Raw genomic sequence first — 288358 nt, 5'->3', positions numbered from 1 at the left:
TCAAGAAGCTCATGGAATTATTATTTCAAGATGTTGTATTTTAAGCTGAAATTGAAGAGATGTGGAAATTTTTATAATAATATTCAACCAAGGTTTTTGATTAGAGATAATGCAGCATTTTCAAAGTCTTAAATGTATGCTGATTTTTTATTTATCCAAGTTAAGATAGCTTAAAATTATGTCTTTGAAATTCTTGTTGAAAGATTTGGAATAAGTTACATGCTTTTATCATCAAAAAATGAGTAGTTAAAAATGAACAGCGATGAGGGCAAATAGTAATAGAGGCTGGTCCTAGTTCATCCCGTGGCAGGAGGAGGAGGAGAGCTGGCCAGGTGTGGAGAGCTCGCACAGGCTGACTTTGGATGTCCCTGTGCAGTTCAGCTTGGAGTCATCCCTCAGTGCTCTGCACTGACCCTACTGCAGGTTCCTCTGGGACCTGATGGGGATCCACTGAAGAGTGATGTCTGACACCGGAAATGTCCTTCTGCTTTCTTTCCTTCCTGCTCTGAGGGAACGTGGGAATTTTGCAGCATTCAGACAGCTTGCCACGGCCACAGCCAATGTGCTGCCCTTTTCACAGCCAAGAGGTAGAGTGGCAGTGAGTGTCCCCTGAGAAGGAAGGCCAGCTCCGAGCGAATGGCAAGGAGGGGTCCTTGTTTCCTCAGGAAGCCTCATCAGCTGTGCGAGCCTAGTGTTCACAGTCTCTGAATCCATCACTCTTCCTAAGCACGCTCAACCAGGAGTCATGAAGGAACCAACCGAGGCCAAGATCAAGAGCTCCTCTTTAGTGACTGGATCTCATTTAAATGTGTGTGAAATTTACAGTGAGGCCACCTTCCTTCAGGGAGAGGGAGTGCAGATGTTCTCCAGAAAAGCACGTGACAACAAGAACGGTTTCTAATCACACCATTGACAAAATGTGACCAGTGCAATGGAACGGAGAATGCAGATTTCAGAGGCTGTAAATAAGAGGAAGGTTCCCAAAGAAAAATTCAAAGTGGAAAACCAGGTAGAATCCATTTTCTTTCTAAGATGTGTGCTAGATAGTACTGTAGATTGAACCCTGGAGTGCTATACCACTGAACCGTCTCCCCAGACATTTTATTTCATTTCATTTCATTTTAAGTCAGGGTCTTGCTAAGTTGCTGAGGCTGGCTTTGAACTCACAGTCCTCTTGCTTCAGCCTCCCTAGTTGCCGGGATTACAGGCATGTGTAACCGTGCCCAGCTTAAGCATGTTTCTTAATTAAAATATTTAATAATCATAATAATATTATGACATAGGTACTATTTCTATTTCTGCATTGTAGATAAACAAATTGAAGCACTTAGGTGTTAATTAACTTGCCTAAAATCACACAACTAATAATTATGTTTCCTGAGTTTTACCATTGCCATTATTCCAAGGAGTAAGCATTTCTGGAATGCCAAAAAATTTTTTTTAAACTTTAATATAATTATTGGCTATATATGTGTCTGTTCAGTTCCTTTGTCTACTTGTCTGTGGCTTTGATGTTAATTGATTTTTTTCTGCATTCTGAGGTTTTGTTTGTTATTTGTTGGTACTGGGGGATTAAATCCAGGGGTGCTTAATCACAAAGCCACATCCCCAGCCCTTTTTATATCTTGTTTGGAGACAGGGAATGGCTAAGTTGCTGAGCTTGGTTTTGAACTTGTGATCCTCATGCCTCAGCCTCCTGAGCTGCTGGGATTATAGGTGTGTGCCACTACACTGGCTTTCATTGTAGATCTTAATCTGTCAAAGGACAGCATGAACCTAGAAGGGGGATTTTGAGTGTAGAGGAAAGGGATCAGGGGGAGGGCAAGTAAGGGAGTATTGAGAAGTGAAATTAATCAATTTGTGTTATATGCATGTAGGACTATACCACACTGAAACCTATAATGCTGTATAAATAACATGCACCAATTTTAAAAACATTCTAAACAAGATGGGTATTTATCCTTTCTATATTACTAAAAAAATGTATTTCCGATACCTTTTTGCTTTTTGTGATTATTATTTACCAAACATTCCATGAATTATATTGTTTTGATCATCTGTATACAATGATAATTACAATGCTATGCCTATTTGGAAGAAAAAGTTTAAGAGTCACAAAAACATTTTTAATTTCATATGCATGTTTGCAGAAAAATACTATGGTCAATAAAATAGTCTTAAAAGTAAAATTATAATAGGGAGGAAAGATAAAATGTAATTGGGAATTCAGAAAGGGAAATGCATAAAAATACCTGAAAGTTGAAGAATATATTTTTTCCTACATATTTCAGAAAGATTCTGTGAGTTTCGAATGACATTGATGCCTATTATCTATGGCACATACCTAGAGATAACATTGTTGTGGTTCATAATGCTGGTGTTTGTAACAATGTAGAATCCATCCTTGACAACTCTTTGAACTTGCAATGGGAAATATGAGATGCTGATTTAAATGAGAGGAAACATGTTTGTTTCCAAAGACACTAGTAACATTATTTGGAAATCACAGCTGTAAAGAACTGGGAGGTGAGTACTTTCTGCACACCTGAGATATCTTAGCCATATCTGGGAGCCCAGGGTAGTGCTCCAGGGTACATGGAAAAAGCCTTTATTCCTTCCCAAATTTGGCAAGTGTGCCCTTCTGGCCTCTTCCCTGGCATACCGAGGAAAAGGAGATAGACTTGAATTTGACTCAGTCCAGGCAAAGGTCACAGCTAACCACTCAGAGGGGGTTAGGAAAAACTCATTGTTCCTGATTAAGCACAGGGTGTGAGGAGTTGCCGCTAGACGGTGTTTGGAAGCCTCTGCCTGCGCAGGGTGTGTCTTGATGAGTTCCTTTAGCTGCCTGAGAATAAGACAAGTCTGCAGATGGGACATTTCAGCAAATGACGTTTTAGTAAAAAGACCCAAGAGAGTTATTCTCCTTTTCATTTTCACTTAACTTCAGCAGTTGTAAGTCACTTATAAGAAGCATTTGGCAGTGTATCTTTGAGGATCGTTAAGAGGTTTATAATGTCTCTGTCCTGGCAAGCCTCCAGAACAGTATTCCAAATACCCTGGATGGAAATGGTTACACAGAAAGAGCCACCAGGAGGGACTGGATGATGCCGGCTGTGTGAACCTATAGGTGTTGCAGATTTGGAAGCTCTCCTCCTCCTCTACTGCCCAGGGTCCACAGTCACAGAGCTGTGTAATTCCCTTCGTACCAAAGTTCTGAAAGACATAACTGTCACTTTCCTATAGTGGAAAATTTAGTCTGGGATTGTTCCTTAACTCCACTTGATGGTGGCATCCCTAGAGAATAAAGGTAGTTCCCAGAGCCACGGACTTTTTCACACATTTCAGATAGCCCTAGGTTCAGAGTCTAACATCCACATTCCTGAAAGCACAAGTGAGCCTCTAGATGTGCGTGGAATACGTGGATGCCCTCAGAGCGAGGCCTCTGTATCCCCAGCAGCACAGCAGCAGTGGACCTCATGAGAACCTTGAAATCAGCAAGCCCTGGCCTGAGGGTGTCCATGCTCTCTGAGGTGATCAATCTCAGTTCTGACTCTACCTTGTCAGCTGGCCCCTGCCTGTCCACTCATCTCCTTTCAGTGCAGTTTTGCCACCTGTCCTGGTGGTGAGAAGGGACAGTCTCAGAATGCACAAACTGTTCTACCCACACTGGAAGTGCTGTAGGGTGGACAGTCACAATGGAAGCCCTCAAGGTGAAGGACAAGATGCAGGCTGTGCCCGTAGACAGGAAAGCTTTTCATTGCTACTTTCACAGATTGCCACCCACCCGTCATTCTCAAGGCTGATACATTTCCTGTCATCGATTCTGATAAGTTCCCCAACCTGTCAAGCATATTCCATGAAAAGTAGCATGCAGGGTCATGTAGGGGCTGCAGGACACTGTCCACTGTCTGGAGGCAGGGTGGACATTTGCTTCCTGTCCTCTTCATCAGACCAGGAACACTGTTGCTGGTATTTGTTTGACTTTTACCTTGAAGGTGCCCTTGTCTTCTGTACAGAAACGAGGATAATTTCAAAAAATTTTATAATATTGTTTTTGAAAATATTAAAATGTTCCTTCAAATACTCCTTACTATAGGCCAAATAAGTATAAAAAGTCAGAATAACTGAAAGTTGCATAACATGCTTATAGATTGATGTTTAATGTGCTGTGATTAGTTAATATTTACCTGCTCACTGGTAAGAAAACTAACTCAGTTCTATTAGTGACTATTTAGGATCTATGAATTAGTGTGAGAGCCTAACAACTACTTGAATTGTTTATGTTAAAAGAAAATATATCCCATTTTCAGGTCAAACAGGTGTTTTTTTTTTTTTTTTTTTTCCAGAGGCAAGCCCTGGGTCATACCTATTGTCAAAAAGAGGCTTCTTGCTGGGTGCAGTGGTACACACCTGTAATCCCCGCAGCTTGGGAGGCTGAGGCAGGAGAATCACGAGTTCAAAGCCAGCCTCAGCAAAAGCAAGGCACTAAGTAACTCATTAAGACCCTGTCTCTAAGTGAAAAATAAAATAGGGCTGGGGATATGGTTCAGTGGTCGAGAGCCCCTGAGTTCAATCCCTGATACCAAAAAAAAAAAAAAAGAAAAGAAAAGAAAAAAGAAAAAAAGAAAGAAAGAAAAATAAGAAGAGAAAAGAAAGAAAGAAAAAAGAAAAAAAAAGAAGAGAGTTCTCCCAAATCAGCCTGATGTCCAGGAATCTGCACCAGACAGCCTCCCTTGTTATTCTAGCTGATCAAACTCAATCTGCCTGTCCTCTACATACCTTTATTTCCCTTTTCTTTATAGCATTTGCAGTATCTAGCCTGTGTTTCTGTATCATCATTCTCTTTCACTGTGAACATAGAAAATGAGACTTGACAATTCCATATGAAAACTCAGGGGAAGGCACCTGTTTAGCTTTCTACAGCAAATCTCAATTTGAAGTAAAAAATGGAGAAGTCATCAAGGCACAGATCTGTCAAAAAGAAATTGCCTAGAAGGGATGAGGGAGAAGAGAGTGAGACATCCATTTGCTTTCATGACCTCTCGGCAGCACAGTCAGACACCAAGAGAGGAGAGGAGGAGCAAGAGAGATCAGCAGGGCCCCTGAACGAGGGCAGTGGACAGAGACGGCCTTGTGGTGACCCCAGGTCCACAGGGATCAAGGTTCACTCAGAAACGCAACCACAAGGCCCGTCTTGAAGAGTAGCCCTAAACCTGTCAGGGAAATCAAGAGAGAGGAAAAAATATTGAGCCTTAGATTGATGGCACTCCAGGATGAGGAAAATTAAAATTATTTAAAAAAATTATATGAAAGTAAAGACATGAGCTTTCTGATTTTATGTCAAGAAAAATAAAGATTAGCTTTCATTTCTTTCAACATGGTTTATGTAGAATTTGGTACTTAAGTTTTCTTCCTGTTTCTATGTTTTTATTTTTATTTTTTCTTCAAAAATGTCACTAGTACCTTATCCTGAAACAATTAGAAGGAAAGGAGTATGGGGTAGGAGAGACCCCTGGGGCCATTGTTCACAAGTCTGTGCCTCACCATACACCCTGTCACAGAATTTGGTTGACAGGTCAGGCCAGCAAGGTTGGGCTTAGAGATCTCTTGAGCTGGAATATTCCACTCAATGTCTGTTGCACCAGTTTTATGGACAAGACTGTGTATAAGTGTTATTATCCGAAGGTCTAGGTTCAGGAGCACTTCCTAACACTTTTGCTGGGATAAAACCTTATATTCAGTTGCCATATGGACAGGATGTGAGTCTGAATTTCTGCCTCATTGCAGAAGCACCACGGGGCTCCCCAGGGCTCCCAGCCTTTGCAGACCGAGGTGCACAGCCCACCGTACCCCGTCGTACACGTTTGTACTCATAAACTGCATTTCCTTACAGAAACCTGTACACACCCTTTTGTTTGACATCTCCTTCAATTAACTCTAAACACTGTTTTAATCGGCAGGCGCTTCCAGCGTGGCACGCTCAGCTCACAGTGTTTATTCTCAGTTTTGAGAACCTTCAATAGTCTGGAAAAGAATGATGGGAATGTGATATTACATCCTTTCATTCCTGAACAAGGAGCAATCACATTCAGCTGATGGTGCTGAATAAAGTGGATTCACACTAGAGAAGCTCATGTAATTTCCCAAACCTGGGGGAGGTCCTGGAGGCATATTCTCACACCAGAGCCCCTACTCACGGAGAACAGGGAGCCATGAGTGCAAGGAAGCTAGACACTCTGCCCATCTGACAAATCTGTTTGAACTTTTAAAACTTTTTATGTAATTAACAAAACATTTTGAATGAAAACTATTATTAGATGTAATATTTGTATATGAAAGTTCAAAACTCATACTGTGGAATTAATAATCAATAATAATCATTTAGATCCTCATTACTAAGACAGAAATTCAAAGAATCTTGTAGATATGTTGCAAATATTTTTTAAAAGGGAGTTGATACCTGAGAACCCAGAATATATTCCACAATGACATCTCAGAAGGGCTAGATATTAAATGTTGACTTTGTTGCTGGTGATTAACTTCCCTGCCCACCATTCTAGCATAACTCCCAATGAAACTTGAGCTAACAATAAAATATACTCCCTGAGGGAATAAAACCTAAACTGGGATTCTGCATTAATACTGCTGATAATATTAGACTCTGATGTTGAGTTTATCTGATCATATTTATTTGAATGTTTCAGTATTAATTCAATAAAGTTAATTTAAATCTGTGAGGTAAAGGTAGATTATTCAATAACTGTTGGGATAATCAAGCAAATGTTTAGTGATAAAAAATAATAATGAGTCACATGTGTGTGTAGCTTTTGATAAAATAAATTCCAAAAGGGTTGATTATAAAAATAAACCAAAATAAATCAGGAAATACTACAAAATATATATTATAGACAAAAATTGATACGATTTTTGTAATCACAAAACAAATTAAGAATCATTTTTTAAAAAAATATAAATGTCATTATCCAAAATACCATATTTTTATCCATGACAAAAAAAATTGCCGCAGACATATAAAAAATTGTAAAAGGGGGGGATTCGTTTGTGACAAATACGACACTGTAGTCTTTTATATTCCTAAAAATCAATGATGACAAGTTTAAGAGATAAATAAACCAATGGGAAAAAGACAAAGGGAATTCCAGAGTTCTCCGAAAACAGAAATGACTTTAATCAACATGAAATGTTATTAATTTCATTCGCAAGAAGAAAGAAGATGAACAGGGCCATAAGATGTCATTTTTACATAAATATCGCAAAGATCAAAGTGTTTGATAACCTGACAAAGTAGAAGAAAGAAACTTCTCAAGTGTACAATCTTAGTTACTAATGTAGCCCCCCCGACACACACACCCCTTTAACAAGAAGACCACAAAGCCCAGCTGATTGGAAAGATGAGCTCCTCCAAGATGTCAACACACCTGCTGCAGGGGCGCAGTGCTGAGTGTGGACAGGAGGCCTTCTGGGATCCAGGAATCCTCTCTTCCTTGACCTCCAGGCCCTCCCCAGAGGTCTGTCCTCTGCATAGATCAGTTCCTGGTATACTTACAAGTCACTGCTCCAGATTAGTGGGCAGGCACAGGCATGGAGAGCCCTAGACCCATGACAAGAAATGGCACTGAAAGCCTCTTCTGAGTCTTCCCCACCTTCCCCCACTAAGACCCCAGATGACCAGGTGCCTGGACTGTGAGCTGGGGTCTTCTGACAACCAGCTGCTCCACACGCAGCCCTCAGAGATAGATACAATCTGCTGATATGAACCTAAAAGAGCAAAGAAAAACAAAATCATCACAAAAGCAAAAACCTCACAAAAGGCCCTAATGACATAATGGGGGCAGGTGACAGATGACATTGACATAGAAAAACAGATAAAATGTAAGAGCATGTAGAAATCCCAGTATAACCTTTAGGAAAATTTTCTTGTAAATAATTGTTTTCTGAAGAGTAAAATTTGTTTATATATATATATATATATATATATGTGTGTGTGTGTGTGTGTGTGTGTGTGTGTGTGTGTGTTAGGGTGTGTGTATGTTTGTGTGTGTCTGTGTGTTTACATCTCCAGGGAAAGCACTGGTCATGCATCATTTCACAAATAATATCTTAATAAAAATTTAAAAGCATAGACTTTTAAACCGTGATTTGATAAAAACTATAAATAGTTTAAAATGTTCTTCAAATACCTTGATTGTTGTAAATTAGAAACCCATTTTCTAAAAAATCCTAAAGAAAAAAAATAATAACAAAAATTTAAATAACAAACCATTTAGAAAACAATAAAATTATAGAAAGTAAAACATGCAATTAAGAGAGCAAAAAGAAATTGTGAAAGCTAGACAAAACACTTTTCATTAGAAATCCAAGATCATATAGATCATTTATACAAGTGATCTGCCACATATATACACATACAACAGATAGAACTCCTTTTATAGTATCTCTGAAATAAAAAAAAATTAATCTAAATGTCATATGTTTGAAAAGTGTATTAAAATAGATAAAATCCCTTAGGGAAATTAAGAAAAAAGAAAAGATTTTTAAAAAATGATTGGAAATGAGAACAACTAGCCAATCACCTTAAAAAAAAGCTAACTCCAATTATGTAACATAATATTACTATATTATACCCATAAATGTAACATTAATTCACCAATATCATCTAGTGTATTATTATTATTATTATTATTATTATTATTATTATTATTATTATTAAACTCAGGAGCACTTAACCCCTGAGCCACATCCCCACCACATTTATTTTTTATTTTGAGACAAGGTTTTGCTAAATTGCTTTGGGCCTGGCTGAGTTGCTGAGGCAGGCTTTGAGCCTGTGATCCTCCTGCCTCAGCCCAGAGAGTGATTACAGGCTGTGATTACAAGTGTGCACCCCAGTGCCCGTCAAGTGTTTATTGAAATAACACAAAGAATCAGATTGTGGAATCAGACTCCCAAGAAACTGACAACTCATCAAGTATCACAACGCACCCGTGGTGCAAAGACCGAATAATCCAGAGGCAAAAGCAAAGGAGGAGAGGGTCTGAAACCACGAGCTCAGCCCTGCAGGTCCCATTCATCCCTGGCCCATCTCTCTGGATGAAGAAGAGGCAGCTGTGCACAAGTGGTGCAGTTCATAGTTGTGACTCCAGAGAGCTGGCTAGTCGTGAAACCATTCAGCACTCTGGTGTCTCTCCTGTGAGCTCCTGTGACATTTTCCAAGGAGTCATGTCCCATTAAGGGACGGTAAACGCTGGCTTCTTGGAAGTAATCCAAGACACCCAGCACATCCGGCCTCCATGTTCCACAGGGTAAGGCCCCTGGATTGCTGAAACTGTTAACTTCTTGTCAGAATGTGTGATAATGGACTGTTTCACTGCAATTTTTATTTCCTGGGGGCTTCCCACTGGTAATAGGGGAGAATAAATTGCAGAACTGCTGCTTAATTCTTTCCATCCCAGAGGACCATCTTTAAATATCCTCATTGTCTTAAAAATACTCTGTAAAGCAATTTTGTCCTCATGATTCACACATGACATTTGATTTTCAAGTCTCTTTATTTTAATCAAATATAGAGAAGTCCTTTAAATTTTTTTGTCATTTATGACAATGGCTTTATTTTAGAGTCTACATTGATTGTCCTGCAGGAACTCCCACATTCTGGGTTTCTTTGCTTTCCCCCCTCATTGTTAGAACACATAAAACAATGTTGGCAAGAATATCACATGGGTGATAATGTACCTTAGACATTTTACTTTTATATTCCTAAGTCATTTAATTCACTACTAATCATTATTGATAGGATGCAGTGTGTATGCTGTGCCTGGCTCATCACATCGTGCACATTAGGAATTCATCCTGCAGAGCATTATCCATACATACAGGCCAAAGAAAAAAACTCCCCAAATAAATGACTTTTACGTGCATCTAAATGTCTCATCAAAAGCACGATTATTTGTTAGACAGCTTTTCTCAAACAAGGAAGGTTCTTGACCCCAACACTAAACAGACGCTGGGTTGACAAGCAGTGGAAATGTGAGCCCATGGTCACGGGGAGCGCGGCTGCAGGCTCTGAGTTGAGTTGGCCTCCTGAACCCTTCTCAAGAAGATGAACAATGCTTTCCTGCTTCCTTCTTTTTCAGATAGCTATTCTGCTCTGAAATCTGCAGCGAGAGTTGTTCAACCTTTGGTGGAGAACATGAATTGGTGTTATGAGCATGGTTAGTGCCTACGTAAGTCACGAATTGCTATTTTACCACCTTATTTTACTGAACTCTTCAGATAATTTTCCTGGTGATATTTATATCTCAGTTGTTCCCCTAGATTTAAAAAGCATTTCCTGGCCTGTTGACTGTTTCCTTGCACATTCCTAAACTGAACGTTAGTTACAATGCCAGCCGTCCCTGTCCTTTAGTGAACTCTTTGCTGCAGAGTGCAGTCCTCTTGTGACTATGTACATAGTCACTTCCTGTTCTTTGTACATAATGTCACTTAGCATTGATTTAACATTTCATGACTTTTCACATTAACAGCAAATTTTCACTGAAAATTCTTAGTATCTTATATCTGTAGTTTAAGAGGGTCTTTTAATCTAATATCATTCAACTCTTCTAATTTCACAGATGTATGAACATTTCTTAATATGAGACCTAAATTTCAAAGCATTTGGCGATACTTATGTCAAAGCATGATTTTCTGAGGAGTCAAAAATTGTATATACTATATAGATATTGCCTAAATTCATATTGATAAATGACCAAAGACTCTGTACAATAATTGCTTTTGTTTTAATTAATTTTACATGACAGTAGAATTCACTTTGATAAATCAAACATAAGTGGAGTATAATTTCTCATTCTTCTGGTTATACAGGATGTAGAATCATACCAGTTGTATAGTTATATATGTACGTAGGGTAATAATGTCTGATCATTCTACGATCCTTCCTACCCCCATGCCCCCTCCCCTCCCTTCACTTCCCTCTATCTAATCTAAAGTAACTCTATTATTCCTTAGTCCCCTTATTATGAATTAGCATCTGCATATCTGAAAACATTTGACTTTTGGTTTTGGGGGATTAGTGATAAGTTCTAAATGCCTTCTAGAAATAAGTGGCATCATGATCATTTCCATTCTGATACCATTGGAAAGGACTTGGGATCAGGAGCTCCACACAGGAAGTTCACTGGTAGGCTATGGTTATGGGGTGAGGGAGAATAGATCATCATTAGAGAAATGTCAGGAAACCCCACATTTGAAATTAATTCACAGAACAAAGAATGGCTTATTACTAGGCATTAAAGACTGAAGTATTTTTGGACATGAGAGCACAGGACAGATACCCACTTGGGTCACATAGCCCATGACCTTCCTTCAACAGGTTGCATAGTATAAATTGTCACTGGCCAACATGTCCAAGGTTATGTCTAGGAACTCCCCCTTTGGGGAAGAAGTAATATTATACTATTATATTATTTTAACTTTCTTCACTTATTTCATTTTTCTAAGAGTGAATTAATTTTTCTAAGAATTAATTCATCAAGGCATATCTCAGAATTCAAAATTTAAGTAGTAAAGCTTTATGAAAGAAAAGATATTACAGAAGATATATTCTAATTTGATTAACATTTAATGTGGTTACATTGTCTTTTCTGTTTGCATGTGGGTATTGAAGGATCAAAGCATATCACAAAAGGTTAGAATTAACCTATATATATTTTTCAGCATTATCTGAATTGAATTTGATTCTCTGCTTTTCAAAATCAAATATTCTATCAGAAAGTATCAAGAACAAGACACCATTTCAGACCTTAACAATATCATCTGTGACAGATGCACTAATTTGTCACATTGTTTTTTAAATGACATAAGGTTATAGTTGGTGATTCTATGTAGTTATGTGACAGATTTCAACAATCTGTAAATTATTCCATTCAAAGACTCTTAAGTTTGGAAAATTCAAACAGGTTCATTGAATTCTATTGATAGCTTTCTTTGGAGGTTAATGTATGAAAATAAACAAACGAAATCGGTTTCTAACTTTACAACTAAAGTATGCTGGGAATATTTTCATTTCATTTCTGTGTGAACAAAGAAATGCATCATATGACCCTGCCTTCTCAGAGTTAAGAGAAAAAATATTGACCCTAAAGTACTTATTGGGATTCTCTCCCCTCTAACTAGGTCAAAAAGTGTCTCTTTTTTTTTTTTTTTTTTTTTTTTTGCTCAGGTTGTCATGAAACTTAAATTCACGGTATATTTACATATATAAGAATATATAATTAAATACAGATATTCTTTGTGTCATATAAAATTGTATGTTTCTGTTTAATAGTTGTGATGTAGATTTTTGTTTTTATATGCATTAATGTATTTCATATATTAATTCTTGTCACATTTGCTCACTACAAATTAGTTAAAATGTATGTATTTTCTAGGACAGAAAGATTGTTCATTATAATTAAGATGTATCTGTACTCTGAAACTTCTGCCCTCAGCCCGGCAATTGAAATCTGTTCACTGTCTAGCTTATCCTTTTCAAGCCAAGCCAACAGACCAATCCAAAGACATGCAATCAAAATGTGTCTACAGTATATTGAAGCACATTTTGACCACAATTGCAACAGAATTTGACTTTTCACAATAAAAAATAAAAATTATGGTTTCTAGTGGTACAAAGAAAAGATCACCTTGAGTTTACTGGGTAAGGGTGACTGGGCTCCTGGAGACACACCTACTTTGTTCTCACCACGCACATCACTTATTCAGATAGCCCTTTAACTTAGCCTTCCTTGTGGTCATACTTTGATGTGTGAAACTTTTCACTTGGACTATTTAATCAATTTAATGATATTTGTTGACTTTAAAACCAAGAATATTTGATAAATTTACTTAAGCATTTGTTTTTCTTTTATTTTCTCATATTCCAAAGTACCTATATGGTAAGAGATATAATGTCATAAAATGTTCTTGTAGATTAGAAAAATCTGAAAATTTTGGCAGAAACTAAGAAGCAGAGATGAGAAAACTATGATCCCACCACTAGTCATTGTTATCTTTCAAGGTTCATTCCAATCCTGCAATTAAATACTACTTATAATCTTTGTTCTTAAATCTGAATTATAATTTCCAATCTAAAGGATAATTGGTTGACGAACAATCAATTCTGATTGATTAATTATGGTTTTTATTAACTGTGATTTGATGTTTCACAAGGAAAAAAATAATATAGTATTAACAAAGATACTGGAGCAGATGCATGTGAAGTAATAAACTAGGTAGGGAATGTAAGCATTAATCAATCATTTTATTCTGGAAAATGCTTAGTGAGAAAAGCTCCCTGGGAGAGGATGCTGGGTGAACATACAAAGATTAAAGTTCTAGTCGAAAAATCTAGGAATCAGTAAGAGAGTAAAATATACAGGTAAGCATCATAGTGTGGAAAACACCAGCAAAGAAGTGAGGAGAGAATCCTGTTATGATTTGGATATCGGGTGTCCCCTGAAAAGCTCCTTTGTTAGGCAATATAGGAATGTTTAAAGGTGGCATAATTACATCATGAGAGTTGTACCCTGTGATTAATCCATTTAATGAACTCATGATTTGAATGGGTTACTGGTGGCAATTCTGGGTAGGTAGGGGCTGGCTGGAGGAGTAGGTCACTGAGGGTGTGTCCTTTCCCAACTCATCTCTCTCTCTCTCTCTCTCTCTCTCTCTCTCTCTCTCTCTCTCTCTCTCTCTCTCTCTCTCTTTCTCTCCCTCCCTTCCTCCCTCCCACATTCTCAGCTGCCTTGAGATGACAGCTGGCCTCCACCAGGCCTTCTGCCATGATGATCAACTTTACCTCTGGCCATAGCAATGGAGTTGGCCAACCATGGACCGAACCTCTAAAACTGTAAGCCCCAAATAACTTTTACTCCTCTAAATTGCTCTTGTAGGGTATTCCAGTCATAGCAATAAAAACTGACTAAACACAAATTACAATGTGATCAAGAAACCAAAGACTATTGCTGCTCTCAATAGTACAAAAATTCCTTATACTCAGACTTCAATGTCAAGACAAATATACAAGTAATTTCATCACAATCTAAACTTCATTCTATTTTAAAAGGCAACAACATGAGAAGGAAGGCTATCAAGCACAAATGCTGTTTTTTTATTCAAATCACTCATTTTGAGGCATTTCACCAAGATTGGAAAAGATCAAGTATTAATATTACTTCTAAACCTGTGAACATCTAGAATGATGGTGCTTATTTACTTCAACAATGAAAAATAAGTTTTTATTACTACAGTTTTCATATTCATTAAAAATATGACATTTCTATTAAAATGGTTTTATGATTGAAAAATAAATCTCCAAAATCTATGTGTTTCTGATATCTTTTATCTATGGAAACTTCATAAATTAATTTAAAATGATGATGGATTATTCACTATGGTATGATTATTCTCTATGATTATCAGTGTTATCCAACATGATCTGAGTTTGCCCTGATGTCCAAGAAATAAATAGCCCAGGAACACACTACCCTGAAATATTTAACCATCTAATTCCCATCCCTTCATACCTTATTGCTTTCTGTATAGAAATTATGAAGTGGAAGTTAGCATAACCATTTCAATTCTAGAAATATACAATACTTACAAAAAGTGACTGAGAGTTTAAGCAAATCTATATATAAATATGCTGATAGAATTACAAGTTCTATTGAAAAACCTCTAATCTAACAGCTAAAATCTACAGCTGCTACCCCACCTAAGTCAGAAACAACAAGGAAAGAATAAGTACAGACCTGATCAAAGTATCAAGGTGAAGTGTGGCTTCTGTAGAGAAACTTGCAAATTCAGTGCCCACCAAGGAGGTTCAAAGTAAAATGAATATCATTCTGTCTTCTCTCCTTCCTTCCCTACCTTACTGCCTGCAAACCAGATCAGAAATCACAGAGCGAGGAAGCTGTCTGATGACGTCCATGGATGTCCTCCTCCAGAGCAGAGAGCCGGGTGGAGGAACCTAGCAGGAGCAGCTAGCTGTGAGAAATGGAGCACACCCAATTCGTTGAGTTGTGGAAAAAGATGTACTTGAAAATCAACTCAAGCACGGTGAAAACCATTTATAGCATTTCACAAGACAAACAAACATTGTGAATTCTGTATTCTATTGTGTTGACTATTTTTATTTTTTAATAAATTTTTTTTTTGGTTTTACATGGGCACAATATCTCCATTTTACATGTGGATCTGAGGATCGAACTCAGTGCCTCACACATGCGAGGTGAGCACTCTACCACTGAGCCACAACCCCAGCCCCATGACTATTTTTCTTTTAATTTGTGTTCTTGTACTTTGTCAACACAATGGAAATGGATTGTAACAGAGATGGCTGACAAAAATGAAAGATGATAAAGTTTCACAGGCAACACTTGATGGAAACTATTCACATAAAATATAATTAGTATGAAACATTCCTTGTTGCATTCTAATTCTTTGAGAATTACTTTTCGAGGAAATTCTTAGTATTCATGTTCTTATTGTTGCATTGAGCAATGTAAAAATTGAATATTAAAAATATAGAATTTTGGTCTTTTTATTTGTGAATGTTTCACACAATAGTGTGGTTCATTCTGACATAATCATACATGCATGGAATATAATTTACTCTACTTCGGTCCTCAGTGCTTCCTCCCCCACACCTCCTCCCACCTCCTCCCTGCCCCCATCCTCCTTCCTCTCCTCTACTGGTCTTCCTTCTATTTATTTATACTTTTTCTTAATTGGTGTGTATGTATGTATATGTATATATATATATATATGTAAAATCCACTGTGCTATATTCACACATGTACACGGTATAATTTGGTCATTTTCATCTCACTGTTCCTCTTTTTATCTGTCCCCTCCCTCTCCTCCCACTCCCCTTTTTCTGTTCCACTGATTTACCATCTATTTTTATGAGTTTTCCCCACCTTTTTCCCACCTATTTCGCTCTAGCTTTCCCATATGAGATCAAACATTGAGCCCTTTAGCTTTTCAGAGTCTGGCTTATCTCACTTAGCATGTTCTCTGGTTCCGTCCATTTACCAGTGAATTCCATGATTTCATTCTTCTCTGTGACTGAATAAAATGCTATTATACACACACACACACACACACACACACACACACACACACACACATTTTCTTGCCCATTCATCTGCTGATGGGCACTGGGGCTGGTTCCAAATCTTGGTTACTGGGAGTTGTGCTGCTGTAAACATTGAAGTGGCTGTGTTACTGTGCAGAAGTTATTTTAATTTGATGCTGTCCCACTTATTGATTTTTGGTTTTATTTCTTGTGTTTAGGAGTCTTGTTAAGATTTAGGGTGTCTTAATTATTTGAGATATTAATGTTTAGGGTGGCTATTTGGAGTGACCTGGATTCCTCTGGGCAGAGGACCCCCCAAGGAGATGCTATCTGTCTTCCCCTTATACCAGCTAAACTGTTACATTAAATATTTTCAGAAACAATTTTTTAAATTAGCTATGAAAAATAAAGATATATTTTAGGAATAAAATAATGAATAATATATTTGATTTTCAAAATAACATGAAAACAGAGCTGATCTCTTCCATTTCACGGCTTTTTGCTCTATTTATTGTATATTTTACGAAACGGATGTTCCTAATTTTAATCTAGTCTAGTTATTTGAAGTGCCTCTTACTATTATCTTTTGTGTCTTAGAAAATCTTACCCTATTTAAAGGTCACAAAGATATTTATTCTTCAGTCATTTCCCACAGAATAGGCTCCGAGAGGGTTGTTCAGTATTTCTGGTCATTGCACTGTTTACCACAGACCTTGATGCTGACCTTTCTACAGAGGTCACAGTGCTTAGAGTGCGCCACATGTTGATTTCACTTAGTCCTGACGACACAGGCGATAAGATTTATTCTCCTCTTGTCTTACTGATGAAAAAAGAGAGGCCAAGTTCTCTCACGGCTGTCTCTCCCTCTGCCATGGTCAGTGTCTGTGTAGTTTAGGGCACCATTTGGCCTGTATGAAAAGACTGAACACCAACTGCAATGTATGAATGGAAGACTTGAGATGCAGAAATTGAGTGCAATTTTAAATTTTGTCTATTGGGGAAAAAGGTTATTTTCTATGTGTAGAAACATGGTTAGAGACATGGGGTATGACAGGAAGGGCTGCTATCCTTCCATGTTTGTTGAAGCTTCTGTGATGTTTTCTTGGAAGAGGGTTCACTCCTTTTGCTCCTATGGTTTATGCTATAAATACTTTCCAGGTAGTCTTCTTACCCTCTTTTTTTCCCACTGTGGCTAGATGTCAACATCAGCATAGCCTTGCAAGCCAGGTGTTGAGGATGCAGAGTTTCCTTTATCAAGATAACTTGTCTGAGTGCCTTGGGAAGAGAAGACCACCCTGCTCTGGGATGTCAACAGCCCTTGAGCTGAGCAAGAAATGCTCTCAAGGGGCTGAGACCACAGTTCCCTTTTGAAGCAGCTAATATAAGCTTCAGTGCAACATCATAGCATTAGCAGGGAAAATATCAAGTATTGATATGAACTCTAAATTTGTGACCATCTGAAATTATGGTGCTTATTTTCTTCAACAATGAAAACTAAGTTTTTTATTGCTATAGTTTTTATGTTTGTTATAAAAAGTGAAAGCAAACAATTCAAATCTTATTTTATTTCCTTTTTTCATAGAGGAAATGTTATTTAAAATAGAAAGGGCAAGAACAGTGCAACTAGAAGTAAATGAAGGTTTGAAAATACACCAAATTCTACCATGTAGTTGCAATGAACATTATTGTCATCATCTATATTAAGACAAATCAAAACAAGATAGTCATTCAAAAGGCAGAAAAGGACAAATATTACCATCCAAAATTATAACATAGTTTAAATGTAGATCATTCTTGCCTCAACTTCCAATAAAACCCTGAAAATTCCAAAGAAAACCGATTAAGTTTAAAGGAACCATAAATTGTTGCCTATGAAAATTATTTAGAATTAATTTTATTTTCTTCTTTTAGGGATTCTAAACTAGAAGGTAAATGAGTGTTTTCACCAAAATATGCCTTATTCAAAGTCTCCAATTTAATGCTGTTTATAAGAAGAGGAAAGTCCAGATGGTGACCCTCTGTCCGGTTTTCCTGGTTCCTCACAGATGAAACTCTAAGGGTGATCATTTGGTGGGATTTAGATTAGCTCCCATCTAACCCAAGGGCAGGTAGAGAACTGCACTCTTACTTTTCTGACAAAGATGAAGCGAGTTCAGAGGCCATTTGGCTCCTGGGACCGCAGTGTTGCTTTTGCAGGAGACCTGCCTTCGCGTTTCCCCTGGGCAGTGGTCCTGAGAGTGGAATCTCTTCTGGCTTGGTCACAAAGTCGGGGACTTCATCTTGCCTCTCTGCTGTCTCAGGAATGAAATCAGCTTAGCTTAGCCTGTGATCCTCCCACATCTTTGTTAATTACTGAGGTTTTACCCTGGCTGGGCAAATCCCTTCCTCAGGCTGACTGTGCCTGTGCTTCCCTGTCATTTCCTCCATTTTCGTTACCCAAGAAGACACTCTGTGGCCATCTGAAACCAGGCCCCCTCCCATGTCTGCCATGAGCCGAGGCTGCGATGGCCTTTGGGTACTTCCTTTGGTTACAACAGTCCCTCCATGCCGACCTCAGACCCCCTTTCAAACACTGTCATCCTCCCCTCTGGCCTCTTCCAGCCTGTTTACAACCTCTTGCTAAACATTCCTTGTTTGCTCTGCAGTAGATCTCTAAACCTTACGATATTGATGTCTTCTCCTTAAAATATACACATGAGCTGAATGATGGCAGATGGCTGACTTTGCCAGAAGGACAGTGTTCCACACGCTGCTGTGATGTGCATGGACATTCATCAGCGGGCTCTGTCGGCAAATGTTTATTTTAATATTTTATCATGTACTTGCTTGGATATAAAATGCCAGTTAAACAAATATATTGGGGGCACAAATCTAGGAGGCAGTCATATAGAAATGCAGCAACAGTGCTTACAATGGTGTTTGAGAAGTTGTCAGGACAGAGCAGTACAAGAGATCTATAACAAGGAAAATCATTCACTGTGCACAGAGTATGTCTGCACCTGCGTGTGGAAAGGAAGCAGTATGTGCAGGGTTTAAGAATGTAGACTGAACCAGAAAGACCTGGGAGCAAATCAACAAAACACTCCTTCCACCTTTGTGACAACGGCAAATTGCTTAAGACTCAGTTTCCTCTTTCTCAAGTGGAAAAGTGGAAAATTTGAGCAAGATTGTATGCCTAAAGTACTTTGAACACTCAAGAAATTTTATTTGCTTTTATCAACATCATCATTATTTCTCTATGGGAGAGACTAGAATCAAAAGCAGTTTAGGGAAAAAGCCTGGGATTAGTGGTTAACCATAAGCACAACGTGAGCTATATTGCCATTCCAAGGCTGGATAAGGTAGGGCACTTCTATGCTCCATTCCCAGAAGAGGTGCCATGGCCTCAGGGAAGCAGTGGCCTCTGGCAGGTTGTGGTGCAGAGCTCTGCAAACTCAAATGTAAACAGCAGCCACTGGGAGATCTCTCTAATCAGTGATCCGTAGGTCCTTAGGTCAGCATGAGGTCTGCATCTCTGATGAGTAGAGCTGCTGCTGCTGACTTGGGCAAGGGTCCAGAACAAATTTGGAGAGTATGCTTCATTCTGGACACCAAATCCAATGAATACTGACAAATTAGACACTGACTTTAAGAAAAATCATCCAAAAGTTAAAAAATCAAAACTTGTTTCAATGGCAAGAGAGATAATGGAAGGGATGCGTATATTAACACAGGAGTTAACAGCTCATTTAACTTATATGAAAAACATTGCAAATAATTTATTATTGAGAAAATATGGAATATACCCCCTATATTCCAGCCTTGTGAGGATTAAGCAACTCTGAGATACTTAAAAATACTAATTTGTGGTACTCAGCAATTGTGAAATATAAAAGTGCAAAAAAATGTCCTTATATGTTCAGTCTTGCTAATGTCCTCTTGTTAAGGCATAACATTAATTTTAAAATATTTATTAAATAAATTAATATATGTGTATACATATATTAGGTTATTTAACACACACACACACACACACACACACACATATGTATGTAAAATTGTGCTTCTGCCTGGAAACTCTGCAAAAATACAGTCTGCATTTAACAACTCACAGAGATGTAAGCTAAGTAGATCCATAAACACGGATTCATATAACAAATAAAATATAAGACAATGCAATACTACAACAGGTAAACTGAATGTTCAAAGAAAAGCAAAGATGTAAAATGTATTAAATCTTGCATCAGCAAAATAATTTGTAAAAACATCCATAAGATCCAGGAGTCATACACAGCCAAAATCTCATCCACATTTAATTCATTGTAGAGAGTGTGCATGCCATACTCTACTCCAAAAATTAGTTTAGCAATTTATATCATTGCATGATTTCTTTGATAAGAATCTACAGACTATGTACCTATAACTGGATGTAGTGGTTGGTTTACAAATAATCCCTAATTTCTTAAAATTACTCTAATGAAACAACGTCAAACCTCTTGATAGTTGGCTTATTTTGGTGTGACTTCATTTTCAGTTGGCTTCTGTTTCTCTGCCAGAGTCACTATTACATAGATTGCTAGAACCACTAATAAAAGCACATTGCTTTACAGATCACTTTGTCAGACAGAATGTATATGCTAATCTAGAAAAATGGTGATTCAAGTGTAATTTTATATATTAAAAATAAATACCATCAAATACTCTTACAATTGTATAATGCAGTTTTTACCTCTCTATGTGGGATGTTGGGTTATATTTTGTTAAATGCTTCCATAATGCCAGCATTAATCAGATGCAGGTAACAGGGGAAAATCACAGTATTTGCCCACAGTTGGCACTGGCTCTTTCTGAAAACAGTGGCCAAAATAGAACTGCAGGAAGAAAGCTGAAGGCGAAAGCATTTGAGGAGTTGCAACGTGTGGGCATCAGACAGTGAATGAGACATTAGAAACAAATTTAGATCAGTTATGCCAAAATCTAAATTTTAAATCAACTGTCAAGCTAAGTTGTGCTGCTTTCTGTAGTTATGTAAGGAAAAATAAAAAAAAATGTACCTAATTCTCAAAGGCCCAAGGTTAAGAATCCAGGGTGACTACAGTATTGATTATCCACAACCTGATACACACTGTGCTGCAGATATTGTCACTGACTGTGATAAGGCAGTATTTCTACAATAGAGGTGGGAATCAGAAAACTAAGAACTTTAACTGTGCTCTTTGTAATGAAATTCTCAATTCTGAAATACTCAGAGACTAGAAGATATGATGCTCACGGGAAATTAACACCCTGAAATAAGGCCATGATAAGTTCTTACTCAGCAGAGGAGGGTGGTATTCTATATTGTAAGGTAGCATTTTATATTGTACAGTAGTATTCTCTTTTGCTGTATTTTTCTGTTTTTTTTTAAAATACAAAAAACTATGGACAAATTCATATTCTTTCCTTGGCCCTCATCACTCATTATTCTGAAATCACTGTAGTTTGTCTCAGCCTTATTTAGCGAGTTGAAGTCTGAAGGTCAAAGAAAGACTTATGATTTCACAGGAGGACAAGTGGCCAAAGAGCTTTACAGTGAACCCAGGTTCTTTATTAGACAGGTCTTAGGACCACGTGGAGACATAACAAGGGCTATAAATGAGTCCATGCCCTGAATCCATCTGATGGAGGAGGAAGTTTCAGGCAGCCACCTACCAACAGCTGGTTTTAAAGAATCACAGGCACACACAAAGGAAATAACAGAGTCCTCCAGCATCTGGGACAGATAAAGAGCAAGTGTCCTAAACTCCTTATTCTGGAGCATCTTTTGAAGTACAAAGACTACCTTGGTAAGCCTTCTTTTCAAATAATGCCCATTTGGACAATTCTGGAAAGATCAGATAAAAGAGGTGGGAGGTGTTGAGTGCTGGAAATAATGTTAACTTTCAATTTTTCTATATTTTAAAGAGACGAAAGAATAGTGGCAATTGTTTGAATAAGTGTATTGCACATTATTTGAAGAAAATAAGCACCAAAGCTTTAACATAACTCACCCTTTAATACACTGCAGTATGCAGAGTGAAGTCACTAAATATATATCTTAAAAGCATCTATTTATACAGCTCACCTGCCAATTTATTGCAGTTTGAAATTATTGCACTTTGAAATGGTTACTCGTTCTGTTTTAAGAAATTAACGTCTAGGCATTTTGAAGCATAACCATGCCTGCCATTGCCTGGGGCTTGGAGCACCTTTGCACTTATGATTGATATTTCTGATTCCATGTTTCAAATTTACCTGTTTCACCCTATAAAGTTGAACAAAAGCCGCACTGCCCTTTGGGTGTGTCATTGATCCTTACCACGGGACACAAATAAGAAATATCTCAGTTCCAAACTGAGATTGAAATTTGCAAGATTGAATGATGGTGATATAATTGCTCCTTTGTATAATAATTCCAGTTCCAATTTATCAAACTATGATCTCCACATGTAGAGGCCATATTTTTTTAAAGCATGGAGAGCTGCTATTATAATTTTTCAGAAGTGAAAAGTCTTTGCTTCAAAGGCACAGACATTTTGTAACGTGCAACATGAACACGTGGAGAGTGTGCTGACTGCTGCTTGCTCTGAGTGCTGGCCGTGATTATTGCTTTTCTATAATGAAAACTTCTATGAAGTAAAATCATTTGATTTTAAAAGTATATTCATTATTTTTGAGGTAAAGAAATAGAATCCCCCCCATGTTATAGATTTTTCTGAAAATCATTCTTAGGTTTTATATCTAAATACAATCCAAAAGAAAAATTTCTACTAAAAGGCAGGGATCTAATACACCATAAAGGAGATGATAAAGCTAATAACTAGGAAATAAAAGGATTTTTAAAAGCAATGGCAATGCTTGGTGGAATTCTATTTCTCAAGACTTGAATTTGGGGCTCTTTTGTAAATCGCTACACAATGTCATCAATTATATGAATTCACACACATTGTAAGCTTGTCGATAAGAATTTATTTACCAAAAGTCATAATGTGTTGAATGCAGTGTAGTCTGATCTGATGGATTGAATCCTGAAATGAAAAGTAAAAGACATTAATGGAAAAAATTTATAGCAAAAGTTGCCAATGTTGGCTTCTTGGTTGTGACAAACATGCTGAGGTAATATGATTTGTCAGCACTGGGAAATACTGAGGGATGTACCAGGACTCTCTAAAGTATCTTTCAACTTTTATGCAAGTCTAAAATCATTCTAAAACAAAATCAGTATTAAAAGCCATAATTATCCAGTTATGTATTTTTATACCTCTGTTGTGAAAATTGCAGTTCTTTGATTTAATATCCTTCCTTAGTTTTTTATAGCTTGTAGTAGACCAAATAATGAAAATCAATTTGTAATGTTTCCTCCAAAAAAACCCATGGTAAATGACAGCTTATTTTTCTGTTCTGCTACATCATTCCATTCTGATGATAGAGACTAAGATGAGTTTACTAATTATTACAAGTAATATTTATTTGTTTAGCAAATACTATTTTTATTAAATGTGTTCTAGAATGTTTTTGAATGCCTCAGATAGTGATCAATTATAAGCAGTAAAGTTTTTTTTTCTTTTCTTTTGCAAGTAGGCTGTTCTATACTTCATATTCTGGAAGGATGATCATCACTTTTGACACTTCACAACCACATGAAGTTCCACAGAGTGTCTGACTCCCATAAAGTGATGATGACGATAGTTCCTTCTCTTAGATCAGATGTCACCACCACAGAACAGTCTGTGTGTTCCTTCTGCCCACCAGTAAAAGACTAGCAATATTTGTTCATAGAAAATAGACTCTATTTACCAGATATTGAAGAGATAAATCTGCTATGTGGATTCTAAATTGATTACAGCTATCATGCATTAAACACCCTATCTGGCAGGAAATGGGAGAAAATTGAAATGTTCAGTGAATCTGTAACCAGAGCTCTTGGGGGAGATATTGTCCAAAGTGAAAAGATAACTATCAGATATTCACATATGCTCAAGACTGGGAAGAAATCAGAGATGAGCTGAAGGTCTAAGGAATTCCAACATTAGTATGAGTGTTTAAACTACTGTGAACCGAATAACAGTGACAGCATCTACAAAAGGAAGACCCTCTGAGGGAAGGGGGTGGAACATGAAGTTCGGTTCAGTCTGAGACTTGTCAGGCACAGCTCTCAGCAGGGGAGATGCAAAAAATGTTCATCCATGCCCTCTGTCTACAGGAAATCCCAGGATAAAGAGAGTATCATGATACAATGTAACTAGCGAAAGAATGAAGGTGTCAGATGGAAGACAGGGACCCCAGCAGTTCAGGAAAGACAAGCTGGAAAGGCAGGAGGCTGGAAAAACTCTGCTGTAGGTGCTTGGTTCTGAAGGCAGACCAGAGCTCTAGAGAAATCCAGGCCTCGGTGTCTTCATTTCCAATGGCGTCTCCAGAATCTTCCACCACATGTCTGGTGTCCAAAAAAGTGCTCAGTAAGTACTTAATGAACTAAGTTGTGCAGAGCATTCATTCACACATGCAATACCTATTCTAAGAAAGACCATCACACACAAGACACTATGAGTGAACAGAAATGAAGTCATCCATGAGTGACTTCATGGAACTTGTATTCTAGTGGGGGAAGAAAAAGGCAAGAAATCAAGAAGGTGTAGATGTGGGAGCTATTGGTATTGGGTGGTTAGAATGAGCTTCACTGATAACATTAGGGTGGAGAGGTAGGGGAGGTAAAGGAGAAAAGTATCTTGACTTCTTTGTGCTAGTCCACCTGGGAAGGTGAACTGTGCAATTATGCAAAGCCCTGAAATAGGACATGGGCCAACCTGAGCAAGTGAATAAGGTGGAGAAATAGGAAGAGACCATGTCAGAGACATGACAGCAGAGAGTTTTTGTAGAGCAAAATCAAGGACCAGAATATTCCCTGACCCAATTGAATCCAGTGGAGGAGTCTGTGCAGGGTGGAATCCCCCAGCTTGCTTAGGTATTGCTGGGTGATACGTGGACATTGCACCACTGGCGAGCTCAGAGTGAGGAACAAAAGCCCAATGGAAGGTGATTGTTCCAGCAGGGATGCAGAATGACGCGGGGCATTGCCAAAGGTCGATTTGAAGAAAGGGTCACAGCATTTACTGAGGAAGGACAAAGAAAAGTAGGAAAGAACAAGCAGGCAAAAGAGAGGAGCCCAGGGAAAGCAGTGGTCATGAGGACAGAGGACACTGCTGATAGGCAAGTGCATGAGTGCTCAACAGACAGTGGAAAGTAACCAGAGGAAAGAGCAAAAGCATTTTCAGGAAACATGTGGCTCTAGATGATGCAAGTTAAAAATCCAACAATTCCATTCCTTTTCTCTCTCTCTCTCTCTCTTTCTTTCTTTCTTTCTTTCTTTCTTTCTTTCTTTCTCTCTCTCTCAAGCTTCTCTGCATTGTTAAATTTTGAATGGACAGGAAACAGAAAGTCATTTTAGACGTAACATATGCATTTACAAAATCACAGAAAGTTGTGAATAAATGTGAAGTCAGAGGAGATGTCTAATCAACACATCCCCATCAGCTTATGTCTTTTTCTCTGCTAGGAATTCGTTGAAAATGAACACTAAATATAAACACTAGCAGATATGCACCCTGCATTAGCTTCCTGAGGCTACCTGGAATCATTACAAACTCTGTGGCTTACAAAAACAGAAATGTTCTCTTCCACTGTTCAAGAGATCAGAAATCCAAACTCAGAGTGTTGGCTGAGCTGACTCCTTCTGGAAGCTGTAGGAGACTCTGTCCTTGAACCTCCTGTCTCTGCTGGCTGCTGGTGACCCTTGGTGATTCTTAGCTGAGGTTGTCCTCACCTGGGCCTGCATCTTCACTTGGCTGCCTTCGGTGTCTCTGTCCCTCTTTACAGGATCCAACAGGGACACACATCCCTGAGTTGAGGATTCACTTTAGGATCATCTTTTCTCAAGACCCTTACTCCAAGGACCTCTGCCTAAACTCTTGTTCCAAATGAGCTCATCTTCCTGGTTCCTGGTGGCCTTGAGATTGGAGGATAACATTCTAGCATCATGACTCTCTCGGACATGCTTTTCCTGTTTTGTGGTCAGTTTCAGTGGCTTCCTTTGATCCTTTCAGAATTTCCAGCACTTCTTCCATAATCCTCTGTGACAAGTGGCATTTATCCTTGAGGCTTATTAGGTAAATAAATTTAAAGCAAAATGACTTTTTTTATGACCAGAGGGACTCTTAGTAAGTATATTAACAGTGAATAGCAATCGCTAGTATTTACAGTATTTTTTAAGAAGTTAACCTTTATTTTTATTTATTTATTTTATTTTTGTTTGTTTGTTTGAATATTTATTTATTTATTTTTATGTGGTGCTGAGGATCAAACCCAATACCTCACCTATGTTAGGCAAGTGCTCTACCACTGAGCCTCAGCCCCAGCCCTATAGATGTTTTAATGAAAAAAATAGCATTTTCTTCTGAATCTCAGAATTGCTGCATTGCTTCACAATTTTTTTGACATAATATTTGTCTTATAGGAAAATAATCTATAAGGCAACTTGCTGTTTGAGAAACATGGACTATATTGAGGAAACTAGACTGTAATTAGCATGTTCAGGGGCATATTGTGCACCTAAACATAAAGTCTGTACTGGAATACTTTGTGAACTTGAGTCTAGAACATAAGGGACATAAAGGCACAATTATGACCCCACTTCAACATTGATAGTTCATGATGCAAAATTTGATTCTAATCAGAACTTAAAATATTGATAACAAGTTTTCTTCTTTGGGGTTAGACATATTCTATCTTTCTACAAGAATCACCATGTTACACAAAGTTTACAAAATTAGTAGTTTCATGAACTTACATAAGAACCAAACAAATACTTCATGTTCTATTTAAGAAATTCCTCATCTTTTGTGCTCAAGTCACAAAAGCTATATAAATACTTGATGCTCCACATTATTTAATTGTATGAAATATAGTCAATGGTATCTAAATATTCTAAATATTTTAGATGATGCTTTCACCGCACAGTTCATTCATAACAATGTAAACTCAAGTGATCTAATTATGGGCTGTCCTGTGGGCTACTGAGTGTCTTACAGCTAGAGTAAACATGTTTACACTAAAGCACCTCTTATGAGATGCAGCTACTAGATATAATTGATGCATTTTGAAATGTCTAAAACAACTTCATCAATTTCAATAATTCTTGGTTTCAGTCAAAATTTGTGCCGTAATGTTCATAAATACATGTAGGGGTCCCATGTGCCAATTGGTACATTGGTATAAATATAAAATTACTGGATTTAATTAATATTTATAGAATAAGGTTTGTGGCAAAATCTCAGGAAGTTGTAAAGTGGCCTTTGTGTTTGAAGATAGATTTGCTGCATATTCTGCTAACGTTTCCATTGTTTTTAAGCTTACACAGTTTCCATAGTTACCGTATGAAGCTCCTTATCGCCTCTTTATTTGTAACACAGTAAAGGGTAACTTTAAAACAGGCTGAAAGAGTATAATTTTCGCTGAATGTTCTTTCAGATAAAGCAATTTTTATTTTACTATCAAACTCTATAAAACACGAACTTATGAGCAGGAAATCACGATACTGAGCATGAGTAATAATGCTTCATTTTCTAGTTGTTGTAGTCAAGGAAGGAAAGAGAAATAAGGTAGTTCTTAGCCTGGTTGATTTTACCTTATTACAAATGTCTAATCTTGTTTTTAGGTTTGTAACCATAAAACACCCATTTTTTGGTTCAAAAATACTTGACGATTCAGAGTTTTTAGATTCTTGCCTCCGTGGAGACTCATTGCGACTCATTTGATGGCAGCTCTTAGGATGGTGGTCCTTCCTTCCCCTGTGGCTAGAGAGGCTCTATCTTCCTCTTCAATGCCATGTGCATCAGGGTGAGGTCCCTCCTCTTTCCCAGATGCTCCTTTCAGCACTGAAAATGCAGGGGTGGTGGGACAAAGTGTCTGGCCTCTCACTCGCAGAGCTGTGGGCTGGGGAGGCAGGAAGCTGTGGGAATGAAGGACGCCTTGTCTACAGGGAGTGCTGGGCACCTTTCAAAATAAAGGCAGAGCATTCTGCAGATCATCTGCTTATTCTGGTTAATTTTCCATTAGAGAGGCAAGCACAAAATGTAGCAAACAAAGGCAAAGAACGGTCTTCACCCCAAAGGCAATTTCTGAAGGATTTCTGTGGAGCCTTTGACTTCTGTTGTTTGGATGCATATTCATAATTTGATGGATGGATTTGAAGTGTGAAGGTTGTATTAAGTAAGTGAATGGACCAATCTTTCAGAAACTTCTACCTGTGCCTGCAGGAGTCACCTCATGACTTTGGAGCTAATGACTCCAATACACCAGTCATTTGTTGCGCTGAAACATTTCACAAATAGATGCAACATGCTTGTTTTTTAGTGAAAAAGAAATACAGTCTCTATATATGCTGCTTTCATTCTCATGGGGGAAAGAGATTGTGTTCTCAATTTAAAGCCAAATGCTATCATCAATATCCCTTGGAAATTCTACTTAATTAAAATGCTCTAGTCATAAAATGTGCCAAATAAAAACTTGGTTAGGTTTTTCAATTAACTGCATTTAATTAGAATTATATAATATGGAGTGGATCTGCTTGTTTAGCTTATCCTGAACCAAGAAACTCTGCTTTGGCCAAAGTAAAGAGCACATTAGAGAAAGTAATGAATAGGAATAGAATAAAATGTTCTTCTCAAATTAAGTCCTCATCCGACTGACACAACCCAAAGGAGCAGCCGCGCATTTTCATGTAGTCTCTACGTCCCTCTAAGTCCCGCACAGTCCCCAGGACCCTGCCTGCTGCAGCTGATTGCCTGCAGCCACACAGTTATGGCTCAGACCACAGGGCAGCACTGGGCCTGCTGCCTTCTCAAACCCATTACAGGTCTGTTCTTGTGAATCTGGCTTGAAAAAGGAAAGGTTGAAACAAAACAAAAACAAAAGCAAAGCAAAAAACCTGGCCCCTTTTAAACCAGATGAAGTAGGAACTATGATCTGATTCCAACCACCAATGTAGATCTTCAGTTCAAAAAGGCACACCAAAAAGTCACCTGCATTCCACACCATGCAACAAGACTCCACCTCGAGGTTTAAGAAGAAAGGAAAAGGGGCATGCCCTGGGACAACCACAGGCAGGGTCAGGGTTGGCCATGGCCCTTCTCTCTGAAGTCAAGGGCAGAATTTCCCTGGGTGTGAGCAGGAGTGATGCAGGACATTGCCCCAGGGGAGGAAAGGCACTCCATTAGTATTGAACTATGGACTAAGTGAATGGAGGCGAAGGGAAAGTCCAAGATGCTCCACGCTTGCAACCAGAGCTTTACCTTTACACACTCCCATCAGGAAACTTTTCAGAATCGCAGAAGTCTTGTAAGGACAAGCTTAGCAGGTTATGGCTCTACCTGAACACTTCAGGAATAAGGGAGCTGTGTCACTTGGAGTGGGGCCTCACTTCAGTGTGTGACCACACCTGGAACAATTTGGAGAGTCAGGGCGTTGACAGGAAGAGGGAGACCCAATAGGTCAAGCTCCAGGCTTGACCTGGGCTGAAGGTAGACAAGAAATGTGGACACCTACATCCTGAGATTGTTCACTGCTATGCCTCAGTGAAAGTCACACCTTTGAGTTTTGAATGTGAAGACCTTTCTTGATGCTTTGCCATGACAGTAAGTGGCCCTGGCCTCCTGGCTGCGGTCACACCTGATGGTTTTGATGCTGACTTCTTCCATCCTCCCTAACACCCCAATGCACTGCTGTTGTTATGCACTGTCGTGGCTAAGAGTGTGTAGGGGGGCAACAACCCAGGCTTGGCTCAGCCTCTCCCAGTAATGGTTGTTTGTCATCTGGTTCTTACATGCTCCATGATTGATTGTGCTCACAATGTTTAGACTCTAATGTCAATATGGTCTGGGCTTGTAACGGTCATCCTCAAAATAGCTGCTGTCACCCTTGCACTTGGTTTGAGTGGCTGAGTCCTCCCAGAGCCAGTACAGGGAAAACCTAACCCAGTACCTGGGAAGCCTATATTATTTAGAGAGTGGTCCATTGCAGATGTGATTAGTTAAGAAGACGTTAACTGGAGTAGATGAGTCATAACTCTGTGTAACCATGTCCTTATAAAGAGGACATTTGGAAATTCAGGCACAGAAACAAAGAGAACCCCACATGGAGGGGAAGGTATTGGATTGGTGCTTCCACACACCAGGGATGCTAGATTGTCAGCAGCCACCAGTGGATGGGGAGAGGCATGGGTTGGTTCTCCCCCACAAACCCTAAAAATGGAACAAGCACTCCAACCCCTTGGTTTCAGACCTCCTCATTCCAGAACAGTGGGGCAGTGCACTTCTCTTTACCTCATCCTGTTTGTGAGAGTTTTTCTTTATTCAGCAGCCCCAGCAAGCCAGCATTCACCCAAAGAAATGTGTGAACTGGAAACTGGGGAATTGTCACTAAGTGCACCAGCTGGGGGAACATTTTGGAGTCCTTCCTTTTGGGGACACACCCTTCTTTGCATTCCCTGGATTCCAGTTCAGAAAACAAGTTCAGTTCCAGAAACTGAGCGAGGATTTCAAGCTATTTTTTGGCTTCTGCTTTCAGCATCTTAGTCTTGGACCCCCTGATTTCCTGTGGGGCACAAGCCCAGTGCTACTCTGTGGCTTCCTGTCTACATTCGGTAGGACTTACATGTTCCAACTTATCTGTATTCTGCATGATATTCAGGGGATCAGCATCTTTGGCTGCTGGCATTCAAACCACCATGATAGATCTGACCTTTCAACCAGGAGGCCTCCATACCTCAGGGGTCTTTTGTTCCCAATCCTAACAGTTTGCCTAATCATAATGTGACCACTCTAATCACCAGCTTGGCTGGAAGAAGAGAGCCCAAACTAAACATGTGTGATTCTGGTGCTTCTGCCACCAATTCAGTTATTTCAATGAGAACTAACTATGCCCTCCATGCTACTTGGTGGCTCATAACTATCTGCAAGACTTCCATCCTCTCCGAGCATATCAACCCCAGCTCCTGAGTCTTTCCTTCCTTGTTGCTAACATCTGTTATGCAATTCTGGCCTTCTAACTCCACTTAATGCTGGATTCAAGATATGCAGACAGGTAGACATTCACGGAGGCTGGAAAGAAAATTACCTGAGTGAGTGCTTAGTTATGGACGCACACCTCACCTCCATGCACAGAATTTTGCCTGCTTGGCATCTATTCTCCTTCCCATTCCCCAGGCACATAACCTCAGGTCATCCCCAGGCAAATCCAATGTCCTCCCAGGAAATCAATCCACAGTCAGGAATGGTGTAGCCACTCAGGATACTTATATCTAACTTGAGTTCGGCCATTCTCAAGCAAATCAGGCAATCGGCAAGACTCCTGAAATGCCTAGACTTCCCACTCTTTTACCCACCTGATTCTTAAAAATATTTAGCAAATTGTTGACAAATACGTGAGGAAGACACCTACCTAGGTTGCTGGAAAAGCAGATAAAACCCAACCCTACATGGTACATTTTCATCACATTTTAGAAATCAGGAAGAATTTGGATATTTTTAACATGTTCAGAAATAAACATGCAGTGAAACTATGCAAGAGTCTCATAATTTATTTTTTCTTATTATTCATACCAGACTCTAAATGCTTTTGACATATTGGGGAAAATTATTTTTAATCAAGAATTTTATATCACACCAAACTGTAAATTAAGTGAAGAATCAATAAAGGATTTTCCAGACACGAAAGAACTCAAAAATGTCCTTCCCCTTGCAAGTTGTTCCCCCTCCAAATTACATGAAAATGCATTCTTAGTCAAATAGACTATTAAAACAAGAAAGTGTTAGATCTAAGATATCAATAAAGTCCTTATAAACACTAACAGAAAACCAAATGCAAACCAGATTATGCAAATTATCATTTGCACCACCATCATCATCAAAATTAGGTAGCTCTGCTATGCTCATTTGTATAATATTAAAATTTATAATAATTTTAGTTTTATCTTCAAACAACTCCATCCTCCAATTGATGTCGTCCCCTGTTACAGATTTTCTCCTCTTCTTGGCTTGTTAAATTTGATTCTGTCTTTTTTGACTTCAAGTGAAAGAAACAAGTAGAGACACAACATGGTCTTAATCTCCTGTTTCTGGAACAGAGGGCTCCCCTCTGCCTACACCTCTACATAAAACACCCAATCCCCTAAGGCCTGACTTCCCTAGTCCACTGGATTCATGAAGATTGGGAGAATCCCACAGAAACCTCATTATCAGAGAGTAGGATAAAGCGGTCCGATGAAGAGTCCTTGGTACAGTGAGGGAGGAGGGAGGATGCATAGACAGCAAAGGCCTGGGAACCAGAAGAGCCACTGGAAAAGCAGGTGGGCGAATGAAAAGCTCAAGATGAAAGCTGAGAGGGCAGCTGGGTCAATCTGGAACCAAAGGACAACAGACTCAGAGGTTTTCAGGAAAACAATGATCCTTAGAATACCTGCCACTTCAAACCTCAGAAACAATTGTGCGGCAAAAGGACATTACAATAAGAAAAGTCAGAAACTCCACTGAAAAGAGAAATGAAAATGTGACAGAAACGCAGTCATGATATTTGTGATATACCAGTGGACCTTCTAGTGAGGGCTGCTTGCAGGACCCTGTGGCTCTGCACACCACCTGTTCATTTTCTCATGTGATGGAGATATTTATATATATATATATATATATATCTCCCCAAAGGATGAATTGGGAGAGGGATGTATGGTGGGAGATAGCTGAATCCTTATCCATCATAGCAAGAAGTGAACAGGTGTTGTCCAACTCTGAGAAATCAAGACTAGCAGTCTGCCTTACTGTAAAGATACTGGCATGGCTACCAAAAGAAAGAGTAAGAGGATGAGGATTCCACTGACATGAGGAAAAGAGATAAAGGAGAAGATGGGGATCATTTTTCATAAAAAAAAGATTTCAGGTTTATTTTTCTATTTAGCCATGTTTATGTATTCTTGGAGTAAAATTATTTTTTTCAGGATATGCTTAATGTATCTATATTAGTCTACAATTAACTCTAGACTCATGGAACGTTTCAAGCTAAGAATTACATGAATTTTTCAATACCCAGAGAAAGTTTTTTTTTTTACCTTTATTTTTCTAATAAAATACGAACACAGTCTGGAAATGAATGACCGCTTTCCTCTTTGTCTTACACTCATGCCAAGTTCTCACAATGGGCAAAGTTTGCACCACCCCAGTTTTGATGCTGTAGATCACCAGCTGAGTGTAGAAAATGGAATGAACAAGTGAGACTTTGAGACTTCATTATGCAGTCCAGGCATGACTTCTCTCACCTATGAGATGAAATAAATATGCAGACCTGCCATTCATCTTCTCACCAGATATTAGAAGAAGATATCCTTAGGCAACTGTAACAGGGAAAAATAAAGTCAATCAAAATTAAACACGCTGCTTCTCTTGAGCTTTGTACAATTTGGTATCTCCTACACAAATAAAACTAACGACCTTGCAAGTAAAAATAGGAAGGTGTTATGTTCTAGAGAGGAGCACACTGCTCGAGAACTTGAAGGAAGGGAGAGAGGATGGGGTTCCTTGCAGCTTGCTCCCACCTGCACCTTCCTCATGGACATGCTGCATACACCAAGACCTCCACTGTGGGTTCTACCTTCTTGTCCTCCTCCTGTTCTGCTTCTGCAGGCATCTGGTTCCTCTCCCAACAAGTCTCTGCAACCTCCTGTGGAAATGAGTTTATTTCTAAAAAGCTTTTTACTATTGGATAATTCTTGAAACAGATTTTTTAAAAAGAGTAGGTATGGAGGACAGTGTGACTGCTGGCTGCAATTAATGCATGAGATGATTTGTTTTTCTAATACATAATACACTTTCCTATAGGTGTTACGGGTTTCATCTTCAGGGTGCCAGTATTTTGAAAAAGTTTCAGTACTCAATGTTGAATTTCAGTATTGATAAATCTAGATATTATTTTTAAATCTGTAAAATCAGACTCTAAATGTTCGTGTAATATTAGAGAAAACTATGCTTTATATGGAGAAACAAAACTTGACAATAATGACATATTTTAAACCTACTGAAAATTCTAAGTAATTTTAACAGTCATGGTCCCCTCAGCAGCCAGTGTTCACCATCTCACGGACAGCCTGCAGCTTGTCCTCCATGTTCAAAACAGCGCTAGAACTTTCTCTGATACTCCCCCAGGAAATGTGCCTGTAATGTGATTTATATGAATATGCTTAATATTGCTGTGGGTCTGTTTCTAGGCTGATACTATAATTAAAATGAGCTATATTATCTTATGGCTCAATATCAGATTTTCTTACAAAAAAGTAATTATTTATCAATAACCCAGACTTAGAGATAGTATTTAATTATTTTAAATAATAAAAATTTTATTCTTACATGTCTAAAGAATATTTTGGTAAGCTTAATTTTCCAATGTTATTTCTCACCCCTAAAATATTTCTAAATGGCGATTTTTGTAATTGAGTGTAGGTTAGACATTTTTTTAGAGAGAGAGAGAGAGAGAGAGAGAGAGAGAGAGAGAGAGAGAGAGAGAGAGAACTTTAATATGTATTTATTTATTTTTAGTTCTCGGAGGACACAACATCTTTGTTTGTATGTGGTGCTGAGGATCGAACCTGGGTTGCACGCATGCCAGGCGAGTGCGCTACAGCTTGAGCCACATCCCCAGCCCAAGGTTAGACATTTTAAGAGATAAACATCACCTCTAACTTTCATATTTTATTATTATATCATAATCTGTTAATTCACTAGCCATTAATTCGTGCACACATTAATCAGTCATTCAATTAAGCAAGTGATAACACCGTGGAGAAACGGTATGATCTAATATTTAAGTATAAGAATTCTGCAGCAAACTGGCCTACATTTGAATCGGCTCTTTGGTAAATGAAACTCACTATGCCCAAATTTTTATGCAGGGAAAATAGACATAAAATTTATGTAACTTGTAAAATTATTTTTTTTTTAAATATGCTAACACATGTGAATTGCTTAGAAGACTCTCTGGCCCAAATAATTACTAAATATTTTTAGCATAAATATATGTGATTCAAAAGGGTATATCATTATTATAATTGGTATATGTTGCTGTTTGTAAATGATTATAAATAAAAAAATGGAAATGTGGGAGTATATCAAACTCAAAAGCTCTGCATAGCAAAGGAAATGATCAAGAGAGTAAAGACGGGCTGGGGCTGGGGCTCAGTGGTAGAGCACTTGTCTAGCACGCATGAGGTTCTGAGTTCGATCCTCAGCACCACATAAAGATAAATAAATAAAATAAACGTATTGTGTCCAACTACAACTAAAAAATAGATATTAAAAAAAGAGTGAAAAGACAACCTAAAGAATGGGATAAAATATTCTCAACTATTCTGCTGACAAAGGATTAACATCCAGAATACATAAAGCTTTCCTATGACTCAATAGGCAACAAAAAGTCTAATTAAAAAGTGGGCAAAGATGGTGAAAAGTTCTTTGAGTGGTTTTGACTTGCATTTCTCTAATTGCTAAAGATGTCGAACATTTTTTCATATGTTTTTTGATTGATTATATATACTTTTCAAAAGAGGATCTACCAATGGTTAGCAGGTATATGAATAGATTCTCAATGTCACTCATGACAGGAGAGCGAATCGAAACTACAAAAGAGATACCACTTGTCATTTAAGTAAAATAGAAGCACCTTTGTTGATTAGCACCTATAGATTTGGAAAACTGAACATTCAGCAAGAGAACTACAGGCATAATTTCACATAGACGTTCAAATTATTGGGAATTTTTTCTGTATCATTTTGAGATCCTGTTTTTCATTTTTTATTGTTTTTATTTATTTTTTTAAAGATGAATATTTTATTCAGTTTCCATTTTTTATTAAATTATTTATTTATTCTAATTTGTTATACACAATGACAAGATGCAATTCAATTCATTTTACACATATAGAACACAAAGTCACTGATTGTACACAAAGTATTTTCACACCATTCATGTCTTCATGCATGTATGTAGGGTAATGATGTCCATCTCATTCCACTATCATTCCTACCCCCTTGCCCTCTCCCTTCCCCTCCCTCTCCTTTGCCCTATCTAAAGTTCCTCCATTCCTCTCTTTCAGCTCCCATCCCCATTATGAGTCAGCATCCTCATAACAAAGAAAACACTTGGCTTTCTGTTTGTTTGCTTTTTCTTTTTCTTTTTTTGTTTTTGAGGTGGTGGGGTGGGGGTGGGGGGTGGAGGGTGGGAGGTTGGCTTACTTCACTTACATTATAATCTCCAACTCCATCTATTTACCTGCAGATGCCATGATTTTATTATCTTTTAATGCTGAGTAATGTTCCATTGTGTATATATGCCAAAGTTTCTCTATCCATTCATCTACTGAAAGGCATCTGGGTTGGTTTCACAATTTAGCTATTGTGAATTGTGCTGCTATATATATTGAGATGGCTGTGTCCCTGTAGTATGTTATATATATTGAGATGGCTGTGTCCCTGTAGTATGGCTATAAGCTGATGAGTGGGATTGCTGGGTCAAATGGTGGCCCCATTCCAAGTTTTCCAAGGAATCTCCATAATGCTTTCCATATTGGCTGCACCAATTTGTAGTTCCACCAGCAATGTATGAGTGTGCCTTTTCCCCCACATCCTTGCCAACACTTATTGTTGTTTGAATTCTTGAAACCTGCCATTCTGAATGGAGTGAGATAAAATCTTAGAGTAGTTTTGACTTGCATTTCTCTAATTGCTAAAGATGTTAAACATTTTTTCATATGTTTTTTGATTGATTATATATCCTCTTCTGAGAACTATCTGTTCAGTTCCTTGGCCCATTTATTGATTAGGTTACTTGTTTGTTTGTTTGTTTGTTTGTTTGTTTTTGTGTGTGTGTGTGTGCACGCGCGCGCGCGCTAAGGTTTTTGAGTGCTTTATATATCCCAGAGATTAGTGCTCTATCTGATGTGCTTATAGTAAAGATTGGCTCCCATTCTGTAGGCTTTCTATTCATCTCACTGATTTTTTCTTTTACTAAGAAGAAGCTTTTTAGTTTGAATCCATCCCATTTATTGATTCTTGGTTTTAATTATTGCGCTATAGGAATGTTATTAAGGAAGCTGGGGCATAATCCAATATGATGGAGATTTGGTCCTACTTTTTCTTCCATTAGGCTCAAGGTCTCTAGTGTAATGCCTAGGTCCTTGATACACTTTGACTTGAGTTTTGTGCATGATGAAAGATAGAAGTTTAATTTTATTTTGTTACATGTGGATTTCCAGTATTCCCAGAACCATTTGTTGAAGAGGCTATCTTTTCTCCATTGTACATTGTTGGCGCCTTTGTCTAATGTAAGACAACTGTAGTTATGTGGGTTAGTCTCTGTGTCCTCTATTCTGTACTATTGGCCTACAGGTCTATTTTTGTGCCAGTACCATGCTGTTTTTATTAATATTGCCCTGTAGCATAGTTTAAGGTCTGGAATAGTAATATCACCAGCTTCACTCTTCTTGATAAGGATTACTTTGGGTATTCTGGTACTCTTATTTTTCCAGATGAATTTCATTATTGTTTTTCTATTTCTATGAGGAATGTCATTGGAATTTTGATTGGGATTGCATTGAATCTGTATAGTGCTTTTGGAATTATGGTCATTTTGACAATATTAATTTTGCCTATCCAACAACAAGGTAGATCTTTCCATCTTCTACTGTCTTCTTCAATTTATTTCTTTAGTGTTCTGTAGTTTTCATTGTAGAGGTCTTAACCTCTCTTGATAAGTTTATTCCCAAGTATAAGTACTTAGCAGGGAAATTGGTAGGTCTGATGACAGTTCTATACTTTCTTGAGCAACCTTCATCCTAACTCCCATAGTGTTTATGTTTTGCATTATTACCTTGGAAAGAGCTCTAATTTCTCCACAGCATTCATCTGTTTATTTGTTTCTTTATTTTTTTGATAGCAGATAGTTTAACAGTTGTACTATTGTATCTTGTGCTTCTGATTTGCATTTTTTCTGGAGATTAGTGGTTTTGAGAATCTTTTCATATAACTGTTGGTTATCTGTGTGTTTTTTTTAAACATGTATCTTTAATAAGTCTTTTGCCCATTTTCATTTGATGATGATGATAATGATGATGATGGTAACTGCTACTTTGTCATAGGAGTTCTTAAATATATTGAATACTAACATCCCATTAAACATATGATTTGCCTCTTCACTGCCATTTGCTTTATTATGCAAAAGTGAAGTTTTGGTTTTTGTTTTACTTATTTTTGCTTTTGTTGCTTGTGATTTTAGTGTCATGGATGAATGTTGTAAAATGTTCCCACTCTGTTTTTTTTCTAGGAGTTCTACAGTTTTGGGTTTTGGGTGTAAATGTTTAATCCATTTTAAATGGTTTCCATGTATGGTGTAAATAAGGCTCCAACTTCATTCTTTTGCAAATGGATATTCAGTTCTCCCAGCACATTTGAAAGTATTCTTTCCCTATTGTTTATTCTTGGCATCTATGTCAAAGATCAGCTGACTGTATAATTGTGAGTTTATTTCTGAGCTCTTCTATTCCACTGGTCTGTTCATTTTACTATTGATGGGAAGAATATTCTATTATAGATGCTGCTACCATTAATATTCTTGACCTTGCAACTTTGTTCTAATGCATACATCTCTATTGGATACATACACAGTGAAGGAATTGCTAGATTATATGTATGCATATTTTCTATCCTTAGACAAGGCCAAAATGCTTTTCAGAGACGGTGTATCAATGTACTCAGCCAACATCAGTGTATTATTTGTTTATGCAATTTGTCATAATACATGGTACCTTCAATATTTTAAATTTTAACTCTTGTAGTGGATGTAAAGAGAAACCTCATTGTAATTTTAATTTTCATTTTTTTTTGGTGACTAATTGAATTGAACAACTTTTCTTAAATTACTGTTTATCTGGAGACTTGTTTGGTGAAGTCCCTCTTTAAATCTTAGCTTTTTTATGTTCTATTTCTCTTTTTAATTTTTTTGTTCCAATTAGTTACACATAACATTACAATGCATTTTGACACATTATACATAAATGAAGTATAACTATTTATTCTTCTGGTTGTACATGATACAGAATCATACCTGTCCTGTAGTCATATATGTATATAGGGTAATAATGTCTGATTCATTTTGTGATCCTTCATACTCCTATACCTTATTCCCTCCCTTCACTCCCTTCTGCCTAACATAAAGTAGCTCTATTCTTCCCTAACTCCCTTTTTTATTCTCTGTCTAGTTTGAGAAGTTACAGACTGCAAATATCTTCTGCAACTCTGTACCTTGTTCCCATTTTTAATGTCCCTGATTTGGGTTGAATGTTATTTCAGTCAAAAGCATTTTATTTTAATAAAAGTTTGCAAATTGTTTTCCATTATTAGTAGAGTTTTGTGTTTAATAGAGTTCAACAAATCTAAGAGTCTTAAAAATATCCTTCTGTTTCACCTTCCAGAAGCCTTACTGCCTTTTTCTCATAATAGTCCTAATGTCACCTGCGATCAGTTTTCATAAATGTGTGAGGTTTGCAACATGCATCATCACCATCACTTTTTGAAAGACTCACGATTAATCAAGTGTCCGTCAAGGGCGTCCATCTGCTTCTGAACCCTCCTACTCGTTCCATTGGTATACCTCTCTCCCTGCACTAAAAGTACACTGTATCATGGATTTGATAAGTCTCCATGGTCAAAAGCTATTACTCCCTTGATTTCTTCCTCTTTCTCATGAAAGACTGAGATTTTTCTATTATTTGAATTTCTATTTAAATGTTAAAAGTCAGTTTGTGATCTTCCAAAAATATTTGAGATTTCGAAAAGAATTACATTGAATTTTTAAATAAATGTTTCAGCTTCAATTAACATCTTTGCGAGTTAGTTTCTCCAATCTATGAAAGTGTTAAATTTTAGAGTCTTTTCAATAGTATTGTAATGTTTTTTATGTATATTTTTGAGAGTTTTTTTTACATTTTTGATGGTAGTAAAATTGTGCTTTTTTTTTTAACTGCATGTGTGTATGAATGTGTCTGTTCATGCACATGAGCTTTTATTGCTGCTACTTAGTTGCAAGTATAAACATATTTTTGGTGAAAAATTTTACAGGTAGTAACCCTGTTTCACTCACTATTCAATTTCCATAATGTATTGGTAGATACTTCTGGAATTTTTCTATATACAATCATATTGTCATCAAATATTTGTAGTTTTATTTTGCACTAAGTCTCGCATTTTGTTATGTTTGCCTTTGGTTAGGACTATCAGCACAGTATCGATTCAGTAGCAAGAAGCTGACTCATTTGTACATTGGGCATAGTTTTACTATTGTGTCATTATTGACGGACAAGAAGGCCACTTTCCTCCAAACCTGCTTTTGCCTGGGGTAGTCTTTGAAATTTACTAAAGTCATTTTATACATCTCTTCTTTTTTCTGTTAATTGTACTAATTAGTTTTAAGATTAAAATACAATTTGAAAATTAAACTGACCCTGCATTCCTGTTTAGAGTGTAGGATTGTATTGGTTTGATTTTTACTGATTTGGCCATTCAATGTAGAAATTAAGCAAGTAATTTGTCTTTTAAATCATCGAATATCTCTTTTATTAGCCTCCTTCATTTAACAGCTTTAAATGAGGTATATAGATGTTTCATTAGGCTGCTGATATCAGAATTTATCATACATGAATATTATATCTTCATGCATGCTCTTTAGAAATATATTTCCCACAACTTTAATAAGGCAAATTTCAATGAATTCTTAGAGTAAATAGATTGATTACATAGGAAGGTAATTATTTTCCTTTAAAATAGGGATTTTAGGTCAACTATACCCAGCTTCTCTCCTGATTTCCCTTATCTGTAAAATAAAACTGATAGCTCTTTGATGCTACTATCTCCATATTTGTAATTATTTAAGAACTATTTCTTTATTGATTCAAGGTCAATAAAATAAATTTTTACTGTATATTGCTTAAAAATATTGCTTCCATGCTTCAAGTGATTCATTTTGGTGATATTATTGATTATAGCTTTATTCTAGCTGACATATTTGAACATTGACAAAATGAACACCTAAGCCAAGAAATAGATTTTGGATTTTGTTCAGATTAATGGTAGTAGCCAAAAGGACTGAGTCATTAGAGCATTGATATGATAATTTTTCTTTGAGGGAATTATGTCTTTTTAAAAATCAAATTTATTTTAACTGGTACATGAAGTTGTACCATATTAATGGAGTAACATTATGTTTTGAATGCATATATATTGGGTTATGTTTAGATCAGGCTAAACAAATCTATCTCCTCAAATGTAACATTTATAATTTCTTTAGGGGAAATACTAGGAAATTATATTGGCCAAATTATATTGCTATGTTGTGTGCATGTACAAATATATAACAATGAGTCCCATCATTATGTACAACTATAATGCACCTGTAGAAAATATAGAAAATGGTTTTCAAAAGGAGAAGGGAACCCTTCCAAATCCTTTCTTCTGGATTTTGAAAATGTACAGTACATTATTGTCATCCAGAGTCACCCTGTGTGCAATAGCACATCAGAACTGCTTGCTTCTATCTAACTGAACCCTCTGGTCACTCTCCCTATCCCTGCCTACCCCTTTTCTTTCCCCAGCCTCTGGTGACCACTGCTCTCCTCTTAGGTTCTATGAGATGCACCTTTCTGATTCCACAGACATGTGAAATCATGTGGTGCTCATCTTTCTGTGCCTGGCGTGTTTCACATAACACGATGATCTCCATTTCCATTCATGTTGTTGTAAATGATAGGTATCCAGTCTTAATTACTGCCAAACAGTATTCCATTGCATATGTAAATCACATTTTCTTTAGACATTTACGAGGTGGTCCTTTTGAAGATTTCATTTGCACTCAGCTAAATCCTGATCTCAGTCATAAAGAAATGTATGCTTTTTATAACAAGATGTCCAGCGATGAGCCAAGCTTCAGGCACAAGTCAGGGCTCTGAGTTCTCAGGTCTGCAAGCCTTGGCTTCTCCCTTCTTCCTGATGTGTGCATAGCATCTGTAGACTCAGGGTGGCAAGAGAACAGCAACGTTATGGAAAGACAACCCTGACAGTGGAAGGTTCATAAGACAATCAGTCAAAGGAAGAAAGTAAGCCTCCTCCTTCCTGCATTTCTTTTCAAGGTCATGGTACAATTCTTTCTAGAAAAACCACATACACTCGTCCAAAATGTTCATTGGCAGTGGTTGGGGCACCCATCACCATTTTAAGCACTGCTTAAGCTGAATCTCTGTGCAGAAATGATTGATCACCTTCACAAAATCAGGTTTGAATAGCTGAAGTCAAAGTGAGCAATAATGACGCAACAGCAGCTGTCAATGACCAGAATCTGCACTCCTCTGACTACACAGCATCCCTTCCTGCCCTCCACTCTGTACTTACACTAAAACACAGGTCTACAACAGATGCTCTCTTTCCTTACAAAATCCCCACCTTCTCATCGTTTTAGTTCTCTAGTTTAAAGTCCAGGATCTTGTGGCCATATGTAATCTGCTCTAACATGTCTGGAAGTAGTTTTTATAGAGCATTTTGATAAGGGAAGCCAGAAGAAGAATATGCACCCCAAATATCTAATATGCAATGGCATAGAAGAAATAGGATAAAGTGGAAACTGGCATTCATTAAACAGAACGGGAAGCAACATGAGGTAGGTCCTGGCCCAGCGCCTGCCTCAGTTCCTACCATAAAGGACGAGTGAGAAATCACTGCTTCCTTAGCCAGACACCTGCATTCTCCTCCCCTGGTTCAGGTGGAGTTAGACTGGTGTGTGTTATTCAATTATTGCCAAGGACAGAGGAGGGAGACCTCCATGCTAGGAGCATATGCCCACATCTTTCCTCATTGATAACATCATACCTACGCTAAGAGACAGGACTTGTGTTGGGATGAAATATCAAAAGCTGCTGCAGACACGGGTTTTTAATGAGCAGATATCTTTTCTTTAATATTACTTTTGACTTTTCCATCATCACACTGAATATACTAATTGTAGAAAATTTAGAAAAACAGAAGGGCAAATAAAAGATTCATAGCATCAACCAATTTGGGATTCACCTTTTTTCCTGCTTTTCTGTTCTTTCTTTCTGCCACTAGAACTAAAAGACATTTTCAGATTAAAAGGTGCATATTGAGAGCCTGCATTATAAATGCAATTGAAAAAGTCCCAAGAGTCACCACAGAGGGAAAATGAAGCTTTAGGAATCCACACCATCATCATCAACAACAACAGGGATGAGGACTATAGTAGGTAAAGTCACCTCTCTGAGGGGACAGTGGCCAGCACAGGATCATATACCTAGAAGGATTTTTCAATGTACAGGTAAGAGTAGAGTAAATAATTTTCAGAAATAAAACTTACCAAGAATGTGCATATCCTGTGAACATCTTTTCTAAATTCTGATAGATACCAAGTTTTGCAATTTAGACAAAAAGCCAACATTAATTTATCTATAATTTGATGAAATAATTTTTATTGAAAAAGAGTACACCAATGACTTTTATGATATATAATTGATCAAGAATTGCAATCCCCCATTTAGGGTACTTTATTAAGCCATTCTAATCATTAAAATATCTTTGCTCCATTTTATCATTCTAAAGTGATTGGCTATATATTTTTAAACAAGGCTATCAATTTTAAATGGCTATCAATTAAGAAATTCATAAAATTTCAAAAGTTATGGAAACATAATCAAATAAGAGATCTTCCTTGAAAACTGGCGTCTTGACAAACTCTTCTAAAAAGCAAATATGTCCTGAGCTCTCTGCCCCGGACCTCTCTTGAAGCATATTGCAATCCATTTGGTTTATTTCAGGATAAATCAAGATAGGAAAAACAATTTGATCTGTACTTGACTCCACTTATTTAATATATTCTATTTCATTGATAATTTGCAAGATTCTGTATGTGTGTGCGTGTGTGTGTCCTAGTTCTTTATCAAATGAAGTTTTCCACAGCAAAGAACAGTCAAACCTGATTTCATGCCATTTCTCTTTCTCTGATATCTCTTAAGTCTTCTTGAAAAAGATTGCTTGAGAAAGCTACTGACAAATTCACATTCCACAGAGCAATCAGGAAACTGAAAATTTTCTCTCCAATTAAATATGTGCCGTTACATAAATTAACTGACAGCACACACATAGTAAAACTGATGCTGAATTTTATTAAGAATGATAATTTTAGGAGGAATTGATAAATTTTAGGCTTTCAGGTAGTTCTAAAATATAGAACATAGAAAAAATAATCATTAAATCATTTTATTAACAATACAAAAGCTGAATAAGTTTGAGTGTTTCACATAATGTCTATTTTCAAGATATCTCAGTAGCTTATTAAAGTAAATCAGAATTCAAGGTATACCAATGGTGCATTTTTATTGTCTAAGCAAAATGCACACATTGTATTTTAGTAATGATTTTAAAAGCTATATTTCATCTTGCATTTCTTTTCTCCAAGTTATGCTTGCTGTGACAGACTTTAATTTTGTATTCAATATTGCAGAAGAGCAGATTTTCTCTCCAAGCACCTCTCTCCATATGTATGCAGTTACAAGTCCTGAGTTGTGTGCCTAAAATTAAAGAATATGAGTCAAAGGTATATACTAAGAATATTTTATAAAAAAAATCGTATTGCTAAGGGTAACAAGAACAATGTGTTCCATCTTGAAAATACAAGTTTTATAAAGAAAGAAAAATAATTTCAAAAAGATGGATAGGAACATACTTAAAAGTAAATTGTAGACAAAAATAAGATAGTATATTTTGATCAAATCTTTCATTATCTATCTATCTACCTATCTCCCATCATTTTTCATCTATTGTCTTTTTCTGATGTAGGAACATTAGTAGAGAGCAATACTTTAATTCTTTGCAGAGGTGGCGTGTCCTGTGGTACTATTGCCATATTAGTTGGCCCTGGCTCTGTGGTTGTGTAGGGAGATTTACACTAGCTCCATACATTGGCTATTTGTGGATCAGCCTGACCTTCTCTCTCACTCCCTTGCAATCGACTCTGTTTATCAATATAGAATCTTTTTGAAAAGTAAAACAAAAACACACACAGGAAGAGACTTTATTGTATAAGAGCTCTGTTTTTCCTTGGAGAACAGTGTCATTTGAAAAATAACTAGGCAGAAATAAAATAATATCTACTCACTAAGGCAATTGTCATGACCTCATATTTATTCAGATAATATATTATTTACTCCGATAATACATTTATCACTAGTTTGACTGTCTTTCTACCTTCTTGGGAATCATCCCAACTTGATTGAGGCTCTAAAGCTGTAACAACTATCACAGTATTCCCATTTTAAGAGTTAAGACAAGTTCCCAGATTGGATGTAAGGAGTCTGGTAGGGTCCCCACAGTAGCCATCTGAATTTCACAAGAAATATCTCACTCATATTAGAAAATAAAATTGTCTCATGGGTCAAAGGAGACACTGGCACAAACACAGTAGGCAGTGTGCTCAGTGTGAGATGCAGGGCAGTTGCCTCATTCTCATGCTTTCATATTTGCTCCAATAGATGAGAATGATCATCAGGAGAGACGACAGAATCACCTGTGACTTAAACTCCGTTTCTTGTGTCCCTTCACTAATTACAGACCAGTGACGAGGTTCAAGGCTCAGCATGTCTCTACTGGGAAGTCCTAATGACATGAAGGACAGTTATCATCAGCCAGACCTTGGAATCCAAGGCTGGGATAGCAGGGTACTGGGAACAAAATATAAAAATCAACAAGGTTTTTCATAGGAGAGAATATTTCTGTGACTTGAAATTTGATGATTGATGCTTACTTAAGTAATAAGAAAATGATAATAAAATACAAATCAACTCCTGGAAGGTCTTCTTGAAGCTTCAGAAAGAAAACAATGGCTCACAATGAATCATAGAGAAATCCTGAATTTGAGGTTTGTAGCTCCCTCCAGACCCACTCTCAGGTAGGCTAATGAGCTGTTTCCTCAGAAACATGACATTCCATACTATTTTTCTTTATTTTTTTCCAGATGCCTTCTAGGAAAGAGTTTCAATTTTGTTCATTCCAAAATACTCATTATTTTTTAATGTGTATTTCAACAGCAATCATCATTATACCTAATATTTCTAATGTATTTTACATCTGTATCAGTTAAATATTGCTATAAAATAAATTAATGCAAAACACAGTGACTTACAATAATGATACATTTCTTGGTTTCAATTTTTGGGATAAGCAAAAATATTCTTTAAAATAAAGTATTTGAATTTGTATCCCATGCATGTATAAATTATTCTCTCTTTAATTCCTGTCACTTTCATTGACAGAGACCTAGGCTGCTTGGAGGACTGTGTTGAGACAGCCTTCAGAGGCTCTTGGAAGGTACGGTTTTTCTGTCCTTTCCAACAAAGCATTATTTCATTTCATCCCATTAGAAGGCATCATTTTAGATGCAATGCAATTGTGACAGCAGTCGTGAGTTGTAGATAGCCTAGTAATAACTACAATAAATCCTTCTAGATCCCAGAGAAGTGTATTGATAAAAGAGCTGTGAATGTCAATTAGAAAATTGTTTTAAAGACTATTATTTCAATGGATAATTTACTTAAAACATAACGATATTGTCCCTTGTTTTTTGAAATTATCATAATCCTAGCTGCTTGGCAAAACTTCTATTACATTACCACTTTTTAAAATTGCATTATATTGTAGCTTGGGCTACCTTAAAATTAGGAAGAGGGATAAACAGAGCTATTTCATATATATCATATTTCTTTCCTTCTTTCTCTTCTTTTTGTGTTTCTTTCGTAAAAGTTGATGAAAATATTTTAGGACATTTCCTTATGTCATATCAATTATAAGAGAATGGACATTCAAAGAAAGAATAATGGCTTTGTTATTACCTTTTAAAAAGCATTATTTTCATTCATCACTTACTTTCATACAACAAAACATATTTCTGTCTTCCAAATGATTTCTTGAGTCAGAGGTGAGTCATGTCCTACTGTAACTTCCAGAGTTCTTGTCAACAAGAAAATCTTGGCTTTTATTATTCCCCTTATCCACATAACAACAAATCAAAGCAGCATTAAATGTCCCAAGTAGTGATAGTTGGTAAATTTATGGGATATTATTAATTCATATTATTAAGGGTAAAAAAAATATACCCAACCCATAAGTTATAGTCACATATTGAGTTAGCAACCTTAAGTAATATTTAGTCTGTATTCATTAATGGCTACTTTGGCACAGAATGTGTAGATTTACTCTATAATTTAACTTACGTTTTCTAAGTATGGTTAAATCTGTTTGTCACCTAGGATGGAAACTTGTTTTCTCCACAAAGTGGTAGTGAATGGATGTTGTGATTTGATACTGTACCTAAACAGAGATTTTATACTTTAAACCTTAGGATATGTCCTCATAATTCTTTCTGTGGTTTATTCTGATTTATAAATTGCAAATTGTTAATCTTGTTATTACGAAAATATTTTGATGTCATTTTATAAGCCTGTCAAAAATCAATCAAAATGAAAATATTTCCAAAATCTAAGCATAGGTAGTAGATAGTAGAATTATTTTCTCTCCCTGTGTCTCCCCAAATTGAGGCAAAAATTCATTGTCTTGGGAGCACAGTGTCACTTGTGAAACAACCTGGGTAACAACTCTGTATCAGAAGCTGCCAGTTAATATTGGAAGATCAAGGACGTACTGTGAAAGTTCTTTTCCGCAAAGGGATGATATTCTTGTGCTTTTAATTCTCTATGTAAGTACTTCTAAAAAAAAAAAACAAATTTTATATTCCTCTAGTAGTGATCATAAAATATCATCTTTGGTTTAATTGTAAGATTTCACAGATTTTGACATATCTTCTATTTTGTGAAGGCTTCTCATCTGTCAGGATACACCTACAGATGGTTGAAAAGAAATTGTTTATCAATATTCCTGAAAACCAGCTTCATCTTTAAGTATTGCACATAAGTTTCAAGAAAACTACACTATTTGGCAGAAAATTATTTAGAAATACATTTTTGAAAACCTAATATTATGGCTTGTATGTTGATGAGTTAATAAAACAGGAAAAAAAACAAACCTCTACACTGCATAACTGTGAAAAGAAATGAAAATGTTATTTAGAAATGAAAATATTATTTAGAAATAAAAAAATATTAGCATAATGTCGTTGTGTAGAAAGCACTATTTCATTTCACTGTTTTGTAACATCTTCTCTTTTAGCAAAAGAAAGGCGATAGCAAAGATGTAGCAGTGCTGCAGGAAGACATCCAGTCTGCAGGAGCTTCTATGTCTCCTACAGAGAGTTGCAAGTGCAGAGTCAAGAAGTCATGCATTTGAATTGAAGCAGTGAGTGTCTCCACCAGTGGACCCAGGGTTTTAGAAATCTGTCTTACCTGTCATTTTTTAAATTATGCTCTTGTTTTTATTTTTATTTTTAATGTTTTTATTAATTCATTATAATTACACATAATTTGGGGGTTCATTTTGACATAATTATACACGCATGGAATATAATTTGCTCCAACTCAGTCCCCAGTATCTCCCACTTCCTTCACCTCTTCTCTCCCCTATTCCCTTCTCCTACTCTACTTGTCTTCCTTATATTTATTTATAGTTTTTTAAAATAGTGCTTTGCAGATGCACAACAAGGTGAAATTCACTGTGTTATATTCATATATGTACATAGAATAATTTGGTCCTTTTCATCCCACTAATCCTTTCCTTTCCGCCCCTCCTCTCTCCCCATCAATCCCCTTCTTTTGATCCAGAAATCCCCCATTCTATTTTCATGTAATTTCTCCTTCCCGCTTTTACCCCCTTGTTTTGGTCTAGCTTCCACATATAAAACAGTCAATCCTTGACTTTCTGGGTCTGGCTTATTTCACTTAGGATGATGTTCTCCAGTGCCATCCGTTTACCAGCAAATGCCATAATTTCATTCTTCTTTATGGATGAGTAAAACTTCACCATGTAGCCAATTGTTTTCTCTGATAATCAGATGCTGACCACAGTGGGGTGAGAGGATAGGGAAGAATGAAGGTACTTTGGTTTGTGCAGAGGGGAGTGAGGGGAGGAGTTGGGCTGAGGGGATGGGGAGGACAGTAGAATGGGACAGACATTATTACCCTCTTTACATGTGTGATTACACTACTGGAGTGACTCTGCACCATGTACAGCCAGAGGAGTGAGAAGTTGTGCTCCATTTGCATACACTAAGTCAAAATGCATTTTACTGTAAAATAAATAAGTTTTAAAAAATTGCCTATGAGAAGAATGCCTTAGATGAATGGATCAAGAAAATGTGGTATCTATACAGGATGAAGTTTTACTCAGCCTGTCATTGTTTTGAAGTTGCAAGCCAGGAGGAAACCAATGGCCCTTAATTGGGGCCAAGAAGTTTGAATTCTGCATTATCTTTCATTTTAGTCACTATTTTAATTCTAACTTTGGGGAACCAAAGGAGGTGCCCTCCTTTCCTTGGAGAAATTTTACCACATTGTTTTCTCTTAGAAAGAAAAATCTTTTGGGGCCTATTAGAGAGGTAGGATTACTCAGCAAGAGCATATTCTGGGACTCAAGAATGAGATGGCCATTTGCCAAGCAAGTAGCAGGTAGCAGAGGGTTAAAAAGATTTGTGCATGTGTGATGAAGAAAAGGGAAAGGGATCATCAAGGGAAAAGGTGCACCTGCAGCCTAGGAGGATCAGGGGAGAAGGGCAAAACCCTCTGCGTGTGCTATGGCTCAGCTCCTGGTGATGGAGTCCCTTAGTGTACCTCCTTGCTGAATGGGGTCCAGGAGGTCTACACTCAGGCCTTCAGCATGGAGGCCAAAGAGGCAGTGAAACTCCTCAGACCCAGGCACTGCACAGGTAGGAGAGCACTGGCACTCAGGACCAGAGAGATTACTATATGAGAATTTGACTTCAAACAGAAGCATGGTCAAGGTTTACAGTCCTTTCCTGGATTTCCATCCTGAGTTACAGGATTCCCCTTGTGCTGCAAGGACCACCCCTCCAGAAAAATTTGTCATGGCCACTTCCAGTGTTGGGTTACAGCATTTATGTCTTGAGAAACTGATCTAGGCAAAGAGGAAGGAAGGGGTGGGGGATTCAGCCTAAAACCAGGTTTTCATTCTTCAACTGTGATTGAGAAATGCAGTAAATTTCCTTAAAATCCTTTAAAATGTTGCCACGGTTCCTTTGAAGAGTTTAATCATTTTCGAAGGAAGGCATATTTTGGATATGAAAAATAATGACCTTCCATTCCTACGAAAGATTCAATATTCAGCTATCATCTCGCGTCTCTGGCAATTTTACAAGAGCCCCACCCCTCTCCTCCAGAGGTGACCCGGATCCAAGAGACACTGCCCAGGCATTCTGTGTCAGTTATTCATAAATCCTCAGCTGTCCTGGACAGACTGATGGGTTTTGTTTCCACCGGGTGGGGCGGGGGGTTCTCCCTCAACTCCACTCCCACGGTGGCTCCCCACTCCCCTCCCCCGCGCTGGCTCTGGAATCTCACTGGTCACTGGACTCCAGTGGGACCGCAGCTTATTTTCCCCTCCATCCTTTTACAAGTGCATATGTGGGCAGATACTCACCCGCTTTCCATCCATCCTCTTGCCCCTTTCCCTTTTCTTGAGCTTGTAGCTCCCCTCCCAGGCCTCTGGTTCAGGTGGAGTTGGCACTCTAAGGGCGCGCACAGTCTCCCTCGCTCATCATCATCACCATCACCATCACCATCATCATCAGCATCATCATCCTTATCTCTCCCTTCCTCCGCCCCCTCCTTGACTCCCGCTCTCAAGCTCTCTCTCTAGCTCGCTGTCTTTCTCCGTTCCCTCCCTTCCACATCTGCCAGCCTTTCCTCAAATGGACGGACACCCGCTCCACTTGCTCACTTTACCCCACCATTAAGGAGTTGCAGCTTCCTGGAGATCGAGGAACCAACAACAGCTTGGTAGCTGGAATCTTGAAGGTTGCGTTCGGATCTCAGGAATCCCCTCTGGATTTGGGGGTCATCTCATTATCCCTCATCCCAACGTATTGACAGGAGACCTCCACCTTCTCTCAGCGCTGTGATGGGGAAAATGTGGGCAGGAGCGCGGCGAGCACCCACACCCCGCCCGTACCCACGCACCCACGTGGGCGTCCCAGGGCCGCAGCAGCAGGTGCAGGGAAGTGAAGGCCAGGAGCCAGGCAACAGCGCCCCAGCCTCAAGCGCTCTCCAGTTCCTCTTAAGACCACCCCCCCTTTTTTTCTCTCTCCTTAGCCTTTTAGGGCGACCCCTGTCTTCGCAGCACGGAGTCGGTGGGCTACCGGCCCCCTTTATCTTTCCCCACCCCCAGCTGCTCATCGCCAACATCCCAGACCCGAGCGCAGTTGGGGCTGTGAAACCCAAGGCTCAGGGTCCGGGGATGAGCGCCCTGGAGGTCCGGGCCGCAAGGGCAGTAGCAGAGCTTTGACTGCCTCTGTGTGCTTGAGGTCCGGCCCGCACAACGGTGCTCCGCGTGGGTAGAGTCCGCAGAGGCCCGGGAGGGCGGGACGCATCTGGGAAGGGGAGGAGGTGCTGCTGCAGCGTCCTGGGAGGGACTCCCCACACTCGCGGCGCTGCCTCGTGTTTACCGTTATTTGGTATTCAATTATTCTCTTTTTACAAGCTGGGGCTCTTCCGGTGCTGTTTCTTCGGCAACTCCTTTCAGAGTTTAACGCACCAGGAGCGCTGATGTTCTTGTGTGTTGGGGTTGGGTGGGGGCATCCATGTTTATCTGGGGATGGTTTTAAATATTTTGAATAGGGGAAAGATAAAAGGCAAGAGCTTGCCTCTTTGTAGGGGCAACTTGGTATCTGGCCCAGTGATTTACGGGGAAACTTTCACAGCTTTCCCATTCCTCTGGAGCCCAAGTCTCATCTCCCAGACCAACCGGTGTAGACGGTGAAGTCTTCACCCACTGTAGAGGTGAGAAGGCTAGAGAGGTCCCACTCCCCTTAGAGAGACGGAATCCAAGGGGTGGGAGAAAAACGCACCACAATTTCTAACCCTTAAAAAGTGGAAAACCGAGCCCCAAAGGTGATTTTCACTTGATGCCCCCTCCCCCTTCCACGCCACGTATCCATCACCCAGATACAGCCCGCGCCTTTCTCGCCCCTTCTAGCCAGACGAGAAGAGTGACTGATCCCAGTCTGGGCTTCACCCCCTCCCTCCTCCCTCCCCCCTCACCCCCCCATCCAAAGAGCTGTGATGTCCTTGCTGTCGCCGCCGCCGCCTCATTCCGCCGCGCACCAGCCCTGGGGGCGCCGGCTGCGCGGAGCTGCCCAATTTCACCCCTGTCTCGGGCTTCCTGGAGGGTCCTGTAGCGCAGGGCAATGACTAAGGCGCCCACTTGGTAACTCTGCCATCTTCCTGCTCCTTTCTCTTCCCTCCCCGCCCCGCCCCCTTTAGCCACCCCCGTTCCCCTCCACCACCCTCTAGCCCTCCTCCCAGACGCCCACCCACCCGCTCCTCTTTCCGCAAGATCGCAGAGGTGGCGCGGAGCCCGGCAAGCCGATGACGGACCCCTTCCTCCAGTCTTCAATGCCTCAGCGGAAGATCCCCCAGGGCTGGAGAGAGGACTGCTGCTGGACATCCTCCCTGGGAGGCTGCTCCGACCTGCTGCTCGTGGTGTATGAGACTGGGGACTGAGCGAGCCCCAGTCGCCGCCGCCGCCCGCTCCGTCGCTGCCGTCGGTCGGGACCGGCCCCCGCCTCGCTCCGCCCGCCGCCCGGCCCCAACCCGGTCCCGGCTCCCGGCGCTCCGGGGCTCGCCCCGCGCCCGCCGCCGCCCGCGCGCCGACTGCCTGCCGCGTCCTTCTGACAGTTGCGGCGGTGGCGATGATGCAAAGGAGGAGGGTGCTGCCGGCGGCGGTGCTGATGGTGGCGATCCGCGCCCGGGTGTGATGCGAGCGTCATGGTGGGGATGCTGGCTTCGCGGCGGTGAGAGCGAGCGAGAGCGAGAGCCAGCCAGGGGCGGAAGACGGACTGTTGGGATCTGGCTGCTGTGTGGGCTCCATCTCTTTCTTGCGTCTCTCGCGCGCTTTCCCCCCTGTATTTTGTTCTTGGCTTGCATATTCAACATCTCTGGACTCCATCCTCCCCCCACCACTGAAGTCTTCCCGTTTCTAAATGGAATTAGTGGAGATCGGAGCCTCTGGTGTAAGGAACAGACATGATCTATGGACGCAGTTTGTTTCACAGTGAGTACCTTTCCCGCCGCTCGGCCGGCTCCCCGGTGCCATCCCTCCCCTCCCCTCCTCCCCGCCAAACGCGCAGGGGAAAAGCCCAGCCACCGCGCTCCGCTCCAGCTGGACCCCGCAGTCCCAGTGAGTCTTGGGGCAGATGTAAACTTTCTGTATTGCAGCATCGTAGAGCCGGGTGTGGGGGCGGCGCACAGTCAGACCAGGAAAGACAGGCTCTCCTAGGGCAGGAACCTCCGGGGTCCAGAACAGTGTGCAGTTCAGAGAAGGGCACGTGCGGAGCGGCTGCAGCCCCAGAGAGGGAGCAGGTGGAAATAGCCAGGGAGCAGGGTTTATACTTGATGGGACCAGAAGAAATACTCCTCTGCCTGGGGCTTCCGCAGCCCAGACTCCCAGTCCCATGGGCAATCTAAGGCGCTGGAACCCAGGGCTTGGGGCGAATGCCAACTTCCACTCTCTTCTGTCCAGTAGACCTAACGCTGCTTTAGAGTGTGGTGAAGCATGCAGTGCTGGGTGGGAGGAAGTAGAGGAAAAGGGCATCAAAAGTCGTTAGGCAGGAGGCAAGGTAAAATGTGTGGTGGCAATTTCACATTATAAAGCAGGGATATTAGAGTGTTAATCCTGTGCCACGCAGTTAAGACTAGCTTTTCCCTTTCAAACATAGTATGCGTTCAATAGTGTGATTCCATGAAAACACCCGAAAGCAGAGTAAGGAAAATACCAGATGTACACCCTGAAATTGTGGATAGTTGCCTCTGTGGTGTGTGTGTGTGTGTGTGTGTGTGTGTGTGTGTGTGTGTATGCAGAATCATGGCGAACTAAGGTGATTTTTGCGACTTAAATACACAAAACAATGAACACGACAAAAGCAACCACCAATGTTTTTATACAGAGTAAAGATGATCTTGTTAGAACATAAAGTAATACAGTTGACACCTTCTCAAATATTATATCAGGGCCCAGATGATTTTCTTGGATTAATATTCAGGCATAAATTCCTAAGCTCCTGTACTGAATTTTATTTTAGGATATTATTATAAATTATACTCTTCCTCCCTAAATTCATTTTAAGTGGAAATATGAGCATGTAGACCTTTTATGTAATTCAGCATCAAAATAAATAAAAAGAAATTAGTAAAGAAAAATTAGAAGTTGTGACTACTAGATGACTTTAATATCTTGTTAGTTTTAGTTTTTTTTTTTTAATGTTGAGCAAATCAAGAGTATAGAAGTAAAACAGAAGTTTAGGTTATAATACTGTTGCAGATTCACAGTTAAATTACAGACCAGTGTCTCTGATCCAGAACAAATGACTTAATAAAACACAGAGATAATAAATTTCATAGCCCAAAAAAGTGCTTGGGACAGGGTTACTTGGTGATTCTGTATATTTTTGTGAGACCTTTTTATAATACTGCTTAATACCTCCAATCCACACTCATCTGTTTGGCTTGATCTTCCTCCCCCCTTGCCCATTGGATTAAGGAAGTGTTTATGTTCTAGAATGCAGCCACATGGGCAGTGTGTTAGGATCAATCATGGAACTCTTCCTCTTGTTTGTCTCTTTTCTCCTTTTACATGCTGTCCCTGTCTCTTCCCTTAGACATGCTAGCAAAACCCTTCAAAAAGGGTAATTTAATAACAGCCTAGATCTTGAAATCTCACTGTAACGTGTGTGATAATAGTGTAATATAATGTTACCTCTTAATATTGAAATATGCTTTGGCCTTAGGAGCTTGGGTCTCATCCATTCTAAGTATGCACTACTTCCTTTAGGTATTCCCAAGTTTTTCCTCTGCACATTCTAAATTGTTTTTTGCAAGTTCTGAATCAACTGATAACAGTTAATAATATAAAACTACTCTACTTTGGTATCCTTTTATGTTTAAATGTTGTTCTATGCTCTTATGAGATTTGGTCATTTCAGAGTATATGATCTCTTTCTATTTTCTCTTTCTGTTGCAGTTGCAGCAAGTTTAATCATCCTCCATTTGTCTGGGGCAACCAAGAAAGGAACAGGTATGTTTCCTTGAAAAAAATGCTAGTGGAAGAACTCTAATTATTTGCATTTTCCTGTATTCCCCATTCTCCTAATATTCCAGAATATCTGAACATTTTATAGTGTGTATAATTGATTGGTTTTAGCTAAGAGAGCATTTCAAAATTAATTTGCTAATGGATATTATAAGAATGTCCTCTCTATTTTTAGTATTATAAAAACTGGATGATGGCTTTATTTAATTTTTTATTTAACAGAAAAACAAACCACCTCAGAAACACAGAAGTCAGTGCAGTGTGGAACGTGGACAAAACATGCAGAGGGAGGTGTCTTCACCTCTCCAAACTACCCCAGCAAGTACCCCCCCGACCGAGAATGCATCTATATCATAGAAGGTAAGGACAGGGCCAGAGCCAGGGAGCACAAACACAGAACCTGGCCTTCTCTGGGTTTTGGATGGGCAATATGCACATAGACATTACAAAAATTGATTTTGGAGATGGTAGAAATAAATATCTCTGAGTGAAGCAACTGCAAATCTGGAATAAGGCTAATTACTGAAGTTATTAGCAGTGGGTTATGAACAAGCAAATTCTGTTAAATAAAAACAAGTTAACAATCTAAGAGCCTATTTTCAGCTGATTGAATTGGTTTAGAATTCCAAAGTAACAGATTGGATTGTAGTTGGTGTAGTGTTACCTAATGTGTAATATTTTGAAAAACTGCTATTTTTTTAAGTTAACAGTTATTAGAATGACCTATGCATTCATTATTTTCTTATTTGAGGCATAAAACAACACAAATATATTGAAGTCAAAAATGTATTTATACTCATGTTTTATAAACACTAATCTGAATGGCAATTACCTTATTTTGTGCTACCAATTGATATTACATTTTTAAGTGAAAGTCAGAGTTTTAATTTATGAAGATTTCTTTCACTAGCTTGGAGGATAAATAGTACTAAAAAAAGAGACTCACCTCTCTTTGAACTTATTCCATTTCTGCTAACATTGAGACACTTCTGTGTTAAATATAACTTTTGAAAATATATGAATATTTTATCTAGTGATAAAGTTTGTCAATACTTTAAATATCAGTGCCCAAACAGGTAAGACTTATGACACCCCTGCACACACATAGACATGCACAGAGGAAGCTAGTTTAGTGAAAAAGGCATATGTGCTTAGCATCCAGGTTTAAACTAGGGAGATGCTCATTTGATTGATGTTTCAAAAGAAAAAGGCTCCTGCTTAACTGACTTCAGAATCTTTATTTAGATATTATTCTTGCACTCAGGGATGTAGCTCAGTAGTAGTACACCTGTCTAGCCTTCATGAGGCCCTGGGTTCAATCTTCCTTAGCATTGGGAAGGAAAAAAAAAAAGATGATTATTTTTTATTGTAATTTTGAGTTTAGAATATTTTTCTTCCCCTTTCCATGCTTAAAGTAGAACTTTTACCAAATAAGTGGCATCCTACACAAAGGAAAAACAATAAACTCTGATATTAAAGGAATAAAACAAAAAAATCAGAGATCTGGCAGTTTTGATTGATAGAAAAGGAAATTGAATTATAGAGGTTCTGGCCTGGAAATAGTTGTTCTTTTTGTCAAATTACTACCACATATCTATGAACTACCTATGCTACAAATAACATAGATTACAAATTTTGAAGAATTCATCAATACATACATTATAAGAAATATTTTTCTTGTCCTCATTTTACTAATTAGGAAACTAAAGCAGAGAGAGGTTAAATATCCTATGTAATTCACAGAATGATAATTATTTTTGAAACAACATTATTTTAAAATAATAAATTATTAAAAAAATAAAATCACCTTATAATCTCTTATCTCAAAAATTAATTCAGAAACAAATCTTTGCATGTTAATTAATTGCATTTTCATTTTTATTATTGTTTAAAAATAAAAAGCATTGCTAACCTTGACCTTAATACTATGCACAAATTCTCATTCACTTGTAGTTATGTCAAGAACAAAGCTAAGTGAAGAAATGGATAGAACCTATTTAACTATTAATATTGCTTTTATCCCAGTAACTCAAGAAGTTGAGGCAAGAGGACTACAAGTTAAAGGCCACAAGGCCAGCCTGGGTCACAAGGCCAGCCTGGTTTCTTAATGAGACCCTGCCTCAAAATTTAAAAAAAATAATAATAATAAAAATAAAAATAAATTCAAGATGTAGAGAATTTGCCATGTTCAGGACCCTGAGTTCAACTCCTCTAATACCTAAACTCTTTCTGAAACATGTTGCATGTTATTTAAATAACACTGAACAGCTGCTCTTCTAGGTAGAGTATAGACAGCATTGAAGAATGTCATGCTATTTGCAATAAGATGCTTGCAGTGTGGCCCGAGCACTATACTCCTTTCACTTAGCAATCTAATAGGGCTAAGAGATTGGTACACAAGATGGTTGGAAGAGGAAGATGAAAGAAAAGCCTGTCAGGAAGAATGCCAAAAACTTTCACTTTTAAAGAATATTCAGGAGGTAATCATTCTCTACAACATATGTCAATATTCAGAGGTGTGGCAGGTTGGGAGCTCCTCGTGTTCCTGTGAGAGGCAGAGGCAAAAGAGACCAGAAGAACCTGAATTCCATCTGTCACACTATGGAAGCTGGACTTTGAGTTGAGACAATGGGTACCATGGAATAATTTATGTAGAAGAGTGATGAACTGAGATTTTTGAAGAAGGAGAAACTAAGAAACTGCTGTAAAGGACCAAGCAAATCCTAGTGAAAACCTGGAACTAAAGAAAGGAACTGGTGATGGAAGAAAGAGAAATATTTAGGAAATAGGATCATGAATGGGTATGGGGTGTGAAAATAAAGAATAGAGAATCCCAGGACCATTCCAAGACACTTTGCTTGGTGATTTATTAGGAACAATGTCATGCCAGACAAGAAATGTAGGTGGAAAAGAGAAAAAATAATGTGCTCCATTTTGGCGTTTGTGGAGATGCCTTAAGAAGAGATTGGATATATGTATATTGAGCTCAGTGGAAAGATCTCTGCTGGCAAAGCCTATTTATAGGACACAAGCAAAAAGATTGTTACTGAACTTAGCAATGTGAATAAAATCACCCAAAATATTTGAAGCTTTATGTTTCAACTCCTATAAAATCTGGCGATGGCAGGGCCCCTGCCTGTGAATCCTGACTTGGTTGGTCTTAAGTGGAGCCCAAGGGTCCTCTGTGGAACACCAGTGGCATTCAGGGCGCTGGCCTGAAATGAGAGTAGAGAAGACGTGGGGTAGTCTTCTGGACATAACAGGTAGGGGACAGGCAGGCAGAGAGAAACCTGGGGGTGGCAAGAGTATCAGGTGAAGGACACCACAGGGCTGGTGAAGGCGGAGTTTCAAGCAACAAGGAGTTAGTTGCCAGGGAGCCATTTGATATAGCAAGGGACATAAGGTAAAGGTGGAAGTGTATCCTGCAGGAATCAATTGAGAGTGGCCATGGATTTAGGATGTGCTCTCCTTTTGACACCAAGGGTGGGAGACAGTGCATGCAAGAGTAAGGGACCATGTATCTGTGGACAGTGGGATCCCAAAAGTGGAAGACAGGCAGGCACTCGCTTGCTGTTGCTCGCACATGCTCTCTCTCTTTCTTTCTTTCTTTTTCTTTGTCTTTTCTTCTATTAATGGGAAAAATACAACTTCAATTCTAAAACTAATAGCCTATTCTGCAGAAGTAAAGGTATTTTTTTTTCTTTATGGGGCACTGGGGATTGAACCCAGGGCCTCCCACATGCTAGGCAAGTGCTCCAATTATTGAGCTCCGCCCTCAGCCTTTAGTTAATTTTCAACTTAGAGAAAGAATCTCACTATGTTGCCAAGGCTCACTTTGAAATTGCAATTCTCTTGCCTCAGCCTCCCAAGTAACTGGGAATACTTAAACTACAAGGGAAAGAAGCATAAGCAAGGGGTGAAGTTTCTTGAGGTAAGATGGTTGTGATAAAGAGTACAGGGGACGTCTCAGACACAGAAAGTACATGAGCTCAGGAGTTCAGGTGGTCTTAAATTAGAGGAAATGAACTGTACATATGTGCACTGTTCCAAAGGAAGTGTCCATGGTGCACAGCATGTTCAGAGAGCTCCAGGAGTGTGAGTCTTCTCCAAAGCAGCCAGTTTTACATCAAAGGCAGCTCTGGGAAAATGTGGATATGAGATGCAGCTGTGAACCGAGCATTTAGAAGGTGAAAATAAATGCATATTTAAGGAGTTGGATGTGGAGAGCTGGAATTAGTTTACTTGTGCTATAATCACTCATTTTCTAAATCTGCAAGAATTCTCTGGCATACTTGGGGTGGGGAGCAAGGAGGTTCTGGAGATTGAAGCCAGGGAAACTTTACCACTAAAATACATTCTCCAGTACTCTCTTCCTCGCTCCCTCTCTCCCTCCTTCTCTTCCTTCCTTCTTTCCTTCTTTTTTTCTGTCTTTTTCAATTTTTAGGCAGAGGATTACAAAGTTACTGAGAGTCTCACTAAGTTTCCCAGGCTGAACTCAAACTTGCCCTCCTCCTGCCTTAGCCTCCCAAGTTGCTAAGATTACAGGCATGTGCAACCATGCCTGGCTGGTAGACTCATTTTGTCTTAAAAGGTTATTTAATTATATCCTAAAACTCAGCCAGTGGCATTTTCATATGTGGGTATATATGTAGGTAATTTTAACATGCTGGAAAAAGAAAATCAAATTTTCCACATACAATGTACTCTAATAAAAGCCAGAGTGATGGGGCTGTTTTCTGAAGGAACTTGGAGCGGTTTGCTTCTCCACGTTGGACAGAACTTAAGTGACAGTGATGATGGTGAGAATAAATAAGCTTGTGTCAAACAGCCATGTCTTTCCTAATGAGGATGGCAGATGGGTGTGTGTTGCGAGAAGACAGGCAGATAGTTCTGAGTAAGTCAGCCCTGGCTTCTCACGGCTTCAATTGCCCTTACCCTGTGTTATTTAGATCTAAGAAAATTATAAGGATCCTGAGTGGTTTAGAGGGGCCAAGGACACCTCTTGGATAAGGCACCAAGATAATACATACAAATGGTGGATGTGGTGCTAAGCGCGTAAATGGGTTCAGTTTCTCAAGCATCTGCCATTTTGCTTTCAGAATACTACTTGGTTTTCAAAGTCATTTCTTAGGGTATTTTCAAATTTGCAGATTACAAAATATTAATGGACACTCTTCAAATCTTTCATTATCTTGGGTATTATGTCTAGGGAACTCTGTGATGTACATTAATGTCAGATAAAATTATGCCTGATTTTTAATGAGTTATAAGTATCTCTTTTAAATGTCTAGTAAGTCAGAGATATTCATAAGGATTAAGAATGATTCACAAAATAATCTTTTTACATGATCTGATCTTTTGCCTATTGATTTTTAAATTTGTACTTGGAGGACAGTGAAATTTTATTTTACTGTTCAAGTTATTGCATATCTCAGTTATATACACATTTTTGGCATCCATGAATAGAAGGGCTTAATTTTTAGGTCATCAAGAGTGATAGTGAATACACATTTAATAATCAGTGGATGGTGGACAACTGCCATTCAGCATGGTTTACTGACCACAGGGACAGCACAGCCTGATGCCATTCAAGCGTTTGGAAGGGCAAGTAGTGAGGAAGTCCTCCTGGGCCCAGGGCAGTGGCTGGTCATGAGCTCCTGGCTGTTCCACCAATGAATGGCCACTCTGGAACATTGTGGAGGGTAAAACTGACTTTTAGACTTTTTTGGGCATGACAAGGGGGAAGTAGGAGGCATTAGCAAGTGCGTTCATGTGGAGCTTTATGTGGTCACAGCCCCAAAGGCCTCTCCTGGATCTTTTAGAGAGCTTGAAAACATGTATGAAGTTAAGTTCATTTGTAGTTCAGTCAAAAAGACTTTGTTTTGGAAATCCTCAATGACAGATATTGTGTCATGGTGCCGAAAGAAAGAAGATAGATAAGATATGGTCCTCATCTCTCATGAGCAGAATCAAGAGGAGGTTCCATTAAACAAGGCCTCCCTAAAAAATGATGAATTAAAATTTGAGTCTTTAGATATGCAATAAAGTGGAAAAATACATGTTCACCTGAAAGGTGTGTCATCTGAGAAAACATAACATGTTGGAGGTGTTCTGAGTTCGGGCCGTCTGTGAGTTGATAACCCTCGAAGGAGGGAGTCCTCAAGGCTTCTCCTGTGTCCAGTGCACTGGGCATTGTCCTGCAGGTGCCAGAGCTGCTGAAGTTTGAGCTGAGGGTGACCGGGTCAGATCTGTGTTCTAGAAAAACTGTCCCTAACAGCCTTGTATGTACACTTGGAGCTAACTGAGATTCCTGCGTGGCTTCTCTTCAGTGCTCCTGTAACTCCATGCTGAGCTCCTCTCAGGTCGTGTCTGACTTTGAACCTGAGTACTGATATGAGAAAAGAGAACAGTGCCTCTCTACCTTCTATATCTGAGGTGCCCGCCTTTCTCCCAAATACCATCGTGGTGTGATAGTTCTGTGGTAGACAATGAAATGGTTGTTTTAGATCAAAGTAGTATTTTGTGCAACATCATCAGTTTTGAGGACTACCCTGTCAAACGTTTTGACGAAAATACCCTTTAGAATACTGAGTATCCTCTGATTTCTTTGTATTTCCATGCATATCATCTTCAGAGTTCGATAAAAGATATAACAGATAAAACCCAAAATAGAATCAGAAAAGTCAATCTAAAAGATTTAAGAAATGGCCTTCTAGATGCAATCTTTCTTTTTTACAGCTGCCCCAAGACAGTGCATTGAACTTTACTTTGATGAGAAATACTCTATTGAACCGTCTTGGGAGTGCAAATTTGATCATATTGAAGTTCGAGATGGACCTTTTGGCTTTTCTCCAATAATTGGCCGTTTTTGTGGACAACAAAATCCACCCATAATAAAATCCAGTGGAAGATTTCTATGGATTAAATTTTTTGCTGATGGAGAGCTGGAGTCTATAGGATTTTCAGCTCGATACAATTTCACACCTGGTAAGTAGGAGCTTGGTTTTTTCCCTCTATATATCTATGTGTTTTTCTTTCCTAGTATTCTATCTTCATGGTACAAAACTTTTGTAAGGTATTATAATTTTCCATAGTATATTAGAATTCTATTTTAAACCAAACCTACAATGTTCTCTCTTTTCACTTTATAAATTCTGAAAGGAAAAGAGATTTCCCTCAAACTTAGCCAACCCTGGAGTTAAAGTGAAATGACTCAGAAGTCAAATGGTCACTAATAACACAATTAATTAAATGGACTTATGAAATGTGTAATTTGAGAAGACAGTACATCATAAAGAAGCTATATATATATGTATATATATATATATATGTATATATATACATATATATATATTCCCAATAAATTTGAAAGGGCTATTGTAGTATTATTAAAAATTATTTATTAAAATGATTTTTGGAGAATTTGAATTTTAGAAAGTTCATTTGTTCTAAAAATTACCATTTTCAAAGCAAATAGATCCCATTATAAAGCAGTTCAATGTCTGTTTTAGAAATGTTAATTCCTTAGGGTTTTGATGAAAAGAAAACCGAGGCCCACAGCAGCCAAATATCCACTTTCAATATCTGGCAGACATCATGGGCAATTATAAAATTATGCAGTCACTGTCAATTTTCCCTTTAGCCTGTTAATATTTAAAACAATCTCAGATGTAGACTGGCTCTCTTCATGAAGTGTTAGCATCCTTTATAATACAAATGGGTTAGCACATTTTTAACCTGCAAGAGCACCACACATTCATCACTTGAGTTTGATGAAGTGAAGCTTTTCTTTTAAGTGGAAAATGATTTAAATTATGCACAACACATTATGTGTATATGATTAAAGATTTTTTTCAGCTTATATATTATGTTTCAGTTAGGTTATAATGGACAAAAAAGTACATGTGAAATTTGTTGAAATTACCATGTTACAGAGGTAACATACAAATAGTGTTTTGTTGAATAAAGAATTAAATTTTTTAAAATAATGTAAGGTGATTCATGATAACTTTCATTATGATCTCATAGAATGTTAAATCAGATGATAACTGTATCATGACTCAACCTTCAGCATTAGGATTATTTGATAATATCACTAAGGGATTGTGGTTTTAATTATGCTTTGCTGTTATCGGACCACTCATAGAAATCACAAGTGTTTCACATGCCACATTCAAATGAGCTTGAATTTTTTCAAAAAATTATGAACATTTTTTATTACTCTGTCAAATTGTTAGCCCAAGAGTTCTAAATGGAAATGTGATTTTTTCTTAGTTGATTATTTGGAGTTACCCTGAACCTAAAGATAGTAACATGGGGCATGAAATAGCCCTTGTAAGCTGCATTTTCATTCTGGGTTTGGTGATGATGTGGGAGCATGTGTAGGGTATAACACTGGTTTTGTAAAGGCGGGACCAACCAACCCCTTCATCACCTGGCCACACTGTCCAGGTTGAGCTCCACTTGACAGACTGCTGGCCCTCTCGCTGCTGGCTCAGGTTGCCAGCAGTCATTTGGGTGCCAAGGCATTGTTCTTTGCTGGGTTTCTTTGGGGCCTTATGCTTCATCTCTAGCAGGGGAGGATACTATTGCCAGGAACCTCCAGGAGGTAATCCCAGATAATTAGAGTGAGTCCAGGATGGGCCTATGCTTCTTTTTCATTTAGATAATCTGCCCTAAAGCTGGTGGGGAAGCCTGGCGTAGTAGATGGGGGATGGCAGGACTTTGCAACATGTCCATGACAGAGATGACACTGTAGGGCCCAAGGCCGTGGCCTGAGTGGCTCAACCATGTCCAGCTGGTTCCCTGAAGAGACAATGCAGCAGAAGCCACTTAGCTATTGACCCAGGAAGTGGGCCCAGAGTAGCCATGGCTTAGACAACGCTTCAGGAATACACACTCATCAGGCTTTAGTTGTCCTTTGGCTTCGTTCTTATCTAGTGGTGAGACCTGCGGTGACTAGGGGAGCTTGAGTGGGGAGACTTGCTCAAGCCAACTTAGTGACTCAGAGTGTGAAGTAGAACTGACATCCCCGATCACCACTGCGAGAAGCCCTGGTGCGGGAGCCACATCTGGCTTCCGGACCTGGCTTTTTTTTTTTTTTTTTTAATTTCATGCAATAACCTTGGACATAATCCCTAATATTTTATCCTTTGATAGTTTTAAATTTTGAAATAAAGATAGTATTGATATTCCCACAGGATTGTTTGAAAGATAAGTCATTCAGTACATGTGAATGAGTTTCTTGAGTATAAGACCTCAACCATTAGCACCTATTAATTTTTTAATTAACTCGATTTTGTGTTCTTTAAAAGGAAAGGAGGTTTGGCATAGGTTATTGAGAGGCAAGCGTCTCGTATTTTTTTTTTTCAAGTTAGAACCTCTTTCTCTGTTTCTTGGAGAGTCAGTATGAAAACTAATATTTGCATCTTTTCACTTTTTGGTAATGTTAATGGACCTAGATATCAAGATGGGGATTATAGTTATTTTTGACGGCATAAAATAGATCATAAAATATGTAAAGGCAGGAATAACAGCAAAAAGTCCAGGTGGTCTTTATTATTTTCATGAATTTACCACAATCTTTAATCTGAATTTCAAACATAGAATCTCAGAAAGTTGATGTCAGCACATTGAGAGAAATCTGTCTCTTAGGAATGAGTCTCATTTGCAAAGGTAAGAAAATGAACATACATATATAGTTATATTGTTATAAATATATGCATATGTACTACACATATATACATATACACATCTGTATGCACACATACACAAACACACACACACACACTTTCAAAGTAAATTTTTAGAATCACACGCCCAATTTTTTCTGCTTGCAAAGATATGTAGCCAGATTATAATCAGATTAAATCATGAGTGTGCAATCCAAAATTTGACACTTAGTTAAATAACAAGCATACTTAAGAGCACTGTGCTAAGGTTCCTGATGCTTTACTTCCATAGCAGGGATTGCTTTTTCCAATGGTGCCTTAGGTTTCAGACTCCCCAGGGTTTGTTCCTGACCCATCTCTGGCTTCCGTTATGCCTGACTGGCACGTTAATTTCTGTTAACCCTTATCTCCAAATTGTTTCTGTTTTCTAAAATCTGAATCTCTGACTTCCTTTTCTACTGAACTTTAAAATAGTGGTCTTTTTATCCTGGCTCCTGCTGTTCCTATTTTCTGTGATTCTGAATTCCCAGTGACATCTGGGCACCCGCCAACTGGAGGTCATATGTGGACCTAGAGGGTAGGATGGCAGAGCCAGAGAAATACCATGGGCAGTCTTAAAGAAAGCATTTTTGTTTCCCCTGTCATATTTTGATGATTCTTTACTCTTTATTTCACTAATGCTTATTTTTTGATCTGAGTCTTGTCCAGGGCCACGGTGGTGCCATGATGACTCACCTAGAATCACAGTCTAGCACGCATAAGGATTGGGAGATTGAGGAGGCAGTCAGCTAGTTCATAGCCTGGGGTCTGCAAAGCACATGAGAGGGCTCACTGAAGGCCCAGATCCCTGGGGGAGGCTCACAGATGGGGACTTCTGGTTTTGTGAGGTCATCTCAGCAAACACTGTCCCAATATCAAGAAGAAGGATAAATGCAGAGTCACTGAAAGTGCCAAAAAGTTACAAGAGGGAAAATTTGATAACTCACATTTGATAATTTGATAATTCAACAAGAAAACCGAAGACCCATGAAAGTGCTCCTTACACACATTGTTCTCTCATATAGTGAGGCCTCATTTTAGAAAATTTAAATTCAATCTCTCATAAAATAGAAAATAGCTAGAAAATACCTCAAAAGTACTTGATCATACTGCAATAGTACACACCAAGCTCACAGCAATGGTTGTCCCAGGTAGGGGGTGGCAGGAGGTGAGGAAGGAGGAAGACTTTAGGGGCCCAGTGGACATACAGTAAAAATAGACTCAGGTTTCTTGATAATAATAATGCTTTCATTTTTCAAAGAATTTTTTATTTTTGGTATTACTTGTTTTAATTAATTATCTAAGAGCAAAGTTTTTCAAAAGAGAAAGTACTATAGTTGATAATTTCAACGTGAATATTTAAAAAGGAGAATATGTTTCTCCATATTCCACATTTTCTTACTCAACCTAACAGTGCATTCTGAGTAGAGAATAATTTTCCCACAGCCAACTGCCTTCTTTCCTCAATTTTCTTTGCCACTAGGAAACATAATCTAAGAGGAAAACATGGCCTATGTTCTCTCTACCTGCTGGTCCAGTGGCATCATGTGGGGGCTTTATGGTCAGCAGTAAGGTACACACCCAGGGTGCTCTCTTTGGGGACAAGGGATGGGTGGTGACCTTCCCAACCTTTTTAGTAACAGACGTCTTTTGTTAGCCTTTTATTTTCTAATGAAGAGATTTTCTGCTATTTACAGACATGGAATGGGAAATTTATGGAGTGGGACATTTTTGGAATCTTCCGCTTTTGATGGTATTCTTTTCTGTACTATTTTTATGAAACAAAGTTACACACATCCTACTGGTTAAATTTCACTTAAGGACTAGGGCTCAAAGTACCAAATAGGTGAGGCTGAGTCAGGCACTGGCATTGAAGTGAGTGGAGTTGTTAAATATATAGAAATTATTATGATACTTTGTACTTAAATAGCAGCTTTCATCTGAGGCACTCAAAGTCTTTTAGGGACATTCTAGCCAACTCCTAGCCTTCGCTCCTACTGCATGCCGATTGACTTCAAAGGCAATGGAAGAGTACGCTGTGGTGTGGGGATTTAAATTGAGCATTTTGAAAAGATTTCTATGCAAAGTAGAGGAAATATATTATTTAGGTAAAATGTTATCATGGATTTGATGTTTTTTTTTAATTATTCAGAGCAGCTGTGTTGCTCTCTGTCACAGAGATGTGATGCCATTTTGAAAGTATCTCAATTTTCTTACCTAGGCATTCAAAGTTCTGACATCCTTTCTGGTGACAAAGACAGAAAAACATCTAGTTATTGATTCTTTTTTCAGTATCTAAAGTCTAGTTTGAATTTTGCATTAAAAGATGGAAGCATAGAAGGTTTTAAAGGCTAAGGTTAAAAGAAGAACTTTTATTTATTTTTCATGTAGAAACAGGAGAGTAAATAAATGTAGACTACCATATGTTATCTTTTTAACTATTATATTTACACTGTTAACTCCAAAATAGTCTCATTTCAGCCACAGCAAAGACTGTCCAATGGAAGGTTTAAGGGGTAAAATCACATTTCCTCTTGAGGCATACTTTTCAAGAACTGAAACTGAAAACATGAAACTCACAGCAGTAACAAAATCGGGACTGCTTACTAGGCACCAGAGACTTTCGTGGGAATGGTCTCTTCTAACCCTATCGCCCTCACCCAGCTGAGTCTCGGCTGACCCCATCACAGAGCAGTGGGCTCAGGCAGAGGGATGGAGAATAAAGACAGACACAGAATGCTGTTTTGTCTAGGTGGGTGTTCAGGAGAGAAGCTGAGAGTGGGAGAGAAAAGTTCCAGGATTAGCTCCCATCTGTGCATAGAATATTGCAAGCAACAGCAAGGAAAAGGGAGATTGGGAAGCAGTTCCTCTACTCAAGGGTGCCCTCTTCATTTCCTGGAGAGGTAGAGAAAAGTGTCCAAGGCTGTTTATCTTTATTTAGTGGCTAATTGCCAGGATCACACCATGCAGGATCCCCATCTGTTTTCATCGTAGATGTGTATCTTCGTTAGATTGCCAAGAGACCTAGGAGTTCATTTCATGGAACCCTTGCATTTCAGAAATAAAGAAGCCAGAGGTCTAGAGAGAGCATTTGTCTGGGTTCATGACCTCTGTGCAGATGTTGACCTGATGCTGGCTTATCCATTATGTAACACTGCGCTGAAGCACCTTCTCCAAAGGGTGGAGATTATGGCTTTAATTACATCACATCTTGCAAGTGCTTTTAGTGCAGTTATATTAAGAAATTTAATTAAGCTCTAATACTACATCACCCACATTTCACCATTAACTGGTGCATGAATTTAAAATCCACCTTTCCCCTCCTGTCACAAAGGTCTTTCCATTTGCAGTGACCAAAGAAACAAGGGTCTGTCCCCGCTGGCCTCTGAGCCTGGAGTGCGGGCTTCCATTCCTTTCCTGTCCTTCACTAACATCTGGTCCTTTGCTGGAGCAGCGCTGTCTTTAGTTGACACGGTGGCACTCATGTTAAATATCCCAAGAAAACGCTGTCATTTCTTGCTCCAACTTACTACAACTTTTGTACTCCCTAAGACATATGTATCTTTGGCTTTTTTCCTGTGATGTGAGTCTCCTCCAGTCACTTTAGACCCTACACTTCTACCTAGGACTGCTGTATCCATCTGTGCATCTTAAGCTCGCTAAATTGAGGGAGCGAGATGGACGTGTTGAGAGACAGTGCATTCAGACTCCTGGGATCAGGGCTGCATGCAGACATGGCTCTATTTACTAATTTACAACTACATGCTTTAGGACTAGTGGTGGCTGTGCTTTAAACTACTGTAGGGTCACCTGTGCATCCAGTTCCTCATCTCAGGACCAACATGCACTCTGCACATACATTGCCCCAATGGGAAAGTGCCTCATTTGAGCAAGAGGAACATTTAAGAAACTTGATAAAAGCAAAACAGAGAAATAATGCATGTGCTCTTCCTCTATTTTGAATCCTTCTGTTTCTAGGTGTGTCTAGTTACAAAGCTTCATGACACAATCTTCTTTTTTCAGAAACATAATATTTCATATTCAAGAATATTTTTTAGGTTATGAATATAATATTTTTCATAATAAAGTATTTTATAATCTGTTTATTCTTTGAAACATTTCCTTTTATAACAATTTGCAGATGAATTGAGGCTTATTGTAAATTTAGTCATGTATAAAATAGGTCAAGAAATTGTCAGAAAACTCAATGTTCTTTGTCTTAACCAAAACTGTTTCCTATTTTAGAATTTGTTTGTCATTAAAACTACTTAAGTACAACTAGCATTACTCTTTTCAAAGTGGATACAAAAACTATCTTGATTTTCACTGGGCTGCACTTGCTGCTCATATTTATTCACCATATATTTATTGATCCCCTGTGCTACACTGTAGAAATATAGTATGTGCGTGACTTCAGACTGTATTACAGAAAATTCAGTCTCTTAGATGACTGTCATGCCCACTTCAAATATCCACATCCTCAGCCTTACTGTCTGTGAATGTGTTAGGCTCTACAGCAAAGGGAGATCACAGAAGCAGAGGAGATGAAGGATGCTTCTCAGCTAACTTTAGGGAGATTATCCTGGATTTTGAGGGAGGACCCAATGTGATCACAAGGGACCTTCAATATGGACAGAAGGGGCAGAAGAATCAGGATCATGTGATGTGATATAGGTCTTCAGCTGACCTTTAAGATGGATGAAAGGGCAAGAAGCTAAGAAACCCAGAGGTTCCTACCAACTAAGAAAGGAAAGAAGGTATTCTTCCCTAAAACATTCAAACCAGAACACAGCTGACACCTTCTTTTTAGCTCACTGGGATTCATTTCAGACTTCTGACATCCAGAAGCATAAGATAATATGGTTTCATTTCTTAAAGCCACTAAGTTCATGATAGCAGCAGAAAGAAACAATTTTAGTTCCTACAAGTGGAATGTTGCTGTGAAAACTATCTTAAAAATGCAGGAATGGTTTTACAATTGGGCAGTGGGCAAAAGATAGAAGAAACTTGAAAAGCATGTTAGAAAAGGGTTTACATTCTGTTGAATAAACTATTAGAAGAAATATGGATGTCACTAGGTCTCCCAGTGGGACTCTTAAGAACTGAGGAGTGTGGCAGAGAAAACATGCCTGCCTTAAAGAACAGCTCAAGCATCACAACCAGGCTGCTGGCAGAAATGTGGAAGTTACAGGTGCTGCTGGCAAAGGCTCAGTGAGGAATGGGGAGCATGTATTGGGAAACTCAGAGAGAGGGAATTCTTGTTCTGTTGAGTCAGAAAGATTGGCAGAATTATATCCCAGAGTCAGGTGGAAAGCAGAACTTTCAAGCAATTAACTCAGTTTCAGAAATTTACTATCAATTAAAATCTAGGGGATCTTTGTACAGGATTGGAAAATCCTGGTACAGAGCAAATACTGAGCTGGAGGACCTTTTGCTAACTCCTAGAAATGCCAGAAGATCAGAGTAGTCAGTCTCACAAAAGGCACTCTGAAATGACCAAGTATGTGATTTAGAAGCATCTTAATTCATTTCAGCAGAAGTCAAAAGGAATTATGGTGTCATCTAAGGAGGACCTATGAGAGAAGCCTGTGTCTAATGGACTGAGTCCCATGATATAAATAGACCCACAATGTTCTTGAGAATGCTATATTGGCAAAAGCATTGCTATTTTGAACGAAATAAGACAACAAAAGAATAAAGAGAAAGAAGATTACCAGACCCCCAAATATCTACTAGCCAGAAACATGCTCTTGTAAACATTCAATGCAAGCATCTGCTACCTCTTGTGGAAAATGTAGGGTGACTCTTCTAACTCAGAAGGTGGAATCCCTAGCCCAAAGGGCAGGGCTTTGAGCTCAGAAGACAGAGCAAAGAAGCACAGAATAGTTCCAAGGCATTTAAAGCAAGTGAAATTTGTCAGCTGGATTTCAATATTGCTTGAGATTATTGAATTTTTTCCCTTTTCATTTTTTTGAAGGGGGGTGTTGGCTTTTTGAGCAGGAATGTCAGTAAATGGTATTCTACACATGTCCCACCATTGTTTTGGGAGAAGGATCATTTCTCTTGAGTTTCATGGTTCAGAAATGGAGCAAAGTTGTACCTCCAGGTGGGTCCTACTCAGAATCCACCCATATGGGATTTAGATGATCTCAATGTTTGGTGTGGAGCTTGTGCATAATGGGGATTAGACTTTGAGTTGATGTTGTGATGGGTTGAGACTTTGGGGTTGAGACCTGGTAAGAAATGAGCATGTTTTGCATGTGGATGGGGTATGAGTCTTGGTGGGCCAGATGTCCTACTGTGGAAGGAGGAATATTGACCCCAAAAGATGTCCACATCCTGAAGTATTGACCCTAGCAATATTTTATATTACATGGGAGAGGGAAATTAAGGGTTTTGTGGATGGAAGAGTCCTTTAGCATAGAATAGGGAGGCAGAACAGCCCAGCATGAGAAAAGCCCAAGTGACCATTATTGGCTTTGGCAATGGAAAGACCCATGAGCCAAAGAATGGGCAGTGTCTTGAAGCTGGAAAAGGCAGAAGAAAGATGCTCCCCTAGAGCCTCAAGCCAGGGACATACCTTTGCCAGCACCTGATTCAATCCAGTGGGGCACTTTCTGGGTTTCTGACCCTGAACACTGTAAAATAATACATTTATGTCATTTAAAGTCACTATTTGTATGGTATTTGTTTCAGGAGGAAAAAGAAAATTAATATAGCATGCAACTTAAATTTTAAAATATAGGTTAGAATCTGGAAAGTGGTATAGAAAGTAAATAAATGATGCAAGAATTTATCTGTGGGAATAACAACATAATAATTTGGATTTATCAGTTCTAACTTTAAAGACACTTGTTCTAAATGCAAAGTATAGAGTCCTCCCAGCTAAAATTTTCTACAAAAATTAATAATTTATATCTAGATTATATATACACATATGTATATTTGTCTTCTTATGTCATTTGATTTTAAATGAATTTCCTTTTATGCATAAATATGTATGAAAAATAATCTACAATCCTTTCCAAAGATGTGCATAGGATGGTGATATTTTTGTTTGTGGCAATAATAGCTATTTGTAGAACCTGGCACCCTTGAAGCCTCTGCCTCTTTACGGCATATCTGCCTGATGCATTTGTGCTAAAGAACTGGGCTGTTGTTCTTGCTGGCTCGGTTGGCCAGCTGCCCACCACTCCACAGCTATGCTGACTTGCTTGAAATTTTGCATCAGTGTGTCCTTACAGCATCTTCCCTTTTCTGACTACTTTCAGACACCTTGCTTCAACTAGACTCCCGCAGAAATTGCAGGGTGACTGTAAATAGTAGAGCTGTTCACAATCGGCAAGGCACATGTCCCCAAAAAAATTGAAGTTGACTTTTTTAAGCAGGAAGACATATCAGTCATAAATGTGCCACTTCTATTCTGTCTCCTATTGATCATAACCAAAATCAGAAGACTCCTCTGTTCCCTGGGAACTTGTCTTCAGAAATCTGCACTTCAAAGCCCCACAAGTCTCTATATCTGATTCAGAGAGCATCCTAGCTTAACAGGTGTGACTCAGAAGTCAGCAATATCTCCATTTTGCTCGTGGGCAAGGTCTGAAAGAATGTTTTTTTTCCTCTGGCAGTTTTGGCGGGCAAACAAAATAGAATTTGTAGAATGGTCTGGGGCTGGGCTGAGGAAGTGGAATGCACACAAGAGGGTTGCCATGACAATGAGAGGTAACATCTGAAACGGAGTTTCTGTGAGCATAAAAATGAATCAGCCTTGCAGAGACCTGTTATTGTAAATAATTGTTTAACTATTAGAAAATTCTTCCTGGCTTTCTTTGCATCTGTACTTTGCTTTCTTTTAAGAATCATTCTCAATATTTGCATCTCAGTTTTAAACAAAAAGAAAATGATTATTTAAAAAAAAAATTCCACTGAGATCATGCTCTGTCCACAGCTGTGTTGTGGCTTGGATGCCATTTCTGTCCTGCCCATCTCACGCTGGGCCCTCCTGGGTCTTGCCTGCTCCCACCTCCCTCAGCAGGGCAGCACACCTCTTTCCTTCACAACTGCAAGCCCTGCATCTCCCACGACCTCCCACTTGCTCCTTCTCTGGGCTCTGAGTTACATCTCCTGATTCTGGAGCACCATTTTTTTGTGTGTGTTCCTGGTGTGCTCCCACATTTTATAGAAAAAAAAAAGCATTTATGTTGGAACTATCTACGAGCCTGCAATATAGGAAGAATGTAGCGATTATATGAAAACAGGGTATTTAGTTTCCTGTTCCAAATGCCAGTGCTGACATTTACGTTCACTGCGCTAGACTTTTCACTGTGTAGCTTGAATTAGAAATAGTTTTTTGCTCTAACAACAACTTACATATTCTATTCTAGATCACAAAGTAATACTGCAAAGTCACACTTTCCATAAAATGGTTACAAAAATGTGGTTGGGAATGACGTTCTCTGTGTCTATGGATAAAATATACTTTTATGCCCAAGAGGTACCATCATTTTCAATGATTCATAGTTATTTTTAAGGTGATTTTTATTTCCTCATCATGGAAAAAATCACTAGTCACTTGTGGCTACCAATTTATAATACATGGTCACTTAGAATATTTCAGGTTTTTCCTTAAAAATATATAGATGATGCTCGGTTCCTTTCAGAGAATGTAGACAGTGTGAAAGATAATTGCTGTGGTCTATTTGTGTAGTTCTTCGGTTTTTTATTTGTGCATAACCCATGTATCATGCCAAATAGTTTCATATGATGCATATGTTTACATCATGGTACATGTGGGTCATGGTTTCATGAAACAGTTAAACATGGACTAAAATGTCAGATTATCTGAGTTCCATTTCTGGCTCACTTTCTTGCTTTGTGACTTTGGGCAGCAGAAGTTAATCTCTTCAACATTCAGAATTTTCATGACATCACATGGATTACAGATTTTGCTACCTAGTTACTGGTGTGACTGAGCATGTGGTCATATGTGACCACATCTCACCCCTGATTCACTGTTTCATAGGTTCATTCAACAGCAACAGAAGATCACTGACCTCACTGTCTAGATTTTGTACTCTTGCTAGATGAGAACACTGTTGAGATTGAGCACCTACTTTTGAGGACCTTATGGTGTGTTTAAGGATATGAATGTTTAGACCTGATGCAGTGAATGCTGTGCTGTGTACACAGTGCCAAGTGACCTTTGAGAAGTGGGCTATCACCGGATATGATGTGAGAGCCGCACCTTTGTGGCTTTTTCCCACACAGCCCTCACTGCATCCTCAGGGTGTGAGGTGAGCACCTGTGCCCACTGAGCCATGCTCCATCATGCCCTGCGGAAGGGCATTACAATGAAATACTCTTCCTACCACCCACACCGAGCGTCTCAAAGGAAGGGACTTTGATGCACCTGTTTAAATATCCAGTGCCTCATCAGTGTTCGGCAATGGCCGGAGCTTGCTGAGAGTGCTAAATGGACCCCTGAATGGGCCAATGAATGAATCAATGAGTGGATGCAGTTAACCTATCAAAGAGGGTAGAATGAGCAGAACACCAGCTATGAAAAGGGTTGCTAATAGGTGGGATCTAAAATTGGGAGTGAGACTTGAAAGGGAAGAAGTTAAGAGTGAAATAATAACCAGATTAAGATGATCGGGGGCTCTGTAAGACATGACAGGGATTCACACCGAATTTCAGAAGTGGGAAAGAGTATATTTTATATACTATTTCTATATATATATTTAATTGAATGGTAATATTTGAGACTTTCGTTGCAGGAGTACTTTTTCAGAATGTGTATGATAGATTGAGTTCAGAGAATGAAACATAGGAGAAAACCACAGTTAAAATACAACTAGAGCAAGGCGGGTAAGAAAGGGTGAGAACCAGTATTTAGGTCATGTCTTTGGCAGGTGGTAAAAGAACAAATCAGGAGAGGGTCACATTTAGTAGCGACTGGGGGTGCGTGTGGAGAAGAGGAATAAGAGTGGTTGTGATTTGGTGAGTGGTCACATCACACTTGTGTTGGAGAACAAAAGATGCCACTGGAGACTTACCAATGAGATGTCTCCGTGGCTGTGAGACTTCTAGGGCTGAGGCAGAGTTGAGCCACCAGGGAAGAGGGACAAGCTCACCAGGAAAACTGCTACTATTTCTGGTATCTCTGTGTTAAAATGGAATATCACTGATTTGAGCCAATTCACTTGTCTAAGCAAAGTAGAGTACAAACTTGTGGATTTCAGAACTCTGTGTGTTGCTCCATGTTAGCCTTTTTCCTCGTGGGCTAAAGGCCACTTAGCACGCTGCCAATTGACGCCAGTTGTTCTTTGGGGAATAGTTGGATCCTAACAACGAAAAGTTTTATTTTTTTAAGTTGAGGGGAGAGTCATTGTTCTGTACCATGCTTGGAGGGTTCCTATATGTAGAGAGTTTTTCCAGATATTTGGAGAGGACTGCTGTCCTGGGGCTGGTCACTGGAAAAGGTGTTTCCTTGGGGTATTTCTGAAAGGGACAAGGGTGGACATGAGTGATATTGTGTAATAAGTGACCAGCCCATTTAGAAAGATGCTGTTTAGTAGTTGGCTGTTCTTCTTGTGTGGCTTTGCCATGCTTCTTTCTAGGAATGATCTTATTGTTTCTATGCCTCGTATTAAAAATACCAGATGACTATTATCAGGATGACTTCAAGTTTCTTTTATTTGATTTTTGATCATGTTTATAAAAGGCTGGAGGGAATGCTAGAACAGAGCCACTGCTTCTATTCATTGCATCGTTTTCTTGTCTTTCAGACAATGCTTACTCTAATACTGTATCTGTCTCTTGTTTCTGTCCATTGGAATTTACACTAGTTGAAAATGCACACTTTACCACTGTGAAATAACAATACCTGCTATTGGCTGCTACTTATATGGGGAAGTAATTTGGAAAATATTCTGACATATATAACCTACATAATATGAATAACTTCTTTCTTATCACATATATTCAGTTTTGTTTATTAGATAAAACACTCCCTCTGAAGTTTCCTTGTAAAATGGTGCTGCAGAATAATATGTGATAAATGCAGTCATTCAAAATTAGTTCAGATGAAATATGGTACAATTAGGCAATGATTCCTGCTTTCCAAAAATCCCATTATAAGAAATTCATCTTAATAAAAATAATGAGTTATTGAATTCTTATTTTATGCCAGGCATAGTTCTAAGCACTTTGCACACATTATCTCATTTGATTTTTATAGCCCACCTATGAAGTATTATATATTTCCATTCTTTATTTTTTATTTTTAAAGGATACTTAGAATGTTCAACTTATGTACACTAGTTCATCCTCCAATAAAGCTGAGATTTGAACACAAGAGTATGTGTCTAGCTATTGCGTCCCACATTCATCCTGTAAATAGCTATTTGCTTCAGGTTAAAACCCAAAGACACTGGTTATTCTTGCCCTCTGTAATTTTACTGAGTACTTTCGGATGTTTTCAACAATTCTAGAATTTGCCTTTCTTTATGCTCTGATATCTTTCATACAATTGGAACATTTGTCCATGTATGAGTTAAGCAAAAATTTCCCTCAGAATTTTAAAATAATAATTTCAATATTATTTCTTTTTGATGGGCATCCTATTAGTAATTAATATTAGTAATAATAGTACTGTTATCTTAAGAATTAATTTTAATCCCATAACAATATCCCATAACAATACCATTCATATTTCCAGATATATTATAATATATACTTGTCATTGGAAAATGATGATTAATTCAATCAATGTTACCAATAGGGGAAAAAAGTGAATAATGATTCCAAATGTTGAAATAATAAAGGGCCTTAACCTTCTTCATTTTGAATATTTTTTACCCATAAGACACTACTGCACAGTTCTATGTATCTTAAAAATTAATTTTGAAACAATATTAAACTTACAGCAAAGTTGTGGATATAGTACAAATATCTTCCCTCCCTTTCACAACACATTTTTTTTTCTCCAATCTGGTAACTGAATGCAGGGGTGCTTTACTACTGATCTACATCCCCAATTCTTTTTATTTTTAAGCTTGAGATAGAGTCTTTCCAAGTTTCTGAGAGTGGCCTGGAATTTGTGATCTTTCTACCTTCCCCTCTCAAGTAACTGAGTGTATTAATTTTTTATCACTGTGACCAAAATAAGTATTTAACAAGAACAACTTAGAGGAGGAAAGGATTATTATGACTCACAGTTTCAGAGCTCAATTTATGGAAGGATGGCACCATTGCTTTGTGCCTGAGGGGAAGCAGGACATCATGGCAGAAAAGTGTGGTGGGAAGATTGTTCTGTTCATGACCATCAAGAAGCAGAGAGAGCAGGGTATGGGGCAGCAGGAAAGACGCACCCTTCCAGGGCAGCCCCCAGGGACCCACCTTCTCCAGCCATGCCCCACCTGCCGATAGTTGCTAGCCAGTCAGTTCATTCAAAGTAGGGTGGACTGACGAGGTTACTGCTCTCACCGTCTAGTCATTCCACCTCTGAATATCCCTGCATTCACCCAGGAGCTCCTAAGGACAATGGTGGATTTATAGGCAAAGGCCACTATACTCAGCCTTTCATCAAGTTTCTCCCTATATGTTTTATGTGATGGCTTACTATGTGAAAATGGTATTAGTCATGTTCATGTTTTCATTGAATTTCAGAAAAAAAGCTAAATATATTTTCTCTGAACCACACTTCCTTGACTATGAATGTCCAAGTGCTACAACCCTTGGTTTAGCAGGTGGCGGCAGATGGAAGTGCCATGTGACACAGTGAAAGAACACCCAGCTTTGGAGCAGAAAAGACCAGGCTGACACTGGGTCTTTAGATTTGGTTAGTGGATAAGTGAACACAGATCTGGGATGAAAGGCACACGTGAATTCAAGCACTTAGGATACCATCTTGCTATTAATTAAAACAAACAGCCTTTCTCAGCTCAACATGTCTGCCAAGTGCTTCCTATAATAACTGTGTGACCCAGTTTTTCAAGGATTAAATAATGTCTGTGTAACCTGCTCCACGGCTCCTTTGCAACTCTGCCCCTTCTCTAGGACTGTTACAGACTGGTCTCAGCCATCTCAGCCCTCCATACAATGGCCAAATTGTTCATCTCCAATACAAGTTTTGCTAAAGGTTTTTCAAGGACTTGAGTTAGGTAGTTTTTCAAATATCAAAAAGCAACTTTCCTAAATATTTGGAAGAATATCTCTCAAAAGTTCTGCTCCCTATCTCCTTGAAAACCCAAACACAGGTAGAAGAAGGGCTGTCCCTGAAGCCTGGTCCCAGTTACATGACAGACCCCTGCTGCTCCTCAGACTGCAGGTGAGGATGCAGTGCCAGGGACAGAGTGAGGCACAGGGCACTCCCTAAAGGGGAGCTAGCAGCATGGACCATGTGGAGGACACTGTTCACTGGCTCTGCGTCAGGGCTTCTGAGAGTGTCTTCACTATACAACTACAATTACATCCAGCAGGATCCCAGCCACAGACAACGGCTTTACCAGGAAGTCCACCCTACCTAAATTAGCCATCGTCATATTGGTTAAATCAAAGATCATAATTTCCAAGCTCCTCCTCCTTTTTAATTTATTTATTATTAGTTTTTTTTTAATCTCAGAATTTGCATCAGAACAAGCTCAGATTTCCCAATGAGTCATATAATGTATCATGTGGGAGTTTTCTCTAGGCCACTAACAGACTCCCCAAGAGCTCTATAAATCACCCTCAGTTATTGCTCCCCACGGCTTGTAACAATGTAAGAATGATCCTGGAGATTGGAAATGCTTGACTGGCATGCCACAGTCTAACTGGTGTGCGTGCTTGCTTGTGCTTCTCACATGCTGGTATTAAGTGTGATGGATTCTAGGTGCAAGATGAACAACTGCCTACAGACAACAGCTAAAAGTTGTTAGACCAAGAATGTGATCTTCTGACATCTCCCGTCCTCCTGTGAACATAGAAGGCAAACTAGGCCCAGCAAAAGTGGAGAAGGGAATTGTGATTGCCCCCAACATCTCTGGTTTCACACTTTGCAGTTCTGCCTCCACAGCACTCACAGAGAGCCTTCTGACACTGCAGCCTGCAAATGTTCATTCTGAGCTAGTAACCCCACTGGAGAAGGGCCCTCTGCACCCCTTCTCACTAAGAGGAATCTGACCTGAGGAGGAAATTTACTTGCCCCTGCTGTGACCCTTTAATCTAAATGGTGGTGCACCAGGACCGACACTCACACTGATTCCAAAGGCATGAAACATGGAGTCCATACTTCCAGGCAATGGGACCATAGACAGATGGCAACAACTTCTGACTATGGAGCTAATGACAAAGACTTCAGCTGGCAGAGAGCATGCGTCCACAAGATGTGCGTCAGTCCTCACCATGTGCTAGGAACTGGATGAATAAATACAAAGCCCTGCAGAAAGTCCTGCTCAGGAGGAGGAGAACAACAGTGTGATCTTGGCAAATGCAAAGGGCTAAAGCTAAATTCAAAAGAAAAATGAACTTATAATAGCCTTCACTGAATATGCTTGAATATTTGAACCACAGAAAAAGTCAGCCTGTCCCTATTTTGTATCCCTTTCGTGCCGATAACATTGCCGTATTTACACTCTATACCTTAGGGAGAGTTTGTACCTTTGTTGTGACAAGAACTAAAATGATTAGGCATTTTAAAGGCATTTGAGGAGTTCTACTGAAATAGGAGAGTTATTCACCTTCAAGGCACTTGCATAACATCGTGGTCCCTAGGGGCGCTGGACTGAGAACTTGGACATGTGACCATGGCAAAGTCCTTCCCCCACTGAGGCCTCCATTTGTAAAAGGGCTACATAGAACTAGATGTCATCCAAATTCTTCAACCCTGACATTCTGAAACGGTGGAATTCTTTACTGTCCCATTAAAACTGCTTTTAGAAACATTGATCGCTTGATTTTTCAAAATGAAATTATAATGTTTTCTGTATGTCCCTGTTTTATAGATGAGTCATTTGAATTTTGGAGCATCGAATGTCTGGTACACGCTGATGTGACTAATGACTGGGGGAGCTCAAATTCAAACCCTCTCTTTCTGTCTCTAAAGTCTACTTTGTATCTTTTTATTCAAATTGGCAGACAGCAGATTTAGACTTTTCCTTTCATATATTCAGAACGTCCCCTTGATATTCGGTTCTTCACAATAGCCTGTAATAAGAAAATATTGATCATCTTTCCCATGTGATTTCTTTTGACTTTGCAGAAGTTAAAATTTGTTAAAGGCCATGTGGTTGCAAGTGCTGAGCAGAGCTGTAAGAAAGAAATGGTAACAGGCCAAGTCTATTTATGTCCTTATGCTCTGTCCCCTTTGATCCCTAAAAAATCCTAAAAGCTTAAGCAATCTTATGAACATTACAGGATGTAATTTTTCCTGTTGCCTCAAAATTTTAGTCAAGTCTACAGTTGAGGAAAACTGGTGGTGAGAACAATCCCAGAATCCTACAGATAGTCATAGGGTGCAGCTGTGCCTCACATTTTACCCTCAGTTTCCCAGTAGCTTTTAGTAACTGGAATTCTGAAAATTCACAGTGTCTTTGAGTAGGAGAATTTTAATCCTGGCTTGGGTCTCTGAGAACCAGGCAGGACACTGTGGGCTCCTGCAGGAGTGGGCACCAGGATGCTCTAGAATAGGCTGCCAGTGGACACAGGGATACCCGTGCCCAAGGCTGGAAGGACAACTGCCTCTTGCTGGAAGCAGGTCAGAGTCTGGAGTCTGGATGGAGCAGCCTGGGTGGCAGAAGTCATGTGAGCGGCCGCAAGCCAGGCCTCTTCTCCCCATCTTGGTGCAGCAAGAATGTGCAAGTTTCCTGCGTCACATGGTCCCAGCGGAAGCCCTCTAGAAAGAACCCACACATCACGATGGCCTATCAGGGAAATAAAAACCAATGCTGTCACCAGAGTTGTCTCAAGACATCAGCCAGAGAAAATGGGTGTGGGAGCTGGAGCCAAAGTGCTCACACCACTGCTTCCTGTGTAGAGAGCTGCCTCTCATGGGGTAGGTGTGGGGAATCAGAGGTCGCTGCGGGCGACACCTGCTGAGCTCCTCTCCTCCAGCCAAGGAGATGCAGAAGGTGAGAGGGGAAATGGGAGCTGGAGGAGGGAAGGCAGATTGGTGCCTCTTCCCTCTATAGGTCCCTAAGAAAAACACTTGATAGGGGGTGAGAGGGGCTTTTAATTTGACACTAAACACTTGTTCTTGACTTCTACGTGGTGTTTCCTGTGAAAATGAAAGTGATAAACTAGGTTTATTAACAAATGTCTGCACAGTAAGGAGGAACAATACTTTGACTACACTTGTATTTTGCTGATTAATGCAATGGTTGTTTATTCTTAAACTCACACCACTTGATATTTTCTCATCTATCTTACTGAACTTTCTGTGGAAATCCAGTTCTGCAATCAGAGCTCCCACTGGGTTCCTCAGATCTACTCCAAGTATTATTTTATGATGGCCAAATTTGAACTCATCAAGTTAACTCCATTTCCCCAAATGAACATGCTATTCTGAAAAATACCCCAATCCCAAGCGGCTTTCTGTGGCCTTTTAGATACTGACCTGATGAATTTGAATCATAAATCTTGTGGGATTTTTTTCCTCCAATCCTACCAGTCTCCTTCTCAAGTAAGACTTTCATTCATGCAAAACTGCTTGTAATTTAAATCTTCTGGGCCTTTGTCTTGTTTCTTTGGCCTGGAGTGTCTTTATCAATTTGCTCAGTTATTTGTGGATTTATTCATCATATAAGTAGTGCATATTTGCTCTGTGTAAGGGTCTACTGTACTGGGTACTGGGAACACAGTGATGATCTAGATAAATGTGGATCTTAGTCTTTAGGACCTTAAATACCTAGTTGCAGATATTAAATGACATTTAAATGGTTAGCAATGTGCAATTACTATAAATAAGTGGGATAAAGGATAAGAAGAATGTGTTATGAAGAGAGTTTGACAAGGGGGGCTGAGTTAGGTCATGGATGCAATTGAGACTTTCATGAGAGAGAGACTTTGAGTTGAGGTTGAGAGGTTGTTGGGAGTCAGCCAGGTGGAAGGATGAGGGACCTATGGGCACTGGCAGAGACGGGGTTGTGTTCTGGATGGAGGAGCAGTCTGAGCACAAGTTAAGGGAAGCAGCACAGCTTGCCTGCGGGCTGCAGGAAGACGTGCACCACTGTGTATAGATGGTGCTCGATGAGGCAGGGGTGGTGGTCTGCTTGGGAACTTCTGGCTTATTTCTGATGAATCGTCCCCACGCAGCCCCCAGCCCCCTTGCTGGCTGCCCCTTCTCTGTGCTCTCAGGGTGCCTCATAGTCATCTGTTTACCTAGTTTTCTGCTGAACTGTGAGATTTCCAGGGAGTAGGCTGTGAGTCATGTTGGTGTTCCGCCACAGTGTCAACCCGTGGAAAATGGAGCTTCAAGAGTTACCCCCTTCTCACCCGTTTCTTTTTCTTCCTGCTGCTGCTTTTACTTGCATTTCCTCCTCAAATCTAAATCATCAATGTGTTCCTGACAGGAAGCTGGCTTTCCATTGTCTTTTGGTTGTGGCAATGATGCTACCTGGGCCTCTTGGGCAGGCAGCTGTGAGTTATCCCTCCTTCTCCCTCTCAGACTCCACCGTCTTCAGAAATGCTCTCTCCTGCATCTCTGCCTGACCTCTCTTCAGCACTCATTCCAGGCCCTCCTAATGTCTTACCTGCATTACTAGAATAGATTCCTAATTTGTGATGCTACTTCCGAGCTTCTTCTCCCATGTTCCCCAAACATCTGGCACAGTGGGCTTCCTAAAATTCCCAGCCAATCACGACACTGGGCTACTGCACTGCTTTATTCACTCCGTTTGCCCCCAGGGAAATGTCAACTCCTTGTGCTCTCCCTCCTTATCCATCCTCTCCTCTCTCATCTCCAGATACGATGGTGCCTAGAAGGTTCTTCTAAATCCTTCCTGACCCACATACAGAGTGCCTAGTGCATCATGTTCTGTACCAGTGAAAACGTTCTTCGCTCCATCTAGAAAGTTCTAGGTGGAGTGCTCTCCCACCTGGGAAATTCCAGCTCCTTCTTTAAAAATGTGATGAAGGTCCTCTCCCAGGGGTCCCTGCCTCACCATCTATCTCTGAAAGTACTTTTAATTCCCAGAGTCTTCCTAACATAATGTTAATAGAGAACATTTTAGGAGGCACCCAAACAAATTATTCATTAAAATATATCCTTGCCCCATATATTTTGGGTTCTTCTTGCCCAGAAATTAGGCTGTATTTTCTTATTGTCAATAACTGGAATTACCATATATTTAACATATTCAGACTTTGTTCAAACAATTGAACAGTTAAAATGGAAGATAATGTGCTATTCCTCTACTCACTAAGTTGGAAGTGATTCAAGGACCAAAAAAAAAAAAAAAAAGAAAAACACACAAATAAATTATAAAAACACATTTTCTATAACCCTAACATTATTATGATCTGAATAAACAACAATGTTGTGAAATTAACTATTACATTATTTTTATTAGGTCTGTATTATTCATAAAGTAATTAATATACAGAAAAGTTAATTAACTTTTAATGATACCACAGAATTTAAAAATGGAATTGAGATTTGGATACAAACATGTTTTTCCAGTGTTTTCGGTTTTTTTGTGAATATTAATTAGATATTTTCTGTTTTTCTTACTACTTTCACATTGTCTGGCTCCAAATCCCCTTTCTATTTAATGTCTTCCCTTTCTTTCTAAAAGTGATAGATTAAATTATAGGTTCCTTATTCACAAAATTATTTATGTCAATATTTGTATCACCATAGTGATAGCTTATCTTATGTCATAATGAGAGTAGTTGAAACTCACTTAAAAATATAATAATAAATATTTTACAGTGCACTAATATGTACATGCTTTATTTCCTTGAAGTACTGGTATCTTGTATACACAATTTGTTAGAAGTTCCAAACACTGTGGCTTTGAGTTTCAGCAGACATTCTTCCAAGACAATAATGTGAGTAACCAAACCTAGTTTTTCTTTACCTGATAAAATGTACCTGACTCTTGAAGAATTGGATGTTAGATGTTAGATTCACTATGGACTTGTACATTTTAACATAGTAATGTCATAGAAGAGGAAATCATCACTGAGAAAACATATTTTAAAAGGAAAAAACATTAAACCATTGATGAGAGAGATAATGTTTGGTGTAGGCAAGCTGAAGTAGCTATTTTAGTCCAGGGATATTTTGAGTTTTTAATTTTGCACAGTTATTTTGAAGTGGAGACCATTTTAGGAGGCACCCAAAGAAGCAATTTGTCTTCAGTTTTTAAAAGTCAGAAGATATGTGCACGGTATCTATTTCATGCCCACCACAGGCTGCGTCCTGTCCTTGGCTGTCACCCCTGTCGTGAGGACCTGAGATGATGGGGAAAGACTGTGAGCAAGGAAGTGGGCCTGGGGCTCGGGTCAGGATGATAAAAGACTGGGGATTAGTAGAAGAAAGTAGTGGGGTAAGAATTTGTTCCTAAACAATTTTTCCTTGAGAATTACTAGGTTGCAAGCACTGTCCTAAATAGAGGCATATAGGAATAAAGACAATAGACCTTAAAGTTTAGTGGCAAATGCATCCTTAAGCAAGCCATTCAAATAATGTTTGAGTGTCAAGATAGAAAAAGAAGAAAAATACAATAAAATAATCTAATCTAGAGGTCAGAGAAAGTGTCCTTAAAAATTAACATTCAGGTGGGGTATGGTTTAATTCTAAGAGTCAGAGCTCAAACGGCACAGCAACAAAAAACTGTAGATTCACATTTTTGTATAGTTGTTTTGATCTGACTGCATCAACATATAGATGTGTCAAAGGTCCCAATATTGGATTTGAGTTCTAGGCCCATTGATGACTACAAAGCATTTGTTTAGTTGTTTATATATTGCCTTTAAATATAGTTCACAGAAGTTGTAGATTTGTTGAACTGTCTGGAAGCTTAGAGTTCAACTAAATTTGTGCACACATTTTTCTTTGGTGAGGGCCAAGTATGTTAAAAGCTTTGGAGAAGACACTTTCACAGTATTCTAAAAATGTCATCAGTTCTGAAAATAACAACTATAATTTAAGGCCACATGAATCAGGGGGCAATATTTTGGGGGGTGTATGTATCTATTCAGGAAACATCTTCATTGATATCTGTTACTGTCTAGTAGACTGTACCTATGTGGCAGTGGGTAGAACTCAGTGCTGTGGGTTCAGTATAGAGTGACACATACTCAGATGCTTTCAACTACTGTTTTAAAGCTTGTGCTTCACCGAAATATAACTAGTAGTTCAGGTGGAATATCTCACAGGGAATTTGGTCAAAATCCTGCTCCATCCCTTCACATGAAGGTGTAAGGGAAGCTTCAGATCTTCTACCTATGACATGAGAAGGACACTGATTTATTGTGACAAGATTTAGATACACTGCAGAAAAAATTGGGGGTATTCTAATATATATATATATATATATATATATATATATATATATATATATATATATATATATGACAGCAGAATGCATTATGATTAATATTACACATATAAAGCACATTTTTCATATCTTTGGTTATATATGAAGTATATTCACATCAATTTGTGTCTTCATACGTGTATTTGGATAATGATGTTCACCACATTTCACCATCATTTTTAACCCCATGCTCCCTCTCTTCCCTTCCCACCCCTCTGCCCTATCTAGAGTTTGTCTAATCCTGCCATGCTCCCCTCCCTACCCCACTATGACTCCCTATATTAGAGAAAACATGCAGTCTTTAGTTTTTTGGGATTGGCTAACTTCACTTAGCACTATCTTCTCCAACTCCATCCATTTACCTGCAAATGCCATGATTTCATTCTCTTTTATTGCTGAGTAATATTTAATTGTGTATATATGCCACATTTTTTTTATACACTCATCTACTAAAGGGTATAGGTTGGTTCCACAGTTTAGCTTTTGTGAATTGTGCTGCTGTAAATATTGATGTGGCTGTGTCCTGGCACATGTTTCTTAATAACCATTTGGTCCTATCATTTTATGAGTCTCTGGATTCAGTGTAAACATTTGAATGTTCAGAGCATTTAAACATGAAGCATATATAGATCTGTCTCCAGGGCAGGAAAAAATAGTTCTGTGGCTGCCTTTAATCATAAGCTAAATGCAACCTGCCAATTCCTCATTTTGATTGATTATTCAGTTGAATGATTGGTCTGTCTTTTACTTCCGTCTTTGGAATCTGTCAATCAAGATTCCTTGGTAGTTGTCATGGCCATCTTGGACACAGTGGTAGGGGAGGGGAAATGTGAAGACAGCATTTTTCCCCTATGAAAATCCTTTCACCACCCTTTGCCACATTTTGTTTTTTTAGTTTCTACCATTATCAAAAGCACAGTTCACCTAGCAGTTTTCCCTCTGCAAAAATAAAATAAAAAAATCTGCTGCTCTGTCTTAGAGTGTTGCTTCTCCAAATCCTCCACCTGCAATAAGCTTTCTTTGTGTAAACTCTATATCTTACCCTTCTGTAGACTGAGGTTCAGCAGTTATTATATATTTTTGTTATTATTTACAGTTTCATGTTAGTGTGTTAATATTTTAGGTGGGCATTTTACTATTTGTAGCTAAATAATTTACTGTCCTGAATCTAAGATTGTGTTTTGTACAGTGCATGTCATTAGTATTTTGGAATCAGTATATATTTAATGATTATAGATTGAAGACCAAAGAAATGGAGTAAAATAAATACTTTGAAAACTTTTTAAAAGTAATGACAACTATTTTAATTAAATAGTGTTCTAACTATGGTCATGCATTGCACCATGAGGTTTTAATAACAGATTACATGCATGATGGTCGTCCCATGACTTATGGCACTTAGTGACATTGTAGCTGTCTTAGATTGTGTAAGTACACTCCTGTGTTTGTACCAAGACAAAAACCACTTAATGCTGCATTTCTCAGGATGTATCCCCATCCTTAAGTGACACATGAGTCTATTTAAGAGGGTTTGTAACCTTTGTTCTATTCATTCAAGTTTCAATATATTAGAACTATAAATCACACATAAAAAGAATAAGTGTCACTTGCTAGTGAAAATATAGAAATCGCTTTTTATCACGCTACAAGATACATGAAAATATGCATATAAATCCCAAACACTCTAAGGTTTTATGTTAAAAGCTGAATTATAATAAGCCTCACTCTAGTCTATCCATTACTAGCAGCTTGTATAAATGAGAGCAGCCTGCAGAATGTATTCGGGGAGTCTAGTCACACATCAATCCCTTGGATGACACTGAGAATCCAGAAGCTGTTGTGTAACTGGGCTTATAAAGCTCAGCTGCCAGATGTCACCTAGGAGCTCAAGGGACCAAGTTGTAAGATCTGCTTATTGCGGTTTATGGGTTAATAAAATTCTAAAGAAGAATACTTGGCTATTTCATAATTCTTTTGCAGTGTAATTTAGAAGTGGTTCTTCCTGAATGATAAATGTAAGTAAATAAAATATGAAGTGTTTACATTGCCCCCAAAGAAATTTGATACTTATGAGTATGATGCAAATTATTTTAATTACAGACCTGAGACTTATTAACTTTTGCAAACAATAATGTTCTCTCCTAAAAATACTTTGTGTCGTATTCAAATTTCTAGAATGCTGTGAAAGAATTGCCTACAAATTTTAGAGACTAAAATTTAATTTTTCTTCCTAGGAATGCTATCTGAAATTTTAAGAATTGGGAAATTGAAGAATCAGCAAGAATTTTAAAGATATCTAGTTCATCCATCAGTTATTCTTTTGCTCATGTGCCAGGCACTAGAGGCAACAAATGAAATTCAGACCTGCTTATCTCTTATTTAGGGATTTTGGTAGTACAACATGATATTGCATAATAGAGATATAATAGAAGCAAGCTGATCATTTTCAGGAGGTCAACAGCCTTTTAGCACAGATTGGGTTACAAAATCAACAGCACATTCAAGAGTTAACACAGAGCTGTCTTGAAGCACTTAGAAGACCCCACTAGGACAGGGGCTAAAAAGGTCCCTCCAGGCTGAGAGGGCTCAAAGACAGAAATACTACTTCTGCTTTTCCATCAGAGACATCGTCAGTGATAAGTTAGGTTGAAATAAAGCCTGTGAATAGAGACTTGATGAGAGAGATGTTTGAAAATGTTACCAAGGATGAGTATCAGAGTTTGGTATGCTGCATAATTTAGTCTTGAAACAATGAAAACCAGCCAAATGGTTTATGCATGAAAATAATCACATTCGAGACGCAAAAACACAGCTGGATCATAAGATGGAAAGTAAAATGGGACAGGCTGGAATTATTGATGAATTGAGAAGCCACAAAATAGGCTAAGGTGAATTAATATGAGCACCAGAGGCCTCACTCACTGGATGTGATCAGGAAAAAACAGCTTCAAGATCTATGTAGATATTGAAATTTATGGCACATTCTGTCTATCTGTGTGTGAGGCAGAGACAGTAAGTTATGTTGGTACATCTGTGGCCTGAGGGTCCTCTGAAATATAGGAGCAAAGTAATACTGTATCCTTTATTATTTGACAGACCACAGTGTAATTCTGTGAAGGCATATATCCTTTTAATTCATTGTTGCAGCTCCACTTGTTGAATACAAGTTGAAATTATAAGAGAGCTCTGGTCTGTGGAATCAGATGTGTTAGTCACTGGCATGGAGGTGGTGGTAAAAATCATGGGTGTGATGACATTGCTCAGCAAAGAAATATCAAGAAAGATAAAGACAGAACATTTGAGTAGGTGTGTTGGCAAGGGATGAGGCAGGCTTCTGTCTGAGAAGCCTAAAATAAAACCTGAAATGTGTGGCCAGCAGCCCAAAAGGAGCCTAGTGTCAGAGGTGGGGGTATCCTACTCCATAGGAAGACAGACTTAAGTCAAATTAGTAGATGATGTGTTGCAAGGTGGAATCCCATTATCCAACAGATTTTGCAATTAGAAGGAATTATTGATAACCCTATCAAGTACAATTTTCTTGCCGAGGTAAGATCGGAATTCAGACTGTAGAGAACTAAATAGTGGATAAAAACTGAACAGCTGCATCCTATAAGCATAGAATAATCTTTCAAGAACCTTGCTTGTGAAAAGAATTTCATGATGGCCGGATCTAGAAAAGAGTAGGTGGTAAATTTGAGGGGCAAAGTCAGTGGGGATATTTTTAAAGTTCATTTTAATTTGGGGGGGGGGGTAATTTCTTATAAGACTTGGTTCTAGGAACCAGCCCTAAGGCAGCTTTTCTTTTGCTTTGCCTCTCCCTGGAGATTTCCACCCTCTACCCACCCATGATCCTGCCATATCAAGAGCTGCTCCTTCAAAAGTCTGTCCTGCCTTGTGCTATACTTCGGCTGGTTGAGGAATTGTGAGCCAACCCTCAGCCCTTATATTTGTTATTACTTTTTACTTCTTGCTGGGGTGCACCAGACCCTTTGAGTGGCCAGCAAAGGTGCTGCTACGGTGGCTCTCTGAAACCCACGTGGCACCACTGATGTGAAAATTCAGGTCCACCTGCCACAGCAGCCTGGAGTTTGGACTCTGTCCATGGTGCGGAACGTGTTCCCGCTGACTCCCTGCTTCCTCCCAGCGAGTCCCTGCTCTCCCAAGCCTGCTCCTATGTGGCACTGCTGCTCCTGTCTCTTTGAGGTTTCTCCCACCTGTGCTGCTGTGAAGCTGCTCGTGTGGACAACCTACCACACTCTGTGATGATAAAACTATAGGAATTGGAGCATTTTAAAATTTCAGCCACATGTGTACAACTGGGAACAGAATTGAGGCAAGATCTCAGAGGCTCATGCTGTGATCTCTCCCACATCACCTTCTCTTAAGCCTTATTTGTATAACCAAGATTTTCTCTGTTTGGGTGAAGTCTACCATTTCCCTTCTATGCATATGCTGGAAATACGTTCTGAAGTGTCTTTGCCTGCCTGAGCCAATCCCAGGGTGATACAGTTTCATCTTGTACTAGAATGAATGGATGCTCTTGCTTATCTATGGGTGTGTGGCCTTTGGGGCTACTCCCATGTGCTGTGCCATGGCAACAAGACTAGTGCTGACTCACACCCTCCCCTCCTGGGCCTACAGCACCAAGGGAACCCTGCCCCCCCCCAGGCTTGAGAGCTGCGCCCCTAACCTGGTGTGCATCCCTACCGTTCCTTTTTGATCTTTATTATACCATACTCTTTTAGACTGTCTTTTGAAAATGGAGCAAATAATTTATTTTTTTATGCCAAAATGTAAACAACTAGGTTCAAGAGAACTTAGAACTATTTTGGCAGCTAACATAGAACTTGGTTGTTAAAATATACATTTAATTTTCACAAGCATGTCAAGGTGACTGTCCTGCAGTTGTGAGTTTACAGTGACAATAAAAATGATAGTGACAAAAATAAATAAGATTTAATAACTAGAAGGAAAGTTTTGGACATATTTGTCCCTTTATATACTTCCACAAAAAGTTGAGAGTCATGGATTGGGACTAGGGTTTAGTGGTAGAGTGCTTGCCTAGCAAGTGTGAGGTACTAGGTTCAATTCTCAGCACCAAATATAAATAAATGAATAAAACAAAGGTCCATCAACATTTTTAAAAAGTTGAGAATTAGCTTGTCAAATATTTTTAAAGATAATCACCATTGCTATTTTAGCCTGTTTGTAGAATCCTTGAAAAAAGTTGCTATTTTTATTATGTTGAGTTTTATGTTTTGTGATTAAGGTATATGGTATAACTTTAAAGATCTTATCTAATATCTGACTATCATTTAGTTTAAAGTCTTTACAATTTCTGAAGCATCTTAAATATAATGATTGTATTTTTCAATTTCTAAGTGAAATTTATGTGTTTTTTTTTAGGGGGGGGTGGACTGGGGATTGAATTTAGGGGCACTCAAACACATTCCCAGCCCTATTATATATTTTATTTAGAGACAGGGTCTGATTGAGTTGCATAGCACCTCACTTTTACTGAGACTGGCTTTGAACTTGCAAACCTCCTGCCTCAGCCACTGGAGCTGCTGGGATTATGGATGTGTGCCATTCCCCCCCTCCAGGAAATTCATGTATTTTTGTGACTAAATTCTAACTTCAGAGGTGTGATTAAGGAATCATGAAATGTTCTTTGTTTTCATCTTATCTAGTCACAGGTCTGCATTAGTGAATTTTCAGGTCATTTTTACTCTTCTTGAATTATACTCTTCTTGAATTAAATTTCCTTTAATTCTTGGAGGTAGAATCTTGCAATACCCACTTAGTCCCTAAGCATCTTCATTTGTCCTTCAGCCTACACAATTCCAGCTTGACAGGTGTTTTCTCCCAGTTTGGGAGATACTCAAGTGTCTTTTGAGTTTTTGCTGTTGAGTCATCCGCAGCCATCCTGACACTTCCCTTCCTTGACTTATCCTTCTGTCCCTTCAAGACTTCATCTTTATCTTCTGTGTTCACTAATTCCATTGCTATGTGTCTAGGTATGAATGTGATTTTGTTTATGTATTTATTTTTGGTGTGTGTGTGGAGAATATTAGGCCTTCTTGGTCACTGACTTTATATTTTTCTTCAGTTCTGAAAAATTTGTACTTGCTCTTTCTTAAACATTACAAATATTTAACTATTTTATTTATAAATATTTGTATGGCAATTACACTTTACATAACTTTATAGTTTCTTATTGTATATTTATCTTTTGCAAATATATTTTTCCCCAAATGTTACATTCATTCTAGAAGGTATTATATATTTGATCACTGTAAAGTCCTAGGTCTGTTGTATGCTGTTTTTTTAATTATTTTTTTTATTGGTTGTTCACAACATTACAAAGCACTTGACATATCATATTTCATACATTAGATTGAAGTGGGTTATGAACCCCCAATTTTACCCCAAATGCAGATTGCAGAATCACGTCGGTTACACATCCACAATTTTACATAATGCCCTATTTAGTAATTGTTGTATTCTGCTACCTTTCCTATCCCCTACTATCCCCCCTCCCCTCCCCTCCCATCTTCTCTCTCTACCCCATCTACTGTAATTCATTTCTCTCCTTCTTTATTTTCCCATCAAATTGTGATGCTCTTTTCCTTTTTTTGTGACCTCTTTTTTATTTCATTTTATATATATATATATATATATATATATATATATATATATATATATATATATATATATTGCTTTTTCAAGCTACTGCTGTTATGCAGACTAATTTTGGGAAACTTTTCTCCAAAGATGGCTTATTCCAGAAGCAAATGATAATTTCTCATCAAAGCGTCCTCAACGTTCTTCAAAAATTTTGGTGCAGAAAATATTTCCAAACTCAGTTTCACTTTTAGGTTCTTTTCAAAGTTCAAAATTCCCAGAGAACTGTTTTTGCTTTGCTTTGTTTGTTTTTGATTTTGTGTACCAGGGATTTAACCCGGGGCAGAGGTGGGGGTTACCACTGAATTACACCCCCAGCTCTTTTTATTTATTTTATTTTTTATTTTGAGACAGGGTCTCACTAAATTGCTGAGGATGAACTTGAACATGCAGTCCTCATGCCTCAGCTTCCTGAGGCAAGAAGCATGGGCCGTTACACCTGCTCCAGAAAAGTGTTTCTACAGGGCTAGGTATCAGAGCAGCCGCCCTTTTTGCATGTTCAAACATTCAGCCAAATCTCTGCTTTCTTGCTCCCCAAAGTTCCTCTTGCTTTGGACCTGACTCTGCCTTGGATTCCATGTGCTTTTCCCCCAACTACCATGTCAATACTCTGTTCTCATTGGACTCAGGTCAGTGGCCACAGCAATCAGCCTGCTTCCCAGATGGTAGAAATACAGTCTATAGTCTGTATACAGTCAAAGCCATTGAAGGAAAGGGAGAATACAAACATCTTAATGAAGGTAGGAATAGAGAAAAATGAAAAGAAAAAGGATTCTATGAAGAAAGTGCAGAGTTTGAGGGTAAAAACAATGAGTAACTATAAACAGAGTAAATTGGAAAGCTGGGAATGGAACCACCATTTGACCCAGCTATTCCCCTTCTCGGGCTATTCCCTAAAGACCTAACAAGAGCATGCTACAGGGACACTGCTACATCGATGTTCATAGCAGCACAATTCACGATAGCAAGATTGTGGAACCAACCTAGAAGCCCTTCAATAGATGAATGGATTAAAAAATGTGGCATTTATACACAATGGAGTATTACTCTGCAATAAGAAATGACAAAATCATAGAATTTGGAGGGAAATGGATGGCATTAGAGCAGATTATGCTAAGCGAAGCTAGCGAATCCTTAAAAAACAAATGCCAAATGTCTTCTTTGATATAAGGGGAGTAAACAAGGACAGGGTAGAGACGAAGAGCTTGAGAAGAAGATTAACATTAAACAGGGATGATAGGCGGGAGGGAAAGGGAGAGAGAAGGGAAATTGCATGGAATTGGAAGGTGAGCCTCAGGGTTATACACAATTACATATAAGAGGAAAGGAGGGGTAGGAGAAAAATTATATAAGTGGAAGAAACGATTTATAGTAGAGGGGGTGGAGAGAGAGAAGGGGAGGGGAGGGGAGGGGAGGGGAGGGGGTATAGTGGAGAATGGGATAGACAGCAGAATACATCAGTCACTAGAAAGGCAATTTGTAAATCAATGGAAATGTAACTGATGTGACACAGCAATCTGTATATGGGGTAAAAATGGGAGTTCATAACCCACTTGAATCAATCTGTGAAATATGGTATATTAAGAACTATGTAATGTTTTGAACAACCAACAATAAAATAAAAAAAAAATATGTAAGAAATAGAGTAGGGAAAAATCCAACCTCATACTTATAAAAACACACCCAAAATTAAATACACATACACATGTGCAAGAAGGTTGAAAATTAAGAAATATAAAGAGATGGAGAGTCCTTGTCGAAAAGAAATCTTTTACAAGTAAAATCAAAGTCAGATCAGCCAGTCATGATGGTGCCTATGTATAATCCTATTGGCAGAGGCTGAGGCGGGAGAATCACAGGTTTGTGACAAACCTCTGCAAATTAGTGAGACCTGTCTCAAAATTAAAAAATAATAATAATAATGATAAAATAAGGGCTGTGGGATGTAGCTCAGTGGTATAGAGCTTACCTAGAGTGTGAGAGGCTATGTGTTTCATCCCAGCACTGCAAAAAAATAATTAATAAATACATAAAAATAAAAGACTGGGGGTGTACCTAGGTGGTGGAGCACCCCTGAGTTCAATCTCCAGTAAAAAGAAAAGAAGAAGAAAAATGTTAATGTCTGATGAATTAGAATTTAGGGAAAAATCATTAATATGAAAGGAGTAATCATGTAATGGTGACAAGAAAATTTTCAAATAAAAAAAAAATAAAAAAGTTGCCTTTAAATTTATTAATTGAAAGCAGATATTTAAAAGAACAGCCAAAGCACAAGAGTCTTGGATTGTTTGTCCCTGAAGTATAGTTAGTGTCTTACTCAAAATGAGAGTATAAATGATCCAAATAAGGAAACAGCTATTAGATCTAATAATCATGTTTTCAAGCCCACATCAATTAAGCACATAAATGATTTTCAACAACAGAAAGTATTTGCAAAACTTTACCATATAATCACAAAAATCTGAATACTTATTAAAGTAATAATTGTACAAATCACCTTTAATTTAATTAAACAGGATCAATAAAAAGATTATTTAAAATCTTGAATGTTTGAAAACAGGATAAAAATGATAAAATGGAATCTTATGCTAATGAAAATATTAACAAAAATTTGTATAAAAACTCTTTTGACTCTCTCTAAAAGTAGTTGTTAAAATTGAGAAACAATTACTAAAAACTAAGCAAAAATAGTTAAGATTTAAGCATTATTTCAAGAAGCGAGGAAATAATAATAGACTAATGTTTTTTAAGTAGAAGTTTAGGAAACAGAGTAGGACAAAAATTAAGGACAAAAAACAAGCTAGAGTATTAAAGGAAGCATAACTTTTTGAAAACAATCTAAAAATCATTCATGAAATAAACAAGGCAAGAATAAATAAGAGTGAAATTAGAACATGTGAATAGAGTAGAAAAAAGGGAAAGTCAGTATAAGCAATTTTGTCAATATATTTGAAAAGTTAAATACAATAAGTCAATGTTTAGGAAAAAATGAATAAAAATCCCCTTGAATTACTCCTGAAGGAAGAGGAAGCCTACAGCTGCTGACCATTGGACAGGTGGGGTTACTCGGAAATCCCTGGGGGCCCTCAGATGCTCCCCCAACCAGGCTTTGCATTGCCTTCTGACCTTTTCCCTTTGGTCCTGCCCTGTCTCCCTTGGGATGAGCCCTTCATGGTCTTATATTGCAACATCATATCCCAAATTATGACAGGTGATTTCATCTCCCTTCATTTAGGATGTCTTTCCATGTCTAGGTTGACTGTGAATCCATGGCTTAGAAACTCCAAAGGAACATTTGGCAACATTTCTCATTCAACTTTTCTAAAACTAAGAGAAATTTTTATGTTTAATCTCACATCTCTTTTATGGCAATTCAAGTTGCTTTCCAAGTCTCAAGAAATGAAATGGGTGTCTGTGAGTTATCCTCCTATGCTGACAACCTCAGCAGCCCATGAGTATTTCCCAGGACTTTCTTTATTGTCCAGAAGGGGACTTGAGCAGACATGAAGCAAGTATCCACGGCCAGATATTTGTAAGTCCTATCTGAGGTCCTAATTTTAAGATTTGGGCTCATAAAAATTTTAGAAGAGAAACATATTGACAGTCGAATGTCATAGAACGATAACGAGGAATGATGTGATGTGATGAGCAGCCGTGTTGCAGCCTGAGTGCATTAGCTCTTTAAGGAGTATTTAATGAGTACCCACCAAAGGCGAGGAATTCAGAATTGTATTTACTGATGGTAAAACACATAGACAAGAAAAAAATCTCATTTTCGCCATGTGTGGCTCATCTATTCGTGCCTTGGAGAAGCAGACATGACTGCCTGAGAACACAAGGCTAGGAGTTGCACATAAAGTTGTACAGTTAAGTCAAGCCCAGTTCCAGCAGAATGCCTTCCCTGTGGCGGTCAGCACCACAAACCCACCCGGGTACAGACAGGGAGCTCCCAGCGCCCAAGATGCTGTGCATCAGGAGTTGTCAAACTCCCCTTCTGGGAAAGACCAGGTAGTCAACATTTTCCCTTTGGGCAGCACCTTCTTTGGCAGCCACTCAGTCCCGCCAGGGCAGCAGGAAAGCAGGAATGGGGGGTGGGGGAGGATGTGTCACAGTAAAACTATTGATGGACACGAACATTTGAATTTCATACCTTTTCATAATGTTACAGGATGTTCTTTATGACACAATATTCTTTCCCTGACTTAAAAAAATCTGCTCAGGGGCTGGGGATGTGGCTCAAACGGTAGCGCGCTCGCCTGGCATGCGTGCGGCCCGGGTTCCATCCTCAGCACCACATACCAACAAAGATGTTGTGTCCGCCGAGAACTAAAAAATAAATATTAAAAAAATTCTCTCTCTCTCTAAAAAAAAAATCTGCTCAAAAATGCAAAACTGCTTTTAGCTAATGAGTTTTACAGAATCAGGGGAGCAGGTCTAGAGGGCCAGCCCTGCTCTCATGGTCCCCTCTCTCATCTTCTGGACTGCCCCTCCTCACGCTGCCCTGGCCACTCCGGCCTCACTGATGACCAGTCCTTGACCAACCTTGAGGTCCTTAAGCATATTCTCCTGGGACACTCTTCCTCTCCCCATCCCCAGCACGTCTCTCCCTCTTCTCTCCAGGCCCTGCAAGCATCACTGTATCTCAGAGGCCTTCTCTGACCCCTGCCCAACCCCATTTGAAGAGCAGCCTGGCACCTGCTTAACCCTAGTTAACTTCCCATGTAGTGTTCTTCACTTACTACAGGATGACTTTTTAGATGTTCTTATGTAGTCCCTTATTACCTTAGTATTAAGGCTATGAAGTTAGGAACTTTTAAAAAAAATATTGCTTTCTCAGTATTTAGAACTTATAAAGCACTCAATAAATACTTGTTTGTAATAGATGGATAGGAAGGACACCAAGGAAGCCTGAGATCCGCTAGGGGAGGAGACACGGCAAGCTCTTTGGGTTATGCCTCTATTGTGAAAGTGATGTACACTGTGAAGAAGCCCCAAGGTACAGAAATGCATGAAGAAAAATTTAAAATCCCTCAGGCTCCCTGTACCCCACGCCTTTGAGACATTGAAAACAGTCTGCTCAGTAAACACTCACACTGTTCTTTCTGCTCAATATATATGAGTACAAGACAAACATGCACCCGTATAAGTAGTCCCTCCTCCTTTCTGCGTGTCTCTTTTGGGGGGCAGAATGAGAGAATTTGTTGCTACTGCTTGTGTTGTGTTCTTGTTCTTACAGAAATATGATTATATATGCAAATTTAATAATTCATAAATAAGTTTACAGAACAGTGCCTCCCCAAAGCTGCGTTTTCAGCTTTGATTCTTATGACAGTCTATGCTGTTTTGATAACTGTAGTGCAATTATTATATTTTACAGGTACAAGATGCACAAAAGCTCAGGAATAAAAGAATGGCATTCTCTTTTAAACCTAAGATAGTTTTCTAGACTCTGAGCTTGCAGTTTCACTTGGAAGTAGAAAACTTAATCTTACACAGGGAATTTTCTTTCTTCTCTTTTATAAAAGTCAGGTTGGAGAGTCAATCAAGGGAATTCTTTGAAAGGCCCTCTGCAATGGCTCCTGTGCTGGGAGGTGGCTAGGGCAGTAGTGTCCCTTCTTTCCTTCTCACCTGTGCTGCCCTCCTAGTCTCCCCTGAGGTTTTACTGTGCCCAGTGCTTGCTCTCCCAGGTGGCACCTGGGCATCCTGCAGCTCCTGGCTTGGTAAGCCCGTGGCAGTCAGGCCTGGCCCACCCCTGCCCACCTTCTTGCCAGCTCTCCCTCTGGGACCCACCTCTTCTCATTGCCTCCAGCCTCCAAGATGGCGCCTCAGCCAAGTACCAGATCGTTTCTGTCCACCTTTGGTATTCACAGGTCACACTCAGATTCCCTTCCTGCTGTGAGGAGAAGTCAGGGATGTCCTCACAGTCCCCTCCTCCTGGGTGCTTCTAGTCCTGGGTACCAGTGACACCAGAGCTGTCCTGAGAAATGCCCCTCACTCATCAGACCCTGAGGAGACCCAGTGACAGCTTTTCTGCCCCCCCCCCCACCTTCCTGGAGAGAGTTCAGAGAGCAACAGGAAGTGACAAGGAGAGGGGCGCTGAGCAGGTGAACAGCCAGGGGCATGGCCCACATTTGCCCCTCCTTTGCCTGTTGCAGTTCCTGAACATTAAATTTTAAAAGGGCACTTGAAGAGCAGAGGGTGGGTTTGAGAAGAGGTTTAACTGCACTCACAGTCCATCTTCGCCTCTTCACCAATTTTCTCAGTCACTCAATGTCTTCTTTCCTTCAACTTTAAAAAACTGGAATGGCAGCAAACTTTGCAATAGGTATTGTTTTGAAGATTGAGACAACCATTGCTAAAATTTCCAGCATAGAGCATGGCACATAGAAAGGGCTTGCTAAATACTACATGGCATCAGGAGAGAAGGCCTACCCTTTAATCTATTTCTATGAAGAAGAGGACATTCCGGTTAAAGAAAGCAATGTGTCAGAGACTGAGCTCCAGGACATAAGACAGGGCACTAAGGAAAGAACAGGATGAGATTTGTCAGCCAGGAAAAGCCACTCCCAGATCAGGAAGCCAAAGGGGATGTAGGGCTGTTTCCCAGGCAACAGTTGAGCAGAAGAGAGATGCAGGGGCAGATCCTGGAGGCCACTTTACCATCTGTGTTAGTCAGGGTTCTAAATAGAATATTATCTGTCTACCTGTATAAAGGACTTGTCATGGGGAATTGGCTTGCACAATTACATCTCACAATTTCAGAGGCTGAGAGGTCCCAAGATCTGCAGTTTGAAAGCTAAAGACCTAGAAAAGCCATTGGTATATTCTAGTATAAAAGCTGGCCGGCTTAAGACCCATGAAATTTGGTTGTTCAGTCTGAGTACAATGGGAGAGACCGGGTGCTAGCTCAAGCAATCAAACAGCAGGTGTCCCTCTTATTTCTTTGGCTCTGTTCAGGTCTTGCATGGCTGGATGAGCTCACCACACTGGAGAGGGCCTCTGCTTTTCTGTCTACTAGTTCAAATGTTAATCTCCTCCAGGAACACCCTCACAGACACACCCACGTGAACTTCAGGCCAAATGTGGAGTGCTCCCAGTGGCTCAGTCGAGGAGGTGTATAAAATTAACCAAAATCCATCCTACGCATTTTCAAAGCTGTGGCTAAGAGGCAGCTCTACAGCAGGAGAGTGGATGGATGGGCTTGGTGGAGAGGGCAGAGTCCTCCTGTGAGACTAGGTGAGGACGGCGAAGGGGAGCGCAGGCAGTGTTTTCTATGGTTGATTTTTCTTGGATGTATTTTCAACATGTGAATCTCCTGGTTTAGTTGCTCTAAATCAGGGTGTGTCACAGTGAGTTCCCATATCAAAGTAATCTGCACACATTTATTGTTGGTCTTTTCTAAAACATAAAAAATAAAACTCATTTATCTTACTTTCAGTGTTCTGAAGTAAATTAAATGAACATTAAAGGACTATCCAAAAAGTCTCTCCAAAATGTTTTAGAGGAGCTTATAAATTTGAATTGTTTAAGTTATATAGCTCTAATGTGAAATATGTTCTTCACTTCCTTTGGATACAAAAATATATCTTGGCTTCTTGCAATTTTGAATAACCTCTGTCCCTTGAATCAAACCTGGTCTGAGTCTTCCAAACCTTGTGGTTGTCTTATGTGTTCTCCCAACCACGGCTGAAAGTTTTCCCAAGGACTTCTGGCCTTAGACCCTAACCAAATTGCCCCTAAAGAAAGTAGAAGGCTTGCCTGCTGCACTCAGGGTGGGCAGGGGGCCCCTGGTCCTGCTTTTGGCTGATTCACGGAGTGGCGTAGGACTACAGTCACATGTTGGCTTGTGTTGCATTCTGCAGACATAGATTTTCCTCTGTGAGGAACACCTTGTGGGACTGCAGCCTTCCTCCCTGTACTCCTCAGCCTGCATTGGGGACCAAAGGGCCTGCGTGGTGATGAGTCCTTGCAGCCAGTGGCTCATCCTTTCATGCTCTTCACGGTGTCTTTGGAAGATAAAAAGTTCCTGATGTTAATTTGAAGCTATTTTATCTTTCATTTTGTGACTTAAGAAGTCTCCTTTATCAAAACCATGGGGCTATTCTTATTATCTGCTTAATACCGTATTTGCCACCTCTCAGGCTTTGAGTTTAGTGTGTGTGAAGCAAGGTGTGAAGGGTGTGGAGCAAGGATTCGTTTCATGTCCTTAATGTGCGGATTCCAGCTATATTGACACGAATGATCAAAAAGTAGATCTCCCAGATAGATGCTGCTGGAGGAAGTTGAGCATCTCCACCCTTCACCACATGAGTTTAAGGCTGAAAATATCCCTGCAAGTCTGACTTCAGCAGCATCAAACAAATTGTGTATGCAGTAATTGTATAGTGATTGTTGCAGTAAGTAGCATCTTTTTTTTGTTTTTGTTTGTGACAAAATCTGTCCCTAAGGTTGATATACTTTTATTTTTCTTGGATTCCAGAAACATTTTATTATGTTATTTTTCACATACACTTAAAATTATTCTATCTCCTCAGTGACTTGAATCTTTTGCAGTTTTGAAGTGACTCAATTTGTATCTAGTAATGTTTTTTTGTCTTGAGATTGACTTTTACCTTTATGACAATTGGCACATCAGGGTCTCTCTGAATTCAGGTTTTTTTGATTCTGAAACTTACTCCCTGAATTTACCCCCACATTGCCCATCTTTAACAGGGATGCATCTGTGTTGTTCTCACCCCATCTTTCCATCTTCATTTTTCAGGGGTGCATTTAGCTCCTCCGTATTCAAACAGCCAGGTTGAGATCAGCCAAGCTCTTTCATACCTTGCTTTTCTCTATTCTTTTATTCCTGTTTTTTTTTGTTTCCTGTTTCTTTTGATTATTTGTTTTCTTATACACTTTCTACCTCTATTTACTTCTCGAATTAAATCACTCTTTTCCTCTCCTAATAGCGGTTGGCCAAGCATCACAACATGCAATTATCTTCACAAAATCTGCCTTGATATTTTCCTTGGAAAACAAAAGAAACTTAAAGATTTTGTATCTCAAATTACCTTCTCCTCATTTATATGTTACTTTCATTGTACATGACTGACTTTTTCAGCCAGTGGCCATTTGTGCGTATTCTCTATTCCTCTTGCATCGATGGCTGGGCTCTGAGCGTCTCTTGCTTCTGCCTGAACTACATCCTTCAGAAATTCCCTCAGTAGAAACAGCCTCTGCACAGGAAGCCTGAAACCATCCTTTTTGTTTGTTTGTTTGTTTTCATTCTTGCAAGGGTTTAGCTCAGGTGCTGAAGTCCAGAGCGGTACCTACTTCCTCTCAGCTGAATGATCAGTCTGAAGCCTTCTGGATCCCTGGGAACTCAGGTATCCATCCAATTACTGCTCCTTGAGAGACAGGGCTTTTTCTTTGGATTTTCTCTTTCTTAACAGTTTGAAACTCAGTCATTATCCCTTTTTATCTCATGCCCCCCACCAACTTTTTTTTCTAGAAATCTGATAAGACCATCATCCCTTACTCTGTCCTCTTTTAACTTCTCTTATATTTCCCTCACATTATCTCTTTGCACTATTCATGGAGAATTTCTTCTGATGACTTCCAGTGCATTAATTCTAATCTGCTGCCATCCATGTATTCAGTTGGCAATTTCAGTTATTGTGATTTACTGACCTGATTTTTTCTTTCAAGTATAGGATTCTTTTTGAGGGTTTCCTGTTTCCTGCAGATACTTTTAATCTCGTTTATAATTTCTTGAGATACTATGAACATAGGGATTGTACAACCTGTAAGTGGCAGTTGTGTTACCTGGAGCCTCACAAGCCCCTCTCTGCTGGGTTTTCATTGTTTATCCTCAAGGTCTTTTTCTCTTCCGTGGTTTACTTTTGAATATAAACAATCTCATGTTTTTGAGAAAATTGTGGGAACTGCTGGGTTCTTAGAATAAAGTTATATTCTTGCAGAAAATAGGTGCATATGCTTTGACCTGAAACTATCCCTTCACAACCCTTGGAACTTAAATATGTGGTCTAAGGTATTTTGATAATCCAGGTAATGTTTATTTGGGCTGCAAATCTACTGGCATGAAAAGTTGCATTGAAATTCCTCATACAAATTTTCATCCCGCACTGCTCAGCAAGGCATATTTCTTTTCTTCTTTCTTTGTTTATTTGTTGTTTCCTCTGAGGTGGGAAGTGGGCTCCCTCAGTTCATCCCACACAAGTGGTGGTGCATCGCTGATTCCAGATTCACAGAGGGTGGCTCTCCCTTGTTAGACTTCTAGCCTTGCTTGGACCCCACACTTTGCCTTCCACCACATGTATGTGAAGTCCTAAAACCAAATATTAGAAAGATGGTACCTAAACCATCTCTGCATCTATTTATTTCACTACTCTAAGATGTAGCCCCAGAAACAGAATTGGTAGAGAAAAGGTTGAACTCATTTGCATCTCTGTCATCAATTGACTTCAGTTGAGAGTATTAATTGTTACTACTACCAACTTGATAGCAGTACTTAATTTTCTTATTTATCATTCTTGGTATTCATTTTTTATCAATTGCTAAATTTAGATACAAAACATGGTATTGAATTATGTTATCAAAGCTCATTAAATGGGTTTGCGTGAGATTTGGAGGATTCTAGGTTCTTGGCAATTTCTATCCCATTTTAGAGCTTTTTCTTACTCTTGTATTAAAGTTTTTATTCATAAAAACATATATAAGATTTGGGTATTGAAAATCTAACTCTACCTTCCCCTTCTTTGAAACCACTTACTCTGAGCTATGAATGTGAATTACTTGTGTTTCTGTTTTGATGTTCCTGTTCTCGAAGCTGTTTGCCTCAAATATACGAATTGGGAGAGCAATTGTTAAGTTTTTCTCACCTTGTCTCATATTTCCAGATCATATTTTGCTTTTGGTAACTACAATTCAATTTCATAATTTAAAAGTCTAGGTACCAATATGGTTTGTTTACTGTGTCTGGAAGCACACACACCTATGTACACATGTGACAGATTCACATAACTGTGGCAAAATAAATATTATGCTTTTACTAGCAAAGAACATGTAGAGGTAAAGTGTGGATGAAGCAGAAGGTTTGGACTTTGAATCAACACACTTGAATATATACTTGAAGTTTACATATTTCTAAATGTTGTTTTTGGGTAGGAGTTAGAAGATAACCACATTGAGTTGGATGGTGTAAAACATTGTCTCCAGGTGTGTTTCCCTTGAAGGGAAATTCAGGCCCTTTCTGATGGGGTGGAGAACAAGTTGAGCTGTACATTACCAAAGCCAATCTGCCTGTGAATCCAATATCAATGTATTTTCACAGTTTTAGCTACACATCGGAATTTCCTTTTAACTAGTTTTCTCTCTGCTTCTGGCTCTTCCAGAGCTCTGAGTAGGTGCATCCTAGTGGTCATCAGTGAGGAAATGACCTCTTGTCCTTCTGCACTTACAATCTCACTACTGATTTTGCCAACAGACCCTCATCTCTCCTTCTTCCGCACTTTGTTCTCCCTTCTGTGCGCCTTCATGAATAGCTCTGCACGTGCTTTTGCTGTGTTGTTTGTACTTTCTTTAAAGCTTTTCATGGTTCCTTTGACCTGGTGTAGTCAACCAAATGGCTAGGAGGGCTGTGGCTTTGAATTCGTGTCCCAAGGGGTTCTCTGTTCCCTTGTCTTGCTCTGCAGCCTTCCTGGTGATACATGGTTCAGTAAGACGAGATTTCTGTGGCTCCTTGGAAAACTCCCTCTGATTCACACTCCAGTGTGCATCCTCCTGGGGCAGCCTGGCATTCAGGGGACCCAGGGATGATTCTGCCTCTTCTCAGTGTATCCCCTCCCCCACTGGCCCACCACCAAATTCAAGGATCCCCATGCAAGACCACAGAGGATATAACACGAAGGGGATTAATCATGGTGGAAGGGATTTTTTTCGGCCTCTCTCCCTTGGGCAACTTGGCACAAACTGAGGGCTGTTAACATCAGGGACAACCTATGCTCATGTGTGTCCTGGACTGCTTCCTGTGAAAAAAAGATAGATCTACTTCATCTTCATTTCTATCTTTATCAAATCTAAATTCCCCTCACTTTAGTAAAAGCCAGAACAGTAATTCTGTATTACACTTGTTGTTACGCAGCGGAATTTATGTTTCATTTTTTAGATATACAAATTAAGGCCTATATCACTAAATGCCTATTAGTTTCATTTTTAATTAAATTTAATTTTATAAAGTTAATATGGCTAGAAAATATGTTTTATTGTTGTGTGTAGAGATGTTTTCAAAGGTATTATCAGTTTATCTTTAAGTGTGTGGGGCTTTTATAAAATAACGTTCTCAACATTTGAGAACTTTAGAAAAGCTGTTGTTACTTGAAGGGCTTTTCTTAAGATTCAGCAAACAGGGGTGGGTCACGTTCTAATTCTGAGACCCCCAGCGCCATTCCTGAGGGATACGCTGTGTGTACCAGCACATGAAGACCACAAAAGAACTTGGATTTCCAGGCATGTTGAATAAGGTGGGTTTCTTCTAGGCTCTGTAACATCGGTGACACAAGTGACCTTTGTAATCTTTAAGTTTTTGACATGTACATGGAGATTAAAGTAGGTTGACTTCCAAGGATGTCGCCAAGTTTCTAGGTAATTAATGAATTCTGGCATTACATAATGGGTACACACACACACACACACACACACACAATATTAGCTAATTTATCACATGGATAAGTACTGTTTTATCTGTAAAATTGCTGGGAATTGTTCTAAGTAATTTTCTATAGACACTGATCCATGGAGTCCCCTGGGCAATGCTGTGATAGAAGTGTCACTGTTAGTCCCTTTGTGAGGAGGAAGCAGGCCTGCAGGAGGGTAGGAAACTCACCAGGGACTCAGGCTGTTGCTGCAAGGCCTGAAGTAGACACCCACAAGCCCTGGCAACCTGTCCTTAGTGTGTACCCTGAGCCATGACCATAGACTGCCTCCAGGTAGACAGGAAGGAAATCCAGTTTCTAACCTTCTCTGCGAGACAAATGCATGCTTCATTGGCTAGACCAGGAAGGCAGAGTTTAAAACGTCTCCCTCATTGGCCTCGATTTCACCACCTTCTCTCAAGCTAGTGATACTCTTTACCCTAACAATTAAAGTTGCTTTGGAAACAGTTTGAGTATTTAGATAAACGTTCTAGTGACTGCAAAGAGATTTAATTACATAATACTAAAATGTGTCCCTAGGCACTGGATGCTAAGGTACCACCTAATCCAGCCCTACTGGAATAGAATCCTTGAGATTGTAGCCCATGCTGAGCCCTGACACACTCATCCAGGGACACAGGCACACTGATATCTGAGAATTAACAGTCTATTAATAGGATATTTCGTTGTAAATTATTTATTATTTAATATCTTTCCAATGAGTGAGTTAAGAATCCTGGAAAGCTCACTAGTTTACAGTTCCTATTTGGATTTTATGAAGATAATGGTATTAAAGTAGAACTATCTCCTGAGTAATATAAAGCCAGCTAAGTTTAGTGGAATTCAATATAAGCTTTTCCTTTTTAATTTTTTTAAATTTTATTTTATTTTATTTTGTAGCTGTCATTGGACAGAGTGCCTTTATTTTATTTGTTTGCTTTTATATGGTGTTAAGGGTCAAACCCAGTGCTTCACACATGATAGGCCAGCACTCTGCCACCGACCTATAGCCCTAGCCCACAAGTTTTTCTTAATAGAGTCTTTGTCTTGTCCTCAGCAAGCATACTTTGTAGCAAAGGAGCCAACATAAGCACATAAAGCCTTAAACGTTAAGCCAATGGTCAGGTAGGATCTAAGAGAATGGTCCCTTGTACTGTGCTTCTTGGGGGTCTTCTGGAAGAAAGCCTTCTTCACAGAGGTGCTGGTGAACTCTGATGGGAAAATTACTTGAGAGAGGCTTTAAAAGTGCCACAAGGTCACCATATGTGTGCCTGGGGATGAGCACTCCCTCCAGGACACTTTAGCCAAAGACAGTTTTGTGGCACAGAATTTGTCATGCACGATGAAGGAGGGAGCGTATTCTGACTGGTTGTTGACTTTAAGAGAAACTTGAAGAATGGGTCTCGAATGATTCATCTTAAAATGACCATTAAGAAATTCAAGCTCAGTTCTTCACGTATGGGAGCAAGAAAATCTTTCTGAAGAAGTGGGCAGCATCAAAGGCATACTTGGAAAGCCCAGCTTCTGAAATCAGAAAGGCAGGGTGGGCAACTGATTGGTCCTGAGTGTCACTAGAGGAATATGAGGGGAAAGAGATTCAAAAGCAACGTAGGGAGAAGGTTTTTAAGAGAAGAATTCTCATGACAATTGTGGTGAAGAAATGGAGTTATGGTAGTGAGGGTGAGAGAGAAGTCAAACAAAACGCCACTGGAGTTGGGAGCTTGGCTAACTTCAAACTCATGATGACATTGACCAAGGTGGGAGGAAAAACGGAGGAAAGATGATAATGTAAGTTTTAGAGTTCCTGATTTTGCCGTGGGAAATAAACATCCAGATGGACGTGTGGGGCTGCACAGTCTGTGAAGCTGCTGCCCGTATTGGAGGCTTGAAGGGTGAAGCTGGATGCACCATGCACAGCCTTGCAGTCGAGGAGACAGGTGCTAATACTGCCTCCTCCTTGCCAATTTTGTGACTTTGGGCAAATTCTTTGATTTTTTATGATCTTTGTTTTTTTTTCTCTTGCATTCCTTAAAATAGCTGTATATATTTCATATTGTGATTTCACTATGAAAACATCATCCAGTCAAGTTTCACCTACTGTGATTCCTCATAAGATATCAAGCTTGTCCTTGCAACTATAATCTGAAGCCCGAATCACCCTGCGACACCAGCGCTCTCAGTATTATTACTTGTCTGCTCAGATCCGCCTGCTTAGTTCCCGCCACTCTTGAACTGGGAGTTCTCTAGCCAGTAGCAGAAGCACAGGAGTAAATGGAGAGAGCCAGGAAATGGGCATTGAGACTCAAAACAAGAATTTCAGGAGCCAAATTCATGGATTCATTGATCAATTTCTTTCCTTGTTGTTCCATGAAATATTTTCATCATTTATTTTGTACAAGTTTAGCAAAATAAAGTTAGTAAGGTAAATGAAAGATAATTTTTGTGGCAAACCATAAAAAAAAAGAGCTACAGAAAAGGACGGTTAGGGTTTGGCAGATAGCATTGTGGCTGGTGAACAGCTTCCTTGGGAAAATGGAATCGGGAGGGTTTCCAAGTTGAGGGAAACCTCTACGTTGGAATCTTCCATAGTGAATATGACTAGGGAATTATTGGCAGAATGAGTGCTCAGGGATTTCTATGGGTCCAGATCACCTGAGCAAGTGGCACTGTCACTGTGAGTGGGCAGAGAGAGATGCTTAGACCCAAAAGTCAGGAAGGCACGTGCCAAGCACTGGCCCAGGAAGGGATGAGTTCAAGCAGGATGTTAGGATTCCAGTGTCCTCAGATGATGACGGCCGGGACCAAGAAGCCCACAGTGGTACAAAAAATGAGGGAGGGTTTTTCAAAGAGTAACTGAAAGTTGTTGGTATCTTGCTGATGAAAGGAAAATGTGAGGAATGAGTCCAGTGAGTTTGATTTTGAAGTTTCTAGCATGAGTAATCAGGAGAAGGCTGATGATTGATAAAAATGAAAAATCTAAGGAATAAAGCTGAAGACATCTCATCAATCTCACTCTGACTAAATAAGAGAGACCGACTCTTTCCTGCTAATATAACAGAAGCAAAAATTATGATAATGATTTACATGGCTTTCCACCATTCCTTGGGGGCAGCCTCACACCTCTTAATAAAATTACCTTTGGTGTTTTGCATCTGAATGACAGAGAAATGAGCATAGGGACCACAGATTAAGCATGTGTCTCAATAAGCAGCTGGGTCTTAAAATGCAATCCAAGAGCCAGTAAACCATTTTAAAATCCTTTTATGATGCAATGTTGTTTTCAAAATTACACTTTAAAAAAATATACTAAAAATGAGTAGAAATTATATAGCACAATTCAAAGTTCTAAAACTTCTATTTCAGCGCACATTTACTGTTGCATTGATACACACAGGATGTGTTCTTACTTCTTCCAATCCTCATGAGATGACAGGTTTGGGAACCAGAGTGACCCCGGCAGCCAATTTCTGCCTGAAGCTCTGGGGTTTGACATTCTCTCTAATCTCCTAGGACACAAGCCATACATTGTAGAAATGATTTTTTTTTCTCCAAAGCAGAGGGATTCAAGGACTGTCATCTAAACTTTATCAAAGCAAAGCCCAACATTAGTTCCCCAAGTGGATCACTTCTGTTTTTCACTAGCCTACCCATTAGAAATACCTGTTTCAGACACCAATTTATACGTTAATATTTGGAAAAACAAGTAAGAGTGGATGAAAAGAAATACAAGAATTGGAGGTGGCAGGACTCTGGATTCTTTGGCAAGCCTTTACTTCTTCAAACCTAAATTAAGCAAATTTGCTGCTATTGCAGAATGCACACATGCATCAAGGAAAGCCCTCCTTGTTGGCCAAGTTGACATCAGATTCAGGCTTTTAAAACTGCTTCACATCTATTGATTAACCTGATATTACAATTATCCACAATGTGGGTATAAGTTTGGGGGTAAATGGTCACAAAAGGGCTTTTTGTATCTAGATATGTTGCTTTATTTTAAAAGAAAAGTAAGTATCTGGGCATTTAACATTATTTGGATATCTATAAAAAGACATTAAGAACCATGTTATCAATTTTCTGCAATAATTCTCTAGCCAATCTCAGATGTTGAAAAAGTAAAGGGAACTACTCATTTACACTAAAAAATAAGTAAGGTCTAATGAAATAAATGCAGAATATAAACTAGCCAGTGAGGTTACAATAGTAGCATTTGGTTTGGGATAATGCTCATATAGAAGAATCAATATCTCAAGTAGTTTCAACTAAGATTATTGTATCCATCTATCACAGAGGAGCTCAAATTCTGAATCACACATGCAACAGATAATCTCCATTTACACAGCACTGTGTACTGTAGCAAAGCTAAGTCTCATTCACTTCCTAGTTGATATTTTCAAGTGCTCTGCTTTGTACCAACCCAGGTTGATATTTCAAACCCCAGATTTTTAGAAGAGTAGCAATTAAAGCCTTAGAATGTGAAACTCTCTCAATGGGAGAATCTTAGATATGGGCTCAGCATATTAAAACTTTTTGGTGAATTGTTCTTCAAGAAGTGAAGCATTTGACTTATATTTCCATTATATGCTTTGGTTTGGCCATTAAGTTCATTTTGTTTAACATAATCTGGTTATATATAATTTTTTTTCTTTTTTCTTGTTGTTCGGTGTATTTATGTCCTACTTATTTCGATCTTTCTACATCAGTATGTCATGTGTGGCTTTTACTAAAAACATGTGTCTGGACTTTGTGGGTTTGAAGAACAGAGAGATGAACAGAACTCCACAATTCTGACCTTGGTAAAGAGTCTTACCCTAGAAGCTGTGATATAAAAAGCCAAGCCAAGGAGCTGAGGAGTAGCTCAGTGTAGACCATGTGCTTAGCAGGCTGGATGCCCCGGGTTCTAGAGCACCAGAAAGAAAGAGCTAGAGCTGCTGGACTTTGAGATACAAACTGTGGCAACTTGTGTCCTCATCTAGACTGATAAACATGTGTGCTGTTCACACCCGGCGGAGCTTCTCCAGGATTTAGCAGGAGAGCCTTGTGCATGCTCCTTGGCCAGTCGATTGGCAGTGGTGGCACTTGGCATTCTGCATCTGCTCTTCTCTCCCGTTCCATGATGGCTCCACTTGCCTCTGGGAGCCACTAGTGCCTGGCAGGAAACTCCAGCATCCTTGCCAATGGGCGTGGCAGTGGGTGTTCCTGACGTGGTCGTCAGAGGCTGCTCCAACTCTATTTAGAAGGGCTGAGGCTCCTCAGAGTGACTGGAAGCAGGAAAGATCTGGTCTTGAGGCTACATTTGCCTGGATTTTACAGGTTTGTTGTGTCCTTCCTGTATTTACGTAGCTGTAATCTGGAAGGCATCCTTTTAAAATAATATTGAGAAGACACAATTTGCCCTAAAAAATGCTTTGTTTCTTGGTTTCATAATTTATTGAGGTTACAGGGATGTAAGCAGATGGAAGAGGACGGTGTGGGGGTGGTGGCATGCTGTCACACACTCACACACACTCACACTCACCTGCGGTGCCTTGCCACTGTCCGCCCTGTTGGAGCAGGAGCACTGTCCTCTCCACAGCTGGGGCCAGGCCTGCAGCTGGGCCCACACCAGTGCAGTTGGTTCTTCCTGGACCCTCACTGCTTGCGTGGAGGGTCACTGCTGTCCCTCTCCACGGCCTGGAGCTCAGACCCAGTCCAGTCCAGCGGCCACGGCCTCAGCTCTGAAGCCCTGTGTGGTCTGCAGTCCCTCTGCTCCTACACGCTGTGCTCATCAGTGAATGCTGAGGGCTCCTGGGAGGGGCGAACATGGATTGTTGATAGAATGAGGACATGGAGGTGTCCATTCACTGTCAGCCGGCATCACTGTGGGGCCAGCAACAAATGCCCTGTCAAACCAGTTCTAGTGGGAAGGCGGCTCAGATGACCTCTTCTACTTAGGGTTCCGTGTGATCTAGAATGTGCTTGTGGATGCCGAGCAGGAGGACATTCTGAGAGAACCCGGGGAAAGGCACACTGCCAACATGCAGTCAAGAACTTGCGTGGATGCCCCTGGACAGGAAAAGGGAAGAAGAAACAGAGGTTCCATGGCAGCTCCTTGACACACGCATGGGTCAGCTTTGGGACAACCCGATGCGCTTTGGTGTTGTGTTGTTGTTATTCTGTCTTTTGTCATTCTGTTTCTGCCCCTCTGTGCCCTCTGACAATTTCTTCTCTCTTTTACCTAAGCCTTTTCCATATCACTTACAGTAAACACTTGTTCTCTCCATGTAATTGTACTACTGCCTGTGACAATCCACCAAGAATGAGCTTTGTGAAAGCCTACTTAATGTCAATCCAAGCAAATCCAGCTTTTGATTACCAATGTTATCAAAATAATTGTCTCCATTTATCTAAAAATGTGAATATAAGCACTGTGAAAAAAAACTATATATTAAAGTTGTATCAAATGATAGCACAACAAAGCTATGATATAAACCCTGCAAATATCAATAATATTTTAAAGGGTTTAAGAAACTCTTCTCTGTGAATCTCATAAGTTTTAGTATTTAAAATCTAGGTATGAGTAAATTTTTTGTTAAACTAGAAAAAATAAGTCATGCTATATAAACCTTGGTCTACAATGAAACCATTAGGAAGACAAACTCAAAATGAGAAGCTGTGATTACTAACTCCATCCATGCTTAGAGAAAAGAGTAAACACTCCAAAGCAGTTTAAACGCGGGAGTATGAAATTGATACTAGAATGGTATTTGATACTAGAATGGTGCTGTTTCTAGAGTTGAATGAGATTAGATTATTAAAATAATATGATCATGCAAGCTATTTTATTACTGGGCCATCAAGATATTTTGCACTTGGTTTTTAAAACAATACTTTGAATTTAGTTAACTGATTTCAAAAACTACAAACACCACAATCTCCACTGTGGCATGTTGCCAACAGAAAAATAAGAGTGGAAATAGGAAGCTGGTCATTGAAGTGTGCAGTTAGTTGGGGTGTAAGAGACGGACGCTTCAGTGAAGTTAGGTTCCCAGACTGCAGAGCTTTCAATGGTGGGTAGGATACGTGGAAGTGACATAACCTGGAATTGAATGTGGACAGGCAAGAATGCGCAGATCATGGGGAAAAAAATCAAAGGAGCTTTTGTTTTGTATTTAAATTTACGCAGATTTATTCACTGAAAGGGTGTAGATGACAGAAGGTAAGTTGAAAATGAGTGGATAAGAAGATAATTGCTGTGAGGTAGTAGTGAGTAGGGAGTCCAGGGACAAGTGGTCAGATTTAGAAAGGGGATTCCTCCAGAATCCAGTGGTGAAGATATAGGACAGGAGTGGGTCCAGATGAGGTCACAGGTGGGGAGCTGAGTGACTTCCCGAGTCAGGGCATCTGTGCTCATTCAAATTAGAGGACTGAGCATTTTCCCTGGGGTTTTTCTCTTTCATTCACTTCCCACACTCATTGCTATCAGCAAATACAAAATAATCGCTCTTTGTAGATTTACTGCAGGTTGTAAATTTGACCAAATTTGCTGTAGACCCAGAGATGTCACATGCTAGAAGAACTGCTCCCAGAATCACTATTTTCTGGGGTGGAAAGGACATCAGCTGCTGTTGAGCCCCCACCTGTCCTTCCCTGCTGCCGAGCATGCATACCTGTGCAATTTCCAAGGCAACGTTTAGGTCTCACTGTTTCACACACAGTCTGTTCTCTTGGAGTCTAATCTTTTGTAGAACAAATGGGAAATATCCACTTTCCTCTGTGGATCTTGATTTTTGACATAATTAATTTAAAAATTTTAAACATATTTGTATTTTTAAATCCTACTTCTAATATCATCTTCAAACTTATTTTTACCATGACAAAAAAAAAAAGAATTGTATTTCACAATGTATTTCTAAATAAAATGGTTTCAAGTCATCTCACTTTCATTCAAGGGAAAGCGGAGAGCAGCTAGGTGGAGAGTCCAGACAGACCTGGTGGGTCGACCAAGGGCACCATGAGCATTAGCAAGTCTGTCATCAAAAGTCACATTTATTTACCAATTTGGGGATGTCCTAATGAATCCATTAATCATTCTTATGAATCCACCTATAGATTGACAACAGGAAATCTGGAGCTGACGGCCTGGTGCGGATTCCAACCTTATCCATCCATAGCTGTGTGTTCTCTGGCTGCTGTTCAGTCTCTCTGAGCCTGTTTGCCTTATCTGGAAATTAGGCATAATGTTTTATATGCCTCATATTATAATATCACAGAATAAAGGATTACTGCATTTGAAGTAATTAGAATAATACCCCATACATATTAATTACTGTGATAACGTTAACCATTTTCACAAACCTTGCTAAATTAAAATAACAGGAATTAAAATGCTAAAACAAAACATTTTAATTACATAGGCATATTTTAAAATTTTACTCTTTTTAATTGTATAGAATATTATAGAAACATTGTACCTCATAAAACTTTGACTGTTTGTAAAGTTATTACTACTTTTGAAAATTTCTAGGAGACTGTAGTTAGAAACAAAATTGAGAAATGTCCTAAAAAACATAAATTGACTCTAAAGTCTTCATTCTCCTTTATAATATATGTGTTAATATCTGTAAAATATTGGGTTTATTTTCCTTTGATCAGTCAGTAAATGCTTTTCAAGTAAACATTGATGCTAGTTTACTTCATAATATTTTAAGAAGATCAAAATTAAGAAGGTCAAAAACTAGCAAAATTTTAGTGCCTTCACATTTACCTTGGGATTTATTTGATAAATATTTAACCCTTTAAAGATCATTAATTCCTGTTCCGCTATCCAAAGCCAAACAAAGAGATATTGGAAACTCTGTAAGGAGTAAGGATTTCACCTAATCTTGCTTTCAACATTTGCTTGTTGGTAAGGTAGATGGGGTAAAGATAAATGACATGATTCAGGCCAACTGAGACTGTGGACAGTTGAGGACATTATTAACTAACTTTTCCTGGGTCTGCTATGTCAGGTGGTTGACCTGTGCATTGAAACATCAGAACCAATGTTTACCAGGAGAGGTTCTAGTTAGCTCCATGGCCCATTCAGGCCCCTGTGTTTGCTCATGAACTGTTGTCGTATTGCAAGAACAGCACTGGGTTCTGTGATAGAGTAGCACTCTGGGTTGTAAAAGCCTAACCCAAAAAGATCCTCCTTTTAGCCTAGTAAACAAACAAACAAAGACACACCCCTAGACAGATTCAGTGATTTGTTCAATGTTCTAGAAACAACATTGAAGCTACTTTAATCTTAGGTTAAAAACAATTTGAATTTTTATAAAGTTGTTAAGCTCCCAAGTCTTTTCCACTTTTAATACCAACATACCTCTGATAGGATTCAGTCATGGTAGTCAATACAACAGTAATTTCCAGATAGTCCATCTATCTTGTGGTTAGCTGTATGGAAACTTCTTTGAATTTTGAAATCAGTGCATGGAATTGGCCACAGTTATGGGATTGCAACAGGTTCTCCAGGAAGTAGCACCAGGATGGAGATGAGTGTGGAGGGCTGAAGTGCTGAAGCTGGCTGCTCTCAACGCCCCTTGCTCTCTTAAGGCTTTGACTAACTGTCTCATTTAATAGTTATCATATTGTCTATTTATTATTATTTACATTATATTATTATTTATTATAAATAGATTATTTTAGATAACTATTAATTCATATAAAATTGTACTAATACATCAATTATGTGTTAAAATACACAACATTTTATTAAAACATTGATTATTATTAAGATGTTAATAAATATTAAAATGTTGATTGGAACATTTTTTAAAATTTCATGTCTGACTTTTTAGAAGATAGGAGGATTCACACATCTGCTCATCCCTTGAATTTGGCATGATATGTTGTTTTGGTGGAAGAAAATAAAGAAAATCCAAATTCATATAGTTATATAGCTGGTAAAGGGAAGAATATTTTGGTATAGTCTTCAGAGATAGTAACTAATTCTTTTATACTACACTAAACCTCAGCAAGGGATAGTTTTCCTAAAGGTTAGTTGAAATGTGAAATGTGAAACAGTATCAATGAATTATTTTGTGTTTGTTACATTAAAATCCAGCCATGCATGTTTTTCTTTTCAAATGCCCTTTTATACATGCATGATTGTGACATAGATTATTCCCTTGGCAGATTCTTCATCACTTGATGCAGAACTTCCAACTGTTGATACTGTTTGCTTGTACCAACAACAATCTCATTCAATAAAATTGTTCTAAGAGTTGAGAAGCTGTCAAGTGCACACTGGCAAATACTTTTTCTTCATTTGAATTTTATTATTGGCAACAAATATTGTCAGTTGTTTTTCTTAAAAGTCAACAGATTAGTTTTATTCATTTTCAACAAAATGTCTGCCAAATACCCAAATCTGAATAACTTTGTCTTTTAAGCAGAAATGATGCTCCCTGAATAAAGCAAGCAATTTGGTTCACAATCAAAACAATTACGAAAGTGCTTTATCTTAAATAAACCACTATACAATTCAGCCTACAGCAACATGACTTATTCATAATCAATGTTTCATCCTACAAAAAATTAAGACATATATTCAAGACTTTAGATATTAAAATAGTTGTTGTGCCTCATCAAATAGATTTTAAATACAAGATTTTATCTTTTCTAACCCTGAAAATGCATGGTCTTGTGCCAGGGCATGGGCTGCTTCGGCTTGGTGCTGCTTTCCTGATGCATTACTAAGACACCACTACGTTGTTTTTTGCACCATCAATGCAAATGTAAACCCAGAAATTCTAGTAAAAGTCACAAGACTTGTGACTTAGCCAGCAATCTGAATATTTCTGCATAACTTGTATTTGTTGTCCAGCATGCACGTTAAGGATGACCTTCAGTGATTGGTCCAGATCAGCTAAAATAAGGAAGCCCAACTATGTCTGTACATCCATCCATTTTTAGACAAAAGTTAAGGTTGGAGAAAACATATCAATTCTGTTCTCTTGATTAAAGTAAAACATCAATCCATGAAGTATTGTCTGGTTGGAAGGGAGCAGTGTTCTGGGATTTTTTTTTTGTTCGTATTTATTCTGTGCGCAGTTAGCAATGGCAGCTGCAAATGACCTTATCTGTCTCACAGCTCTTTGTGTGTGCTCCTCAGCCAAAGCAATGCAATAGTTTACCCTAAAAGATATTTCAGTAACTTCCCCATTTTTCCTTGGAAAAGCAATAGTTGGCTTTTAAAGAGAAAAATATAGGAAAACCAGTATAAGTAAAGTAACTATTTTTCTATATACAGAGAATTACATTGAATTCAATAGTATTCACTGTGCATCTACCATGATGCAGGTCCTGAGGAGAGGGGATCAAGAGAGATAAGATCCCTGAAATAGGCAATTTTGTTATTGGCTGGTGGGAATGGGTGCTTGGTTAAAAAGTAAACAAAGGCAAAACAAATATAAAGTATACTAAAAACCAGGAAGAAAATAGAATCTGGGAGACAGCACTAGACTGGAGAGGATCATCAAGGAAAACCTTTCTGAGAATATAGTATTTGAGATGTCAACTGAAGAAGGAAAAGAGAGTCAGCTATGCATAACTTGCAGAAAGTCTTGAAGACAGAAGAAGGAGCAAGTTCAAAGTGCTGTGGATGAAACAATCTTGAGTGTCTGAAATATAAATGGGCAGTGTGAATGGAGGAGGAGAACAGGGCCCAGTGTCAAGGGGCTCTGTGGTCATGGACAGGGGCACAAGAAGAGGTGTGGTCTCATTCTAAGGGACATGGAAAGCCAGAGAGTACCATGACTGACTTGCATTTTTAAAAGTAGTTTTGTAGAGAATTGATTTTGAGAAACATCCAGGGGATAGAATGCTATTTTTTTAAGTCCAACTTTATTGTACATGTCCATAATAATTTGTCTTTGCCCCCAAATAACCCAGACAATCAATCAAACTTTATATTCTTAAATTGAATTTAGGCAGTTTCAAAATATTTTGGATTCTTTTGCTAGTCAAATAAGCCATTTATAATTGTGGTATTACTGGTGGTTAATATAAATGGAATTACAAAAACAAAATTTTCCTTATTAAAAAAAAAAACGACCAGTACTATCACTATTAATACAAAGACAAAAATAGATTTTCATTTCCCAGAACTGGCATTTCTCTCAACATTGTCTGGCATAAGTCATAAAAATGACAAATGTTAGCCTTCAAACTAGAAAATAGAATATGGACTACATTTTCACAAAAATTGTAGGAACAGCCGTGTACAGCTATTAGAAAGCTGTTAGAACAAAGACAAATGTTATAATAACATAGTTGATAATGAGTATTAATAATGAATGCAATTAAACAGTATTCTAAAAAGTAAAAAGGGTATAATGCATACCCAAAATTTAGATATCTGTGGTGGACAAAATCGATATTAAAATGAGGAAAATATGCATGGACTCTTTAAAACCAAAAAAATCCTTAATGGTATCAACACATAGGAGTAGTTTTATAGAAATCATTTTTTTCTTGCAGGGGTAGATATTAAATGAATATGTATTGAAAGAATAACAAATGATGTACTGGATTAGGGTATTAAAAAACTTCCATAAAGGAATTTCATGGTCTATATTATCTGTATGTCCTCACTTCTGAATAAACTAGCATTCTATTCCTTGGAAATTGCTTTCAGGTTTTTTTTTTTCCTTTTCTTTTTTCTCACTGAAGTAAAATAACTCTTCAAAATGGTCATACAAAGTAATTTGTTAGTTTCAAGAATTTAACTCTTGATTCCAAATTTATAATTCCATTTCAAGTGCTCTGTAATTAAGTGTGTTTAAATAGTTGATATAACCAGACTGTAGCATAGCTGATCCACACGGAGGTGTGTACAGATGGGTTCACATCACTGTTTGACATAACAAAAAGCAAACAAGAGCAAGAACATTGCTTCATGAAGACCATTAAACTGACATGGTCAGCACGCCTTAGAAGTTCAGCGTCTCTGTGAGCACAGAGACACATAGCTGCAGACTCAGATCTACGTGGACTTATGAAGTCCTATGATCTCATCAGTATCTAGACCTGGAAAGATTGGTGCCTTTTCTTATTGCATTCTTGGGTCATTTCTGAGCAGTGCCTCCCACAATATCTCCAACTGTCTAAGATTTCTATGTGAGTTTATACTATAATACCAGTAGCCCATTGCTTCACCACCATCTTTACATTGTACACAATGTATCTCCACCTGGAGATCATAGTCATTGACACCTTTAGCCACACACAGGGTGAAAGGAAATCCATTTCAAAGTAGCTAAGGTATAAAGACGTGTGTGGTTTCACAAAAACAAAAGCCCAGAGAAGATAGAATAGGTTAATACGGTGCTCAGTGGCATCCTAAAGGACCCAGGTTCCATGTCTCCATTGTGCTCCTCATCGGTTGGCACTTCTCCCAATGGCTCCTCTCCAGCTGAGAAGTTGGGCACTGTCCCTGATTGATTTCAGTGGTTCCTAAGTAAGGTGACCACAATGTGAGTCAGAAAAACTATGTGTCTTGTCTCAATGTGAGGAATACTTCCTCATAAGTCCTTTAACAGGCTTGCCTTTATATTTCCTGGGCTACAAACCTACCTTTAAAACAATTCCAGGAAATGGGAATGAGACCAACGTTTCTGAGGCTCATACTGAAGTGAGAGTCCTCTGAGACACATAAATGAGTAGAGAAGGACAGATACCTAAGCCAGGCAGGGACCACTGACAGGAGGAAGAGAGAGGGGGTGGATGTTGAGTTGACAAAGTAGGAATACTTTGAAAGCCAGCATGGCACCACATGAAGATTTGATGAACACAGAATAGTTCCGCTGCCAGAGGAGAGGTTCCTGCATCTTCAATCTTAATGTTGTGTTTCCAGTATTTCAGGTGAGAATTGTGTTTCAACAATTTATAGAATCAGTTGAATCAGACAAAAGAATCCTGTGTAGAGTTATGCAGCTGATCCAAACCTTGAGTTACCCATACCTGTGTCTTACGAAAGCATCTATTGTCTGATTATGGTGTTGCAGAGAATAAGTGAGATTTGTATTTCATGATTGGATGTATGAATGGCATTGGAGGATTTTTTTTAATGGCTTCTTTTGTACTGAGGGAAAAACAATAGTCATGCAACATCATATAAATTTAATATCAACATGAACTTTTAATTTTATCATTTAATTTCCCCTACAATGTTTTTTAGGCTGATTCCCGGGTGATTCGGTGGTAAATCCATCAACATCTTTGTTAGTGATAAATGCAGAATAGGACTAATTGTCTTTTTCTCGATTTTTAAGATCCTGACTTTGAGGACCTTGGAGTTTTGAAACCCTTACCAGGTTGGTAAAATAGATATTTAATAATGTTCAGAGGCCATTGTTTTCTGCTATAAAATATACTTTTGGTTTATTATTCAAGCTCCATTTCTGTGTGTTTGTTTGGCATCTTATCATTTAGCATGTGAGTTTGAGATGGGCGGCCCTGAAGGAATTGTGGAGTCCATACAAATTTTGAAGGAAGGCAAAGCTTCTGCCAGCGAGGCCGTGGATTGCAAGTGGTACATCCGAGCCCCTCCACGATCCAAGGTCAGTCTTAAGAGGAAACCTAGACCTGAAGATTGACTTGAGAATAGTCTAGAGTGGACATCTCTTTGAGGCAACTGGACATGCTGGACACGTCTCAGGATGCCATCACAGCTACCATTTTATTTTGATTTTGAAATGCAACCTATCTTCCCTTATCCAATGTAACTTTTCTGCATCATAATTTATAATATGGAGAAGGTGATGAAGGGATCACTTGATAACCCAACTGAGACAATAGTCTGAAGTAAGTCTACCTCTCCAAAACTTAGATTGAAGTGTTAGGCATGAGCTGGGGTACTAACCCTAATTACAGTTATGCTCTGAATGTCAGTATCTGCAGTTTATTTGTTAACTTAAACTAGTGGAGAAAAGGGTCAGGGATATAAAATCATGTGTCTCTGGCAAATAAAATTCAGGTGTGAAAAGGCTAGGACAATGGTGACGGGATTGAGGAGTGTTAGTACAGACCCTAGGTGAAAGTTCAGGCCCTCATGCTCCCAAAAGATCAGGCTGAGCCATGCATATGCCAATCAAAGGGACTAGCAATGGTGATCGGCGAGCTCTGGTCAGTGTGGCCAGGTGAGAGCCGATGTGGAGGACAGTGAACAAAACTTGTCTTCAAGCAACTGACAGAAACTTTAAGGCTTTTTAAAAAGGTGAAGAAAGGAAAGGTTTGGGGACTTGACTGACGGGGGCACTGGCACAGCAGGTGGAGTCTCGGTCAGGCCATGGGCTGGTTGGTAATCCTCTCAAGACGGTCATCATTGTTTGAAGGGCGGTTCAGTTCCCGTGATGAGATGTTTCCTCCTGCTAAGGGGCAGCCTCAATTTCCATCACGGGGTAATTGCTCCCACTGAATGATTAAAAAGGAAAATGGAGTCAGAGAGGAAAAAACAGAGTTAGTTAGATCAATAACTGGTCCCTCGTTCCAGAACTTGTGTCCATTGGAAAGGGACAGTCCCTCTGTGATTGCCTATTAAGCTCTTTGTGATGGTTAAGAGAAGATGTGCAGTCGATCTTACTAAGTCTTACAATTTTTTTCATGGTGCTGAAAGTCTAGACTCAATGTTGATCACCCCATTTTTGGCAATACATTCTAGAATGGCAGCCACTTGGGACACACTTCTTTAGGATAACCATATTCATCCTATTTATCTTCAGAAACATTGGGAATGGGTAGCTTCCATGGGTGTGAAGCTTTATTTTTTACTTTCCTCCTCCTTTTACTCTCATTCCTGTTACAGCAAAGCATTAAAAAAATACTGATTTATTAGATCCATACTTGACTATTTATTGAGTTTGAAACAGTTGATTATTTTATTAACGCCAATATGATAGAGAAATAATAAAGCCTCCTAAACCTGTCCTCTGGTGTTCACCTTCCTGCTTAAACAAATATGTGACAAAAAATTCCAAGCCACAAGATCAGGTCGCCCAGGTGTAGTTGAGTGTAAGTAAAGGAGGAAGAGGCACATACACCTGGTCAAAGGTGGAACCCATGGCACCAGGGTCTCCACTGAGCCAGGCGTGTCAGGCAGGCAGGAGGGCAGGCTCTTCAGGAAGAGGGAAGAGCATCCGGGAGGCCATGGAATCATGAGAATGAGCTTTTATGAATTAAAGAAATAGCATGCCATCTTATCAAAGCACCATGGTGGAGGGGCGGTGAATCAGGAAGCTGAAGGGCTCTGTGGGCACCCCCACCAAAGAATCTGGGCTCCATCTGGGTGCCTCAGTGATGTGGAAGAGGGGCAAAGCAGGGAAGTGTTGCGAGCAGGTTTACATTTTGAAACACAGTGTTTTCTGGAGAAGACAGGACGGGGCATATCACTGAGCAGGAAGCTGTGCTCCGACAGAACCCAGGCTGAGACCTGTCTGCTGGTAGACAACCACAGAAACACACGAAGGACAGGGCAAAGAATTTTGGATGGGATATTCAGGTTGAGGGGAAACCAAGAGTCGCCTTTGAGGGAGTGGACATCTCAGGAAACACCTGTGTCCTGCTCGTCCTGAGTCTCCCTGGGATCTGTCTGTAGGGTTTGTGTGTGCAGGAGAAGAGCAGCACTCTTCACCCACACCTCTGCTCCAGAGACCCGGGGACCCCTCTCCACCTTCCTGCTTTGACACCTGCAGTTCTATTTGCATCTGAGAAAATCTGTGAAAGAGTTAATTTCATTATGAAAAGAATATTTACTCCTCTGTTAAAATTTTATTCACTTAAAGCTCTTGGCATCATAAAGCCATAAATACCTACCTGGATTACCAGAGAGCTAGAGTGCATTTTATTATGACTTCTTACATGATTTATGAATTAACATGCAAGTACTTTCCACTTTTCCTAACCTCTATGAATGAAAGATTTTTAAGGCTTCTCACACGCAGGAAGTATGTGAGCAGCATCTCACTGCCTTAGCCCCTCAGTGCTGCCTTACGGGGAAGGTTTCCATGAGAGAGCAGATACACACCTCTTTCTCCCAGCTGGTAAATAGGCTGTCTTTTGTACACTCCCAGAACAACAATACCCAGTGTACCTGTCTGTTACAGAAGTTGGCATTCTGTGACCCAAAGGGGAAGCCGCCTGCAGAGCTGGACAAAGATGGCTCTATTGTGACAGGCTTTCTCTGCTAAATTAAAGGTTAGAGGACAGGAAGTGGCTTTGAATGCTGTGGAGAAAAGCAAGAACTGGAGATTACTGCCTATGTGGGTTTTCTATTTTTATGGAGCTCTTAGCAGTTTATGAGAATAAACTATCAAAGCACAAGTTAAACTTGAAATGGCTTGCTGTGAATATTTCAACAATACCTGGTTACTGAACCGTATTGCACAATGAAAGTGCTAAATAGCTTCCTTGAATTCCTTTAAAATTTAAGTGAGTTACATGATGCTTCTCAGGTTTTGATAAATAGAAAAGGTGATTTCTGGCATCTCCTTTATTTAGGAAAAGGAGTACAGATGATTCCCTTTAATTAGAATGTAATCTGTCCAGATTTCTTAGATTTTGAAAAACTAAAGCCGGAAAGAATATTGGCAACCAGTAACAAGGAAATCATTGAAGAGGTGACCTGTAGAAAATGTCTATCTCCCATACATACAAATGCTGAACAAGGGTGGTAGAAAGTATTATTTTGTCCAGTTTCAAATCTTCTCCAGATAAAAGCCAGCAGGGTGGAATAATGGGAGAATAAATCATGATAATAGTTGGAAACTCAATTCTGGGAGGGCTGGACCTTGGGTATCTGTTGTACCCTAATCTCAAGCAAAAGGTTTGGCATTCAGTTAAAACTCAAGGAAAGAATAAATGGATGAGCACTCAGAAGAAAGATACATTAGCAACCTTCAGATACCTGAAGGACGGGCATATGAAGAGGAGTAGACAATCTGCATGGATAAAGTACTGCAATTTCTTTGAATATTTGAAACTAGAGAAATGTAGCTATTAATTAAATGAAGAGAAGGTTTTTGCTTTAATAATGGAGATTAAATAATGAGATTCCAGAGGAGAAATCCAAGCAGAGTTTGGCAAGGACTTTGTATAATAATTAAAACTCAAATAATTTTTTGGCAGAGATAATATGAAAGTCTTCTCAAAACCAAAATCCCATGAATCTATGATAAGTGATTTGCTCAAATATTTGGCTAGTTAGTAACAGAACTGGCATTAGGTCAACGTCTCCTAACTCCTGGTGGAGTCTAATATCACAAAAGCCCACTATTGTGGGAAATGATAAAATTTGCTGAGACAGGAAAGGGAGATGGTGTCAAAAGACTTATAAAAGATGCGGTAAGGAGGTAACTAAATCAGTGAAGAGCCTTTTGGGAAAATAAAATTTTTATTATTTATCCATCCTTTAATACTTCAAATTAATTTTAACTTTTTACCTAATTAAAAACATTTTGAGGCGAGATACAATGGCACACACCTGTAATCCCAGCGTCTCAGGAGGGAGGCTGAGGTAGGAGAATCGAAAGTTCAAGGCCAGCCTCAGCAAAAGCCAGGTGCTAAGTAACTCAGTGAGACTTTGTCTCTAAATAAAATACAAAATAGGGCTGGGGATGTGGCTCAGTTGTTGAGTGCCCCTGAGTTCAATTGCTTGTACAAAAAAAAAGTGAATCAAATAATCTTAAAAACCTGACAAATATGTCTGTGGTCATTTAGAGTAAAGTTGTGTGACAGTGACTTTATAATGACAATGAATATTGGAGGCAGAATCTTAAGAGAGCACCCAAGATTTCAGACTTAACCCTGGAACTGAGAAGATGACAGAATACCACATGTCTGCTTATGATAAAGTGTCTGGCAAGGGGATTTGGGTGATCCATCAAGGCTACCAATCAGTTGATTTTGATCAAGAGGGAGATTTTCTAGGTGAGTCTTATCAAATCATATGAGCCTTTTAAAAAACATTGCTTTCTCTGATTTTGGGCAAAAGAGAAGCTAACCAGGTGACTCAGGAACCTTCTCCAGGAGGTAAAGAGCCATCAAGAAAACAGGCCCTCCCTCCTGAAGTTCAAGAAACTAGGATTTTAGCCTCAGAAAAGCACAGTCAAGCCTGGAGCACTTCTAAGCTATAAAACAGGGGGATAATAAATGGGTGTTGTTTAAACTGCTAAATTTGAGGTGATTTGTTATGGAGCAATAAAAAATTAATGCAATAGACTAAGGGTAATCACTGTAATGGATTACAATGAAAAGTAATACCAGTTCTGAAGATTGAGTTTGCCTTCAGTATTTCCAAAAATGAGAATAAAATTGGGCAAAGTGAAAGTCTTAGCAGGTTAGATAACTACCAACAAAAATGCTATGGCCCAGCTTGTTTTTAAGGAAATATTTTTGTATTATCAGATTTTAGGGGGAAACTCGGATGAACTTGAAATATTTTGACATGACTCTGGGCTTACATGAAAATTACTTTAATATTACTGCATCAAGGTCTGTGGTTGAGGTGTATGTATTTCCCATTTCAGGAAACAATACAATAGTTTGGTTTGTTATCCTCCAAATTCAAATGATATCTCACCTGAGATTGTAGATCTGGTATGTCCATCACAATTAAAACAGTAACCACAGAAGTCTTAGGTATGTGACTTTTAGAATATGGCTTTATTTATAAAGTATCCAGTGCTATTGAAGCCATTTGCAGCATTTCTCAAGCTGTGGAATATTTAATTCTGTATATTATGAAGAAAGCAGCTCTTCCAGGTCCTAGATAATCACCTCAATATTTCTTATTTGCATGTCATGATGACCGTGAGAGGAGGCATCAGGCTGAGCAGTTGGTATTAAATTCTGTTTGTCAATATATTACTTAGTATATTGTTGGATAGATTTATTTGCTTTGTGAGTAAAAACAAGTATTCTGCCTTCCATGTTAGTGTGACTTGAAAAACAGATATTTCTAGAACTGGCTAATATTCTGGTTTCCCACGTCGTGTTCAATAAATCATCTTGTCAGCTCCAACTTTTTTTGATTGATTAAAAAGAATGCATCAAAATGATTCACTGAGAAGAGATTGTAATCTGACGATTTTACTAGAGTTATATATTATTCTGTTTATCATTTTCTCTTTTCTTTAGCAGAGCAATTGAAGAGTTTTCTATTATCTGCTACCTTAAATAATTCTTTCCCTTGGCATTATTATGGCACAAGAGCTAAGCTGAGGAGATAGTTGCTCCAATCTCGACACAGGGAGGGATTTCACATGACTTATAGGAGAGCTAGTGAGGGACACTTGATCACCTCTTCTGGATGATGGAATCCAGCCTTTGCACTGACAGCTCTGGACAAGGACAGCCAATAACCTACTAGCTTGTTTTATTTCTTCTTCTATATGATATAAAAACTGAAGTCCAGAAAAAGCATAAAATGCTTCAGAAGTGATTATATAAAATCTAGTGATGGTAATTGTTCACATCCTCTATAAATAGTGCTCTACTTACTAAGAATGCCCTTTAAATATAGGAAGTACTTCCATGCAGTCATTGCACTTCATGTACAAATGCCAGTCAGTTACCTCGTAAAAAATATGGAGACTCTCCATTGCTGTCAGGAACCAAACATGCTAACTGACTTTCTAACTGTGGTGCTATTCTTATAAGAATTTATTTTTTTATTATTATTTTTGGTACCAAGCATTGAACCCAGGGGCACTTAACCACTGAACTACATTACTGGCCTTTTTTTTTTTTTTTTTTTTTTTGTATTTTACTTAGAGACAAGGTCTCACTAAGTTGCTGAGGCTGGCTTTTAACTTGCAATCCTCCTACCTCAGCTTCCTGAGCTACTGGGATTACAGGCATTGCACCACTGTGCCTGGCAAATAATTCTATTTTTAAAGAATTGTAATACAATCATCAATTTTGAAGGAACACATTTCTGATCTATGAATTTCTTTTATGTTTTGACAGTCAACATGTTTCTTAGATCCTTTAGGAAAATGGAAATGCTTTGCTTTGCTTGCTTGTTTATTTCTCTTTGATTACTTATTTTCGCTGCAGCTTATTGTCTTTAAGAGTCTAGCTTTCTTCCTGGAATCTCCATCTTGAGCTTCCTTCTTTATGAGGCTGCTCACATAGTGAGACCAGGAGCAGTGATGTGCCAGGCAGAGTTGTTCTAAAATCAAGCCATTGTTTAAGGGCCTGAGCCATTTTGGAAAAATTTGTTAATTTTTCTAAACTCATTTTTCTAAACTCATTTTTCTTCATCTTAATGGTTAAGCTCAGTAGCTATTGGTTAGGGAACTGAGTGAAGTGGTGCACTGTCAGGAGCTGCTGCCAACATACCAAGCAAACTTTCTATTCTTAATAATACATTAGAATTTCAAGCTATATTGTACAGCAGAATAAGAAACTTGAAGTAATTGTTCAGACACATTAGGCTTGGAAACATCAGGTGTGTTTTATTCTTTATTTAGTGAAATTATTTCCTTACGAATTTTTCCTTCAAACAATTATTTCAAGTGTCTTTCCTTCTATGGGCATAGTGTTTGGTTTTCATAACTTTCAGAACTATTGAGAGGATGATTAGTTTGTACTGCCCTTCAGAGAGTGAATAGACTGCCTTCCTACCCGTGGGTGTTCATCTTTGTGATAAGTTTGTATGTTTTCAGTTGAAATTGTGTTTTCTTTTGAGAGGTGAGAAACTATGTTGCATACTATTTTAGAATGTAATGTACTTATTTAACTTTATTTTTCATTTAAAATTTTTGTTATCTTAGATGAGTACCTAAACTTTAGCTTTTATTTTTATTGTATTTTCATTTGTTTACAGTTAGTCAGAAGAAGGCAAGGTATTGTGGCAAAATGCTTAATCCAGGATTGAGGATTTTCATCCTATTCTAGGCCTCACGTTACTATGTTTATATACCTGGTGCAAGTTATTGTGTCTTCTTTGCTTCATGTTTCTAGTAAGATCATCAGGTAGGGTGGGGGGCTTCCTTTTAAAGAATCTGCCTGGATATTTGACACACAGAGAGCAGTGATTGGCAACAACTTGGATGCTAACATTTTTTTGGATGCATGCTTCCTTAAACTAGACATCACAGGAATTCTCCAGATTGTTTCAGGAGCTTAGTACCGTGTTGGAAAAATAGAGGATAAATGGGCCATGCAAGTAATATTTGCACTCGTAATGGAATAACATAAAGCATCAACCCAGGCATGAGGACAGTGCGGGCTTTCTTGGCATGTGTATGTCACGTGGCTGCAGCAGTAGCAGTTGATTCAAATGCATCATCACAGTATTGGAACTTCATGACGGCCTCCAGCCCAAGTATTTTGATTGCCTAGATGCAGAAACCTTGCAGCAGAGCAGCATGCCCTGGAGCTCCAGGGTTCTCCACTGATGCTCATTTTCATTGAATTCTTCGTATTTCTCTGTTTTGTTCTTCGTCCCAAAGTTATGTTATGACAGTCTCACTAGGATGTCAAAATACATTTCCAGCTTCCTGAAAGACTGCACATGTTTGTTTTTTATATACTTCATTATTCTTTAGATCTGTACCATACCTTGTTTTGATCATTATTTCAAATAATTTCCTACTATATAATAAAATGATGATTCCAGATAATTATTATTTTTAGCACTTAAAACAAATATCTGGCTTATAGATTCCCAACAAATAGTTGATTAATGCTAAAATGAAAACAGTTTAGAAAAATGGATTTCTAATTATTTAATTATTTGCAGGTATGTACATTCTCAAACATTTTTTTCTCTTTTAATTAAAAAAAAATTTTTTTGTTTGTTTGCTTATTACTGAGCATTGAACCAGGGGTGCTTCACCACTGGGCCACATCTTCAGCCCCTTTTTGAATTTTTCTTTTGAGATAGTATCTCACTAAATTGGTTGGGGCTTTCGTAACTTGCTGAGGCTGGTTTTGAACATGTCATTCTCTTGCCCCAGCTTCCTAAATCCCTGGGATTAAGCCACCCCACCCAGCTTAAAAGTTTTTAAGTGGTACATTTTAATTATACATAATATAGGACTTCATTGTTACATATTATCCCATGCACATAACAAAAGTTGACCAAATTATGTTCTGTGGATTCCAGAACTTTTGTGGAATGTTTAATATTTTCAAAACATGGTTTAAGGCTTTATACTTTACTTTTTAAAGTATAAAGCACTGCCCCATCTTTTCATGAGCACATAGTTTAGCAGAAGGAATATATCAGCTGTAATTTCAGTTTAATGTACATTCAAAATCACACTGTAGCATAGAGGGTGTTGAGAAAGGCTGTGCTAGGGTTAGGGAGTAGTCATCACAAAAAATTCCAAACCAAACATGCAGCAACTGAACTAGACCATGACGACACCGGAAGAGGCTGGCAGAAGGTCGTGGTGTACGGTATAAACTAACATCGTGTACAAATAGGATGACATTGTAACAAATAAATGTAATTTGAGGACATAAGAAGGAGAGCAAATTTGCCACTTTATGGTTTTTAAATATTTTTATTTTAAACCAGTTCAAGATTGTGACTAAAGAGTTGTGATTATTAGATTAATTACTTAGAAATATAGTGGGGTAAGCTTGGGTTTGGGTATAGACTGGAGGGTCTGTACCTGCAAACATCCAGGCTCTGTGGCATGCTGTATTCAGGTGTCATCTGTTGTGGACCAAAAACAGTGGTTTTGAAGGTGAACTTAGCAGGGGCTGGTGCCTAATTTTACAAGAACATTGAGTACAAAAGACCATCTCTATTAATTGAGATACAGGAATTTAAAATTGAGAGTGGACATATCAGATTTGAGGGAAAGTTCTCATGAGATTCAATGTTTACATAATAAAGAAAAATGAACTCAGGAGGATGAAAGATATGCATTTTTAATGTAATGCATATTTTATTTTCTATTCATGCAACATCAAGAGAAACAGATGTAAAACAAAGTAGCCTATAGATAAGCATGTTAAAACACAGAGCCAAGCCCTTGGGGGATCCTGTGTGAAGGCTGCCATTCATTCCAGAACCATCTGAGTACCCCTCCCATTGTGCCTAGGCTTTTTAGTCTGGCTTTTCTTTCTTCATACAATCCCCACAGTTTGACGTGGTTTCCTGGTGTCATGACCCGATGGACACATGGGTCAGCACTGGCCTTCCTCCTGCTGGCCACCATTGCAGGCACAAGGCCTTGGATTGTGTCTGGGGCCAAGTAAGAGGCCAACCTGTGGAGACTGCAGAATGGATGATGAATGAACAAACAGCTCCTTAAAGACTTATCTCTGGTTGAAACAGTTGCTTGTGATTCTGAATAAGTATTGGTATGGAATCCAATAGTGTCTGTAGATCAAGAATCAGTGTGTCTGAATCAATGTGGCATGTGGAAGGACGTGGACTGGGTGTGAGACAGAGCTCACTACTACCTTCCAGTTTACACCTTCAGAGTCTGAGTTTCCACATCTGAATAAGATAGGATAGGAGCTACTGATGGAATTGTTGGGAGTTTTAAAATGTAGCATACAACATAGGTCAGAAGTGCTTTAGGTCACACGTGCTTTTTTCTCATTGTTAAATTAATGTTTATTTATGTGGATTTAGCTTAATGCTTTGACTCCAAGTATGGTGAAAATGGTGTAGACTAGCTTTGCCATTTTTAATTTACAATATACTCCACATCAAAAATGAAGCAGGATAGTCATGTTAAATAATGTCAACCCCCTGAAATCAGAGACTTTTGATACCATTTTTGTTTTCCTTTAATAATTAACAAATTGTTTCTTTCCATATATTTTTTGGAAGTAAAAGGAAGCTATGGAATTTTAACAAGAATGTGTCAGGAATATTTAAAACATTTTTCTAACCAAAGCAAAGTGTATAAGTTTGCAAAACTAATAAGTGATTCCAAATAAGTTATGAAAATAGATAAGGATCATTTGGGTAAAAATACTCAGTTAAGGAAAATGATACGTTTAAGTAAAAAAAAAAGATAATAATATTGAAAAAAATTATTCAACACAATTTGTTCTTGCTTGTACATCTTCTTGCTCTCCACTGGGGGAAAATAATAAGACTGATTGCAATCAAGACTGTCTTGTGAGCCTGAAAGAGAAAGGAAGTTCTGGTACTTTCTGATCTACATTTTTGAAATGAAGAAATGTTTTTATCTTTGTTTTACAGATTTACTTACGGTTCTTAGATTATGAGATGCAGAATTCAAATGAATGCAAAAGAAACTTTGTGGCTGTGTACGATGGAAGCAGTTCTGTGGAGGATTTAAAAGCTAAGTTCTGCAGCACTGTGGCTAATGACGTGATGCTCCGCACTGGTCTGGGGGTGATCCGCATGTGGGCAGATGAGGGTAGTCGAAACAGCCGATTCCAGATGCTCTTCACATCTTTTCAAGAACGTAAGATTCTCTGCACTTAACTGTATGTCCTTCAAATATGTCATATGATGCTAGTCTCATAACCCGGTAATAGTGTTTTCTTCACGCAGTCTGAGCACAGCAGGGTGTTCTCTAAGAAGTGGCTAAATCACTGAGATTTCTTTGGTTTTGATCTAGTGGCCAAAGAGTGACACGTTACATTCTGATGACTTATTTTGGCATATGCATCATGGCCTTGCTTGTGAGAGTTACCTATACAATGGGGAAATGATGGATCTTGTTTATCTTTGGTTTAGCTCTTGCGAAGCATGCGGAACTGCAGCAGCAGCTTCTGATGAAGTCTGAGTTTAAATCTTAAAAACCTGCATAAAAATATTTGGTAGGTTCACTTTAGTAAGCTTCTCTTGCAGTCCCATTTATTTAAAATAGGTTTGTGATTACAGAGTCACAATTAAAGCATGGAAAGAGAGGGAATTGCTTCAAAAATCAGCAAATAGAAAAAGCTTCATAAAAAGGTCAACAATGACACCATAGGTGATACTCAAAGTTAGCCTCTGCAGCAATGTTAGAAACTTATATCCTAAGAAATAGTGAATTGTATCAATAGACATGTTTGCAACATCTCAGAAACCCTGAGAATTTCATATTTTACAAGGTTCTGTAAATCAAAAAGAATCCTGATAAATTCAGCTTTCAAGAATCGCTACCTTTTATTTCAAAACCATACACTTGTTTAAATAAAAAAGACAATACAATGCTGATGAGATTTCACAGTTTTTTATTATGGTCAGTGCACAATGGCCCCTGGACAGCACATTTTCTTTTCTTTCTTTTGCAACCCAGAGCTTCACATTCCCTAGGCAAGTGCTCTATCACTGAGCTACATCCTCAGCCTCAAAAAAAAAAAAATATATATATATATATATATATATACACACACACATACACACACACATACACACACATGCATTTTAATTCACAAGAATTAAATGTATTAGACAATTCTTTTATATAACTAATAAATAATTTTGGTTTTAAATTTCCCACTAGTTGCCCAGTGGAGACCTTCACGAGGTTAGAACCACTAAATGTCACTCAATCTTCTTAAATCTTGGTACCATCCTCCAGTTGATCAATGTCCTTCCAAATGTGATGTCAGATTCCAACATCATGTTGTAAACCATGGAGCTGAGGAATATATTAGAGTTAGTGCATCTTTATTTCAGTAGGTATTTGAAACCGTATTGACTTTTTCTGGACTACAATATGAAGGAGTTCATCCTACAGTATAACAGTTTAATATCTTCCTACAGATTGCTCTGCAAATTTAATTAATGGTACCTTTGGTGAAGGTTTAGGATTATGTCTACTTTAAATTATTTTAGTTTGCATTTGTGATAAGATACACAATCACATAAAATATACCTTCTTAACCATTTTTTGAAGTTTAATAAATATTTTCTTTATTTCTTTAAAGTGGCAGATACAATTGTATATATTTATCATTTGCACCATGATGGTTTGAAGCATATATACATTGTGAAAAGATTCAATCTAGCTAATAGTAATGTATCTTGTTCTTGAATACTGCTGGTAGCAAGTATTGATTTTACCACAAAAACTATGTGATATATATATATATATATATATATATATATATATATATATATATATAGAGAGAGAGAGAGAGAGAGAGAGAGAGAGAGAGAGGCTATATTTGGCCACTCCATAGGGTCCTTTATTTGTTCAATATTCTTCCCCATTTTGGACAATACCATTTTAATTAAATTTAAATGACAAAAATATGGAAGGCAATCTAATATGTTAGATGACATACATATTCTAGATTTTTTAAATATCATGAAAAATCTGGAATTATTATCAGAGTTGTATTTTTAAATGCATTAGGCTTAAAATGAAAAATATATTATTATATTTTAAAAATCAACCAAACAAGAGCATGGAGGAATCTTGACTCTTAAGATTTAAAGATTCATTTAGATTCAATATGAGCCAAACTATATAGACAGAAATCATATTAAGCTGTGTATTAAGGAAATGCAATAATTATGCAAAATGTGGGATCATGGAAGTTGCCTGGTCAAAATGGAAGAGGTGCCGTCTGTTCTTTTCTGGGTTTTCTCGAGGAGAGTAGTCAACTGGAGGAAGCTGACGAAGATGGGAAACCAGCAGGGTCATGACAAACGCCAGAAAGAAGGTGTGCTCCTCTTGGGCTCTGTGTTGTGGTTCACAGTGTGATAGCTACACAGACGCGTGCTCCGGCATGTGGATCAACGCCTAAGGTCAGATCAGTGTTGGACGGTCACAGGGAGCTACTGAGCACAACTAGAGGGGAGCTGCCTAGGTCACGTGAGCTGCGAGCTAGAAGAACTGCATGGGTGCCTGTTAGGAGGCTGCGGATAGTGACTCAGCCTGGAAATGGACGGTCAACTGGCATCCAGCATGACTGGTCTACTACTTTGTTCAGTACTACAACAAAAAAACACTAGCATCTGTGGTTCTTTTTAACTCTACAATAGATTATTAAATTCTATGAATCTTTAGTGGCCTACATATATAAGAAATGGCAAATTGATACCACACCACATGTAGGTGTGATCAACGTCCTTCCCCACGTGATGTCAGGTTCCAACAGCATGTTGTGAACCATGTTTTCACTTCTGGAGCTGAGTAATATGTTAGAGTTAGTGCATCTTTATTTCAGTAGGTATTTGAAACTGTATTAACATTTTCTGATATATCTGTTGGCTCTGAAAGATTAAATCGTCTCTGGGAGTCAATCCAGTATTGGTGAGTGAACCAGTGTGTTCTTCCTGCCTAGGGGAAAAGAGCCCCTGGCCCTTGATGTGCCTGTACAGTGGATGGATAAATGACCACTAGAGTTGGGGAGAGTTAGATGGCGTTCTCGTGATCACCTTGTACAGTTACAGTAAGCCTCCACCACAACCTTCGCGCACCCCCAGTGTCATGCTGACCGTCCTTCTTCCCCAAATGCCCATATTGGAGATCTAATCACCAGTGGGAGACTTTAGGTACTTGGGAGACTATTCAGTTATGAGGACAGATCCCTCGTGAAAGGGGTTTGTGCCTTGATGAAAGGTCTCAGCTGCTTTGGCTCTTCTTCCAAGCTGTGTAGCACAGTGAGGAGCTCCAACTGTGAGCCAGGAAAGGGGCACTGACCAGACAAAAGGCTGCGTGAGCCTTGATCTTGGACTTCCAGCCCCCAGAACTGTGAGCTCTGTTGTTGATGAGCTGTGGCATGTAGCTGTAGCATCCTGAATAGATTAGGGTGTTTGAAGTGCTTTTTTTTTTTTTAATCATGATGTTTTGTTTCTGTTTCATTGGCTAAAATCATACAAAATTCTACCATTACATGAAACAAACATGGAATCATGGGTAATAAACTATGTGGGCATAGACCAGGTCCTTATTCATTGAAATCAAGTTATTTCCTGATATTTGAGGGCTCAGGGTTTCAGAGGTCTTAGACCATAGCAGGCCGGCTCCATTCCTCAGGACTTGAGGTGAGGCTGAGCATCATGGCGGGGGAGCATAGCAGAGGGAAGAAGCTCACATCATATCCGGAAGCAGAGAGAGACTCCACTTGCCAGAAACAAATATATACCCAAAGCCACACCCCAGTTTCTACCTCCCCCAGCCACACCCTACCACTTCAGTTACCACTCAGTTAATCCCTATCAGGGAATTAATTCACTGATTGGGTTAAGATTCTTATAACGCAATCAGTCATTCCTCCTCTGAAACTTCATGCATCATTTCACACGTGAGCTTTTGGGGGACACCTCACATCCGAACCATAGCAGTTCATAACTGCATCTGGTGCTGGCAGAGCCCCAAGGTCATAAAGGGCATCACATGGTAAGAAATGGCTCAGTGTGTGTGAATGTCTACCCTCTGGTCTCTCCCCTCTTCTATAGTTACCAGGATTTAATCTAATCTGATGATTTTATCCATTCCTAACCATTTCTCAAAGACTTTACTTCTAAAATCCATAGTCAGATTCAATTTCCACCCTCTTAATACTTCCAAGTGGGATTTTAACTCCTGAGTCCTGTAGGGGGTCACAAACCCCATTCAAACCATAGACATAACTATACAAATTCTGTGCTTATATCATATAATATATAATTGCATACATAATATAATATAGCAAATAATAATATAGATAATACTTAATCTATGTTTTTGTCATTTCAAAATCCATATATGGAGACTTTCACCCCCCTGAGATGGTGGGACCTCTGTGAGGTGATCATTTCAGGGGGACAGAGCCCTTGGAAATGGGGTTGTCCCGTGACAGAAGAGCCCAAGGGAGACCATTTAGCCCTCTGCCATGTGAGGTTGGAGTGAGAAGACAGGAATCTATGAGAGCACCCCCTCACTTCACTGATACCAAATTTGTTGTGCCTGGATCTTGAACTTGAAACCCCAGCACTGTAAGAAATGAAATTCTGTGGATCATAACCACCTGGTTCATGGCATTTTGTTACAGTGGCTGTACTGTAACAAACATGGGTGCATAGGAGCAGTCTGAGCTCCCGTGGTCAGATGTGTTTTAAGGAACCTGAAGGGTAAAGCCTAGACTGCCCGCCCAGATGGTGGGAAATTGGACTCTCGGGGCCTGTGAGGCCCAGAGGGCAGTTCAGATCTGTTGTCAGAAACTGAAAGAAAGAGAATCCCTGGTCTATAGTGACAGAAAGCTCAGGATAATCATGTCTTGCCAGGATGCTGCCAACCAAGGTTGTGATCATGGACTGCACAGGAAGTCACTGCCCAGTAAGGTGCCAAAATGTCAACTGGGTTCTTCATGCTGCTTATGGTACATGTGAGAGGGGACAAATAAATCAAAGGAAGAACAATTAGACCAAAAGTGTATTTGAACAAAATTGTTTTGAAAACGCCCACCATCCATGGTAGTAAAAGTGTTTGCTGAAAGTATGACTTAGAGAAAAGACGGAATTTGTGGCTGTACAGGCTTTGCTAAGCCATTGGAAGCATCAAAGCGCACAGTATTCAGCAACAAAATTGTGCTTTGAAGAGGTTAAATTGTGCCTCGACATCAAAGTAGCAGGCTTCCAGAAGGATGAAGGGTACAGACTTCTGGCCTTCACAGCGGGAGTCCAGAGAAAGGACCATTTCAAAGTGATTTATAGGGTGGTTTCATTTAATGCAGCAAAACTCCCTGAATCTCACGCAAGGCCTACAAGGTTCTTAAGAAAATCATTTCAGCAGAAACACTGTCAACTTGGATTGAAAGGGACAGAGAAGCAAAAGAAAAGGTTGTCAGAACCCCAAAATGAAGCAATCTGATAAGAATACTCAGCTGCATATATATTTTACATTGCATGAGAGAACTCAGCAGAGCCAGGAGCTACAGAAGGGTGATTCTTGGACCTTAAAACATACTCAAGAAAAATCAACATTTCCCCTCATGGATTTCAAAAGGATGGTAACCTAGTTACTCCTCTTTGCCTCTATTTTCCCTTTGAACCGGAATTTTAAACCTGCCCCCTACAATGTGCTGGGAATTTGGGGGCCAGAGATCTTGTCTCTTTGGTTTCCTGTGCCCACACATGGAGAGAAACTTCCCCTGGGCTTTCAGAATCCTCAAGAATCACCCCCAGAAATCTCATCAAAGGGTTTTGAAAATTTAGATGACAAGGTTTCCAACTTCAAGCCAATGGGTTTTATATCACATTTTGGGCTTTGAGTCAATGGGTCACAGAATGATATTCATGGGAACCTTGGGCAAAGGCAAATGTATGATGAAGCACTGGCAGCCAGAGAAGAATGATGGGAATTCTCTCAGGACCCCAACATTTCTAACCCTGGTTGTACAAACTTTGGTCTTTCCCTTGGATACAGAATCTGTGGAAGTAACGGGTGATTTCTCTATGATCATGTTATGTTATATGACAAAAGTGATATTGCACATGGAGGTAAAGTCCCTAATCAGTTGATTTTACATGAATCTAAAAGGAAACCATCTTAGTGGGTCTGGCCTAACCAAATATTCCCACTTAAAAGAAGTTCTGAAACCCAGGAATGGAAGAAATCAGAAAGATTCCGCGCACTGTAGCACCTGTTCCTGCTGGCCACAGAGGAACAAACTGTCACATAGAAGACCTGGGCAGGGAGTTACAGGTGGTATTCTAGAGCTTAGGATCCTTCAGTTGGAAATCAGCAAGAAAGCACGTAGCCCTGTCCTATAAATCCAAAGTACTGAGTTCCCCCAGCACCATGAAGTCGAAGAAGCCCATCTGCTTACCTGAGAACCCAACCCAAGCACACACCTTGACATTAAACTGTACGGCCCTAAGAAAGAACTCATCTAAGTCCCACCCAGACGTGTGACATGAACAAGGGCATGATAACAAATGGTTGTTGTTTTAAGACAGTAATTTTGTGGTACTTTAGAACTCAGTCATAAAAACCAACATATTCCTATTGCAATGATGTGGATTTTTAATGATATAAGTGTCAATCTTAACATATTACATAAAACATTAATTTATTACTGATTATGAATATATTACTAATTCTAAATTTGGTAGTTTATGAACCCTGGCAAAAAATAATTATACAAAAGCAAGGAAAAATAACTACTCCAACATCAGTTGACCCTAAAAATTGAGTGACTACCACTATCTTCTGAGCCTAAGCATCAGTGATTTTTCATTGTGTTATTCCTATTTGCACTTTTGCTGTGTAAACAATTGAGCACTCAGAAGTTGATGCATACAGCTGAGTAAGATGGTTGCTTTTCCTAAACGTGCTACTGAACCACACTCATTCAAATTCAACTCAAGGGTGTGACTCACTGCACAGAATCTTCATTTATATCTGGTATTCTGTTCTGCACCTCCCACCACACATTTCCTCATTGACTTTAGTAATTACCCAATAAAACTTTTTATTCTGCAAAGCTGAATTCCTGCTAGCAGAGTGTTTTTCTCAGCACTTGTCTGTATTAGTTGGATCCTTGATCTTCTGCAGGTGATGGGTTATGATTTCAGCCCTCAGTTTTATTATATTTTCCTGTCTAGAACATGGTATAGCCTTCCATCTGGGTCTTGTTTACAAAGTTGGCATTCTGTCCTGGATAGTGCTTGTTTCTAATGTTGAAATAACTAAGTAAAACCCAATAAACTAAATTTGATGGATCTTAAACAAGAAAGAATTACAGATGATAACTTTAAATGTCAGTGAGTTGGTTCACCATGTTCAGTGGCACTTTGAGAATATGCACCAAATATGCTGACAATAAAATGGAGTGAAAGATTGATTTACAGAGAAAGAGCAAATGATCAGTTGTCTAGGAAGCAAAAATGCACATGATAATGTCAAATCATGATGCCATTGCCTGCTCATGTGCCGAGTTATTAACAAAGGGATGGGATGCCCAATTGGTAGGAGGCAGGGCAAGGTGAAAGCCAATATGCTGCTGGGAGGAAAAGGAAAGTGTTCTGAAGGGCGGTGTAAAACTAGGCCACAGAATTGCAGAACACAGAGCAGACCAAGATGGGTCTCACCTCATCCTCTAGGCTAGTAACCTCTGAAAGTATGGACTATGTGACGGGTGTGTTTGAAATAATGGGAAAAAATGGAAAATGCTAAGTGGTTTGGCTCAGTGGTCCTAGGAGCACACGTAGACTTCATTGTTAAGGTGATGGGGTGGGTGAAAGCTGGCCTAAAACTGTACCGAAACAAGCCACTAAGAGCATGTAGAAATAAACACACATGTCATCACCAATATACCATAAATATTTGGGATCCATATTTAGTATATAGCACCTGTTCAACACATAACACATTTGCAGAGGACAATGAAATTAAGATATCAATAGTAATTATTTTTAGGTTATAATGGTTTCTTTAATCTTTCTTTTTTTCTGCTTTTTGGGATATTTATATTGTTTTGTTAATAGATATGAAATCAAGATCTAATTGGAGGTATTAAGTCTGGGAAAATAAGACTATACATACTATTTTCTAAACTGAGATGATTAATACTCATCTATGTTTTCAGAAAACAAGCGATCAATACAGTTTTAGTTATGCTGATAGCTAAGGGTATGTCATTGCTGTCTAATGATCTATTATCTCAGACTAAAACAACCACTGTGAATCCACCACAATAGACATTTTCCAGTTTGTCATCTGACATATGCATTCAACCAAGTACCTGGGGATGAGTTCCTTGGTTAAGCCCTGCAGTGTGCAACCTCCCAAGACACTAGAGCCTCAGCACTTGCCTCCCACTTGATTCTGAGTGAACATACCCTTGAATTCACCTCCACATTGTAAAGACAGAAAGATGTTACCCTGGGCACATTTCACAGCCAGTCCCAATGTGGATTGTCAGAGACTCCTGGTTGACAGCAGCTGTCCTCCCAAGTGGAGGTCCATTCCTACTTTTCCATTTCTGGCGGCCACTTCCCCTCCTTGCTGTGTGGACAGCAGCCCTACCTCTGCAGAAGGCTGGCCAGTCAATGCTCTGACCACCGGAGCTGCCGGCCCTTGCTATTCACGGTGCATCAGACTCCTACTGTAGTTGTAACGCAGTGTTCAAACAACAGTTCCGTTTACTATCTGCCACCTGGAGGGTTGTAGGGAAAGAAGGTCCCCTACATTTTTCCAGGGCTGTATCCTTGGCCCATGCCACTTCTTCAGGACCAGCAGCACAGCACCATGCATAATTCTGTTCTCTGTTACACCACCTCTGTCTCAGTCGCCTTCTCTCTCCCTCTCTGTCTACTGATTACACTGACCCACCTGGATGATCCAGGGAAGTCTCTCCACCTGGAAGGCCTTAATTTCTTTGCACCTGTGCAGGTTTTTGGACACAGACTGTAATCTTCAAAGGCTCTGATAATTAACATGGGGGACACCTAGGGAGAGGGCATTGCTCAATTAACCACAGTAGGTTTGATATTTCTCTTCTACTTTTTTCTTATTAACAAATGAGCTGTTTGTCTGAAATTATGGGAAGACTAATTAGGTAATCTTGAAGCTCGATTGTATACAATGCCAATTGATAACAGTGCATCTGAACACATGTCCACCTCACAACTATTAAGTTCTCATCTATATAAAGAAATTATTATTATTATTATTTAATTTTATTGTTTTACACAAATGGAGCACAACTTTTCATTTCTCTGTTTGTACATGATACAGAGTCACACCTTTCGTGCAATCATACTCATACATAGGGGTAATGATGTCCGTCTCATTCTACCATCTTCTTTCCCACACACTCCCCTTCTGCTCCACCCAAAGTACCTCCATTCTTCTCTTGCCCCCTGACCATTAGGAAATTATTTTTAAATTAATTATTTTATTACTACAGAAATATCCTCAAAATGGAAATGTGCTCCAAAGATCAATATAATTTACATTGATATAAATTGAATATGTGTTTGGAATTTTAAAGTGAATATGTGTTTAGAAGTTTAAAACTAATGCTCACTATTTTTCAGAAACAAAATTATAAATTATCTTTTAAAAACTTGTTTTGTTATTTAAAAATAAATCCATAATAAGATGACAAGAATTGTAAGAGCATGTGCTCAGGGACAGCCAATTAGTTCTGCCCCTTTGTTATATGTAATGACTAGACTTTAGACTTCTAATCCCTTTTCAAAAAAAATGGGGAAACATCACAGTGATGGGTAAAGTTTTGAATACATGTGTCGGGAACTGAGCAAACAGCCAATAGAAGGTGGCTGATATCTCCCTGTAAGCAGGATCATAGCAACCTGAAACCTTGATAGTTAACACTCCTCACTTTCAAATGCAATGAGGCTATTAAGCTAAGGAAAGTGGTGAAAGTATATCATCTGCCAGGCACCACCCTCTTTCCTTTCTTCCCTCTCTCCTCTATCTTCTTCTTTTTTCACCTTTTTACACTTTTCTTTCAGCCCAATCATACCATAAAAGAAAACACCTGTCAAAGTATTTTAAATTTGAAATGTATTCTTGATGGATTTTTATTTTTGACATGGTTACTCCAATCCCTGAAAAAAAGTCTTATGTGTTTATTCACATAGTTTAATGAATCACATAACATTAAAGTCAATTCATTCTAGTGACTTGTTAGATCAAAACAATCACATTAATTTAAACAACCTAGCTCCTGTGTTTCTTCTCTGAAGAGCTCAGCCTGTGGGGCCTTCGCTGAAGGTTCCCTGGCCATGCGGCCTGCTGTGGTGGGTCAAGCCACCCCGTGAACAAACATGAAGGCAGCTGGCTTCCTGTGATTTTGGGAAGGATCCATTGGGATAATATGTATGATCTCTCTGATTCAGGTTCTGCAGCCGCTGTAGTTCACATCCATCACTGAAACTACACACTATAGGTTTGCTCCATGGAGACAGAAAATGAGTATCTTGATTCATTAGCACATGAAGTACAGAATCATCACCAGCTCCAGGGTCTGTGGTCTTTATTTACCACAAGTTCCCTTTTTGGATTTTGGCATGTTTATGAATGAAACCAAGTAGGGTACCTTTATAAAAACAATATGTCTAAATGAACCAAGTGTTGCCTACATGCATAAAACAGCCACCTAAACGAACCCTGGACCTGGAGTCCCAGGCCTAATAATAATCAGAGTGCAGACTCAAAGTAATTCAGGATCTCCTCATTGTAATTGCAGCATCTAATTGCTCAAAATGAATAAATCATTGTGCACCTGACCCAAGGCAGAGATGATAGTATAAAAATATACAGTAATTTCTTGGAATGAAAAAGGAATAGATAACTCGTGATGTGGTTCACACCATGTGTCCGGAAAGAAATTGTCCCTATCTGCAGAATATAATTTTCACATAAAATGTCTTTCTGTTTTCTTAAAATAATATCTTTTAAAATAGCAGGAATGCATGGTTGAGGAGGAATCTAATAATTGTATTTGAGATTAAACTCAAGTTCTTGAACAGAATGTCCCATATTTAAAAAAGGAGAGTAAGATGTAACTTACTTGAAAATGCTGAATATTTTTGATGATTACTCTAGTCACAGCATTTTGGGAACAGGTATTGATTTTTTCAAAACAAACATGAAAATAATGCAGGACATGAAGAGAAGATGCACAAATCTATTTTGACCTCAAATTTCTTCAGCATTTTTCAAATAGAATGTCATTTCTTGTATCTAGGCAGCATAAGGGCCACATGAAGGTTAAAATATGGTGGCAGGGGAAATTTTTCCATTTATTTTAGGGAAAAAAACCAAACATTTGTTTTGGGGGGCAATGCTGAGGCCTGATATACTTTATACTTTCTAACAATTTTGCTCCTATAATTAAAATACCACAGTTAAAATGGCAATTAAAGCAAAATAAACATTTTCAATCCAGTCTTGAAGTTTCAAAAGTGCATACTGAATTGATTACTTATCATTACCATCTCTGATGTTTCAGTTCTTTTCCTCCATCAACTTTGTCAGGAAAAGCTTGAAATTCCTTAGAAATCAAAGCCACTGTCAGATCTAGTGAAAGGGTAGCACTTCATATACATGGTGCTGCCTCAAGAATTTCCACTGGGGTACATGGCCTGCCAGCAAGCCTGCATTAAGCACCTAATGAAGCAGCACAGGGATTTGCCATTCGGTCTTAGATGAGGAGGTAAATGATGCTCAGGTAAGTTAATTAAAGAGAGAAAGCTCAGTTCCTAACAAGAGCGGTGGAGGAAACCACCCGGGGTCACCCGTGGGACAGCGGGGATGAGGTGCCTGTGCTGTACTGGTGCTGGTGACATCTGAGCTTCGGAGGCACAGGTAGGCCTGGGACAGTCAGCGGCTGTGAGCATAGAAGCCGCTGTGAGCTAAGGACTTGGAATTAAGTCTACAAGGAAGGAACTGGAGTATCTCTAGCAGTGGGGAATCATGGGCTGGTTGAGACTGCCCAGTGGCCAAGCTCCCAGTGGCCCGTGTCTCCAAGGACCCTGTGCAGAGGGTGAGGTGGCCATGCTCTTTGGCAGCAGTGGAGATTCTAACAAGAGCCTGGGGTTGAGGCACAAGTGATGGCTAGTTTGCTCAAGGCTGTCTAGGAAGAAAGGACTCAGGAAAATCCTGAGCCTGCAGGGCTGGGGGGAGGCCGGACCCTGTACCCTGTGTGGGGGAAGAATCAAGGTGGAGGAGGGCACTAAGAGGACTAGGGGGATAAGGGTCCTCTGTGGCCCCAGTCAGCCCTGCTTCACTTGAGAACGTAACTAGAATTCCAAGTGGAGATGTTGAGAAGCCATTTGAATGATCAGGGCAAGTCTGGTTCTCAGACATGAGTCAGAGCCAGGTGTGAGCCCAGAGTCAAGGGCGTGGGCTCAGAGTGCAGCTGAGGGCATCACAAAAAGGTCAAGGCGGGAGAAGAGGGGGAGCCCATGGTGGCTCTGGAACTCTGACTACAGACGTCTGCAGACACCAGCAACGTGGCCTCAGAAGGCAGAGAGCACACCTAAATTGATCAAAATTTCTATGAATAAAATCAACGGAGTTTCGGGTGTGCTAGATTTTGCTGTGTAGTATGAATTCACTATCTAACTGTATATAATGTTGACATGATTAAAACAATGTGAAGCTTTTTTCACATCTCTGAACCAAATACAGCAAGAGGCTCCATAGCATCTTGAGGTTCAGAAAGTTTTAATAAACGTAGACATGGGTCCAAGCTGCATGCAGGGGTGCACGCCTTCAATCCCCAGTGACTTGGGAGGCGAGATAGGAGGATCACAAGGTCAAGGCAAGCCTCAGCAACACAGCAAGGCCCTAAGAAACTTAGCGAGAAAAGATGAAAATGAAGAAAGAAAAGAAGCAGAAGTCCCAAGGGACTGGGTGTGGCACTGGGGTGTGGGCGGATGTGCGGTAAGTGTGCATGTGTGTGAAGGAGCATGTAGCTGTGCCCACAGGCTGGCAGAGGTAGAAGACAGGATTATAAGGGAAGCAGGAAATGAGGGGGACTTGCTGGGAGAACGGTGGATGGGCGTGGCCAGAGGGTCATTTGACCCTGGGACTTGTGCCTTTTCAGATGATCAGTGGAATCATCGAAACATTATAAATTGCAGATTTTCTTGATGCAGTATTATGATTTATTTGAATTAATCTACAAATGATAGTTTTACTAGTCACAAATACAGGTTTTTGAATTATCAGTGTTTCAGAGAGAAATCTACCCCTTTTACTTCAATTTTATTTTAATAGTTCTTGAATATTATTTAGTGAATTACTGGATCTATTTTAAAAACAGAAGATGGAATAATCCAGGTAGAATAAGCTTTAATGGCTTCAGCATTCAAGTAGCAGCTATAAGTATAAAGCCCTTTAATTGTGGATTCAAAACAGTGCTGCTAACAGACCAGACAGATCAGACACACAAGAGAATGATGCTATACTCTGAGGTCTGTGGCATTGTAAAACATGTGTTTTATGATTCCTTATTTAACACACTCTGTAAAACTTCCTTAATTTTGTATGTTGGCTATCCATCTTTCTTGCTTCATAATTAAAATGTGCTCAAAGTTATTTCTGTTGTCTCCTGCTAAATAGTTTCTTTCTAAAGAGTCAGTAGGATGTGCATATAAACGTGGTTAGTCACAGGTGCATGCAATCCTAATGAAGGATTGAAACACTGTCACTGAAATTTAGTGTGTGGCCGCCACCTTGTGGTCAGAATGGGAACAGATGTAAGTTTAAAAGAAAAGGAAAAAAAAATAAAAACAAAAGGAAAAAATTAAAAATGAAAGCAACCAAAACCTAGAAACAATGAAATACATTTTAAGTTCTTTATTCTTGAATATAGCGAAGTATAGATGTCATGCAAAAATTACCATTTACAGACTCAAAAATCCCAAAGACAAAATTGGATTTCTTGGTTAACATTTGGTATTCTTTTCCTGAAATGTTATGAGATTTTCCCCAATAATGAAACTACACGGGTGTTTTTATACATATACTTTTAATTCTGTGTATACATGTCTAAGTAAAAAATCTGAAAAGAGCTAAGTACAGTGTAATTGGAGTAATTTCTAGAAATCACTATTGCATTTTGACTTATGTATTTTCAATAACATTTCCATAAGAGTTTTTATAGTTTTTCAAAAGTATGTTCTTATTTGTCACCCAAGTTTATGTCTTGTAATATCCTAGACTATTCTATATCTCCTTAAGAATTAAGGATTTTTTTGTTATGATTTTAAACACAAGGGTGATACTTCCTGAAGTTTAAAAATATTTTTTGTGAGCAAATGAAATTAGAACTACTTGGATTAAATGTTAAACAAAGTTGAACAGGCTTTTTTGCCGCGCAACTTCTCTGACAACTTCAGTTTGCAGTTGACTCTAAGCAAGTCCCAAACCCTGCTTCTTGGTCTCACTTTCTCACAATATACTTCTTCCCTTCTGGAGTTAAACATTGTACTAAATTTTGTGTTTCCAAAGAACTAGTTGTGAAATGTGTGGATAACTATTCACTGGACACACTTTGAATTGAAAAATTGCAGTTAAAATACCTATAAATATAAAATCTGGATGTATGCAATTTCTGAAAATTATGTTACTACGATTGTAAGAAAATATTGTCACTTTAATTCATGCCTCAATTGTATAGGATCACTCAACACTTTGAGAAATCATTCCTTTTATATTGGAGCCAGAAAACCAAGATGCATTCTCTTCTAAATATTGTTTATCATGTCTTTCCAAATGAGACATGAATATCTACCTGACAATTTGATGTTAAAGAATGCATGCTATTTTGATGGTGAAACTGTTAAAAATTTGATTGTGAAACTGTTAAAAATGGAATATCAAAAGTAAATATCTTAAACAGTTAAGTCTTTCTCCCATTACATAGTACAACCCCATGCTGAAACTTACAATTATCAAGATATTTAGTAGGCATAAATTCTGTTTCCTTCTCCCCTTTTAGAATCAAACCACAGTGTTTTATGCTGGGCAAGGATGTGGCAGAGACATATACCCTCCAGGATATAAATGTACCTAAGCCTCACAGAATCTCTAGTTTCAGGGACACCCCAATCATATCTTTGAATTTTTCATCCTCATGCTGTGCTAACAAGGGTCCGTAAATGACAGTCCCTACTTCACAAGTTAAGAAATTCGGTATCCAGTAAGTCACTTAAATTTTGTATCATTCATCTCCTCCGCATTGAAAAGTTTTATTTTATATTTGGTAAGTTTCATAGTAGAATAGTTCAAAAATAGCTAAACTCTATTTATCATATACACTGGGACAGTATCTGTTTTATGGTATTTATGAGTTTATCACATTTAATTCTCATGATAACTCTATGTGGTAAAGATTGTCACCATCAGACAGATGTAAACTGGAACAAAACATTTGAATATGTTTGCTCAGAGTCACACAACCAAGAAGTGCTGGGCCCATTGTTCAAAATGAGATGTTTTGACTCACAGTCTCTGTGCAACATTCTCCTCACACAGTCACCAACATGCCTCTGTGTGCATCTGTATAGCCACACTATGTTATGGACATAATGCAATCTCTAGAGTAAGGATTACCTTCCCTTATTTGGCAGATGTGGTAACTGGGTAACTGAATGCTTAGCCAGCTCCAGAGCAAGGAGTTTGAAAACACCCACAGTCACTGGTCAGTCTCAGAAGCCTGCTTCTGCTCAAGGAAGAAGCAAATACATAAGCATTCTTCCTGTTTGCAGCCAGAGTCACAAGGCTGAGGTTTATTTACAATCCAGTTGATGGCACAGCCCAAACAGTACACTTTTTACTATGCACATAGGCTGATTCATGAGGGAGACGAGGTCAGTGAGGGAAGACTCCTTTGGCAATGTTATGGGGTTCACTTTCTATTAAGTGGTTATTTAAATCAAGAGCAATGGTATTTTATATGTATGCCATTCTCTTGACCAACTAGATTATTTCACTGCATTTTAACAAATCAGTTTCTTTTTTCTCTGCCCATGAAGTGGGATTGTAGTAGGAGCGTCCCCACAGCTTATGCTCAGGAGGCCCTTGAGACCAATACTCCTGTGAGCTTGAGTTGGTTACCAGAACGTACCCTTTGAGTTCTTAAGCAGAAGAGAAATGAGAATCTTGAAGGACCCACTGCCTATCTATATTTATCAGAGAAGTATCCAGACAAGCTCACTACATTCAGAAACCAATATAAAATTACATTTTTGCTATTTATAAGACAAAGATTAATTTTTGTTCAAAGTTATAGATGTTATAGATCTGGTTTTTAGCCATGCAGTGTTTAATTGCATTTTTGGTGTGTGTTTGTGTGTGATGGAGCATGCACGTATTTTGTTTATCATTTGCCCAGGAAGTCTATAAATTATCGAAACTAAAGGAGAAAAGATATGAAGCATTGCCTAAAATAATGCAAAAAAAAGAGTGATGATGATTTCCAATTAAACTGGCACGTTTGCAAAATTATTTAATGCCCAGAAGCATCAGGAATGCGATTTATTGGTATTCCTAGATTATCTATTGAATGTCAGTAAAACCACTAAAATTTGATTACTGGTTCCAGCACATCAATTGACAGTTTCACAATTAATAAGAAACAGAAACAAGTAAGATCAATGTGGACTACTTGAAATTCAAATGTCAGTGCTCTTATCAACATAGCATTGAACTTCACTTAAATCCAGAATATAGTAATGCTTTTATTTACATATTTAGAAGTATTAAGTTAACCCATTCTATTAGATAATTTTTATAATAATTTTCAATTCTTTATGAAAGATCAATAAATATTCATGTCTCTCTACAGGTATTCTTTACTTGTTGGATGACTAGCCTTCTGAAATCACTGCAGTGAATTAAGTCATGCTTTTTACAAAACCATTTTGCAGTTATTCAAACCAATTTGCAGAAAACTCCCTTATGCTTTGTGTATAGATTTTGACATCATTTATTATCTGCTCAACAGACCATATAAGTTCTACAAAAACGATTATGGTTGGCTACAGAAATTCAAATTTAGCACCATAATAAAAAGCAGATTTTTGCAGCAATGTATTAGATGATTAAATTTCACATTGTAGCAGTTTTTAATAGTGCTTAACAAGTCACTAACTCAATAAAATGTCAGGTATGAGACTGTTCTTTTCAAAATGACTGTATTCTCTACTTTTTCATATATATATATATATATATATATATATATATATATATATATATATATATATATATGAAACTGACTAGGAAGTCTTTGCACCCTCTACCTGGAACTTAAAAGTCAATGGGGGGGGGGGAGGTACTGTGTCTAAATCCAACATAGCTATGTCTTGCTTTTGACTTCTTGGGGTTTGAGAACTTTAAGAATTTCTCTAGAAGTGTTAAAATATTCCAAGTTGCCTTATGCAAAATATTTTCCTGACCATTTTGAATCATATCTAAAATAGACTAACAAAGCTAATATTGTAAAATACAGGCACTAGTTTTGAAAATGAAAAAAAATGTCATCATGTATGACTGTAGTTTTAAGAAATCTTGATCCTTAAAAAGTCTTCACTGGGCTGGAGGGTTAGCTCAGTGTAGGGTACTTGCCTGAGGATTGATTCCATCACAGCAAAATAGATCAATAGGTTTTTATTGCTCATTCAACTAATCACCACAAATTACCCATTTTGTGTAGGCCATACATTTTTCTAGGATGTCTATATGTATAATAATTACAGAACTATTTAAAACAATAAGAATTATAACTCATGAGATATACAGTGATTACAGAGGTAAAAACAAGTTTGTCTTAAAGGACTCTGGACCTACTCTAATCTACAATGCAGTGTTACTATAAAGGTTGTTCTAAACATGCCATTCTTCAAATCATAAAAAGGAACATTTTCTTAACATTAAAATCATATCTAACATTTTACCTTGCTGAATTGACTGTCCCATGTAATTATCAACCTAGCTTTCTTGTTTTCTTTGAGTTTCAGTTTTACTTCACAGTGCCTAAATATGCATAATAATTTGGAAATCATGGTCATTGTAGTCTATCACTAGAATGTATAAAATACTTGCATAATGGGCTAGTTTTATTTTTTTTGTGTGTATATAAAATTTGAATTAATATATTGTTTCTGATGTTCAGGATTAATTTCCTCTTGATTCTGAGTATCCATGACTTGTATTTTTTTTCATATGCCTAAGTGACTTCACAGGAATTGATTTATGAATATTTTCTCATTATTATCTGATATGTATTTTTCAAAATATTTTAATGTTGCAATTATGTGGTTTTGTACAGCAAAACTAACGTTATGCATGTGGGATTTCTTTGTAAAGAATAATCCACATCAGTAGTCAGTATACAGGTTTTGCTCAATTAATGTATGACTTAAAAACAAGCTAGAACCCTCTGTGGATGGTAGGATTCATGGCAGAAGTCTCATGCTGTCTTATTAGCTGAGCCCCCCAGAAAAATACACAAGAGACAATGAATGCTAAAGCCATACTTCTGAATATCACATGGCTGACTTTTTGCCTTGATCTATTGGCAAATTATCAATCTAATCTTTTTGCAGTGTGATTTATGACTGAGCTAAGATGCAGCTCTCTTTCTTTGTCTTGTTCTTTGTTTTTAGCTCCTTGTGAAGGCAACACGTTCTTCTGCCATAGTAACATGTGTATTAACAATACATTGGTCTGCAACGGACTCCAGAACTGTGTGTATCCTTGGGACGAAAATCACTGTAAAGGTAATGATCAGATCTTGAAATATGCAAGGTCCCCTTCCTAAGGAATGGGAAAGAAGTTTGTATGCACCTTACTTAAAAAATGAGCATATAGTGGCTTCTATGAGCTTCATCTGTTTTATATAACCAATCTGTAAGCAATTTTCTTTACCTTGATTTGCACTGTATCCAGAAGTTTCCTAATTTGTGCATGCATACTGGACAATAATTGATACTGGAATGGCCATTAAAGACATCTTGTTAGAGTCTGCATAACCATGGAAATTATATGGATGCCTACAGCACAGCACATTTTTTCCCTAGTGTAACGGGTACCCCTTAAATCCATGGTGACACTTCTAATTTACTCCAGTTTGTCTTTGTTGCTCTTTGAGCTCATCTTCTAGTGATAAAATATGTTGCAGGGGCATTGATACTTCCAATTGCTTCCTGCCACCTAATTCCACTTCTATTTTGCTACCAAAATGCTTTACTTTCTTTCCAATAAAAATAGTAACTAGTGTCCCTGAGCCCTTCTCTAGCCTATGCACACAGATTTTTTTTTTTTTTCATTTAAACAGAGTTACTTGGCTGGTTTGTGTGGCATTGATTAGTTAAGTTCGAAGTACCATATAAACTCTTTCACTCAAGGTCAATATTAAACAATTATCAAAGAAAAATAAACAGGCAAATAATTCTATTATGTTTATAAAAGTCCAATGTTATCTATCAAAAGGCTTTCTTCAAGCAGAAGTGTTGAGTAGCCATTGCTTGATTTAGTCATTTAGAATGGCAGGTCCATTAGAAAGAATTGTCTGGTATCAAGTACTTCCATGGGGGTGTTGGTGACAATTGTGGAAGAACCACTTGGGAGCAAATGAGAAGTTAAATATTGTCGGACCTGCCCTTATGCAGCACTGGAGAAGAGTAGTAGTCACCATCAGCCTTCTGCCCAAGGTGGACTTGTGGCCATACCTGTAAAGAACATTGGAGCCAAGAGCATTGAGAGAATGTGTACCTGTGAGCTTGGGGGAAAACCAAACCCCTTTCTCCAGATGAGGAAAACTTACTTTATGTTTGCAGTTCATTCTCTTGTGATAGGAGAATGCACTTCTTTCTTATCATTTCAATCATTTCTAATTGATCAGGTCTGCTGTTGGGCCTTAGCCTACAATGTAGCCTAAAAGAATGTCCCACATGCCCTTGAAAGGAATATGTCTTGTTGATATTGGGTGAATCTGAGATACTGCTATGTCTAATAGGCCTATTTCAGAGGTGTTCAAGATTTTTGTTTTCCTTTTGATTTTCTCGCCTCTGGTCCATTATTAAGAGAGAGTATTCAGTTCTTTAAGTATCATTCTTGAATCCTCTGATTCTCTCTTCAACTCTGTAAAGCTTTTGATTTGTGCATTTTTTAGCTTGGTGGAAAGGTCTGTAAAAATTTACAACTATTTTGTCTCCTTGATGGATTGACCCTTTTATCAACATAAAATGATGTAATGTTAAGAAACTTTTTTTTTGTCTTAAAAATATACTTTGACATTGGTGTAACCACCTTTCTTTGGACTGTAATTCTACCCTTTTAATTTCAGACTGTGTCTTTGCCTATAAAGCATTTTCTCTGAAGGCAATGAATTGTTGGATCTATTTTTTTTAATCCAGTCTAACAATCTCTGCTTTTTTCTTTAGTCATTTAATCTATTCCCATTTCATCACTGTTAATATAGTTGGATGTATATTCACTATTATAGTTTTTGTTCTCTATATGTCTCATTTTTTATCTTTAATTTCTTTATTTTTATCTTCTTTATAAGTTAACATACTCTACAGTAACATTTTAATTTTAAGTAGTTTTTCAAGGTATTCTTGATTTATTTTCTTAGTGGTTGCTTCAGGGTTCTTAGTATATAGCTTGATTTCTCAGGATATATTTAAGATTTATAACAAAAATTCTAGTGAGATATATAAAAACTACTCCTGTACAGTTCTATTCTCTCTTCCATTTTTCACATTTTCTCCATATTACATCTATATATGTTAAATTCATTGTAGTAGTCATTAATTTATGTATTTTTATATCTCATATTGGGAGAAGAAAGGACAGCAGATATAGATTAATGTAATTTGTTAGACAACTCCTTTAATCGAATGTTTCTGGACTCCTCATTTGTTTTCATAAATTTATATTGTCCTCTGGTATAATTTCCTTTCTCTCATAACAGTTTAATTTCTACCAACCTTTTTTTATCATTATCACCAAATACATTACATTTCCATAAGTTGTAAGCTCAGAAATACCATTATATACCCTATAACCTTGCCTTTTTACAATTTTAAGTAAGGAATGTGGGTGAAATATGCAACTGAACTTCCATAATTATTTACATAATTTCCTTCATTGGATGTATTCAGTTTCCTATTTCAGTTGCTGTGTCTAATTTTTTTCATTTGGATTTGTTATTGTCTTAGGTCACATGCGTTCAGCTCAAAGAACCTCCCTCCATATATTTTTAAGGCAGCTCCTTCAGTGTTGACTTCCTTTTTCATTTTTGTTTACCTGGTATTCTTCATTTCATTTTGACAGTACTTGCCTTGGCAATTGGTCTTGGTCTGCGGTGTGTAGCTGTGGTGACCCTCGGTTGGTCTGTAGGACTTTATGTATGCCCCACGTGGCCTGCTGGCCTCCACTGGTGAATCGGATCGTGGCCTCTTGGGGCTCTTCTCCTGGGCTGCTTTGTGATCCCTTGTTCATTTCTATGTTTCAGTCTGACCTTGGTAACATTTTTAACATTGTCTGGGTGTGGTGCTCTTACGTTGTCCTGCTTGGACTGTGTTGAACCTGGATATGAGATCTCTTGTCGAGTTTCTGGAATTTCCGGATGGTTTTCTGGTTTCGCTCCCCTCCCCTCTGCACTCCCATCATGTCAGCATGGTGGAGTATTGGCTGCTTTTCTGACACTTAATTTCTCCTCATTCTTTTCCCCACTTCTTCAGATATTGTGATTTTGTTCCTCTGTGTTCCAGTGTGAACAGGGCTCTTCTGTTCCTCTCTGAAGCATCTCTGATTAGAGATGATGATTTGAGGGCCAAAGGAACTGGTCATGGTTCCAATGCACAGGAGTTCACTGTCCCTAAAGAAATCTAGCAGATATGTTCCAGGAAATGCCTCTGCCTTCGCCACACACCATCAGGATGTTTTACAGAGTTCCATTAAACAGAGTTTAAACCGTTGTCTCTTCGCCTCTATTTTTGTCAGTCATGGCTACTGAATTTGGGAAAGAGTCTATGCAAGCCCTCATGCTTCCAGCCCCAAATGTCTGTCCTAAATTTGAAATGGATTATCCTTTGGTGTCACAATATTGCTGTTGTTTTAACTTTAGTTTCCCTGTCAAACATAAATACAAAATGATACAGATGCCTTTCATGTTCCTCATATGGGAGTTTGAGCTTTCTCGTAACTAAGAAAGAAGTTAATTTGTAAAATCACCAGTTCATTCCTGATTGTCATGCAATTTTGACCTGGTACATATTTCTTCAGCATTATGTATATATGAATATGCATACATACGTGTACACACGGATGTTTATTGAAATCAGAGATGCTGGGCAATGGGACGGTCATCGTAAGGCTAGAAGATAGGGCCTTTTAACAAGTAAGAAATTTTGTTGAATTTAAAATATTTTCTTCTGCTGCTTTAAGCTTGCAAAATCTCGACGCTCAGCCTATCTCGTTTCTAAGTTTTCAGCACATGTTCTGACCATGACATTAACATGTGGTGGGTTGTCTCTTGTTGTCTGTCTGTCGTCTCCGCTCTCTCCTACCTGCAGAAAAGAGGAAAGCCAGCCTGCTGGATCAGCTCACCAACACCAGCGGGACTGTGATTGGCGTGACTTCCTGCATTGTGATCATCCTTATTATCATTTCTGTCATTGTACAGATCAAACAGCCCCGTAAAAAATACGTCCCAAGGAAGTCAGACTTTGACCAGACTGCTTTCCAGGAGGTGTTTGAGCCTCCGCACTATGAGCTGTGCACCCTCAGAGGGACAGGGACGGCTGCCGACTTTGCAGACGTGGCAGATGACTTTGAGAACTACCATAAACTGCGGAGGTCATCTTCCAAATGCATTCACGACCATCACTGTGGATCCCAGCTGTCCAGCACGAAAGGCAGCCGCAGCAACCTCAGCACAAGAGAGGCTTCCATCCTGACAGACATGCCCGCCCAGCCGGTCAAGCCCCTCGGTCCTCCCGTGAGCAGAAGGAACATCCTCGTCATGAAACACAACTACTCCCAAGATGCCGACGCCTGTGACATCGACGAGATTGAGGAGGTGCCCACCACCAGCCACAGGCTGTCCAGACACGACAAAGCCGTCCAGCGGTCAGTATCTATTGATTTTTTGATGATGCTATAATCCGAGGACTCTACCTGTCAGAGTGTGCTGTGCCAGTTTGTCTCCAGATTTCAGTACACCCCCTGCCCCGAGTGAAGGCTCCAGCCAGGGTCTCTCTTCCTTCCCAGGGCTGCCCACACTCTGTTGAAACCCCTACGTGCAAGATATCTCACACAGACCAAAGCATTTCTATACATATATTTATTTTTCTAAAAATTCTGACATTAAATTAATAACAGATTTATATTGCTGATTCATTTCCACATAGTCATGAATGTTACCCCTGACAACATTTATATACTTTAAGATAAAATGATATTTGAAAACAATTGCCTTACCAAGATGGCTAACTCATCTTGTTGAATGATTTTAATGCACAAATAATATATTTTGCAATATTTTTACTTTTTGTATGAAAATGGAAAAAAGTTTCCTTGCATATATCTCATTATGCTTATATTACAAATTGGTCACAATAGCATATATGCTAGAAGACGAAACACTGATGTTTATATGCAGCGAGAGTTAGTTAAAATATTTTATCATTGTCCTTTCTATACAAATAATATATACCATATTACCTGTATTCTATTATCAGCCCTAAGAGGAGCAAAAGTTATGGAGACAGAGAACCTAAAATTAGGAAATATTATTTTAAGTTCACACATCCAGTCTTCTTAAACCATGTTCTGCATGTTTCCTAGCATTTAGTTTGTTCTATGAATTTACGCACCGTCTCTATTTGTTATACATTCTCAAAATATAAAGTATTTTAGTTGGTTTAATACGTTTTTCCATGCTGATGCAAAACAAGGACTTCTATGGTTTTATGAGTTTTCGAAATGCTTTGCAGTAAATAGTTGTATGCGTATGTTTATTTTTGTGTGAATATTGCTTTGTTGAATGAAACAGCCGTAACCTTCCAGGTTCTGCCTCATTGGGTCTCTAAGCAAACATGACTCTGAATACAACACAACTAGGGTCTAAAAAGAAAATTCAAGGTAAGCAAAAACCCTTGGTTCCTTTTCCCACTTTGTTGTATTCTGTTTTGTTTTGTTTCGTTGCTATCGTCTTGTAGTTTTTCAGGAATGTGATGTTTATTCTTTATTTCTTGGGATATGTGTTTCATGGCATTTCATAATTAGAAACATAATGGAAATCATGGAACAGTGCTGACGGAGGGATGATTCTTGGACTATTTAACTTTAAAATAAATGTTAGTATTCTTACCAGTAAGCATTGCCCTAAAATGTTATTTAAAAGGATGCTGACAATTTTACATATTTTAAAGTAAAGATACTAAAAGCAATGAACTTTCTTTAAGAAAAAACAAACAAAAGAAACTCAAGTGTTATGAAATTAAAAAAATATAATTTATTTTTTTAAACTGGAGTGAATATATAACACTAGTAATTACTCATATAACTTGACAATATTCTATTCATAACCAAAACACTAAGTATTTGGAGGTACTCATGACATTTTTACACTCTTAGTTTTGCATGAATGTGTAGCTCATCTCATCAAAATTAAATGCAGCATGCTATGTCAAGTTTTATAAGATAAAACTTGAATCCTTGATAATGTAGCAGGTTCCATTATTATAAGTTGTCTGTGTGCACATCTGTTTTGTCACCAGATATCACAGTGGCTCTATTTTGCGAGAGTCTCTATTAATGTCCAGTTAAATTTGTTAAACAGCTAGTCTCCTCAGGACTCTTCCAGTTTATCCACCATTCCTGAATTAGATAAATGCATTTCCATGCTCTGTACTACCTTGATAAATTGGTGTATTTGCTTGCATTTTTCACTGGGAGAAAATTTTTCTAACTGTGTTTTATTTTCAGAAAAGAACTATTTATACAAACATGGGGACTGTGAAAAGAAAATTCTATAGTGAATTGTGAAAAGTGGACCTATTTCTAAATTCATTCCACTGCCTTTATCCAAACTTAAGAATTACAGACATTTGTTATTTCTTCGGCAAGACATCCCCGCTGCACAATGATATGTTCATTTCGTAATTTGGTTGCTGGCCACCAAGTGCTCCTTAGTTTTTAAATACATTTTGAGATTTACTGGAAACTTGAAGAAGAAATTAGATCCTGATTAAGACGATCCCAACTTTATTTTTATTGTCAGTTTCACTTTTGTTTCTGTGTTGGTTCTGTCTCTGTTATGTAATTGTACATTGTGTGATGTGTGGAAAACACAACCCTGGACGAACCTTCGGTTACATGTAATTGTTTTCATTATATAGACTTCTTGAGAATAGTGCGTTCCTGAGTGGTTTTGAACATGCTACAGAGGAGAGTGAAAATGTGGACCATGGAAACACCAGCTAGAGGTTTTATGGACTACACACCTATGGTTTTATTATGATTAAATGCAGTAAAAAGTCATGAGTCCAATTACTAGATTGCAATAAGAAAAATTTCATTTTTTTTCTCTCCTACATTCCCTTGATTTCTTTTTGTTCTCTATCAAAGGGAGGTACCAAGTTTCAAAAACAGCTTTTGAAGCCAGGTACTTCACTGTTCATATCCTACCACAGAGATGTTTTTTGACTAAGTACTTAGCAATAGAACTGGATCGACAGTCTGAGAAACCACCCTGCATGTCAGTACTGGATATTTGAGTTGGGAAAAATACCCTCTTTATTAGACACATTGTAAAAAGCATGCATTCTCAAATATTGCTGTTACTCTTCCATTTCTTTGTGTCACATGCTTGCTACTTGTAATGTTTTTATATAAAGATATATAAAATGTATAATTATTTCCTAACTTGAGTTAAGAGAAATGTTTTCTTCTGTTAGACGGATTCAAACTCACTTACAGGAGAACAGATTTTATTTATATCAGTTCTTCCCACCTTTCAGAGCATAAGACATCCTTTAGTATTTAGGTTTACTTCCCTAAATATTTGATTTTTAGAATTTTATGGAGTATGTTCTCCTTTTAGGATAGGAAAATCATTTTAAGCACTTTAAAAGCATAGGCCTTTATGACCTTGAACTGCATCATTGAAACATTCTTGTCCTCAGCACACAAAACACTTGAAAGCTAGTGATGATGATGTGTTATAGACAAAGGAAGTCAAACCCTGTAATGGTAACTGCTGCTGAATTGTATACACACTCTATATTTGTTTTATTCAGTGGGAAATTTTAAAAATATTAAGTGCATATTCTTTGAAAATGAATTTTAAGAACCAGTATTACTATAAATCTGCTTACAAAATTTTCCAAACTATTTGATTCTATAGCTGAAAAGATTCTGACCTTCAAATAGAAAAGCAATCTGGTCTACACAATTCAGTCCTGGCAACACAGGCAGGCTTCACAAACTACCCAGATAAATCATCTCATATGTCCCTGTTAGGAAGTCCATTTGGTTTATGTTTAAAAAAAAGTAAATGAAAAATATCGTAATTTTATACTAGAAGAATCAAAGAATTACAGCAATTCTGAATACTTCATATTTATTGAAAAAAAACTAACAAAAATAATCACTTCCATGAATTTGATAAACTGGTGAATAGAAAATGTATTGGACATTATAAAGATCAATTTTTACTATTATTTTACCTATTTTGATACACGTTACTTGTGATAAAAAATTACCATTTTTCAAACTTTGCTTGGCTGATTTATTTATTACCATACTTACTTTTATTTCAAAGTTGATGCACCAAAGATTATTTTTAAATAAATAGCCATATTTTATATAATTTTCACTCTTCAGGAATCTTCATAGGCCCTCATCTGCTTTAAATGACTAATATTAACCATATGATATACATGTCTCGACTTTTTATTTACAACAGCAATGAAGATAGGAAAATAAAGTAGGTGAAGTTTACTATACTACAGGATGAGTCCTGTAGCTCTTCACAGGATATCCATTCCCTCCATTTCTTTTAAAATGTGCAGAATGGTACTGATCTGCTTATTCTCTGCTTAAAAGATATTTGTAACAGGAATCCACTAATAGGTACTTCAAATTTTTTATTGTCAAACCAAACTAAGTATAATGATAGATGGATAACTTGCATATATTTAAAACACAATAGCTCCACAGGAAAAGAAAAATATTTCAAGTGAAGAATGGGCCTCCTGTGTGATGATGGTAAAGTTATTTAACACACATAAGCACCAATTCATCAGAAAAGAAGATGTGGTAATGCTGGGGCAGGGACCTGGAGGCACTCCTCTGTCCCTGGCACCAATTTGAGGCTCTGAACCTGGGGTGCAGGGCTCCAACAAGGCTTGGACATGTTCCTTGGAGACCCCTGGATGTCTCAAATTCAGTATTGAAATCTCTTTTTATATCAAAACTCCTGTTTCATGGTTTCGTCAGACCCCATCAATTTTAGCCTATATTACAAAATGGGGACACCTGTAGGTAAGGGAGAATATGTTTCAAATCTTTTAAATCAAATTATTTTAATGAACAATTATATTTTTTCATAAAGTGAATTCAAATATGCTAACCTGAGTGGGTTTTTTTATTTTTTAATCTTTTTTTAAAAAATTTCATTCTTCTTAGTTATACATGACAGGAGAATCCATTTTGATAAAATTATTCAAACATGAAATATATCTTATTCTAATTAGGACCCCATTCTTGTGGGTGGGAATGATGGTAGGATTCACTTAGGTGTTTTCATATGTGTATGTAGGAACATGATGTTGGATTCATTGTACTGTCCTTCCTATTCCTGTCCCCACTTCAGTCCTTTCATTCCCCTCTGTCTAATCTACTGAATTTCTCTTCTTCCTCTCCTGCTCTTTATTGCAATTTAGCTTCCACATGTCAGCAAAAACATTTGACCTTTGGATTTGGGGGATTGGTTTATTTCACTTAGCATGACAGTCTCCAGATACATCAATTTACTGGCAAATGTCATAAAATCATCCTTTTTTATGTCCGAGTAATACCACAATTTCTTTATCCATTCTTCTGTTGATGGGTGTCTCGGTCGGTTGGTTCCATAGCTTAGCTAATATGAATTATGTTGCTATGAACATGAATGTGGCCATGTCACTATAGTATGCTGATTTTAAATCTTTGGATATATGCTGAAGAGTGAGATAACTGGGTCAAATGACAGTTCCAGTCCTAGTTTTTTGAGGAATCTTCTTACTGCTTTCCAGAGGTGTTGCACTGATTTGCAGTCCCACTAACTCTGTATGAGCACTCCTTTCCCCACACTCTCGCCAACGTTTGTTGTTACTTGTATTCTCATCATCGTCATTCTGACTGGGGTGAAATGGAATCTCAGTGTAATTTTCATTTGCATTCCTCTAATTGCTAGAGATGTTGAACTTCTTTTTCACGTATTTGTTGATCATTCTTATTTTTGTGTTTTATTAACAAAATGTTTTCAAATAATGGGTGAAGTTAGCCCAACGTTGGTGTAATAAAGCTCTGTGTTTTTCTATGTTTGGATTCACTGTGCAAAATCTTGGTGGTGGGTCACACTCACAGGCAACACCAGTGAAGCCCTGAGTAAGGCTCTGTACCTCTGCTCACATGCCTTTTTGTTCTCTTCTTCAAGGTTGGTGTGGAAATATCCTTTTTTAAACCATTTTTACATACCTGCCAGTTGATACATCAGACTGCAAAATTCACATATGAGGTAGTTGATTTGCCATAATTGATTTTGATTTGATTACATAATTAAAATGTGGCTATAAACACAATTGAAGATCCATGTTTTAAAGTTAGACCTTTGACTTTCCTTGAATCTTCATGTAAGTGACTGCATTACGTTTTTCTCTATTTTCCCCTTAGGACATCAGGGTTTCCTTACATTTTATAACTTTTTAATAAAATCAGTGAATGGGTTTTCCTTGGCCTCAGAATATAATAAAAATTTATGAAATATGATCCTGGTTCCCATTCCCTTTATTAATGGAAATAGTGCACAGATGTTTTGGTAGTGAAATAAATGATAGCAGCTTATCACCAAGCTTGTGCATCGCACGATGCAAATGCACATCAGCCTCCAGCTCTGGAGGAAAGCTAACGACGAAGTAGACTGAGTTCTCTGCAATCCTAAATGGACATGACTGGAAAGTGAGTTTCAGTCTGCCCAGTTTGACAGGTCACTTTCTGCCTACGTTTTCCTTTATTGGCTCATTTCTGTGCCTCACAGGATGGCACAGAGGACCTGGCCAGGAAATTTTTTAGTAGATGAAGGAATAAGGAGAACCTGACTTACGTACTTAATCTAATCTCTTATTTATGTAGTTAATATTTCCCACATCCCTTTAGATGACTGAATAAACTATCAAATAAAGATATATTTTTAAATGGATCTTTTAAATCAATAATCCCAATTCAATAAATCCAAGGCCCTTAATTAATTTAAAATTACCATATTGGTTTTTTTTAATATATTTTAGTTGTTGAAGGACCTTTATTTTATGCATTTATTTATTTGCGGTGCTGAGAATTGAACCCAGTGCCTCACACATGTGAGGCAAGCGCTCTACCACTGAGCCACAACCCAGCCCCCCATGTTGTTCTTATTAATGAATGTTTATATTGTGCTACACAATTTTTTAAAAGTTGATCATATCGTTCAAATAATTAGAACAGTGTTGCAAAAGTAGCAGGTAGAGGTGACTGGTGACACATGCTCCTAACAACTCCTGAGTCTCCTTGCTGCTCAAGTGCTATAGGTCCTTGGAAGTTCTCAAGGAGGTAAATGCTTTTACCTGGCCTTTAAGTTCTTGCGGGTCGGAAAAGTGAACTCGACCTGTTTCAGACTTCTTCCCTCTGCTTGATTGTTTTCCAGAAGGTTCTACTCCCTAATTCGCTCCTTCCAGAGGTCTTGTTCCCTGATTCACTCCTTCCAGAAAGTCCTGTTCCTTAATGACTCCTTCTATCCAAAGTGATTGTGCATCCAACCTGATCCTTTTCATCCTTACTTTCTCTCCAACCACTGAAGCATGCTATTTTACAGTGGTTCCTTCTTTGAAATAAACATTTTGGCCCTTCTCTTAATAGTCACAGATACTGACATATTTTTTTTTAATTATGAGAACACAAAATATATAATTCCTTTCATATCAGGTTGCAAAATTTGTACTCTTTATTTTCTTGCCCATGAGTTAAACTTGCCTCAACATGGCTAGACTTTTTGAGTCTATACAATGCCCATGCCAGACCTCCTCCTAGGTACTTGGGGGAAAGAAAACAACTAAGGCAATCTAGTAGGGGACACAATGACCAGGACAGGTAGAAGGAATGGGGCTTTGAGGAGCTGTAGAAGGGACTTTTTCCATCTTGGGAAAAAAAAAAAAAAACCCTGTGTTCCTGTTATATCATCTTCTGTGGAAGATAGAACATACTCAACTGCCAAGAGACTACAGTACAGACGATGTTTCACAATCAAGAAGTTAGTAGCAGAAACAGGGGAAATAACTTCTAAGCAGGATGGAAAAAGGCATGTGGTAGAAGATTGGCCTTCTATGGGGTCTTAAAGAGTGACACCATTGTCAATCAACAGTGCAGCAAGGAATTTCCACCTAGAGAAATGAGAGCAGCTGTAGTCTTGGAGGCTCATTTCTCTGAGTTGAATGGAGCTTAGGAGGAGACGGGAGGGTGGTGGTAAATATAGTGTGAAGAATAGGTAGGAGTTTACAGCATGCTTTCTGCTTGTGTTGGATGCTTAGCCAAAGGAGTTTAGCCTTTATTCAAATGGATCGTTTTGAAGTTTCTTGAGAAATGTGGTTTATGAATCCTCTGAAGACACTGTTGATAAAATGAGCAAAGAGTGGAAAAAAGTATAGCCAATTAGACCAATGGAGAAAAGAGACATGAGAAAGACTAATGATGAATGGACAGGGATGCGGAGCGTTTGTCTGGCTTTTCTATTTATTTTGAACCCTATTTTATTGTTTTGTGGTCTTGGTTGACTATCTGATGAATGTATCGAGGGTCACAAGCCAAACACCATTCTGAGTGTCTTACATGTCATCTTTCCCTTGGTCACTTTAGTAATTCAATGAATAGCATCAGTAGTAATAATAATTTTTGGCAATATGTCAATAACCATTGTACAGATGAGGAAACTGAGGAAAGTTTCAATAAGTGAGAAAAGTTGTACAATAAGAGATAAATTCAGCTCTGAAACCAAGCTGACTAACTGCAAGTCAGCCAACATTCTTCCCCAATGTGTGACACCTGTCCATCAATATTCAGCTCAGTCCATTTCACTGAGAGAAGTTGATAGTTATCCATATTAATCCCAGAGTTTTGTGTTTCCTCATCTGTAAAACATGTATTATAGCACCTTCCTTCCACTTTCCACCTTAGAGGGTATGAGGATCAAATTATCATGCACTGGAAGATATTTTTTATACCCTATAATGCATTGTAAAAATAAATCATTTTTCCTAAATCATGTGTACACTTTATTTTATAATCAACCTGGAACAAACACATCCTCTATAAAGAGCAGTGATGAAGAATAACTCCTGGCTTCTTTTGCCTCCAGTGAAACATAGGCCTCTGGAACCCACCCATTCTCAATTCACCTGAGTGCCACTTCCTGCAATGTTTTTTTTTTTTTTAATTGCATCCTGTTATAGGGGTGCTGTTCATCTTCAGTGAACAACATTGAAATCCAAAGCTCTTAAATAACTTCCAAGTCCTAGTTATCAAGTACACAGCAAGATAGCAACACTTGAAAGAAAATCCTTTTTCCCAAAGACAGAAAATTGTCTTGCTCAAATTCACATATTCCATCAGTGCAAAGACAAACACAGTTGTGCAGATCAGTGCAATCTCATAAACGTAATTTTGATATAAAATGTGGTATGCTACCATGAAAATAGCTTGCCAGTGGTTCAAATCCAAATTATAAGTGCAGTTCATGCTACATATGTGTTCTTTATTTTTATTAGTTGTTCAAAACCTTACAAAGCTCTTGACATATCATATTTCATACATTTGATTCAAGTGGGTTATGAACTCCCATTTTTACCCTGTATACATATTGCAGAATCATACATATGTGTTCTTTAAAGAGTCATTTGAAGGCTCTGAGTTTCACCCCAATCTGTAAAACAGAGCAGGCTATAGCTCCTGAAGGAGTTCCCACAGGAGCCAGAGCAGGGTGCAGAAACCAACAGCTTGAGACAGTGAGCTGCAGTGAGATGGTGGCATGTGCCTTTGTGTTTGCCAGTTTGCCTCAGCATGGGAAAGTGTCTCTCCCCGTCAGCCTCCCATACCCCTGTGAGGCAGGCAGTCCCACAAAACATCTCGCCCTGCCTCTGACATCCCAGTGGGTTTAGACAATGGGGAAAGACCTCACCTTCATTTCTGAGGGATCCTCGAGATAGGACCAGGCAGAGGAGGTGTGAATGCTCGGTCAGGTGGGAAGGAAGCGGGCAGAGGGAGCCTGCAGGCATGGCGAGCCCTGTCCAGCATAATGAAGAAAATGGTGCCAAGGCACTGGCACCACCGAGAGCTGCTGACTCCAGAACACAAACGCGTGAGGACACAAATCAGGACCAGCAATCTGCAAGGATCCTGCAAAAACGTGCTGTCCCCTAAGTAGCTGGCTGTCAATGTGTGTCTGAAAAACAGGAGAAGGAGTGGAACAATTAAATATTTAAGTTTCTTTTTCACAGGAGCTCTATCCTGACACCTGGCTTAGATTTATTAATGATACCACTTTGCATATGAATTGACACTTTATCTGAACTTATTTATCTTTCCATTCCTTGTCATCTGTGCACATCCACAGTTTTGGTGGATGAAAGATAATTCCATAGCAAAGACAAACTCTGAATAAGTTTAGTATCCAGAATCTAGTTCAAAATCTGCAGAGATAAAGTAGTAATAAGGAGATGGAAGCATTTACTACCCTGATTTGGTCAGTACACATTGTGTATGTGCATTACTTTCTACAATTATTACATGTTAATCAAACATTTTAAAACTGTGATAAGAGGCTAACTACACCAATTTGATCATCATACTGTAGCCCGTAAATTAAACTTCCAACTAAAATAATAAATCCTTTTTAAAAATTAAAAATTGCTTTCTAAGCAAAATTGGTAGCTAAAATGCAAAAATTGGCAAGATTTAAAGCATAATAAATTTAGAGATTAACATTTTCACTGAATTATTTGAAGTGCATATCAATTCAGTATATTTAGAATCCATAGGGAATTCTTTTTATTTTCCTCATATAAGCTAAATTTATGAATAAGTGTCTCCAAAATAGAATATTTCTAAGTTGATCCTTATCCTTAAGATATATCCTGTGACAACATGATTCATATATTGTATTTGCCTAATTTCCTGAAAGGATAATCATTATTCATTACAAAAAGTCTAACACTTATTGATGATATTAATAGGACTTTAGAGAGACTTCATGTTTTGGGGAGAAAATGATTCCTCTTTTGACTCCTTTTCTATAGCAAAACATTTTCTCCCACCTGTCTTGAGAATTTTACAAAATATGCAGATATTTCCTACATATCAGATCAGTGCTTCTTCTTTAGTCTCTTGAATATAGGCGTGATCTTTTAAAGGATTGTGCCAAGTGGCAAGACATCCCATCTCACTTCAAAGCTCACTGTGCTTTGAATTAGTAGGGCTGGGACTCCACCAATTCCTTTGCCAGCTGACCCCAGTTAGGATGCCCTGATCCTGGTTAGGATTCCTCAGGACCTTTCATCAGAAGGTGGCTCCCAGAGCAGACAGAGGGCAATGAGGTCGCAGAGCCCTTTCTGAGTTAGCTCAGTAGCAGCACCTGCAGCTCTTCCCTGCAGCATCAGCCCTGAGAGCTCCCCCAGGGGCTCCAGCCCTGCTCTGCAGGATACTGTTTGGGAGCCTCTGGATTAATAGCACCACTTTCCCTTTTGTTATTTCCTCTAGCCTAAGAGGGTTAGAGTGTTTTAAGCTCATCTCTGTGTTACCTTCACGTCCTCCCTCCCTCCCTCCCCCTCCCTCTCCCTCTCCCTCTCCCTCCCTCTCTCTCTCTCTCTCTCTCTCTCTCTCTCTCTCTCTCTCTCTCTCTCTTGTTTTGTTTTTTAGCCCTCCAATGTGGTAAAGGATTCCATTTATTAAAATCTCTCTGTGGATAGATCTTGTGTGTTCTCTTTCTTACAGAGCAGAGGATTAGGGTGGGTTTTAATTGGAATTGTTTTCCTTCCTAAGGGCATTTAAAAATACTTCCCAGAGACACTTTTGTTAAACTTACAACTTTGTCTAATTAAAGTTTTCACTAGAAAGAAATATTTGTTTAGATTGTTTCTGGAATATTAGTTCTGTACCAGGAGATGTTTGGTTTTTTGCTACAATGTATATGTTTTATAGTGAGCAGTTTTATAAAGGGTAGACAATTCTCCTAGGGATTTTGCAGGGGCATATAATTTGCATTGAAATAGCTTTGACCTGAAAGAAGTGCATCTTTCCAACTGATGTTCCTCATGGAGCCAGCTTTGGATAACTTCCTAATTCAGGAATGCAGACCACAGTAAGTCTTATGCGCCTCTAAATTTGACTTTATTCTGTAAAAGCAAAATACCTTTCAAAATGATTGTCCAGCTACGAACCTCTGTTGTCTTGTAGAAGGACCTGGGAACTACTCTGGCATTAGAAGTTTCAAAGCATTTCCTAAGAGAGTTAATAACTGGAATTCTAACTAATCAGCCACAGAGCTTGGAAAGTTAAAAATATACAAACTCAATCTTTCACAGGGAATGATTTTAAACCTGATCACCTGGTGATAAGAATTTTAATCTATTCAAAGTCAACCACCATCGAACTTTTATCTTAAGCAAACAGAGAGTCTACCAGATGTGGCTGATAGAGTTGAATGATTTTGACTCTGCCTGTGGTCTGTTTAAATTGTGATTCCCTACAGTCTGTGATTATACAGAGGGAAAGATTCATTTTTCTAGTTTAATCAGATGAGACTATAGCTTCTTATGATTAAACTCATTTTATATAAAAAAAAATTCCTGACATTTCTCCAATTTGGATTCTTACATAATACTAACATGTACATATTCCTATTTTCTTAGAAAATCTAGGAAATTTTGCAAATTCTGATGGCACAAAAAGAAAAAACAATCTTGATCTCAAAATAAAGACAGCCAGCAACAGTCAGCCTTGCAATGAAGAAATCTCCACAAATGGCAATAATCAGACATTCAGTTTGTGTGAGGCACAGTCCCAAGGCCCTGGCAGGGATTTATGTGGTTAATTCTCAGGACAACACTGTAAAGTAGTTATGAGCTGTGTTTTACAAATGAGAATGTGAAGTCCAAGGAGTCAAATGACCTCCCAAGATCGTGTGACTAATACATTACAGGCCTGTGTCTTAACCTTAGAAGGGCAGCTACAGGATGAACAGCCTTGACCACCATCCTAGGGTTTCTCTTGGTTATACACTCCTCAGTATGAATGCATGAGATGTCAAGTTTAGTTAGCCTCTGACCCAAACTCACCCTCCTACTCAGCAAGCCAGAGAAAGAGGAGACACTAGGAACAAAAGAAAGACCACAATCACTGCCCGTGAAAACACTCCTCGGAATTCCTTATAGGTCTTTATCTGTGGAATGCTTTTATCATGATGTACCTGGTCTGCCTAGGTTACTTACGGTAAATTCATTTATAATTATGGGACAAGATTTGCCAAAAAGGAATATTGCATCAGTATGTAATTTTCTGATTGGAAATGTCAATATTCCATGACTGAACTATCTCCTCTTGTGTAAGACATGTTTAATACAGTGGTGTTTAATACCATGTGCCTACAGGCTTCACCTGCATCTCACAGTCACCTGTATCCCTTGAATTACTGGTAAATTTTGGCCCTGTGTAAGACGTGTGATTTCTGTAAGTCTGATTGGAGAGTCTGATTCTCACTGTCATATCAAAGAGTTTCCTTTACAGTCAAGCTCTTTTGAAATTCCAAGAAGTTAGCTAGTCTTCCAAGTCTGCCTATTTATTCCTTATAATACAGAACTATTTATGGCATATATTGATACACAATGAATACATTTTGGTTCAGTAAAAAACTGCTCAAGGGGGGACATCGTGGGTTAAATTGAATGCTAAGATGCTCAGGAATCAAAGTGGCAAGTGGAGACGTGTGTGAAAGTGATGCACACGGAGGGTGTCGCTGGCATCCGGAGGGTTAGGACTGGTGAGTCAGTGAAGGAAGCAAGTATCAGAGCAGGCAGCACGTGGACGACACACGTGGGACTCAGAACCAGTGTGGGCCTGGCACGGCCGGGCTTGAAACTGCCGTAAAACATGGAGTGGATCATTTCATTCTTTCTATTAGTTTTTTATTTTTTAATCGGAAGACACTTTCATGATGGACTTTAAGGAAAAAGTAGGTCAGAGATTTATATTCTCCTCAAGGCTTACCCAGTATAATTGAATCGATGGGCTTGTAATTTTTTTCAGATGCCATTACATCTCCTTGGTGCTGCTCTTTGTAAATTGTAAATTGACAGCTCAATCTTCTTGTCAGGTTCTGAAAGCATATATCTGCAGACTATTCCAGAAAGTATCTGGGAACTCTATTACAAAGGAGCCAGGCAATCACGGGAAAGTCCTTCTAGAACGAGGCTCCCTGCCATTGCTTTCCACATAGCTCTCTGGTGTACTGCTGGACCCAGGCAGGTGGGAGTTACAGCCTGGGAGCTGCTCTGTCCCTGCAGAGGTAAACAGCACTTGCATCTGATAAGAGGTCTGGCCACCCAACTGTAGGCTTTTCAGGTTTCTAATGTCTGAGAGACAATATGCATTTGTGTGAAAATGGCAAGTTGCTTCACAACAAGGTTAACTCTAAAGAAGACTTGGACACGTGTGGTTTTTATCATTGTGCCGTAGGCTGTCATGCTGAAGGAAGACACTATTATTTACAGGTAAGTACACTGAGTCTTGCAGAAGTCAATCCAGTCCTCAGAGCCAATAAACGGGGGCCCAAGACTTCGTAATCTAAGTCTCCTAGTGATAAGCCCATTTTCTAACAAAGTAATGGCTTCATACATTGAGCCCTAGAGATGGGCCAGTGTGGATGAGCATCAGATGAGTTCCAATGTCCACAGGCAGGAAAGGGCATCCTAGTTCCAGAAGGTGGGACCTTTTCTCCGCTCCTCAGACAATTGTGTGGGGCCTCACATTACAGGAAAGTGGATCTTCCTTATATAGTGTGTGTGTGTGTGTGTGTATCAAGAAGCTAACTTATTTCTATTCAGATGATCAAGGAAAAAACATGAAAGATATCAGATTATTTCAAAATTCACATGGCTAACATTTAATGCATACAAAATTTGAGCCCACTGTATATAAACATTTATATGTTTTGTGATGGATGATATGATACAAAAATATCAAAATACATTCATGCAAGCCCTCACTTAAAAATTCTGTATTTTTCAATCACAGACTGTAAAGATAGGGTATTACCAGGCACCAAGTGGCAGCACATAAAGCCATTTAGGTGGGGAAAAACCCCAGCTACTTTGTGCAGATTAAACAACTTAGACTATAAAATGATAGTACTGTTATTACACTTCATGCAAAGGGAGTCCTTTGAAAACAAAGCCTCTAGTCAATGCTCAGTGAAATTATGAATATGAAACCCAGTCCCATCTATGAGGATCCACTCAATAAAGATCAGCAGCCTCTCTCTGTGGCAGGTGGTACTTACTCTGTGTCTTTAAGAGATAGAAGAATTATGTGTAATATGTTTGGATTTTATCCTTGAATCAAATTACTGTCAAAGTGTACAATTATTTGTCTTGTAATGATCTGATAAAGACTGTTATATGCCACGTTACCAGCATGTGAATGAAACAGGGTACAAATAAAGGTTTTTTTTAGACATGAGTGGATAATGATTTGCAAATTTATAATAAAAGATCTTTAGTATAATATTTTTTAATAATAGGCTGGAAAAGAGCTAGATCTGTAAGGTGGTAAATATCAGGGAACTTCCCTGAGCATCCTCACAGAGACTATGTCTAGGACCAGAGCCCACACAGGAATTCCCCGGCCTCTGCCTTACCTGGAGTCTAACTACCTCCCTTCCCAGCACCAACCTGAGGGATGACCAGCTGACAGGAGCCCTAGGGGAGATGTATGGGCAGTGGTGTTGGCCTTCACGTATGTGGAACACCCTGATGCCAAGTTTTAATCTGTAAGCCTAGAGAATAGAAAAATTATTCAGAATAAAACTCTGTCATTTTCTTTGGAGATGTGTGTCTTTGTTACTTATTTTCTAGCTTTTGCAATGTCCATTCTTGCTGTTTATCCTTGTGGTTCACCTTTTTATAAAAAAAAAAAAATTCTAATTTGTCATATATGACAGCAGAATGCATTGCAATTCATATTATAACACGGAGCACAATTTTTCATGTCTCTCGTTGTTTACAAAGTATATTCACACCATTTGTGTCTTCATACACCTACTTAGGGTAGTGATGGTCCTCCTTTTGTTTGGCCAAAATGCTGTGAGTCACTGCTCCTCAGCCAACTCTCAGTCATCTGGATCAAACATTGCTGCCCTTCCTGGTGTTCCTGGTGGGTGGTGCTCTCCCTGGGTCCTTGGTCCACCTTCCTGTAGAGATAAACACTACTCCAAGGGACCAATGGTTGCTATGAAAGCACTTGCTCACTGGACAGCTCACTCCCTACAGGGCAGGCACAGGAGTGGATGTTTCAGTGATGTCTTATAGGTCCAGGCACATACAGACTGCCAGTATACCTTTGGTGAATGAATATATAAGTGAGATAGATAAAATATTTTCAAAGATCACAATTTGTGTTTAATTCATTCTCACATCTAGACACCAGAGAGCATTTTAAATATCTAGAATGACATCAAAGACTATCCACAAGTTGATCAGTTTGGACTTTGTGGTTTCAAGCACTAAAGCACTGAGCATCCCCAGACCTTTTTTTTTTTTTTTTGACACAGGGTCTCACTAAGTTGCTGAGGGCCTCCCTAAGTTGAGGAGGCCAGATTTGAACTTGAGATCCTCCTGCCTCAGCTTCTAGAGTGGCTGGATTACTGGTGTGTGCCACTGTGCCTCACAGTGCTTTTCTTCTGTAACCATCTGCCTGGCCACAGTAAGATTAGACCAACAGACCAATGGCTTTGCAACAGACATTTACCCCTCACTCTCCTTAGCAATTTTAAGAAGGAACTAACTTATCCCCAAGTGATTTTGATATGGAAAGCTGGGGATTTGGTCTCTGTCTGCAGGTACTAGGGCTTTGGGTCTCTATTTAATCTTTCCTTGGGCAACATATTCTCCCAACCTACAGTGTTAGATATGAACGAAAAAGTGGTTTTGTTTTTTCATCCTCACTCTAGAGATCTTCTAGCTCCCTGTCATTCCTGGAGTCTTCTGTGGAATCCTTCTTCATAAGAGAGGTATCAGGAGACTTACGTAAGACCACGGTTACCAACAAGAGGAAACTCAGCTTTGCAATTTTGTTCTTAAAGAAGAATCTCCATTCTGTCCCACCCACATTCTTTCAAAACATAAAGTGTCTGTTCCTACTGCCTCCCAACCTGAAATAATTTGACAGATTGCTCCTGAAATGAATCTAAACTTAATGCAAAAAAATAAAACTTTTAAATTAAAAAAAAACACATAAATAAAGCTGTACACATAAGTTTTACTTAGCTTTATGGTAATTTGACATATTGTTGTATTGCTTTTAGGCTCTTGGTAAAAAATCAAAAGTGTTCGTTCATTTAATGATAAAAAGTACTGTATGTTTACTGTAAGTATGTAAAGTGGTATGTGATTATATATGTGAATATGGTACATGAACAATATATTTTTGCAATACAATAACTTGACTTTGTTCCTGAAAAAGTCTCTCATTTTTATATTTCAAAAAATATTTACACTGCGTCCACGTAATCCTTCAATCATGGTTTCATACATTAAATAAATATGTATGAAGTGCTGATGGTGCCAGACATCTATTTTGGGATCAAGGAATGCAAATATTAACATTCATGGTCTCGTGAGAAAGATACAAAATAGATCATTGCAGTAGATTCAAGCTATAGAGAGAGAAAAATGTACTTATTCTTTTATTTCATACTGTAAGTATTAACCAAATATGGTGAAGGAAGCTATTTACTTAGGAAAACTAAAAAGATATCTTGGTACGTGCCCAGTATTGGCCTGGTATTTTATACACGATGACTCTTTTTCACCCCACAAACACCACTGACTCCTCCACTTAGACCTGAAAAACAGGGGCTCACGAGGGAAGCTCGTGCACATGATCACAGAGCAGCCAAGGGCAGGCGGGTTTCAGGGCAATTTCCTGACTCCTAAGCCCATGCACTTTTAGGCTGGGAATCGAAGGGAAAAGCCAGGGACTTCCAGATGAGAAGCCAGCTAAGGGCCTCGAGGGGGAGGGTGGGTGCTGGTGCTTGCTGGAGGGATCCCTGTGTCCCAGGTGCTCTGCCTGGGAGGGGGACCAGAGGGTAAGCCGTCTCAGTGGTCTTGTTGAGTGGATCCTCTGGTAATGTAGTGAGGTGACTTATCATTCACTCTTCCATCTGTGACATTCAGACATTGAAAAAGAATTACAAATAGATGGTACAGTGGTCTTTATAGTTCAGGAAAGTTAAGCTAGACATACCTATTCTTCATTCATAGATGACCATGGAATCTAAACATACATTCCACCTTATTTAGACCAGTAACTGGAGGAGGCCATGGATAGGACTCCCCAGAGGAACCTACTAGAGACCAGGTCACGCCTTTTAGTGGCCTCTCGCCTGGGGCCCTTAGCTTAGATGGGGATGTCTCAGATGCAGGCCTATGCAGGGAGGGAGAATCCAGTTTAAGCAATGTGGGATGGGGCAGAGAAAGGTGTGCAGCAGGCTTTAGGGTGAGAACCCAAATTTAATAGTAATAGGATTTTTTTTTCTGCTCCAGAGCCAAAATAATAAGCCAAAGTAAAAATTGCACATATATGAATCAATCTACCTACCTATCTATGTAATTTTCCTCTGACTCCAAACATTATAAAAATATAGAAACTTTTTAACTATGAAAGTCAAGTTCAAGTTGAGATTGAAGTGAAACATACTGTGCTAATTGGGTATGTTTAAATATACCATAGTGATTCATAGGCAGCTTATCAGCAGTTCATGAACTAAACTTAAAAAAAAAAAAAAGCCTTGTGACTTAAGAAAAATAAGTTGAAATGTCCTTGCCTAAAGAAATGAGAAGATCAATATAATATAACCAAAATTATTTTAAATTGTTTAAAACAAATTAATAAACAGAAAACATTGTTCTATGCACTGGAAATGAGGAGGAAATTCATACATGGTGAAATGATGCACTGCCTGTGAATCAGAACCAGGTATGCACTGAGTTTATAATTAGGCCCCAACTGTGAGTCTGATGTCTCCATAGGAGTGAAATGTGTTGTCCTGAATCCATAAAATGTAGGAAGCTGTTCCATGTAAGGCTAGTACTCTGATGGACCACCAAACACAATTATTAGGGTTTTAGGACATTGAGTTAGGAGTTCTCCACACACCAGCACAAAAAAGAAAATATTTATGATATTATTTTCTTATAGACATATTCAATAACATATATAAGAAAATCATATATAAATATATATTAATAATCTGAAAAAAATATATGTGTGTGTAAATATTTGTATTTACATCTGGAGAAATCTAAGTTTCAGATACTGTACATAGATATGTGATAAAAATTCATGATGACTAAATATAGTGTGGAATCCTAAGAGATATTAATGGAAAAAAATCATCCCAAATGAGTAAAATCCTGAGTCCACAAGGAAGAAGCAAGGGCAACTCCTCTCTGAGGAACTGAAGCACAGGTAAGATGTGGTACAAGTCGAAGGGAAACTCCTGGAAAGGGAGGGCTTCCAATTATGAGTTGAACTCAATTAAATAACCATCCTATAAAAACTGGAGAAGAGAAAATAAACAAGAGAATAAAGGTCAGAGTATGAGGACAGTTGCAAGGAAATTAGAAAGTAAGTTCTCATAAATAACTAATAAAAAGGGTAAGGGGGCAAAGGTCTTTAAAAAATTACTTAAATTTTCAAAAGTGTGCTTGTGAGTTGTTAGATAGTCTCTGAAGAAGGAACTTATAGGCTGAAAGAAAGACCTGAAGAAATCACCAGAATTCAGCTTAGAAAAGACAGGAGAAAATGTAAAGTAGTAGAAAAAAAAAGACAGAAAGTGTTTTCGTCAGCATTTTTGCTTCTGTGACCAAAAGACTCAACAAGAACAATTTGAGAAGAGGAAATGTTTATTTTGAGGCTCACGGTTTCAAAGGTCTCCATCCATAGAAGGCTAGCTCCGTTCCTTGAGGCTTAAAGTGAAGAAGAACATTATGGGGGAAAAGTATAGTGGAGGAAAGTGGCTCAGGACATGTTCAGGAAATAGAGGGAGACTCCACTCACCAGATATGAAATGTATACCCCTAAGTGAAGCCAACAGCCCACCTCCTCCAGCCCAACCCATCTGCCTACAGTCACCACTCAGTAATCAAGGAATTAATTCACTGATTTTATTAAGGCTGTTATAACCCAATGATTTCACTTGAAGCCTTCTTGCATTGTCTCACACACAAGTCTTGGGAGGACACTTCACGTCTAAACCATAATAGAAAGACACATGAAACTGCCAAAAACACACATATTAAGAGGCACAGATAGATAAAAATCAAGCATGGGGAGTCACAATTAATAGAGGATCAAATTGCAAAGAAATTTCTAAAAAGTCTCAGAATGAGAGCAGGATAGCTAATAGACATACATCCATAAACTTTGGGTATGATTTCAGGTAATCAACAATATAGGGAAATCTTGAAAGGAGTCAGAGCAAAAATAAATAATGTTGAAAAGTTAAGAAAGTCAACTGACCATAAGCAAAATTTTTGCACCAAATAGCTTGGATTTGTGTGTCCTCATCAGTCAACTGGAAGCTGGATTTTCACCCAATTCCTATTAAATGGGATGCAGCCAAAGCACGTCCTTCCCCTGTGGTGAGTACTAAAGAGATTAACTGGAAGGAGTGCTCAGCATCCTGCATTGCATCCTCAGAGCCACACAGATCTATTTTCCAGAGCATGGAAAAGGATTGACATAGCAAGCTTGGTTGATTCAAATCCTGAACTTTCCAAAGGAAAAACGAGCCTTGACTGATAGTGAATCCTTTGATGGTGAAGACCATCAAAGATTGAGTGCCCAAGCTGTGGAGGGAAACTTTCTACTACTCACATCAACAATCTTTCAAGAAAAAGGGGGTTAAGACTTTTCCATAAAAGGGATGAGAAATCATGCCACTTGGGGTTGAAAGAACTACCAAGCTGCACTATCCTCAATAAGAGGAAAACTATAATCCTGGAAAGCATTGGAATCCACAAAGAAAACGGGAGCAGAGGAAATGGTAAATGCTGTGTAGGTAGTCTGTGTGGTGGTACACTTGGGGGACTAGCCTCAGAAACAGCTGTGACACGCTAGGGCTACCTGGAGTAGAAGGCTGCAGATCGGCATCAGCAGTGGGAAAGGCACAGAGAAGTCCAGAGGAAACTAGGCACCGGTTTCCAGCTGCCTTCTCCAGCAGAGTCATAAGCATGGTGCTTAATTCTTCCAGCACAATGTGTGGTAATGTGTTCAAAGTGCACCAGTCAAGGAAGTTCCCCCAAGCCTTAGTGTCCAGGGATTTATTGGGTATCAGTCCTGAAGGCATGCAGTGGGTCTCCAAGGTCAAGCTTATACAATGTAACCCAAGAACTCTGTGCAAACCAAGACAGATATTCTCCCACAGTCATATGGTTAACATAAACCAAGTGGTCAAATGGTTACAATGTGACTCAAAGCCTGCAACATTGAAAACACTCGTAGAAAAGAGTATCTAAGAGCTCAGACATTATTTTCCAAGTATCAGTCAAGGCTAGTTTTTCCTTTGGAAAGTACAGGATTTGAATCACCCAAGCTTGCTGTGTCACCCTTTTCCGTGCTCCTGAATAAATCTAAACAAACACTATGGATAAGACAAACAGATGAACAAGAAATTTGGTGCTTTGTAGGCATGAAGGGCACAGAATTCAAAACTCATAAAATGATAAATGAAACTTACACATGGCCACACTGACTAGGGAAGGAGCAGGGCCTCTCTACCTGGAGGCTTCTTGAAGTCTCCTTTATCTGACCTACTTTCAGGTTCCAGGCTAATCTTTGAACACAACCACTCATATCCCACATGATTTATTATATTTAATTTAATTGCAATCAATAACTTACTTAATTCTTCACCATCTTCAACATTTTCTTTCAAACTATGTGTATTGTTTACCAAGAAATGACTGTGAACATTTAACTTTTGTGTATGTCTCCTCCTTTTAGCTCTGTAAGATTTTCCTTATGTTTCTGAGGACTAGGCATTTAGTAAGATAAATTTGGAATTGTTGTATTTTTCTGGTGGATTGACCTTTTCATCATTAGGCAATATCACTGTTAACTTCCACTAATGTTTCTTGACTTGAAGTCTCCTTTATCTATTATCATAGATAATATACTTTTTCTTATCTTTTATATTGAGTTCACAGATTTTAAGTGTTTACTTCATGAGTTTGATAAAAGTAACCTCTGTACTACCAGTACTACGTTTAAGATTCATAACATTTCTGTCACCTCAGAAATCTAGCCTTCTTAGGTAAGCATTGTCAACCACAGATTAAGAACTTTCCTCGATTGAAGTTTCTTGGAATGTAATCATACTGTATGCACATTTTAAAAATATGTCTTATTTTGCTCAACATGTTGTTTTCAAAATGTGTCTGTGCTGTTCCTTGTACATGAGCTCCTTTGTGTTGGGATATAATCATGTCCCATTGCTTAAACATGCAGCAATTTCTCCTGGCAATAGCAATTCACATATTCTTTAGGAAGAATAAAGCTACCTTTAAAATTAATATGCAAGGGGCTGGGGTTGTGGCTCATTGCCTCGAATGTATGAGGCACTGGATTCAATGCTCAGCACCACATATAAATAAATGAATAAAATAAAGGTGAATCAACATCTAAAGAGTATATTAAAAAAAAAAAACTTCTTATGCAAGTATTTTGTGGATAAATGTTTTTTTCCTCTTGGATAAATGCCTAAAAGTGGAATTGCTGGATCTGAAGTTTGGCGTGTGCTTAATATTTTATGGAACTGCCGAACTGTCTCCTTCTTGCATTTCTGTGCTTCAACCTGGCATCATTTTCCTTCAGTCTGAAAAATCTCTTCTATTATTTATTTTGTATGCATATGCTCAGGTTTTCTCAGCCTTCATTTGTTTTATGAAAATGTCCTTGTATCACCTTGATTTCTGATAACTGTCTCTCCAAATTGGCAATGTTCCTTCAGCTTAGATCCCTTCCTGCTGTATTCTGGGTTTTATTATTCACATTAAAAGTTACCTGTCATTTAATTCTTTCTCTTTGGGAAGTAATATATCGTTTCTCTAGCCACTTTTATAATTTTGATTTGGTCTTTAGTTTTCATGACTTTCAATGATGTTCTAAGCACAGCTTCTTTGGTATTCAGGTTGGTGTGGGTCACAGTTCTAGATTCTGCTTTCTGACTTCTTGGGTCAGTTTAGTAATGATTTTGACCATCACCATTTGTCTCCACTTAGTGTTCTCCTTTGTGTTTGCTGTTTTCCCTTTTCCCCTGTTTCTATTCAATCTTGGCTTTTTTCCTTCTCTATATTCTAATTTACTAATTCCCTCTTTGGCATGTGTCTAATCTGCTATTAAACCTATCTAGAGAGTACCAATTTGAGCTATGAGAACTTTTATTTTAGAATTTTGTTTTCATGTTGTTATTCTTTAGTTTTTGCTCTAATTTCATCCGTTCTGTCAGATGTATTAAATCAAAGGGATTTTGTTATTTATGTCTTGTAACTCAGATTACGAGTTACTAGACACTGTGTGTCTGCCGCCTCCTTTTCATTGTTGTTTTTATTTATTTGGTTCTGTTTTCTGGAATGACTGGCATATCTTTATTGCACTACAGATACTGTTTATAAAATTAAAGATTTTTATTTGTACCATCTTTATCCTAGAAGGATTTTACTTTAATTCTGGCAGGAATTTAGAGTTTTCACAGTTGCTTTGTCCAGTGGGAAACTAAGAAGCCTTTGTCCTTCTAAAGATCCGCTTCTGGTATCCTGGGGAGGCCACCCAGAGCTTTCTTTTGGGCAGTGGTGGGGTTCATCTCTGTCCTCTGAGACTGTCTCTATCTACTACATAGGTTTTTCATCTCATCTTGTGGCTCATATTTTCTGCTTGCTCTTCTTGTCCAGCACCGCTTAGGAAGGATTCATCCAGTTATCAGAGAGGAGGTGTGTTGAATATCAGTCTCTATTCTTCGCATTTCCTCTTTACCAAGCTCTGAAGTCTCTGTAGCCTGGAGCTCCAGAGCCGTTTCTTTCAGGTATGTGAGCATTCTAACTCTGACGCACCTTATTTTGATGTAATCTTCACATTGGAGGGAAATGGCAAGTGCCAGATTCTTACCAATGTTTTCCACTTCTCTGTAGGATTTGCTTCTTCTACTCTTGAGTCTATGGTTGATGTTTTCACTAAATGAATCCTTTATTGCATAATTAAGGAAGGTTGGTATGACAGAAGGTACCTTATAAGAACAGAAAGCAGAAGTAAGTAACCGGAGCCATGCAATAGTGTTGCCTTGGCTTCTAAATCTGCGAATATCATCAACTTCTCTCACTTTTATAGGATCCATTTTCAAATTACCCATTTTCTGCAGATGCTACCCCTACCTTATGTCCACCATATCTTGTTCTGCAACCATCAAAACTCATCTAATATTTCTTAGAGTTTCCATCAATTCAGACTATGGCTGTTCAACTACCAACAAAGTAAATTCCTCATTATTTTGTCATTGGTTTCTCTGCCCCCTTTTTTCTTAGTCATTATGTATATTATTTCCCCCAAACTCTCCATTATTGACATCCAGATAATCTGATTTTTTTAAAATCTGACATCCTAGATTAATTCTCCTTCTTCAGATAGAAAATACCCTGGTCTAAATATTTCCATGGCGACAGGTCAGCATTTTGGAGACAGAGTTTGCACAACAGTAGCTTCTGTTTTAAACCATGGGCCTTGGCAGCACCTCATTGGGATCAGGGTCATGCATTCCAGATTCAGTGCACCTGACTTGTCTGGTGGTCGCACTCCTCTGTTTTGTATGTGTAGACAAGTCCAGCACAGCTTTTGCAAGACAGAATTGCAATGTCAGGATTCTGTGATTGTGCCTCTCGGTAGTATTTGAGTCTTTGAGAGGAGGGACTGTCCCATTTATAATTTGTCACTAGAAACTTGCCAAATTTCTGATGCAGTTTTTGTCCAGTAAGTGTTTGCCAAATTTTTAAGTAAATGATTAAACCTTAAGTGAGAGCAAATTTCCTCCAGCTCAGTCTTAAACACAATCATATTAAATATTCCATGATCTTTTGTATTTTACTCAAAAATTATTCTTCATTTATTTTTAAGTAAGTGTCAAATATGAGTAAACACCTTTCATCCACTGACCCATCTGAACTGAAGCTCTTGGAGGGGCAGAGTGGTTCTATCCATTCGCTTCCTGTTTCAAGTTTCCCAAGAAAGAGGTGAAGGTGCTAAGGACCTTCATCTCTTTGGAACCAGACTGAGGCAACACTCATCAGTAACAAGAGGGGAGCAAACTTAAATTAGAAATGTTTCCCTCAACATACGATTGTTGGTGGTTATTAATAATGTTAACTACCGAATTCCTTGATGCGAAAATGATAGGGTCTCAGAGGTAGGAATGAAACGTGTAGGAAACGTACATTGACAAGGACTTGATTAGAAAGGCGGTGCGGTCTTCTAAGTGCTGTATTGGTGCTGCTCCCTTACGCCCCGTGTAGTTTACCGAGTCCACCCCTTCAGGGAAAGCAGTGTAGATCCCAATGCAGCGCAGAGCTGACCTCAGCTCCAAGCCTATATTTTATTCAATTCTAACAAAATCTAGAAGGGAAAAAAATATTGTCTCCTTTTTAAAAAAATACTAGGACTTTTAGGTAACAGTGTTATGGAGTTTAATGATCTCTTGGAACCCGCTGGAGGTAGAGAACCTCAGGAAGCCTAGAGATGGGTGTGCAGCCACTTTGGCATGCTAATTGTCAGCTCCTTGGCGCACAGCCTCAGGTGTCGCCATTGTCACAGCAGATAAAACATATCCGCTTGCCTTGTGGAGTCCTTTCTTGAGACCAGATGGGTCCTAATTAATGCGGTAGCAGCTACACACAGGCCTACTGCCTTTTATTCCTAAATGAAAGCCTGAGGTCCATTTGGGTTTTATTTTATGAGTCTCCTCCAGGAAACTACCATTTACATTAACTCTCTGCCATGTCTAGGGGAGCATTTAGGGAGCTGTTAATATTAGGAAGAATAATAAAATCAATTCTCTGCACCATTAGACTAACCAGGTTTAAGAATTGGTTTTGTTGTGGTTTTTTGTTTGTTTGTTTGTTTGTAAGAAGAATGATATTCCAGTAACTTTAGAGTTCCCATAGCCTTTAGAGTGGTGCCAGAATTTAACCATTTTATTTATGAACAGAATCCCGGTTTCTTCAGAGTATTGGTTTATCCAGGTGAGTGTTGGCATGCCCAGATAAGTGTGGTCACGTGAACCAACGCTTACCCCTGGCAGGATGAGTGGGGGCTTCAGGGTGCCATTGTTTAGAACAGAAAAAACGGATCCTTAACCTTTGCCTCCTCTTCTTCCACTTGGACTGTAGATAGGATGTCCAAAATAGAAGCAATTATTTTGATTTCACAAGGACAAAAGCCCCATGATGAGGATGTCCCAGTGGAGAAGGGGACTCAGATGAGACCTGGCCTTGTGCCTGCAGGGAACCGAGATGTGCATGGCGGGGAGGATCCCAGATCTTCCTTGGACTGAGCAGCACCCAGTCATCCCCCATGCCCAGGAGGTTCAGTTTTGTCAAAAGTCCCATTTTATGGGTCACCTTTGCTTACCAATGATAACGTTTCCATTGTCATGAAAATACCTGTGAATGAAACCAGCCTCTCACATTCCATTCAGCACCCACCATCCACCCCACGAGCATTCTGAGTGCAGGACTGGATGCTGGGGTCTCTGGAAGGGTGCCCTCATGCTGAGCCCTAACAGGCCACCTAGCAGAGATCTTGATTATTTGTCTTCTGGGACTCACAAAATGCAGATTTTCATGACAATGCTCCATGAAATGACAGGCTCCTTCCTGCCACAAGGTCTTCTCTCCATCCCTCACTTGTGGCTTTCCTGTCTTTTTGAAAAGACTCTTTGAAATCTGAGCAGCTAATCCCTCCCTGTCTCCAAAGAAGCACTTTATCTTTTTGATGCCACCGTATCAACAGGAGCCTGGGCTTTCTACCTGGCTGTGATTAAGGATTCATTGCTTACTGTTTCTTTCAAAAATATTTTGTCTGACGAAGAGTAAGGTTGGTACCAGTTCCTAAGCCATAGGATTGTTTTCACTTTATTATAAATAAATAAACAAAATGTGTGTGTGTGAAGATGTTGGCCTATAAAGCATTTGTTCCATGGGAACCTCAGTAGTTAAATGTCTACTTCAAAGGGCTGATAACCATTCTTTCAAAAAGGCTCCTGAAATACCAGGAGACTCTCAGAGAGTGTGAAGAGCCAGTGAGTGTTGCACAGTGGGAGAGGCAGAGGCTTGCAGGCCATTCACTTGGTTGGCTCTTGGATCAGTTTGATTTTTCTTCTCCTGGAAAACAAGAACACTGTAGTCGTTGTATTTCTTCAAAGATTCATGAAACCACAAATTCAGGCTGCCTAACACAACAACAACAACAAAAAAATGCCATAAAATTGTAGAGCTGTGGTTGATGATGATTTTCCATGGAGAAAGATGACAGGTTGTAATTTGAAGATTGGAAGACCATATCTTTAACCAAGTCTAGAGCATAGTTTTTATTCTATATATATTTACACTTTTTCTTAAATTTCAACTTCACTATATAGTCTCTTGGATATTACTTCAGGAATGAGTTTGTTATTGCAGAGAGGGGTAATTATACTGTTAAATAGCGTATTACTAACCTACCATGACTGCTAGAAAACAACACAAAAGGCAAAGATTACTCTCAAAGGAAGACCACAAGTAGAGCTTTCTCACCTGGTGAAACCCATGCCCCTTGCAGGGCCACCAGCACCCTGCTGAGGCTGTGCCTCCTGGTGACTCATCTCAAAGGCCTCTTTTTCCTTGCATGTGTAATAGCTGCAGATGGGTGAAGTAAGAGGAAGCAAATGCAGAGGTCAATGGTGAGGGCAGTTGGACTAGGTCCTCACCAGCCCACAGAGGCACGAGCAGAAGGAGGCCAGGAAGCTCCCTGTTTAGACTTCAGACTCTACACAACATGTGGCATGAATATTTATACTTGGGCCCTCTGGAACTCACAAGCTTTTTTTATATTTCAGATCGAGCATCAAAAGTCTGTTTATTACCTGAATGGAAAAATACATTTGCTTTATTTTTTTAATTTCCAGAAATAATAGACAACCAAATAAGCAGATAAAAATTGGTAAATGTTCTTCATGATTATTAACCTATGTGAGAAAGAGAACTCCAATTTCTTCTTGTAGGTAAGGTCATATATATTCTTCTTCTGAGTAGGTAAGGCCATTTTTCCCTTTTATACTCAGTTATTTTGACATAAGATATAGAGTTGACCCATATTTGAGGAGTATATATTGCTTTAGAAAGAAATTTTGTATTTAAAATGTCCTTAATATAACTAGCACATATATACGACATGGTCTCATTCTGCTGCCTACGCTGGCCTTGAACTTGCAGTCTTCCAGCCTCAGCCTTCTAAGTAGCTGGTATTCAAGCTGTGCATCACTGTGCCCAGCCTACTGTGGAAGTCCTGCTGTGGCAAGGCTGATCCTTCTGTCTTAAGTCCTTACATGTCCATCTGGTTGCACAGAAAAAGCCAGGAGGGGTCTGTGCTTGCAACTGTCCTCTGACATACAAGCTGCCAAGTGCTTTTGTGCACAATGGGAAACAGGGGATTTGCATTTATCCCAATTGATGACTTGGGGCTTTCCAGTGTAGCATCTTGTCACTAGACAGTGAGCATAAAATTTAAGCTCTGTTTGAAAACACAGGCTCAGCTTCTCCATCTGCAAAAGGAAATTATGATATTTAGATGCACCACAGTGAGATATTGTGAATGATTCCTTATAAGGATTAGGTCATTGAAATTATAGTAAGTGTTAAGACCCTTTTAACCTCTGCCCTTCACTGCCAGTGGGGTGGAGGGGATGAGCAGGAGGATCTCATCATTCTAACAACTTGATGTTTAAAGAGGTCATCTGCAATAGCAGATGAATGGAACATGTTACAAAAATTAAAAAAGACTATTCAACAGCTGCTGGCTATTGGGTATCACTCATTTACATGACATCATAATTAGACTAGCTTTCACACAATCTTCCCAGCTTCTGACCCTCCATCTGCAGCCCCAATGGGTTTCTTGAGGCTATGGGACTGAGCACTGTCACTCATCTTGTCTGCTTCGCATAAGACAGCCACATGCTGGCCTACTCTGCTGAGAGCCATAGCCAAGTAGGAATGACACATGGCATTTTTGGTTGAAAGGTGATGCCAGCAAGCCATTGAGATGATATGATTATGTTAAGATCTGCATTCAATTGGATATTAGACCCCTGCTGTATGCCTAGGCCTGCTACTTTGGAGCTCTAGTGGGACTCCCGGAGCGTTCCCATTGGTTGGGGAAGTATGGTAGGAGGGATTTCCGGAGGAGGGATTGTCCAGTTGGGGTAGTGTGGCCCGGGAGAAAGCCGCGTGTGTGTGGTTCGGCATATTTCCCGGGAGCATGCGTGGCATTGGCAGGAGTTTCAGAAATAAAGTTTGTTCCTGCTTGAGTGGCTTGTGATTTTGTGCCCAGCCAGACTGCGGCACTCCTCATGTCAGGTTTGTGTGCAACCATCCTCCTAGCTGAGCCTCCAAGGTCACTCTGTCCACTACAGCAGGAGCCTGCCCTCTTGTGCCCCTCTGTTACCACTCAGCACTTGACTTTGTGTTTTCACCCTGATCATAATACCTGATCACCATGTTTTAGATGTGGGTAAGTTACCTAGCACCACACCGAGTCCAGGTAAGTCCTGTGAGAGCATTTTCTCACCAATGTGTTCTCAGTACCCACAATTGCTGGTCAGGTCACAGATGTTCACTGAACACCAGTGGACTGACAGAATGAGCAAGTGCACATGATCCTGCAGTGTGCATCCCACAGGGGCTATTCCACAGGTTTGTGCATCCAGTAATCACTGATCAGCTCCACATTTGCAGTCTACACTTAGAAGATAGAAAAAAGTCTTGGCTTTCAGAAAGTCTTACAAAATAACTATAATTCAAGAACACTACATTTGAATTCACTGTAAAAACACCTGATAAGCACAATACAAATATGTATCTTTAACCCAACAATTTTTTTATCATGTTTATTTATAAATAAATATCGTGTTTATAAATATTTATATTTAAAATACAAATATAAATAAATGTTTATTATTATTTATTATAATTATATAATTACAATAATTATAATTATTTACTATAAATATTTATAAATAAATATCATGTTTGTTTATAAAACCCGAGTTTATTTTAAACTCTCCTTGGGCTAGCACAGATTGAGGTTCAGACGGACCTGGGTTTCAATCTAAAGAAGCCATTTGACAACTAAATTTTGTGTGAACCATTATTCAGAGTATGGTAATGCCTACTTAGTTTTCTTAATGATGATTTATTAAATAAGATCATATTAGCACTTCCAGCAAAATGAGAGGTACTGATTGTCCACTATACGTTAGCTTTCTTTCTCTAATAGCAAATTATCTATAAAATTCATCCTGGAAACAAGAAAAGCATCCAAAATCCTAATTTTTCTTCTTTAAACTGGCTGAATCACCCTTGGATGACTTTGCTGCTGCTGAAGCTGTAGCGGCTTTCTCTGGCCAGGTACTTCCTCACTCTTGTGGCTGTTTTTATACTTCAGTAGTAATTTCCTTATTTGCTCTTGAGCTTTCTTTCCTACAACAATACCATCAATACTAATTTTTCTAAGGACTCTTTTCTTGTCTCCTTGCTCTCCTTATGCCATAAATTTTCCACAGGTGATTTCATTCCTGCGTTTGTTTTCACTCCAAACTGCTAATGCTCGCCAAGCCAGCCTCTCGTCTCAGGCCCAGGATCCGTGTTCAATCATGCCTGGACTACGCTGCCTCGAGGCCTTTGATGAAGTTAAAAAGCAGTCTAACCTTTGCTCCCCAGCAAAATTCTCATTCTCAATGCATTTGTTCAACATCTAGATGGGAACAGGTAAGCTCAAGGGATGGAGGGGCAGGGGACTCTGACTCCCAGGTTTCTCTCTAACCTGGCAGCCACAGCAGGGGATGGAGAGGGATGCAGAAGAGCCTGCTCTCCAACATGGTGTTGCTCATACAGATGTGGAACTACAGACAAGCCTGCAGCTTCTGCTTCAGCTGGGAATCTCTTAACATCAGCAGAGGCGGGGAATCACGTTCAGAATGAGGAGAGGACAACCTATCAAAAGGTGATGCAAAACTTCATTTAAATCACATAAAAACAGGCCAATCCAAATGAAAGACACTTAGAAAGGAACTGGCTTATAGTTTTTTAAAGTGTCTAGGCCAAGATAGTCAGGAAATACTGAGAAACAGATGTGGCAACCTATTTCAAGGTATGATCAGGGTTGTTTGGCTGTAAAGAGTGCTTTGGGGGACAGCTGGCAAGGCTCAAGGGGGCTGAGGAGTGCACTGTAGTGACTTCTCCACTGTGATTTCCTGTTTGGCAGAACACTGTGATCCCGTGGAAGGCTCTTGTCTGGTGGAAATACACAGGATGGGATTTAGGACAATGGGACCCAAGTTGATAACTTTTCTGGAATGTTGAGGGGGGAACTCTACTTAGAGTTTCTCTGTTAGTTTGAGATTGTTTCAAAATGACTTTAAACAGAGGCTATAATTTTTCTAAGTGTTAAGTACAATGCCACTGTGTGCTACACAGCAACATAAACTGCACTGTGTGCTTCTCATTCTCACACTCATTCTCACTGAGTCACACCCCCAACCCTTTTTATTTTTTATTTTCAGATACATTCTCAGGGTCTCAATGAGTTCCCTAGGGCCTCACTAAGTTGGTGAGACTAGCTTTGAACTCATGATCCTCCTAGCTCAGCCTCCAAGGCCACTGGATTACAGACAGGTGTCACCATGCCTGGCAGAGATTTGTGTTTCTCCAAGTTCAGTGTGGCTGTGTCATGGAGAATATATCTGAGGAGTGGGAGGGAGCAGGACCATGACATCCCTGGTGTGCACTGTCCCCTTGGGAAAATGCCAGTCAGGTTCCCCTTTGGGAAAACAAGTGACAGGATGGCAGCCCAGCCTCCAGGCTGGCACTGTCACCACCACGTTCCGAGTCCATGACAGATTATAGTGAGCTTTTGGGAGAACCGAGAGCAGATGGAAGGCCAGAGCCACTGTCCACAAAACACATGACAAATGCCTTCGAAGAAGAGGGCTTCAGATATATTTTGAAGCTAGAATGGATAGAACAGGCTGAAGGAGTTAATGTGAGGGTGAGGAAAACAGAGGAATTAAGAGTGACTCATGCAGTCTAATTTAAGCTGTGGCTTTCAGCAATTACTTATACAGAGATGGAGATGAATAATTTGGGGATAAAAATCCAGAATTCTCCTTTCATTATGAATATAAAAATGAAGTAGAATAACACATAAAAGATAACCTACCACAAAAATAAAATTCAACTCAAAATAGCAAGCATTTTGGGCAGTAGCTGAAACTGTATTTGCTTTCAAATGTGCAGACAGGAATAGGTAAATAATTTGGCCTTTGAACCTTTGCCTTTGGTTTTCAGCAAAGGTAAGTTGACCGCGGTCACAGGAGTCTGCAATCTTACCACAGTCCTGGCAAGTCCGCCAGAAGGACCTCAGCACACCATGCACACACACCCCAGTATCCAGGTCCCCTTTATCTTATGCCCTGTCTCACCTCTAGGACCCAGGGCTTACCCTTAGACTCTTTGCATTCCGCTTATAGAAGCCAAGAAGGCAGTCATGAGGTGGGCCCACCACCACAGGATTGGTAACAAGTCAAGAAAGGGGCCGTCTTGCAGATGGTGTGGGCTTGTTCAGCGAATGGCCAGTGTCACACTCATCCTTCTTCTCCAGCTGGCCCTGGGACGTAGGAGGGCCAGACCAGCACTGGAAGGCAGGGAGTTGGAAAGGAATGAATGTAAGGGTTATAAAGAAGAGCCCCTCCTCTGCTCCATCCCTGGGATACGAGCTGGAAGCAGAGGCAAGATGCCCGTTTTCCGTGGGTAACACTGAGAATTACCTATTATCATCACACTGAATGTTTCAGCAGCTTTGAACAACTCAGCTGGCAGTTAGCTAGAGAAGTACTGACGTCTTCCCTCCACGGGAAGACAGCGAACACAAGTTAAAGGCAGAGGTTAAAGAGAATAGTTTTCTTCCTTTTAAGGCACTAATTCCAACTCAATAAATCAGTTCGATTGTTGCTTACCTATATGGAAATACAATGTTACCATTAAAATTATGATGCATAGGGCTGGGGTTGTGGCTTAGCAGAAGAGTGCTCGCCTAGCATGTGCAAAGCCCTGGGTTTCATCCTCAGCACCACATTAAAATCAATAAATAAAGGTATTGTGTCCAACTACAACTAAAAAATAAATATTAAAAAAATATAATGCCTATTTATATTTTATTCACTGGAAAGATGTTTTTGCTGCATTAAATTGGAAACTAATCTATAGGGTAAGATCATACATTTGTAAAATGAATGTATGGAGCTCACGTTAAGTGCAGACATATCTGTAGGTCTTTGTGTTTGCGTAACTGCATGGAGAAAAGGAAGAACATATACCCAAGGGTTAGGACCCATCAGCCTTGGTGCACGACCCTTACAGTGAGAGATCAAATGCTTTTCCCTTTACGATACCTGCTTTTTAACTTACTACTAATTTTTACTTACTTGTCATAATTTTGGGAAGGAAAAGGATAAATATAAGGATAACAGCATGAAGTAATCAATAACAAGTGGAAGTATAAAAATATAATGTGGGCCAGGCATGGTGGCACATGCCTGAAGTAGGAAGATTGTGAGTTCAAAGCCAAACTCAGCAAAAGTGAGGTGCTAAGCAACTCAGTGAGTCTCTAAATAAAATACAAATAGGGCTGGGGATGTGGCTCAGTGGTGGAGTGGCCCTGAGTTCAATCCACAGTACCAAAAAATTTTTAAAAAATGGGAGAGGGGTTGGGAATGTAACTCAGTAGTGGAATATCCTTGGGTTCAATCCCTAACTCTGCAAAAATAAGTAAATAAATAAATTATATATATATATACACATATATATATGTATATATATATAATATGTATAGCTGTGGCATATCATCCATTCAAAATGTTTTAAATGTTAATAAGTTAATAAGTAGATAAATAAGTTAAAAGCAATAAAATATTTGCCTTTAGATTAATTACATTTTTTTTTCATGAATCTTTTTTTTTTAAAGAGAGGGTGAGAGAGGGGGGAGAGAGAGAGAGAGAGAGAGAGAGAGAGAGAGAGAGAGAGAGAGAGAGAGAGAGAGAATTTTTAATATTTATTTATTTTTTTAGTTCTCAGCGGACACAACATCTTTGTTGGTATGTGGTGCTGAGGATCGAACCCGGGCCGCACGCATGCCAGGCAAGTGCGCTACCGCTTGAGCCACATCCCCAGCCCCATGAATCTTTTATCTTTCATCCCATCTCAGTATTTCCCTTTCATTTTCTATGCCTTCCACTTACCATAGTAGATATGAGAATTGCAAAACTTATTTAATAACAAATGCTTCTGTGTTGGAGAAATAATATAATTTCATGTGGAAATTTTGCATTGTGCTCACAGATGCCCCTTCCAGCATGTGGGTGGCAGGATTGTCCTTGCCTTGTACCATCAAAAACCACCTCACTGCACGGTCCTGGCTGAAGAAGCCGTCAGCTTGCTGGCTGCAGCCATCTCAGCTCTCATTAAATTTCATGAAACGCGCTTCTCTTAGCAAACACACCCTCCCTGCAGTGCTGTGTCTTCCTGCCCAGCAGTCTTCTCTCTCGTAGCTGCTCTAAGCATGGTCATCTGTTCACTGGTTTGTTCTCTGCCACCTCGTGGTGGCAAAGCCAACTTTCTTTCGTATGCATCTGTCTTGCTACTGCTCAGGGTGTCTGGGAGATTGCCCATAAATGCAGAAATATCCCAATGTATTGGGCAACATTAATGAACCCTGCTTTGAAATTGTGCTCTGAGACTTATTGAATACAAGCAGTGTGCTATAATTATTACAGTCAGAAGACAGTTGACTTATAAATTGGTTACTGACACCCAATGGGCATGGTGTCTGCCTTGACCCCATGACATTAACCTATAACCAATACTAGTGTACTTGCATATAGGATGACCTGGACTGTCTCGTTGGTCATAGTGTCACTAGGATGATGTTCTATGTGCAATACATTGGGATATTTCTGCATTTATCTATCTGTACATTGATTTTTTGGAAGGGTGTTTACTAGGGATTGAACTCAGGGGTACTCGACCACTGAGCTATATCCCCAGCCCTACTTTTTATTTTATTTAGAGACAGGATCTCATTGATTACTTAGCACCTTGCTTTTTTGCTGAGACTGGCTTTGAACTCGAGATCCTCCTGTCTCAGCCTCCCAAGCAGCTGAGATTATAGCTGCGTGTCACCACATGTGGCTTCCTATCTGTAGATTGATGGATCGATCTATCTATCTATCTATCTATCTATCTATCTATCTATCTATCTCCTACCTACATGTCTACCTATTTTCTTTATAATCAATAAAAGCTATAGCCATAGGTTCTCATTACTCCTAGGTATATTTACTAGTTATTATTTTTAAAGTTTTTAGAAGCACAAATTGGGTGGAAATACTTTAGAGTGTTATTGACTTATCTAGCTAACTTAGTTGCACTACCCACAAAACTGAGTGTTTTATATTATAAAAATATAGCTTTCTATTTAAAAGTAAAAATTGTGCCAAACTACTGAGAAAATTTCATTTTTCCCTGAAATATCAATTTGTTATGACTACCCTAGTTTCTAAGAAATTTAGTTTTTCCATGACAGCTCTAAAAACTGGATTCTCCTCTCTAAGAAATGAAATCAACAATCTGTTCATTGCTTTATTCAACGCCCTGGACCTTCCAATATCCACCAAACAATATTTTAAAGGCACTTGGGGGGATCAATTTACAAGAAGCAAATGACAAGTTTCCTTTTCATATAGCTGTTGCTCTCTGAGTTATGTCCTCACTTAAATTTTGGTTTGGTGAAACCTTGAGTTTTCTATCAGGGTAATTCCAAGTAGTATATGATATTATCCTGGAGAGGATGGTTGTTTTCAGCCTGCAGAATATATTCAATAATTAGTAGAAAACTGTGCTCAGGCATTTAGTGAATGGTGAAAAATTACTGTGTCAAATGCATTTTGATGACAAACTCTTTGCCTAACACAGTGTCTGAGCGGGATGTCCCATGGCACCTGTGTCACGGTCCGGGGTCGCCAGCGCAGTGATGCTCAGCAAGTCTTCACACAAGAGCAGGCGGAAGTTGGCGCTGGAGGTGGGCAGCTTGGTGCAGTGAGCAAAGATGGTGAGGAGCATCTGATCACAGAGATGTGCAGAAAGGTACAGCTGATGGGGAGGGACTGTGTTCTTGTCCTGGAACACAGAGTGCCTGGCCCAGAGGCAGAGGGTCTTGCCAGCTGTGTCAGGGAATTTAGATTCCATTTGTAGGCAATTAGAAGGTGAGGGGGGAGGTGCAAGAGAAGGGAGGTGAGGTTAGAGTGTCAGGGCTGTGATTTAAGAGGATTATTCTGCCACGTTTATAATACAGTTGGAACTGAAGACTTAGCTGTGTGGGAACCCGCTAGAACTCACAGTGAGAATCAGACCAGCTCTATATTTCCTGCTTCATTGCCTTGACACATTGCCACCAGTTACAGAGTTTAATTACTGTGGCATTCTATCACTGGGAAAACAGGCCAGAGATGTTCTGAAACCCTTGCAAGAGGCCACAGTTCCTAAGCCCCGGTGCTGGGATTAGAATGGAGGCCTGAAATCCGGCATCAGTACTTAATCTTTCTGCTAGATTGCTGTTCTTTGGGTGAGAGGGCTCTAAACCCTCCCAGGCACACCCCTCATCCCCAGATCTGGTGGCAGAAGGTGAATGTGGAAGCAAAGTTGGAAGAGCTCCTAGCCAGAGGGAGTCAACTCTGCACTACCCACCCACAAGAACTTGCCACCAAGTGGGAGTCCAACTTTCTGTTACATGTAGCTGGTCAGGCCTTCGCTTGTGTAGGGGCACACAGCACACTCACACCTTGTGGGTCAGGGCCTGTCCATCAGCTCCTCTTCTCCAGCCTGCACCACCCACAGGCCAGGTTCAGCAGGAGCTAGCTGGTGTGTAAGGGGGTCAGCACCTCACTGCCCCGACAGCTTTCTCACATTCATTTAACCTAGTACATTTTTTTTTTCTTTCTCACCAGTGTAATGCATTGTGGTTGGTATAAAAAACAGATTGAGAGGAGGTCATTTTTTGTAACTGGCTTACCTATGGGATTAGGTTGCAAGGGCTGCTGTAACAAAGTGCCACAAAACTGGTGGCTTAAGTAATAGAAATTTACTGCCTAGGAGTTCTGGCAGCTAGAAGCTCAAGGAGGAGGTGAGTCCAGGGTTGGTCCTTCTGAGGGCTTTTGAGAGAATCTGCCCCAGTCCTCCAGCCTATATGGCTGTCCCCTGTGTCTCTCCACGTTGTCCTTCCTGTGCATGCCTGTCTCTTCTCCAACTTTCCCCATTTTATGAGGACTGCAGTCTTATGAGGTTAGTGCCTATCTAATGCACTCATTCCAATTTAGTTACCTCTGTAAGGACCCTATATCCACACAGGGTCACATTCTGAGGGTCTGGGAGTTAACATGCAAGTCTTAGAGCCACCAAACAACCCACAATGCCCATGTTGCACACATTAAGCCACCAACTTCAGGTGTAATATTTCACACTGAATATTGAAGAAAGCATAATTTCATAAACTGAACTCTTTGGACATGTGCAGTCAGCTACCTGGAAGCGTCTTGCCCAGATCTCTGTCCCGTGGCTAGGCCAGCTCAAGCAGCTCCTCAGAGAAGTGGCTCTCAGCCTCCATTTAGAGCTTCAGTCCATCACAGCCAGCTTGCTTTCTGGAATTGGCTCTGAGATTTATGTGTGTCTCTCTCACTGTAGTGGAATGTGAGGTTCCTTCCTGCAGAGTCATGACCTGTTGTAGTCATTGTCTGTCCCCAGTGGAGAGGACAGTGCCTGACACCTGTAAACTCACAAGATGACTGGTGAATAAATATACAGGCACATGGCATACAACATTTTACACCATGCATCGTATACAAACCATGTCCCCAGGGGTCCGTACTGCGAGCATGGAAGACCTGTCTGCACACCAAGTCTCATGACGCGAGGGAGTTCGAAGTTTTCTCCCCTGCTACCAAGGCTCTATCTTATCAGCTGCCTTCTATGTCGTATGTCACTGTTTCCTGTCCATAGCTGCATGAAGCTAAGTGCTGACTTGAGTTTTCAAAGGTAAGCAACAGATCCCATAACAAACCCATCAATCAAACTCTTCATCTTAAATCCCGCGGAATTAGTTGTAGGTGGTGAAAGGATTCGCCTCCCTAGTTCGTACAGATTGGGACTGCAGCTGAGTTCTCCTGGGCTTCCTGGTCTGTGCAGAGGGAGACGGAGGCTGGCATTCTCTGTTCCTGTGTGCTCCTTCTGCAGGGTCTTCTTGACTGCCTGCTGAGGGACAGCAAAGGCCCTGCCCACCTCCGTCTCCCAGCAGGGCAGTGCCTGTTCTCAGAGCCAGGGAACCCTGGGGGTCCAAGGCCAAGGAAGCTGGCTCTCCTGTCCTCACCCAGGTGCAGCTTCCGCCAGCTGCAGGCTCCTCACTGCATCCTGGCTTGTGTGTCAGCCGCACCTCAAAACTTAGAGCCTGACGGCCTGAGGCTTTGGGGGCAGCAGCGTAGAGAGAAGGATAAGCACCCTGAGCAGAGTGGAAGCAGTTTCTGTTTCCAGCTCTGCTGCTGACTTGCCCTGACCTTGAGTAAATCACTTAATTCCCTGATTTCCCCATGTGTAAAATAAAGAGCTAGATGACTTCCCAGATCCCTCTTACTCCGAGATTCAGTTTATATTTCAAATGGAAAGTCTCTGCCTTAAGGCATTAATATATTGCTCAATTTTCCAACAAACTACTTTCCAATAAATAAACTGCCTAAGGCCACTTAAATAATAACCCACCTCCCTCCCTCCCTCCCTCTCTCTCTCTCTCTCTCTCTCTCTCTCTCTCTATCTATCTTTCTCCTTCCCCATTCCCTCACATTAGATTAATTATGCACTAATTATCCCACCTTTTGCACTGTCTTCTGACTGCATTGGTCGCACAATTCAGAATCGTTCTGCTGGTTTCCTAATTTCTCATCTAGATTTGGGTGAGCTCTCATTGGTGGGCGGTGGGCATCAGGGCTGGAGGAAAGGGCGTCTGGTTAGCCGGGCTCAAGGCCTGTGCAGTTGTCTTATCTAAGCAGAGCAGCTGGCTGGTGAAGGGGGTGCATTGTGCTGATTGATCTCACATGCATTTTGAAGTGTGTTTATACCTGTCAGGGAGCAGCTTTGTAACACGCCTCATGTTTTAAGTCAACGGCATTAACTAGGGCTCATGGTATTCATTTTTCATTAGGAATAGCAGATAGGGCTTTGTTTTACCGTTTTCTTATATAACAATTACTTGCAGAATTTTAAGGCTCCTATGCCATGAGTAAACGTCAATGCGGAATTCAGAGCTCTCCAGCACACCAACTTGTTAGAGATTTTGTTTCCAAAAGGAAATCACCTCACAGTTATTCCCTCTGATATGACATACGAAAAGGACAATATCTACACACCCCACCCAACATATCAGCATAGTGTCTTAAAAGGTCTTGATAGATGCTTCAAACACACTTCAATGGCATTCCTTTCTTCTTTGAAGTTAAATTGTTCTTATTGCCATCAAAGATTCGGGATTAATTGCTGGTGTTTATTTGAAGAATAAAATCCTTCCCAGAAGAAGCCTGGTTCTCCTAAAACCTAACAGTGGGCACCTCTGTCACTAGACTGCCCAACAAGGGCTGACCAGGGCAATGATCTCTCAAGTAGGATCCGTACTTGATGTCTGTCCATAGATACTGCTTCATACACATAATAACAAAAAAAAATTCAAGCCACCACAAAGCTAGGACTCCACGGCAATTACTACTAATTACTGAAAAAAGATAATTAAAAATATTGTATTATCACATAATTTTAAGAAACTAATATTATGTGACAGCGATACTGATTCAGTCTTAGTTTTCTGCTAAACATCCTGGTTCGTTGTCTTATACAATCCTACAGGAATCACTCAGAATCCTATGAATATATCAGTTCAGTGGGTTTTCACTTAGTTAAAAGCTTTTTATTTTTTTTTTTTCATTTCCCTTGAGACTTCCTCGTTGACTCACAGATTTTTTTCAGAAATACATTGTTAGTTTCTAAGTTTCCTGTGACTTTTCTGGTTTTTGCTTTTTGCTTAGTTCCACTGTATCTAGGAACTCATTCTACACAGTGTCAATTGTTGAAGTTTATTGATGTTTTCTCCATGACCAAGGGAACTGTCCACCATGGTAAATGGGCCAAGAGCATTGAAATTGCTGGGTATTCAGCTCTCATAAGTGTTCTGGAATCGCTGATCAGCTCTGGTCAGTGGCTGGTGGTGCTGAGCGTGGGGTCCTTGTTGGTTTCCTATTTGTTCCCTGGGTTGGTGTGACAGCTGCATTTCGTCTCCGACTGCAGAAGTGAACTTGCCCACCTTCCTCTCGTTTCCACCATTTTTGCCTCAGGAATTTCGCAGATCTCGTGTTTGGCACAGGTCTGCCTTGAGTACTTCTTACGGTGGGTCACTATGTGATTCCTTTTTTGTCCCAGGTGATTTTCTTTGCTCTGAAGTTCTCTCTAGCTGTAATAGAGAAATGTCTTTCTGTTGGTGTTCACGTGGCAGAGCTTTGCTCAGCCTTTCATTTTCAACCCACTCATCCCTATATTTGAACTGAGATTCTTAAAAACTTCTTATAACTGGATCAGGCTTTGTTTGTTTGTTTGTTTGTTTTGGTCCATTCTGCAAATCTCAGAGTTTTAATTGGGGTGCTTGGAACATTTAAATATAAAGTCATTGCTGATACGTTAGGGCTGAACTTTTCCATTTTATTTTTTGGGTTTTAGTTGGTTCTGTGTTTTTCATTTCTCTGCCTTCTTATGGTTTTGTGAAGGTTATTCTGAGTTTACTTTGAGCTGTCCATGTGTTTTGGGTTAGTCTTTTGAATACCTCCAGTGGTTGCTCTGGGATTATATAGAGCTAACAGTCTTCTCCTGCCAACATTTTACCAGTGTGAATGAGACGTGGGCACCTTCCCTATGATCTCCATTACCATGCCTTAGAATTGTCTTAAGTGTTCCATTTGCACATCAGACAGTGCTGCCTTCTTGATTTTCTGCTTCTACTACTGATTCAACTTAGAAACTCAAATGCAGAGGGTGGCCGGCACTCTTAGTCATGTCCATGCAGTCTTTCTGAGGGGCCATCTTCCGTTCCTTCCTGTCTAGAGGAGGACCACGAGCTGTCCATAGGGTGAATGTGCTGGGAGAGAACTCGTGAGTTCTTCCACCTGAGAATGTCTCCATCTGCCCCCGCCTCATTACTGAAGGACACATTTGCTGGATACTGATTTGGGGCTGGGTAGTACTTCTCTTTTGTCACTTCAAAGACTTTTGTGAAGCCTCTGGTTTGTGCTTTTTGATGAGAAATCTCCTGCTAGAACAGTTTTTCCCCTGAGAGGGTAAGCATTGACCCCAGTCTTCTTGGTTTTTGCAGAGTCCTAGGTTTTCATAAACTTGACTATGATGTGTCTCATTGGAGATTTCTCTGCATTTCTCCAGCTTGTAGTCTGCAGTTCCTTGAACATTTAGAATTATGGGGTTTTGTTTTTGATTTTGTTTTCTTGTGCCAACTTTGGAAAGAATTTGGCTATTAAGTTTTCCAAGCCTTTCCCCCCAATTCTTTCCTCTTTCCTCTGTCCACTCAGAATTAGGAAGATCTACTCAGTATTGGAAATCTCAGGTTATAATCACCAAGCCTGGGTGGGTTTGTACATTTTTTTATTCAATATCTGTCTTTTTTTATGTGTTGTATAACATCTGTTTTTCTATCTTCAGGTTCCCAGATCCTTCTGTTCCTCACTCTTTATTGAGCCTACCCACTGGGTTTTTCGTTTCAGCTTTATTGTGTTCCTGATTAACACGTTTTTGTCTTGAGAAAGCTTTTTCCACTTGCCAAAGCACCTCGTAGTGGCTATCAGATGGGTCTAGCATCTGCATCATCTCAGGATTTGTAGCCTGTTAGGTGGATTTTATCGTTCAAAGGAGGATTTTTTTTCCCCTGAGTCCTTGATATGAGGAGGGATTTTCAGGTGACAGGCCAAGCAGGACACTCTGTATCTTACTTATTTTCAGTCAGGCTCCTCCTACCCCCTCAGGCAGAAGAGAGTGTCACCACATTACTGCCCAGTGGGAACAGAGGGCCAGTTCCCTACATAGTTTCTGTGTGTGTGTGTGTGTGGGGGGGTGCTGCTCCTATTGTTGGGTGGGGTGAAAGTCGTGGCTCACTTGGGAGCAACAAGGGACTTTATTCATTTGGCCTCTCGAGGGGACGAGATGGCCTCACTAATGCCAGACTGTTGGCTACTGGTGATTCCTTATTATCCCAGTTCCTCTAGACACTGCCCCAGCATGGAGGCAGAGGGGCGTCTCAATGCTGCTGGGAGAGGGTAGCAGGCTTCCCCTGTGGTCTCCACTGGCTCTGCAGTGTACAGGGACCACTGTCCTACCAGGATGGCCCGCCCACAGTGAGTGAGTACTTTTGGACCAAGACATTAATATTGTTACTGTGAACTTTTCACAACTACCTCTGACTTACTTACTATAACTTCAAGTAGCATCAAAACAAAGTTGTATCCCCATGACCCATCCGGTTTTCATAATCTTTACAACTCATGATTTGTTGTGCCATTCTTGCTGAGACAAGGATTTCATTTGTGTTATTTCATACTTTACAGCAGAAGAGTGCAATTTGCTTAGCATAAAAATATTAGCTCTCTTCCTTCATCATACAAAACAATATAATTTGGATTCTTTAGCATCATTTTATTTTAGAGACACGTTTGTTTCACAGAGAGTAGTGGAATATTTGGGCTTTATAGTTTAACATTCAGTCTCCATTATCTAGGGACATTTGATTCACTTTGATTCCTGTTGTCCCTTTTTATCACTGTTTACAAAATCATTTCAGAGAGCAGAATTGGCAGCCGAAGAAGCCCTTCAAAGAAATGCTACTCTATTTATCTAACTTGAAAGACATGTGAAAAGTCAAGTAGCACTTTTTAAAGACTGTTTTAGATTCCAGGAGATCTTATGGGATCTAAACCCTTTCTGGGAGATGAGATAGATTACCATATTTTGTTCTCATATTGACTTCCTGAAAAAAATATTTCCAAAATTTATTAGTAAAAAATGATTTATTAAATCAAGATAAACTATTGAGGCAGATGTCATACAAATTACTTGGCTTCTGAGCCCAGGCATATGCAATGGAAACCAACATGAAGGCCACCAATAACTCAGATGTGGAAGCTGGTTTCACATTGCGTTTAGGAACAGGGTTTCATTTTGTAATGTAAGGAGCTTGACTTTGAAGCGATGCAGACTCCATTTTAGGTTTACAGTTGTAGATGCTGAATTTTCATTGTCTCCCTTAACCTCCATCAAATTTGTGGCCTGTCTTGTAAAATGATGGGAGCAATTATGAATTTTGCAGATTTGTGGGATTAGGAATAGCCTTGCTTGGGGGAAGAGTACCTTGAGGCATTGTCTTTCAACATGGTCTCCGTCAGCATTTAGTGCAAACTAACATAAAGGAAGGAGGGTGGAAGAGGACAGCCTCTTTATTTTGGAGACATGTTTGTTTCACAGGGAGCAGTGGAATTTTGGGGCTTTATAGTTTAACATTCAGTCTCCATTATCTAGGGACATTTGATTCATTTTGATTCCTGTTGTCCCTTTTTATCATTGTTTGCAAAATCATTTCAGAGAGCAGAATTGGCAGCCAAAGAAGCCCTTCAAAGAAATGCTACTCTATCAAGAGTACAAAATCAAGAAGTAATCACTCAATGCTTATATGTCTAATTATCCCTAACAGTTTCTTACATTGTAAGAAATTATTTGCTTACATTGTAATCTTATCATCAGTTCCCCACATCCCCTACCCCTGCCCTGGGGACATGGACAGAGCCAGATGCACCCTGTGTGTACCAGAGATTTGTACCACTAGAGAGGAAATATGTAATTATGAATCTCAGAATTTATATGATGCAGCTGAGCAAGCCGCCCATCTTTCGTCTAGAGAAGGAGAGAGAAAGCCCTTAACTCAGGACAGGTTTGCTCCACTGCAGGGAGACTACGTTGTTACTCTGAGGCTGCCACACACGCTTTCCCCCCAGTGCTGCAGCACCACTGAGTTATGATCTCAGACTCAATGTGACCCAAACAGCACCTTCTGCACACCTTCCCAGAACCTAAGGGATTTGCCCTCTTGCCCTTCAATGTTGTGGGAATAGAGGTTGCACACTACTTTCTGCAGAGCAGCTCTTCTGAGGTTTTGGTCAGGGTCGATAATAACTGAAACTCCTCTAGTCTTTGGAATCATAAAAATCATAATCAAATTTTATTTGTGTGTAAACAGTAGAAAAACATTTTTCTAACAATAACATGAATTGACATTGATTTTTCCAAAAGCACACGAAGCTGAGAAAGGGGAATGTATCACTAAACATCTATAGAAAACACTTGTTAAAAAATCATCGCCTAATGTTATTTTCTAGGTTCTTGGAGAAGTGTAAGAGCGACACCTACTGGGGGAAACGAACACGTCTTGTTATCAGATGTGTTTTGAGTTCCAGGGAGATAACATAAACAGACTTCCATTGCTCCACGATTTTATATGCTATACCCCAGAGACCAAAATATTATCACAGTTGCGAAGATCCAAAGATCTGTCTATGAAAATGTGTGGCCACCACGTGGCCCACTGTCTGGAGATTCTATTTCTAATTCAAAAGCTAAATACAGAAATCACTTTGGTAAATCAGACAAGTGTTGCCTATCTAAATGATACAGAAAAGGGGCAGCTGTCATACCCAGCTAACTGTGGAGCATCTTCCTGAATGGAACAGAAATTTTAGATATTGCTATGACCTCAACAGAACATTTCGCATGCCTTCCCAGAACAGAGAAGATTTATCCTCTTCCCTTTAAATGTCTTGGAAGTAGAGATTACAAATACTTAGAGATTCCCCATTAATTAGAAGAGCTGTAATTGAATAATTTTGTGACTGATAATCATAGAAATTTAACTTAGAACTTTCTAGAGGCTCGGTTACACCAATATTTAACTGCCATTTCATATACATAAACTTGAAATAATTCTTTGTGTAGGTGGTCTGGATAAGGGTGAGGACATTCAGTCTTGCAGAGGTACAAGGTGTGATGCTGTTACAACCCACACCAGGGTGCCCATGTCCTCAAAGCTTGCTCTCAAGTCAGCTCACGTGGACAAACCTGATTCACATATTCTCTTTATGTTGATATTTAGAAATCAAATAAAGGTCATTTGTACCAACCTGTATGGGACTGGGCTAATAGTACCCAGCGTTTCTGGAATTTTCAAAATGGAAATTATATAAATATAGAACATAGGTGATAATCTTAGAATAATAAGATGTATGATGTCTTTAAATTCAAAGGCCTTAGTTAAAGTGATCTTATTAGTTCTCAATTGAAATTCTTATTGAGATAACTATAGAATCACGTGCAATTATAGGAAATAACACAGATCTCCTGCACACATTCCTGGCTCCCCAGGGATAACACTTGACCACTGTATTTAATATCACAGCCAGGATATTTACATTACAGAGTCTGTCAGTCTTATTCAGAACTCTCCAGTCATGTGTGTTTATTTATGTCTGAGCACTGACTTCTGTCTAACGTTGTCAGCTGTGGGAGTCCAGGTGTTCATCATGGCCATCTATTCTTGAGAGCAGATGCAGCAGTCACACAGAACACCTGCCTTGGTGTGCCATTTTCAAGCATTCAAGCTTCAACTTTTCATTTATCCTCCCAAACAATATGTTTAAATGATGATGTTAATTACAATTCTTATTTTTTAATTGGGTGGAAAAGGAGGCTCCATGCACTTGAATGACCAATGAGACCATGTGTGATCTAATTTATTTAAATAAATATTATTTAATTTTTCTGAAAAGTCTGCTTGAATGCATGACAACCAAGTGTATGGGTGTTAAGTTAAAAGCTGTGAAGATCTGAGATATTTGCCTTTCTTACAAGTCAACAAATTCACCTGGGGTTGGTTGCAGAACAGGGACGATGTGGGACTGTGAGTCATGGTATCTCCTGGTTGTCACACTGGCTCCTGTCCCCTAGAGAGAGCAAGGGAGAAGAGCTCTGCTCTGACCTGCAAAGGAGTCCTTTCTGGGGGGCTTAACGGCGGAGTCCAGCGGAGGCCTTGACCCCTCGCTTCCCTAGCTGTCCCCGCGCTGCCAGGTAGATCCCTGTGCGTTTTCTGTCCCGGCAGGCTCAGGCTCTCCTCTGAACCTCCACCACACGCTGTGGCTTAGGTGGCTGCCGCCTTCTGCTGTTCTCGGTTCCCAGCTCCGTCACCCCCTGTACCAGCCTGAGGAGGAAGGCAGGCTGCAGGCTGTGAGCGACCTTGGGGTGGGCTCCACATGGATTTCATTTCTGAAAATTCTTCAGTCTCTACTCTGACGTGGTGGTGGTTCTTTTCGTGCAAAATGGCCTGATTTAAAAGGTGTGTGCCTGGCCCGAGTCTGGGCTCCAGGAGCCATTTGACCGTCTTGTCGACCTTGAGGGAAGGTGCCTGCTCATGGCTCTCAGGTGTCTGACCTCATCCTTTTCCCTTTCCACGTGTTTATTAATGATTTTGAAATGATACTAAGATCTTACCCATTCTTTGGCTCAGATGGGGAAGAAACAGAATAACGGAATGAGGATGCAACACCGCTCGATGGCTTAGAACAATAAGATTTTCAGAATATCTTATGTGATACAGATCGAACATTTAGATCTGTGTAGAGAATTTCAGTTTCATGAGGGGAAGCAAGGAGATGTGGATAGAGATGAGGTGTGCCGGGAGTCACCCCTGCAGGGGGCAGAACTGGGGGTGGGGGGTGGGGGGTGGAGGGGGTGTATCCCCAAAAGCCTAAGACAGCCCCAGACCAAACAAAGGGACTAGCAGACTCTGGAATGGGAACAGCCATTTCCCTGCTGCTGAGACGGGGTAAAGGACAGTCAGTGTAGACAATGAATGATCAGATCAGGGGGGTGGAGGCTGATTCAAAAGGAAATAAAATGCTAATATTTCCAGAGCACTTCCCTCTCCTCCCAGTTGCCGAGGTCGTCTTCGTCGGGGGAACTGTTCCTCCCAGCAAGGATTGTTGATGAGTGCCCCTGGTGGCTCCCATTCTTTCTGAGAAGGTATGGAAAATGGGGAGAGATACCTCCTGGGCAGCTCCTCTCTGGGCTTTTGGTCACCACATGGGCAGAATGGGAGGAGGGGGCATGAGAAGAAAGGAAACCTGAAATCCACGAAAGGGGGGGCACTGCCACTCTCTGGGGCCCCAGCTCTGGGCCCCTCTGGAAGAGTCTCTCTCTCTCTGTTCTATCCTTTAAGTAAAACTTTTTGCTCTTGCCTTGGTGTTTCTCAGGTGTTCAACCTTCAACACCAAGGGAAGAGCAGGACTGATCCAGGTGTTCTAGAGGGTTTCAACACTTCCATTCCCACCAAACTGCAGGGCCACAGCCAAGCAGAAGTGTATTACGAAGGGTGGAGAGAGAAGAGATCATCCCAGGGTCATGCAAGGATCATTACCCTGAGGGACAGGGGCAGAAGGCTTAGAAAAGCAGGAGCCCCCCCCCCACTCCCCGCCACACACACCTTCTGGGGATGCATTCCCCTCATGGTATGTGAGACTCACGCCAGAGTTTATGAAGCCCAGGGGATGTCTGTGTGGAAAAGGATCTTTTCTAAAACTTGGAAGATACTGTTTATTCAATAAGTGCTTCTTAAATGTCTACTAGTACTTAGAACTTCCCTGATGGCATCACACCGCGTCTCAATATGTCCACTTCAGGCTCTCTATCGAACGGTGCTGAGACAGGTTTCGGAACACCAGGGGATCACAGAAGCCACTGCTTGTGGAGGCTAGGCCTGCTCTCTGCAGATCTTCCTTAATGCTCTCCCCCATTCGCCCAATTAACCCAGGTGACCCTCCCTGTCCCCACTTTGGAAAGGATGATGGATGTAGTTGTGTGTGCCCCCTGGAACTCGGACTTTTCTGTGCTTTGAGCAAAGCAGGCTTCAGCATGTTGACGTGGGTTCTGGGAGTCTGCTGTCCCTGAGGGCCAAGTGGCAAGTTATCCAACTCATGCATGAGTTCTAGTCACGGTTTTTAAAAATCTAAGGTGGACAGTTGAAGAATGTTTCAGAATGTTTTTATTACTGCATCATAGTTGCACATATCAGAGGGGTTCGTTCTGACATAGTCGTACATGGAATGTATATAATTTGCTCTACTTCTGTCCCCAGTTCTTCCCCTTTCCCTTCCTGCTCCCTCTCCTGCTCCCCTTCTTCTACTCTGAGGGTCTTCCTTTGGCTTATTTATTGTTTTTTTTTAATTGGAGCATTATTGGTATACATAAAGATGGAATTCACTCTGTTTTATTCATATACAAAGAGAGCAAGATTTGACCGATTACATTCTGAAGTTTTGAATATCCTATAAGATCATGATTTTAAGGCTATTAAAAAAAATACATCTGAAAGATTTTCAGAAGAACATGGTGGATGCCTGTGGTTGAGAGTTCTGGTGCAACTTTCCGCTGCATTGGCTCTGGTCTTCTTTGTGACAATGTCAGTTCCTGCTTGTGGCTTCCACATGCTTCAGGGAAGCTGCAGAATGTAACAAAATGACCCACAGATGAAAATTGCTAAGTGTTCTGCTTAATACGTCACTGTATCCAACAGTATTAAAACAGGGGGAAGTGAAATTGTCCTCTGGGTCCCACGGTGGGGCACTACAGGAGCTGTCTTGGGTGCCTCCTAGAAGATGTGACCAACAGCGAGGACATGAGCACACCCTTGGGGCCTTCCCATGATATACAGGATTTTTGAAGTCTTCGTATCAGTGACAAAATGTCTAACAATCTTAAGCTCTAGCAGTAAGATGCTCCTTCTAATATGTCATTTCTTCCCATGTAGCCCTTGGGACAGTAGATCCAAATGAGAATTATAAAATGCATTCAACAAACAACTATTTCCAGGACTTTAAAAAATATATGGTGAAAGAAAAAAATTTGTGCTTTTCTAAGGACCCTCAGCTCTCAAAGTTTTGGCACAAGTAATATTTTAGTTTGAGCTGAGTTTAGTATCCTTTTATCAAGACATGATATTTGGACATCTTTGTGGGATGCATTAGGATACATATATGCGCTGGATGATCACCAAATCAGGATACTAAACACTTCTATTTCTTCAAAGATTAATCATTTTTGTGTTTTGTGAATACTGTACTTTTGTAGTCATTTAAATATATCACAGATGTTTTAACCAGCACTTACCCTGCTGTGCTGAAGAAGCCAGCCCCAATTCCTTCCGTTTTAGTGCCCTCATCTACTTTCTTCCTGCATCCTCTGTCCTCCCCGCTGCCCTTCCCAATCTCCATCTGTTCTTCTATGAGATTGAGTTTTATTTTTCATAATAAGTGAGAATATGTATTTTTTCCACATCTGGATTACTTCAATTAGCAAAATGGCCTCCAGTTCCATTCATGCAGCTGCCAAAGGCAGACTGCATCATATTTGGTGCCTCAGTGACATCCCTTTGGGTGGACCCCACATTTTCCTCTTGCAGCCATCCCCTGATGAGCAGCTGAGTTGACTGCCTATCTCAGCTGTTGTGAAGAGGGCTGGAGGGAAGACGGCAGGTATCTCTGGCATCAAGACTGCACCCCCTTTGGATACACACCCAATACTAGGATTACCAGATCATATTTTTAGGTTCTATTGTTAGGTTTTTAAGGGAGCTCCACATTGTTTTTAATAATGACTGTAGTAATTATATTTCCACTAGTTTCTTATTTTGAAAGGCCAAAAATTTAAAGTGTACTAGAGATTTAGACATTCAAAAAGATGGAGTCATGTAAAACTAAGAAGAAGAAAAAAAAGAAAACTTGGTTACCTACTGTTGTGATGGGCAAAATGTGCAATGTATTCAGTCGAGGGGGAGAAATAAATACCTACATGCTTCTGTCCTTTTCAATGCTTTATTCACTCAAATCACTCAATGCAATTTTACTCTGTAGGTTCTTAATCAAGAAAATGACAATCCTTAATGCTAGGCACTGCAATAGACATAATCAATTCACAGCAAACAATTCTAGATTAATTCTAAGCACTGCAAACACACTTAATCATGATAAGCTCAGGGTAGACATTCCCTCTGGGTGCTAAGTTCAAGTGTCAGATCAAAAGTCTCAAGCCTTAGGCTTTAAGTCCAGCAGATACCCACTCACTCAGACCACGGTGATCAGGTTAGGAACCAAGGCAGGCTTCTTGTGGGGTGGAGGTGACGGCCAGTTGAGGAGAGGGTCATAGGGAGAAGTCGTGGCTCTCACCAGGGTCAAGTGTGGATGTAGAGTTTGAGAGCGGTGAGGAGGATGCAGAGGATCAGGCAAACAATGAGAAGACTTGGAATGTCAGTCCAGGTCCTCATTAGACTCTCCAGCATGAGGCATCAGTGTCAGCTAGCTAAGTGTTTGTTCATTTGCTCCTTCATTTATACCTAATTTGGGGGCTTCTGACCACCCTTTCAATCCTTATCAGCTGCTGCCAGATTTCTAGTGACGTCATTCCTCCAGGTTAAAGCATCTTGTCTGGTGGTCCTCACCCTGATTTTCTTGCTTCTCACTCTTATCAGAGTGAGGGCAACAGGCCAGAGACTTCACTCAAGTTTGTCAAGGTGAGGAGAAGTGACTTGTTTTACCTGAGAGCCAAACTGGAGGGCTCCCTAGATGTGCATGGTGAGACTGCAGGTTTCAAACTGGAGTTTTAAAATGGAGTTGATTAGGCTGAGGCCTAAGGCCATCCTTACATCTCTTAATCAAAATAACAGTAAAGTAGCTTAAAATGAGCACACCAATCAAGAAACATAATCATAAGAAATTTTAACTCTTACAATCAAAGGCATGAAAAAATCAGGATAGAGCAGAAAAAAAATTGGGGGATAAGACATGGAATATCTGGTATGCGGCAGCTTTTGCAGCAAATATTATGCCTAGTTAAAAGCAAACTAAATGCTCCATAACTAATATATCATTTTAGCAGAAAGAACGCTAAATTCTAGCTTTTCATTATTATATTTTTCAGTATAGGATTCATGAGTTCCATTTGTAAATTACCTAGTGAATAAGCCCATTTAAAATGAGCAAACTTCATAAAAAATACTAACACATTTCATTGTTTACTTTCAAATTCATCATTTGAATTCATAAAACATGATGAATAAATTTCTTTCTGCCAACACTCCATTACTTTCCGTATCCACTGAAGTTTGATCTTTCACTGCCTTCTTTCACATGCTGGACTGCCTAGAAAACTTCAAGATAAAACTACATTTTAAAAAAATCTGTCCTTCCAGACAAACAGCAGTCCACCACTGTGCTCCCAGGCCTAGATTCCCCCTCTTCTGCTCCTAGAGAACCATTGATCAACACCATGAACTATGGGTTTTGGCCAAAATAGACAATTTTTCCTTCATGGGGTGGGTGGGGGTTTGGATTAAAACAGCGTATCCTCTCCATGTACTAGGAAATAGGGAAGTTACAAAGCTTCACGGGTGCGTGTAGCATAGTCATTCCTTGTAGACTTTCTTAAACTGGGTGGAATAAACCTGTCCTGACAGGACCTGAGGGCCCAGCCCCTGTACAACAACGTATGCCAGTGACAGGTGGTTACAGGTACCACATAAAACTCATGCCTGTGACAGGTGCTTCTGTGTCACCCTGAGCAGATCAGAGGAAGCCCAGCTACCTCTGAGGGTGCTTCTGGAAGAGATTGGAATTTGGCTGGAGAACTGGGGAGATTAGATGGCCTCTCCAATGCTGGTGGCACCACGTGACCTGCTGGAGCCTGAGTAGAGCTGCAGGAGAGTGGGCATGTCATCTGTTTTAACTGGGACAAGGGTCCTCTTCGGTCTTCAGTCCTTGACTCAGAACCCTCCATCACAAGCTCTTCAGAAAAAAATCATGTCTGCAGATTATACCATCTGCCCATGAGTGGCAGGTTTGTCCATCTCTGCACATGAGCCAATGGCTTATGATGAATCGTTCTTTATCCACACATGATACTCTTCTGTCTCTCTCTCTGTCATCTATTTACCAACCATCTGTCCATCTGCCCTACTGCTCCCTTTCTCTGGAGAACCCTGGCTAACACATGCTTTCTTTCATTCCCTCTGGTTGTCATGCTGACTGGTCTCTGTGTGACCTACCCTCAAGCTTACCTCCTCCTGGAGCCTCCTAGTTCCAAAGCAACTCCTTCTCTTCAAATTTCAGACCAGGTAACGTTTTCCTGACTAATCAGTCTAAATCAGATTCCCTGTGTCCCCTCCCATCAGACCCAGGATTACCCACAGAGCACTTTGCAAGGTTTGTCTTTATAAACACAGGCATGGGATTGTTTGACTAACTCTTCCACTAGACCACAGACATGAAGGTGAGGACCATCAGGACTCACCCACCATATTAAACCGGCATCTACTTTATAGACGAGCATACCATAACTTTTAAGACTTTAACAAGCCATCGAATAGAGTATCAGACACAATCTACATAGAAGAAAGGGTGAGGAGTTTGGAAGTGCTTTTAGTATAAGGAGGATTTGTTCCAAGCTGGTACTTCTATGGCAGGGCTCTGACCCAAAGCAGCTGAGCACAGAGCAGTGAGTGCAGACAAGGGTGTCACCTCAGGTCATCTTGCCAGTCACAGGTCAGCTTGCCAGTTTAAGTTAATTATGACTGGGTTCTGCTATCTCCCTCTCTTGGTTTCCTCATTTGTAAAATCAAGATCAGATTCACTTTGTATGATCTATGCATGTTTCATATGTCTATGGAATAAGGAGGGTGATGTTTAAAATGGATTTTTCAGTGGTTATATAGCATATGCAGATTGCCAGAACCAACGACAAGTTGTAGGAAGAAGTGGAAAAGCTCGAGAAATTGATTTTCTACCAGGAGAAATTGATTTTCTACCAGATCTGTCTACACAGACAGATCAACATCAAAGGTCATACAGAAGGAGCAGCAAAGATTTGAAGACATTATAGCCATTTTCAAAAAAAAAAAAAAAGAATTTAAACCAGGGGAGGTAGGGCCAGAATGAGGGAAAGTGTCCAAAGCCACCTACATAAGATATGTGAGCCAAAGCAAACAAAAGAACAAGACATTTGACTTAAAACACTTAGGATTAAAATAATAGTACCTAGAAAGGAATTCATTGTTTTTATTTTGCTCAGGGGGATCTTTCAGAATTTAGGTAGTAGACTGTGAAGTGATGTTTAGTAATATGTCAACAGATACTTACACATGTGTACACAGAATCAGAGGTAACAGGTGGCCTTGTGGGTTGATTTCTCCATGCTTCTGTTTCCTGGCCCTAGTGAGTCTAAGTTCCTCCCTTGAGCGTTCAGAACTGCCCATCACCACTGACCTGGGGTACCAGCCTGGGGTACCTGGGAGTACCCCACCTCAGGGACTACTCGGTCTCAGGCTCTGCTCTGCCGTGTAGCCTTGTGCAATGCACATGAGACAGATGTGCGCTAACCAGTCAAGAAACATTAGCTTTAGTGTTTGTCACAAGTAACTCCAGGCATAACCCCAAATGTGGTTTTGAAGCCAATCGGTGATCCATTACGACATTTGACCCAGAAGAAAGCTCTCCTCCTGCTGCCCGCACCCTTCCTTCTCCCATCTAAAGAAGAACCTGCTTTTTCAAAGATCAAGAACCTTTATGGGTGGAAACAGTTTTACTGGAGTCTATGGAGAGTTATTTAATATCTTTGTAAAAACTGGGACATCCCTGTTCTCTTTAGTGAATGTCAGAGAAGAAATGTTTGATATGAGCCTGTTTTGACTGAAGGGGACACAGCCAGCTGATGGATGAGGTTCTCAGTCCCCATTAGCTTCATGATTCTGTGAGATCGTTATCAAAGAGTGACTCTTCCTGTGGACTCAGTGGTAAGCAGGTGTTTGGTTCTTGGGGGGCAGGGGTTGTGTAGAGAAGTCTGTGCCTGGGTGTGGCTCTCTGCCCCTTTGCAGCTGAGTCATAAGCAGCTGCTGGCGGTGTGTCCGGACAGTAGTCCTTATTTATCACCAGAGAAGCCACACTCATTGCCAGTGGTGACAGAGCCATCAGGCCCTGTGAATTTCACCTCTCCTTGCAGGTGTCTTCTCAAGGAAACTACTCTCAGTTTTTGTGCCAGCTGTTGATAAACCTACAGAAGACAGAGAAAGAGTAAGAGGAAACTGAAGGCAAGGGAGGGGAGGAGCAAGGAGACAGCCAATTCTGTCCTGTTCCTTACTTACTCGGCTCCACGGGGCAGCTGGAGCCAGCAAGTCAGGCCTCAGAGCAAAGAGCACTGGGCTCCTTCCCAGAGAGCCAGAGAGAAGCTGGGGGAGTCCACGCAGGCCAAACGCCTTCCATGCCGACTTCTGCAGACCTTCCTGGTCAGCTGGGACCCCGAGCACATGTCCACATCTGTCTCCAGATTCCAGAGTCCTCCAGGAGGCAGTTTACAAGAGAGATGAAATCAGCTCTAGGCTATGAGGTTAGAATAACTGACCTAATTTAACAGGTTCCAAACCAAGCTTTCTCTACCATGTTTTAGATTCCTCAGGAAAAAAGAAAACATATTGTACTGTGATAGTCTCAATACACATGTCAACGCTGTACCACAAAATCTGAAAATAATCACATGAGATGGCACATTTCAATAGAGCCAAGGTGTGTTTCTCCAAAAATGAATATTTTGCCTTTGCAAAGAATACAAAGTATGTCCTAATCCCAGCCTAGTGTTTTTGAGAGAGATCAAACTATTCAACCTTCCAACAGCCCCTAGTCCCCATCTTTGTGTCAATCAAAACTGAACATATTCTGCATCAAGAGATTGTCAAGAATGACAGTTACAAAATTTTTAAAAAATTGCAAATCATTCATAGGATAAAATTATAGTATCCAGAATACATAGAGAACCCTTAAAATTAAAGACAAAAAACAACAACAAAAAACAAACAAAAAATAGGACAAGCAACTTCATTAAAAAAAAAAGAAAAGAAAAAGAAAAGTAAAAGGAACGAGGTGGTGTATGGTGCCAGATACCTATAAACTTATGCCCAGGAGGCTGAGGCAGGAGGATCACAGATTTGAGGCCAGACTGTCCAAGTAAGAAAGATCCTGTCTCAAAAATAAAAAGGGCTGGAGATGTCGCTCAGTGATAGAGCACCCCTGAATCAATCCCTCATACTAAATAATTAATTATTTTTAATGAATAAATGATAAAAAGAGAGGATTGAATGGATATTTCTTACGTGAGAATACCTGATACACAAGTGGCGGGAAAGCAGAGGAAGAGACCTTCGGCCTCACCAGGACAAGTCGGCCCTGGTCCACTGGTAGGAGGAGTGTGAACTGTGAGCTGAAGCATCAGCCTCAGGAAATGGTCTGGCGGCCTTGTAAAGGCCACCCCTAGAGTCACATGTGACCCAGGGATGCTTCTCCTGCCTGCATGCCTGAGGCAATTGAAATCACATGCCCACATAAGAACATGTTCACAGATGATGATCCTAGAACCCTCTGCAATCTTCAAAAGGTAGGGATGACCATGATGTCCATCAGTGCAGAGCAGGATGAGCAGAGTGTGCCAACTCATGCACTGGAACACTGTCAGCTGTGGAAAGGATCCGAGTGTGGAAACAGGTCTCCACCCTGACACACCTTGCTGTGGTCTGCATGCGGGGTGTCCTCAGACTCCTGTGAATGCAGGGAGGTGCAGGGATAAAGTGAGCTGGGACCTAATCAGCCCATTCTGGTTTGAATGGAACGACTTGGTTGTCATTGAAGGCAGGAGGGCATGGCTGGAGGAAGTGGGCCTCTGGGGACATGCCCTAGGAGGGAGCACCTTCCTCATGACCCTTCCCCCTCTCTCTGCTCCCCCTCTCTCTGCTTCCTGGCTGCCTTGAGCTGAGAAGTTTCCATCTGTCACACCCTTCCACCCTGATGTTCTGCCTCACCTTGGGCCCTGAGCAGTGGAGTGAGTCAGCCGTCTATGGGCTGAGACCTCTGAAACCATGAACCAAATAAACTTTTCTTCCTCTACTTTGTCTTTGTCAGGTATTTTGTAACAGTGATGAAAACTGACTAATATACACCTTAATAGAGTGAGAGAAGCCAGACACAAAAGATTTCATGTTGTGAAATTCCATTTATATGAAATATCCAGAATAGGTAAATCCGCAGTTACAGAGAACATTTTGGTGGTTCCCCAGAGACAGAGGAAGGGAAGGAACAGGTAGTGGCTGGCTAATGGGTATGGGGTTTTCTTTTGAAGTGATGAAAATGTTTTGAAATTTAATAGAGGTACTGGTCATACAACATGGTGAATTAACTAAATGCCACCAAACTACATTTTAAAACAGTTGATTTTATGTTATGTGAAATTCATCTCAATTTAAAAAGTGGTAGGCAGAGACAGACTCTCTACCCCACTGTTTGCTGGTCTGTAAGTAAAAGGAAAGAGGTGGTGTATGGTGGAGGGTCACCATACTTGCACCACTTGTGCAAGGCACAAGGACAGCGTTGCTGACCAATTTGCAGTGCAACCACGCACACCACTGTGTTGTCATTTTTCTCTTTGCTGACCCACTGGATGGCAGAGAAGAAAAATGGGGAAATCCTCCTCTTCAGAATGCACTTGAGCTGGTTAATAACCAACAACAAATTATCCCTACCCCTGGATTCCTGTTATTAATAAACCTCTTACCAGTTAGGACATTTGTGAAGGCTGTCCGTTACAGCCCAGAGGGACTGGTTAATCCTCCATGCCACGTCCTCCCTGTTTCCCACTGGTTGTTTCCAGTATTCTGGGAAAGACAAAATTAAACCAGCCCTCTCTGGCTTCTGACCTCTCTTGAGATCAATCACCTTTCCCTGGACTAAACTCACTTCAACTTTCCATAGAGACATTTTACTCCTCTGCCTAGCTCCAAAACATTGTCTGTAAGGTCAGTGGTCCTCAGGAACAGCTTTATAAATCTAATCCCAAAGTTTATGACTCAGCAGACCGAGGGGGGCTCAATAATTTCAAATTCTAGCATTTTTTTTCAGGTGCTGCTGGTCTAGAAACGAGAGTTTAAGAACCATGGGTCCAGGTTCCTATGAGAACACGGCTCCCTAATGCACTACTGAAGGTGGCCTCAGAGCAGTGACGGGCATGGAGGATGGCCACCTCCCTCAGTATTCACTCCATGCTTATATAATTGCAGGCTGCACTAGCAACAGCCATAAAATGCTGAGCTCTCTGTCAACAAAACCCTGAACTCTAGATCCTCTCCCTGTTCTTCAGAATTGTCAGTAACTCTGATTGGGTGTTAAGGGCCAGGCGCTGACCAGCACTGCATTTGAACTCTTAGTTAACCCTATGACCAACCTTGAAATGGACGACTATCTTCTTACAGAGAGGCTGAGCTCCAGGGGAGGAAAAGCCTGCCCAATTCACCCACCAAATAAGTGAAGGGCTACTGTTTGAGCTTATGCTACAGAACTCTGCCTTTCAGAATCCTCCTGCCTGACACTGTCTGTCCCTCAGCTGTCCTTCGGGGTCTGAGGCAGATCTGCCTGATTGTGCCTCCTTCAGCTTATTTCTCTCTCTTGTCTCCAAAGTCATCTGCCCTGACTTTTGCCAAGGTTTTCTGAGTCTCCCAAACCTCCTTTTCCACTATGGCTTAATTCTGTCCTGTCGATATTTGTTTTCAGTTTATTTCCTCTCTTTCCTTTCCCTGTTTCTCTGCTCTAACCTGCCTGTGAGCTACTTGAATATAGTTAGGACTTTATCTTGATTAATTTATAGTGTCTTTGAGAGAGTCATGCATCACTTAACAATGGGGATACATTCTGAAAAAAGCATGATTAGGTGATTTCATCATCACATAAACATCAGACCCTATACTCCCACAGCCTAAGATGGCCACACAGTCGTGGTCTCATGGGACCACCATGGTACATGTGTCCTGTCAGGACTGAAATGCCATTATGCAACACAGGACCATAGGACCAAATAGAGCTTCGTACAGTTTTCTTAGTGTTTGCTTTAGGTAATTAACCACCATCAACTGGTATACGTATTTTTACCCACTCAAGTGAAGATCAAAACCTTGCTTTTATCTTGGTTTCTTTATTCTTTCCACTTTTAGAATAAAAATGTCCAAAATTTTTATTATAATACATTGAATACTGCATGAGATGATGGTATAATTTTTCTTCCTACCATAAAAGATGATTTAAATATCTAATAAGAAAAATAGTCTATTTTTTCTATTTTTAACCATTTAATTCTTCTTTCTTTTCCTTTTCTGAAGTTTCTGGTCATATGTTTTATTTTTAGCTAGTTTCCTTTCTTTAGCAGTAGGTAGTCTAAAATGAATTTCTGAACCAATTCATTTAATTTTTCTTTGTCTGAGAATCCCTTTATTTCCTATACAGTCTCTTGAGAGATAATTTTGTCAGCTATGGAATTAGTCTTAACAGTCCTTTTCTTTCAGAATGTCAGGAGTTATCCATTTCCTCCCGAGTCCCATAGTTTTAGATAAGAAGTCTGCTGTCAAGGGAATACCCCATTTTCCTTCACTTTTCATCTTTCATTTTCAGAAATTTGTTTCAGAAATGAGGCGTCTGAGTGCTGATTTCTGTGGAATTATTTTACTTGTGAATTTCACAATTCAAAGTTTATTTCTTGGGCTAAATGTGATAAATTTCTAGTCCTTAGCTTTTCAATTCTTCTATTTTATCTCCTGAGATTTTAATATCAACATCAACTCATTCATTCATCATTTTTTCATAGCCTCTGGAACTATTTATTTGCTCTTCAGTCTAGGTTATCTGGTTAGTTAATATAGTTAAATTATCTTGATCTCCCACCAAGTTCAATGATTCCATTCTCTATGATTCACTATTGAGACCATCTGGTGAGATTTTTATTGCACTTATATTTTTCAGTTCTATAATTCCCAATTGATTCTTTTTTTAAAATATTTTCTATGACATTGCAGATTTTTTCCATTTGTTTTAATATAATTTGTAATTGTTTGTGCTTTTTATGACTAAAGTTTTAAAACATTTTCCAGACAATTTTAAAATTTCTATTAGCATTTGTTAGCATCTGTGGATTATCATTTCTCATTCACACTGTGATCTTCCTGGTTCTTGGTATGATAAGTGAATTTTTGTTGTATGCAAGTTTGGGATATTGTAATATGAGTATCTAACCCTTTTTAATTTTTGTTTTCATCAAGCTCTCCCTCTCTTGAGGTGTAACAGGCCATGGTCTTCATTTATGCCAGGCTTCCTGCTGGGGATCTTCTCTTTGCACTATTAGACTTTGAGTTAAATATGTTTTTGAAAAAGTACTTAGCAGCCATGGAGTGCTGGTTCCAGATGCATAACAGGAAGTTCAGTTCTCTCCCCATAGGCCCCTAGACTCAGAGAAGGAGTGGGAGAAGCATATTGAAAACCAGCCCTGCCCCTGAGCATCTCCTTCCACCTGTGAATGCTGATTAGATGAGGCTCAGCTCCCCAGTGGACTCCCAGGGATGTGTTCTGCAGTTCTGACAAACCCTGTTTCTCCTTTCTTAGTCTCAGTGAGGGTGGGAATGAAACTGAGTTCATCTGTGTACCTGTAGACCACAGAATACTGAGGAATCAGAGCATCCCTGCTTCCACAGGAGGGAAAGAAAGCAGCTTTCTCCTCAGTCACCAGGGCCACTCTGGGAGGCCTCTGATTGCTGGCCCCATGTCAGTAAGAGGTCTGCTCATTCCCCCAACTAAAACCTTACAGAAAGATGATATGGCCGGGTATGGTGGCATATTTGTGTAATCCCTGTGGCTTCAGAGGCTGAGACAGGAGGATTGTGAGTTCAAAGCCAGTCTCAGAAAAAGCAAGGTGCTAAGCAACTTAGTGAGACCCTGTCTCTAAATATCTAAATGAAATGCAAAATAGGGCTGAGGATGTGGCTCAGAGGTCGAGTACCTCTGAATTCAAACCCTGGTACCAAAAAAAAGATATGGTGTTCCTATTGGTATTTAGCTGGCACAAGGTAGACAGTGCTTTAGAAAAAAAAAAAAAAGGTTTTCTGTTCATAGAGCACTTTATTTCTGGTCCTGCAAGAATCAGTGGGCTTTTCTGGGATCTGTACAGGATTGTCCTTGTTGGCCATCCTAAGATTGGTGGAAAGTGATAAGGAGAGCCAGGGAACTCAGTGCCAGGTCATTTTTCATGTCCTCAGGTTCCCAGATGTCCTGCCTCCTCCTTCCTCCTTCCCGAGTCTTTCTGTACTTCTTACTGTGTACTTTAGATATTTCAGTTTTAAGGCAGAGAAACTGGGAGGAATGGAGGTTATTCCATCTTTGCTGGAACTTGGAGGAATGAGGACTCAATATACTTTTGAAATAAAATTAGGCCTCAATATTTCTGTCACACTATTGCAGAAGATGAGCAAGTTTTAATAAGCAAACTTCAGCATATAAAAGGGAGTAAAGTCTTTTAATAAAATGGTTTATGGAAAAAGCATGGGTTATTGTAAATGACTCATAAAGGGCCACGGAATACACTTGCTTTGAAAGCGATGATGAGATCCTTTCAGAGCTGACAAGCCCCGTATCCGTGCTTGGTTGTTTTGGTTCAGTTAGTGGAAATCCTGTCTTTGAGCCAAACCTTTAACTATGTCTCCCTTTGTGGCTGAGTAGCTGTCAAACGGAGAAGATGCAAGAGAGTCTGATAAGGGGAAAGGAAAACAAAAACAACCCAAGATTAAAACCTTTCAGGGCAGGAAGAGTGTTCTCTTCCCTTGGGAGAATTCCTAATGACTTCTAAGGAACTAAGACAGGTAGGAAAACTGCCAATTTCTGAACCTACAGAGTCCACTAGGCTAAAAATAACTGCTGAAAGAGAGGTCTTCTGCCTTGTCCAGGAGCTGGAGGACACACTGCCCAGAGTCCTGGGATGAAGGTGCTGCCAGGCTAATGCTGGATTAATTTAAGACAGTGGAGGGCCTTGTGCTCACGTACCAAGAGCAGATACTTCCATAAGTTAGTCTGGAATAGGAAAAGACAGATTACAAAAGTCAGAGGTACAGCAAAACACACCTCCTTTCCACCTGTGGTAGAACTCTCCGTGGTGGCAACCAGCTCTGTGGAGCGGCTGGCAGAAGAAAAGCTGCTTAGACAGACACAGGCTACCGCGGCCACCACGTCAGCACACTTCAGGTAGATTTAGGAACTGTACCATTGGCTGCGTGAGTCAGGAATACATGCTACAGGTGTGGGAGAATGTGCACAGTGAGGTGGACCTTTCCCAGTCCCTGGCCCAACCTGGAATACGCTATGTCTATGAATATGTGAGGATATCTGTGCACATGCACATATTAAATATGCACTGTTTTGTTTTTTTCTATATGCAGTAGACATGGATTACATAATACGTACATATTAATTCTCTCATATAACTACATATTAATTACATAATACAATAATTGCATATGGCATCTAGGTAGGGAACACTGACAGAAAGCTTATTTTTGACAGAGCTGGGACTTCCCCCAACACTCTGAGGCTGAGCCCATTTGATACACTTGGTCACAAGAAAGACGAAGGGAGCAGAGGCCAGGCCAGCCCAGGGAAGGCGGAACATCTGAACAGCGGGAACACCCAGGTCCCTGCCATTCTGTGCAGTTAGTGAATGAGACCGCTAGGGCTTCAGGCTGGGGTGTACTCAGCAGAAGAGCTTGCCTAGCACATGCAGGGCGCGGGTTCAATCCCAGTACAAAAAAGAAAGAAAAAGGAAAAGAAATCTCTCTGGCATGTGATTTATTTCTGATTCCTCAAGTGAGGTGGACATCTCTTAAAATAATATATAAAAAGACATGTAAGTTATTTTAAAACGAAATCGCTCCAGAAGCTTCCACAGCCCCTTTGATGGTGGTGTTCCAATCAGGAGCCATTACCACTCAAAGACGCTTCATCGGAAACCTGACACCAGGTTTAAAACCTCTCCTAGTTGTGCCGCACCACCGCCTGCTGTCCATGCGTGAACGTGACCTTGGTGAGCCTCACCTGGGGCAAGGCCTTCGTGCCCACCCACCGCTGCTCTGTGCACCTGCGTCGCTCAGGGTGACAGCCGCGACACTCTCAACATTGTGAATCGCATGCCTCACTGCAGGCTGGGGGAGCCCGCGCCTCGGGTCTGGTCAGAGCTGGCCCGTGCGCCCTGGGTGCTGCAGCCTGTGAAGTGTGTGCGTTCTGCCCTTTCCCTCGGCCAGCGCTTGGGGGGGACTTACACAATCTTCCGCTTGACTGCGGGAGCCAGCAAAGCGGGACTCCTGTCTCTCCGCGTCAGCCTCCGCAGCTGGACGTTTCCAGAGCTGGACGTTTCCAGATGCCGCTGACTTACTCCTGCATTTGCAGCAAGGTCTGCTCAAGGTAGACATATTAACAGGATCCATCAGCGCATTTATGGGGATTCAAGAATGTATCATTTATTTTCAAAACTCGCATCCATATAAATCGTTTGTGAAATTCTAAAATAAGCTTAATTGCGGAAACAAAGGCGGATTCTCTAGTCTTTCATATTACTCTGTTCTCACGAAAACCAAGGGACAACTAAAATCCATAGGCAGCTGCATGGAGGTAATGTCCCCAGGTCGCCGCAAGAGGGCACCAAGGACTTTCACATGGGCTGTTCTTAATCATTCAGGGAAATACAGGAAACTCCATAAACAGAGGTTCTAATATCTTTGATTTCTGGATCTCATCCAGCAAATTAAAATTCTAAAGTGGGCCGGTAAGGGTGGCTCATCTCTGTATTCCCAGCGACTCAGGAGGCTGAGGCAGGAGGATTGTGATTTCAAAACTCAGCGACTTAGCAAGACCCTTTCTCCTAATAAAAAATAAAAAGGAGAGAGGGTGTATGTAGCTCAGTGGTAAAGCACCTCTGGGTTCCAACCCCAGTACCAGAATAAAGAAAGAAATTAATTAAAAAATTCTAAATTGGTGTATTGATTTTTTATAAAAATGTGATTTAAAAAGCTCATGTGTGAGACAATGCAAGAAAGTTCAGAGGTGAAATGATTTGGTGATGAGAACGTTAACCTAATCCATGTGTTAATCTGCTGGTAAGGATCAGAAGGTGGTAACTAGAGGCAGGTAGGGTGTGGCTGGAGTAGGTATTTCACTGGGCTGTGCCTTTGGGGCAGGAATTTCCTCTCTGGGGATTGGAGCTGGCTCTCAGCTTCCTGGTGCCATGTTCCAGTCAGGTTTCCTCTGTTTCACACTGTGCCCCGAAGCTCTGCCTCACCTTAGGCTCAGAGCAATGGAATCACCACCTAGGGACTCAGACCTCTGAAACTGTGAGCCCCCAATAAACTTTTCCTCCTATAATTGTTCTTTGCAGTCCTTTTGGTCACCCCCCCCAAAAAAAATACTGACTGAAACACTCCTTCCTCTCGCTTCAGAAGCAAGAGATTGGGATAAGGATTGAGACAGAAGGAAAAACCCTCATGTGCTTACACATGCATACCCAGGCATACTCGGTACCCATGCATGCACCCCTCAAAGTATCAATCAGACTTAAAGTAATATGCAGCATTAATTGCCAAATACTTCTTGACATCCCACTTCCAAATCAGATTTAAAATTCATGTTAACTTTTAGTTTGTTGACATATTAACTTCTTGGTGTTAAAGCTTAGACAGGAGGATCATGAGTTCAAATCCAGCCTCCGCAATGGTGAGGTGCTAAGCAACTCAGTGAGACCCTGACTCTCTATAAAATATAAAATAAGGCTGGGGACCAGGCTTAGTGGTGGAGTGCCCCTGAGTTCAATCCTCTGTAACCAAAAAGAAAAAAAAAAAATTCTATTTGCAATTAACTTGCCTCTTTGGGCATAGGCCAATGGGAGGAGAGGACTGAGAAGAGAGGACTTGCTGTTTGTTCTTGGTGCCTTCTTAAGCAAACCTACACTCAGGACTGGACAGAGGAGCAACACTCAGGGATGTAGGTGTGTGCAGGCCTGAGGGGGAAAGCTGTGTCCCTAGCTCTGGGGCCTCTATTCCTGAGTGTATTTATGTAGTGAGCATGTTCTTGTGGTTATGAACTTCTTTCATACTTCTTGGAAGAATTTAAGGCAATAATTATTTCAGAAGTTAATTGGAGCTAATGGAGATGGTCTCTTAATGCTTTGTCATTTAACCCAGAATGCCTGGTTCCTCTATTCATTTTGCTTCTTTGACATGCTCCTATCAGGCCGTGACTTAGTGCTGGAACTGGCCAGCAGCATTCTCTCCAGATCTTAGACTTTCTGCTTCCTGCAGGTAACTGTGTGCTCATCAAGATACGCTTTTGTTTCTTCGAAATACCATTTGTAGGGGCTGAGCTTATTATTTTCACCATGTGATATAAAAAAGTATCATCTAATAAGATCAACTCGAAGACAAATCCAGAGGGTTTTTTAACCTAAAAATATGAAATAAATCTAAAAACCATTATAAGAGTAAGTGAAAAGAAATTCACTATTTATATAGACATTTAAATATCAAAGAAAATATGGAAAAATTCAAGAGTGAATCTGAAATCAAATTACTTTCCAAGTCTGTAGATTCCTTTTCTACAATTAAAAAAAAGATGATACTGGATTGTAATTTTCTTAAGATAAACTGGATCAAACTTCAATAATGGGTCTGAAACGCAAAGCAAGACTCTGGCCTGTATTGAAAGATTGACAAATGGATTTACTTGTGTGTTTCATGCTTAAATAGAATGTTTGCAATGCCTAAGTATCACATTTCGCTCTGACTCATGGATGTGAACTGCATTTTTATTCACTGATCAACCATTAACTTCTCTTGGACTGGAAGAACTGCAGAGCGTCAAATTCGCTTCCTTCAACTTTTCTAAGAGGCAGCGCCAAGGAGCAAGGCAGACACATGCGTGAAAGGAATTGTGGATCCCTTTGGGGCATCTGGGACAACAGGCCCTGACTCAGGCTAAGGAGCAAGCTTGTTGGAAAAGAGAACCAGTCCTCAGTCACAGCCTAAGCCTTGCCTGTCCTGGGGACATGGGCTGAGAAAGGATGGGAATCCTGGCTGGGGTTTGGGCAAGGAAGGTTGCTTCCTATGTGTCCTAGGGTCCCAAGGCTGTGCTTCTGAGAGGAGTGGGAAAACATGGACTTCTGCCATCCTGGGAGTTGAAATAGTTGTCCCCAGATGCACAGGGAACCCTTGAGCCCACACCATCCCTGCTGACCTGCTGGTCAAAGGCACCAGCCAAGACCCTGGTCACTGCTAAGATGAGACTGGCAGATGTGACAAGGTCAGTAGCTCAGCTACCACCTCCCCCGTTTATATCTCCTAGTCCTTGGGGGAGTTGGTATATTTCCCTGGATGTGCAGATTGATTTTGTGGGTCAACAGGGTTGACTACAGAGTATCCAGATATTTGATCTATTGTGACTCTGTGGCTCTAAATGTGTTTATGAATGAGATTTACATTTCTACCAAATAGCAGTTTGCTCTCCCTAATGTGGTTGGGCCTCATTGAGTCAGTTGAAGGCCGGACAAGAACAAAGCCAGTTCTTTCCAGTATTGGTGATTTCTTCTGCCCATTGGCTTTCTTTCTTTTCTTTTCCTGCCTTCTGTCTTGGACAGATGTGATACTTAGGCATTGCAAACATCCTATTTAAGCATGAAACACACAAGTAAATTCATTTGTCAATCTTTCATTACAGGACAGAGTCTTGCTTTTAGTTTCAGACCCATTACTGAAGTTTGATCCAGTTTATCTTAAAAAAATTACAATTTTGTATCATCTGAGACATTGGCTCCCTGGACTCAGGCTTGCTCCCTGGACTCAGGCTTGCTTCTGCAGATTTCTTAAATAAATTTCTTATTATAAATTTTTCTCTCTCTCTCTCTCTCTCTCTCTCTCTCTCTCTCTCTCTCTCTCTCCCCACACAAACACAAACACACACACACACACACACATATTGATTTTTCTCTAGAAAATCATGACTTGTACCTTGGACAAGACGCAGAGTGCCACTACTCTTTGGCCATTAGTTTTCTCCTTTCTCCTGTTTCCTTCCCCCGCTGTGTTTAGATTTGTGAGCTACCGAGAAAGTTCCTCTTGTCTGGAACTGACACCTGAACCCGGCGTCTCCAGGATTGTAAGGCGTCATTACCAGCTGTACAGACGTGCTGAACTGGCAAAAGCTACATTATTTTGTGTTTTATCAACATAGTGATTTTATTTTGGATTGTTCTGTACAATACAATAGCACAAATAATGTCCCCTTAAAAGCAACAAGACATGGTCCCAGCTCTTCTTTAGGACAGATTTTACTTTTCAGAAAGCAGCTCCTTATGAGTAGGCAGGATTTCAGGAAAGCATCCAGGCAAGAGACAGGTTGGTGTGTTTAAGGAATAGCTAAAGAACTTGAGAGAGGAAGAAGAAAGTGGGGTCTGCTGAGGGAAGGGAAAACTTCTGAAAATTAAAAAGAAATGGGGATTTAGGAGGATCCGAGAGTGATATAAAGAATCTTTCTGTGTCTCTGAGAAAACATTAGGATCATGGTGGCTGTGTCTGGGCCTCAACTCATTTTTTCTGAAATGTCATTGCAGATCCACAGATAACTGTTGAAAGAAGTCAGACTCATAGGGCTAAAATCAGAGAATCATGAAGACATAGCAGTAAAGCAAGATTTGTTCTAGGAGTTAGGGCCTTTTCCTGCTGTCTTAAAAGATAATGATGCTAAATAAAAATTAAATACTTGGGAATCAACCTAACAAAAGAGGTGAAAGACTTCTACAACAAAACCTACAGGCTAAAGAAAGAAATTGAAGAAGACCTTAGATGACGGAAAGATCGCCCTTGTACTTGGATAGGCAGAATTAATATTGTCAAAATGACCACACTACCAAAAGCATTATACAGATTTAATGCAATTACAATCAAAATACCAATGACATTCCTCATAGAAAGAGAAAAAGAAGACATGAAATTCATCTAGAAAAATAAAAGATCCAGAATAGGTAAGCAATCCTTAGCAAAAAGACAGAAGCAAGTGACATCACTATACCTTAAACTATACTACAGACCTTAAACTATACTACAGAGCAATAGTTAAAAACAAACAAAAAACATGGTATTGGCACCAAAATATACTGGTAGACCAATGGTATAGGATAACCCGCATAATTACAGTTATCTTATCTTAGACAAAGGCACCAAAAACATACATTGGAGAAAAGATAGCATCTTCAGCAAATGGTGCAGGGAAAACTGGAAATCCATATGCAACAAAATGAAATTAAACCCCTCTCTCTCACCATGCACAAAACTCAACTCGAAGTGGATCAAGGACCTAGGAATTAAACCAGAAACCCTGCGCCTATTAAAAGAAAAAGTAGGCCAAAATCTCCATCATACCGGTTTAGGCCCTGAGTTCCTTAATAAGGCTCATTTAGTGCAAGAAATGAAATAAAAAATATCAATAAATGGTATGTATTCAAATTAAAAATCTTCTCATCAAAAGAAACAATGAATGAGGTAAATAGCCTACAGAATGGGACCAAATTTTTACCACTTGCACATCAGATAGAGCACTGATCTCTAGGGTATATAAAGAATTCAAAAAGCTAAACACCAAAAAAACCAAATAACCCAATTAATAAATGGGCCAAGGAAATGAACACTTCTCAGAAGATAATATTCAACCAATCAACAAATATATGAAAAAAAATATATTTGATATATTAGAGAATCTAGAGAAATGCAAATCAAAACCACTCTAAGATTTTATCTCACTCCATTTAGCTTGGCAGCTATTAAGAATACAAACAACAAGTGTTGACGAGGATGCGGGGGGGAAAAGGTACACTCATACATTGCTGGTGGGTCTGCAAACTGGTACAGCCAACATGGAAAGCAGTATGGAGATTCCTTGGAAAACTGGGAATGGGACCACCTTTTGACCCAGCTATCCCATTCCTTGGTCTATACCCAAAATGACTTAAAAACAGCATATTACAGGGACACAACCACATCAATGTTTATTACAGCACAATTCACAGTAGCTAAACTGTGGAGCCAACCCAGATGTCCTTTGGTAGACAAATTAACAAAGAAAATGTGGTATATATACACAATGGAATATTACTCAGCAGTAAAAGAGAATAAAACCATGGCTTTTGCAGGGAAATGGATGCAGTTGAAGAATATAATGCTAAGTGAAGGTAGGCAATCCCAAAAAACCAAAGGCTGAATGTTTTCTCTGATATAAGGAGGCTGACTCATAGTGGGGTAGGGAGGGGGAGCATGGAAGATTAGACCAACTCTAGACAGGGCAATGGGGAGAGAGGGAAGGGATGGGGCATAGGGGTAAAAAAGATGGTGGAATGAGATGGACATCATTACCCTGAGTACATGTATGAAGACACGAATGGTGTGAATATACTTTATATACAACCAGAGATATGAAAAACTGTGCTCTATATGTGCAATATGAATTGTAATGTATTCTGTTGTCATGGATAACAAATTAGAATTTAAAAAATAAAAAAATAAATAAATAAAGATGGTGCCACAAGGCCAGACTCACCTTTCCATGAAGCCAACCCACTTATCTACCTCCTACTGCACAGAACGTTCTATCCTGTTGACACCCTCAGTTATTGGTGCCGCATCCTGCCTCCTCATATGGTGAGGTATGACATTAGAGAAGCACGCGGAGGCAAGCCTATAAAGCAGGGTTTATTTTAAAAGGGGTGACAGAGACTTCTCCTGGGAGGGAGAAGGGGGCCATAGCTGGTGTCCTGGTGTCCCCAGAAGTGAGGGCATTTTCGATATGTCCTTGGCTTCCTTTGTTCTCCTGCCTCTTCCCCTCTCTCTCTCCTTCCTGCGTAGGTGACTAGGCCCAGGAGATGCTCAGTGGGGTGGCCAAAGGGTGAGAAGCAGATGGGAAGGGCCTGATGGAGCAGCCCAGGTCACATTCTCCATAGGGAGGGACAATTCCTGGTTCAAGTTACCTTCCCCACATCTTTGTTCTTATCTTCACATTGGAAGCATTATCCTTGAAATAGTACTACCAAACCCAGGCGAATAGTTCTGGTTCTTTAATCTTAAAAATTTCAAGTGGTGAGCTTCCAAGAATTTATCTTTATTTTCAATATATCTTTTGAGAGCTGGCCTCTGGCAATTCAGAGATGAAAATAAAAGTGGCAGCTGTAATCTTGGTGTCCACATTGTATGTGAATTTGTTTTGTCCTGAGGATTTCTCAATGGTCTGAGAAGGAACCATGCAAATAATCTCCAAAAATATTCATTCTTTTTTGAAGTGTGGGATTTCAAAATTATTTTGCCAAGGTTAGGGAAATTTTATAGAAGAAGGAAATAATCTACAAATTATCAATACTAGCCAATGAGTGTTTTCTGGATTTAACATAAAAACATTTATTCAAAGTTAATTCAGACTGATGATGCCTGAGGGTACGTGGGTTAGATATCATCAGGCAGAGGCTGCCCAAGACAATTCCGATTTGATCTGGGCTTTGTAACCAGGTTTTGTCACAGATACAAGGATCCTTGCAAATGTACACAAGCACGGAGAGGGATTGGTTTCAAAAGTGCACATTATATTTTAATGTCTGCTTCTGATTTTCAAAAGATGAAATCATCTTCCTCGTAAATCTCTTTCTACTGGGTTGCAGATAATGTTTAGTTTGACTTTTCTGAGCATTCACAGTCTGTTGCAATTGTCTCAGCCGTTTCTTATTTAGGTTCGATTAAGAGAAAGTATCAACTTCCTTTCGTGGTTTCCCTCACCTCTCAGATGCTCTTTCCTTTCCCCTTCCTGAGGGGCATCTGTGGGCAAGGTTCACGGAGACCTCCCAGCACCTGCAGAATTGCATCCTGTTTGCTGGACTCTGGGTGTGTCCATTTGTGGTACTTGCTCTTCTGATGTGGACTTCGTGGTCAGCATCACGAGACTCCATTGGATCCTCCTCCCTCCAGACCTAGAGTTTTGGGCTCTACTCGCTGCTCAGCTCTGGGGAATTTCCACATGCACCTGTCTGACCCCAAGCTAGGTGACGTTAATTCCCTCTCACCTGGGTCCAGTTGAGTGCTGGTCCTCACAGGTTGGGCCTCATAGTTGGAGGCCTATGTGGGAGCCAAGAGGCCCAGCTGCTGCGCCATCTGTTTGCTTAGCATCTGCATCCCCTCGATAGACTCAGAGCCCCTCCATCACCTCCATGGTCTTCTGTGGATTCAGTCCCCAGGCTGCCAACTATGTCCATCCAAGAGTAGCCACTGTATGTGGGCTTGAGACAGGTAAGTGGTGTCTTCTCAGGGGACCAGACAGGAAGAGGGCACGGTCCCCGCTGTGTAGAGCAGGGCTCCATGTGGAAGTCAACTATTCCTTCTATTATCTGCCCGCTTTCCACCCTGGTCCTTGAGGGCCCAACAAGGACATGCCTCTCTCTGGGGCCTGGCTCCTTTCATCTCAGCACTTGGGTCTCTCCCCTCGGTTCTGGAAGGACTTTGCTTCCTTCTGGTCGGGCAGGAAGCCACGGCTGGGCTCTACAGGGGTCACCTGCAAGGGACTTACTTGTAGTCTCGCTCTGCGTGATCCTCCATCGCTCCTGTATGTAACTGTCCCCGCCCCTCCCAGCAGACACTCAGGTTGGAAAGGCTGCCCCCGCTGCTATGGATTTCTGAAAACGACTTTGAAAGCCAAAGACGGGGCAGCAATCGGCTTTTTACTAAGGTGGTATCCGCCTCCCTTTGAAACAGGAACGGGTGATCCTGGGCCCTGGAAAAGTGTCCAAAAAACAACATTTGACAAATAAAGAAACTGGAAGCAACCCAGCATATCCTCTCCACTGCACAGGGGTCACGGACTAGAAAAGGAATCTCCATATTGACAAACCCTGTGAAAAAGGAGGAAAATCAGTGGGGTTTTCATCTTCTTAATCCCGTGACTTAGAAGAATGAGCGAAATGGTGACAGCTTGGGACATGGATGGAAGTCCCCCTGACGTGGGGAAATGGCTTGACTTGCTGGCTGGTTTTCACTCTCCACCTCAAGGGCTTCGGGTGTGGATGACTGAAGACCGGCTGAAGCAGTAGACTGAGGCAGACAAGCCCCGAAACTCAGTTGCCTCCAGGGGCAGAGTCAAGGAGTGGCCGCAGGAAGGAAGTGCGTCCCTGCTGAGCCCGGCTGAAGGGCCAGGAGGAGGCTGAGGCTGAGCGGAGCTGGCGCTGGGGCCACAGCAGGGGCCAAGGCTCTGAGCAGCTTCCATGCACCATGTGATGAGGCCCAAGCCCTTTCTGTATTCTCTCTCCTAGAAGCATGACATGATGTTGGTTTCTTCAACGTGCCATCGGGGATTCGTCCGCGAGTCCCTGATGGTCCTCCCAGCTGAGAGCTGCACATTTTGGCTCCTTTGTTTCCTGAGCTAATGTGGAGATGCTGGGTTTCCTGTCCAGGAAGGACACTGCCCTCTTGATTCATCAAGGCCTTTATCTTCCTTTAATGAGGCCTGCAATGCTGAAGCTAGGTGGACCCTCCCGGGGTGTCGCCCACAGAGAAGGGGAGAGGAGCAAGCAGATCACTTGAGCCCATCATGGTTGGTAGCAGCCGTGCATTCACACTTTATGCCTCCATGTTATGGGGGCTGTGACTCCATGTTTTAGAAGCTTGCTTTAGTACCCCTGACTTGGCAGGCAGTGTGCATGTCACACAGTGGGGGGCACAGGCTGCCACAGTATAAGCACTGACATGGAGGATCTCCGGGGTGACAGTAGTGGACGTAGTGTTGTAAATAACAAAAATGTCACTATGGGCTTTTATTAGAAACCTAAAGTAAACAACTCACCAAAGTAACTCTTTCTAGTAGGATTTAAGCCAAATCTCAAAGGGAGAGATTAAGCAGTCCCACCGCATTCAGTAATTCAAACAGAGTGATTTCATCTCATGAAGACACGTGCTGTGGATGCCTTCCTCTGCTGCATATGAGCGATGCCAATCTCTGATGATGCGGTGTTGCCATAATGGACCCATTAGCATGTGTCCCATGGGGAAGGGTTTCCTGATTGGAGTGTAAGTTGTCTGTGCATCCTAGGAAGAAGCAACACAGAGAGGAATCAATGACCAGGTATTTCCAAATCGATGGGTTCAGGATTCACTTCCCTTGATTTCTGACTCCCATTGGCCCTCCTGCTCTGCAGAGTCCGGGTCACTCTGTTGCTCGGGCATCCCTCAGAACGGGAAGTCCCTCTGCTCCCTGTTCTGCTCTGCGTACCTTCAGCCTGATGTGGGTGCTCATGGATTGGCGGACATCAAGTGTATGTTGCCATAAGAAATGACCAACCAGATGGAATGTGTATGTCACATCAAAGCCAGCAGGGTGCCTGGACACAAGACACCTGTAATTTAGAGTCTGCTTCAGGGGTACTGCAGAGTGGCACAGAGGAGGTGTTTGTACTCAGCTGATCTGCATGTGTCCCTTAAGTGTTTCCTGAGGAATGTTGATACCCGATTATTCCAGAATCTGGGGCCTAGAAGTGGAAAACTTTTAGTTGTTTCTCTAAAGTGAAAAGCCACTTGAACAGCAGAATCAATTCTGATATAATTGCTCTTCCTCAGGGTATCCCTTTAAAGTTTATCTACTGTTAAAAAAAAAAAAAAGCCATCCTTGAACTTCATGTGGGCCGTGTGAACTGAAGAGCAGAATCAAAGCAACACTGTTTTCTCTAAGCTTCCGCAGGCTATCTCTCTGGGAAAGTTGAGTGACAAGTAATAGACCCAAGTTGTCTTCAGTCCCTGTTTGCCGTGCTTTCAGTGTGACCCTGTGGTGCTCGCCTGATGCACCCCAAGCTGGAATAGAAAGATTGAAGTGGGACACGGGAGGGGAAGGGGCAGGTAAAGCTCCACCTGTGTCTTTAATTCCAAGTGAAATGAAGCTTTCACTTACTTGACTGAAGTCTCCCATGACTTTAAAGGCAAATCAATACTGTGCATGATTATAGGATTAAACTGCTATGTGATCACCAAAATCCATCCTCATTTCTCAAAAATTCATAGCGTGCCAAGGCTGATCATAGGCCAGAATCTAATGCAGACTTGATAAATGTGTAGATAAAAGAGGATGCTCCATCTCTTTGATAGTTCTTGGCTCTCTCTCCACCCCGGCTGAGATCACCCTATGCTAACCCCATTTTCCCAACCCCCTCACACAACTGAAAAAGGTAGTGAGGAGGGAGATGAAGAGGGAGGGGAGGAAGCACCAGGTAATTATCAACATCTTTAGTCTGCCACAGGCCTCTAAATCCATTTTCCCTCCCCTTCCAGCAGGGTCACTTCATGTGAAACAGGAACAGGAAAGGACAGAAGAGCAGAGGGACACGGATCAAATGGAAGGAGAGGGTGAGTTGGGTCCTTTCGCCACCTGGAATCTCTCTCTTTCCAGAGACCTTTTCCAAGGACCCTCCCAGAGATGAAGTGCCCAGCCTTGCTCCTGAGCCATCTGTGGCCTCTCTCCCCCTCCTCATACCTCAGTGCCCTGCTAGTCCAGTAGAGCTACTGTGAGTTGTCTACTGAGGCTCAGTGAGGACGAACCTCCTGGCTGACCACAGCACCATGAGCTTGTGCAGCCCAGCAGGAAGAGGTTGCAACAAGACAGTGCATGGGTCATGCTCTGAAGCCTCCAAGAGGCTTACCTTGTCAGAGGTTTGTCTTCTCTCTTTTAGGCAAGGAGATCCATATTGGAGGGTGATTTTTGGCCAACATCTCTGGAACACATGGATAATAACAAATTACTGTTTTATTAACTGAGCATGAGTGTAGTCACCCTTATATGGTCTAGTTTCTAGTGTGGGCATATCCAGTGCATTCTTTTCTTCAAGAGAAGGGAAATCATAAGTAGAGATTTCCTTGGTTGGTGTGAATGGGGAACAATGGAGATAACTTAGCTGGGTATATGACAATGATAGGTGCTGACTGCTGGGAGCAGCTAGTTCCATAATAGAAAAGTTCATGCCAATAGAACCAAAATGTATGCGTTCTGAGAATAATGATTCTGAGTTTATTGAACCTCAGGCATTTGCAAGACACTGAGTATTAGTAAGGAACCAAAATGACAGAGGTGGCCCTCATTAAGCATAGACTGTGGAAGAAACAGATTTAAAACAAAAGATTTTTAGGTGGGGTAACAGAGCATGGTGATTGTGTATGCTACTATCTGCCCACTGTCTTTCTCATTCCTACTTCTGGGAATAAAGATAAAATGATTTGAAATCTGACAGCCATCTTATGCTGTAAGGTGATATGAATGATGTGAATAGATGTTGGGATGGGTGAATGGCACAATCCCAGCTGGTCCTAAAGGACACAGGTGGCCACAGATGACCAACTTCTAGATTTATTTTATATGGTGCCACTTTATTCTAGATTATTTTCCTAATAAATGCAACAGGAATTAACACTAGTAGAATCTGCCTCTCTCTCCAATTTTCTGCATAGTGAGTGTTAAAGGGTCACTCAAGCAATTCTTTATAAATCCATCCTATGCAGGTCAATAGTGTGTGTTCCTGATTTCCCTGAAGTCTCTCAAAGTTTGTCCTCTCATCCAGTTCCATGAAAAGAACCCATAGAGCCCAGTGAGAGAACATCCATACCCTGCCTAGGATTCACACACTGTCTGTGGGAACTGGCTCTAAGAGAAGAGGAGGAAAAGAAGGAGGGAAAAACATACACAATTTACTTTAGCTGAATTGTGTGCTTTTTAGGTGCAAGTGTGTGTGTTAAAATTTCATCTCTATGTAAAGAAACTGCTAGCAATTAAGAAGTTTACAAAGCAAACCAAGTCAACCAACAAAATATGCAGTGAGGAGTGTTCCTGACTTTTGATCCTTCTGCTTCGGTTCTACTTTTCATTAGGTTGGCCCTATGCCTGTCTGTACCTCAGGAGCTGCTCCTTATCTAGTTCCCAGCACCTTAGGGCCCGATCACTCTGCTATACCTAAGTGTAGAGAACTTAGGACCGCACTCATTCATTTTCCTCAACAGGAAATGGCAGAATCGAAGGGAAAAGCAGATCATTCTAACTACCATATGTGTTAAATTTTGGGAAACGTCTATTTTTATCCTGTTACATTATGAAAACTATGTTGGTGAAACGGACCCAGCTGGTGAATGAAAGAGTGAAAGAAAAAATAAAACCATGTTTTGGATAGGAAACTGGAATCCATCTTTGATGGCAAATGCCCTGGGGGCTTGAGTGGTGGCTTTGCCAACCAGCTGGGAAAGGGGGAAAGGTGCCCTCTGGCGGAGAAGAGGTTAGGTTTTCACTCTTCTACACTACCAAGCAAAAGTGGGTTTTGAAAATTTTTGAAAATGCATCTCTTTGAAGTACTGCAAAACAGACAAAAACGTGGAAACCAAATGTCCATCAACTGTTGAATTAGTGAATGATCGACATGGGTCTATCATTCGTAATAAATGGAATGAGCAGGGATTCATGTTGCAGCATGGATGAATTGTGAACCCGGATGCTGAATGAGGGAAGCCAGATGAAAGGGTCCAGGCAGCGTCTGCGCTCATTTCTCTTAGGTGGACTAGAGACAAGGAGGACTAGATGTGAGGTTGTGTGGGGCTGGGCATCTGGAAGGCGACAGAGACACATGTAAAATGGACAACGTTTCATTTTAGGGTGGTGAAAATATTCTAATCTTGGATTGTAGTGATGGTCGCTTGATTCTGAGAATACTAAAAAGCATGATATTTTACATTTTTAAAATGATTTTAAGTGCGTCTTATAGTATGTGAATCTTTTATAATAAAGCCATTAAAATTGGGGAAAATAGAAGTTATTTTAGAGTAATGCAAGATGAACATCCTGAAATCAACATTATTTTTCTCCGTATCAGTATCAGCAATGAATCGCTTCTTGTTGTGTGAAGACTGTATCACATGACTGTAAAGCCATGACACAGATGACTACATTGAGCCATCTAAATGAAACAGCCTGACTAAATGCACAGTCACAAAATGCCAGGATATCTTTTCCTATGGGATAACAATTCCATTTTTAAAGAACACATTTGTGCTTAATTTAATAAGTGTCTTTTTAAGGGTTAAGGCCTTAAACTCAAGTTAACCTAAAATGTGCAAAATGTAACACAAGTGGAAATATATTTATGTAAGTTACATATGAATTATTCAGTGTTCAGACACCAATCTGACTTTGCATTAAATTGCATTGATAGAGGCTCCCCGATCCTGACACAAATTAAACATTTGCCGAGTCTGGCCCTTCCCTCTTTCACTGCCTGAAATGAGTGGTAGGGGGTGACCTTCATCATGCACAATCATCCTTCTTTTTTTTTTTTTTTTCAAAAATGGCAGGTACTAAACTCTGCCTGACACTATTACTTCAAGGAAAATCAACTGACTATTATTATGTATATTTTAAGGCACCTTTCTTGCCTTGTGGGTACACACAAATCAGAAGTCCCTGCCCGCAAAGACCTTAAATTCTAGTTTGTGAAAATTTATTGGCCAATAAAGAGGTAATAAAACTATTGTCAGGAGACAACCATTCAGAGGACAGCCATGTGACTCCAAGGACTGCTTGATATCTATTATTAGATCTGAAATAAAAGAAAAGGAATTAAGTTTGAGGATCCAGTAAGATAGAAACATCACCGTGTTCCTCATCTATGCATGGATCTTACATTTGTGATGAACCCTGTGCTGTTTTTCCTGTTGCGTCTGTTCGCTCTTGTTCTGTGTGGTTTATTTCTAGACGTCAAGCATAAAGACATTTTTTCAGAGAATAATTTCCACTTTCTTCCACTCTCCGACTTTGTGATTGACTTTCTGTCATTTTGTCCACACCATACCTCTGGTCTTACGAGAAACTTTTTACAAGGCCCAGCAGGCCTGGGAGGGCAAGATAGTCCAGCCCCAATCTGGATTTCAGCCTCAACTTCAGTACTGCACTAAATTCCCCCACCAGGAAAGCTTGTCTTCTCCTCGGGCTTCTTTCTGGTTATGGGCTCAGAGCCTCGAGCACTTTTTCCTTGGCCTTGCACATTTGGTGGCATTCCCTTAGTTCACATGTCTTCTCTTCAACATGTCATTCTTGGGAAGAGAAGTCTCCACATTTTTTTAGCATTCTTTAGGTAATTGATTCTTCTCCTCAGACATCCTAGGAGATGTTCCGATTTTCCTTCCCTCTTTCTGCCAATCTCCAGTCTGGTATGTCCACTTTGACTTCAAAGGTTATAGAAAACTATCTTGCAAATGAATCTCCTTCCTGATGTTTATTGCTACGTTTAAGACATAAATCGAGTAAATCAGGTGAAATCTGAGCGTTCTACATGTCAGGAATTCTGTCATCAGCCCTGACACCATGACTGATAAGACACAAATGTGCCAGCCATTTGTAAGTCATTATGGTACACCTGAAAGAACTGGCCTAGAGTCCTGCAGGAAGTCTGCTCCAGGTGGCTGGTGTGGTCCCTGAGCCCCGGTGAAAAGGGAATTACAACTTCCCCTGAACTAGGAGTCAGTTCTCCACTTAGCCCCAGAGATGAACATGGAGAGGGCCAGGATTCAGTGCACCGGCCTCTGGAGAGCAATCCCTTGTCATTACCATTTTCACTGATGTGAACAAAAGCAGGAGGGGCTTAGACAGGATTGTCACTTCTGCCCATCTTTCAGAACTGCCCAGGTCTTCGTCTTCTTGCCCCATTCACAGGCCAATAGGATCCGTGTACCTGAAAATGAGCAGCAATCTTGTCTGAAATGTTTTATCAAGGGGCGGGGAGGGGAGGAGATTTGAACTGATGACTAGAATCCTCAAAAGGAAGAGGAGACCTAACATACTCAGGAAGAAGTTGATTCAATATTCTACGGGAAGAATTTTTCCCAGAAATCTAAGAACTATCTCCAAAGCTAGATAGTGCTAAAACTACTTCCCCTCTGGGGACACAAGGCCTGCCAATGTCAGAGCCGGAAATGGGATGTGGCACTGATGATTTTGAACTCCACCTCTGACTGACGTGAAGGTCCTCCGTTGCAAAGACCAAGCCTTCCTGTATGAGAGTGAAGAACACATCATTGATTTGGAAGTGGATCAGCCGGGATTTGGGCTGAAGAAGCTGAGGACTTCAGCCTGGCATTTGCAGCTGGGATTCTTGTCACCAAATGACTGAGGAGGCAAAATGCTGCAGAAGGAGGGGGTGAATGGCAGGAGCAGCAGTGTTGGGAGCCTGAGTCCAGGCAGTGAAGAGCAGGTGACCCTGCGGCCCCCTGCACACTGCCCTGCAACTTTCCAACACAGGGGCATTTGTGTCATGTGACATGGGCAAAGCCTGTCTGTTGACCTATCCAAACACATCTTGATGCTGGTCACTCCTAATAGCTGTTCACTCTGTAATACTCTGAAATTTTCAAAGTCCTTGATGGACCAGCTTAATACATATTTATTGCATCTATTCTATATGCAAGACATTCTTCATATATTATAATATGAATAAATCATACCAGTGTCAAAACTCTCCTACATTAAGATGTGCAGAGGAAACACAGTGTAACTTTTTATATTCTGTATCCGATCAGGCCCACCCTAGAAGCCCCATCCCACGGGGTACCAGGGAATTGAAGTCAGCTTCTCAGTTTCTTCTGGTTTTGACAGTTTCTGTTCCTTAAATAATTTCCAACCAGTCTAAGCTTAGTTTCTGTTCAGGCTGAAGTGAGTCCAATGACTTCCTTTCCACACAGGCTCAGCGGTTCAGAGCTCTGTCTCAGCACCTTTTCCCCATAGTGGGTCCAGGTAGAAGAGTGCTTGTGACTAGTGCTCACAGTATGGGATGGGGAGGGAGAAGTCCTGCTGCTTGTCCTGGGTGGGTGCCAGAGAGGACTCCCCCAGCAGCCTCTGACACCTTCATTGAGTTCTGCAGGTATCCTCTGATAAGGACTGCAATCCAGCAAGTCCATGTCATGAGCTGTCACAGGTCCTCCTTGTTGTGACCCTGTGCTCCTTGTCTCCCACGGGTGGCACCAGGTGCTTAGAGCTCTCCTGTGGTCTCTGCCTGCAACCCGGAGCCTTGTGTTCCTACTTCTTCAGCTACGTGGAGCAGCAGTGGAAGGACTAGCTGGAACTTCAGGATCCCTCCTGCCCCAGGTAGCTGGGTGGGATTTGATTCTGCACCACCACTCCTGTATGGAGGCCATCTCCTGGACATCAGGGCAAGTTTGGTGTAAGTGGCTTCTCCTCAGGACTCCTAACTGGGCAAAGACCAAGGGTATTTCTGTGTTTGCACATTTCTGTTCTATTTCCAGACCTGGCATGGTGATTGCTAAGTGCTAAGTGTGTGCACAGATTCTTTAAGACTCTTTCCACAAATTGTATGGCCCCGAGCCCTCTGAATACGAGCCACCCCTAACAACTGCAGCTAATGGGCTGATGCCCACTGCTCAGACTGGCCAGACTCTCCCTCTCCTCTCTCCCTGGCCATGCCCACTTTGGTCAGTGAGCCGCCATGTGCCAAGTCCAGACACCTTGGTTTCATCAGATTGAGAGACAAAGAGAAGAGACACTGAGGAGCACCTGCCATTCCAGCTCCAGCCGTCAGTCTTCCCCATCCAGGCACCTGGACTTGGGCCCTGTGAACCAGCAGCTGAGGAAGGAGCCTAGACATGATTCCTACTCTCATTTAGTCACCTGAGGAAACACAGTGTGGAGAGAGCTAGCCTAAGCTGAAGAGTGGACCTCATGAGACACTAACTGACAGTAACTAGAGTAAGTCCAGTGTCTTGATCTCTTTTCTTTCCCCCAGCAGATGAGCTAGCCCGGGAGGACAGGACCTCTGCCTCTGTGCTGCTCCTTCCTATCAATTTCTGCCCCAGCCACCCAGGATCTGAAAGTAGTAGGCTTTCTATCTCCTCCTCACTCCTGGATGAGGTTTTCCTTTCTTAAAGCCAAGAGTTGTGTTTTAACAAAGATTACTGTTAGCATAGGATTCAACCTCTCTGAGGCTCAAAAACTGACCTGGGACTATGTATTTCAGCCCATGTTCTCTTTGGGTGGAATCTTCTGCCTCTTTGCTGATCTCAGGAGAAGGAAGGCTGCAAGCAAAGACCCTACAGAAACAGAGGCATCATGGTGTCAAACTGGAAAGAGCATGTGCTTTATAGGAGGAAGAGAAAATCCCTCCTCATCCTGGGAAAGCTTTTGGGTTATTTGTGGATGTGAGAAGCAGACAAAACAGAACACCCTGAAAACCCCTGTATGCTTGATTCCGTCTGAGGGATGAAAATGGCACTTGCCTATGCAATGGGATCATCTGTATTAGAGCTAGTAAAGAGGGTTGAAAGAGGGCCATAGGGTTCAAAGCAGTCCCTCTGACAGAGAGCCAGGAAAGACATGGAAAGGATGTCCAGGTAGAGGTCACATGAATGGAGGTGTAACATCAGGAAGGCAGAAAATATAGGTCAAGACAGCACATGGCTCCAGTTGAGGAACAAGCTTGTGCCCCAGGAGCAGAGGGGACCAGAGAGTGGGCAGTGGGGGAGTCCATCAGCTGCTAGGCAATGAGCACGAATCTTTTGAGCATATTGGAATCCAGGAAAAGGTGAGTGAGCAGAGAAATGACATGCTCAGAATGGCAACCTAGACTTGTGATTCTACCAATTGTACACAAGGAAAGTTTCAGTTAAGAGAATCCAGGGAATTCACTGTGGTGGTGCACACATGTGATACCAGCTACTTGGAAGACTAAGACAGGAGGTTCACAAGTTCAAGATCCGCCTGGGTAACTTAGGAACTATCTAAAAATAAACCAAAAAGAGCTCAGTGGTAGAGCACTTTCCCAGCACACGCCAGGCCCTGGGTTCAACACCCAACACCACTTATAACAGGAATCCCAGGGAAGAGAAACATGTTGCGATATTATATAAAGTTCTTTAAGATATAGTATGGCAGGTTATAATTGTTTAATTAATATTAATTATTCTTCAAGTTATTTTATTAAATATAGAAGTTTTTTTTTTTTTGTACCTAGGATTAAACTCTGGGTGCTGAATCACTGAGACACATTCCCAACCTGTTTTATTTTTAATTTTTTTAAATTTTGAGACAGTGTCTTGCTAAATTGCTTAGGGCCTTGCTAAGTTGCTAAAGCTGGTCTCCCATTTGTGAGCCTCCTGCCTCAGTCTCCCGAGCTCCTGGGGTTACAGGTAGGCATGTGCCACCCAGCCCAGCTGGAAGTTGTATTCTTGAAGATAATGATGATGAATCTAGATTTTGGAGAATGAGTATAATTTGATAAGCAGATATCTAGAGATTATTTTGTAAAGATGAAGTCACAAGAGAAAAATGAAAACAGAAAAATGAAATAACTGAGAGAACCTGTTTGTGGTTCAGTTTAGTGAAAACATCAACTGAGGATACTCAAATCCTAAGAAATTAGTTTGACAACAAAATGCCCTGAATATTTGGTTAAAAATTTATATAACAGTTTTAATATGCCCTGTGCTATACTAACCACTTCATTTTTTTTCCCATTGTAATCCTCACAATAAGCCATGAGATAAGTAATTGTGCTATACCTTTATTACAAATGAGGGAAATCAGCTCAGTCACAAATCAAAATAGTGGTCTAATTAGGATTCAAAGCGGTCTGTCTCAGTCTGATGGGGTCCAGAGTTTTAATTATTCTCTTTCTAGGACTTCGAGCTTTAGCCCATCCAGGGGAGCTACTGGAGGCTTTGGAGCAGGAAGGCAGCATGAATATGCTGCGACTTAGTGGGTTCTGCCGCTCTCCGGCACTGGACAGATGGAGTAGCAGAACTAGAAGCTGGAGCCCAGCAGAGAGGTTGGGGGGCTGGACCTTGCTGAATGTCATGAGCTTAAGTGTGTCCGAGGTGGAGAAAAACAGGAGACTGGATCTCGTGCCAAGTGAGAAATCAACGAGGACGTTTTCATGGTGTTGGTGACCAGGTCTAAAAGGAGGAAACACAGAGGAATGTTGAGGACTGGGAGGAAGGAAGGGGTCTGAGTCAGGGACCCCTGAGGAACCAGACTTTGAATGTCTTGATTGTTGCTATGGCCACGTGGTGGAGATGTGCCTCAATCTGTTAATGCAAAGCCTGGAACTCGAATGACAGGAAGGGACTAGACAGTGTTCTACATGGAGTTTCTGAGAAATATCTGCAGCAGCTCAGATGAAGTGAGAATAGGGCTGATGAAATGAACCCAAGGTGGGTGAGGGGAGCCATTTGCAGGGATATTTCCCAGAAGTGAGCCATGGTGGGAGTGATCATTCAGGTTCTCATGATAGAACTGGGTTCTTTTCTGCATCTCAGTGGAAAGCCAGAGGTCTCTTCTTAGAACAGAGGCATGTCTCAATTCTAAATGTGGTTTACAGCATAAAGCTGTCTGGTTGGCTATGGGGACAGACCTAGCACAGGATGTGGCACCATAGTGAACACCCATGAGGGGACCCTAGGAAGGCCGGATTGGGAGGCTGGACCATGAGAAGTGGTCAGTATCCTTCCAGAGTTGTCTGGCAGAGAGAGAATTCTACGATATTAATAACTAATTCTTCCGGCATACCTAAAAAGCACCATAAAACCGAGAAAGGCAACTTATTGAACTATGGTACCATGATAAAACTTTAACCCCAAATTGTTTAACTCTTTTTCCCTCTAACAGAATCTTTATGTCATTGTGGTTGTTTTTATCAGCAGGGGTGGGGGGCAGTGCTAGCCACTCACCTTTCAAATATCTCATCAAACTCAATGTAGATACAATAGAGGTCAACCCTTGAGGGATGTAAGATTGCCAAGGAGTGTGGGATGGAGGGTGTGGATAGGGACAGGCAGAAAGATGGACATAAGCAGAGGCACTAGAGAGTTTACACTCATAACATGGAAATTGCTGGCAATGTTCAGAAATGGAAATGGGAAGGATTTGTAAAGAACTGAGAAAGTGCACATTCCAAGGGGAGGGCAAGAAAACTACCACAGGCAAGAAGGAGTTGGAGGTCAAGTGCTACAGAATGCAACATTACATAAGCGACAATGATGTTCACTGAATTCACCAAACAATTAAAATAGTCAACAATGGCTAAAGTGATGGATCAGAGGCTTATGTCAGATTTCAAAGGCATGTAAGAGGTCAAGGATGTAGGGAATGGTGAAGGCAGGCAACTCTTTTTCACAAGTTTGATGTGTAGAAACAGGTAAAGCAGGAGGCAGGCCTGGGGCTGCAGCAGGTGCTGAGATGTGCTGGCAGGAGGCGCTTGTGCAGTGACCAGCTCAGAAAGACTCAAGGGAAGGAGCAGGTTTACTCTTTCCCCAGGGTGAACATCCATGCTGTTTCCCCAAATAGAAATCTTTCTTTACAATTGGAACTGTTGTGGGAGATGTCCTCATTCTGGGAGAACTCTTCTTGCAACTGCATTTTTTAAGAAGCAGTATCTATGCAATGTTATGACAACTTTCTGAATAAATGTCACATTTTGAACCTTCCTAGCCAGTGTTCATGTTTCAGCAGTCTTCCCAGTGTCAGGGTATTTCATTTTAGTAAGTTCTGCCTGGTGGTGAATGGAGTGATAAATGTCAGCTTCTTAACTGTATTAAATGGGATTTTCCCATGTGTGTGTTGTATTGCAGACGATAGCTCAGTCATTAACTAGGGCTTATCAAGAAACTACTGGATAATTTGAGTGGCAGCTGAGGGTTTTACAAATGGAACATAAAACCAACTGTCTTTTCTCAATCTTTATTTCTCGCTACAGCTCTGCGTTACCTGACACTCACAATTGCCTCTCTTCTTCCTGCATCCCCTGCTCCCAGGAGTTCCACCTTCACCTTGTGCTGAACTTGTAAGACTCCTTTCTCTTCTACGTGCTCATCCCCCCTTCTCCTCCCCCTCTTTTGGGTGTGTGCCAACTTTTACCTGATTTTCTCATTTCTCTGGAAGTATTTTCCCTCAATATGTCACCCAAGTTCGTGTCTAGTACACTTCCATGATCAGCACTGCTTCTGTGTTAGCACATCCACTTATTTGGTTCAGCTTCCCAAATTTAACTGTCAAGTCCACCGCTACTTCATCATGTATGTGTATAAAATTCAAATGTATTGATCACTCCAGGTGTGGTGGCACACACCTGTGATCCCAGGGACACAGGAGGCTGACGCAGCAGGATGGCAAGTTCAAGGCCCAGCCTGGAAATTTAGCAAAACCCTGCCTCAAAATAAAAATATAAAAAGGGCTGGGGGTGCAGCACAGGAGTAGAGTGCCCCTAGTTCAGTGCCCAGCACTAAAGAAAAAAAAAAGAATGAAAGGAAGGAAGGAAGAAAAGAAAAAGAATGGGTTATCTACTTACAATTTATTTAAAAAAATGACATTAAACAAATAAAAATCTCAATATTCCTGTTTATTATTAATAAAATATTCAATTTAAGAAAAATATATACTCCCATCAAATTAAGTAAAGCTGGATTAATAATACCAATGCTCAGTGTGATCAAACGTACAAAGGGATACTTTTCTTTAATGTAAAATGTAGAACTAGTCTAACTTTTTCTAAAGAACATGTAACTCAAAGAGCCTTAAATTCTTTACAATTGTTGACTCCATTTTCCTATTTCTAGGTTTCTACCTTAAGATCGAGAATCCTGAATAGGTACCAAGACTTAGATAGAATTGCTCCTGCCTCAGTTAACACTGCCGCCAGGGTGAGCCTTCCTTCCAAAATCAACTGCAGTCCTGAGCCCACTCTGAGTGCTACGTGGCCCAGCCCCACTTTCGGGCACCAATGTGGCAATTACGTTGCCCACGTAAGGCTCACATGTACCAACATTACAGTAGCCTTGCATTGGCCTATAATTCCACAAGAGGCATACACCTGGACTTCCCAGAGAGATGTATGACAATCTTTTGAAAACCCCTGAATTGGTTTGGGGGTCCATCACAGCTGTAGAGTGGGTGCTTAGCATATAGGAGGACCTGTGCTCAAACCACAGCACCAGCCAAAGCAAAGCAAAGCACATCACGTTAGCAGTTGAAGACTTGGGTGGGGGTTCTCTCTTCACCCCAGCCCACCAGGTCACTGACCCTGGGCCAAGTTGCTACAAGGGTTTAACCAACAAGAGGAAAAAGAAGCCAGTTTGTTTAGAAATAAGAAAAAGAAAGTGCATTCAAATGTGTAATTATTTCAGATTATTTTCCTTTGGGGCCATAATTCTTAACTTCTGGGCCGGCATGCAGGCCCTAAGTGTCCACACAAGTCCCTTTCCTCATGCTATTTCATCTAGTACCTGCCATGCTGTCTCCAGTCCCTCTGACGACATCTTTTGCTACACACACACACACACACATATGCACCCCATATACACTAAAGATATAAAAGCACTACTTTGGGACCAAAGTAGCAGTTTTCTTATTAAAATCACCTTAAGAGAAAAAAAAATGACCAACTGATTTTATTGCATGACCAGGCAGAGCCACGATTCATCTGTGAACACTTTAATTCCTTAACTTGTTGACCAGCAATTTCTACAAATAGTGAGTTAGTTATGCTTGAAACTGAACCCTCAAAACAAGACGTGGTCTCTTGAAATTCTCGCGGTCTGGTCTGTGGGCCTGTCTGCTCCTGGGGTCTGACAACTTGCTGCTGAAACACAGGCAGCTCCATGTGGCTGTGAAGCATCCATCCAACAGGCACATGCTGGGGAAAGTTCTTGCTCCCTCTCAAAAGTCTCAAAATACCACTGGGTTTTCATCACTGACGCACAGGGCTGCTTGCCTCTGGAGAGTGCGAGATCCTGTTGGCAAATAGCGCACTGGCAATGCCTTTGGTAGCAGCTGATGTGGCTTTTATAGGAAAAGGGCCTGCGATTTCCTGTTGTGGCGCGGGGGACTGTCATTAGTCAAAGGACTACTTGAACAGCATACTTAGGAACTGCTTTTCCCTTAGCAAGACTAAATAGATATGGGGGAAAGAGCAGATGAGTCACGGGCCACTTGAATTTAGCCATGAGCATAAGTGTCCTAAGACTGCACATCGGGACTTTTTAGCAAGTTTAACAAGCCTGTCCTTGGGCAAATCCTAAGTAAAACTGACAGGAAAGAGAGGCGAATGGAATGTACTGGACAATCCTCCTTCTGATCTGCTGGGATAGATTTTTGTTTTCTTCCACGGTTGAAGGGGAATGGGGGGGAAGGGCAGATCATAAAACTTTAGGCTAGAAAGAAATTAAGCATTTTATCCTGGAAAAAGTCACCTCCCAGAATGAGTACTGAACAAATAGGTGATGTAATAAGTAATTAAGAGCTAATGTAATGAAAGAGCATACTCGTCTGTGTTCCTTAACCATCAGTGTTCCTTTAGAACCTGCAGGCAGTCCCAGGCAGTGTGCAGACCAGTGACTTCAGGGCCATTTCTTTTATGTATACAATAGCTCATTGTGCAGGGGAAACAGCAGGGACATCTCTACCTTGAGTGTTCCACAAGCCTAAACATGCTGCTATACAGCAACGTCCACTTCTCCAGGTCCACCGGGCTGCTTCGTCTCAACCTTGGAGTGTCCACTCAGCTGTACATCCTCATCAAACCTCCCCCACCACCTTGTTCAAGTTCTAACAGGAATGCTGGGTCTCCTGTCTTTCTATTCTATTCTATTCTATTCTATTCTATTCTATTCTATTCTATTCTACTCTATTCTATTCTATTCTCTATTCTACTTTTGGGTACTGAGGATTGAACCCAGGGAAATTCTACCACTGAACTACACCAGTCCTTTTTATTTTATTTGTTTATTTTGAGACAGAGCTTCACCAAATTATGGAGGCTGACCTGGAATTTGTGATCCTCTAGCCTCAGCCTCCAAGTTGTTGGGATTATAGGAGTACACCACCACATAGGGCCCCTTGTCCCATTTATCACATTCTTTTATTGGAGCAACACACCCATCTCTGAAATGATCTTATTTGCAGCCCTGATTTCAACCTGTCTTTCTCTCAGGGAGTAAAAATGCCCTGAGAACAAGGCCTGGTCTCTCCTGCCCTTGCTGGGTAATCTCTGCCTGGCCATGGCAGACAGTTCAAGATATGTTGAATTCATGGAATGAAGTCTTTACTTATCAGGTACCAATTCCCCCCAGGGGGAAGTAACACATAACTTGGGCTCTCACAGAGCCAGGGTGATCGTGTTGACAGGAAAAGTCTTCCTGTCATGCAGCTGTTCACTCAAATGTGACAGGGAGCACACTGCTGTCACTTCCTATTCACACCAGCCTGAGCCCAGAAAAGCCACCAGCTGTGGGGTGTCAGGGCTGCGGCTCTGCCCAGAAAACATGATTCCCGCCGCAGAGCCTTTTATTTGCTGTCACCAGTGGCTGCTTGACACCCCATTTCCCTGTGATTGACTCTTGCAGGTTGGTCACTGGTCCAGTGCCCACTGGACAGCTGCCTATGCGGGCCGTCTGTCTTGATTCTATGGCATGAGCACCCAACTTGAAGATGTCTGCAGGTATTTAAACTTATCTCAAAATCAACTTTGGTATCAATGAAATAGAGACATATATGGAACATAAAATATTTCATATGCCTTTTTTGGAACTGCTAAGGTTCCAAATTCATGTGAATGGAAAAGGAAACCCTCCTCCCCTTACTTGGCTCAGCCACTTCAGCTGCATCTCCTTGCATCAGGGGCTGACTGCAGTTTTGCTTTTGTCAAGCCCTGACTGTGACCATGATTTATTCGCCTAAAGGGGATAGATGTTTAAGATGCCTTTTCATATGAAAAATTCCTCCCACTGCATGATTGAAACTAAAATTTGAAATGAAATCTGTGGTCAATAGTAAGACTAATGAGAGCTATAAAATTTCAAGCAAATCTTTCATGCTAGGCATTTAGGAATGTATCTTTCCTTCTTACAAAACCATGTCAAGTAGAAACAATTTCCATTTTACATGTGAAAAAGCAAGGCATGTGGTCTTATTGTGCAGGGGAATTTCTTCTTAACTGTTTTGGTTATATGTGATTTCTCAAAATACGAAATTAGGGTTGTGCGTTTTCTCTTGCTTTTGAAGGGAATGAGAAGATAAGCCACTTGGAGAATTTGCGTTTGAAACAGGAAAGGGAGACAATGGGGGTGGTAATCGCCGTGTGAATATCTAAGCATTGTGGATGCTTAGAAAATAACCAGTTCTGCTTCCTCCTATGATGTGTTCTGCGTCAGAAGAAAAAAAATTGTTTATGTGAAATGAACAAAAAGTGAGATTTTTTTACTCAGGCACTATGTGCCTAGTCCTTGAAAATTCTCAAGTAGTATGCATTTCAGATAATGTTCTATCCTGTAACCAATAAAATAAATTTGAATTTAGAATCTACCTAAAATTAGTAGAATAAGTGTTATTGGTTATTTTGACATAGTTTCTTTACTTGGAATCTTCTAAGATGGAGAAAATGATTCTTGTTTTTAAACAATGGGCATTGAATTTTAACAAATAAATAACATGTAACTGTATATGAATCTATTTATCTCTCATTATTTCTACTTTAAAATATTTTTCAGATATGGGGACTTTATACTCCTTTATACCTTCTCTTTTGCTTTCTTTCACTTTTCCATTGGTATACACAAAGATAAATACAAAGGATACCTATGATATGACAAGATCTACTACACTTTGAGATATTGTTTCTTCTGATAACTCATGACAGTCCTTTCCAACAAGACTTTTCCATCAAAACCTTGTTGAACTTTTAAGAGATAAATGTCTTTGTCTGTCTTAAGTTTTGAAAAAAATTGTACTCTTGCTCCCTTTAAACGTCTTAGTTTTAAAATAATTAAGTTCGATGGTTTTTTAAAATGCCTGCCATATATTCTTTTACAAAAGATCAGCATAAAATCAGTTGACTAAGGGAGTAAGATGGAAGACCATAAGGAAAAGAAAGCCACCTGGTGGATGGACGTGTGGCTTTGCCTGGACCCTGGAGTGGGACGACCTCCTCACCCGGCTGCCTTCTGCCCAGCAACTTGCCACCCCACCTCTGTTCACGTGCTCATTAGCTGGGTGCTCCACACTGTAACTTCTACAATGCTAGAAAATAAAAAAATACCAATTTAAATAAAATTGCTTCCTGCTGCATTCAGCATCTCAAACAAGGAGAACATTTTAGCTGCTGAGAAAGTTGCTGAATTAATCCCTGGTGACCAAAGTCAGGGTCCTTGTGTTAGAAACACTGGCGTGATGAAGCAGTAAGAGTGTTGATTCTGACTGCAGTTTGAGGTTGGGATGAATACTACTGGAGTCCAGAGCTCAAGTAGCACCTTAGTTCATGCAACAGGAAATGAGCTCATTAACTCCTCTGGCAACTTTCTGAGTGCACAGTCGCTTAGGGAAAGCATGGTGAGTGAAAGGCACAGCACAGGTCAGCTAAGAGGAGTGCAAGCCCTCAGCCCCTCATGCACAGTGGCAAGTGTGAGCCTGGAGACACATCACACAGCCGCAGGTACAGCTCAAGTCAATAGGATGGAGGAAGAGCTGATCACCCCGAAAACTACTGATGCAGGGCCCGATTCTCCCATTCTGCTCACCACAAAAGCACACAGTTGGCTAAGAGAATTGTTGAAGAGGAGGGGCTATTCTGAGCCACTTCCCTGTCATTCTCTGCATCCTAGAGCAAGTGTGAAAATGTTCATGAAGAAGCCTTAAAATCGGGTTAGAGAAAGACGAAGATTATTACCTTGTAGAAATGTGTTCTGGCCACAGGAGGCCACTGTGGTTGCAATTATATCTCTGATACCTGCCCGCCATGCAAAATAGGTAGGCCAATTTTTAATATTAATATTGTGTTCTATTGTCCCTTCTCGGGTTTCCTCAAGCATTCGTTTATACCACTCGTGTAACACGTCTCATGTCATGCTTTAAGATGTCTATCCTGCACATCAAACACCTCCTGCCTGGCTTTCCATGCACCCTCCCATCCCTAGCAAGGATACACATCATGTGTGCTAAGTCAGTGTGAATGGGGGTGAACATCGACAGAAATGAATGAATGAGCAGACGTGACTGGGAAATGGCAAATTTTTAAAATGAATTTCAGTTATATTACAGGTTTGACTAATTATTGAGATCTTATCCAATTAATCTGAATCCACTCTATCACATATAGCACATAGATTCTTTTACATAGTATATAAAGAATTAATGACATTTGATCAAATTACATTATGTCTTGGACCATAATAGCAAGTATTATAGAATGAAAATGATATCAGAAATGTCAAAGCCTCAAATATAAAAGTACAAAAAGATAATTCTATCATGTTCAGTCCTGATTGTGGATACATACAAATACCTCCTTCTTGCAGTGTTCTTCAGATTATTAAGTGGTTTATTAGTTTGAAAATTATTTTAGTTCACAGCATACTTCAAAATTGAAGTTGTATATCACAATAAAAGATATTTTCTAAACCAGGATTTTGTGTAATTTAGTTTGTTTCCAAACTAATAGCTGTTTAATATTTTAATTTTCTTCTTGCAGTCTATATCTCTTAATCTCTAGATTTGTTATTAATAGAATTGATAATTGATTTCATAGATATTGGATTTCTTAACTTATCGCTTTATAAGAAATAATAAATTGGGGGTAATTAATAGTTCAAGTGCATTTAGAAAATATAATTTGCAACTTAAATAAATTTAACTAAAATATCTACCTATATACATTTAGATTATTTAAAAGTTTTATGAAAGATGATTTCACAAAACAAAGGATAAGGAGACATGTAAGATTTTTATCTTTTTATTCTAATTTGTTATCTATGACAGCAAAATACATTACAATTCATGTTACACATATAGAGCACAGTTTTTCATATCTCTGGTTGTATATAAAGTATATTCACACCATTCGTGACTTCATAATGTACTTAGGGTAATGATGTCCATCTCATTCCACCATCCTTTTTACCCCCATTCCCACTCCCAACCCCTCCCTCCCCTCTGCCCTATCTAGAGTTGGTTTATTCCTCCCATGCTTCCCCTCCCAACCCCACTATGAATCAGCCTCCTTACATCAGAGAAAACATTCAGTCTTTGGTGTTTTGAAATTGGCTAACTTCACTTAGCATTATATTCTCCAACTCCATCCATTTCCCTGCAAATGCCATGATTTTATTCTTTTGTTGCTGAGTAATATTTATGTGTATATATACTACATTTTCTCTATCCCTTAATTTAATAAAGGACATCTAGCTTGGTTCCACAGTTTAGCTATTGTGAATTGTGCTGTAATGAACATTGATGTGGTTGTGTCCCTGTAGTATGCTGATTTTAAGTCCTTTGGGTATAGACCAAGGATTGGGATAGCTGGTCAAATGGTGGTTCCATTTCCAAGCTTTCCAAGGAATCTCCATACTGCTTTCCATATTGGCTGCACCAATTTGCAGTCCCACCAGCAATGTATGAGTGTGCTTTTTCCTCTCACATTCTTGCCAACATTTATTGTTGTTTGTGTTCCTAATAGCTGCCATTCTGACTGTAGTGAGATGAAATCTTAGAGTTAGTTTTGATTTGCATTTCTCTAATTGCTACAGATGTTGAACCTTTTCTCATATATTTGTTGATTGAGTGCATATCATCTTTTAAGAGGTGTTCAGTTCCTTGGCCCATTTATTGACTGAGGCTATTTGTTTGTTTGTTTTTTTTTTTTGGTTTTTAGCTTTTTGAGTTATTTATATATCCTAGAGATTAGTGCTCTATCCTATGTGCAAGTGGTTAAAACATTTGCTCCCAAGATGTAGGCTCTCTATTTACCTCACTGATTGTTTCTTTTTCTGAGAAGAAGCTTTTTAGTTTGAATCCATCCCATTTATTAATTCTTTATTTTAATTCTTGTGCTATAGGAGTCTTATTAAGGAAGTTGGGGCCCAATCCAATATGATGGAGATTTGGGCCTACTTTTTCTTCTAATAGGTGCAGGGTCCCTGGTCTAATTCCTAGGTCATTGATCCACTTTGAGTTGAATTTTATGCAGGGTGAGAGATAGGGGTTTAATTTCATTTTGTTGCATATGGATTTCCAGTTTTCCCAGCACCATTTGTTGAAGAGGCTATCTTTTCTCCAATGTATGTTTTAGGCACCTTTGTCTAATATAAGATAACTGTAATTATGTGGGTTAGCCTCTGTGTCCTCTATTCTGTACTATTGGTCTACCAGTCTATTTTGGAGCCAATACCATGCTGTTTTAGTTACTATTGTTTTGTAGCATAGTTTGAGGTCTGGTATAGTGATGCCAACAGCTTCACTCTTCTGGCTAAGGATTGCTTTAGCTATTCTGGGTCTTTTATTTTTCCAGATAAATTTCATGACTGATTTTTCTATTTCTATGAGGAATGTCATGGAGATTTTGATTAGAATTGCATTAAATCTGTATAATGCTTTCGATAATATGGTTATTTTGACAATACTAATTCTGCCTATCCAAGAACAAGGGAGATCTTTCCATCTTCTAAGGTCTTCTTTAATTTCTTTCTTTATTGCTCTGTAGGTTTCATTATAGAGATCTTTCACCTCTTTTATTAGGTTGATTTCCAAGTATTTTAATTTTTTTGATGCTATTGTAAATGGGATAGTTGTCCTTGTTTCCCTTTTTAGAGAATTTATCACTGATATACAGAAATGCCTTTGATTCATGGGTGTTAGTTTTATATCCTGCTACTTTGCCAAATTCATTTACTAGTTTTAGATGTTTTCTGGTGGAATTTTTAGGGTTTTCTAGGTATACAATCATATCATTGGCAAATAATGTTAATTTGAGTTCTTCTTTTCCTGTCTGTATCTCTTTAATTTCTTTTTCTAATTGCTCTGTCCAGTGTTTCAAGAACTATGCTAAATAGAAGTGGGAAATGAGGGCATTCATGACTTGTTTCAGTTTTTAGAGTGAATACTTTCAATTTTTCTCCATTTAGAATGATGTTGGCCTGGGGCTTAGCATAGATAGCTTTTATGATGTTGAGATATATTCCTGCTATCTCTAGTTTTTCTAGTGTTCTGAACATATGTGGGTGCTGTATTTTTTTTAATGCTTTTTCTGCATCTATTGAGATGATCATATGATTCTTATCTTTAAGTCTGTTGATGTGATGAATTACATTTATTGATTTCCATAGGTTTAACCAACCTTGCATCCCTGGGATGAACCTCACTTGATCGTGGAACACAATCTTTTTGATATGTTTTTGTATTCAATTTTCCAGAATTTTATTGAGAATTTTTACATCTATGTTCATTAGACATATTGGTCTGAAGTTTTCTTTCTTTGATGTGTCCTTCCCTGGTTTTGGAATCAGGGTGATATTGGCCTCATAGAATGAGTTTTGAAGTGCTGCCTCTTTTTCTATTTCAAGATATAATTCATAGAGTATAGGCATTAATTCTTCTTTATCGGTCTTATAGAACTCAGCTGAGTATCTATCTGGTCCTGGGATTTTCTTGGTTGATAGGATTCTGATGGCATCTTCTATTTCCTTGCTTGAAATTGAGCTGTTTAAATTGTGTATATCATCCTGGTTCAATTTTGGACAACTCATATTCCTCTACAATTTGTCAATGCCTTGGATATTCTCTATTTTATCAGAGTACAAGTTTTCAAAATAATTTGTAATTATCTTCTGTATCTCTGTAGTGCCTGTTGTGATATTTCCTCTCTCATCTTATAGGTTAGTGATTTGAGTTTTCTCTCAACTTCTCTTTATTAGCATGGCTAAGGGATTGTCAATTTTATTTATTTTTTCTTAGGATCAACTTTTTGTTTTGTTAATTGTTTTAATTGTTTCTTTTGTTTCAATTTCATTGATTTCAGCTCTGATGTTAATTATTTCCTGTCTTCTGATGCTTTTTGTGTTGATTTGTTCTTCTTTTTCTAGGACTTTGAGATGTAGTGTTAATTCATTTATTTGTTGTCTTTTTCTCCTTTTATGGAATGAACTCCTTGAAATGTACTTTTTCGTAGTACTGCCTTCATAGTGTCCCAGAGATTTTGATATGTTGTATCAGTGTTCTCATTTACCTCTAAGAATTTTTTAATCTCCTCTTTGATGTCTTTTGCAACCCATTTTGTTTATTCAGTACCATGTTATTTAGTCTCCAGGTGTTGGAGTAGTTTTTATTTTATTATTTTATCATTGATTTCATTCCATTGTGATCTGATAGAATGAAGGGTAGCATCTCTTCTTTTTTGTATTAAGAGTTAAGAGTTGTTAAGAGTTGCTTTGTGGCATAATATATGGTCTATTTTAGAGAACAATTCATGTGCTGCTGAGAAGAAAGTGTATTCACTTGTTGAAGGATGAAACATTCTATATATGTCAGTTAAATCTAAGCTATTGATTGTATTATTGAGTTCTATTTGCTTTGTTCAGCTTTTGTTAAGTTTGGAAGATCTATCTAGTGGTGAAAGAGGTATGTTAAAGTCACCCAGAATCATTGTGTTGTGGTCAATTTGACTCTTGAACTTGAGAAGAGTTTGTTTGATGAACATAGATGCTCCATTGTTTGGGGCATATCTATTTATAATTATTGTCTTATTGGTGTATGCTTCCCTTGAGCAGTATGAAATGTCCTTCTTTATTTCTTTTGATTAAGTTATCTTAAAGTCTACTTTATTTGATAAAAAGATGGAAACCTCTGCTTGATTCCACAGTCATGTGAGTGGTATGATTTTTCCCAACCTTTCACCTTCAGTCTGTGGATATCTTTTCCTATGAGATGAGTCTCTTGGAGGCAGCATATTGTTGGGTCTTTTAATAAAATCCAATCAGCTAGCCTATGTCTTTTGATTGATGAGTTTAGGCCATTAACATTCAGGGTTATTATTGAGCATGATTTGTATTCCCAGCCATTTTTGTTATTTAACTTGACTTGGTTTCATTAGCTTTTCCTTTAGTGTAATACCTCCCTCTGCTGATTTTTATCATTGTTTTTAATTTCCTCTTCATGAAAGGAAGGATGTTTTTTAGTGCAGACTTTCTAGTTGTAAAATCTTTTAACTTTTGTTTATCATGAAAGGTTTTTATTTAATTATCAAATTTAAAGCTTAGTTTTGCTGGATATAAGATTCTTGGTTGGCATCCATTTTCTTTCAGAGCTTGGTATATGTTGTTCCATGATATTCTGGCTTTCATAGTCTGGGTTGAAAAATCTGCACATAACCTAATAGCTTAGATATGACATTTACAATTTGGTCACAATGTACTAAAATGGTGAATTCAATTATTATCTACAATATAATCAGGAGCTTTGTAAAAGGGTCTACAGTTTCTGATGGTGGACAAAGAACAGGGGATGAGGAGTAGGAAGATATGCTGAGTAGTTAGGAGGTGTCGGTATAGAATTATTATATCTTAGAAAGCGTGAAAGAGAAATCTAAAGAAAAAGGTTAGTAGCAGGAGAATAAAGAGGTAGTAATTTTGGGTATACAAGTAAGAGGGAGGACAGTAGAATACAAAAGACAAACACACATATGTATTAAGAAAAATAAAAAAAATGTTAAAATAGTGAAAATTGGAGAAAAATAAGAGGAAAAAAACAAAAATAAATAAGAAAAAAACTGATATACAACACAACTGTAATATAGTATTCAGTTGTTTCAATCTCAATATCCTAATTCATGCAAAGTACTTGGTTTTACATATGTTGAGGATGTGAGGTTGGGTGAATAAGGAGGGAGAAAAAAGAAAAAAACTCAGAGGAAGAAACAAGGATTGTTTTGGTTGGAGATCAGTACCTTTCTTGCTTTCCTTCTCATCCAATAGGTAGGGTTTTCTGTTCTCAGTTGGTATCTCCACCCTCAGGATGATAGGGATTACCAGAGAGTGAGGGTTGGTCTTGGATGCAGGGCACCTGGAAATGGTGTATGGCACCTGCCATCCCGTTGTGAGACAGCACCTCAAGAATCTCCTCTGTGGTCTGCTCCTGTGAAGGTGAGCACTGGGTCTTATCTCCTCCACTCGCCTGTAGATCTCATAGTTCCTGCCCTCTAAATTAGTCTCTGAAGTTTATCTCCCTCACCCTCTCTCTTTCCACTTCCTAATCAGGAGCCTTTCTCTCCAGGGGTCTTGTGTGTTGCAGTCTGGTGACTGTGCACCTGCCACGGAAGGCTGTTATGAATTAGGCAGTCACTGCACCAGGTACCAGCTGCTGGGGATGGGGGGAATTAGAACACCATGGGTACCTGGCTATCCTGTGTTCCAAACTGGTAGTTGCCCCGACTAAAGATGGTGATGGAGGGGATTCAAGATGGAGGCTGCAGTTTTCCCCAATGGGGTGTCAGGTTGAGTGGGGGAGCCGGGAGATATCCTTGTGCGATGATGAGTTTAGAGATGAGCTCCGTGGCGCACAGTGTTGCCACTATCGGCGGCTGTCTTCAGAGCTGTGATGTCCCCAGGTGCAGGCAGACTACCACGAGTAGGGGACTATGGCAGTAGCCGCCCAGTCCCAAGATGGAGGTGACAAAGAGTCCCACGTTGATAGATGGGAGTCCACACGGGAGTGGTGGCTGAGTGTCCTCTGTGGGAGGGCATCTGGGAAGTCTGCTCCAGTGCTGACGTCAGTGTTCCTGCTGAGCACCTGTGGGACCTGCGTGGGCGGCAGTCCAATCAGGAGAGGTTTCTAACGCTGAGGCCGGGCCTGCAGGGCATGGCAGCTGTGATTCCTGCAGGGGATCAGCTGCGGAGGGGTCCTCCAGCACTCTCAGCAAAGCAGTGTTCCCACTAATTGAGTGGCCTGCCATCTTGGATCAAGATTTGTATCTTTAAGCATCAGTGATTCTGAGTGCTTTTCATTTCTTTATCATGGAAAATTTACAAATCACTTCATTTGTGTATTTACGAAAATATCTTTCTTCCCACAATTACGTTTTTCCTCTGTGAGTTTTCCACTGCACCAGCCCGGGACACACAGTCAGGAGCGGGTGCTGTTTGGAACCAGCTACTTGCCTTATTGCTGGTTTTTTTTTTTTTTTTTTTTTTTTTTTTTTTTTTTTTTTTTTTTTTTGTGTGTGTGTGTGTGTGTGTGTGTGTGTGTGTGTATTTGACCAAATAAAATAATTCTCAAATGTGCCAAGGTAGCTATGTGTTGGGGCAATGTTAAGTGTCTGTGATCCTAAGGATAGTCACAGCACAGTGGATGGAAAAATCACATATATAGAGACATGCAGCCAAATGTGCTAAAGCAATGTAAAAGGTTTGCCTCTAATGTTCCAACAGCACAGATGACAAAGGAATTAAACTAGTCTACTTCATAAAATTTGAGTAAGACATTAAAAAATAGCTGATTTTTCTAGATTGAAAATTTTGAATAGAGGGAAAGCAATTATGAAATGTCAGTAACAAAAGTGACAAGTTATTGATTTTTGAATACTTAACATATGCCAACCTTTAAACTGATACTCAAAATTATTCAGTACTCACAAGAACTAGAGCTACTTTCCTGTTTAACAAATGAGGACATTGAGTATAGGAACCAGACCACATGTGTTTATTGGCTTATTTGTCCATTCATTGACTCAAGTTGCAGGCGAGCACTGTGCCAAGTGTTGGGATATGCACCTGCCCTCCAGGGAGCTTCCAGCCTTGGAGCAACAGACTGCAGAGGAGCAGATCCTGGGAGCTCTTCCCGCTCTTAAGGTCTAAGCTACACACTCCTGCAGTGTAGAGAAGGTCTGGAACATTCTGTGGGCAAGCTGAAGGAGGTCCTAAAGAGAATAGGGACAGGTATGTTTACTTCTTCTCGTTGAGGAGCTTAGGCTTCACTTGTGATCAGACCCAGTATTCTTAGAGCAGGTGTGTGGCATAATCAGGCAGCGACCAAGGAGAGAGTAAAGGAACAAGGACATGGTGGAGAGATGGGAGACAAGGATCTAAAAGCAGAAAATGAAAATAAGATGGGAAGGCACCTTGTTTATAAAAGTGTAACTACACCAGTCAGGGTAGTTCCAGAGAGTTCACATATTCTATGGTAGGAACAAAAGCTTCTTACATTTATTTTTGGACTCCAAATTTTAAAAAGTACTTTTAAGTCACTAAGTTTTTTCAGAGATAAATTTGTGTATTGAAAACAAGCAAGACAAAACATTTCCTTCTGAAGGAGCAGAGTTCTGACCTAAAGTTCCTACTGTCATGTATAATTTGTATGAATAACTTAGAGCTAATTACCCTTCAGAGCTTCACTGATTGATTAATTGCATGCAGCTTACATATCTAAATATTGGAAATGCTGAACAGAATGAGCCCTAAATTATTTTAATTTTCTCATAATCTACCATTTTAACTTTTCAACTCTGAAAGACCACTTAGTAACTCTTGATCATCTTCAATTATTAATTAAAAGTGGTCTCCAAATTAGGAATGAACAGAGATGATAGGCTGGTGGGAAAGAAGCAAATTAGGTAAACTGGAATTGAATCTCATTTTAGTTCAGAAAGGAGTATTTTAGCACTGTAAAAAAAATCATCTGATAACAGCATCCCCTTAAAATGTGATGTGAATACTTGTGTACCACTGATTCAAACTGCCTCCCTTGCACCTCATGTAATGCTTCACTTTGTCCAAGTTGCAACTGTGTTTCCTGAAAGAATTTCAGAGGAATATTTGCAGCTCTAGAGCTCTTGAGGAATTTTGAGGAGATTTGGTATGAGGGTTGAATTTTGGCCATTGAAGGGTCTAAGATTCTATCTGTATAGTAATATCTTCTTATCCCAGATTTGTACCAGGATATATCACTGTCATTTTCCATATTTTTTTTTCAGTGACATCCATGGGTAGAGGATGCAGAGTTAGCCTTTTTCATGTTTTCTAAGTACACAATTCCAAAATGTGCTTTCTGAATTTGCAATAGATTTTAAAACAATAATTATACTGGTTCAGATTAATAGAAATAAATTTAAAAAATATATACTAGCCTTTCTTATTTAATACTTATACAATATCTACTTCATCTGGTTGCAATATTTTAATCTATATCCCCAGAAAAGTTTATTGGCATCACATCATTGGAATCAATGATAGTGATCAAAACATTTAGAAGTGACTTTCTGGTTATGCCTTTCCTTTTTTTCCCAAAACTCAACTGCCATAAGTAATACTAGAGTGGATCAATTCCAATAGGAGGCAAAAGAGACTACTGTAGAATTTTCCAACTGTACAAAATAGGAATGCTCATATTTCTAAAAAATAAAAATAAAAATAATTGAGGAGTTCCTTCACTGTGGCTTTGAAAACATCTAATCTCCTTGTTGGTGTGTTCATGTCTCAGCTGAGAAGCACAGGCTATTGACTTCCTCCCAGAGAGTAACAAGTATGCTATTATTAGGTAGGCAATTACTTTTCTTAGCTACTCTAAGGATTTTAGTTTTAAAGCAGAAATACCTTAATAAGCTCTCTCACAATTTTGCACTTGAGAATTCAGTGAGGACTCCTCACACAGCATGCATGTGGCTTGTATTAATTTCAGTATATGAATGTGTTCATGGTTATGTTTGAATACAGTGGAAGAAACAATTGTTGTCCTGCAGGTCTAGGGGAAAGAAAATGGCAAAATAATCCAAGAGATGTTTCAGTGATTGCCAAGGGGGAACAGGAGTGGCTTTGACAGAATACCATGCTGCACACTCGGAGCTGCCTATTGCTGACACAGGTCAACGCAGAGCGTCCTTCCAAGAGTCAGGTAACTGTTTGGGTCTCAATTTTCTCACCTAAATACTAAAATTGACTCTGTGTGTGTGTGTGCGTGTGTGTGTGTGTGTGTGTTGGGGAAGTAGATTTTCACCAATCAGCCTTTCTTTTTATAATCCTTGGTTGAGACTTTATTTTAACCTGCTGCTCTGCTGGGGAAATGAGGTTAAAATTTCCCTCACTTCAGAGAGTCAACAGTGTTAACAGGAGAGATAAGCAAGAAGAAGCCCATTGGGGGACTGTTGCAATGCTAGACTAAGGCAGGGCTCATGCCAGTGTTTTCCTTGCTTCCTCATGCAAGGGTCCTTTCTGGGCCCATGGAAGCCCCCTCCCTTCATCTGTGCAGTTTCCTATCTAGAAGCCATATGATAATTTATCCCGTGGTGTAAAAATTGATAACCGAGCTGGAATACAGTTCTCTAGAGGATTTGCAACTTTATCAAGTATAAAATCTTAGAGTATGAACCAGCAGTAATGAAATTCATACATTATCAGCTTCTGAGATTCGTCAGACACTTAAAATATATCTAAAATTTTATCATATTAGACGTTATTTTCCCTTTTCAAGTAATAGCACTGTAGCCACTCATTTTATAACTTCCAGTTTGATTCTTCTGGTTAGAAGACAGGTGGATTGGTTCAGATGGATTCTCAGTATCTCTGAAATCCCTATTAAAAATGGAGGTATGGAAAATACTTAGAGCTATTTGGAGCTGTTTATTCTGAAAACTAAGGTTGATGGGAGCAAGCATCTATGCAGCAGCCTTCCCATACTTTGTGTTTAGTTCTTTATCTAAAGGATGAAATCATTTAATTATCTATTCTCTAATTATTCGTGATCTAGAGTATCCATTATCTAATGGTACCTAACCAACATTTTCATAATCCTAAAGAAAACAAAGTGGAGTTGCTGGAGAAATATTAACAGGCTCTGAGAAAGTTGGGAACACTGAATTTCCTAATATTGAGATATTTGGGGAAAGCTTTCAATTTCAAAGGCTTAAAAGTGAATTGAGACACTAGGGAGCATAAAACCAAAGTAAAAGTTTCTGCCTCCTGCCCACCCAATACCTCTGAAAAGATTTCAGAAAGTGGTCCTTCTTTATCCTCTCTGTCTACCATGCAGTGGTTAGGGAATTGCTTGTTTACCTTTATCTATCTCTCTCTCTCTCTCTCTCTCTCTCTCTCTCTCTCTCTGTTGTAGATGGACATAATACTTTTATTTTTATTAATTTATTTTTATGTGATGCTGAGGATCAGAACTCAGTGCCTCACATGAGCTAGGTAAGTGTTCTGCCATTGCACTATAATCTCAGCCCTTACCTTCTTCTTAAATTAAAAAAAAAAACTATCTTTTTCTCATCTTCTTTGCTTGCTTTACTATAAAAAAGAATCTCAGTGAGATTCTAATACCACTTCTAATTTTGAGAGTTTAAGATTCTAGCAAATGCTTTAAGTTTTGATTGTGTGTTTCTGTTTAACATTGGCTCTGACTTTTAAAAGAAAATCAAAGTGTAACAATTATCTTACACTTTGATTTCTGCTCTGTTGCCTTTACAGTTAAAATATTTAAGCACTTATTGGTTTGTTTTGTTGTTAATATATTGCAAGGAGCTGATTTTGTTTTGCTAAAATGGGTAACCAATGGGTTATTTTTTAAATTTACTTGGCTTTTTAAGGTACACTTTAAATATAGTGAATGCTTTGTCTGTGGCTGGAACAACCTAGTTTAGTAAGGCAAGTGGGGTCATTTTGTTTGGTCCACAAGGCATATTAATGAGGTCAAGGCCACGTATTCAATTTCACTTCAATTAGCTTTGTCTAGTTCCATTGCATGGGCTGAATTTTTAAGGACAGACATCTAACCAACACATAGATCCATGCACAGGCTAGAGGAAAGATAACAAGAATGTGGATAAGCCCTTAAAGACTTTACCCAAGTTAAGAAGCAACAGCAAGAATAGCAACCTGTAAGACAACAGGTAGGAAATGGTTGCACAGTGATGAAGGGGCTGATTGCTAGATCTCAGAGGATGTTTGAAGATGATCACAGACTTGTTTGCAAGTTGGGAACACAAGAGGTGTGCTGCCCTGGACTCCTTGATATGAAGGACCATGTGCCCTGGGTGCTGCAAACTCTCCTAAAACAACCTTTTGTGCTGAGTCCCTTTGGGACTGAGTCCACTGTTCTTCTGGGGCAGCCCAAATATAATTATTTACTCCTGCAGGGGAAGGAAACCAAAAGGTCTTGCAAGGTCAGTCTAGCTCTGGACAACTTGGAAGGTCCTTTCTAGCTCCTGAGAGCCTGTAATGCCAGCTGGGGCGTGGTGGGTCCTGAAGGAGGCTCAGTCTCTCCCACTGCTCTGCATTGCCTCCTTCCCCTCAGGCCCACAGGTACAGATCCCAGGGGTCCTCCTTAATAAACATCCTTGCTCTAAATTGCACACTGAGCCTGCCTCTTGGGAAACTTCACCACTGCAAACACTTTTTCATTTTCTATTTAACATCAGGACTAGCTCTGTAATTTGCAGGTCCCAGCATCAAGTGAAAACCAGGGCAATTTCCTCAAATATTAAGACCTTCAAACCGGTGGTGATACAGAGTCTTACATGGTGTGCCAAGGTGTGCAGGGTCAGGCCCAGAGTAGTGGGGCCTATGGCAAGCCTGGGTAGCCAGCTCCATTTCACTAGGCAGCATTATTTTGATCAAAAACTCAGAGACTACTAAATCATATTTCTGATGTTACTGGAAGAGATACTTAAAAGATATCCCAAAGTGCAAAGAAAGTGGTACCTTCAGAAGCATGCTAAGAGGGTCCTGGCAATGAAGACTTGACCTTGAGCATTTTATAAAACATACTGGCAAAAAACAATCAGTTAATTTCTGTGCAAAATAAGACAACAATAGCTAGATCTATAAATATGTGGAGCAGATGGGTTTTTATCTTGAAGCTTGAACTTTAAACATTTATAGTACAAAAAGTCAGTGAGCTCTGCTCTTATGAATGACAACATGATGATAATGAACATGTGCAGCCTTGGTCCTGAAGTATTTTGCAGGATGGGTTCCCCCCTTCTAAATGCATTCTTTGGTCATCAGTATAGAGTCCTCGGCCTAAGTATCCTTCCCAGGGCCTCACGGCCTATGAATTTTTAGGAGAATTCTTAGAGTCAGTGGACAATAACTGATAATCTCAAGATGCCAGCATGTGGACAAAACCAGGTTTCACAATTCCCTTTTTAGAATCGTGTTTGAGCAAAGCTGACTCCCATCAGGGCCTGCCAATCAGAAATAGCTTCTTACAAAAATTAATATTGCAACACCCCCTAAAATAATAGTATAAAATTCCAATACAAATAATGTTTTCTGAGAGCTTTTCTTTTAAAAACATTCCTAGAAAAACATCCATTCCATAAATTATTCTATACATTTGCTTAAGAAAAATACATAGTCAAATAGCATCCGGATTTTGACGTTTCAATTTCTATTCTTCAACATAGTTTTGGTTTTTTTTTGCATGGTTTTGTGTCCATGTTTTGAATATTTATACTTTTACAGATGAAATACTCTACAAAAATGAGTATAAATCAAATGCATGCAATGACACAGGTGAATCTCATAGAAATAATGTGGAGTGGAAAATCTAGACACCCAAGAGCACAGCCTGCCTGAGTTCCTTTCCATAAGGGACAACACAGACAAATCATACCTGCAGGGCCGGAAGCCCCCTCGTTGAAGGAGGAGGAGCCGCCCTGGGGTTCGGATCTAAAGTCCTGACTGAGCAGAGCCCTGGTCCCATCTTGGGACTTCTCGGTGGATCATGCAATGGAGATGCCCATGTGCTGACTCCCCTCCCCCCGGGCCATGAACCAGACTTCTGAGAATGCTTTTCAGGTAAGTTCATGGCCCAGGGAACACTCTTCTCTGAGATAAAGCTATCACCCAGACAGCTCCAAACTAACTTGAGTTGATCCTGAAATTCTACCATCATCAATATTATAAATAATTTTTAAAATCTGGGCTGTGGCATTGTTGCCTAAAAATAATAAAAATATGGTTTCAGGAGAAGTAACAGATGGCAAGTTCTCTAAGACAGAGGTTATTTTTTATTGTTCTTTATAAAGCCAATTCATTATACCAGGTTTTTTTGCAAAAAAAAATTAAAAGTTTAAAAGTAAATATTTGTGAATATGAGGGAACTCTTTAGACATTATGGCTGACATATATTCCAGTGTCTTTCTTCGGTGGTTTGTTCAACTGGGGACACTATAAAGACAGTTTCTTTCATGGGACTGCAAAGACAGGAAGTGACATCAAGCCAGGAGCTGAAATTAAAGGCTGAATTGGAGGCCGAAGATGTGGAAATTATCATCATCATCATTATTATTATTAGCAGTAGTAGTATTAATAGTGTTATTTTTATTATTTTGGTACTAGGAATTGAATCCAAGGGCACTCTCCTACTGAGCTACATCCCAGCCCTTTTTATTTTTTTAATTTGGAGACAAGGTCGTGCTAAGTTGCTGAGGCTGGTCTAGAATTTGAGATTCTCCTGCCTCAGCCTCCTAGTGGCTGGGATTACCGGCTTGCAGTGTGCTCAGATTAAAAATATGAAATTGAACTACACTATCACAGCATATTCTCACACACATCCAAATAACTGAAAACATCTTCAGCAGTTGTTGTAAGAGACAAGAAGTTAATACACATTAATTGCATCATTGTCAGATTTATTCACTTACGAATCGTTTCTTCATTAAAGAAATTTTTTTTTCTTTCAATGCTGTACATCAACCACTGTGTGAGCATAGCTGATACAGAAGTGAGCAGAAAACCGCTTTTGTCCATGCAGTTCTAGAAGTTCAAGTTCAGGGACAGTGATGAGATGTTTACAATCACACACACAAAATAAAGAAGAGTGGTCGGTGCTGAGAAGGAAGAGAAGGTGTATCTCTGACTATATTGTGGACATTTGATCTAATCCTGGGGATGAAATTGTGCTCTGCTGAGAAAATATACAGGTCACTCTGAGCCATGAGTCCAACTCAAATATAGGAAGGTTGGAGGAGTATTCAAGACAGAGAGCTTGTGCAAAGTCCCTGCAGTGGAAGGATGCCACTCATTCAAGGAACAGAGAGACTTCCTGTGGCTGAACGCAGGACAGCACAGCTGGGCAGAAAGACTGAGGGCTCCATCTGACACCCTACAGGGCACAAGAGTTTCAGTGTTTGTTCTCAGAGAAGTGGGAAAACTTTCAGAGTTTTGTTCTTGAAAATATGTTCTGGCATCTTATAAGAAGCAGATTATAACTGATAAAGAGAAGATTTGGGAAATGAGAGAATTGTCAAAGCGAGTGATTTTCAGATATATTTATGGATAAAATAAGTAGAATTTCATGATGTATTTTTAAAAAATTAGATCCAGAAATTGGAAGAGAGAAAAGTAGTAATAAGAACTTTGGAGTTTCTTTCAAAGGCAGCTCTTTGCTCCTGAAGCAATTTTTAAAAAGAAAGGAAATAGAGGAAATAAGTAATTTAAAATTAATGAGGGAGTCTTGTTTGGGTTGTTATCATGCTGGTTGTGATTTGCTTTGGAGGCATCCAAACAGTTGTTGCCAATCGCCAGTCACATAAGATACTAGGACAGATCAACATACTGGGTTCATTATAATGAGTGTCGCACCTTCCAGTATATAATGGGCACATCTGTGGAAAAGCTGATCTAACCAGAGCATGCTGACTTTTAAAATATTATGAAAAGCTTCCAGATTGCAAAAGGAGAGAATAGTACGATGCATTTCCAAATACCTATCACCCAGATACAACCACTTTCTAGATTTTGCTAAATTTGCTTCATCTTGCGTACTTTTTATTTTTAAATTTTTCTTTGCTGAGTCATTCTGAGTGCCATTTCCATATTTTATCATACATCTTTAGACAAATGCCACTGTCACATCTAAGGCAAATGCCACACCTAGTGCAATAAACCACGAGGAGGTGTCACTCCATCTATTCATGACAATTCCACAGCACACTGAATACCAAATTCACAATAGATTTTCAGTTAAAAAAATCATTTTAGAATGGGTTTGTTTGAATTGGGATCCAAAGAGTATGGCCCTTGTCTTTTTAAATTGTCTCTACAATGTAGTTAATCCCACAGGCTCACCCTGGCGCCTGCACTACCTGGCGCTGCTGTGTTGCAGAACCCAGACTGCCCTGGAAATGTGCCCACACCTTGGCCTGTCCTAGTCCTGGGGTGTTTAGCTTGCGGTGCTCTCTGCTTTACTCACAGGTTAAAGTTAGCTCTGGGGCTTCAGAGGAAGGCTTCGTAGTCGGCGATGTGCTTCCTTCTGATTCATACCTGAGCGCCAACACTGGCCTATATCTAGTGATGCTGGGATTGTTCTGGGGTCTTGGTGGAGACAGGTTGGTCCCTGTCCCACAAAACCCCAACTCAGACCTTTCATTTGTTTTTGATAAACTTTACCAGATTTGCAAAATGACCATTTTTTCCTCCTTCCATGTCATAGCCAGAACTCTTCTGTAAATAACCCTTTAAAATAAAAGGAATCTATTTGATATCATAATGTGCAGGGATTTTTTTTTAACAGAAGAAGCTTATTTGCTTCTTTATCCCTTTGCAGAGGAATATGTGATATGCTTATTATACCCAATATTGCCCCAAAATGTTGTTCTCAGTGCCACTTCTGGATGTCTCGCTCCTCTGTCTCACCAGAACGCCACATTGTCGTCTGTATGCAGATCATACGCTTCATAAGACAATTCCTGCAACCCTGGCTATCAGCCCGGTGTCCACTGCTTTCAGGCCTCATCGCTTGATGATGGAGAGCTGCCTGTTTCTGTGACCACATGTGCCTCTGGTGATGGGTGCGTGTCCTGCAGCAGGCCAGGGAACCTCCCTGTCTCTGGGGATCCTGGTGTCTTAGCAGGGACTGGTATTTACAGCCCATTTCCTGCGGGCACCGTTGCTCATCGCACTTCCACCGGCACTGCTTCTAGGTCTTCTCCAAGGACAGAGTTAAGAGGGCCTTATTATTATTATTATTATTATTTTTCTGGTACCAGGAATTGAACCCAGGGGTGCTTAACTACTGAGCCACATCCCCAGCTCTGTTTATATTTTATTTAGAAACAGGATCTTGCTAAGTGGTTGAGGCTGGCTTTGAACTTGAGAGACTCCTGCCCCAACATCCTGAGCTGCTGGGATTATAGGTATGCATCACCATGCCCACCAAGAGGGACTTACTTTTGGAAATTAAATCACGAGTTCATAAAAGTCTTTCCAGTTCAAGTTTGACACTGTGTGGTTTTTATGTGCTGTCCCTCATTTGTGTACTGTAATATTTTCTCCTAAAAACAAACACAAAATAGACCTCCAACATCTTTAACATAATTATTGAATTTTCTCATCCTCAGATAAAACTACAAATAAAACTACAATAGTTCAAAAATCATCTCAACACTATTGCTACTGACAATGAGAGTGCAAAATGAAGTCTAAGTTTAATGTTAGTATTTGTAGTTCTGCTTGTCATTGCACATTTATGATCATGGATTCAGAGCCTGGATGTTCCCACATTGTTTATAATTTTTCCTTGCTATGTATGTTTATTTCACTAACTTTAACATCATTTACTAGGTTTATTTCCTTAGGTATTGGTTTTATTTCATTTTAATTCAATTTAATTTGTCAATATGTAAAACATTTACATTTTTCACAGTTAAACCAGGAGATATGCTTAGCAGTAGTCTCCTTCTCTGCACCTCTCCACACTCCTCCTTATTTTGACTTTTGCATCACAGTTTTAATAAGCTTTTTTATTTTTCTTTACATTCTTTTTGTAATAAAAACAAATTATATACTTACTCTCCCTACCCCTTTCTTATATAAAAATATAACATTATATATATAATGTTTATATATATAATATTTCATATATATATAATGTTTCACAAACTTAAGTGTTGAAAAGAATAAAAAAAAAAACCCACAATGTAACTAAAAAACTGCTTTCTAAGAAAATGAAGAGAAATAGCAATAGTTGCAAAGTTCTGAGTTACCACTTCATAATGGGAGAGATGCCTAATGATCACCTTTGGATGTTACCAGATAATGACACCAACTGAAGGACCCCATGTTCGTGCTGTTACAGAACAGAAGGGCACGGGGTGGGGGGGGGGGATCCAGACCTGCTGGCTTGATCAAATCAGTCTGTGTCCTCTGGGAACCAGTCACCTAACTTGATTTCAGTGATCCTGGATAGCTCTGAATTAGCCCTATGAATAAAACAGGGGGTTTGAAACAGAATCCACAAAAAAAGTTATGAGATTTAAAAAGTTTTTTTTTTTTAAAAATAGCCAAATAGGAGTAAGACTGTATATAGATATACATAAAATAATTAAGAAAATCCTTTAATTAAAAAATAATTATAGTTACCCCCAGACCACTGGAAAATTACAGAAAAAAAAGAAGAAGTGTTCAGGAGCAGGAATATTTCTTTTTGGCTGCAAAGAGTCCAATTGAGTGTTATCATGGTGCAAGTGCTGTTCATGAGAGACAGGTGCAAGTCCAAGACAGCTGGGGGACACAAACAGGCAGGTGGTGATCTGGAGAGGGAGAGAGTCCTGGCTGCTACCCCCTGGGAGTCTCCCTCACAGCCCAGTGACCCTCAGAGCTAACTAGGCAGGGGACAGGTGCTAAGCATGGGAGGTGATGTGACCCAGGTGCATGTCCCTTTTCAGACCCTGTTTCTGCTTGTCTTCCCTCTGACAGGCGGAGTCCTGGCTGATATTTTACAGCAGATTTTAAGGTAATCTCTTTAGATGAATTAGAAAATGTGCTTTCAAAATCATCCCCATATCCTTAAGAAAGGGTGTAAAAACTCTCCTGGTAATCAATAGGACTTCACTCAGAGTTTCCAAAGCACCTCTACCTTCTTGATATAACTCTTAAGCAGGAAAAAAAATTGTTTTCTTTATTTTTTAAAATATCATATGTTTTCTAAAGCTGCTTTCAGTTTCCATTTGCCTCTTACACCAGCCTAACAGGATTTAATACTACCTTCTTTTGGTATTTGACAACCTATTATTAAAGTTTTTATTTCCCCAGGCTTAAATAGTGTGGAATGTAAAAATTATATTTTATATAGATGGTTTTGTGTCTATATATGATTCTCTCTCTCTCTCTCTCTCTCTCTATATATATATATATATATATATATATATATATATATATATATATAAAATATGAATAAAACAGGATGAAAATAAATATTTCAAGATGTATTTACCAGCATGGACACCTGTAAAATCATAAGCTATCTCACCAAATTCTAGCCTTTATAATGATACTGTGGCATGTCAAGGCAGCAATGCATTAGATAATTCAGGAGATCAGGAGGGGGTTTCAATTAGGATATCACAATAGGACATGAGACATCTCAGAGAAGAGGGGAAAAACTTGCAAGGGCATTATAAAGGAGGGAAATGATGGGTCTTGCCTCTAGAAGCAAGGGCAGGATGGCCCTTTGTGATTACCCACCTTCCTGAACAAAAGATGAGGGAAGTTCCTAACCACAGTTGTCTTCCGAAGTCCATCATTGTAAGTCCTCTTGTTTATTCAGTGAGTCTCGGACCACGCAGAGCACATCATAGGCCTCCTGCACTTAGACAGTCTCTAGTGGGCTCTTGTTGTAGCTGTTCTTGCAAAACCAGTTGAATCATTTATCATGAGGCACTGGGAAAAGTGCAGGTGTCCTAGGATCATGGAGGTTAGGTATTTATATAAAAGGTATTTCTAAAAAGAAAAGAAGAAACATTCACAAAATGTTGTATTAAAATAAGGATACAGGAGTCAACTTCTGGGAATAGTCAATGCAGTGGAATCCCAGAGGCTACTCTAGGAAATCCCAGTCGGATGGCACCCTCTGAGCTTCCCAAATCCAGGATGCCAGCACTCTCAGTGGTGTTTTCAGGTCTGGGTCACCTCGATGCATCTCGTGGCATTTCTCCACACTGTCATGGTGACCTGAGCAGCAGCTGTCCCACAGTGAATGCTGGCCATTTCCGCTTTGATGAGGGCTTTGAAGTTTTATAAGACAAACAGCTTCTTCAGAACCTGGGGACAGGCACCACCTGCCAGGCAAGCAAGCAGCCCACAGAGGTTTGGGCAGTTGGGATGTATTCTTTGGTGACTTTGAATCAGGTGAGAAAGTTCCAAAATGGTGGTTTGGATGAAACTACCATCTGGTAGTTTAAAACCTGGTATTGAAGAAAATGGGGAAAAATAGAAAATTTGGAAATGGTTGCCAAATAAGGCAAAGTAGCAAGATTCAGCCTCGTAAGTACTTAAATACCAAAACCAGTTTTTTTTTTTTCACAGTGAAGGCAAAAGTCATATAACTAATTATAAGAGTTTGTATATCTGTTAGTTACTTTTAATATTCAAAGAACTTTAACATGGGTCTAAGACAAAAATAGAATCTGATAACCCAGAAATGTGGGGCTATAGCTGATGAGTTTTCCATTGAGACAGATAATTTCTCCTTAAGGCCATTGGATCAAAAGTAATCTCAAAAAAGATCATTCTTACAAAATAAGGCTGGTATCTTCAGATTTGGCCTGATTATTTACATAGTTGCATCAAGAAGGGTGATTAACCACATAGGCCTTCTTATGCCTCCTTTGGTGGAATTTTATGAGGAATCTCAGATTGAACTTTAAAAACTGCTTTAGGAAGAATAGGATTAAGAAAGTGAGAATTCAACACTAGAAACTTGAGCTAATTACTCTCTTCTTGAGTTCCCCCAATATCTTAAGATTCCTGGTCCTGTCTGTAAGACACTTTTCTTAACCACCTATTAGGCTAGGAACCTTGTAACCAGTACTGGGTCAGTTTTCTAAGAAGGCTTTGTAAACATTGACTTCACAAAGTCAACCTTAGTTTCTTAAAATGTCTAGTTGCATCTGATTAAAAGAACATCCTCCTTAAATACGACATTCCAGGCAAGACCTTGGTTGTATAACCAATGTTTCTAAATATGTTCTTTTAACAAGGACATGCAAATAACTACATTACATAATATGAATGTATGCATGCAACTGTATTGCTATGAAAATAAGTACATTTAAGAGTTTTCAGAATTCTGAAAAATTCAGGAAGAAAAATATTTCATTTCAATTCACAAAGTAGAGTCTCCAAAGTTGTTTTGAGTGATAGATCACTTCAGGAGAAAGGGTTTTTTTATGTATCATCAAAATAGAAAATCCAAACATCAATAATACTATAAACAAACCCATAACCATCTCTTTTCACTTCCTCAATCCTGCATAATTCATTTTATTTTCACTTGATCTTGGATCAACAATCTCATGAATCCATCTGCTTCTCACCTAGAGTTTTGAAGGAGTTCAACAATCCAATTTTATGGTAGAGTGTCCAAGCAGCTTAAAGGATGCCTTTGGAAGCCTCTGGCCAAGCATACCTTCCAAAGAGCTTGCTGTTCCACAGGACTCTGGGAATGGTCTCCATTGCTGAAGACGGAGCCTCTGGATCAGCTGATTACGAGAACTTTCAAAAAAGCCTCAGAAAAAAAAATGGAAACCATCTGTAAACAACCAAAGACTTAGAATGGCTATGGTTAATTTATTGTTGTTAGTTTTCAAAAGTAAAAGATCTCATGATAGTTCATTTCCAGAATAATTCAATGGGCAAGGAAATTGGGTCATTCTTGTAGCTTGCAAAACAGGGTATTAAAATCAATCCAAAAAGATTTGATAACCACAAAATACTTATAAACATAATGATTATCTCTATCTTAAAAAGAGTCAATATCATACCTAACTAATAAAAATGGATGACATATTCTTTACATACAAAAAACTTCCATAGGGGCTGGGGCTGGGGCTCAGCTTTAGCTCACTTGCCTGACATGTGAGAGGCACTGAGTTCGATTCTCAGCATCCCATATAAATAAATAAAATAAAGGTCTATCAACAACTAAAAAAATAAATAAATAAAACTTTTATAAATCAATCCTAAAACAATATAACAGAACTGTATTAAGTTTATAATTAGAGTAGTCTTTTAATCAGCTTTTCTCATTGCTGACATGACAAGATCAAAAAGAATCATTTAGAGGAGAAAAACTTACTTTGGAGCTCACAGGAAGTCTGGGCCCAGGGCAGATGGCTCTGTTCCTTGGGTGTGAAGAGAGGCAGAACATCATGGTGGGAGGGTGTAACACAGGAAAACACCTGAGACCAAGGCACTCAGAGAGCAGATAAAGAGAGACCATCCCTCACCTGCAGAACAGAAACTACAGGGCACACCCCTATCAACCCACCTCCTCCAGCTACACCCTATCTGCCTAAATCCCCACCCAGTTAATCCCTACCAGGAGACTGATGTGCTGACTAGGTTATAGCCCTCATAACCCAATCCTTCAGCTCTAAACCTTCTTGCATTATGTCACACAAGAGCTTTTGGAAGATACCTAATATCTAAGCCATAACAAATATTTCAAGAATAGTGAGTCAGAAGGTGATGTACTTCTAGAGTAGGTCTTCAACATTTAGATATAGTTAAAATTCCATAAAAAAGTAGTGGAAATCCCTAAATGGAGACCATTCGCTTAGAAGCAAAACCCATTAGCTTAGAAAATATTAGATTTGAATCAAAGAAGTAAAATTTGGATCCAATCAGCATGAATGATGACTGACCAGACTCTAGTGCTGTTGTCTAAGCCAGGCAAAGCAGCAGCAAGACTCTGACAAATAGAACCTATCATGGACAGTAAGCATGTTGGCACATCTCACAGGAATCCCAGACAGCACTCAACTTCGGAGATATTGCTGCGGTACCATTTTGCCTTACTAATCCTACCTGGGCAAGGCTTTTACGATGCTTCCCATGTGCTTGCCAGTGGTAAGATAGCAATAAATTGATTATCTGTAGCACCTTTCTTCTCATAAGATGAAAGGAAAATTCTTTATGATTCCCTAGAAGTCATCTGGGAAATATGAATCTCAAAGACTGCTTTGATGGAAAAAAAAAAAGACTCAATTTGGGGAAGGCAAAATTTCAAAAAGTTGTCAGGAGATTTGAATGAATAAGAAAGGATCATGCATTACTGAGTAACACTTAACCAAAGCGACAACAAAATATTTCAAAGGTAAGAGGAGAACTGACTGGATTACACAGACCCTTAGCTCCTCCATCAGTTAGAAATAACCGAGGTCATAAACAGTCATTATAAACTACAGATATTGTTTCTCCAACAGCTTCCTATGAAAATACTAATAATTTGAGAAAATGTTACTAAAACAGAGAGATAACAAAACTCTAGTATTGCGTCAAAATAGTATTTGATGTTCAAACTCTAACTTGAAATATCTATCTATAAATTGAACAAGTCTTAGCCAGTCATGACCTCGACTGCCAACATTGTTTTCCTGAGACACTTTTCAACTTATATTCATTTAGTTTTTGTCCTATACTTTTTTTCCCCCATTCTGGAACAAGTCATTTCACCATAGGGCAAAAATCTCTGTCTTTATCATTAGCAAAACCTGATCCAGCATATCTTGTGTACAATGTTGTACCTTTTACCACATCTGTTACTACTTCTGAGACTCACACATGTGGATTGTGTTTTCACCTCAGTAACTACTATTTCACAGATGAAGCAACAGGGAACTGAGTCCAAACTATCAGTGGCAAATGTCAGGGCTCTGCCACGGGTTTGTAATGCCTGTAAATTCATGTCCTCAACTTTATATAGGCAAAACCATCTCTCATAGTACAACTTCTCCAAGTGGCAAAACTGAGCAGGTTCATGAGCAGGTGCAGATAAAGATAGCTTCTCTGTGGCGTATAAAAAACAGAGAGGAAAAAGGCATGTATACTTAAAATCATGATTAATAATTAATTTTTAGCATTTTGCCACTCTCAAACCGATATTATCTACAAAATAGCCATTAATTAGCACACTTTATTATTGTTCCAAGGTTTTAAACTATCTAAAGATCTTGGAAATTATCTTCAAGATGACATATTTGGAAACATAATTACTCTTGAAATAAAGTTTGTTGTAATAATGATCTGATTCTGATTTGATTATTGAATACATGAATTTACATTTTCTTAAATCTTAGTGTTAATATTTAAGAAGAATTTTAAGGAATGGTAAATCCTTCAGCTAGTACCACTCTTAAGTTTAGAAAGAACATACTCAAGTAATATTAAAACGTGAGCTTGCATTATACTTAGCGCTGATAACTCAGAGAACCCATACATGTTGTTATTAAACCAATATATGTAACTAGTTTCCATTGCCAAATGTTTACATAAATTACATGAACTAGAATTATTAAGACTTATGAATTTTTTCTGTTTAAGTATATTAAGTACATTGTTTAGAATTTAAAATTTTAATTTCTTAGAATTTAGAAACATGCCATTTACATAAACATTTACTTATCTTTAAGCCAGTCAGAATAGAACTCTGTTAAGAGATTTAAAATTTAGGTTGGTAATACCTCTTAGGAACATATCACATACATACCATGGGAGGCAAAGAGCTTAACTTCAAAAATACAAGCACAGAGAAATGGAGAGAAAGAGATAATTTACAGCTTCAGTTCTGAAATTTCAGCCATGTTTTAAGTATAAGCACAGAAGCAAAACTAATTGGTTTGTATCAAAACAGTTATTCTTTCTCCAGCAATGAATTTTCAGTTGCGATCTCAAAGTAGACAAAATATTAAAATAGAGAAAGCAAACAAACAAGATTGTTTAGAGAAAAGATCTCTGCAAACCCTCAGTTCATTTATAATGATGGCCAAGTGATCAGACCAGAGGTGATCAGACCAGGGAGGTCAAAGGTTTCAACATCTATGATCAAGCAAATAAATAGAATCAAGATCATCTCCATGGGCAAGTGTCCAGGGAACATGCCACTGGTGGACTCCCCAGGGAGTGTGGAGAACTAGGGCCCCACGGGTCTCATCACTGGTAGAGCGAATTGTTCAAAGAGGAGGTGCGATTCCATCTGTGTCGTGGCACACAGACTATGACAGGAAAAACCCTCCAGAGAATCAAGAAAATGATTGTATTCAGGTCAGTGGGACAGAGAGGTATTCCTTAACAGCAACAAGTCAAAGGCAGGGAGAAAACGTAGAGTTTTGTAAAAGAGGGGGGTCGTGGAAGAAGGTGATATGAAGAGGAAGAAGGCTCTTAATGCTATCACTTCCTGGAAAGCCAACCGTGGAGGATTTCAGGAAATAAAAGGGAAGGGGACTTTTTTAACCTTGGTTACTTTCCAGAAAGTCCGGCAAAATTCATCATCGTCAGGAACAAAAGTTTTAAGAGACAGCAAAAATTAAAAATGTAATTATTTTAGGAAAAACATAAGCTTCTTCACTGTTGAGAGCCATCAGGAGTCCTGATTGAAAAACCAGTGATAAATAGGAAGGAAGAGCCAGAAATAGAGTAAGATTTATTCTGTTAGAATATTTAAGAAAGTCAGATGAAACTAGATAGAATATTCAGCCCCCCAAAGAGGGCCTACCTCTCCTACTCACTTTTCAGAATTATCAGTTGTATTACATCATTTGCTGTGTTGGAGGAACTCATTTGACATCATGAAATAAGTAGAATTGTTCTCCTGGTTACCTTTCATGTTGAATCAACAAAAGCAAAAGAAAACACTTAAAAGATGCATTTTGCAACAGAAATTTGTGTTTCAGCACATATCAGTAAGAACTCATTTTTATATCTTTTAATCCACATTGTAAGTCAATTTATTTGATCTTACTGAGTTGTTAACAAACAAAACCCAGCTGTTTCAAAAACAGCAAGACCCAGGCCAACAAAGGCGTGTTACACCTACCAAGAGAGAAATCCTTGCAAGGCATAGCTGTGTCCATTTGAATGGAATCACTGCTAATGAGAAGTTCTTTAAAATCCAGCAGAAAAATAGTTTTCTGAAACACCTTATATTAGCTTGGTGAATTTATAGCTCAAATCTATAAAAAAAAGAATGAGTTTAATAAAATATATTTAACGTACAGTAATTTATCAAAGTCTCAAATGACTTTCATTTAGCCACATGTTTAATCAGTAATTCGTTTTCTTAGTTGGCTGTCTAGAATTTTGCATGGGCTGCGTTGTACCGTTAATTGTCACTGTGGATGTGGTATGTGAGTGTTTTATGCATGAACTTACCAGACCCAGTGAGATGTGTCTTTTCATTTTCTTAAAAATTTGTTCTATAATAAGGTTATAGTAAGGATTATTTTGCAATTTTGGTACATTAAGTGAAAAGAACTCATACTTGAGAATTAATAAGTGTAGAACTCTGAATCTTAACCATCCTCATACTTGGCTATTCTCATCAAATCATTAAATAACATAGGTGGGTATGAATTATAAAAATTACTCAAGTGTGTTACGTATTTTCATTCTAAGATTTAATATGTTTAAGCCAATTTGCTTTTATGGTAAAAAACAAATGGCTTTTGTACTGAGTGCATATCTGCCTTTGTTTAAAGTTGTTGCTCATTTCCCAAACCAAGGTCAAGGTTCAGTTTGCCTGTAAAGTTCACTCGCTGTTGATGGAGGTGAAGATGGCCAGTGGGCAGGTAGTTAGGCAGCAAACAGAGAGTCATAACCAGGGCTATAAAAATTATGTGATGCTGAAAACATGATCCCGGAGGCGATTCAGTAATCTCTTTGACAGGGAGTAACAGAAGAAATGCCATCTCACAAAAGCATTTCAAAACCCAGCTATGGGCTGGAGGGAGACACAGGCTCAGAAGGCATTTTGAATATGAATTGTGTATTCCACAGGACTCTGAAAAGGAAGTCAATAATATGAATTTGAAAGGCAACAATGTTTAAAAATAAATCTGACATTTCACTTCTGGAGTCAACAAGCCTGAGATCTACGAGGTTTTCAAAGAAATGGATGAGCAATAGCTCAAGGAAGGTGCGTGAATTAATGTGTCCCCAGGGCTGTGCAGGGATCCTGCTCAGGAGGAGAGTCTCTGCATTCTGAACAAGGTGAAGGCTGCCCGGAGCCCTGTTTCTCCCTCTGCAGTTTCATCTTTTGTACTCTTCCCTAAGGACCTGGCTCCTGACTGCATAGCTGGGCTTTAGGTTAGGGTAACTAAGCACAGCTTAGGCAGAGGCCTAAGTCGTGATGGCGTGCCATCAGGGGGAGTCGGGCCACGGGACCTTCTTTCAGTAAACGTGTAGGAAGAAATTTACTGTGGAATGAGTAGCCCAAAACACATTATGGAATACTAGCTGTGTTCCATACTCTGGGAAGACATGCGTGACCCAGAGAACGCCTTGTCCTTCAATTCTCTGTAACGTGGACAGCGCTGCACTGGGCACTGTGGGCCTGGAGAGAGGAAGGAAGACCTCCTCCTGAGAAGCTTGCTCTGGGTGGGGTCCTTGTGCATGTGATTAGTTAAGGGTGGTGACGCTGTTGCAGGGAGCACTCTAATCCAGTGACTGCCATCTTTAGAGAGAGGGGAGATTTGGACAGACAGGCACCAGGGAGACGTGGTACAGGCAAAGACGGAGATGGAGGTGCTACTTCCTCCAGCCGAGGAACACCTCAGTCAGCACTTAGAGGAACCATCCCCTCAGCACCTTGTCCTTGGAATTCAGCCTCCAGAACTGCGTGGTTTCAGCCACCAGTTTGTAGCACTGTGCCTGAGCTGCCCTAGGACCTCACGCAGAGCTTGAGATTGTGGTGAGAGAAATAAATACCGTCACACATCTACAGAATACAAGAGTACAAGCTACCGGAGAAGAAAAAGGATCATACTGAGTCTTTAAATTCTGGGTGACATTAGGTGAGTGGTACAGATCAGAAAAATCCCATAGCAAGGGTGACATCAGAACTACACTTTAAGGCAAGTGGCAGAAATGGGCAGGAGGAGTAAGGGTGTGTGCTGCAGAGAGGAGTTTGTGATTCCAGGAAGACATTGAGCACAGAATACAAAGAGCATGAATTTCCGCAGCATTGGATGTGGCCACACAAGGAAGCCGGGACTGTTCCTAGGCCTTTCCTCTCTCAGGATGAGGAGTCTGCACTGGGGAAAGTGGACCTTAAGCTTCTTGGAATATACACAGCAATCACACACGCACACCTGTGTGCAAGCCATGGTCACACACACAAACACATGCACATGTATCAAGGAAGCATTTTGATGCCGTGGCCCAGAGGTACTGCCATTGTGTGTTTCTTGGCTCTACTTGAATTGCTACGAAGGATGGACGGCCTTATTGATTCACAGATTGCTTCAGGGGTGATGTCCTGAGGCCTCTCTGTGCTGAGCACTGTTGAGGAGCAGGGGTTACAACAATGGCTGCCATGCAGTGTCCCTTCCAAAGGAGGTAAGTACAGAATGACAGACACGGGTGTATTTGATGGAGTTTCTGTGGTGACAAATGCTATGGAAGGACAGAAACTGAGAGCAGGGCATCTTTAGATAAGATGACCGGGAAAGTTCTCAAGTGGGGATAAGTGAGCAAAGTCCTGGAGAAGGCAAGAGAAAGAGCCATTGGTGGGTGCAGAGATGGCATCCTGGGGACAGCATACACAGCCCCTTAGATGGGCGTGTGTGTGTGGTTTTGAAGGACATGGGGAACACTGTGGGAGAAAGTTGGTCCCCAGGCACAGAGTTAAAAACAAAACAAAGCAACAACAACAAAAACTCATGCCACACCATTTAGTTCAAAGAGGAGGAAAAATCAGGGTGTCACTGGGTGAGCCCATGGTGGGGAGTGCTGGTTTGCTCTTTAGACCTGATCCTTAAACCTGGGATGGCCCTTGGCTGAAACTCAGCTAAGGTAGGCCATCATAGCACACTTGAAATGGTCCTATAGGTCCCCAAGGAATGGCATCAAGTGTGTTGATGAGACAGAAAGCAGAGAGGGCAGGCTGTCCCCAGAAGGCCCCAAGCCCAGGTGGCAACTGTCAGCCAGGAGAATCATTCCTAGAGTCAGGGAGGTGGAGAGGCAGCAGCTGCTTCAGCAGGTGGAGACAGGGTCATGGGGAGATGATGGGAATCTGTAGGCGCAGGCTGCTCTCAGGAGGGTTGAGTAAGGCTCACTTTTCACCTTCCAGCCTTCAGGAGCGATGGGGACCCTCAGTGTTTGCACCTAAACATGGCACACTGGACCCTCTCATCTGAAACTGATGGTGATGGCTTGGAGGAATCTGCTCTGTCTTCCCATGGTGGCAGGCAGACCCGTCAGCTGCCTCTCTGACTCAGTTCACCACGGCTGCCGTAACAAAGCACCTGAGTCCAGGTGGCTTAACAACAGACGTTTATCCTCCTGAAGTTCTAGACGCTCAAGTCCAAGAGCAGGTCCCCAGGGTGCTCCTCCCGGGGCCTCTCTGCCTGTTGGGTGGGTGGCCGTGTTCTCTCTGTATCCTCAGTGTGCATCTGACTTCCAAATTCAGCTTCTTTTAAATACACCTGCAATATTGGGCTAGGGACACTCAATACTTCTTTTTACCATGATTACCTCATTAAAGACCCTATCTGCAAATACAGCCACATTTTGAGGAGCTTGGGGTTAGGACTTGTGAGTTTTGGAGAGACACAGTTCAGCCCCTAACATCTCTACTTATGAAAAGACGTCATTAGTCTAATAGTAGCAGAAACACCAGCCGAACTCAAGGGCCTGTGCTTGGGGACAGGACCTTCTCTCCATCCTTTCCATTGCTCCCCTCGGTACTTTGCCACAGGCAGGTGTGAACACCATTGCACATGGACTGGGAGGCAGGGACCCGAGCATCCCATCTGGATATGCAGGCTCTTTGGACTCACTTCCAGGTAAGTTCAACTGGCTGATCATTAATGAAGAATTAATCCACATTTGGAGAACTGTGAGTCCCAGTGTCAGTACACGTGAGTGAGTTCATGTACTGTAACTGCAGTCCTGCCCGGTGAGGGTCAGCTCCTGGGGACGGGCGAGGTGGAGGCAGAGGAGGGCTTCAGAAGGAAGTGAAGGTGGGGGGCAGCGGCACAGAGGCCCCAAGGAAGAGCAGAGAGAGAAGGAAAATATAAGAGAAGGGAAATGCTGGATCCTTTATTCTCCTTGCATTCAACTCCCAGGGAGAAAAGAAGTCAGAGGTTAAAATGGAGATTTATACCCTGCTTTAGAAGCTCAGGAGAAGGAGGCTTTTGTGGAGGATTTCTTTCTACAGGATTTGTTTACAAGGAATAAAGCAGTCGCCACATGGAGAGTTGTGGGGACTGTTGTTATAAATTCACCAGGAATAATTCTAAGATATTTTTGCAGCCATGTAAGACTCGGAGAGAAGAAACATTACAGATATACGGAGGCCTCATTTTGGTGGAAATAGTCAGAAGAGGCTGCGAGCCTGTTGAAAGGGCTCAGAGACTCTGCCTTCAAATCCACCGGCGCGGAGGACCAAGCGCTCTAGAAATGAAACAGCTGCCAGCAAGGTATTGATTAGACGACTGCTGGATGTGGCTAGGAAAAAAGAAGCCTGTAATGTGTTTAATGCTCCCAATAAGAGTGACAGCAGGGTTAGGGGAATGGAAGGCTGATTAGGGGAGGAGGCCGCATTGCAAGGGAGAATAGGGCTCCCTCCCCACTCAGACTTTCACAGTTAGAATAAAAACAGAGCGTGAGAGAGCTCTGTCAATGCCCCTTGGGCTAAAACTTCATTGTGGTGATATATTAGGTAGAATGTTATGGAATAAAGAGTTATTAGCATCACCTGCCTGGAGGAAACCTATGAAGACTGTGACTGGGAGGGGTCTGGAAGCAAGGAGGAGGAGACCGTTAGACTATTAATACATCACTAATGTCTTCAGGAACAAGGAAGTAGCCATAGCTGGTCTCACAGGAGAAAGAGGGCAGTTGCTACCCTTGGTCCTGACAAAAGGCGCTCATTACCTATTGAATGACAAAGGAGTCCATGTGCACCTCCCAGAGAGAGAGGGTCATGACATGGCACATTGGGACCTTTTATCTGAAACTGATGATGATGAATTAAAGAAAACTGCTCTTTCCTTTAAAGTGACATCTGTCCCCAAGGCTGCTCATTTAGTTACACACCCCATGAGTGTGTAAGCTTGCTGTAGCTATAACCAAGTATCACAAACTGGGTGCCTTACACAACAAAAATTTATCTCACCGCTCCTGGCCAAGGTAAGGTGGGGGTGGGGTTGGTGCTTCTGAGGTCTGAGGGAGGATCTGTTCCAGGCCTTTCCACTGGGCTTGTGTGCACGGGTTTCTCCATCCCTGAGCACGCAAGTCTGTGGGACCTTATTTTAAGCTGATTACCTCTATAGAGTCTCTATTTCCAAGCAAGACCATGACCTGAAATTCCAGGGATTTCACTTGAAAGTGGAAGTTTCTGGGAGATGTGATGTGCGTATTCCAGAACACAGAGTATTTCTTCATCTTTGGAATCCACTGATTTCTTCTTCATTGCTTTTGAATCACTGTGTGATGACTTTTGCAAATTATCCTACCAGCCAGGCCCTGTGGAGGCCACGGCTGCTCTCTCCTCATCTCAGAGGCCTTGGGCAGGGCTGCCTCGTGCCTGCCTGAGCTGAAATCATCTTAGGCCACACAGGTGGTTCTGTGGCATTTCTTAAGCAGCTAAGTCTCTTGTGTGCACACGTGATGGGCAACTATGAAGTACCCACTTCAGTACAGACAAAAAGCACTCCTGCTCTTTAATTCAGTATCTCCCAGGGAGTTTAGATTTTAGATGCAGATATAAGTCCTAAGGGCCTGAGCTAGGGGCACACTACCCTGTGCTTAAAACACTGTCATTCCAAAACATTCCGCCCGGTGCCCAGCCGTGCCTGAATATGTTTGTGTCTTGGGCATGCAAAGATGAGTTGACAAGGGACTACGTATACCCCAAAGAAAAATCACACAAATTGATATTATCTCAATGTATAATTAACCTAATATTATCTCAATGTATAATTAACCTGTTTTACACTGATATGAAAATGCATAAAATTGTAAACATTGTTTTTTTGTGGGATATTATATTGAAATGGTACAGTGATTATGAACATGATTGGGGCTAAGTAAGGATGCTGCATTTGTACTGGACTGGGGTTTAAAAACCTAGGAAAACATATCCGTGCTCTCTGTAGGTACCCTAAAGAATATGAAAAGTTTTCTCCTCTGAGAAGGAGCTCAAGAACACAGTGTCAGGCAAAGTGACACTGTGTCTGGCTCCAGAAGGGACCCTTGGTTAAGTCCTCACAATGAGCGAGCTGCATCTGGGCTGGAATGACTTGAGGCTTGAAAACCCGACCCAAGGAGACTGCACCCGTGGGTTTCCTCCCATGTATCAGCCCAGAGTCACAAGTGTTGTGCTCCCCGTGGTGATCAGATGTGTCATAATTGAGTCCCCGTGAACCGACTTGCAGACATGGTGGAGATGCAAGCAACAGTGAAAATCAGAGGGAGAAGGAAGCCCAGACGGAGGAGGCTCTTTAAGGAGGACTTCCTTTTTGATTTCTTGGCAATGACTAATAAGAAGGGGTGTTAGGAAATGCTTAACTCACACTGGAGGGTTTTTCCTACCCACACATACAGTGAGTTTTAAATAGACCCAGATAAAAGCATCATCAATGATTTTTCAAGGACCCTTGGAAATCATTCCCTAAATTCCTGTAACATATATTTATTTCACATCAGTATGTCCATATTAAATGCTATCATTTGCATAAAGAAAAAAAACTTTTACTAAATCAGGAAAATGCATTAAAGAAAATATATTATTGTCTATTTCACATTATTTATTGCACTATCTCTGAAAATTTGTTATAAAAAGTGGGCAAATTTTAGAAAACGACATTTGGGTTCAGTATCTAAACTTGATTATCATTGTTAACAGGAAAGATCAGTAATTAACTTCTGCATTTCATCTTAAATAAGATCATTAGTCATCTCTACCAAGGGGTGAAGAGTGAGAATGAAAAGCGTGTAGTCATTCGTTAAACACAAGGAGGCCTGTGTTTAAATGTCACTTCATATCAAGGAACCATATGCACGTGACCAAGTGGGGAAAGCCATCCTATTTTTCTTGACTGTGAATTAATTTCAATTAAAAACTTCTTTTGAGAGAGGAAGAAGGAAAAGGTGTTAATTCATTGTGAAGGGTAGGGCCAGGTATTTAGACATGACAAGAATCTAATTAGATGAAAAACCAATTGACATTTCTTCCAGAAACTTTCTCTAATTTGCCAAATTCTTTTCTTCAACCAAAAGCTGAGTTCTAAGAGTACCATTTTAGCCTCGTAGTATAACTAAGTGCATGTCTTTGCTCCTGTCCAGCCACACTGACGAGATCTCTAAGGATAGAATATACCTAACAGTCTGTGACCTAAGACATAGAGTATTCCATCTTACAGAGCTAGCTGATCAGAGTGATGACAGATGATAGATAATATATAAACAGGTAACTGATAGGTAATAGAGTTTAAATTATGCAAGATTTATGTAACAAAACAGTTATACTTATTTCTTTGGCTATGGCTTACGTTACTGAAGAATGTTGTCTTGGTCCTCATTGCATAGAAAATAACAAAGAAACCCAGGGAGGCACCCGAGCCACCCAGCAAAGCTAAAGCAGTGCTTTCATAGAGCAGAGGTCACCCCCTGGGTTTTATGAAACACAGATCCTGGTTCAGCAGGTCTGGGGAGGATCCCTGTGTTCTGCAGGTCTAATGAGGCCCACAGGGGCTCTGATGCTGGTAGACCTTCACCAGTGGACATCATAGGTCCTCAGTGGCAGTGTGCCTTTTCAGAAATACTGTTCCTAGTCCCACCCCCAGTGTTTGTCCCTGTAAGAATGGGATGCAAACCGAGCATTAGTACTTTTGCAACCTAAGGTGTACATTGAGTACAGTGGTAGAACAAAGCAGTGTGTACCATGTCGTTCTTTCTAGAAAATAGCAAGGGTATTGTTTGGAGAAAATGGGTTCAATCCTTATGATTGAGTCAATATGATGCTTTCCAATATGCATTTCTTGTCTTTGATTTTGGTTTGCCACTGAAGCACACTAAGTAAACTGTAACTAAGTTTTGGTCGATGAGTTCATTTCCTTTGATGGTATAGTGATAGAGGATTTGGGGTTCAACATGTAGCTCCTGAAACATTTCAAAACAACAACTAGCATTAAAGTCCTTAGAACGGATGTCTAATGAGAGGGAGATAGATGAACTGAGGAAATAATGGTCAGAGCTTAGGAGAAGAAAAGAAATAACAAAGTTGTCATTAACAAAAATCCATTATTCTGACCAAGGGAAGGGCAGAAATAATAAAATATGAATGGCGAGATTAGTATTTTAAAAGGGTCTTTAAAAGCTTTGAATGTTTCAGGAATGCAGAGGCTGCTTTGCAAGTATCGATCTGCAGTGTGTTGCCTGTTTAGCTATGTACACTGAGAATCCTTTGTTAAGAAATAAAAACCCACAAATTTTACTTACTGAATTAACCACCCCCCCAAATACAGCATTCTGGTTAAAAATTGTGATGACCTAAGTTATTTCAAGTGTTAATGGCCCCATCCTGTTGAAAAGTCATTTTATTATTTAGTGTTCTGGAGACTTAAATGAGAAAAGTTTTTATATATTCTAAATACAAATTATACAGTATGTCACTAAGAAAGGAAAAATGTAAATAAAGGTAAGGAAAGAAATGGAACTGACTGGGATTCCTCCTCGTGGCGTGGACTATGTATGCAAAGCACCGTTTAACCCTCTGGTGAGCCTGGAAGGCAAGCTTTATCATGCAGTGGAATTTATGGATGATGGACCCGCTCAGGCAGCCTGGCTGTGGTAAATGATGCAGTTCTGTATCTCTCCACTGCACCATGAAGGGGAAATAAGTAGGCATTAGGGTTCAGCCAGAAGCGCCCAAACAGTAGGAGACATAGGAAGAGACTCATGGCAAGGAATGGGTTTCTGTGATCGGAAGCTGGCCAGGCCACAGGAGAGGCACAGGGAGGCTGTCAGGAGAAGCAGGCAGGAGACTCCTCCACAGGAGCCTGGCCGCTGTCCATGGCAAAATGTGGGATTTCTTCTTCTTCAGAGGAGCCTGAGCAGGTCCCTTCAGGTCTTCCCGCAGAACGAGTTGGGTCTCTCATCAGGCCCCCAAGGTTACCTAAGCATCTCCCTTACTCAGGGTCCAACTGACCACGTCCACACACATTCACAGCAGCCCCCGGGACTGCCTGATGACAGGGGACTGGTCCTGAGAACCTAGACCTGTGTGTTGGAAGGTAGGGGCGAAGGTAGTGGTGATGGGTGAAAGCAGTGTGGGTAAAACCTAGAAACAGAAAGGGGTAAAAACATGAGAAAGAAAATTGGAACAGTGCCTAGGATCCGGACACAGAAAGGGGTGGAGTTCAGGGGACCCGGAGGAACCCGGCCTCTCCCTCCCCAGACCAGCGCAGCTGCTGAGCACTGAGCTCCGTCATCGTGGTGAACCCTTATTCTCAATGACCTGTGTGATCCCAGAATATACTTGAGGAAAGAAATCCTCTAAACTCTGAATCAATCTTGCTGGAGGGTTGAACTAAAATCAAAAAGTCTAAACAGGACCCTGCTTTTTGTTTTATTTTGCAAGTGCGGATCTGAAAGGGACGTTAGCTGTTCTCTCAAACAATGGGACCAAACAAGCCAGGTTCCCTCCGTAAGCGAGCAGCGTGGTCTTCCCAAGGGTCCAGTTGAGGCACAGTCAGAGGCCTCCCTGCTCAGGTACAGGAACCGGGCAAAGGCTTTCACCAGACTGCTCCCAGGGCAGGGAGGCCCGCCGAGCCCCTCTCCTGGCACCGTCTTTGGGCCGAGGCCTCTGCTTACCAGAGAAGTTATACTCTTTCCTCCTGCAACCCGCCTGTCAGTTGTACCCCGGCTCCTGGCTTCCATTCTCCTCTCCCCTCCTTCCCTTCAATCTGGGGGAACCCTAGGTCCCTGAAGAGGTGGTCTGTTCCAGTGTTCACCTTCCGGATCCCCAACTCTGGCCATCCTGATTCCAAGGCCTCTCTCAGAGCCATGTCACGGACTTTGCCGGTGGAAGCAGCCACCAAACCGGTGAAACCTGAATTCTGATCACCTGTGATGAGTGGCATTCTGGCCGTGCCATCTCCACAGCACTTACCCTCACCCTCTCACCACCCCTGGGTCTGGCTGCCCCACTCCCTTTAAGATCCAACCCCACTCAAACCCCACACTAAGCACTACCTCATCTCCCGTCCTGAGTCCCTCCCTCTGGATTTCCATGGAACTGCCTCATATATCCTATATTTCAGGATCCAGGGTACCATTTTCCTGTTTTCTTCTTTTTGAGTAATTTTGGTAGCTAAAGTTTGTAATCTCAAATGATAATTTATTGCAGCATTAAATAAGATTAACTCATATCACCCAAACTGAATTCAGTTTACCTCCAAAGGCTCTGGGTTCTGCTCAACGCCCGGGGAAGAGCCCATGGGCTTGCACAGTGACTAATGGAGAGGTCCTGGCCTCTGGGAGGAAGGCCTGACACTGGTCCCAGCCTGTGGGTCAGGTCCCCACAGGGGCAGTGGAGGCTGCCCTCTGCCCCAGGATTCCAGCCAAAGCAGCTCCCTCAGCCCTCTCCGAAGGGGAAGCTAGACAGAAAGGAGGCAGCCACGACTCAGCCTGTGTCACAGGCTCCTGTCCCCAGCCTTCCCTGTACCTCACAGGACGTCATCTGTCCCCACTCAAGTTGAAGTCAAACCCCTCCTTAGCACTCTTGACCCTTCTAATCAATCATTTCTTCTTTCTTTATTATCTTTGCCATTCTTTTTCCGATTGGCTCTTTCTCATAGCCTTATAAAAACGTGACAGCTTCTACATATCAAAAGGAGTGGGCTCTGCCTTAGATGAGTATCAACTTGATCAATGAGCAAAGAACACAACTCTAAAAGGCCCACAGAACTCCTTACATAAATGGAAGTGTTCAAATCATGCGTCGTTAAGGAGGCTGTACCCTTTATACACATATGGTCATCTCACGTTCTCCTTGACAGGACCTGCATTCATCCATAAAAGCAAAGATGAATAATGTCACAGCCACCGTACTGATCCCATTCATGACCTTGCATTTGAGTAGCACTAACATCATTCCTATCCAGTAATGCCTTTGAGAAATATATATATATATATATATATATATATATATATATATATATATATATATATGGATTTCCTTGCTTTCATATAGTAACAAATTTTAAGGAAGGAATTCATGAAAAGCACAAAATCAAAAATTAATAACAACATAGAATTTGACAAAACCACCAGGATAATTTCCCAGCTACCCTTAGGTTAAAAAAGAAGAAGAAGAAGAAGAAGATTATGTAGAGCAGTAATTCCGTTGATACCAGTTCTCATAGGCTGGCTGGGAATTTCTTCCTCACCTGTGTCTTTTCCACACTGTAGCCTTCATCACTGTGGACTAATTCAGGTAGATTAAGACATGAAAACAGGCCAGCAACTGAGCTTAGGGTTTTAAAACTCAGGACTGTCTAGGCAGTCAGTATGTCAATTCAATGATAAAAATTTATCTTAATCCCTTCTTCCTCAAAACTCTGCTAAAGAGCAAACACCTATCATACCTCTTTCTGGCATACTGATGGTTAGGTTCAGAACACACATCTTTTCAGCTAAAAATTGGCAGAATATATCAAAGAGCTTTCAAACATGGCAGTAGCACTTTGGCAAGGCCACAGAGTGTGGGATGATCAAGTGCTATTTGTGGATAAATAGTTTGAATCACACAGGACAAACACAATAAAGGTAGCAATCTATTAGAATATTATCTACATGATTTTTTACTTTATTTAGCTTCCTATGGCTTGATCTTGCTTCTGCTCATGAAATTAGAAACGAGAAGATGAGGACATAGGTGCTACTCTTCACCTGAAGGCAACTATGATTTATCATCATGGTATAAGTCACTTGACTGGATAATAAATGTGCAAGAATATTTATGAAACTTCAGATTCTCCACCGTCACTGATATCCAGTTCTAAATCAAAATCCATGCACTGGATACATAGTTGTGTAACCCTATAACCCAGCTTTTGTGTGTGTGTGTGTGTGTGTGTGTGTGTGTGTGTGTGTGTGTGTGTTTTAAGAAAATCCAGTCAATATTTCAGTTAAGTCTACAGAAATACAACTTCATGAATTCATTAAAGACATACATATTTCTAGTGTATTCTTCAGTTACTTTTCCATGGTTCCTGCTATATAAACTTTCTTTTTTGTAGTTACTGTAGTTTTTATACTTAGAAATTATGTGGGTTCATTTTGACATAATTACAGAGGCATGGAATATGCTTTGCTCCAATTCAGTCCCAAGTACTTCCCTTTATCCTCAACCTTCTCCCTGTGCCTGTTCTCTTTTCTCTTCTGGTCTGCCTTCTGTCTATTTAGTTTTTATATTTTTTTAAATCAGTGTTTTATAGAGACCCATAAAGGTGAAAATCTCTGGTATTCTCATGGATGTACTCAGTCACTGTGGTCAATCTCATTCCCCATCCTCTTTCCCCACTCTGCTGCCCTCCCCTCCATCCCTTCCTTCACTCCACTGACTTCTCAATTCTCACAGATACCCCTATACCCCATTTCCCCGCCTTAGTTTGCTCTTGCTTCTGCATATGAGAGAAAACATTGACCCTTGACTTGCTGAGGCTGACTTATTTCACTTGGCGTGAGGTTCTCCAGTTCCATCCATTGACCAGCACACCCCATGCTTTCGGTCTTCTCCGTGAAACTCCATTGTGTCTACAACCACCTTTTCCTGGTCCATTCATCTGTTGAGGCATGTGGGCTGGAACTGCAAGAGCGTTCACGTAACTTGGGGCCAGATACACCTCTCAGGGACAGTTTTCACAAGGACTTTTGTGTCCTCAATTTCTTGTCTCCGTCATGTTTTCTGAGATAATTGGATTCTATCTCTGCCCCATTCTCTGATCTTTGTCATCACAACCATGAAACTATTCTTGTAACCAGTAGCAGGCCAATTGCTCAGTGTTCATTTTAATCCTTTATATTGATCTATTTATGCAGTGATTTTTTTTGGGGGGGTCTGTTTTTTTAACTTAGCTACTTAGTTTACTTTATCTCCAAACCATCCCTCATACATGCATGGGAATGAGTTGAACCACAGCTGATTCTGCATGCTAATTCTGTTACTCTGGCCCCACCTCTACCACAAACTTCAGAATTCTTCCCCTGAGATGTTCCACAAGCACTGAAAAACATACAGTGTACCTAAGACAGAACTGACCAAAAACTCAATGAACCCAATTCTGCACTTGAATTTACATGTAAATTTGCCACTACCAAATTTTCCTGTCAATCCACCCACAAGAATAGTTACATGAATAGTTACAGGTATAGTTTCATGGTATGGTAACAAAGATGGTGGTTGTGGTACCATCCCTGGTCTCTCTGACTCTCAGCTATCATACCTAATTCATTTTCACATTCTGCAGATTTTGCTTCTGAATCTCCTCCTGTTTCGGCCACTGCCCTTGGTCATTGATGGTATCAGTAACTACTGCCATTGATATCTTTGTTGCAAATTTTGCACCTCTCTGGTCAATGAACCACAGTGAAACTGGGTGATCTTGGTAAAAGGAAACTGAGGAGAAACAGGGAAACTGTTTTCTCTGTAAAAGGAAGCTCTGAGGAGAGCAGCTATGTGGGCTTTGCAGGTGCCCATCGTAGGTTGATGAAGTTCTCTGGATTCTACGAAGGTGCTTTCCATGGGACACTGTGGCCTGCTCTATCCATGTGCCCGTCTCCTCACCTCCTCACCTGGTCTCTTCCTTTGGATCGCGACCTCCACGGGCTGCCTGCTTGTGTTCTCTCACACCCTCGGCTCCTCCAAGCTCCCTGGCTTTGGCACTGCCATTCCCTCTACCTGGGAAATTTTTGCTTCTCCTCCTTGGAACAGATAATTCTGTTTTAATCTTCAAAGATCCAATCTGATGTGACAAGCTTCACTGTGCCAGTACTCTTACTCTTAATCAGATGTGACAAGCTTCACTCTTGCCAGGGCTCTCGTCCCCAGCGCACCCCCACACTCTCTTCTCCTCCTTGCTGACTGCCTTGGAGTGCTGAGAACGGTCCCCCGCGAGTGTCCTCCCACTGGCCGCGAGTCTCTAGAGCTCTGACATGCTGTCTTCACCTCTTGGTCAGCACTTAGCTCAGTGCTGAAGCTACCACATGGTCAGGAGGAGATGGGGGTGGGGGTGCCCGCAGCTCTTCACCTCAGGGTGGTTGGCTTCCTTTACCTTCCCCTTCATAGAAGAGATGAAGAAAAGCACATTTGTCTCCGTGTTCATTCAAAACATGTAGCTTCAGCACGTGAATAAAACTGGGTTTGAAAAGACAATTTGAAACCCTGGGATTGGCCGTGGGGACTGTTGCTGGGTGCACATCATCCTCTCATGCTCCTTTGATTTTCCAAGGCTGTGAAAACAGACTCCCTTGAAGCTGCGGCTCTGAGTAAGTGAGAGGATGGGAAAAGTTTCATGTGAATTTGTTTAGGATGAGATCATGTCGCAAATGACTAAGCCAGGCATTCGCTTATGGCTACATGAGCTGGCTTACATAATGCAATTCCTAAACTCTGAATTCCACGTGGAACATCACACAATTTTAATATGATTATTATTCAAGCATTAAGAAGAAAGAAGTATTGTCTTGGCTAATGCTTAAAAGACCCCATAAATTACATAATGAAAGATATCATTCATTATGTGAAACAGTTACCAATAATCCAATAGCATTATTTGGGGGCTCTTTAGAATATCAGACCCAAATGGAGAGGCTGCAGCCTGAAGCGTGGCTTGGTAACCTCATGCCTCTTACCTTCTTTTAGATCATAGCTGGTTCTAGAGGCTCCTTGAGTTTAGTTACATAACAATTATCATCAGCTCCACGTATGTTAGATAATTTTTTGTGGAATGTGAAGCACTTTTCAAATACAAATGACATTACCTTTGAATTCATACACAAGGAGTCGCATGCCCCTACCACAGAAGGCCCAAACCACAGCATTTGAAACACACAAGCTACAGAAATTAGAAACAGAAGAGAGAATACACATTCTTGACTTCGTAGTCTTAGTCTGTTAAATATCCTTAATTCATTTTGGGGGAGGTTATAGAAAAATTGATTTGGGCATGCACATTAAAATGATCAAATGTAACTGAAATAATTGTCTACTTTCTTTAAAAAATGTATTTCATTGTTGTAAAGATCTTAATTCACTCTTCAGATGAATGAAGTGAAAGAAATATTTTGTGTCAAGCCACATATTAAATTAATAGCAAAGCAAATAATACAAGTATTTCAGTTGCCATAAGGACTTACATGCAAAATATTTCCTTTGCTTTTATATTTTCTATTTATCTTGAAAATATCATCCCAAGTAGATTTTAGGGAACTCCTCTGTAAAATTTTTAAATGGACATAAAAATAAAACCTTGAGTATTTTCCATGTGGCTAAATGTATTAAAACTCCATAATATATTTGATTTGATACATATTTATTGTGTATCATTTGAATGTTGGTGACATGCTGTTTCAATCTGCATGTAAAAATTGCCTAGCATTTCACACGCTGTAACTGAATACTATGTTCATATAGACACTTCATAGTTAGGGGATGGATAGGTGAAAATGTTAACTTCTCATTTAGGATTTTCTTCCTCTGCTAGTACAGAAAAAAAGAAAAAAAAATGAGTTGAAATAGCATTTTAACTTGAAGTCTCAGAAATAACACCCCAGAAGACCTGTTCACTTATTTCATGTTGGAGAACCCTCCTGTATAGTTAATGTCTATTTATATGGTAATTGCTCCCCAATATATGTCTCCTTTTTCTGCTTTCAGCCGGATTCCATTTTCACCTAATAGCACCAGTCTCCAACGCACTGTGCGCGTATGAATGATCTTCATGAATAGTGCTGAACAAATCAATAGAATGTGCAAGTTTGACTTAAGCTGAATGCTTAGCAGTTCATGAATTAAAATGAGGCCAGAGAATACGCATGAAGAGTAAGGCCTCACTTTTCTTTCAGTGATTCTTGAGAAGACCAGCCCTCCGGTGGCAATGACATTTCCTCTACCATCAATGTTCCAGTCATTTCTAGCCCCAACAGACCTCTTGGTTCCATTTGAGAAGTTTCAGAGATGAGAGTGTTGCTGAAGAAATTTATGGCAATGTTCCCCACCTCTAGTATATTAAACTTAAATGTTCCACCTGCATATATATATATATATATATATATATATATATATATGAAGCAAATGAAGAAGAAAAGCAGCAATACTAATAACATGAAGAAGTAATGTGAAAAATAAAGGGAATGAGAAAAGATGCAAAAGAATACTTTTTAAAATATATATATATATATATATATATATATATATATATATATAATTTTTTTAGTTGTAGATGAACACTATATCCTTATTTTATTTATTTAATTTTATGTGGTGCTGAGGATCTAACCCAGTGTCTCATATGTGCGAGGCAAGTACTCCGTCACTGAACTACAATCCCAGCTGAGAAAAGACTACTTTAAGGTTTATATATTCAATCTTTATTTGACAAATATTTATTGAGTACCTACTATGTCCCAATGGGTCTTTGTTGTTATTTGTCTACTGAGGATGTAACAGCCATTAAGACAGGCAATATTTATTTCTCCTTATGAAAGAATGTATACGTGTATACATATAATTAAACTAGATTTTTTTTCCAGTAGCCATTGTTCCACAGAGGTTCAGAAGGTCAACGTGGCAAAGAGTGAGTGGAGGAAAGTAACCGGTTTGATCTTGGCAGCCTATTGGAGAAGGAGGTGTCTGAACTCATGTGAGTGATAATGAAGCAGCAACTGTGATTGCCCATCAGAACTGGTGATGTGGATGGACAGACAGCCGCCAGAGTGCCCAGGAAAGAGTGAGCTAGGAGAGAAGGGGAAAGGGCCAGGGAGGACTAGACACCTGCGCTCCACGTGCTTAGCGGTGGCCTGCACAGGACAGGAGCCTAACAGGAGGCCGGCCGTTCTCACCTGCAGCGTCACCACCATGGCCAGGGTGACTTCTTCAGTGGCCTAGGTTCCAGAGACGAAAGCTGCCAAGAGGGACAGTCTGGGGCAGGACTGTGCCTTGCAGCTGAGGCACTCACAAAGAGACTTCTGCAAAGTCTTCTGTTACATTTTATTGTAAGTTTAAGTGATAAGGAATTCCCTGGGTTATTTCATAGCCAGAGTTTCTCAGAGATGAACAGAATTCCGGACCACTACGAGTTTTTGCAGCTGCTGGTATATTTTTAAAAAATCAAAATATAGTTGTAAATCTTCTCCTCATCAATCTATGAAACAAATGCTTTTTTAAAAAGCAAAAATTCAAAGATCTCCACCCTGACGTGGGAAAATGTATGTGTTTTTGCCTTCTCTAACAAGTTCCCTGTTTCGGTTACTCCCTGGGTCAGACTGAGAACCCCAAAGCAGACCAAGACAGAAGTGGGGTGCACAGCTGTGCAGTGGCCTGTGGAGAGAGGAGGCCATCTCTGCCCTGGAAGCGCAGAATGAGTGACAGCCTTTAAAAACAACAACAACAAAACGAAAAGAAATAAAAAGAGGGGCTTCCCTAACTCCCACCAAGGGAGCTCAGGCTAGAAAGAAAGAAGAAAGGTGAGCAATTCTGAGTTCAGCATCTGTAACAGAGAGAGCTGCCTGTCAGGCTCCCTGGGGCTTGATCTGAAGAGATTCCTAGAGATGGAGTCCACCCTGCCTCGAGGACCTGCAGATTCCTGCTTCCACTCAGGCTGTGGAGGAGAAGGCTGGTCCAGGTCACAGGGCGAACCTCAGCCCAGGGTTTATGAGGCTGCTTGGGACGGCAGGTGGACCCAGTGTCTCATCTGCCTTCATGTAGGACACGTATAAAAACTTAAAGTGGACAATCTAACAGTGTCCCATAAAATGTTATAGGTATTCTATATCTGGGATGATGGGATATAATGACACTTATAAAGCTGTGTGTAAATTAGTTGAAAACTTTTAAATATTTAAACGTAACATGCAGATGTTGGTTGTGGTTCTAAGCCAGGCGGTCTCATTCTAGATGGTACTGTGGGGTTTCCTCTGGGTCCTGGCTGTCACCTAACTCTGGGTGGGTGTTCAAGGTGAAAATGACCTACATCTTCCAGTGTTGCTGTTTGTCCAGTTGGTCAGAGCACATAGACTTCTGGGGACTGACTGGGTCCTTGTTCTTTAGGTATCACAAACTCAGGTCACGAGCATTAGTTGCAGAACACAGGGCATGTATGTAACTCCAGATCAGCACTTAGAATGGGCACACCACCTCCCACATGCATCTTCTTTTTATGAACCTTGCCCTCAGGACCACGGAAAAGCTGCTTCTCATTTCTCCCCTGGTGTCAGAAACACATTGTTTCCGCTTCCCCGTGTCATGAACTCCTGTGGCTAGTGTGTCCATCTACTGACATCCCAACCAAAAAGCCTTCCAGGATGGGGCAGCCCCCGTGGTTGAAGTGAATTAAATGGAAGGGTGTCCTCGCCACAAACTCTACGGTGTCCCTGCATGCTCCACGCACCCAGTCAATGCCAGCTAGAAGACGCCAAGTAGCTTCTGCCCAAAAACCAGTTCATTCAGTCACACCTCTTTATCCCATCTCCCAAATCCCTCTCATCTTTCTGAACGATGTACATTTTGTGCTTTCTCTGAAAGCATACACACTGATCTTTTACATTTTCCTATTAATTTCAGAATACCTTGTAGCAAATATTTGCTTAAATGCCTTATTAAGCAGGTCAACTCCATTGGAACATATAGCTGATCCCTCAAATGATTGTTATTTTGCTTTAAGTTATCATCTTAAAATTTATTTTGTATCTCTAAACTGCACTAAGCTTTATAAACAGCTTTAAGAAGGAAAT

At 39.9% G+C, this 288358-nt stretch overlaps 1 protein-coding gene across 2 annotated transcripts; it reads left to right on the top strand.

Annotated features, from left to right (window-relative positions):
- Positions 1–53473: 53473 nt before the first annotated feature.
- Positions 53474–154655, top strand: NETO1 (neuropilin and tolloid like 1; the record flags this gene model as incomplete). Of its 2 annotated transcripts, none has more annotated exons than XM_081263281.1 (10): positions 53474–53501; positions 55467–55520; positions 55758–55895; positions 62274–62522; positions 119438–119479; positions 119598–119725; positions 130342–130570; positions 149182–149295; positions 153100–153655; positions 154595–154655. In XM_081263281.1, 10 exons carry the CDS (start codon positions 53474–53476, stop codon positions 154653–154655), a joined length of 1599 nt encoding a protein of 532 aa, XP_081119407.1. The 2 variants fall into 2 exon arrangements, with proteins under 2 accessions (XP_081119407.1, XP_081119406.1); XM_081263280.1 differs by having other exon boundaries at positions 119559–119725.
- Between the last annotated feature and the right edge of the window lie 133703 nt (positions 154656–288358).

This window comes from Spermophilus citellus (assembly GCF_964194105.1).
Source record: "Spermophilus citellus genome assembly, chromosome: 12".
NCBI classification, from domain to species: Eukaryota; Metazoa; Chordata; class Mammalia; order Rodentia; family Sciuridae; genus Spermophilus; species Spermophilus citellus.
Note: the sequence above shows the minus strand (reverse complement) of the source record. Positions and strands in the feature narration are given on the sequence as shown.